Below are 288358 nucleotides of genomic sequence, written 5' to 3'. Positions count from 1 at the left end.
CATTGTGTGAGTTTTGTACTGCAAATGTTTTACAACATGAGTTAAGGTGTCTGTAGTCCAAAACTAGACGATATGAATCATCTGGCTTGGAGACAGGAAACAAAGGATTGTTCATTTGTGAGGTGCATGTTTCAATCACCCCCTGGTATTCAAGTTGATCTAAGATCTCCCTGACTTGCTTTTTAGCTTCTTGTTTAATTGGGTACTGCCTTTGTGCAGTGGGTTGACATTTTAACAGGATTTTGTGAGGAGGAGAGTCCTCATCCCATCCTACATGATTTTTATATAATGCAGGATCTTGAGCTACTGCCCATTTTCTTGCATATGTATATTTTCTATGAATTGGAATATGATTTGAGTGGCGTGCATAATCATTTCTTCGCCATGAGGGCACTCCCTGACAAACTCTGGTGGCCAGTCTTTCTCAGCTAAAAGGATGTCATAGCCCTGTGAAAGGTTATCCCAAAAGAGACCCCTTACTTTCCTAGTCTTCTCTCCATCTATACACAATGCTATTTCGTATATTTTATGAGGTTTGCTGACCCTGGTGTCTGCAGTTTCCACCTGAATGTATTCATTCGTGTCCACTGTCTCCAGAAGATTCATCAAGATCTTGCGAGCTATGGTCACTTCTGCTGCGCTTTCTAGCATTGTCTGGTCCCACTCTCCGTTTTTCAGTTGTGTCCTCAGTATCCTCGGCATGTTTAATTATTTTAATACTGGCTACCTTCTTTCTTGGAAATTGTAATTTTTTACTTTGATGAGCAGGTTCCTTGTCTTTGGACTTGACGTGCTCTTCCCTGTGTTCTGACCGTCCTCTTCTTTCCGATTTCTGCGAGGAAGTCTGAAAAGATCGAGAGGGACGTGTATCAATATCTTGATATCTATCAGGCTTTCTTAATTTATCCCTATCTCTAAGGTTGTATATTTTTTCAGAGGGCTCCCTCTGGGGAGACTTGTTTCCTCGGTCAGGAGATCTTTCTCTCCGTTGAGGAGACCTTCCTCTGGACTTGAATCGTTTTTCTCTGGGAGTGGATTGTTTATTACCATCCCAACTCTTTTTTGGAGTGTTTAGATTATTTTTAATAAAGGTTTTTTCAGGAGTTTTGAGTAGTTGGGGTTTTACTGGTTTCCCACCCAAACTATCTCTACCTAGTTCTTCATAGGACTTTTTTAATGATTCTGGCAAGTTCAAAAGGTTGTTCTGCTATATCTGTTTCTTTCAATTTCTGGCGGATCGCCACAGATGCTGCTTCTCCTTTTATGTTGGCTAGTATTATAGCCGAGACCTGCTTGAAGTCTTTCAGTAATTTCATACCCAGAGTTAAAGCAGGTTCTGGACCGTATTCATTTTGAATCTGTCTTAGCACATCTGGTATTACCGCCATAGACCGAACACCATGTGTTTTTGTGTAAATGGAAGCAAAGACTGTGCCCCAAGTGTCACAGTCCCCCACATGTGGTGCGATCCCCATTGTAAGACAGATAGTCAGAATTCTGTGTTTCTCAGTAGGTGTAGTATCAGGAAATACTGCCTCTATTTGAGTGATTTTTTGTGCTAACCAGAATGGAATTTTTTCCAGTTTTGAGAGTGTTTTACCAAGACATGATTGTATGTTCTGTGGTGTAATTTTGTTTGTGTTCCCCTGATGAGGGGTCAGCTGTGGTATGTTAATTGCTGGTTGGACTGTTGAAGTCCGCATTATATATTGGACCAATTGTCTATGTATTTTAATTAGTATCTTTAGCTGAGTTAAAAGTTCCCGGTCTGTCATTGTTTCAATGTCGGGATGTGGTGTGTAGCTGGCTAGAACCGGCCACGTGGCGCCTGGTCTACCTAGTGGACCGAGCCTGGTGATGTGATTTTTATGTTTTAGGGCGCCTTTAAACCAGAGCAGGTGCTCTTGGTAATTTAATGGGATTTCAATCTCCTCGAAAGGAGTGTAGTCCTCTGGAGGTTCCTCTATTTTGTAATAGTGGAATTCTTTTTTTACAGCGTTTGCTGCTGGAAAATTTATCCATGAATAGAATAACTCTGTCTGACGATATTCATGGGCCTCTACCACGAATATGACTGTACCACCTCTTGATGTCAGTTCATTTTCTATAAGTTTAATAGTTATAGTTTTTCTTATGTTGACCGGAATGAATATAGCATTCGGTTCATTTTCTTGGAGACTTGTGTCATCCGCTAGGAGTCGAGCTGCTATTGTAGCTGCCTCCCTTTCGTCTTCACTTTCCGCCATTTTTACTAACAGAAAGTTTTTTGTTGCAGATCAAGTTTCAAGGGAAACAAAGATTAGGTGCACAATATTTTGAAACACTGTATCCTTCAACGTTGACTAAACCAAAAACTATACATAGGATTCTCATCCTACTAAGTTCCGGCGGATTTTAACCTTTTACCCACTCCAGACGTCTTTTGGAGTATTTACGGGAAAAAGGGTCTGTGTGAAAAAGCACGACTGAGTTACTCTAGTGTCTTGCGTTAGATTATCGCCTTACCAAACGTTGGGCGCCATGTAGTGTTGTTCCTATATTCCCAATAGGCTCTGCGCATTGGAATAATATAAACAGCAGTGTAGACGTAGGACTGAGGTCGACTAGGTCTCTACTGACTATATTAGACTTAATTAGTTTTGCCAGCTAGCTCAGAGGTCACTAGAAACTTTCTCGAATAAACAAGGAGGAGTTTAACTTCCCTTAATAGACAAGAAGGGATTAGCTTCTGACAACCATATAACATGACAACTTTGCTCCCTCAGAATAAGAGTGTATCTCTAGAGTCGTGTGAAAACAATAGACAGCTATTTTACTCAGTCAATCGTGCATACTTAGTTTCACCAGAGTGCAAAGAAAAGAGAGACGGGCGTTTTCAATAAAAGGTGTTATTTATTGAGCAGTCTTCTTTCTCATGCAAGAGAAATTAATTGCCACAATTGCAATACTTAGCATAAAGTAAAGTGCGTACAGTAAAAGGAGTATTATAAAATAATACTGTAAAAGCATTGATATGGTTTCTTAGCCATATGATACTTTAAAATAGATAAAATATATACATACAAATATACATTGACTAACGTACTCAACTGGTGCTTCTAAATACGCCGACCCCGGTGTACCTGACCTAAGCCTAATACGTGGGAAGGAGTAAGTAAGTAGCAGTTTAAGTTAAGTTGGTTTTATCAAGAATCTGAGTCAAGATTTCTCTTAAGGGTTTAGTCAGCTCCGTACCTGGGTAATAGAAAGCAGGAGGTCTGGTATCTCTCTTTCAGGACTCGATATCCCAGCAACCCGCAAGGGCGGCTGAAAACACCGGAGCTGGATTTCTCGGCAGGAGAAAAGATAGCGTCTCTCTCAGTGCGTCAAAAGGGAGGGGCGGCGTCCGTGGGCTCTCCGCATCAGCTGGGCTCTCGGGCAAGTAGATAGCCGCTCTGCTCCAAACCACCGTGTGTTTGCTTAAGGCAACGTTGGTATATTTATACCTGAAAGGTGCCGGGTTTGACGTAAGGTTGGACATAAGACGTCAATAAAGATGTCACTAAGAACTGGCCATTCTTAGAGTGCTCACAGGAGTTCTAGGACAAATCAAAACAAAAGCCATGGGGAGTTCCCAGGTTGCTGGAGGTTTGGTTTGTTTACAGAACTCGTTGTACTTTCTAGGAGCCTGGGGAAGTAGCTTTGCTTAATTTGGACAGCATGGGCTATGACTAAATATGGATATGATTCTTATGCCTTATTATTTATTATAACCACATAAGGGCATAAATCAGGAATATCGAATTGGGGTCCTAGATAGAATTACAAAAGACACCGCCACCATATTAAACTCTTTTCCGCCCGGTCAACATGACCCGGCGGAAAAGCGGCAGACGGTCTTTTCATCCGCCGTGGTCCCCCCGCCATAGTAATATGGCAGGGGGAAATGGGTGGCGGGTGGGGGCGAATGTTGGGTGGATCGCCACCGCCATGTGGGCGTTGGCGATCCACCCGACATCCTAATGGGGCCCAAAATATCTTATTGGATCTATAAAAACCATATCAGAGAGACATGTCCCTCTCTAACCAGTCTCATATCAGTATCTCATATGACTTTTTATGCAACATAGGCCCTCACTACCAATTTTCATATAATATAACGGCCAAGAAAATTTTGTGCAATACATGCAATTGTGTGTAATTTTGCTTGAAATTAGACTTATTTCTTGGGAAAAAAGATATACATTTTAACCTACCTCTGTTTGAACCATAAGTTATGCTGTCCTTTAATCCCATCAAATTACAAACATCTTTGCTACCTTTGCAACTGTTTACACCATTCACACTACAAAGATACCACGGAGGAGAAAGCCTCTTTGAATCAACTAGCTATCCCTAGACTTATGACTAATGGAACTGCTTTAGCCCCGTGACCTACGCTAACCCCATAAGGCTCTCCACTGCCCTACCTGGGCTGCGTCCTTTTGCTCCCTCTGCTCCTGTTGTCGCCACAGGTCTCCCCCCGCCGCCACAGCCTTTCATCCTCGCGTGGCCGCAGTGCGGGGGAGACTACAATACCCAGGGGGCATAGCGGCAGGCAGGCAGCCGCTCCACCGGACATCCGCGCCTGGAGGCGCTAGAAAAGGAAGACTCTTTACCGCGTCGCAGGACGTGCGCAGGACTGCGCCGGGCTAAGCCCGGGCAAAGGGCGGGCCCTCAAAGGCCAGAAGAGGCCGGGATGGGCCCCCCCTCTGACATCGCCACTACCAGGGGGTGAGCCTACAATATTTTCTCAACTCTGCTTACGGATTGACATATTTGGCTGATAAGTTTGTTTGTTGCAAACTAGGATTAACATACCCCCTGATATGGCTAAATCTTTATCTAAAGGAAGCTCTGGGGGTGGGGGGGTTGGGACCTTGGATGCTTTCCTGAAACGTTCAGAAACTGCTGTGGCCAAAGAAATTGAACTCTTTGAGAGAAGGCTATCATCAGAACAATTATGCCAAATTCCTCTGGCTGTAGAAACCACTGAGCCCCCCCCCCAGACACTAGTGCTCCCCCTATCCGCCATATTACAAACGGGGCTGTTGTTGATGTTAGTCTGTCTATTGACTCTGATTCTTCTCATGTGTCTAGCTTATTAGCCTCTCCCATAGTCACATGTACTAGGCAGCTACGGTCTACCTCAGTTACCAACAAAAATGATGCGCCAGGGAAAAGAAAGGCAAATGACTCCCTTAAAAGTACTTGGCTAAAAGCTAAACAGCCAAGGAATAGTAAAAACAAAGGCATCCCGTCTGGGAGGGGTAGACAGGACGGAAGTATTACTAAACAAACTATGGAAGATAGAAGGAAGGGAGGGCTAGAGTTAGGTAATTATGTAAATGATAAGACGGGGACAATATGGCCCACTTTATTGTAACATTGGAAGAACGGTTGAAAGCTTTTCTTACCCCAGTCATAGATGAATTGGTGAAAATAGGCAGAAGACTAGATACTATTGAAAAACATCTCACTAAACAGAAAGTGCCAATGCAAGGGGGAAGTCAACCTGATACACTTTCTTTAAGCGTAATAACAACGAGGGTAAATTACCTTGTAGACTCCATGATGGTCACTGTGCCCCAAGTTGTAGTGCCAACTATTCCTGCGTTGGCTGTGGCTGGGGGGGAAAGTCAAGGATTAAAACAAGGGCCATTAGACCAGCCAGGGAGAATAAGCCCCTCTGTTCGGGCCCTTCCTCGCGAAGCAGCGCTGCACCTCCCCCCAGAAGCCAGTCCTTACTCAATAATTTTGGCAAATGTCCCGAAAACAAAGGATGGGAAAGAGGAACACTGGACTACCCTTAGAAATAAGGCCCTGCAATATTTGAGTGTCAAAACCGTTATGGGCGAACATTTGTTTAACAATTTTAAAATGGTGAGAACGGTACCCTGGGTGGGGAAAACAAAGAAAACTCTCAGTGGTGACTGTGTAATTGTAAGTTTTGGCTGCCCAATATTGGTTGATCATATTCTGAAGCAGGCAGGTTCATATAGGATAAATTCCGATTATGTTAATGTTCTTCCTTTGGGCTTTTTCTATCCCCCAAAGAACTTCGGAGGGAATGGGGAAGCAGGGAAATTACCTAGTTAGCTCCCTTCGCTGGGCCTATTGAGCTGACCAATAGGTATGAGGCACTAAGTGACTTAAATACGAATGACTGACTCTGTGGTGCGGAGACCCTAGGCCTAGGACTAACTAGTTCGGTTGTTGATCGTAAAGTGCGCCCAACCACAGAACTGGATTCTCAGAATCGATTTTGCACCAAAATGATAGGTCTGACAACTCTCTCTTCTGACCCATTTCTAGTCTCTCAACCAAATGAGGTGGTTTCTGAAAGAGTCGACCATGAGGTGCAATTTGTAGGAGATGGGTCTTTTGATGAAATGGCTGTTCAGACCTCAAGGCCCACAGAGGTTTATGAAGTTACTAGCTCAGCGACATTAAATGGAGGGGTTGTTGAAGTGGGTGACTCTAAGAACTACAGAGGCAACTTGACTAAGAATAAGATCGCGTTTCTATCCTGGAACGTTGCTGGGCTGCGCTCAAAAAGGGGGGACCCAAACTGGGAGGCTACGTTATCTCCTTTTCACATAATTGCACTGCAGGAAACCTGGGACTCCGAGGAAGGTTATCATCTGGACGGCTATCAATCATTTAATAAATTTGCAATTCCGTCACCAATGGGGAGATCCAGGGGGGGGCTGTTGCTACTACTCAGCCTTAAATTACTGTATAGAGCGGAGTTAGTGGCGTCAAGCTCCCCAAATATCTTGACTGGAAGGTGAAAACTTGCCCAAAATTCTGGTGGTAAATTTTTATAATTCCTTCACCAGGATTGATGAAATGGAACATTTGAGAGCACTGTCAGTATTTCTGGAGGATTATAATATGGGTAACGAGGTACATTATAATCTTATCATCTTGGCGATTTTAATATTCACATTTGTCCCCTTAAGTGTTTACAGAATGTTGATTATGAAGTTGACCCGTGGGGTGGTACTCATTTTGAGCACACCAGAAGCGGGATGTATCTTGAGAGTCTTTTATCTGAGTTTTATTTGGTTGCCCTATCACAAGGGGACGTTTTGTGTCCCGTCCCGACCTTTGTGGGTCAAGGTCATCAGTCCATTGTGGACTATATCTTTGTCTCATCCCCTCTGATGGATAGTATAGGTTCGTTCAGTGTAACACAAAATGGATTTAGTGATCACAACCCCCTTAGTCTGGATAATAATATCAGGGCTCTTAAAGGAGATAATACGCTGGCTCCTATTAAAAACTAAAATATAGCTACTATATGTCAGGGGAGGAGAATACGGTGGGAAGCTGTGGTAAATAAATAAATAATTACCGGTACTATTTTTCTATGCATTAACTGAAAAGGATAGCTCAATAAATAAGAGGCAGAATCCGTGGTATCTGAGTCATACGGGCTTTAATTAAGTGGCTCGAGCCAATGGACCATCGGGTTCCATCACCGGCTAAGGTTCAGGAAGGGACAATCTCAGGAAAAAGAGGGGACAGCCAATATCTCATTGATATCATACAGTATATATAGTAAAACAGTACAGTTGCATTGAATACAGTAGGCGTAACAAGTGAAAAGAAGAAGATAAGAACATATGGGCGTGAAAAGAAGGCGTGCACAAGGCGTGCACGGAGGTGTGTGATGTAGACGTCACAGAAGTGTCATAAGTGGGTGGACACATGGAGGGGGCTTCATGGGCAGCTGGAACCTTTAACCTACTGGTGCGCGCAAACGAGTCATGACGTGTAACTGGGGAGAGCTGGGGCCTCTGACTCCTAGCACTAGAAGAGGAGACTGAAGTCTGGGATGTCAGAACGACCTGTACCTATAGTGTATCTGATATATTGTGTTTAGAGTACATGTTGCTTGATTCTAAAAGTCATCAGGGCAAAGGATACTTGTCACTAAAGCTAGTGTGGGCATATATTTCTTCATGTATTGTATGTACTATGGATCTTCTATGGATACTAATTCAGGAAATCACTTACATGGAGACAGGAAGACTAGACTGTAGATGGACGTGTTTATGCAGTTCGTTAGCTAGGAATGAGAAGCCGGGGAGCTGAACAGATAACTGTAGGCATAACATATTCTTGGCAGGCAGGCCAGGCCGAGCCGGGCACCGCGTTGCTTGGCAGGAAGTAAGTGAAGGGTCAGGGATGCGGGCGGGGCTGCATCTCTCGGAGTGATTCGAGAGGCTTGAGGCCTGGATCTCGTGTCCGGGCCCTGTGAGGCCTAGAAATGGGTGCAACTCGATGATTTAACGTGCACCATGTAAAGATGTTGGCAACATAGGCCTAAAAGCCTAATTCACGTTGCTTTCAGGAGGACTGGATAACTGACATACTAACGTTGGACGCAACTGTAAATGCGTCTTTATATTCGGCCATGGAGGGAAAATGCATATTACTCATGCACATATATTACATGTGGGGGAGCACGTAGGGACACATAACAAGGCAAAATTCAATTTTCCTCAAAGCGGTTACCCCTATGGACTTCTTAGAGGATCTGTACAGGTGTAATGCGGAGGAACTGAATATATGTACAGGAGTAAATTCAGATCCATCTGAAATTCTAGGTGCTTTTAATTGTATAACAACTTATGTAGCAGATAAGCTAAATAGGAAAAGCAGACCCAGAAAGCAAAAATTGGAAAGCTGGTTTGATCAGGCTTGCAGCAGCACGCATGTAGCCCTGTTAGAGGCTCTGAAGAGTGTGAAAGGGACCCACATAGGATTGCTATAGCGAGAAGGGCCTATAAAAATGCCATAAAACAGAGGGAAAATGAGCTAAAAAACATGGCATGGGAAGAACTAACCAAATCGAGTGTTCTGAAAAGTAGCACTCAATTTTGGAAAGCGATAAACAGTCCATTGTTTAATGAGACAGATAATATAAACAAGGACTGCCTTATTGCCCCAGAAAAATGGGTGGATCATTTCAGTGGTCTTTATGCTGAGATAAGCATATCTCCCGCTACAACTAGTGGGGTGAATATACAGACTGGGAAAATCATTTTTTCTGAGGAGGAAATATTAAAGGCAATTGAGTCCACTGCAAATGGGAAAGCCCGAGGCCCGGATGGGGTCCCTGCGGACCTGTATAAGGCGGACCCGAATTATTGGGCAAAGATTTTAACCTCTGTTTTTAATGAAACTGTTAATGTTAGCCTACCAGAGTCCTGGGGTAGAGCAGTTATTGTCCCAATTTTCAAAAAGGGCGCGAGGGAAGATCCGGCATGTTATCGGCCGATCTCACTCTTAGACTCGGCTGCGAAAATTGTTGTCTCGGACCTGCAGTATGGGTTTAGAAAAGGAAGAGGTACTGCTAGCCAATGTCTAAACTTACATCTTCTCATAGGAAAATATACAGTCGCATAGCAGGGGGACATACACCTAGCTTTTATGGATTTGTCGACTGCACGAGAATACCAGTGCAGCAGTCCGCTACAATGAGAATGGAAGTCTTACCGATGCATAGCCTGTAAAGCGGGGGGTACGGCAGGGCTGCATTTTGGCGCCCCTGTTGTTCACGCTTTATATAAACAATTTGGGTGATGCTCAAACCCTAGTAAATAAAGATATTCCGAGAGTTGGTTAAAAAAAAATTCCAGCTTTACTTTATGCGGATGACGCTGTTTTGCTAGCAAGAACGGCAAGAGGGTTGCAATCTCTTTTAGATTGTTTTATCAATTTTATGGACTCTCTAGACTTAACAACAAATTTTAAAAAATCATATGCTATGACAATTGGTGGAGGGAGGGCAAAGAAAACATCCTTTTTCTGTAAAGGTCAGGTTCTCATTAAAGTACCTACATTCCCGTATTTAGGTGTTGTCTTTGATGACAGAAGGTCGTGGGTCGCGCAACGCGCACTGAAAAAGAATATATTAGCGAGAGCAACAGGTGCTTTGTTGGGGTTTGCAAAACGATTGGGTTGTAAGCCCTTACCGGCTCTTGTAAAAATTTATGAGGCCAAGTGTGTACCCATGGTCCTTTATGGGAGTGAAGTTTGGGGTTATTTGAACATGTCCGAGATCCAAACCACAGAAAATTTATTTTTAAGAAAATTGTTGTCGCTCCCCCAAGCTGTAGCTGCTTTTAATGTCTATGAAGATCTAGGGGTGGGTTATATCTCAGATCAGATTGCTTTAGCCCCGTTGTTGGGGTGGCTTAGAGTATGGGCGCAGCAAGCCCCGAATCTAAACCAGTTAATTATTCAAGACTGTCTGGCTCTAGACAGGGCCCTGGACATCCCTTGGATCAGCTATATTAAAACTCAAACTGAGTTAATGGGTTGTCCCGAACTGTTTACGAATCCTGTGGCTTTGAGCAAAACTGCTATTAAAGCTGTAAAGGCCCTGTTTCTGAACAGGATACAGTCACAGAGAGAAGAAGAGGAACTGGTGAAACCATCGGTGAGGAGTTTTATAATGTTGAGTATATGCAAAGACATCCAGTCGTACTTAACTTATATAAATAAGCCGTTCCATCGCTATGTGCTGATAAGATTTAAGTACAATATGCTCCCATGGTTGCTATCCTACCCAAAAGGTTTTGCACAAGTTGGGACATTAGGGCATTGTCCATGTGACAACTGTTCTGATCAGAATACCCTTCACATGATCTTTTTTTGCAAGTTTTATGTTACCCATCGTAGAAAATTTATTGTCCCACTGCTTCGAGGCCAAAATTTTGACCAAGTCAGACCGGCCCTGACTTTTTTACAAATGCTTGGGTCTCCAATGGTCTGTTTTGGGGTGGCAAGTTACATTATTGGGGCGATTAGGACCCGAAATAAAACATTGTTACCTTAATTTTGCTATAGCCCCCCTGTGTCTGGGTGCTTTCTTGAGCAAGTTTCTGTGGGTGACAAAGTGTTTGTAATTGTATTTATTTTAACCAAATCTGTAATTTTGTAATGTACTCAGTGCTACCTGTAGTTTGTATTTAGTCATTTAAAATGTGAAAATTGTTAAATGAAATGCTGTACTGTGCTTTGATGGTTTTAAACTTTTTAACCGAATAAAGAAAATTCTGATTCTGATTCTGATTCTGACTAATGTTGACTAATGTCGATTGTCAGACGTTGTTATCAATTTGGGAGGCAGTGTCCATACCAACTTAACACAATCTGGGTAGGTCTCAACACAGTTCTAATAAAATCTCTGCTCAACTCGTGCTATCAATGGTACAATCAACAGACAATTCCTAGACAAATATGGATTAACTTGAGGCAGTACTAAACAACGGTATGGTAAAAACACAACACTATTAGAAAAAAAAAGAAAAATCAATAAACATTTTCTGAGCTGAAAGAATAAATGATCAAAATCAAAAAGGGGGACCAAGATACATGGATTTTAAAAACTTTAAGACAAAAAGCAGCACGAAAAATCGAAGTGCTAATTAAAAATATTGGTTCACTAGTTCTGACTTCAAGCCAAACATGCTTGAGCAGCTGTAGGGTAAGACAATCTGGTGAAAGTTTTACTTTTGGACTAAGAAATGTCTTTGTTTCTCTAAGTCTACCAACAGGGCAAGGCACAACACTGAAACTGGGGAGGTCCCTTCAATTTGATAAGCTATCTTCAAGCACCCACTGAAGCCTTTTGTTCTGGTGTCAAAAGCTCAAGAAGGACACAGCTGAATTTTGTAGCCCCTGATTTCACTTCACCGCTGGGGTCGATTTGCTACCTTGCCTCAGTGCATTGATTTATCTTTGGATGTAGCCATATTTTTCATCTGAAATCCTCGAGCAGGGCAAGGCTGAAAGCTCTATCAGGGTAGGGCACCGCAAAGCCTAACTATTAATTCCTGCTGATATCTTTTTCTTTGCAAAAAATATCTGTGAGCAAGATGAACCTCAATATCTTGTCTGATATGGGTGCACTGTTACTGGAGTGGCTTCAGCACTTTGTCCGAGTCCTCTAGGGATGAAAAAATTGAGTAGGACCCAAAAGGTTCATACTACTTGAAAATTTCCCAATGATCATTCCTCCCATGTTCTCAGGACAGTAATCTAGGCTCCAGTTCTCTCTCCAGGCTGGGCTCTCTCATATTCCAGTCAGCTTCCAGAAGGTTTTCCTTTTGTGTTCCTTTAGTAACTATAGAAAACCAACCACTGAACCCTTGGAGAGTAGTTCCAGTCCCTTTGTGCTAACAGGCATCAGGAATCATTGGTTCTTCTTTCATGGTGCAGTCTGACACAGTCATCTTTCTTTGAGATGTGTTTTCCTAGGTCTATGAAAGTTATGAGTAGGTGGGGTGAGGTACCAAGTTTATCCTGTGCAGTAGCAAGTACCTGGAGAGTTCCCTAACCCCAATCCTAGCAACAATCTTCCAAAACCCATTTTTCTTTATCAAAACTTGCACTTTCTGTATTATTGCAAATACTCCATGAGTCCCTCATCCAAAATTTCCCCTGGACTTCCTAAAACTGCCTGAGCCTTCTTCCTCTTCTAGCCACTCCCATACAGAGTTTAGGTTTACTCAACTATGCGAGTGCCAGAACCAGTTTTGCCTTCTGTTGAGAGAAAATGTCTAGGGGGCTCCGGGTATGATTGGCTTCAGTTTTTGAGATCTCCATTTCTCACTTCAAAAGCAAGAGTTGTGAAAGCTGCCTTCTCAGATGGCTAATCCCTAGGAAGATGCCACTCTTTACACCACTACAGTCATCGTGCTCCAGAAGAGAGTTATTAACAGTCAGTCTCTTCAACACGTACATGACCCCCCTGGCCAACACAGTCAGATTGTACAGACTCAACATCATCTCCTACGCCAACGGAATCCAGCTCATTCACTCTATTTCAGAAGACCCCTCCTTCCCAGGGCCACCTTCCACAGATGTATGATGAACGTTTCCTACTGGATGAAGGAGAACTGTCTCAAGCTCAACTCAGACATGATGGAAGTCATCATCTTTTGGAACAACACTTTGCCATAGAACGACGCATGGTGGCCCAGTGAACTCATCCCTGTCAAGTCTCTAGAGGACAAGATCCCTACAATATCTGCCATAGTACAAGAACCATTTACCAGTTTGACTGCTTTATTCGACAAATTAGTCATAATAGCATTACAAAATTACAGATGAATTCGATTGAATAAAACAGCTGCCATAATGAAATGTATAAGCTGGATAACAGGGCTTGCACGCACATGTTATAAACATCATTAAAATCACATGAGCATATAACTGGGTAAAAGGGCATGCAAAAATTGCCTTTACATTTGTTTTATGTATGCACTTATCATAATAGTTATTAAAATCATATTACAAAGAACATAATAAGACTATTTAAAATATTTACAAATCACAACACAGTTTTTAGATAATTATTATTTTTTTGTTTAAACTTTGTTTATTGGTGGTTTTGTAACAAACAGAACCAGACAAAACATACAATGCGACATTACAGTGGCTGGATTACAGAGCTCATGGATCATCACGTAATTCAAATCAGGAAGAGTGGCACAGCATATTGTATCAAGGGGTCTAGAGCATCAACATTGCAGTAATGGGCAACTTCTATGTCATGAGCAGAGGCGGAACAGTGACATCCTGACACAAGGGATAGGTAAGAGGGTAAAATACATTACAGCAAGGGATCGACAGGGACATGGAAATATGCATGAGCAAACCAGCCATTTAGTGGCGACGTGAGTGTGGAGCAGAGTGACACCCGCATTCGTAAGGCAGTACAGTAACAATATTAGCATAGGCAATACAGAATCAATAGGCGAATGAGGTACACTAAGCCAGGCTACTCCCACCATCCCCAGCGGGATCCCCCTCAGGTCCAACATCTCGAGCCTCCTGGACCTGGAGATAGGCAACCAGAGGCTGCCAGATGTCTCTCGGTTTGCTAGATATTGGGAGCAGGTCAGCAAATGTCGTGTGTTGTTCCTGACTATGCGTCATATCAGCGAGCCATTCCTTGAATTTGGGAGCCCTGCCACGTCCCCATCTGCATGCTATGCGCCTTTTCGCCAGGAGGAGCGCAACATCTACAAACCTGCTGCACTGGGAGGGAATCTGTGGCGTGTGTCCTAGCAGCATCAGTAGTGGGTCCGGTGGTATGTATGACCCAATCATAGCTGTCAGGGCAGCGTGTACTTGTTGCCAATAGGTCTGTATGGAGGGGCATTCCCAGGCAAGAAGCAGAAAATCCGCATGCTCCGCGCGGCAGCGGTTGCAGCGGTCCGTGTCAGATAGGTGAAACCTAAATTTTTTAACGGGGGTATAGTACAAGCGCTGTAGGTATTTGTAATGAATTATTTTGAGCCTGCTGCTCGCAGTTATGTGAGATGTAAGGGTACAGCAGTACGTCCATTGTTCATCAGTGATGTCGACAGCCAGCTCAGTAGCCCAGCGCGTCCTCGCAGAGGCTGCCGGCATCAGGTAAGTCGCTCGGATGTGGCGATACATTCCCGAGACCAGGTGTGAGCCATCTCGCGAGTTCAGCAGAAAATGAAGCGGGGGCGTAATAGTAGGCTCTGTAGGGTAGTCGGGAAGTATAGCACGCATACCCTGACGGAGTCGCAAGTAGTAAAATACCTCGAGGGGGGTACGAGCATGCTCTTGAAAGAATGCCTCAGCCGATTTAAAGTGACCCGCTGTGAAGAGGTCGCCCCAGCAAGAAATCTTAAGTGCTGCACAAAGGTTCCGGAAGCCTTTCTCCTGCAGGAGTGCAAGCTCGGGGTGATATGTCAATGGCAATAGGGGAGAATACAATAAGTCACAATTCATTTTCTTGGCCAGTCGTCGCCATGCATCAATCGTACAAGTGACCGACGTATGAGGTGTCGTTATGACCGAAGGCTGACAATGTAGTAGGCCCTGTAGGGGTAGGGGATCAGCAATCCAGTCCTCCACTGCCAACTGAGGCATAAAGGGTGTAGGATGGAGCCAGTGGTAAGCAAAGTGCGCCTGCGCGCAGAGATAATAGACCTCGAAATCCGGGAGGTCAAACCCCCCTTTATCATACGGTAGGACCAACGTTGACCATTTAAGCCGCGGGCCTTTGCCTCCCCAGAAAAGGCGGCAAAGCTCTGACCTCTGTGTCTTGAAGAAGTAGGTTCCCGGGTAAAAGGGAATATTAAGAAAAAGATAGAGAAAGCGTGGGAGCACCACCATTTTTATGAGGGACGCCCTCCCCGCCATAGAAATGGGTAGGGAGATCCAGCGGTCAACTTGGGCGGTAAGTTTGGTCACAGCCACGCCATAATTTGAGCAAAGTATCTCTTCCTTGTTGCGAGATATCTGTATGCCCAAATACCGAAGGTCAGTCCTGCACCACTCCAGAGGGTAATCCAGGGAAAAGTCAGGGACGGCAGTTGTAAGCGGAAAAAAATGGGATTTCGTCCAGTTAATCTGCACCCTCGATATTCTTCCAAAGACCACAAATTCCCTAAGCAGGGGGTTCAGGTTGTGTATCGGGTCCTTGACAAACAGAGTCATATCGTCTGCATATAAGGACACATCAATCTGGCGCTGAAGGCAACAAATCGCTCCTTCACCATGGAGCTGACGGAGCCGACACGCAAGGGGTTCAACCGCAATTGCAAATAGCAGGGGTGACAGTCGGCACCCCTGGCGGGTGCCTCTTGAGACGTCAAGCGACGTGGATAGATGTCCGTTGATCAAGACTCTCGCAGTGGGTCGAGTATATAGTAATCAGACCCAGGAAATGAATATGGCGGGGAACCCCATGCGGGTCAAGACTGTGAACAAATAGGGCCATTCAACAGAGTCAAACGCCTTCGAGGCGTCTAGAAAGATTGCCGCAACAGGAATGTCAAGGTGTATCGCATGAAGCAGGGAGAAAAGGGTGCGTAAATTATGTGAAGTGGAGCGGCCCGAAACAAAGGGTAGCACTATCCGGGTCATAAGGAGTGACAACCTGGTGGCGAGGACTTTGGCCAGAATTTTGCATCACAATTTAAGAGTGATAGGGGGCGGTATGAATCACAGGATGTGGGAGTTTTGCCCGGTTTCAGTAATGAGGTGATGACGACTTCGCGCATGGAGCATGGGAGGACACCGTCCTCGAAGGATTCTGTGAACGCTTCTCGGAGGACCGGGGCCATGACATCTATATAGGTCTTGTAGAATTCAGCAGGAAGACCGTCCAGCCCGGGCGCCTTCCCGCTGCGTAGTGACATAATGGCATCCCTAATTTCATCTACTTCGAAAGGCGCAGCAAGGAACTGCCTGTCGACATCACTCAACCAGCAAAGGGCCAGGTCACTTAGGAAGTCGTCGTATTGGATATCAGGAGTAGAGACCGAGGTGTATAATGTGCGATAGTGGGTAACAAAGGCATCTAATAGTGCATCAGAATCCCTGACAGTGTGACCTTGATGATTAACCACTTCAATGACAGTATTATCTACGCGCGGCGATCCTGTCAATATAACTAACGCTTTACCGGGCCTATCTCCCTCACAATATTTCCTTGCCTGCCAGTGTTTATTCCTAAACCTAGTCTCCCTGTGTGCTTCTTCTTCATAATGTGTAAGCTTATCCCTGAACTCAGCGTGTGCAGCAGAGTTATCCCCCACAACCATCCGCGCCTCCAATGCCCTCAGCTCGTCTTCGAGCTTCCGGATCGTGCGCTGTATGTCGCGTAGTACCCCAAAGCTCTTAGACATGCAGAGGCCCCTGACAGTGACTTTGAATGCCTCCCAAATAATTTCTACAGATGCAACGGAGCCCTTGTTCCTTGGAAAGAAAGCTGTGATCTCATCCTCCAGCTCAACACGGAAGACCTCGTCTAGCAAGGCCGCCGGTTGTAAGCGCCATTGTGGTCTAGGGCGATCCCAGCCTGGCAGCTGCAAATTCAGCAGAACCGGACTGTGATCCGAATAAGTTCTTGGTAGGTGTGTCACCTTGGTCACCCCAGGCATCGTTTCTCTGGTCAGGAAGAAATAATCTAAGCGCGCCCAGGTACCAGTCTGTGATGTGAAGTGAGTGCCTTCCATGCGGCCAGGGAAATGTAATGTAAACTTCTTTTATATAGCGCGGGTTACACTCTATGGAGCATCTTGGCGCTTTCGAAAGAGGAGAACAGGTGGTATTGTTCATGTGGGAGAGCATGACAGGTGGATTAAATGAGGTTTTTACAGTATGTATCAGGTAGGTTGTATATCCAGGTTTTAAGAGTCTTTCTGAAGATTGTTTCAGTAGGGATATGTCGAAAGGGGGGTGGTAAGGTGTTCCAAGCCTTAGACCCCAGGACTGCTAGAGCTTTTCCTCCTTTGGTTTTAAGTCGGAACTTGGGTATGGTGAGGAGGTTTTCACCTTGGGATCTCAGGCAACGTGTAGGGATATAGTGCTTAAACATGTTTTCAATGTATTTAGGTCCAGTTTTATTATACGCCCTGAAAGTGATTAACAGTATCTTAAAAAGCACCCTTTTATGAATAGGGAGCCAGTGCAGAGCGTCCATTGCTGACGTGGCCGAGGTCCTTCTTTTCCATCCTAGGACTAGTCTGGCTGCTGCATGTTGTACCACTTGTAGTTTGTGGCAGACTGTTCTGTTGGTTCCTGTATACAGACTGTTGCAGTAGTCGAGACGGGAGGTGACGAGGGCCACTGCAACAGTCTTCCTAACTGGGAGGGGAATGAGGTCGAAAAATTTCCTAAGCTTTTTTATTATGCCGAAACAGGTCCCTGCCACGGCTACTGCTTGTTGTTGAAAATTCATGGAGGGGTCGAATTTTATCCCTAAATTTCTTACTGTATTAGCCGTATTCGGGGGAGCAGTCGCATCTTCTGGCCACCACAGAGTAGGGTTAAAGATGTTTCCCTTGCCGAGAGGTAGAATTTCGGTCTTCCCTGTGTTACATTTGAGATGATTTATTTTCATCCAATGGAATGTGGCTTCTAGGCAATTTTTAAGTTTGGTCTCTGCTAAGCCAGTATCGTCCTCCATCACTAGGATGAGTTGAGTATCATCGGCATATGAAATGGTGGCTATGCCATAAGATGATATGAGGGCAATCAAAGGGGCCATATATATATTGAAAAGTGTCGGGCTCAAGCATGAGCCCTGTGGCACCCCTGTGTTTAGACGTTTTTCTTCTGACCTAAACTGTCCCAGAGTGACTATTTGCCGTCTGTTGGCCAGAAAGCTTTTCAGCCAGTCCAGAACTTTGCCTCCCGTCCCTGCCGCGGCTAGCCGGTCTATCAGAATGGTATGACATACCGTATCAAAAGCCGCGGACAGGTCAAGGAGTACCAGGACCGCTTTCTTCCCCTGGTCAAGCGCTGCCCTTAGTGTTTCGGTGGAGAAAATTAGGGCTGATTCGGTCGAGTGGTGTGCTCTAAACCCAGCTTGATGTGGGTGCCACATGTTATTAGCTTCTAAGAAGGTGGTGAGCTGTTGATTAACTGCTTTTTCTGTAAGTTTATTTTCTGTAAGTTTACAGAAAGTAGGAAGCAGTGAAATTGGTCTTAGATTATTGAGGGTAGAGGGGTCTGGTAAAGGTTTTTTTTGTAACGGCTTCACCACTGCCAGTTTCCATTCTTCAGGGACTGTTCCCATGGTGAGGGAGGAATTAATGATATTGTTAATATATGGATTGACAATCTCTACCAGGGTGTGGAGTACAAAAGGGGGGCAGGCATCCAAGGGTGAGCCCGATTTGGTTTTTAATATTGGTGCCCGGGTTTCTTCCAGGCTCACTGGTTTAAAGGAGGAGAAGAGGTCGGTCGTCAAGTTTTCCCTGTTGTGTTGGAGGGTGCAGCGTTCGCCAGGCGTCCAATAGGTCCCCCTCGGAAAGCACACCTTCTAACGCCTCCCTTGATCTAGGTTTGTAAACTGTCACACCATCAGCCCTATCTAAACGAGGCACTAACGCTATGTTGAAGTCTCCCCCCCAAATGACATGGCGGGACCCTACATCCAAAATCTTACCCCACAGTGTGGTAAAAAAACATGGCGCGTCAAGGTTGGGGGCATAGCTGTTAACTAGGGTGACAGAATCGTTACCTAGACGTCCCCAGAGTAACACAAAGCGGCCATCTTTGTCCGTCAATTCACCACATACCTGAAAAGGAACATTGCGTTTAACCAGTATGACAACACCTCTGGCGTATGTGGAGTACGACGAGAATGACCGAGTAGCGGCCCACTTACAACCAAAAGTAGGGCGCCCCTGTGGAGCCAAGTGTGATTCCTGTAGCATAGCAATTTGCACCTGATGGCGATCTAAATAAGCTATAACATTTCTGCATTTTTTGGCATCATTGAGCCCTCGGACGTTCCAAGATAAGCATTTTAACAATACAGTAGATTCCAAACTAGCCATAACCTAGACATGTCCTGAATGAGATAGTTCGCCATCACAGAATCCAGAGTTGCAGCTTCTCCTGTATGAGATCAAAGAACGCTGCCACCAGCCAGCCAGACGTCGCCTTGAACCAAACAACCATCCCCGTAACAGGTCCCACGCGCCCACCCACTACTGCATCCCAATCATGCCAGCAGCCAGTCAATCCCTCACCCACCCACCACCCATTTCCCAGAAACTCCCACAACTTGACCAGAACAGCGGGGTATTCCCGTAGGGGGAACAGCAGCAAAGGCGCACAGCCACCCCCCTTCCCAATAGCCTCAAGTTCGGTACCGTCCATGGTCGAGGCAGGGATAGTGGGGGCGGTTCCTACATATCTTGCACCGTCATGGGTCTCCGGCAGGTCTAATTCTCAGTATCTACATCAGCGCCCACTGAGGCTGCAAGTGTAAGTGAATATTAGTCAGGAAGTTCAAAAAACAGATACTTGCGGAGAGGGAAATGGTCCATCAAACTTCATTGAGCACCGGGGGCACTTCCTCCTCGGGGTCCTCGGGATCCTCTCGTCGATCTCTCTGTGCCCTGCGATGCTGCTTCAGATAATCCTCAGCTTTATTCGGATCAGTGAAGAACCGTTGTTTACCCTGATGTGTCACTCTCAGCCTCGCTGGATATAACAGCGCATAATCCATCTGGGCCTCTCTTAGCTTTTTCTTGACTGCTAGGAACTTCCGTCTTTCCTCTTGCACGATGGGAGTGAAATCGGGGTAGAGAGAAAAGGCAACGCCATTGTAGTGCAGGGTACGTTTGGTTCTGGCGGCTCTTAAGGCAACATCTCGGTCACGGTAATTCAACAGTCGGGCAATGATAGGCCTCGGTGGCAGCCCGGGCTGTGGCACAGGAGCCAGGGATCTATGTGCTCTCTCCACGATGAACTGGGGCGAGAAGGCATCCTCTCCTATGGACGTCCGGAGAAGCGATTCGATGTATAGTTCCATTCTTCCAGTGGCTGTGGACTCCGGAATACCCGTGACGCGGATGTTGTTGCGTCGGCTACGGGCTTCCAAGTCCTCGTTCTTGGCCGCTATGACTCTCAGAAGGTTGTCCATACGTGCAAGTTGGGAGGTGTGGGTAGCAGTGAGATCATCGTTGTCCGATATTCGTTGCTCCGTCGCGGTTATTCTCTCCTCATGTTGGTCTACTTTGTGGACCAGTGCGTCCAGTCTGGAGGATATCCTGTCCACCTTCTCCACCACCGTGGTGAAGCCTTGTCGCATTTCTTGGAACAGGCCCTGCAGAACAGGTGAAGCCGGGGGAGGGCGCAGCAGTAGGGTCCGCGCCACTCGAGCCAGGACTCACCGCAGTTGTCTTCGTTCCTTTCTTGGCGCTCACAAAGCTGAACTTTGCTTGTCGGTGCTCCGGGCGCACCATCGTGCCCCTGCGTCTCTCGTGAGCCACCTTTATAGGATCTGGTAGGTTGTAGAAGGGCCGCTATATGACCAGGCAGCTGAGTGAGTCCCTCTCCCCGTAGGCTATGCAAGGTACAGAACGGTGTGTAGTGGGGTAAGATATTCCAGGCCCCGAGAACCGTATGCCACCGTGATGGGCCGGCCGGGCTAGATCCACCAGCTCGATAATGCGATAGAGAGGTAGGGAAGAATAGTATCAGTAGTGCAAGTCAGCTACTCCCAGTCCGGACAGCGGCAGACCAACCAATGCATCTCCAGGCCCCCAGGCGATGTATGAGCACATATAGCAGCAGCCCCCCAGCCCGACCCGGGTAATGCAATCGGGTGAGTCAGTTCACCGTGGGTGCCGGTCTCTAGCAAATAGCAGCGGGAGTGAGTCGGTACACTTCCCGGCGAGCTTCGGTACCACCGCCTCAGGAACGTCTATGAGGAATAGTGAAGTCCGCTATGGACCTACTGAGGCAGCAGGGTAATGCCCCCAATGTATTCCAGTACTCACTGCGCAGCCCCGATGGTCAGACAAACAGCAGGATCTCAGCAGGGGCAGGTCTCGTCACTTGCGCTGTAGCCGGCGGCCGCCATTAATGCCGATGTTCGAGCCCGTCACTGAGCACCACTGCCGACGCTCTCCCAGCCAGCTCCCGCAGCACGGCAGCGTGCAGGAAGGCAGATGCGTGCAAACCCACGATGGCATCCACTGTACTCGAAGGCAGGGTCAGGGGCTCCGTCCGCCTGATGAAACGCGGCTGGTTGCTGTGGCAAGTTCTCCGCCAGGGGGTCTCCACCGGCCTCGCGTGAGCACCAGGGGCCGAGCTGCCCACCTCTGCGGGGTCTGGGAGTGTGCCGGTGAAATGCGCTGGTAACTGTGCGTAGGTGGCTCCCAGCGACCCACAACTTGGAGCGAGTGTAGAGGACGCTAACAGCTGCCGATTCTGCCGTTTCAGGGGGAGGCAGCCCTCCAGACGGCAAGGATTAATGAAGGAGCAATGTTGTAGGAAACAGGAGCCGGTTAGCTAAGCGGCCATTCCGTTTACGCGCCAAGCCACGCCCCTCAGTTTTTAGATAAATTTGGCACTTGATACGGTCCACCTTCTGCGGTAATATCTCGATTAGATCTAGTTATTCAATTTCTCTCTGATGACTAATGACCTATTCATCAAATGTCGACCTAAGGTCTGCTACAAGGAGCAATTAGCTGGCTGTAATCGCATCATCCTTAATCCTCACATAAGCGTAGGGATTTGGACCTTAATACCCATGCCCACCCTAGAAATGTTGCCATGGCTAAAGCAATCGCTGCTGAAGTGTCGGGCCGCAAGATTATTTCAGCTTCACTAGCCCTTCTTGTGCCCAGGAGCTTACAAATTGGGACCGTCCAGACACGACGCGGAATAGCATACCCAGCACAAACAAAGAAAAGGTGAGCCAAGGATTCCTTGCTAGACTTGCAAACTGGACATACATCAGCAGTAGACTTATTCCATCTAGCAGTAAGTGCACTTACTGGCAGTGTGCCTATCCTAAATTGGAAATAACGTTTTTGATCTAGCAGTTTCGTAATGTGATCCCAAAATGACACCAGCTTCAGGATGACTTTATGGTCCAGGAAAAGGAAGGTTAGGGAAGATAGCTTGCTCAGTCTAAGAGTGTTATACTGAGTCCATTCCCAGTATTTGTCCTTCAAGATCTCCTTTGAAGGGAAATTAGAATTTACGGGATCGAACCATAGCGGAGTTATACCTATGCTTGACAATGTGTGTCTAACCGCCTATAACCATTTTATACGATGCGAGGTATCAGCCCTTATTATGTCTAGGAAACCTGAGGCGTAGCCTGCGAGCTCCGGCGTAGTCCAGAGTCTCCGCCAATAAAGGAGGGGTCGAAGTTTGGTTATGGCTGCTATGGGTTTTCTCCCAAGGTCATATAGTAACAGACACATTGGGGTACTTTGTGGAAGCCTAGTCATTTTCCTCAGTAACCTATTTTCTGATAACGTAAGGGTAGATAAATTCTCACATTCCCAAAGTTCGGAACCGTATAGGGCTGAGCTGATGACTTTCATAATATAAATTTCTAGGGCAGGGCTAATAGGCTTAGCTTTTGTGAAGAGTTATGTTCCTTGTGTAACACCCACGACAATTGCTTATGTTTAAAGGATGCTAGTTCAATCTGGTGGTCCCATTTCATGTTTTCCTGGAAGTGGACCCCCAGGTAGGAGATCCATCGCGATCACGCATCCCAGAAGAGAGAGAACTTACTTGGAGCGAGGCATGGGCATTAAGAACTCCAAGATGGGTGACATCCAGTTGGAGTTCTAGCCTATTTCGTCTTACCCCAAGATTTGATTTCAAGCGCTCCTTTTAGAACACTGATGCACTTCACCTGAGTTCCTGCCTGGAGAAGCACCTTTTGGATTCCTCTCCGTCAAGTCTTAGTGAGTCAGGTTAGGTCTGTCGTCGTAGTGGCGTCGGGCATCTAGAACAACATTTTTCCGAGTTCAGCATACTGTGGGAGTGAACACGCCTTCTGGAGTTTGTGCAGTACTTTGACTGATGTTTCCTCTCTGTGGAGAGTAGCGTTTGTTAGAGTACATGCACAGAGAGAATTCACCCGAAGTTGACAGCAAGCAGGTTTTTCCCTTCACGGACTTTCAGAGCCAGAACACATCATTCCGGAGAGAAAAAGGCAGCACTTGCGTTAACGAAGCTAAGTATTGAGTATCCTGTTGACTGTCATATTCTTAATGAATGTCATATCAAATTGAGCATGTTATTTTGAGATATTGATATTCTTGTTCAAAGGTTAAAGCAGTGCGAACCGAAATAGATCAAAAAGAAATATACAAATCTTACCTGGAGCAGGAGAGTTTTCCTCAGTGACTTTCACTGTGAAAAAATAACAGGAAGGTTAAGAATGATTCACCCCAAAGTTTATGAAGATAATTCCGAAGAAGAGCTACGTCAGAGTCTAGAGTACATAAAGATAATTCAGAAGAGGAGCTAATGCTAGAGGTTAATTAGGTACGTTTAAGGTTAATGAATACAATTAAAAATATAAATGTGTATAGAGTATGCAGAATACGTAGAAAATTATTAATGTGTTCTTAGTTTTATAGAACCCATAACCCTAGCAGAATGGAAGCTGAGGAGAGAAAACAATGGGTTCAGAAAACTGATGACCAAAGACAGTCTCTTCTTGTGTTTGTTATTTTATCCAATTCCCCCTTCCCCCTTTTTGGAGAAATTTCCAAGCACTTAAATACAAGAGCATTGGGGTTGTTTCGTAGAAGGGGCAATGGGAAAATTCATCTTGGTTCCTGTGCAAGTATAAGGTACCAGACCTTTGCCTTTCCCTTCCCTCGGTCCGACAGACCATGCCCACAACCTCAGCATCATCCTGACTGACTGACTGAGATATTTATAGAGCGCATTTGCACAACAAAGCATGGACAGATCATTTTATGATATACCTACGGTACATAGACGACATTCTAATACTATGGAAAGGGACACAGCAAACAACTAGAAATGTGTTAATCATGCTGAATAATTGTCATCCTCAAATCAAGTTCACCCATTCAATTAACTCTACCACCATCAACTACCTGGACATCCTGATTGAAAACAAAGACAACAGTTTGGTTACGAGGGTGTATAAAAAACCTACTGATAGGAATAATGCTTTACATTATAATAGCTTTCATTCACCCACTCTCAAAAATCACTTGCCACTGTCACAATTTATCAGGGTCAGAACGATTTGTTCAGATGACACTCAGGGAAGAGCAGACATTGAGAAAGCATCACACCAATATTTAAAAAGAGGCTATCCATCCGAAGTTGTAGAAGTTGCGAAACAAAGAGCTTGCAACTTAGATTGAGCCCATTTATTGAGTAAATCTGTCAAACCTGCTGCAACCAGAGAGGTTTGTGATTTAAAATATTCAACAGCTGCAACAGCGATAAAGCGTTGCATTAAAAAGCGTTGGGAAATCATTGAGCAGGAACATGACTTTAAGGAAGTGTCCATGTGGGCTCGTATATGTCGTGCGCACTACAAGGAAAGTTAAAATTAGATTAACAGAACACAAAAGCATGATTCGCATGGCCAATGTTAAGTCATGCTTAGCAGTACATTGGGTGGAGAAAAAACATACCATAACCCAGTTGCGGTTCACCATACTAGAACAGGTGTCAGCTTTACCGCATGTTGATGTTGCCAGATATCTGGTGCAAAGAGAAACGTTTTGGATTTTGTTTTTAAATACAGTGAGTCCTTTTGGGTTGAATGATAAAATTGAATTCACTTGCTTTTATGAACAGAACTTTATTGTTCAAACATGTAACTGTCTGTTTCCAGAATATTGACTCCAATTATTACGTCATCCTCTTTTATGTTGATTTTTTGACATTTAACCTACAGTACTGAATTCTCCATTGATTAAATACACACAGAATTTTCATTTTAAATGTATGCATGCGGGATCACAGAGGGCATTTTGGCTCTCGATGTGCACATAATGTTCCTATTGGACTAACCAGAAGCAATTTTTACTTTAACTTTTTTGTCTTTTTTCACAGTGGTTTAGTACTACAGCTCTCTGTTGGCACATGTTTGTTTATTTGACACAGGACATGGGACAAGTTATTAACATCGTTGCATTCTACAGTGGGGTTCCCAGATTTACAGTAAATTATTAGCGAAAATCATATCTGGCACTTACATGATTTATGAAGCACACACATATCTGACACTCAATTGTTATAGCCTTTTGTCTATCATTTAGTTTACTTTGGAGTCTGTCATTTTTTCGTTATTTTCTGAACGCAATGGCGATATTTGTAGTCCATCGTTTATGTTTAGTTATTCTGACGTCATCTGTGGAAGTTCAAATGCAGAAGAGGCACTTCGGGGCATAGCGTGTGTGTGGGAGAGAGGAGCTTCTTTTCAAAATGTAATCACTAAGGTAAGAGTAGGAGGGTTTATTTGCTTGCAGGATCTTTGAGAAGCCTTGAAGCTTTGTTTACTACGTTTCTTTATCTTGCAGTATAACGCATATCCATTAACCATTGAACTCCTGGAAGAGAAGGGAGATGAGGTATTGAGTAGCTTAAAGTACGTTATATTTATTATTTCCGGGTTCAGGCTGTAGTCGTTCTTATGCAACTGGTTGTGTACCAGGTTTAAAATGTTTTTTCTCTTGTCTGTTATTACTTTTTAGCAGCGTGTATGCGCACTGCATTCATACTGCAGCAGATGTCCAATCTGTTGTATGGCATCCTTGTAGGTGAGTCCCTTAGGATTTGATATGGGTAGACTAACTAGCAAGTTCTTTCTAGTTTTGTTAGTCACGTTAGTCTTTTTGAGATGGCCTCGTTGGTGCACAGGGTGTCTGAACACTGTCTATTTTGCGTGATTTTAAACACGTGGAACACAGTACTTTCATGGCCATTGAACATTTTCTTTCACCGGTTTTCACATATTTTACTCACAGGACCAGTGGCTTGGCCTGATGACTACTTGGATTTTTGCTGTGAATTGCAATTGTAATTCGTTCATTTTTTATAATTATGTGTACAAATTTTGAATATCAGAAACATGTGCATTGTATATACTTTTGCAGCATTTCCCTGAAGAAGGTGCTTGCACCGAAATGCATTGGGAACGGTTTGATGCCATTTTGATCTAACAAGAAATGAAAACATGAAAAGGAAAATAAACAAGAACACAGTGCTTTGAACTGTTACCATCATGTTTGCGCATTTCATGATTTTCACTTGCCTTGTTATTTTGTATTGATTTTTTGTACATTCTATCCCAAGAACTCTTGGGTCATTAACGGTTGTTGAAAAGCATTGTTTGTATCAACCACGGAATACATTGTGAGAACAATCTCATTACTCGAGAACTTATATATAACCTTGCTGTTTTTCTTAAACAAATTTTGGTAAACCTTAGAGCACCTAGATTGGATTGACAGTGTGCATGAGTGAGGTCCTGAGGCGGAAAGCCAGGACTTGGTGTGCGTGACTTTAGCAAGTGTTACTGTGATTTTAATACTGCACTTGTGTGATTCTTAGTGGCACTCACTTTGTCATTTTAAACAAATAATCGATATTATGATTTAGTTTGTTATAATTTGCGCAACAATTGTTTGTACCAGTGGGCATTGACCCGCGGTCCGGCATTTGCCTTGCCTTACCCGGTAACCCCCTTCGCAGCTGATCGGCGCTGCTTGGGACCCGGATCACCATCCGCCATCTTAGGTGAGGATCAGGGGTGAGCAGACTAGTGCTCGGCCCCTCCCGCCTTCGATAACATAAAAACCCAGAGGCGCTGTCAGCACACGATTGACAGTGTACATGAGTGAGGTCCTGAGGCAGAAAGCCGGGACTTGGTGTGCGTGACTTTAGCAAGTGTTACTGTGATTTTAATACTGCACTTGTGTGATTCTTAGTGGCACTCACTTCGCCATTTTAAACAAATAATCGATGTTATGATTTAGTTTGTTATAATTTGCGCAACAATTGTTTGTACCAGTGGGCATTGACCCGCGGTCCGGCATTTGCCTTGCCTTACCCGGTAACCCCCTTCGCAGCTGATCGGCGCTGCTTGGGACCCGGATCACCATCCGCCATCTTAGGTGAGGATCAGGGGTGAGCAGACTAGTGCTCGGCCCCTCCCGCCTTCGATAACATAAAAACCCAGAGGCGCTGTCAGCACACGATTGACAGTGTGCATGAGTGAGGTCCTGAGGCGGAAAGCCGGGACTTGGTGTGCGTGACTTTAGCAAGTGTTACTGTGATTTTAATACTGCACTTGTGTGATTCTTAATGGCACTCACTTCGCCATTTTAAACAAATAATCGATGTTATGATTTAGTTTGTTATAATTTGCGCAACAATTGTTTGTACCAGTGGGCATTGACCCGCGGTCCGGCATTTGCCTTGCCTTACCCGGTAACCCCCTTCGCAGCTGATCGGCGCTGCTTGGGACCCAGATCACCATCCGCCATCTTAGGTGAGGATCAGGGGTGAGCAGACTAGTGCTCGGCCCCTCCCGCCTTCGATAACATAAAATGGTCCCCTTACCCGGGAAGCGCAGCGAACGAGCGCAGCGGGCACGCCGAAGGCTCGCCAAAGGCGAGCCTGTCTGCGCCCGTCCGCGACAGGCCGGGACCAGGGGCCATAACCCCTGCTTCTCCAACTATCGATATATCAGGTAAATCTGCACTGGTATATTCTCGCGGAGAGTTGCTCAATCCTAATACTCCCAGTCCATTATGTCATCCCCATTGTGCTACAGTAGGACCCTTAGACATCGTAGGTCCCTTTAGCTGTCGGAACTGTAGATGGAATAGCAACTATACGGAGTGTTCTATATCTGAAATAACTCCCACTCAGGATCTCTCTTGCATTTATGTTAATGCTAGGTCCCTTCCCAAACATTCTATTGAGATATGGGATATGCTTCAGGAGATTAAACCTGATTTTGCTTTTATCACGGAGACTTGGCTTGGTGAGCACAATACCCCTGATATCACGGCAGCACTACCATTGGGTATAAAATTGTCAATTTAAATCGATCAATTAAGAGGGGTGGTGGGGTGGCTATGATTTTTAAAGACACTTTTTCTTGTCGTCAAGAAACAGTTACGCAACTAGACAATCATGAAGTCCTGATTTTCTCCATTTCCATTGATACTCAGGTGATCTTTGGAGGTGCTATCATTTATAACCCTCCTAGTAGCATGATTGATTTTAGCACCCAACTCCTGGAACAAATTCTTCCTGTTTGCCTCAAACATAAAAACATTATAGTCCTCGGCGACTTCAACGTCCATTTTGATCTCCATGACAATCCCTTAACTAAACGCCTTGCAACTGATATGGAAATTATGCAATTGACGCAGAAAATAGCATACCCCACACACAGAGCGGGGCATATGCTAGATCTTATCTTTACCAATATAACAAATATTACTATTACAAATATAACACCTTTGACTTGGACGGATAACTATAGGATCGAATTTAATTTGAACCTACCCATAAAGAATAAAAGACCTTTCGTTCAGTCGACAAACTCCTCAAAATGCTGGAAAAAATTCTCTGTGGAAAAATTTTAAGAAGATTTTGATCATAATTTTAGCCCTGGAACTTCCAGTGAGGAAGAAATTCGTCAACTGCTTGGCAACATTGAGAAAGCGTTGGATCATTGTTCATTGTCCCGTACAATAGATCGACCTAAACGATAAACCTCAGAGAAATGGTACGGTTTAGACCTAAAAGTTGAAAAGAGAAAATGTACCACACTGGAACACAAATGGAGATTAAGTAAAATGCCTGAAGACAGAGCTACTTATAAACATCAGCTGAAAGTATACAACACAGCTATACGTAAAGCAAAGAAAGACTATTTTTCCCAAAAAATACTAGACAATAAAAACTCTTCTAAGGAGCTTTTTAAAATAGTAAAAGAACTCTGTAAACCACCGAGTCTTACCTCAAACTTGACTCCTTCACATGAAAACTGCTCCAAAATTAGTGATTTTTTTAGTGAAAAAATTGATAAAATGTATGCTTCCTTTGTAAATAATAGCCAGGATCATGTAGAGTATCATGTTGACTCTACTCTGCAGGCCAGCTGTTCTACTTTCGGCCCTTTTTCTGAAGAAGAAGTTAGCAAGGCTATGTCAGAAATTAAATCAGGATCACCATGGGATGTTTGTCCACACTATATTTTTTCCCAACTTACACCCGTAATTTGTCCAGTAGTTACAAAAGTTCTTAATCTTTCCTTGGACCAAGCCGAATTCCCAGAAGTCTGGAAAAATGCAGCTGTAATCCCACTATTAAAAAAAGCCGGCGCGGATATAAACGATCCAGCCAATTACCGTCCCATCTCACAGCTCCCATACCTATCAAAGGTTTTTAGAAAGATTGGTAACTAAACAGTTGTCAAGTTTTCTGGAAATTAATAACCTGCTGGACGTCTCTCAGACAGGTTTCAGATCGAATAATAGTACTGAGACAACGCTCCTGGCTGTGATGGACGATATTCGAACGCAGATTGATAAAGGCAAAACGGTCGCCCTGATATTACTGGATTTATCAGCGGCGTTTGATACCGTCTCCCACAAACTGCTAATAAATATGCTAGCTGCTAAAGGAATACAAGGTAAAGCCCTGAACTGGCTGGAGTCTTTTCTATTGAATAGATCCCAGTCCATTTGCTTAGGAAACTTTACCTCCACTCCTCCGAAGATCAAATATGGGGTGCCACAGGGAGCAACATTGAGCCCAACATTGTTCAATGTTTATGTTTCTTCATTGGCATCCATAGGCAAAAAATGGGGTATCAATATCTGCTCTTACGCTGATGATACTCAGCTGATGGTAACCCTAAATGATGAAGAGGACGCCAAAAATAGGCTACATAACTGCTTGTCAGAGCTATCTAACTGGATGCATGGTCACTACCTGAAATTAAAGTCGGAAATTCTTCTATTTGGTGGATCCAAACAGCTTTGGGACAACTCTTGGTGGCCAAATACTTTAGGCACTCCACCAAACCCAACCCTGACCGCCAGAAACTTGGGAATCCATATGGACACTACTTTATCCATGAAGCATCATGTTACCACAATATGTGGCAAAGGATTTGCCACATTAAAAATGCTGAAACGTGTCTTTCCCTGGATTCCGATGGAATGTAGACAGATTCTAGTTCAATCTTTACTGATTAGTAGGCTGGACTACGGCAACTCACTGTTTGTTGGTATGGCGGATTATCTATTCTCAAAACTACAGCTGGTCCAGAATGCGGCAGCCAAAGCTGTCTGCGATAAGAAAAAGTACGATTCTGCTACAAACTGCCTGAGAGCGTTACACTGGCTGCCTATGAGGCAAAGAGCATCTTTCAAAATGTTATGCATTGCTCATAAAACTTTGCATAATACTGGCCCTTACATTCTGCGGAACAGAATCAAGCTCTATGCACCAGTTCGGAACTTACGCTCACAAGCCACAGCCAAAGCAGTCACCGCACGAATAAAACTATCCAGGATGGGTGGACGTGCCTTTTCGCACCTTGCCGCCAAGTGTTGGAATGACTTGCCTATCGATCTACGATGTACTGACTGTTACCTCACTTTTAGAAAAAAACTAAAAACTGCATTATTCCCTAAGAAAGAATAAATAGTAGTCTTGGGAAATGGCTCATGGTTTACTGCTCAATTTTAGCGCCGTGATATCCTTGTTGGATGAGTGTTGCGCTTTAGAAGTACATATAACAATAACAATAACAATAACAATTGGGTTTGTGTAAAGTGTGCCCCTAGGTTCAGACAGGTTCCGTTTGACATCTTTTGCATAAAGGTACCCCAACGCCACCTGGTAATTATGCACCCCCCGCTTTCCCTTTTGAGGTCCTCTAGCTTGATTATACAGAGATGGACTGAGTCAACAATCTGAAGTATGTGTTAGTCGTGCATCCACTAAATGGGTTGAGGCATACCCCACCTAAGAGTATACAGCCATAGCGACTGTGAAAGCACTCCTAAAGGAGTTCTTTCCTCGCTTTGGCTTGCCCCATTTGATTTGGATTGATAACGGAAGCCACTTCAATGCAAAGGTCATCCAGTTAGTGTGTGAAGGTCTACATATCAAACAGAAATTCCATGCTGCAAATCACCATCAGTCAGCAGGTTTGGTTGAGAAATACAATGGTACTCGCAAACTGAAATTGACAAACTCAAGAGAGCAAAGGGTTGCAGTGGCCAGATGCTTTACCATTAGCCCTAATAGGACTGCCACCTTACAAGGTTGTGTTTGGGTGCGTCCAGCGACCTCGAAGGTTCTACCAAAATTTAATATTCTCTGTTGGTGGATTATCTGTATGAGTTAACTAAAAATCTGCGTTCTATTCACAATATACTTCCTACAGCACCTGAGGGGCTTGGGCACGATATTTGGCCTGGAAACTTCATCGTGGCGCTCAATTGGAGCAGAGATGAAATGGGCCAGTTCAGGTGCTCCTTGCTACCCGCACCGCTGTCAAGGTCGCGGGCCGAAAGAATTTGATACACAGCCAGCATTGCCGAAAAATACCTCTTCCTCTGCCTTACAACCAATGGGTCCTTGATGGAATTGGAGATTCAGAGTGGGTGCCCCGCTTTGTTCCTTTTTCGGATGCCCAGCTAACATGGGCCCAAAAGGAGGATAAGAATAATGCAGTGTTATATGCGGCAGTGCCCCCTGAGGTCAGGGCCATACAGGAGCCCCATCCTGCTGACCCATATGTGTTTGAACCCTAGTCCATTGGCCCTTCTGCGTCTGAGACCCTTTTTCCTGCCCCTCTGGGCCTGTAGCATTTAGGTGCAATTTGCGCCCCCAACGGAGGAACAGTGCACCAAAGGTAAAGTCAAATTAGCAGGGATGGACCCAATAAGTCAAGCAACAGTTGGTAGGGAGAGGCGAGATTGGTGAATTGTTTGGACCCTGCACAGGATATCTCGAACGTGCTCCCCTGGAGGGAGTGACTTTATCCTGTACGACATGGAATTATCTTCAAGAGCTGGTCCGCCGGTGCTCAACAATGCCAAAGAGGTTCTAACAGACCCTGGGAACATTTGTCATTTTGCCCTTGCATTCTTTCTCCTTGGTTCCATCATGTATCCGTTTGGTCGGCCCATTTCTAAAGAAGAGCAGCCCTTTGCACTTCCGCCCACTGTGCTGAGTTGGTCCACCAATTAGTAAAATAGTTTTCGCAGAAATAATTGCAATTGCATTAATCTTTGTACTTAGAATATCTTGGTTTTTAGAGGAGAAAAATCCAGTGCATTCTTTGATTGGGACCACACCTGTTCCTCCCGAAAACATGTTTGTTACTTTGGCCCCTCCCAAAGGGAAACATCTCAAAACATATGCAGATAATGTTTTTTTGCAAATGCTGCATCAGGCCCATGGTACGTCTAATGTCACTGATTGTTGGATCTGTGATTTAGTCCCTTCAGTTACGCATAGAGGGGATATCCTGTTATCCATGCCATTATCATATCTGGCGAGCTGCGAGGGGTAGTTTGAACTGTTTACCAAGATATATATTCACTTTCATTCTTCTAATATAAATATGTCATTTTCTGATTATCACACAGTGTTAGAATATATACGTGTCTACCAAGGGTTTACTCCAGGAGAACAAGGAGCACCAATACACTGTCCCCGACAGCTTGCATAAATTTATATGAGCAGGAAAAAATTCAACATAGCTTTGAAATGAAATGTTAGACTTCCAGGGTGCAATGCTAATGAATACTTCAAATGTTTTCAAACACACAATATTACTAAGGACGAAGTAATGCCAATACCAGTAGTCAACACAACTGCTGGGTTTTGTGTCTGGGGAACTGGGAAGGTAAAGGGAGCAATTGCAATTACACCTATATATTGAGTACGATCAGTAGTCCGCCTTTGCTTCCACCACATAATGTTTACTTTGTTTGTGGGTCTCAAGCTATGTCTGACTTCCTAGGGGATGGTCCGGTACATGCTACCTCTCTTCTTCTCCCAGTGTATATAGTACTGTCCAATTAATATAAGGACCATCGATTACAGCATAGGAGTGCACACATGCCCCGAGTTAAAAGGGTTATTAACACAGAAGATATAGATCAGACAGATACCACTTTGCAACAGTTTACAGATGCCATGAAGGGTATCATACCATTTTGGGGCCCCATGTCTAACAGTCTCAATATTCGTCACCTCACGCGAGTTGTGGAGGGGGTCATTAATACCACCCCTGGAATTTTGACAAATATTACAGCTGAGCTCCAGGCTACGAGACTCGTTGCTTTACAAAACAGGATGGTGTTAGATGTTATCCTTGCTGATCAGGGAGGGGCCTGTTGCATCATAGGCAGTAGTTGCTGCGTATACATACCTGACCTCACCCCTAATGAATACTCTGCCATCAGAAGTTGCACAGACTCAAGTCCGACATCCACCAAGAGAATGGTACTTGGTCTCTCTCTGGATGTTTCTGGGGCCTGTTCGCGTCCTGGGGTTGGGAGATTCTCATTTTCTTAGTTGTAGTTGCTGGCATAATTTTCACCTATTGCCTGTGCATACATTGTCTCCCTTCTTGATGTGCTCATTGTGCAGACTATGACGCCCAAACCAAAGTCTTTAGTATCTGAAAGTAAGACAACAGACTTGATGATGCAAGATATTCAAGATCTCATGTCAATAGATGAAGGTATTTTTAAGTATTGATAACACATGTATTAGCTTGCAATTGGTAGTCCATTTGTTATATAGGAAGTTATTTGCCCTTAGATAGTAGCAAAATTTGTTAGCGAATGCTAAAAGGAGGGTCTGTTGGAGTGGAAAAATGCTTTTGCTACACTCCCTATGCACTGTACAATTAAAGTTAGAATTCCCTGCACCATTTTGTATTTAGCCACCATTTTGAGCAATGATCGAAATTAACTTCTGCCTCACTTCATGTCTGCCTCCTCGAAAATCAGCTGCCAATGTTATGTTATGTTATGTTATGTTATAACCCATTTGTAAAGCGCATGTAGACCAAGGTTTCATGGCGCTGTGTCCTCTGTACGTGTATTTCTTCAAGGTTGAGTTTTGCTGTGCTAATGAATAGACTGTTCATATTATTGCATACCTTTCTGACTAGATAGGCCTGCTCCCACAGCTCAGATTTGTGAGGGCTGACAGAATAAACTTGAATGCAAGATAATGTGTGCCCGGTCCCAGGATTGTAACTCAACTTTCTGTATCTCCTCTGTTCACCAGCAACCAGACTGGAAAATTCCATCCTGGGCGTGTCTTTAGGGGTATTGGAAATGTACTTTATGCCTTACCATGGTGTCTAAAGTCAGTCCCTCTATGGTAATCTAAGAAGGCTGGTCAGACCGGACTCCACTCAAGTAGGTTTTCAATAAATGTCTTTGGTTTGTATTCTCTACTGTCTGACCGACTATTCATTTGTGAGGAAGGCTGAGAGGTGGTCGCGAGTGAGCTGGGTGTCCCTAATCGGGTCACTTCCTTCACCCGGGACGAAAAACTCAGGTGACCCCCCTGAAAAACCAGGATGTTTTGTGTTAAATAGGTGAGCACCTGGATTTTTGGTCCCGGGTTTACAGAGATCAAGGGGAACCTAAAAACTCAGACATTTCTGAAAACAAGACATCCGTGGGAGTCCAGGGAGGTGTGGCTTGTTTTATTGCCCCAACGTTTTCCTACCCAAAATCTCCTGCAAACATCAAATCTAGCTGAAAAGATCAAATTTTCCTCACTTTTCTGTGTGGGAAAGTTGTGGGATCACTGGGCTGACACAGTTTCCTACCACCCCACGTTCCCCCAGGTGTCCCATTAAAAATGGTACCTCACTCATGTGGGTGGCCTAAATACCTGTGACAGGCAAGGGCCCAGAACGTATTGAGGAGACTTCAAAATTACCTATCACAAAACAACCTGGTTTTGCAAGGGGGGTCACCTGGGTTTTTGGCCCTGGGCCCGGTGGCCATCTAGGGAAACCTACCAAACACACACATTTCTGAAAAACTATTCCCCCGGGGGAGTCCAGAGCGTTATGGGTTGTGTGGATCCTCCAATGTTTTCCTACCCAGAATCCCCCTGCAAACCTCAAAGTTAGCAGACAAAAACACCTTTTTTCACATATTTATGTGTAGGAAAGTTGTGGAATCAACGGGCTGGAAGCAGGGAGCTAAAAAAACACATCTTTCACACTTTTTTGCATGGGTTAACTATGCCAGCACAAATGTCCTACCACACAGCATTCCCCCCAGTCTCCTAAAATTATACCTCACTTGTGTGGGTAGGGCAAGGGCATGTGACTGGGAAGAGCCAAAAACATAGGGATAAAGGGTAGGAAAACGTTGGGGAATCAATGCAAGTCACACCTCCCTGGACTCCTAATGGGTGTCTAGTTTTCAGAAATTTTTGGAAACTAGAGACCTGGGTGGTCCAGCGAGATATGGCTTGCATGGATCCTCCTAAGGTTGTCCTACCCAGAAACCACTGCAAACCTCAAATTGTGCTGAAATAAATCGTATTTTCCCCACTTTTCTATGTGGGAAAGTTGTGTGATCACTGGGCTGACTCAACTTTCTTACCACCCAGCATTCCCCCAGATCTCTTGATAAAAATGGTACCTCACTTGTGTGGGTAGGCATAGTGGCCGCAACAGGAAAAGGCCCAAATCGTACTGTGAAGACTTCAAAATTACCAATCGTACAATGACCTTGCTTTACAGGTGGGGGCACCTGGGTTTTTGGTCCCGGGCTCGCAGCCAACTAGGGAAACATACCAAACACACACATTTCTGAAAACTAGACGCCCTGTGAAGTCTAGTGAGGTATAGCTTGCATGATCCCCCAACATTTTCTTACCCAGAACCCCCTGGAAACCTCACATTTAGCTGTGAAAATCCACACAATGTTGTGTGGGATCAGCCTGCGGGCACAAATGTCCTACCACCTAGTGTTCCCCTTGGTTTCCAGAGTAAAATTATACCTCACTTGTGTGGCTGTCCAATGCAGAATTGGCTAAAAAGGTATTTAAAAAAATGTAGCACTTAGAATTCGGTGTGCTAAACCCTTAATTCCTATGTTTTTGGCTCTACCCAGTCACAGGCCCTTGACCTACCCACACAAGTGAGGTATCATTTTACTCAGGAGACTGTGGGGAATGCTGTGTGGTAGGACATTTGTGCCAGTACAGTGATCCCACACACAAACATGTTGAACATTTATTTTCTTCAGCTGAATTTGAGGTTTGCAGGGGATTCTGGGTAGGGATATGTTGGGTGATCCCCGCAAGCTATACCTCGAATGGACTACCCAGGGTGTCTACTTGTCAGAAATGTGTGCGTTTGGTAGTTTTCCCTAGATGTCTGCCGAGCACAAGGCCAAAAAAACCCAGGTGCCCCCCTTGCAAAACTAGGTTGTTTAGTGATAGGTAAATGTGATGTCTCCACAATACGTTTTGGCCACTTCCCTGCAGCGGGCACTTGGCCCAAACACACGAGTGAGGTACCATTTGTATCGGAAGACGTTCGGGATGCAGGGTGGGTGGAGTTTTGTGGATCCATGCAGATTCTAGAACTTACCGTCACAGAAATGTGAGGAAAATTATTGATTTTTTTACAAAGTTTGAGGTTTGCAAGGTATTCTGGGATACAGAACCTGGTGAGAACAAGGCAAGTCACCCCATTCTAGGTTTCCCTTGGTGTATAGTTTTCAAAACTGTATACGTTTTCTAGGTTTCCTTAGGTGCGGCAGAACTAGGATTCAAAATCTACAGCTAGGCACTTTGCAAACAAAAGGGTCAGTTTTCACTGTAAAAATGTGGTGTATCCACGTTGTGTTTTGGGATGTTTCCTTTGTGGGCACCAGGCCTACCCACACAAGTGAGGTAACATTTTTATCGGAAGACTTTGGGGAATGCAGAATGGGTGGAATTGTGTGGATCCATCCAGATTCCAGAACTTTCTGTCACAGAAGTATGAGAAAAATGTTTTATTTTTACAAACTATAAGATTTGAAAGGGATTCTGGGTAACAGACCCTGGTGAGAGCCAGACATGTCACCCCATCCCGGATTCCCCTGGGTAGTTAGTTTTCAAAAATGTATAGGTTTGCTAGGTTTGCCTTGATGCCGGCAAAGCTAGATTTTAAAATCTACAGCTGGGCACTGTGCAAAAAAAAGCTTCAGTTTTCACAGTAAAAATCTGCTGTGTCCACGTTGCATTTTGGGCCATTTCCTGTCATGGGCACTGGGCCTACCTACACAAGTATGGTACTATTTTTATCGGAAGACTTTGGTGACTGCGGAGAGCCGGAGTTTTTCCGATCCACACAGATTCCCGAATTTTCCACCACAGAAATGTGAGGAAAATGTTTTTTTTTTATCAAGTTTGAGGTTTGCAAGGGATTCTGGGTAATAGAACCTGGTGAGAGCCAGACAAGTCATCCAATCCTGGATTCCCTTGGGTGTCTAGTTTTAAAAAATGTATAGGTTTGCTAGTTTTCCCTAGGTGCCGGCAGAGCTAGGGTTCAAAATCTCCAGCTAGGCTCTTTGCAAACAAATGGTTTGTTTTCACTGTGAAAATGTGGTGTGTCCACGTTGCTTTTTGTGCCGTTTCCTGTCACGGGCACTAGACCTACCCACACAAGTGAGGTACCATTTTTCTCAGAAGACTTTGGGGAATGCGGAGTGGGTGGAATTTTGTGGATCCACGCAGATTCCAGAACTTTCCAACACAGAAATGTGAGGAAAATGTGTGTTTTTTTACAAAGTTTGAGGTTTGCAATGGATTCTGGGTAACAGACAAGTCAAGTCACCCCATCCTATATTGCCCTGTGTGTCTAGTATGTATAGGTTTGCTAGGTTTCCCTAGGTGCCGACAGAGCTAGGGTTCAAAATGTACAGCTAGGCACTTTGCAAAAAAAGGGTCAGTTTACACTGTAAAAGTGTGGTGTGTCCATATTGCGTTTTGTGCCGTTTCCTTTCGCAGGCACCAGGCCTACCCACACAAGTGAGGTCCAATTTTTATCAGGAGACTTAGGGAAACACAGAATTGTAGAGCAACTTTTATTTCCTATTGACCTTCGATGCATTTCTGCCTTCCAAATGTAAGACAATGTGTAAAAAGTAAGTCACTTTGAAGAATGTCCTATAATTCACATGCTAGTATGAGTGTCCACAATTTTGGAGATTTGCAAATAGCTACTGTTTCTAGACTCTATATTTTGTTCCCATTTCAGAAATACATAGTTGTCTTTCCTACCAATTTTTCACTGTTCATATTTTCCCAAATGAATTGCTATATACCCGGTACACAATAAAAAACGATTGCAAGACGCTGCTCAGTTATTGGCTCTGGGTTCCTCGGGTTCTTGGTGAACCTACAAGTCCTATATATCTCCACATTCAGGAGGTTCCAGCAGATATAACGATACATTGTGTTAAAAAAATCTGTCATATTTAAAAGAAGTTACAGGTGAAAATGTTGGCACAAATGGCTGTTTTTTTAAATCATTTTCAATTTTTCCTCTTTTCAACTGTTAGTTTCTATTACAAAAAAATTGAAGGATCTACACAATGATCCCTTGCAGAATAAGAATTGTGTCTACTTTTCTGAAATGTATAGCTTTCCAGGATCCATTATTGCTTTTATACCCATTTCTACCACTAACTGGAAGGAGGTTGAAAGCACAAAAAATAGCAAAAACTAGGCTATTTTCCGCTAAAATGCCAAAACTGTGCAAATAAATTAGGTTTTCTGACAAAAGTCTTTCAGTCCCTGAAAGCTGGGATGATGGTGATTTCAGCACCACAAACCCTTTGTGGATTCCATTTGCAGGGAAAATACCAGACGCTTTTATCAGCAGCACTTTTTTCCGATTAAAAATAAAATAAAAATTGCTGCATTTTTGGTAATTTCTGGGTCCCCTCCAGGGGAATGAACAAACCCTCAATACCTTTAACATTCCCATGAAGTTGGAAGAAAAGGATGCAAATTTGGCGTGGATACCTTATGTGGTCAAAAAGTTACAAGGGCCTAAGCGCGAACTACCCCAAATAGCCCAAAAAAGGCTTACACAGGAAGTAAAAGGACTAGTAGCAAAGAGGTTAAAAAAAATCTCAAAAGATGTCTCAGGCTGCAGAAAAGGAATCTGCAGTAAAGCAGGGGGTTGCCGGGTGAAGCCCTCCCTGGTAGGGTCAGGAACAGGAGCTGGGTCCTCCGTTGTCGCCTCTGAAAAGGATTTTGGGATCCTGACAATCTTATCGTGTAGGAACGATGCTAGCTGGATAGTCAATTCAACAGAGTGTGGAGACTTCTTAGTAGCAGTGAACAACTTCACAATGTTAAAAATCTCCTTTCCCTTATTGTTAGCGGTCCCAATCTCATTTTGCAGATAACTCTTCTTGGCGGCTGTGACCTGCCAATAATGGGTTTTCAGAGCCACTCTATAAGCCAGTTTGTCCTCAGGTTTATAGGCTTTCTGCCACTTCCTCTCCAAGTGTTTACAATCGCTTTTACTAATTCTCAATGACTCTTTAAACCAGGGAGCAGAAGGGCAGGCCTTCTAGGCAGTGCGAGTTGTCAGAGGGGCCAAAGCATTGACATTAAGCATTAGCCAAGATTCAAGAGCAAATGCATCAACTTCAGGGTTTCCAAGTAGTGGGGGAGCCGACGCTACAAGAGCATCTTCCGGGCTGGAAACGAGATCTTGTGCAGGGCTCTGTACTTGTGTTCCGCCATTTTCATTGAAGTCTGGGCGTTGATCCCTGTATAAGGAACCCTGAAATTAATAAGGCAGTGGTCCGACCAGGTAAGGTGAAACATTCAGTGAGCCCCTAGTTCAGCGTTAGAAAAGTTTTGGTCACGGGTATGGCCAAGGTTGTGCATTGGAAAGGAAACAAAATGGGCAGAGTTAAACACTGTCATTGTTTTAGTCAGGGAGACGGCAGTGGGTTCCATGGGTTTATCCATGTGTATATTATATTCACCTAAAACCAGAAGGTGGTTGTATCTATGGGAAAGGCGGTCAATAGCCTCATTAAGTGATCTCAGAAAGGGGCCAGGCGGACCAGGTTTTTTTAAATTAAGACCCCAGATAGGTGCAACTGAAACCAAGACATTCCACACCTTTAAGAAGGTCCATAGAAATGGAAATGCAATCAAACTCCTGTTTGACACACTGGCGACACCTCCCCCCTTCCCTGCTATATGGTCTTTCCTAAGCACTTTGTACCCGGGCGTGATAGCCAAAGCAATAGTGGTGTTAGAGGAGTTGGTCAGCCATGTTTCAGTAGGAAACAGAAAATCAGGGAGGGAGTTGGAAAGAAGGTCATAAATCTGAGCTTTGTGTTTCTGGAGAGAGCGTGTGTTAAGCAGCGTTGCCTTAAAGGGCCTCACCAGCCTCTCTGTGCTACGACTCACTGTTCTAAGAGCTGACATCTCAGAGGAGTTCACCACATCCTGGGGAAAGGCCCAGTTGCAAATAACGCAGCAAAAATCAGTCCAATCATCTCTGCTATCCACTTTGCCCTGACAGGAGCAATGGGTGCCGAGGCTGTGCAGCAGTTCTCTCTCAACCTGGACTCTCGGTCTCAGGTCCAAGGACTGACAGGCTGCGTGGCCGCCACCGGTCGCCTCCGGAACACTGACAGGTGTAGATGGGCTTGCCTTTGGGGCGCCTTCAGCACGCCAGTGGCACATGGCCTTGCAGTGTCTCCGCTTCTAAGCATAAGAGACTAGAGCGCACACCTCCCCAAAAATGCGGCTCTCTACGCCTTTACCGAGGAGGGAAAACCAAGCCTGCTTGGGAAAGCCCGCCCCCTCTTTCCCGGTGACAGCAGATTCAAATGTGGCACAAACACAGTAGATTTAAAACACAGTGATTTTAAAAGCAAAACACAGTCTTTAAAAAGTGAGCCAGACTTTAGCACAGTATTTAAAAAGTGAGCGAAACAGGACCTTAAAATGCAGGCGGATGCAGTCAGCTGTTAGACCAGAGTTTGAGAAATGCAACGAACAGTATATCTGCTGAATTAACGTTTTCTAGGGTCTTGATATACTTGAATAGTCTTTGCAGATTTCCACGGTTCAGCACATCATGACTCGCTTTTGAGACTTACGGCTGAACAAGAAGTCGCTTTTTTTTTTGTCCTCATATGCCACCTACGTTCCGATTGTACAAACTGCCGGTGAGTGCAACATGCTGCCTCAGTACTGTCGACTGGTGGGGAAAAAGAAAGGAACGGGGTGCTCATCCCTCAGCAGTTGCGCCTAGACCTGCAGCTATCGCAAAACAGAATCCTATAAAGGTGCCAAAAATGCAGCCAAAATGCTAGGTTAGCATGTCAATGCGGCTCTACCCAAGGATGGGAATGATGGCTTAATCATTGGACCTGGGGAAAAAAATAAATCAGACTCTCAATGATCCCACCTCAGGAGATGCCAAAAAGATCTTTTCACAGGGTTCCCGGCTCAGGCCAGATCCAACTTGGAAACCTGTAAGGCCGAAGTGTACTAGTCATTAATTGAGGGAGATAAAGGGTCTTTCCATTTTTTACATATCTCCCTCCTAGCGAGTAGGATAGAATAGAAAATCAGCTTCCTTGCCAAAGAGGGAACCCCATCTACAAGACCAAATATTACGGAAGTAAGGTCAAGAACAATATTAGTTCAAATTGAAATTGATAGAGTCTTACTTATGGATTCCCAAAATATACCTAATTGGGGGCACTCAAAGAACATGTGGGTATCAGCTGCGGCTATAAGACCACATCTTGCACATGCTACTCTGTTCCCCTGGTCAAATTTGGACAATCTCAGGGGCGAGTAGTAAGCTCGGTGTATAGTAAAAATATGGTTTCTACGTAACCATGCCGGCTTAACAATATCCCACAACATGTCACATGAAGTAGTCCAAAGATCTTGCAGGTTGGGGTTGCTCAGATGCGATGCCCAAAGCTGATCTGGTAACAAAAAGTCACCATCCAGTTCTTCCAGAATTAAATTGTACCAAGATGAAATTTCTTTTTTAAACGGGGGCTTGTCCAGTAGAAGGGTGATAAGATAACTGTGTGAGCCCAATGGAAATTTAGGTCCTCGAGATGGTAAAGTACTGTATGATCTAGACCAGCTGGATATTTGTAGATATTTAAGTCTCGCAAAATTCGGACCTATTGTATTTCGTAAAGACTCCCAGGGTAAAAGAACCCCATCAACAAATAAATCTCCCCACACCAAAAGGCCAGCATCTCTGATATGTTGAGCAAGTGTATCATCCAACCAGGTCGGACTGTTGGGAAGACCCCACAAAGGCGCTCTACTACCATAGTACCCTATTTTAATAGATTTTGTCAGCTCAGCCCACATTCTTGCCATGCCCCGTAAAATCTTCAGCTTGATTTTTTTTTTAAACTTGAGATCTCCAAATTTAAAAAGGAAGCATGACTGGCTCACACCCTCTGCCAACAACAATGTAGAGTATATCTAGCCTAATCGAAGATCAGTTGGATTCTTTAATAACATCCTAGCATGTGCTAGCTGAAAAGCCCAGGCATAGATCTGCAGGTCTGGTGCAGCAAGGCCACCCTTATCCCTACGTCTCCACATTTGTTTCCATGAAATTCTTGGAAGATGTTTATTCCAAATAAAAGAGTTAATGTCGGCCTGTAATTTTTTAATCAAGGAAGGTTCAAAATATAAAGGGATAATATTAAATAAAATAGTTATCTTGGGTAAGATGGACATTTTGATAAGATTCACCCTACCCAATAAAGATAAATGAAGATGAGCCCAATTTTGAAGCAGCTTGCAACATTCCTTAGCCACCCTCGAGAAGGTATTGGAAGCAATCTGATCAATATCCCCACCAACCTCCAGTCCTAAATACCTCATCCCCTTGCTCAGTCGTACATCAGGACTTAGGGAATTCTGGTCAATATTCCAAATCATCATCTCAGTCTTTATTGTGTTAATTTCATAGCCCGACACCTCACCAAATTATGAGGCCAACTTGAAAATTACCGGAAGGGCCAAATTAGGTGCAGACGTGAAAATGAGGATATCGTCCGCGTACAGGCCACCTTTCTCTCCCATCCCCTAGATACAAAACCCCTGATGTTAACATTATCCCTCAAAGTCTGGGCAAAGGGTTCGGCATATAGGTCAAAAAGGAGTGGGGAGAGAGGGCAGCCCTGCCGGGTACCCCTGGAGATATTAAAAAGGTCAGATAAGATCCCATTGACCAGAACGCAGGCAGTAGTGTGCTGGTACAGAAGACTAATCGCCTGACGAAAACGGCTCCCCACATTGAACTTAGCCAAGGCCTCCGACAGGTACAACCAATTGACCCTGTCGAAGGCCTTGGTGGCGTCCAACATAAGGGTGGCCAAAGGAAGGGATTCCAAAATAGCTAAATCTATTGCTCCCAATAGATCATATGTTAATTCAAAAAGCTGTCGCCCCCTAACGAACCCCCTCTGATCTGGATGTAAAATTGTGGGAGCAACTGAGGCTAGTCTATCCTCAAGAATCGAGGAGAATAGTTTATAATCTCCATTTAAAATCGAGATTGGTCTGTATGAACCACATGCTGATGATGGCTTTCCAGCTTTTAATATTACAGTAATGGAAGCATTATTCCATGATACTGGAGGAGGCACCCCATTCAAGAGTATCTGATTAAACAGGGTTGTCAAAAAAAGGACAAGTTCTTGATCCACGTTTTTATAGATTTCAGCAGGTAGGCCATCTGGCCCGGATGCCTTCCCCTTCTTGGCCTTCCGAATAGCTGTCATCACTTCTCCTTCAGAGATTTCTCTATCTAGCATCTCTCTCTGATCAACAGAAAGGCGTGGGAGAGAGATTTTATCAAGCCAATCTTTAATTAAGTCAGGATCCAATATCTTGTTCTCATGATATATGTCCTGAAAATAATCTCTGAAGGCTTCTCTGATATCAATATCTGCAGACAGAGGGACATTGTTTACTTTAATCATGTTGATGTTATTACGGACCTGATCCATTTTGGCTTTCCATGCCAGTAGTTTTCCAGCACTTTCCCCATACTGGAAATGTGCAATTTTACTGGCCTCCCATCTTTCCTGTATCCTCTGATTTAGAATTGAGGCTAATTGACCCTTTAAGGAAAGTATTTGTTCTCGCAAAGATGACTGAGCATGATCCGTACAGGTGGTATTAGAATCAATGTCTGATTGGACCTTAGCTATATTCGCCTCAACAGAGGCCACTGCCTCTCTATACTCTCTTCTTCTATAGGCAACTTTGGTTGTAATTAAGCCCCTTAAAAATGCCTTAAGACAGTCCCAGACGAGTCCTACTCCGGCGGAACCTACATTTATTTCTATAAAGGACGCTACCTCGGTCTTTAATATAAGAAGATCTTCAGAGTGGGAGAGTAGCGAACGATCAAAAGACCAGATCCTTGCTGGCACTGTTAATGATATTATAAGTTCCAACAATACTGCCGAATGATCTGATAGGTGTAGGGGAAGGTATTTGATGGTCTTAACAGCGTCTACCAATCTCTGATTAATCAGTATAAAGTCTATTCTCGATTGGTGATGGTACTTATAATTTCTAAAAGAAATACCCTGTTGCTGGCCGGACCTTAACCTCCAAATATCCACGTATCCATATTGCTTCATTGCATTCAGCAAAAAGGATCTTGATTTTGACGGGACTTTGGATCGATTGTTAGGAGATTTGTCTAAAATGGGGTCTAAAACTATATTAAAGTCCCCTGCAAATAGTACCGGCGCAGGGAAGGACAGAAGATGGGAGAAGATGGTTTTCAAAGCAGATGGATAATCTTGGTTAGGACCATAGTATCCAACTATGGTCAGATGAAAACTCAAGATCGCCAAGGAAGCAATAACCCATCTACCCTCCGGATCGACCTTCTAATCCAAAAGCCTACCCTTAAGACTTTTCTTAAAAATAAGCTATACCCCTCTAGATGTCAGGGACTGAGAAGTAGAAATCGCGAAATCAATCCCTTTATTAACCTTAACCAATGCTTCGGTTTATGCCTGAACCAAATGTGTCTCCTGAAGGATGATTACCTGAGCATCCGAGTCTCTAAGGTACTGCAACAAGGTTCTGGCTCTAGCATTAGTTCGCAAACCATTAACATTCCATGATAGTATCTTTAGATTGGCCATCATGAATGTTCAAGACCCCCCCAACCTCAGTTCGAGACAAGAAAGGAGCAAGAAAAATGCCGCTAAGCAGGCCACCCCCATTAAATTTAATAGCACAGCACAAAAAGATGTATAACCGACAAAGTGTAAGGAAACATCAAAATGACAAATGAGGAATTTTCTGTATATTCTTACCCCCCAATATCCCTGTGCCCCCCTCCCATGGAGAACCCGTGCTATATCTAACCGGATTGGTTCCAGTAGAATAGCACCCCTGCCTCAGGTTGCCGTTACCCCTCACCCACCCCAAACCTAACTTATATAGAGTAATGATTAGTGATTAGTGGATAGTGCAACAAGAGTGAAAACAGGAGAAAATACCTGCAAATATTGTAAGACAAAAAATTTCCTTTTCCCTTTTTTTTTCTTTCAACCATTTTTTTTCCATTTTCTCCCCTTATCCTCTTCCTCTCCTGTTTGTTTTCCTCTTTTTTTTTATACATTAGTACCTATACATTTCTTATAATACATTTAATTTCTTCCTATCTTAATTTGATGTTTTTAAGATGCACGCTAACTTCAAGATAGTAAGATTCCCCTAGTTTAATCTAATTCTCTAAAGGGGACCAAAACCAAATCCTATTTACCCGATCCCTTATTGCCCAGATCTAAAAGGAGCTCGTCAGCGGCTTGAACTGATCTAATATTCATCATCTTGTTGTTGTGCATTACTCTTAATGTGGCTGGAAAGATGAGCTGAACTGTAGCACCCAACTTCTTAAAGGCGTCCATACGCCTGCCAAACTCCCATTGCTTTTCCAGCATGATCCTCGATAGGTCAGACCTTATGAGAAAAGTAAAACCCTTGCCAGGTAGAGACTTCTGTTTTAAGGCTAGATTTAAGATCTGTTCTTTAAGGGCATACGTATGAAAATTAACCAAGATTTTTCAAGGTTTTGACCTTCGTGGGTTTTGTTTAAAGGGATCCCTATGGATCCGCTGGACGTCCATGGCAAGCACCTCCAAGGATTGATCTAAAGAAAGAGTATCTTTCAATAGTTTTGTAATAAACGTCTTGATATCAGACCCCTCTGAACCTTCTGGAATATTGAGAATTCAGATATTGCTCCTTCTAGCATTATTCTCTAACACTTCCATCCTGTCCAGGAGGGCTTGATCCTCCTTCTTTAACTTGCCAATGTCTTCCACCGCTTTGTCCTGGTGTAATGACATTGCACCCACGGTCTCTTTCAACACGCCTGTCCTGGATGTTAACCCATCTATTTTATTATCGAGAGACTCACAGTAGTTTCGAATCTCCCGCTGTATGGATGCAGATTCCTCAAAACCCCTTTTTATGTCACTCGACAAGGTTGAAAACATTGTGAGCAGAGAAGCAGCCGTAATGCCTCCTCCCTCCAACGATATAAACGTTTCTGGATTTAGAGGCTGCTGGGCCTGATCTAAAGGTACTCTTGGTAAGACTAACAGATCTGCACCATCTGCAGTTCCCTTATCAGTATTCACCGGTTGCACTAGCTGCAGAGGCTCAACTAGGGGAGGAGGAAAGAGGGAGATTGAGTTGTCTGAAAGACTCCCTGCCGCATTTTGCCCGTCACACTCATTTCCAATCTCGTCGTTTTTAGTAACTTCTATACTAGAAGAAAGTTGTTTTAATGATGGTCCTATAAAAACAGGGGACAGTACCACATCATCTGTCGTTGTTGGAGTAAAGACCTGGCTAGAACCAGGAGGAGAATGCTCAGTAGGAGATGAAATTAATACTTGTTTGTCAACAACCTCCATTTCTGATCCCCTAAGATTCGCCATGGTTTGAGACTCAGTAAGTCGCAAGACCTGTGGTAATGCCTTGAAGTATGAGCGTAAAGAGGGGGTAATCTTGGAACCAACCGCAGGCGCAGCAGCAGGATTGCGTTTAGGGAAGGCCTTCCCCCTCACTTTCCCTCTATCACCTTTGGCTTTGACTTCAGTTGAGAGATAGGAAGAAGTTCTCTTACTTTCAGGGGGTGATGCAGCGCGGGTATCTAGATCAACGCCAGGGGCTAGCTCCCTCGACTGCGCTCTGAGCAGCGGTTTGCCCCTTCTACGTTTGTTCTTCCCCTTACCTTTAGACTGTTGCTGAAAGGGGTGACTGATGCAAATCCAAACCTTCTTTTGGTGCATCCGCAGCGCCCACAGGGTCTTCAAAGGCACTCCCTTCTTCTGACTCACTCTCTTTGTGCTGACTGTCAGACGCACCCCCAGCTTTAACACTTCCTGCCGTATCTAACAGGTAAGACCTCAAAGATCGACCTGTTGTAACGCCTACACAAGAAGCGCGCACCAAACTGCGTGCTTTCCTTCCTCGGCGCAGCTCCAGGGCTGCCAAGGACCACACTCGCAGAACAAACGGAAAAACTGATGTCCCAGGCTCTACCAAACTTGAGAGCGTGCTGTTGCTGCACCCGACTCTGCATCCGACCGCTAGACCCGTTCTCACCAAGCCTTGGACGCCACACTGGACGCTTCAGTTCTCGCCGGCAAACCCCGTCATAGAAACGGAAGACAGACCTCCGGAATGGTATACCGGCGGTGGAGACAAAATTCAGTTCGCCTGTGTACCAGCAGCATCTTCCTCGCTTCCCCCACTCACACTACCTCATCGTACTTTCAAAAACAGGTACGTGATTGTTGCGGCAAAAATCGGGGCTCAGGAAGGGCAGAACGGCAACCTGAATCGCGGAGCGCCGCGGCAGTTCAGCCGACTGCTGCCATGTTCTCCTCCCGTCGAAGAAGTAGTTTGTTGTTGGGTAACCTTTTATGGTGCAGCTGTTGGGGTCTCCTGTGAGCTGATCTTCTGTTGCTTTTTGTGGTGAATGTTGTCACCTGATGTGTTGCCGTTTGCTGCAGGGGCCGTTTTGGGGTGCCCATTGATGGCCTTGGTCAAATTGGGTTTCGGGACTTGATTGATAGTTAAGTTTGGCATGTGTTTGTTTCCTGCATGGCCTAGATGGAGACAGAGTGTGGTATCCTGCTGCTCACTAAAATGACTTCCTGATGGAATGTTAGTGTTTGGAATGTGTCCGTGCGTGAATCAGTTGGATGAAGGGCTGAGCAGCAGGTAAGCTGCTCCTGGTGGGGCTCCTACTTATATTCTGAATTTACCTCTCTGTATCTAACTTACCACCTCAATAAATCTACGTGGTAAACTACCTTGTTTGGAGCGTCCTTTCTTCCATACTTGTGTTTTCTTATATCTCATCCTGCATTGGTCTGTGAATCAAGCCTTCTCTGCAAACTATCTCAGCAACATTTGGTGCGCTTGCTGATTTGAATCTTGCATTTTTCAACCGTTTTACTTGGCTGACTCAAAGTACTGGACCTTCACTTTTCTACTGTACCATGTAGTTCTTTATATTTACCAGCTGCGCTACAATACTTCAACCTGATGCGCTACAAGGATTAAATCATTTTTATTTAATTTTCTGTGCTACAATACTTCAACCTGCTGCGCTAAAATACTTCAACCTGCTGCGCTACAAGGCTTCAACCTGCTGCGCTACAAGGATTATTCATTTTTATTTAATTTTCCGATGTCATGAGCAGTTTATATTTACATGGTACATGTTTTTGTTTCCTTTTAGGGAACCTTTCTTTGAGTGATTTGTATTTCTGCATATGCCATGTGCTCTTGTGCTTCTTTGCTTTGCATTTTATTTTATGCTGTGTGGTCTTTCTCCACACATTTTATGCTGTGTGGTCTTTCTCTACACATTTTGTGCCGTGTGTTTTATCCCACACATTCCACCCCTGCTAGCGCTGGGGGAAGTACTGCATTTTCTATGTGTTTTTTAGGCCTGGGCGGTAAATTTCGAGTTGAAATCGCAATAATGTGACAATTTCGCGTTCCGTGGAGAGCACGAAAATACAGAAACTTTCGCAATCTGCTGCGAAACGGAAGTTTTTTCTTGCTCACGCTTTAAAAATGCGTTCTCGCGCGCTAGCGTCCCTGCGTTCGTCAATGAGTTTTCCTATGTTGGATTGTTGGTAGCCGGTCGCGCTATCCCGCGTGAGTTAGCGATCGCGAACACGTCATTCGATCCCGCAGAAAATATCGCAAACAGGCGGGGGGAAAATACTTCTGCGTCTACGCGATATTTCCGCGTGTTTGCGGTGATTTTTTACATTTTCGCAATAATTTGCGAAAGTGAATTTCGCAAAATTCTCCCACCCCTAGTGTTTATGCTGTGTGGTCTTTTTCTGGAACATTTTATGCTGTGTGGTCTTTCTCCACACATTTTGTGCCGTGTGTTTTATCCCACACGTTCCAACACTGCTAGCGCGGGGGGAAGTACTGCATTTTCTATGTGTATATTCTGTGTGGTCTTTCTCCACACATTCCACCCCGACCTCTCGTTGGGGTAGTTCTATTTGTTCTGCATGTTACACTTATGTTGTGCCTGTCGGTGCCTCCAACACCTTCTACCCATCTACTTTGGGGTAATTCTGCATTTCTTGTATTCTATACCTTCTACCCATCTCCTTTGGGGTAATTCTGCATTTCTTGTATTCAATACCTTCCACCATCTTATCTTAGGGAAAGTTCTCTGGTGTTTTTCCATTTCTGTTACTTTCCTATTTCTGCGTATTCTAACCACTTTACTTACTTCTTCACTTTTATCTTCTATCTAACACCCTGTACTTTTCTGTTTGCCTGGCCAACATACATGATCTTAGTGCTTGGTTTCCTCTTTAGTTTGTTGTACGGGTTTTTATTTATTTTTGTGTTTCTGTGGAAAGGAAGATGTTGTAATAGTTTCTTGTACTTGTCTTTTCTCTCACTTCCTATCAACTTTACTTCCTCTGCATGCTCTATCCATATTTCATTTCCACGTCTTCTTTCAGTGTACCATTCACTATATTTCATTCTTTTATTTTCTTGCCTCTTTTTGATGCCTTTTAAAACTTCCTTCCTTTGCGTTGTAAAGGCGGGAGATATGTGGTATCCTGCTGCTCAGCCAAAATGACTGCCTGGTGGAATGTTAGTGTTTGGAATGTATGTGTGCGTGAATCAGTTGGATGAAGGGCTGAGCAGCAGGGGTGCTGCTCCTGTTGGGGCTCCTACTTCGACTCTGATTTTACCTCTCTGTATCTAACTTACCACCTCAATAAATCTACGTGGTAAACTACCTTGCTTGGAGCTTCTTTCTTCCATACCACACAGAGTTTTCATTGTTGTTAATGGTGAGACAATATGGATCGGAGATGGATTGGTTAGAGTGCTCTTCAACTAGTTTTGTGTCTTGACTGACAGCAGACCTGCCTTTTTGTCCTTGGGCAAGGTCAGCGTCAAAGTCGAGTAGAGATGGATTACTGCCACTTGCCACCAAGGGCTTCCTTTTGCCTTTGTTCACCTTATTCACCTCTTCCCACGCGCACTGTTCCTGGGAATGTGTGGTGGAGGTTGGTCTGGATATGTGGGACAAGATTCCTTTGGTGTGACCTTTGATGAATATCAGAAATAGTTTCCTTTGAGGATCGTTGCCTGTTTGTATGGTTGAACTCAGACTTTGATTTTGTACGCAAACCACTGATCGGAGGCATGTCAATAGAAGGTGTATCGATTTGTGTTGAGTCCCCTGATTGGTCTGTTTGTCCATTGATGCACAGTGCTGTAAGCAGTTGTCTATTCGCATCTGAGAGGGTTGTCACTGGCACTGTCAAAGTACGACCTAGGGCTTCAGGGGCTAATTCCTACTTTCTGTTTCTTTGAGGGGGAGGCACTTTTGAGGAAAAGAAGGTTGTTTCTTCCAATTGTTGTAAAACTTCCCTCTCTGCCGCACTATCTGGTTTTGAGGGCGGGACTACATTAATTCCTTTCAAAAGTATGATTGCATAGGACAATGTTTCCCCATGTTTTAAACTGCACTTAGCAGTTTTGCATCTTTTAATGCTTTGTGAGGGTGCTGCGGGTTGGCAATTATTTGCTGCTTTTGCCACTCCCCACTTGGGACACTTTTTTTTAGGGATGTTTTTTAATTCGTCGATTGAATTGAGAAGAAATTGTGGGCGTGTGCTCAACTTTTCCAGAATCAGAGTGCAGTACACATAATTCATTTAGTCTCTGGATCTTTTAGTACTCTGGAGATTAAGCCATTTAATGCCTTTAGTTTGTTGTCCTTGAGATGAAGACAGCCATCATGTTTAACAGATCAACCTGTATGTCAAGTTTTGAAAAGTGAGAGTTCATAGCTTCGACTTTGGCTTGTTGAGTATCCAACAGGGATTCTTAGTGCTTGTGGGTGTTGGCGGAGTCCCTCTTAACTGGGTGTTTGCTCCTTCCAGCTCTAGTGCAGGGGTGATGCATAACAAGGGGTTACAATTGTCTTGGTGAAACAGGACTGGGGTGACATTGGATTCTGGATAATGCATGGACTCCATAGTGAAGAAGGAAGTACCAAGATAGAGGAATTTACATCTTTTGCTGCATCATTTTTGAACGCCCCCTTCACTGCTTGTTAGATGGTGCGCTTGAAGCCTGTGTGCTTGAGAGTCCTTATTCCCCTTGTTGCCCATATGTGGATTTGCAACCTCACTCAACGACGGGGCTTCTAAAATATCAGTACTACTTTTTTGAAAGGGGGAATGTTGGTCTGAGATGAGAGAGGAAGTGTTTGGCTTTAAAAGCGATTCAGGGATTTCACTTTTCGTAGGTGGCGTGTTTGAATCCATTTGTTGGTGGACTTGCGCCAAGCATGTAATACTGTTATTCTTTTTCCTTGCTTGTAGCCTGTTTCCCGTGTAAATCTAATGTTTCCTGAGTAATGTGGTGGGTCCATTTTTGTTTGCTTGTAGGCTAAATGTACTAGCCTGTTTCCCGTGTAAATCTGATGCTTCCTGTGTAATGTGGAGGGGCCATTGCTGCTGCATTAACCAGGTTTCATGTTGAGTTTAATTTTCGCTAATTACAACGGGGCTAGTTAGCACCAAATGTGTGTGTGGCTCTTCATTCTTGCATTTTTGCACTACTGGCTGTGGGGCACACCCGCACCCTCGTCCTCATGTTGGTCTGTCCTTTTGAAGAGATCAGGTACGGAGAAAAGGTGGGGTCTGTTCATGTGCACCTGCTTTGATTTTGGAATTGTTATTAGAATAGGTGGCCCAGACTTAAATAGTTTATCCTGACTTTAACTTTTTCTCCTCATCATGGGTTGCATTTGAGGAGTAGATCTTAGCCTTCTGGATCTCATTATTGAATTTCACCCATCTTGTCTGGAACTCCTTTTGCCCTACCTCAATGTATCTTTGCGGCCTTTGACGTCCTTGTAGACATTGTGGGCCTTATTGTCCTTTGTGGTCTCTTACACAGCACCACAACAGCAGTAGTATCTCTCTGTATAATTACAGTAATTTGTTTTCCAAAAAGAAAGTAGATAGAGTGGAGGGTGGGTGATGCGTGGTGGAGCAGGGTATATTTAAGAAGCACCCTCTACTAAGCAGGCTGCATCTGTGTGCCACCTTTCTCTACTCTCTGGCATAGGGTCTACTGTCCTAAATCACACAACACCACCGGCTCAAATCCCCCCCCCGTGACCTTTAAAAAATTTTGAAATTCTGCTCAGTGCTGATCCAATTGTCCAGCCTGTGACACCCACTGGTTGCTCTGGTCTGGGTTTACTTGTGCCTCCGCTCAGCTAGTGCTCTAGATGTGAAGATCCGGGTACAGGAATCCGACAATGCGTAAGCAACGCAGGGGCCATCGCAAATGACTAAAACTGTCAGAGCCACATCCTGGAAGAATGGCAAGCACAGGAACAGGCTGAGGGCAGACCTCCCAAGTGACGGCATTTACCGTGGCATCTGTGGAGCTCTACTCTGTTCTGTTGGGCACTCCCACAGTCATTCAATCTTGTTTTGGAGCTTTCTCCGCTCCCCAGCCCTAATTGAGCCCTTTTGGCCCCTATCCATGACAAGGGGCCCGCCTGTCACTGCTCCAGGACTCCACGGCTTCCCATCTACCTCCTCACTCAGTTGCTCACTCACCACTCACCTGCCTCACCGCTGCAACTACCAGAAAGTAAATAAAATACAAAAATACCACTCGGCCCAGAGGTGTGAAGGGCTCAATGCATCCAAGTTAAAACTGGATTTTGCAGTCTAGTCAGTGTATGGATGGGCTCAATTTACCTTGCTTGCACCAGGGTCCATGACACCAACACTATGCCACTGCTAAATATAGGACTGTAGCGGAGTGTACTAGGCCATGTCTGATTTTGGGGAAAGTGCTGTCTACCTGGCCATGCTAGTAAACATCTCTCACCTTGTGGATTCAATCGTGGGTTTCTAGAATGCTCAGTACCTGAATTGAGACTGTTTCCATGTGCTTACAATTGCCTGCAGAAAAGGAACTAAAAGCAGATGGAGCCAATTTGTTTGTTTTGTTGGATCCTAAGGGGAAAAAACCTTCATTTTGGTGCCCATTGCCATGATGATATTTTTCCACTTGAATAATAAAATGACCCCAATTGGACCCATGACTCTCCAATGGTAGTAATAGCAAGAAGTCAAGGTTCAGTTTACTCTAAAATGTCCCTTGGTAACCGTTATATTGCAATTATCCCAGATTAACAGTGCTGTGTAAACTATTAAATACATTTCTTGTTGTCTTCTTATTTTGATTACTCTTTATTCATATAGGAATATAATATGAACGCCTCAAGCAGAAGAATGTATTTCCCATGTGTTTGTCCATACTCTCTGTTGAATATGCCACCGCTCTTGTAGAAGGCTCTTAAATATGCTTATTTGCACCCTTTTAGGGTCGAGCCTGCATGAGCCATTCACTTATGCATGTGCTCTCCCTGGCAAGACACTATTTTGTACAAAAAGGACTTGAAGCTCACCCATTGCTTAGCATTAGCTGGCTTCAGTGTTACTTCTTCTTTGCTCCCTTCTAATTGGACAGCGCAGGCCAGGCATCACTTCCTGATTCAGCTCTGGCACATGGAACAAGCACAGATTGATTCTTCTGAATTAGTGAGGGTTCACTGCTTGCTCTGTGATTCAGGTACTTTTTAAAATGTAATTTTACTGTTTTCTGGCATGTACTATTGTGCATCCCCTCTCCCACTCCTTGTTACTTCCTCTCTCCCCAATCCCCTCCCTGCCCCCAAATAGCATAAAGTGCTTTTGTGCTACTATTTTGGTTATTTTTCCCCATAGTCTCTCCTCTGATCACGCAGTGATTTAGATGCTTTTATTATTCTTATTTTCTTAATACTTGTATACTGAAAATCCTACACCTCTGCTTGTATCCTGAAAGTTCTACTCCTCGTGCACAGAAATGCTCCATTTCCTGCAGACACAGAGGGCACTCTTGTGTAGCAGAATGTTTAATGTGAGACATACCTGCTCATTCCCCCTTTTTGTAGGCTCTTTTAAGTTGAAGGACTTAACTCACCTAGCTGATGAGCTCCCTTGAGTTTGACTCTCACATTAAGACTTCCTTTCGACTGTAAGTGTTGGAAGTCAACTTAAATCAATCAATCAGTGTCTTGTAGAGCACGACAACTCGCCCGTAAGTTTCTCAAGGCTCTGGGGAGGGGGAGGGGGGTAGAGCTGTAGGTCCAACGAAAGAAATATTAATTTCATGGTCGTAGACCAATGTAAATATCAACTTGGCAAAAGGATTTATTGTCTATAACTCGTCTTGTTTATCGTGTAAGTGGCGGCCATCTTGAATTGGGAGGAAATCACTTCATCGCATTCCGAATTCACCATGCCATACTCATTAAGTTATTAAAAGTATGATTAATTGTGATCTTCTATTGTCTAAACAAATGTCTTGTGGGTATTAAAAAAAGTTGCAAACCCTGGTCTAATCAGTTTTTTATTTTATCAATACGGAACATTCGAACGAAGGTCTCCCAAAATTTGAGCCTATTATACATTGGTATGTATTAATCTCTCTTACCAATGTTTAGTTTGAAACATATGAATTGGATATTCATGAGATATAACTTCTAATTTTATTTTGAATAGGTACTGACCCCTGGCGTAATCTTTATGAAACTTTAGAAGTTCTAGCCCCATATAATTGAGTTCACATACACTAGAAGTGACAACTGTTGTTAGACCTGTCCTTGCAAATAAGAAAGGTATGTCTATTTTTAAGTGTCCTAAGGTTATTAAATTCCTGTTAGGATAGATGGTGTTTATCAATCTAAAAATATCCGGTTGAAATTTAACGTTACTTATGCATAAAGCTGAGTGGGACAATTAATGAGTTAAGTGCATTGTTTGCTTTAGGAGAGGTTTTCCTAAAGAATGGAGTGAAATAATGATGTAACTAGGATGTAAGTGCTCGCGAGCGGGCACAGGGCAAGATTTTAGTTTGTGCAGTTAAAAGAGGGTGTCACCAACAACATGTTTGAAGAATAACAGTATGAATTGTTTTTACCATTTAGAAAACTGTCCTGAAGAAGGTGAATATCTGTATGTAATCACCGAAACGCAGGGTCGACCTTGTTTTCTTGAATTATGTACTGTATATATGATTGCTAATGAAATGTTTTAATGTACTATGTTTTTTTTAAATACTTTGTGTAATAAATTGCTTATAATTATTTTTATAAACCACACTTTCCTGTATTTCTTTGTATTCTCTGTTGTTTGAGTGACCCTTCAAATTGACATCTTTGCACATGAATAATGTAATTTTAAAGCATTTAGGGGCATATTATCAAGGACAGGCGATACATTATCGCCGCTTTTATCGGCAGGAAACTGCCGATAAATCGGCGATAATGGCCTTGATAATATGCTCTATGAATTCCAATCGAAGCCCATGTTAGATGTGTTCACATCTAACATGGGCTTCGATTGGAATTCATAGAGCATATTATCAAGGCCATTATCGCCGATTTATCGGCAGTTTCCTGCCGATAAAAGCGGCGATAATGTATCGCCTGTCCTTGATAATATGCCCCTTAGATTTTTTCGTTTTTTGCTTGCCTAGAACTCACACACATTAGCTAGTAGCTATTAGGGACGCTTTTTGTGTCTCATCAGTGCAATCTTTCCTCTCTTTCTCTGTCACTGAGCTGTCTTCACCTGTCACCTACTTCCTATTTCCCTTATTGAGTGGCTTCCCTTGCTCCCGTGCTGACAGTCACTCTGGCCATGACTCCCTTCCTTTTTCTCCTGCATTGCCACCCCGTCTCCAACATCAACCTATTTGCAGATTCTCCTGCAAGCCACCATGTCCCCTTTGTCCCATGCCAACAACCATTCCTTCGTACCTTTAGGTAATCTGCCACCATTGCCCATCTCCTTGTGGCATCCCCCACCAGGTACGGACTGCTTCTCTCTAGTGCCTCCTCCGCCCCTTCTGACCTCTGCGAACTACTAAGAGTGCCTTCAATGTCCATGACACCCTCTCTATCTTTCCTCTCCTACTGAAAGCTTGCTCCCACACCCTCATCATCTCTCACCTCTCCATCCTCCCAGTCATCCCTTCCCTCATCATAGTCCAGCACCAAGTCATCCGCACCATCCGTCATTCAGGTCCGGTTGTGCACTCACACTGCCCCCAGGCAAGGGAACCTCTTGGTTAAACATACTGGACAGTGGTGGGCACTCTTTCCCTAACGCCCACCCCTTCCCTTATCCCGAACCTATCTCCTCTCCTGGTTTGCTCCAACCCACGACGCAATCCAGGGGGAAGACTGGCTTTGCTTGCTACGCCCCCAGGTGCCTTCAGTAACAGGAACAGCCCTCTGTCTGTGTCCTGAAGCTCTCATCTCTCCTGGAGAATCACTTGTAGTGTTTGCAAGTGTTATGGTGGATTAAAATGTTGGTGAGGGGAGCACTGCGCCATTGTTTATCCTGTCTGCAGCCAAACGGTGCAGCTGGGCAAGGGGCAGGGAGAGAGGGGCTATCGGTGATATATTCATCATTTAAATTATTTACTTGGATCATCTGGACTGTGTCTGAGTGTACGGCACTTGATGACCAATTGTATCACTTTCCTTTTACTACGCTCCGCATGACCATGCACTTCGCAGGTGAGCTGAAACCTGTTCCATTTACTGACCCTTGGCATGTATTGCTTGCAAAGATGTCCCAATCTGGGATATAGCGATTTCAGCAACTGCCCGTGTCAGTGAGTGTGGCATAGGCACAGGGGTTGATGTCTGCTAGTAAGTCCGAAATCCTACCCCCAGGTGTTAAACTTTGCTCCAGCTGGGGCTGCTGGAGCAGAGCTTTTTGGAGCCTCCATGTTAACAATGCTGGGTTCAATTCTGATTTCTTTTTGTGTATTCGGGCTCCTCAATAAGTGACAGCAGATGAGTAGAACCATTTTAAAAGTGGAATCAGTTTTATCAAGTAGAAGATTCTATTTGCTACTCCATGGAGGAAGGTTCCTTTTGGTTTATTTTTCCACTGCCACCCACCCCTCTCATGGGGTCACACAGCATTTATTTAAAAAGGTTCACAGTTGCCCTTGTGAGACGTTTGAGTAACTCAGCCAGGCTATTTCAGTTTTCATTGCATTGTGGTGCTTGTAGTCCTGAGTTTAGGATAAGAAATGCTGAACCGGAAAACTGTAATAAAATCTTTTTAACTTCAGTCACTCAAGTTGTCCAATGTGTATTGCGAGCTGCCTATCTATTTCTATTTCCATCTCTCTGGAAAGCTAGTCCTTCGTCTATAAAAAGAAAAGCAATACTCTGAGTTCCAGAATGCAATGAACATGAACTACTCACAGCTGACTTAGGGCATCTTGGCATATCAATGTAATTCGGCTTTTCAAGGTTACACCACAGTATCCAGGAGTTTGTAAAGAAATCAACTTTTCAAGCAACTTATCTGAAACCCTCTTCACAAAATCGATATATATTTGTTTTTTTTTCTTATCCATGGAACCATATAGTCTTGGGTAGTTTGCAGATGTTGCATTTTTTTTAATATATAAGGCAAACTCGACCCAAAATATTGGAGCATTTTACATGAGTACCAGTTACATTACACACAAAGACCCATTCATTTTTTGTATATACAGGGAGTTTAAGTGATTTGCCCAGACTCACAGGATGTTGAGCCGACACTGAGACTCGAACCTGGTTCCCCAGCTCTGGCTGTTACACACATCCTTTCGCACAGAAGCTGTAATTAGTGATGCTGCAGCATCACGATTGTTGCCATCTTGGCAATTGAGCTTGGCGTTTCTAAAGTTGGCAGTTTATTCACAAGGATTTAGCATCATTGCAGTTAAGGGGTTTCCAGCATAACTGCCATTTTCTACTCCCCCTAAAACAAATTATGAATCCTGTTGGTTTTATTTATTTTGTTGGTCAGCTACCTTTATGATGCTTCCACAATTTCATAATTTATTTAAGCACACTACAAAATGTAATTGTCTCGAAGCAGAGTACACACTCTAGGCCACTCAACTCTTCGACACTCCACTTCACTATACCCCACTCCAATCTATGCCACTTCACTCTACTCTACAACTCTACTCCACTCTATGCCACTCTACACCATGCCACTCCACTATCTTTTAGCCATCCGGAACAGCAGCCACGCTGTTGAAAAACGCCAATAAGTTTTGCGTGGGTGAGACATATTGGCATTGCCAATGCTTGTTTATAGTTGAAACCCCAACTATAAATCATGTCTGGAAAAAGGTTTGAGAGTTTTGATAAACTTATTTCAACCTGGCATCCTTAAACCAATTGTTTTGTGGTTGGAATGATATTTCAGAAGAATATAGCTGTAAAAATAATCTGTCTAGCTCCTTACCATTAGGACCAGTGTATAATTCATCTTTTAATATCTATTTCTTTTTATGAGTGGTATTTTTGTCCTCAAAAGGAAATTCCTTATACAGTTCACTGTATTTTTTAGACAAGTGTGGGAGATTAGCTTTTTCAAATTATTCATACTATGTATTTGGGAGACCTGTTTCCTAATTGCTAATCTGGTACTTCCCCTTCTGGGAGTATGGTACATGACAGCAATGTAATGTAATCAGAACAAAATTACTGGTAAGCCCCATAATATCATGAAAAAACAAACTGCTACGTTATTGTTAGACCTGACAGTCTTAGGGTGGCCTTCAACAAACGTTTTCCCTGTTTCACTCACCTTTTTGATGATTTCTTTTTGTTGGCCATAGGACTCTGAACACTTTACCACTGCTAACCGGTTTCTCCCCTGAAACATGATTTGATTGATTTATCCACAACTGGCATATTTAATTTATCTAAAAGTCCCAAGTAGAGTGCACTACATGTGCCCAGGGCCTTCAAATTAAATGCTACTAGTGGGCCTGCAGTACTGATTGTGCCACCTACACAAGTAGAACTTTAAACCTGTCTCAGGCCTGCCACTGCAAAACATGTGTGTCCACTGCCATGTCGACGTGGCATTTCCAACCCCTTGTCAAACCTTAAACTCTGCTTGTATTACATATAGGTTACCCCTAAGATAGGCCCTAGGTATCCTACAGGTGAAGGAACTGTGTAATCAAAAGGAAGGACATGCACTTTAAAGTTTTTTCATGCCTTGGAAGTGAAAAACACCCAAGTTTTTTTTTCACTACTGCAAGACATGCCCCTCTCAAAGGTTAAAATTGAGAATTTCTCATTAAATTTATAAGCTATAACTCCTGTTTGAGAAGGAGTAGATCTGTCATGTTTCATATCACTGGAATGCTAGTAATAAATCTTGTTTGCTAGTAAAGATTAATTTATCAGTACCCTTTCAGAAATGCCACCTTTAGCAGGATAGCATTTTTCTGCTATTATCCCTGTGTGCCTGCAGCCTCCAATACACGTCTGGGTGGGTGACAGCTGGACTTTGTGCATTCCCTCTGGACAGGCAACAACACAAAGGGATCTTAGGTTTGATTGAGAGTCCATTCACATCCTGATGGGTCATCCTGGGCAGGATGGGAGGGAGGAGCTGACACTTACACCTGAATTGGCTGTTCCCTGTAGTAAGTCTGGAGCCAGGGAAGGGAGGGAGGATGTATGTGAACTACAAAGCCTTTCTTTTAAGTCACCTCCACTTCAAAGGTCAACTGGGTATTCTTTCCACACCAAATCAGACACTACAGGACCTCTGAAGAACTCAGCCAGGAGGAAGGACTGCTGTACTGCTACAAGGATTGCCACTCAACTGGACTGCTGCTCTGGAAGAACTGCTATTCTGCTTTGCTGCCCTGCTTTCTGCTTTCTGCTTCCTTCTACCCTTCTGAAGAAGAACTCCAAAGGCATGCTGGTTTGGTCCTGTTTTAAGACTCACAGATATCTAAGTCTTTCTCCCTGCTCCTCTATCTGGTTCATTCTAAGTGGATCCATATGCTTGCTCTAGGAGAACCGATGCATATTTTGCTGCATGAGCAGAATCGATACATCGCCGTTGACGCAGGAAAGGAACAGACCCAGCGCATTGCTCTTTGAACTAGGGCATTGCCATCAGAACCAATGCATCAGAGCCGCCACAGCACCACAACTGCAGATGGACCATCAACACATTCCTTTGACTGTGTGGAGAAACCCCGCACATTGACTTTGGAATCAAAGTATCTCAAAACCGGGATTTCATCTTTGGAACCGGCACATCACCATCATTGTGTAGAGAAGATCGACACATCACATTAACTGCGGGATCAACACCAACATTTTGCTCGGCTGCAACCCAAATCTTGCTGCTGTGACCAGGTTTAGCGATCCTTGCATGGCTCCTGTCCTGACCATGCTCCATCGTGGTCGGTCTGAACCCTTGACTTTGCTTTGGTCTAGTGTGATTAGATAATCCCAGATGCGTTTATTGCTTCTAAGCTCTACTTTTCAATTTTAATCTTTAAACATTTATATTTTGACTTCTGCTTATTGGAATCTTGTCCTTTTTGTCTTGTTTTATTTATAAAATCATAATCTATTTTTCTAAACTGGGTGGAATCTTTTTGTGGTGTTTTCACTGTGTTACTGTTTGAAGTGTTTCACAAACACTTTACATAGTGCCTCTTAAATTAAGGCTGACTGCTCTGTGCCAAGCAACCAGAGGGGGAGCCTGTGTTAATATGTTGTGTATCTGACTTTCCCTGACTAGGATTGTGGTTCCTGCATGGGCAGGGTGCATACTTCTGCCAACCAGAAACACAATTTCTAACAGTTATTATAATAGAAATGTGTTAGAATCCAAGACTTGCAAGATAGCTGTGATTTATGATCTATGTATGGAAGTAAGGATGTAGTAACCATCGGTTGGTAGTGAGTGCAGGCGTATCAAGTAACATCTACATAATTGTTTGATGTTATAATAATGACGAGTAAATTTTGTGCTACAAAAACACCATAGCAGAAATATTGCTGCTAAAAGTATATATAGGTAAGTACAGATTTACTCTTCTTAATTAGTCATTTATGTGCCATGATGGGTTGTATATCATAATATTGTGTATAGAAGTATCCCCTGCCACAATTTATATGTCCTAATTAAGGGTTACAAAAAATATTGTCCCTTCAGGTGTAGCTATTTTATTACTAACACCAAATGGGGCAATATTTTATAAATTATAGTTGAATATAGTATCTCTATACTTAACTATATTCATTTCATGATACTTTTGTAGTCAATGTCTTGACTACAATATTTTATAGCAAGATATCAGAGTCAATATAACTGTAGCATACCACAGAACTTGAACTGTGCACATGGGTTTTCTCCATTTTCTGTTCCCTTTAATCCAAAAGCCAATATGGGCCATCTCAGAAGTATTTTCTGAGAGATAATGTGGCACATTTCATCGATCTTAGTCCAGATAGAAAACAAGGGCCCGTCAGTCAACCACACGTGATTCATTGTGCTAAAAAGAAACATATATTTTTGTACAACTTTAAATTTCTACTGTCACAGTTCACACACAACATGATTGCACAATCCTGTCTTGAAGGCCATGTGGTTTAGGGCTTGTCACTTTGTTTCTGTTACTAGATGTAGCAGACAATTATGACAAAGAAGAAGACCAGGCCTATAGTTCTGCATTGAAAATATAGACCTTCAGCTCATTAGATGTCTGGACAATTTACATGACTTATTCAGAATAATATATTAATCTGCTAGAAGAGCTATGCACTTTGTAGAATGAGCAGATGTTGCTTATTTTTGTTGTCATGGGAGATAGTGAAGGACCTGAAAAAACATCTGTTATACCATTCAGTTGCTGTGGCATCTGAAAAAACATCAGTCTGTGTTGCATGAAGCCATGCCAGAGTTACATGTACGAGGTTTCATCTTCATGTGACCAGTTCAGGTGAGGATGGAAGTTTACAGGAAGAAATTTATATTCTCCCCTACATGTAGACTTCTCTGGTAGGCCAACCATGCTTGCTATGTGAGAAGGGCTTTTGTGAGTCTTGCAGAAGGCTGGGGAGCTGCTGTAGGACACACTGCTCTCTGGGTTACGGCAAACAATCTCTCGAAAGCGCTCACGGAATTTTGTGGAGAGGAGGTTGTAGATAATAGGGTTAACAGCAGCGCTCAAGTAGAAGAAGATGCCAGAGAGGATATGGACGTACTGGAAGGTTGTGTGCATCACATCCGTCCAATGAGTGATGAAGCTCCACAGAAGCCTGTCTGTATGAAATGGAGCCCAGCAGATGGTGAACACGATCACTACTACACCTGTGGGGCAAGAAAGATATTGGTGAGAGATAAAAGGAGAATGCATTGAATTAGAAAGCTGCATTTGTTATTATGAATTAGCAATTAACCCTGTTTCATTGTCTATCTGTAGGATCAAACAGGGTGTTAAGTAAGCTTTGATACTTTTTTTCGCTATTTGGAAGAAGCAGTATACTTGAAATTACCATTTAGACTGTCCAAATCAAGGACCAGATGTACAAAGGGTTTTAGCAGTCGCAAACCCTCTAATTGAATACAGTAAGTCAGTGTATTTCTGAACTCTAAAAAACATTTCCTAATGTAATAAACCCATTTAACATTTTGGACAAGTTTTTCTGGGTCAATGAATGTATTTAGAAATAGATGCCAATGTTTCTATTTTTGAGTAGTGTTGTAGGGGACACCTCCCAATTACCTATTCGTTATCATATGTGTCAGTGGTTTGTGACCAGAATTCCAGCTGAAAAGTTACAGGCTCCCAAGTTGATGTGTTAACACATTTGCAAAAGTGAAGGTTCCCATTTGCACCCCTTTACTTTTGCAAATTGGAATACATATTACAGGGGGAATATGCAGTGGTCCATGGGACCACTGCTATATCACTCTGAAACTTTGAAAAAAAAAACAATTTATAAGCACCCAGGTTTTCTTTAATGAATTTGGGCTGGATTTATAAAAATAAAACTGTCTTTCTTTATTCAAAAGCAATCACAGATATGGTGGCTGCTGATCTCTGCAGACAACCATCCATGTGATTATGGTCATTTGAAGTGAGTTATAATTATGATACTGAATATTAATTTGATGGGTCAGATCACAACCTAATCAGAATCATTGTTTTACGAGCCAATCTATTAGTACATAGGTAGTTCACAAAACGTTTTCTTTTAAATTGTTCTTATTCTGTTTTATCCACCCAAAAGGACACAATGTTTGCAGTATGGTGTTTTGAACGGGATACAGACCTCACAGACATAATTACCAAATGCAGGTCATATAGTTTGAAAAACCTACAGATATTCTTTGTATAGTGCATGCTCAGCATAGATTCTTGGATAAACTGATAGAGGACACCCTTTGAAAATGTCTCCACCATTTCCACATATCTTGGTCATCCCACCTAGCCGTTCATTTAAGTGCTGGGACATTGCTTGCTACTCTGCATCAGGTGATAACTTTTTTGGCTATTAAAAGGGCTGATGTCACACTTTTCCCCTTTCAGGATCCATTCCATGCTAGTTATTTATCCAAAATGGCACTCTTAGGGCCCGATAATGAGTCTGGGAATCCAAGGACTGCCAGACTCGTGGGGGTGCAGCGATGGCGATCCAGCCTTCACTGTACCAGCAGTCGGACCTCCCTGTTATAAGTTGGGTGGTCAGATCGCCCTGGGGCCGCCATCGCTACCAGGAAACTGCTGTTTCCTGGTGGTTGCATGGCGGGCTGGAGGCAGCAATATGCTTGGCAGGACTGACATGGTCCCGATAAGCATATTACGGTTTTCAACCTTGTCTGGAGTTCCTGTTGCAGTGTCTTTTTCAAAGGCACTGCTGCCTTTGAAAAAGGCACCCCTGTGGGACCGTCATGTATCGTACTGGCCAGACCACTTTTAAGCTGTAATCTGGCAGAAGGGCAGTGGTGAGTCTCAGTGGTGCGGGAGCATGGAGAGGGTGGACTGCCCACTCCCTTACCGCCCGAACTCGGAATCATACCCTTAGAGTTACATTCCACTTGTATTCCAATCACCATTTGTAACGTAGGATAAATCTGAGACGGTATGTTTGTATTTTAAGGCGGTCTCAAAATCATGTGCAGTAAGGTGATACTGCTCCCTGACATCAGATACGGAGGGAGACAGTGGCTCGTCGTTTTATACAGTTGGTACAGGATATAATACACTTGTTGAAAATATTTGAATTGTATTATGCACATTTTTCCAGAAATCTTTGTCACCTTGGCAGCCATCTTGGACTTCAGCCACTCATTGTCTTTATTGCCTCTCAAATCTGCGGTCCACCCAGCCCTAAGAATTTTAAAGGGCTCTGGGGTGTTAGTCACAAATGCTTAATAAAGTGTGGACACATCCTTACCTTCCAACCTTTCCCCCACCAAATTAGCTTCTATGGGATTAAAGTCTGGGAACTGGATCAGCCCTGCCTTATAATCATTCTGAGCATGCCCTAGTTGTAGAAATTGATTTTTTTTACTTTTTTGAGTCATATACCGCAGTAAGATCAGTATATAATTTCATATGCCTGGACTGCCATGCATCACCCAGCTCTGACATGACTATGTCATCCCAGGCTCTAAACCCCTCTAGGTTTGACACTGCTGGCATTCAGGTGCTGACCTACACCTGTGACTCCCGTGCCAACCATCCATCTTAAGGCCTCAGCAGTCCTATTAGTCTTTCCTATCCAGTGTGCACAATAGCAAGTACTCATATTAAATGTGATGGCCAAACTGAAACTAATCCTGTGTTGGCATTGACCTCGTGGACTCTGCCAGTGAAAATAAGTGCACAAGCGGAGGTAATGTTCCCAAAACAGATGTGAACACTATTTACATGTGTTATCCCCCATTTCTAGTGAACATAGGTGAAAATCAGGTACAAACATCAGCCACTGTCCGGATCAAGTGTTATTTCTCTGCCATATATATGTATCTATGTCCAAGTAGGCATGCTAATGTCACGAAATAATGTATTAAAATAGCAAATTATGTGAAAAAATCCCTAAAGCCTACACGCTCGATTCGTAAATGCAATTTGTGAATACTGAAAGTCGTAAAGTAGTTGGCAATTGTGAGATTATTTGGTGTAGTTGTTAAGGGACTGATTTTAGAAATTAAGTCCAAATCCTGATATCTAGACATGAATGGGCATTGTTTGATTGTGTTATGAAACGTAATTTCGAACTTCAAAATTTTAAGTCACATTTAATGTAACCCCCTCTTCACAATATACAACATTTCCTTGCTTCTCAGCTAGGTTTGTGATACAGAATGAAAATACATGTAGAGTGAACCCATGATATGTGTGACACCTTCAGCCAGTCTTGCTCTTTTAGAAAAAAGCAGTTTGAATTATGGGGCTTATAGTTTTGAGTTTAGTGTGAAGGGTGTGGGTTTAGACAACCTAGAACGCAAAATACTGTCGACTAAAGAAACATGACTGTTTGATTTCATGATTAAGTTTGGTGTGAAATATGAATTACGAGACGTAAGACTTAATTTGACCCTACATCTTTAGAGCTGGATCTGTTGGCTATCTGTTATCAGCATGAAAGGATTGCCCTTAGAGAACTCACAGCTGGGCATGCCACAGTCTACCAGTATACATCAAAACCTCTAAAAAATATTACAGAAATAAAAAAATGAGAAATAAACATGTATGGTGCAGTTAGAGAGAAACCTCTAGCTTACACCTTTCAGGAAACATCATAGGCTTATTCACAAACCATTTTCAAGTGTAAGTCTGGCTTTCTTTGAAAAATCCTTACTTTTCTATTTTATTTATGTGTTTTTTTAAAGTGGTACTCACCACCTTGTGATAGTCTCAAAGCACTCTGGGTCATCCATAATGTAATCAAATGTCAATTGCATTTAATCAACTACTAGAATGCATTGACCATGTAAGCTAAAAACAAGGTGGTAAATACTTAGAGAAAAGTTAAATAGAGTCTACAGTGGCCGGAGTAAGTGGACAGTAGCTGGATTTAGGCATCTAACCAACAGGCCCAGATCGATGCAGGTGACTAAGAAAGCTAGCACACAGGAGTAGGATAAATAAATGTCTCCTTGAATAGGTCTGTAGTTACCTGAATTTGAAAAGTTCTATTTTCTGTCTTAGATTTAATGGAGGACGCTTCCACAAGGATGATCCATACTTAATAGTTTTTATTACTAGCAAAAGTATGGATACTAAGGGGGTCATTAGGATGGCGGACGGTAACTGGGACCGCCCGCCATAAGGGCGGGGTCCCGTGGGGGCAATTAGGATGCGCCTGCCACAGTGGCGGGCGCATCCTGCATTCCTGTCATTGTGGTGGGTGGTGCACTCAGCACCGCCCGCCACTATGACAGGGAGGTATGTTGTGCACTTCCATGCACAACATGGCAGGCACCATGCGGTGCCTGCTATGTTGTGCATGGAACTGCTGGCGGGTACCATAGGGGTACCCGTAGCGGGCCCCCAATGTCTAACACCGCATGCTTTTCCGTGGCGGCAACAGGCATGTCCCCGCCTGCATAGTAATATGGCTGGCAGTGTCTAACAGACACCGCCACCATATTAAACTCTTTTCCACCAGGTGGAAAAGCGGCAGACGGTCTTTCTGTCCGCCACGGTCCCCCCGCCATAGTAATATGGCGGGGGGAATTGGATGGTGGGCGGGGTTGGATCACGAGCGATAGCCACCGCCATGCAGGCGGGGGCAATCCGCTCGTGATCCTAATGGGCTCCTAAGTTGTGATAATCCTACCAATATTTTGTGACTGAACAGAGAGATATGAAGTAGGCTATTTCCTATGCCGGGACTACCAGCAAGCTTGATATGGTTGCTATGATTCAGGAGAAACAGAAGACGAGCATCATGATTCTGTACTTACATATGGCTTACAGGTGATCGACAAACATAGACGCAGCTAAGTAGTATCACATGCAAAAAAAACTTAATGTTGCTGTCATGCATGCGAAATGTAGGGAAGTAATGCGTGTGTTTTGTATAAGTATAATGTTGCCAAGAGTGAAGGCAGTATGATCTCCATAGAGGAAGCGAACTTATTTTAATCATATGCTTTTAAACGGAAAATGGTTTTAAAACAAAACGTGCTATGAATTGATAACATCTTTAGATTGTAATTTGGGAGTAGGGGAGAGCCGACATAATAGAGGTTTGTTAATTTCTAAAAAAGAATTCAAATACCACGTTTAAAAATGTATATTTTAGATTTGTGTACTATGCTTTTATGGTTTTTAATCTAAACGAAAACCGAATAAAGTGAATTTGAATTGAATTGATCTCCATAGAGTGTAGGCATGGCAAAATGGTATAGAGGAGTGCGCAAAGAATGCAATGCGTGCTTTTTAATATGCACAAAATTGTTAATTTCATGGATGTTCATGAAAATTAGCTAATGTCCTTAAAAAAGCATTGAAAACACAGGTGAATGTGAAAATCGTGGAGAATGTTAGGTGGAAAATGTGTTCACCATTAAATTTCAACTTTTCAAGATGATTGTTATGCAGGGAAATTAGTTTAGTTACAAACAAGAAGAAAAAGTGTAAACCTTACTCCTTTTCTAACACTTGGGGGCCCATTAGGATGGCGGGTGAATTGCCCCGGCCGGGCTGGCGGTGGCCACCGCCAGCCTGGCGGGGGCAATCCGCCCGCCATCCTCTCCTGAATCCCCCCGCCATATTAGTATGGCGGGGGGACCGCGGTGGACGGAACGACCGTCCGCCGCTTTTCCGCCCCGGTCGCCTTGTGGCCGGGGAGGAAAAGGAATAATATGGTGGCAGTGTCTATTAGACACTGCCAGCCATATTACGATGGGCCAGGGCAGGTGCCTTTCCGTGGCGGCGGAAAGGCATGTGGTCTTCACTTTGGGGGTCCCCTACGGACCCCAAAGTGAAGGAGGGGTGGGGGGTGCACACAGGGGGGTACCTGTGGCACCCCCTCTGCATTTGCATATACAATGCGGTAGGCACCGCGCGGTGCCTGCCGCATTGTGTATGCAAATGCATACATGCATTTATGGCATTATGGCCGGCGGTGCAGAGAGCACAGCCCGCCACAATGTTATAAATGCAGGATGTGGCCGCCACTGTGGCGTACGCATCCTAATAACACCGACGGGACCCCTGCCCTTATGGCGGGTGGTCCCGAGTCCCGATAGGATGGTGGGCGGACTAAGCCTGCCTGTCATCCTAATGACCCCCTAAATATTCGTAAACTTGCATAAGTGACTTGCTATTTGGAGGTAATAATTGCGCAGTATACTTTAGTGATGGAGCAAGGATTCGCATGTAATGCGACTTGCTTGTACTCAACCCTCCCGACATAACGTTAATAAATTAATCAACATGTTCGTATTACTAATATTGTATTACACTACATTTTGGGTATCTAGATGAAGCTTGCATATGTGCTTTTACTAACTGTAATCCGCTTGCAACTAAAATGGCTGCTTGTACGCCGGATTTTGTACTGCGCATGCGTCTGTCATACTCACGTGACATGACGTACTCTTTGCTTAGGAGGGAATCTTTCGCTTCTGCGCACTAGAACTAAGATGGCTGCTATGTGTTACAGCATGCATGAGGCTTGCACTGGTGCTTTTGCTAAGCTGTTTGTTCTGCTTAACCTTAACGCAATAGTTACATTTTAAGTAATGGGAATAGAGTAGAGATAAGTGGTATACAGTGCATTCAATTATTCTGTGTTCTAAATCTGTTTCTTTTCTATTTTTTTATGTATCGTAATCTTTGGGCCTGGGAGATTCTATTACTCCATCTTGGAAAGCTACACTGCGCATGTCGACTCCAGAAGGAGCTATGTCATTTGTCTTTGAAACTCGGCCAAGGCATGACTTGCTAGAAGATGTTCCTGGGAAAGTCAACTCCTGACCCCTGTGAAGGAAGCTGAACTAAAATATGGACTACATTGTAATCATTATTGATACATTCACTGCCGGGTGGAATAAAACATACGTGAGAAAAATCAAAATGATGGGCGGGAATTTTAAACTGAATATTCAAAAGAAAAGTATCAATTTGGTTTCGTTTGATAACCTCTCCTCATCTTTCTGTCCAATCAAAATTGGGGATCCATACACTTGCAACATTGGGGGATGGTACACTGACCTGAAAATTAGTATAACTAGCGTCGGTTTAGCGTCGGTTTCTCCTCATCTTTCTGTCCAATCAAAATTGGGGATCCATACACTTGCAACATTGGGGGATGGTACACTGACCTGAAAATGAGTATAACTAGCGTCGGTTTAGCTAGAGAAATTGTCCGACTTGTCCGAATAACTGACCTGTCACTGACCCAACGCACTCAATAGGTGACCAAGAGCAGAGGGCTGCGGAGCACTCTATCAGAAGATTCGATAACCCAATCGGGGTTCTGGGAAGCTGAAGTGCTGGCGAAGCACTTTGTCGGAGAAATCGACAACCCAATCGGGGTTTGACTGTGTGCCGCAGAGAGGGAGTAGCGCAGGCTTTGCAACTTAACTGCGGGTGCCAGTCTAAACCTTTGGTGGTCCTGTCCTGATCCAATTTGGCTTTACCTGTCCTGATTCTGATCCACACCTGCAAGCCTACTGGCGACTGCAACTTTTGGGGTTCTTTCCTTTAAACTGACCTGTGGCCAGGGTTAGTTCTTCACACCATTCCTAGGTAAATATAAATATATGTGGGTTCGTCATTGACTTGTTTCCTTCTCTCCCCTTCCTAAATGTTACGTATTTGATAATAAGTGCTTGCGTATTTTGTTCCTTCTCTTTACCCGTCCTATTGATAAAGTTTGACATATGTTCCCTTTTTCCCTTCCCTTTTGTTAAATGCTTAAGCATTCTGATTATGTTTTATGTTCCTTCTCTTTACCCTCCCTATTGCTAAATGATCGAAATTAGTTTAATACATCTCTTGCATAGTTACATTTTGATTCTGATCTTCATATTTGAAAGTCTTTTGGTGTTTAATCTTTGGATCATGACCATTTAAGATACTTAGACAAAGAGTTTAAAACTTATCCCGAGTTGATGGTTATTATATGAGTGCAAATGTTATTTTTCCTATTATGCTAACACCATTGATTCCTTAGGACTGTAGGTACGGGTAACGTGGATTGGTAAGTCAAGGTATAGATAGGTCAAAAGTCCTAAATGTCTGAAATACACTGGTAGTAGAGCAAAGGTTATCCTGGTTTTATTTATGAGTTTATTGATTATGGGCCCAGGTGGATATTGGTAACAGACTAGTCGGGTGACCTGCGCGCTCTATCATTAGTATATAGGAAATGTGGAAGCAAATCCACCTATGTATGCTGATAGCACAGTCCTGATATTTCAGCAACCATGGGTTTTTAAATAGTAACTGATCTGTTAAATGGGTATTCACATAAAAGTACAATCAAAACCAAAGATATGGCATTTGGAAAAAGTTCTTGTAAGGAGAAACAATTGTGAAATATAAATGTGCGATGAGTACTAAGTGGACAGACTCACATATCTGAATATTTGATTACGACTTCCGTAAAATGAGACTGGGATGTACATTTAGTTAACCTTATTCGCACAGACATTTCCGGCCATCAAGTCCAGTTTATGGATGAAGATGGATCTATGGCTCCACTTATTTGCCAGAAATCCAGAAAAAGATACCACTAGTGTGGAATTGTATGTCACAACTGTGTACAATTCCACAGAGGTACACTGCACACAAGGGATTGTGGTATGGACAAATAAAGGTATGGGTTGCCTTGAAAATGTGTGAATGTCCACAAGAATATCAGTTTGTGGACACTCACGAACGCCTCTCCGACCCTTTTCTACACTGGAACTTGCACTGTGGGCATATTTTCACCACACTGAAATATTTGTAAATATTCACGACTTCCCCTGTAGTACTGTGTCTGGGCAGCTTTCCAAATGTACTACTTCTGAAACATCTAAATAGGAAAATATAATAAGTCGGCCCTAGCGCTCAACAGTACTTTTAGATGTGCAGATTTATGATCCCCTCTTTGAATCCCTTCAAGTATTTTGTTGTGCTTTTTTCAGGATGAATCTTGCAATTAAAATCGATTCTGAACATTGATGCTTTTCCCCTACTCACTTATTGTAAACATATTTGGTTATGATAAAGTGCTACTGAAAATTAATTTACGAGCTGAACTTTGAAGAGGGGGGCCTTTGCCTCCTTAAATAATATTGAAAATAAAATCTGGAGATGGACTCTGGTCCACATGTACCATTCGGCGGATGTATGACATTACAACGCATGCTTTTACCACGCATGCCTTTACAACGCAGTTTTTACAACGCATGCCATTAGAACGCATAGCGCTTTGGGGTGCTGGATAGTGAATAGTTTAATTTACTATTCCAACTCCAGTCCCCGTGGATAGTAGGGAAGGTGTTGGATAGTAAATTAAATCTATTCCCTATCCTACAGCGCCCCCCAGCGCAATGCGTTGTAATGGTTTGAGTTGTAAAAGTTGTGATGTAAAAGCACTGCGTGGTAAAAGTTGCGTTGTAAAGGATGTTTCCCCATTCAGTTCTATTGGAAGAGATACTAGAACTACTCCCAACCATGTAATTCCTTTCTTGAGCACAGGGTCCTCGAAAGAGGCATTTTCTCTGGATCCCTCACTTTCAAAGGTCCTCGTAACCATAGTGCACAATATTCTGTTCCCTGTGGAGAAAAACATTTTTCTTTGGATGTACTGTGTCAAAATCGACATGATGGCCCTGAAGGTCAGCAATGATTTCCAAGGTCAAGCGGGGTCTTTTCTCTCGCAAACTCGCCTATCTTAGTATATTTTTTAGCATGTGGTCTTCTCAGCAGGAGTGGAAGCAAAGTAGAAACAGAGCATATAGGGAACTGTAAAACAGAATGGTTACTTCCTTGCCAAATCAGCGAATGCTACTACCTACTATGTCAGTTTGTGGAGTATCCTTTTTACTTGACTTCAGTTACCACTGACGGTCCACCCGACAGCCAGGATAGAGGTCTGACCACTACATTATGATGAGGTCTGTTGGTGCGCAGCTGTGGGAGGGACTGACTGACACCTCCAACAGTCTCAAGGAACCCGTCGGGATACCGGTCTGACCCTAATCCCTACAATGGGGCTCGTGCCTGCACCATTGGGATTACAATGTCCCTTTCCCTGTGCCTCTATATGGAGGTCTGGCCGCGATGGAAAGTCATACAGGAAGGGACTTTGGAGGGCCCTAGCATGACCCTGTCCCCGTGGGCCTCTGCTATGGGGCCAGGGGGAGCACATGTGGTGCCCCCTAAACATCCATGCGCCGTGTGCCTGCCACCACATGGAGCCTGGCACACTGTGCATGGATGTTTGCAAAATGTCTTTTACCACTGGGGCTTGTGCTGCGGTCCTTTTCTGGGCCGCAGCACAAGCCACAATGGAAAAACTGCATTTTTACGGCCACCTACACAGCAGTGGCATTGTAATTTGGTGGGTGGAACAGCCGACTACATGTCAGCAGTTCCATTCCCATGGAGGTCGGACACTCGTCTGACCGCCAAGGTAATCAGGCCCAAAATGTGTGAATGAAGCCTTCTAAAAACCTCTCAAACTGGAAACAAAACATTTTGTTACTAACCCAAACCAATCCTAAGGCGGCCAAACTGGACTTTATCCATCAGTGTCCCCTTATGTCGACTGGCATGCACAGATAGCCCTTGATTGGACTGACCACCTCGGAATACCTTTGATCTTTGCATAGACTACATTTCAGAATCAAAAACAACCTAAAAAAAAGAAAAATAACCTTACTTTCCATCAAAGACATCCATTTAAAAAAACGAGAGCATTACAGAACTCTGTAAGGCCACCACAGATGTCAGTACTCGCCTTGACATCTACAGCAGTACTATGAGAATTTATGTTGAATGTTATGCTCCATATAAAACCCATTGCACCAAGTCTAAGTCCTCAACAACTTGATCCACTCAAGAGATTAATGAAAATAAATGTCCCATATGAAAACGGAAAAAGAAATGGAGAAGATCAGAAATAAGTAGATGACCTCAGGCTACTCAAAAAAACTCCACTCTAAAAATTGAGCCCTCATCAAAGCTAAAGCCTCTTACATCAAGACAATCATCAATGAGGCAACCAACAGAAACAAGCCCCTTTACAGGACTGTCAAACACTACTCCAATCTTCACCCACAGCCCAGAGTGCCTGCTGTAGTTGACCGAAACCGGTACTAGGATGCTTGTTTCCAGTCCAGGATTTAGGCCCAGATCTCTGTACTGGGGTGAATGTATGACATTGTTCTGCATTCTGTCCATCAACTGTTATTTTTGCATTTGTCACCCCGAGTGGGACGGGTATGCTCAGACGTGAGTCCTGTGCTCTCCATGCCACTGGAATCAAGCTATCCTGGCTGATGAGGGATGAAAGCCCGAAACCGGTCCTAGGATGCTTGTTTCCAGACCAGGGAGGACCTGGCTTGGCAGTTCGGGCTGGACTGTTCCCATGGGGCACAGGGTCAAGACTGATTTGCATATGGCTGCGTTCAAACTGGAATGGCTTGGTGAGCAAAAAAATGATGGATTTTGGCCCAGATCTCTGTACTGGGGTGAATGTATGACATTGTTCTGCATTCTGTCCATCAACTTGTTTTTGCATTTGACACCTCGAGTGGGACGGGTATGCTCAGACGTGAGTCCCATGCTCTCCATGCCACTGGAATCAAGCTATCCTGGCTGATGAGGGATGAAAGCCTGAAACCGGTCCTAGGATGCTTGTTTCCAGTCCAGGGAGGACCTGGCTTGGCAGTTCGGAATGGACTGTTCCCATGGGGCACAGGGTCAAGACTGATTTGCATATGGCTGCGTTCAAACTGGAATGGCATGGTGAGCAAAAAAATGATGGATTTAGGCCCAGATCTCTGTACTGGGGTGAATGCATGACATTGTTCTGCATTCTGTCCATCAACTGTTGTTTTGGCATTTGTCACCCCGAGTGGGACGGGTATGCTCAGACGTGAGTCCCGTGCTCTCCATGCCATTGAAATCAAGCTATCCTGGCTGATGAGGGCTGAAATCCCGAAACTGGTCCTAAGATGCTTGTTTCCAGTCCAGGGAGGACCTGGCTTGGCAGTTCGGGCTGGACTGTTCCCATGGGGCACAGGGCCAAGACTGATTTGCATATGGCTGCGTTCAAACTGGAATGACATGGCGAGCAAAAAAAATTTGAATTTAGGCCCAGATCTCTGTACTGGGGTGAATGTATGACATTGTTCTGCATTCTGTCCATCAACTGTTGTTTTTGCATTTGTCACCCCGAGTGGGACGGGTATGCTCAGACGTGAGTCCTGTGCTCTCCATGCCACTGGAATCAAGCTATCCTGAAACCGGTCCTAGGATGCTTGTTTCCAGTCCAGGGAGGACCTGGCTTGACAGTTTGGGCTGGACTGTTCCCATGGGGCACAGGGTCGAGACTGATTTGCATATGGCTGCGTTCAAACTGGAATGGCATGGTGAGCAAAAAAATTATGGATTTAGGCCCAGATCTCTGTACTGGGGTGAATGTATGACATTGTTCTGCATTCTGTCCATCAACTGTTGTTTTTGCATTTGTCACCCCGAGTGGGACGGGTATGCTCAGACGTGAGTCCCATGCTCTCCATGCCACTGGAATCAAGCTATCCTGGCTGATGGGGGCTGAAAGCCCGAAACCGGTCCTAGGATGCTTGTTTCCAGTCCAGGGAGGACCTGGCTTGGCAGTTCCGGCTGGACTGTTCCCATGGGGCACAGGGTCAAGACTGATTTGCATATGGCTGCGTTCAAACTGGAATGGCATGGTGAGCAAAAAAATTGATGGATTTAGGCCCAGATCTCTGTACTGGGGTGAATGTATGACATTGTTCTGCATTCTATCCGTCAACTGTTGTTTTTGTAGTTGACAAAGGCAAGCCATCAACCATATCTTCCCCGAGAAAATCAACAAAATGGGATCTAACATTGTCATGCCCCCCCAAATAGGACAGGAGCCAGGAGTGGTGTTCGACACATCTTTATTCTTCTGTGTCCTACTCATAACCGCTCCTTCGGTCCTTGTCCCTCCTATTCCTGTCCCTCCTTCCTAGCTCCGCCCCCCAACCACTAGACTGCATCATGACACGACATCTCCCCCCTTTTTGACAAACAAAGTTGATTCTCAAAGCGTCTATAGTTCCTTGATCAGCTGCACAGGGCTGCGGCCCGCCTGTTTGAGTCATGGAACACATCTCCATTACAAACGCAAACTCAGTCTGTTTCTCAGGTGTCAGCAGGGTGCAGTCTGTTGGAGATACTTCATTGTGTCTTTCCGGCTGTCTTGACAGGAGTGTCGCTTCTTGTGATGTGGTTGTTGGTGGCTCTGCTAGATGTCGGCTGTCCGTTTTCTTTTGTAGTTCTTGTTTGAGTGGCAATTGATCTCTTACACGTGTGTCCGTTGTTTTAGTTTTCTTCCGAGCGCTTGCATGCACTTCTATTTCTCGTTGTCTTATTCGGTCAGGGGCCTCCCTGTCCTCCTGTCCGTGGACAGGCATGCCAGATAACCCAGGTGCACGTTTCCCTTCTGACTGATGATAGTGACCTCTCTTTCCCAACGGGTTGGCCCCTCTGGGTAGGGTGACTGGGTGGTCCCTTCCCGCCCAGTGGGTACAGTCACCGGCATCTGTGCTTCTTTTGTGTCCCTTTTGTGTAAGCCTTGCTGACCCCTTCAGCGGTGACGGTATATTCTTCACGTCATGATGTTCCTGGGGCTGGCATTGCATGTTGTCTTGTGGAGAGTTCAGGCATTGCAGGTTGTTGGCCTGAGGTGTGTTGTTTCGGACAGGGACGACGGTCTTTGCTTCCCCTGTGTTTTCAAGTGGTGGACACCGTGACCGTTGTCGGTACCAGGATTTTGTTGATTTAAGTGATTGTCCGGACATGCTTTCTGAATCGGTCGATGACGCACTCTTGGAGTCGATGCTATCGAGGAGACACTCCTCTGGGTGCATCTTTTGAAGTGTCTTTTGTGTTATTGCTGTGACGGGTTTGTTTGCTCGCCCCGTATTTACTTCCTTGGTTTGGTCTTGGGATAATATTCGACACTTCTCTGTTTTCTCCTGATCACAGATGGCTTGAGCGTGTGCGTCTTGAGTCATTCGAGTGTATGTGTATATCGGTTTCTGGGGATGGCGTGGCTTGTCCCCTCGCTGGTGTTTGGTATTTTCATCATGACCATTGAGTAGACTGATCTCGGCCTCCTCTGTGTGGTCTGTGTCACTGCTTGATATGTCTCCAGAGTAGTGTGTTGAGTGACTTCTCGGCGTTATGTCAATCCGGTTGTTCCTGGCTGTCCCAGTCTTTCGTACACCCTTATCCATTGTCTTTTGTGTTGGTGACTCAGGGAGTTCCCTGTCACTTCGTCTTTCATGGTATCTTGTCTCTGGTCCGCCTTCGCCCTCCCTCTCTCGGGTTTTGTTTGTCTCCTGGGCCTTCCTCGCGGACATGGGGGATGTCTCCTTTCTGTTTCCTGCTTCCCTGTCACTTTGTCTCTCATGACGTCTTGCCTCTAGTCTGCTTTCGCCCTCCCTCTCTCGGGTTTTGTTTGACTCCTGAGCTTTCCTCGCGGACATGGAGAGTGACTCTTTTCTTCTCTTATTGTTTCCTGCGTCCTGATGAAATTCTTTGGATGCTTCCCTCGCTGTGACCCGCTCTCCAACTTCGGCTCTCCTGATGATCTCTTTTAGCGAGAACCGCCCTTGAATGATTTTGCGCTTGGTGTCGGGTTTTGAACAGCCTTCAATCAGCCGCAGTCGGATTGCATCTTCATTTGTGAAGGTGTCGAAGTGGCAGCATTTCACTAGACGTTGCAGCCGGGTAATGAAACTTGGTAATGATTCTAAAGGTTCCTGCCGTGCTGCGTTGAAGACAATGCGTTCACGATCCACATCTTCCTTTGCGTAGAAATGAGCGAGCAGCGTCTCTCTGAGTTCCCTATATGTCTCTGTGTCTTTTGCTGAAAATGTTTTGATTAGGCGTCTGCCTTCGTGACCCACCAGCTGAAGCAATAGTAGTCGACGTTTGCTATCCCTTCGCTCGCCGGTCGTTGCAAGGAATTCGTCCAACGACTCCAGCCACCTTGACCATTCGGGACCTAAACAGTGGTCGCTAGTCTGTGCCACTGGATGAGGTACTCCGATGCATGGGTTGGGTTTATGCGTGTCTTTCCTCCCTGGCATGATGGTGGAATGCGCAAGCGTCGGTTAGAAGGACTTAGTTTCTTGAGATCAGCTTGGTCGTCACTCACCCGCTGGCGGTATGTTTCTTTTGTCGTAGTTGTTGCGTGTGATCGTTCGTATTTGCTTATGCTTGTTGTTTGCCAATGTATGGTGTGGTTTCCTCTCGTCTTTACCACTATTTGTGTCTTGCTGTTGCTTGTGCTTGTTGGCAGTCTTTCTTTCTTTGCCAGTGTTTGTTGGGCTTCTTGCTGTCTTCTTGTACCTGCTTGTGCTTGTGTGCGATATTTCTTCTTGCACTTGCCTGTCCTTGTTTCTTTGCGAAACCTCTTGCATTGGCTTGTGCTTGTTGTATGTCTGGTCACTTTTGTTCCTTTTATCACTTGTTGTGTACTTGTGCTTCTTTATGTTCAGTGTAATCTTCACTCTTTCCTGTGTATGCTTGCTCGGGCTGGTTGCGCTGTAATTCACGCGCTTGCCAGTGCCTAATGACACAAATCTGTTTGCTGTAGGCTTTCACAACCGCCTGACTCTAAGATGGCCGACACCAAAATCTCAATGGGCGTCTATGGGCAACGCCTGACCTTAAGATGGCCACCGCTTGGGACGCGTGGTTTCATGTAAATCTATACTTGCACTTTGTCTGTCTTCATAATCGCCAAACTCGCTTGCAAAGTCCTTGAATCAGGCTTCCAGGCCTGTGGGACTCACCCTTGCACCGCCGATCGTGGCGGTGTGTCCCCGGGCGCCCTCTGGCTTCTGTGCCGCTTTCACGCCGTTTTCTTTATTTCCGGCCATTTCTCCCGAGTTGGGGACGCTCCGGGTGGCCCTCCAACAGTGCAGGCAGCTTTCTTTGGTCGCCGGTCTTGCGAGCTTACTCAGCTAGCCGCTGCGCAGGTTTGTCTCTTTCACTCTGTTTTCTGCAGCCGGTTTGTGCTTGCTTGCCAGCCCTTTAATGCAGTCCGTACCTTTGGGACTCACCCCTTGCCTTGCTGAGCGCAGCGGACTGTCCTCAGCTGTTCTCAGCCTCTGCACGGCCTTTCGCGCCGTTTCTTTTCTTCCGGCCGCTTCGTTTTGAAATGCTGACGCTCTGGACGGCCTTCCGAGCGTACAGGTAGCTTCACTTTACCCACTTGTCATGTCACGGGGCAGCATTCAGGCACAACGCGTAGCGCGTTTCGTTTTCGCGCTTCCGACGCGCGGCGCTGACACAGGCTGCAGGCTCTCTCGTCTTGGGCCATTCACACACGGCAGGGGTTCGGGCAATGTGGGTTTTGCAATGATCCCATCCTCGTCGCCAGTGTCATGCCCCCCCAAAGAGGACAGGAGCCAGGAGTGGGGTTCGACACATCTTTATTCTTCTGTGTCCTACTCATAACCGCTCCTTCGGTCCTTGTCCCTCCTATTCCTGTCCCTCCTTCCTAGCTCCGCCCCCCAACCACTAGACTGCATCACGACACGACATCCATCATTATCAATTTTAACGGCCGCCTCTTTCTAGCTTTTCTCCCGTGGCCTCTTCACTAAATAGACCTCCTTCAATTCAGTCTTTCAAATGAATCTTTCTAATATGCTGACCTCTCGCAAGGAAAGTTTCTTTGAAAAAGACACCCTTTCTTCTTCCATCATCAAAGAGCACTACAGAAAAGTCCACACACCCCTTCTCCGCATAGTCAACACCTCCCTAGGCCAAGGAACATTCGCAGATGCCTTTAAAGCATGTTACAGCAAATCAGAGTACAAGAGTACAATATTTATAGAAAACATTACATATTCTTGGAATTTGCCATGCTGATATGTGGAATACATTTCGTGTAAAATAAAAAGCTGCAGTAAGGAAGCAAAATGTGTATCTTTTCAGGTATTTCTACATTGGTTATAAAATTAAGTGCCTTTACTGAAAATATCAAGCTGACTCTTTAATTTAGGATTACTTCAGTTTCAAACAATTGTAAAATAACATCTGAGTGACAATGTATGCTTTTATAGGACTCATGTTAATGATGCTAGGTCATATTAATGATGCTAGGTCATAATGTATTCGGTGCTACAAGGCACTTTCTTTCTCCTATGGGTCCATGGTATGTATTGCATAACTCATAAGGAGGCATTTCATGTTCTGCGTTCATAGCTCAACGGCCTCAGTGTTTCCAATCGGTTTAGCTTAAGGGATATATCTGAAGCTTACACCTATTCAGTCTGTATAACCTGAGGGACAGCTCTGTTCTCTAGGTTTTAAAGTGAAGTGTGAGAATGATTTACGTTTTCATTATTCCATCCAAATCAAATTCTCACTCTTTTTTTAATGAGAATCTAATTACAAATTTGAAGTAGTAGTAAAGGGAAATACTTAATCTATTTTTTTAAATGATATATCATCATGTATAATTGCATACCATGCTTAAATTGCCTATAAAACATAGAGCATTGTAGTACATTTTCTGGGGAAAGTATGCTGTAAAATGCGATATTAGGCACTTAAAAAAAATTCTATCGAAATTATGTTATGGTGGGCTGGAGTGGCGGGAGGAGGGGGGGCTTGAGAAATTCTGTCCAATTTTGAGAAATTACTAATGCCAAGAATGTCTGAAAGTTCTCCAGTCACCACTAATGACTGGAGAACTGACACACTACTGTTGTGGCTAGAAAATGAAGCAAGGTCTCTTTCTTCATATGTTTGATTTGGTAAGTAACTTCTGTGTGAGATCAGTCCATGCAAGTCTGTGACTGAATGTTGCGACAGCTCATAATGTGCTGGAACAACACGTGAGAGGTAGGAATCACAAGTATGCATTGGCTGGTCCTGAATGAGGGAGGAAATGTGCTTCATACTGGAGCTTTCAATCCCAATAACAGACTTTACTTTATGAACACAGGTGTCTATGCAATATACGGTAACGGAAACGTGATTGTTGATAGCACAAAAACAAATCCAACAATATTATGTACAGTAATGAGTCTGTATGTATCCAGTAGTAAATAAATGGCATATTCAAATGATCAGATAAATACTATAAGGGTCCTTCCCCATACCTTACAACCGAGGACTTGTTTCTGAGTAAATAGGGACTAAAGTTTTAGTATTCAGATCTTAACTAAGGTTTGATTTAATTCTTTAGCTTCCATCTGCAAATGGATTTTTAAATGTATGTTTTTATTTTAATATCGGCTACAATTTTAGCAAATTTTTCTCAGAGTCAACCTTAACATATTTCTAAGTTCTCATTTGTTGTAGATAAAGTAGAAAATCAAATTTAAAAAGAAAAGAAACAGAGGGCTAACGTACTGACAATGTTTATTGCACGCAAGTAATAAATTACCCTCTCTGCATCTCGTGGGAAATAAAAGACAAGAATACAAGTGATATTGTTCAGAGTAATTGTGAATGAAGCGTGAACTTTGCAGACCTGAATGCCTGGAAGAGGCGTCTCGGCAGCAGTAACCATGGCCACGCAGCATCGCCAAGTATCAAACTGGATGACAAGGTCCAAGGTCCTAGATGAGGGGGAGGATGTAAGGGCTATAGACCAATAGAAGGTGTGTATTCCTCACAGAGTCTCTTGGGTTGTCATTCAATGAGGCTGGTAAATTGCTTTAAACTTGGTGATTATGCCATTGTAGATGCATCGAGCGCGCTGCCCAATCCCAGGTACAATTAGATTTATTTCAGTAACAGGAAACGCAGTGTCACTGAAAGAGCGCGAGGGGAGTGGGACTGGGTGGAGTTACAAACAGGATCAAACAAGCACATTTGGGAGAGGATACTATTCCCTCTCTTGAATGATGGTTTTATTTCAGAACAAAGTTATGGATTCGGAGTCTTATACTTCACTGATATCTATAGATGTGCCAATATTAGCAATGATCCTGACTTTTTCCTACAACGTAGGGTGCAGTGGGGGGTATTCACAGACATAAGACAATAAACGAGATGAAAGTGACACCTGTGAAGCAAGGAAGATCTTAGATAGTAAACTAAGCAGAGGGCTGAACAACAGACAGACAGACAGCCTTGTAGGACGACACTTAGATACATGCTCCTGAAACTTTCAACAAGGGAGCGGAAATAACAGAAACTGCTAAATATATGAAGCCACTAATAGTGATATGGAGGCCAATCGATAGCAGAAGTCAAAGGTTTCCCAGAGAGGATGTGGTCTCACGGCTAGAGCCGCCGGCTTTGGAACTGGGAACAATCTTATAAATAAGAGAGTCACCCAGAGACCAGAAAGGACCGGGTATCAATGATATAAACAAAAATAATTCTTTTCTGTGTTGTTATTCTTCTAGTTGGTGGCCAAAAGGTTTACACATAAAGCATGATTTACTTAGTATTCAAAATATGACACAGATAATTATTGCTACACAACACTAAAATTGCTTTTTTACTCTCAGATTTTATTTAACTTTAAGAGAGTTGTTTTCTTTTGGTTAAAAGCATAAACTGGTCAGGCACTCATTTGCATATCATAAAGAAAAGGTCATGTGCTCTCTTAAAGTTAAATAAAATCTGAGAGAAAAAAGCAATTTTAGCGTTGTGTAGCAATAATTATCTGTGTCATATTTTGAATATTAAGTAAATCATGCTTTATGTGTAGACCTTTTGGCCACCAACTAGAAGAATAACAACACAGAAAGGAATTATTTTTGTTTATATTTGGAACTGGGAAACCATAGTTCGAGCCTCGTGGTCCATTCTCCATCCTGTGATTCTGGGCAAATCACTTAATCTAAAAAAAAAAAAATGAATGTGTCCGTGTGTATCATAACTGTTGCTCATGTAAAGCGCTCCAATACTTTCGGGTCGAGTTCGCGCTGTATAAATCTGAAAAAGAAGGTATTGGTTATTAGGAAATTCATAAAACCAGAAGCAGCTGAGAATGGAAATTGTGATGTCAAAGAAACAAGGATCTGCTGAACCATGAAGACTGATGAATGTCGCCGTGATTTTTAGCTTCCAGGCAAAACAGATATCAGCAGCTCGTCAGCGAGAGGATGAGTGATCACAACAGGGCCCCCAAGTGGGTGTCCGGCACCATATAGAGTCCGACTGACCACAGAGGGCCCCCGAGCGCCCGAGAAACCTGGTACAAGAGAGGTAGCCACTCTGGGGAGGCACTGATGAGATGAATATAACGTTTTTCTTGGATTAGCCAGTAAGTAAGGGCATTATCTAGTCTGGACTGGATTATGGTGCTGATCACTGGCACGTAGTGAGGGGAGGGCTTTCAATAAAAGCAGTGCTTTAAATGGGCTGGTACTACCCGGTGCTGAGTATCAGCACTTTTTCATTTTCGGAGGGAGAGTAACTGCACTTCTCTAGAGTGAAATACTACTTTTAATTTGAGAGTACCAGCACTTCTTAGAAACAGGCAGGTACTCTGGTACAGGGTTCCCGCGCTTCTTTTTTTCCATTTCAAGCACTGAATACAAGGATGAACTATCTTAAGGCCTTTAACTGAAGAAGCAGGCAGTGGCCACTTTGGCCACGTGATTATCAGGTAACAATCTAGGGGGCAGATTTACAAGCCCCTTGCGCCTCTTTTGCGCCGCCGTTGCGTCACTTTTGTGACGCAGCGGCGGCGCAAAAGATGCACCATGGTGCGGGGTATTAACAACGTGACGCATCTGGGAGATGCGTCACGTTGTAAAGCCCTGCGCCATAAGGAGGCGTTCCTGCGCAGGGGGGGCGTTCCGGCGCAGGAACGCCTCCTAAAAGTGGCTGAGTAAAATCTACAAGATTTCCCTCAGTCACTTTTAGGCCAATGCTGCGTCAAAACCCTGCGCCTGCTTGAAGCAGGCGTAAGGATTGGCGAAGCATTTGAAGGATAGGGCACCTTAGAGCCTTGCTGGAGCTACGTCGCACTTGCGACGCAACTCCAGCAAAGCGCCACTTTTATGGCACAGATGCATGACGCATCTGTGCCGTTTTTGCCTCATGGTGCGCCGCATTGTAAATGCGGCGCATCCATTGTGTCGGAGGCATGGCGCACAATAAGTGGCGCATCCCTGCTGATATGCAGGGATGCACCACTTATTGTAAATATGCCCCCTAGAGTCTAAAAGGATGTCCATGGTATTGCGAGAAGATACAGCTGGAATGGCGTGTTTTTGTCGGCCATACATCTCTTGTGCTTCAGGGTATTCTCAATAGTATTTTCAAAGGTAAATGCTAACGTATACTGATGGTAGATAAAAAAAACACAATTTTACTATGTTGCATAAACATTTGACCGGTTGAGGCCGTATTCTTTTTGTTGTCTCCTGTCGGCGGATCCATGCAGCATTTAACGATAGGGACCATTATTCTGGCCGGCATTCTGCACTTACTGCCGCTATTTTGAACACGCATTGAAGTTTCTCGAAATTGACAGTAATTTTATTGTGAATTACATATCTGCTCAGCGTGCCTGAATACTTTGGTGCCCGTTTATATACTTACATTATCTTTTTTCGACATTGACTGTACCGCTTATGTTGATTCCACCAATCTTCAGCCTCACTGTGTTACGTAGTTCTGGTAGGACCACCTTACCGGTGTCCTGGAGACTATATTAGACTCAGCTGAGATTGATTTGGCACTTGTAATAGATCCTTTGGTATTACGCTCCCATGATCTTGTATCGAAACCAGTGGTTGTGAGCCCTTGTGAGCACACTGCGCATTCAGCTAATCAGTGTACCTACATTTTGAGTTGATGACATTCTGCCATTAAATATGTTAATACAGACAGAGCTCTGATGAAGAAATTGCTAATTTTCTATTGACTTCTGAAACGCACGTCGGCCCATTTTTGTGTTTGAAAATATTTGTTATGTATATTTGTATAATGATCAATTATTCTCATTTTTTGTGAATGTTTTTTTTCTTGTATGTCACATGTTCCCATGTTTTTGTAGATTTCTTTTGCTTAGTCTCAGGATTTATGTTGTTTTTGTCATTTGCACTGTGAAATATTTTGTTTTTTGTATGTATTTGTACTATTGTACTGTAGTTGTGGGTGCTCCCTCACTGAATGCGTAGGGTTATCTAAGTAAATGTATTCTGCTTTCGTGTTTCTATATACAAATAATAATGCAAACATGTTTTTTCAAAAGAGATGAAGAATTATTTAATATATATTTTTGTACGTCGGATAAAGTAAACTTGAAAAACTATTGGTCAGGTGCATGGCATTTTGTACATTATGGACATAATGTGGCCCAATATATAAAGAAAATTGTTTGGACACGTTTTCTTCGTATTTGCTACTGTGATTTCCCTCCTCTCTTCTCCATACTTATCCAGTTTAGTCAGGGACCCTCTCTGTTTTTTTTGAAAGCATAAACAATGGAATACATTGAAAAAGAGTGGTATCATTGAATATACTTAAAAGCTTCGAAATTGTGGGCCAGGAGGAGCCTAAGCCACAAACGAATAAAACCAATAACAGTCCATTGAGAAACCTTGAATTCAGGGTGCAGGATGGAGAACAAGCATTGCAACCAGGGGCGGCTCCTACTCTTTTCAGCACTGCAAAAAAGGAACATTAAATCATAATAATACAATGTTATTATCATTTTATTTTATGCTGCTGAAGCTAGTTTTGGGGCAGGCGGGGCTTGACTGTCGTCACAGCCAGCAGGGAGGGGAGTGGTAGGTGGACTTAAGTGCACGGGATGGTTTGGCCCGCCGTCTTGGGCCTGCCAAACAATCATGCGCAATTAGCATGTTTTCTACCCGGCTGGTATTGTACACCTAGGTTGGAGAACATGCACAGGCTTCCACGCCCTGTCTGAGTGGCGAACCACAGCACTCAGACCAATCACACCACTGCTGTCATGCTGGTGAAAGCACCACCATGAGTGGCTAGGGGAGCCTGGGAGCCTCTGTACTTCTGGTTCACAGAAGGAGAGGACAGAAGAGAGAACGGAGGAGAGATGGTAGCCGACCAGTCGGCAGGTAAGTGATCGTTTCTTTTCATTTTTTACCCCCATTCTCCCCGCCTCACCACTACTGCCCAGGAGCAGCCACCACTTATATCAACAATTACCTATGCATAACAAAGAGGCAATTTAGGGTTCAGGTAATCATTCAACAAACAAAGCCAAACTGTAATCCAAGAAGCAAGTAAGTCTGAGGCAACCGGTCAACAAAGAGTACCAAATCATAATCCAGAAGGGAAGTCAGAATTTAGGCTATAAAGTCAGGCAAACAAGGGATCCAAGAAGGGAACAAAACAGCAAAGGTGAGGAACACAACAACAATGAACGAACTGAGTGAAAGTGAAGGAGCAAAGACCATATGGAAATGTTACCAGGCATATTTCCCAGGGAAGTGGACTGTTTATAGAGCCCTGATACCACTCATAACCTGAAATTCCCTCCCTATGACCTCCATCAGTAAAACTCCTGACATCCCATCCGCCATAGACAAGTCCACCACAATCTTTTTTTCTTTCTCGACGATATTCTATGCCCGCCAGTCCTAGAAGTATATTACAGAGTCTGCACAAGTCCCTTATTTCAGGAGTACCCTCCTGCCCCCTTGAGGACCTCCCTCATGGTGCTGATTAGTTAAGAAACCTGTCGTGGATAAGATGCAACTATCCTAGTAACGTGAACAAACATAGAGGGTTCTCAGTATAGTTCCAGTGGACAGTAACACTTCCAGCACACTGACTATTGCAGTTGACCTGTAACCCTCCTAGTGTCAATTATTTCCTCCACCTCAAATTCTAGAGAAATATAGATTTGAAGGTTAGATGGGGCGTGAGTGCTTTTGCATATTGCAGGTTTGACCCGGGAAACATGGAAGACTGGATATATCCTTGAAACCTTAGGGAGAGTTAATTCTATTGCACTTTGTCCCACAATGTGTAATTCTGAAAATGGACCAACAAATCTAGGAGCAAACTAAGTATGAATACTGGGCAGTGTCAGAAAATGGGTGGATATCCAGACCTTAAGCACTTTTATATATGGACTGCTTTTGTATATATTCGGCTTCATCTTGCTGTAAGTGAATTAACGTGATAGTCTGTACTGACACAATATTTATAAGAAGTGCTGTAACAGATGGGACTGTGGTGATCTTTATGGGCCCGGGAAACCGTGTGGATGTAAACCAAAAGAACAGTAAAAAGGGGAATGGGCAAAGAGGAGTGCAGTGAGTTATTATATGCAAGTTTAGCTTTCAGTAGCCACACACCCCATTATTCTTTTTGGTTCAACATGCAACATCTTCGAAATTTCTTAATCAACTGATTCATTCATTCATTAATCTTTATTTCGGCAAATTTTAGCCATAAAAGAACAATTTAAAACATTACATTTTACATAGCTAATTATCCGATAGATCCGGTACAATGGATTGGGGACAGAGATAATTTTACAATTTTATACACATATTCAAATTACGCCTAAAACCTATCATCTAATATCATAAATACATTAAAATACATTTAAAAGCCAGACATTTAATCATTTAATGAGAATTTGATCAGAGTAGCTAGTCAGTTTTATAAAATTACAAATACAATGGTTCCTTGACCTAGGGTTCAGTAATAGTATAGGACTAAGATACTAAAATTTTAGACCTGCCTTCTTCCTGGTCAAGTAGACACTATGTAGAAATCTACTTATGCAAAAAACCACCAGTTGTGAAGTGTTAGACCTCAATATACGTTATGCTTCACTACGAGTCCTTACACCCAGGTTCCTACACAAAGATCTAATCCATCGTTCCCTAGGTGATTTATATGCTGGGCAGAAGAAAAGTATATGAACATCATTTTCTTTAACCATCTGCGTGCAAAGAGTGCATAGATCTTATTCCTTAGACCCCCCCATCTGGACGTATTTGCATTAATTTGCAAAACTCCATATCTAAATTGAAGAAATAAAGATTTCGCTAGCGGGGGACCTATCTAATCCATAAAGGGTTCAAAGGAGACAGCATCTTTAAAAGATAGGAACTTCAGGGTAAGTGGCCCCGTAGATGAGCTATGTAAAATATCATTATTCATATAGGACCAAAAAGTGGACTTTAGGAGCTTCTTGCAAAGAGGTGTCAGTCTTGAAGGCTCTTCCCAGTAATACGATAAACCTAGCTTGTTTACCCAAGATGAAACATGTTTTAGCCAGGGGATATTCTTATATCCATCGATCTGCATGATCTCTACCAAGCAATCTCTGTAATTAGTCAGCTCCGGGGTAGTCCATATCCCAATCCAGTATAATAAAGGTCTTAGGATTGCTTGGTGGTCAGTGCATTTAATATTAATGTCCAGTACTGGTGTTAAGGGTGTCCTAATCAGGCTTTTAAGTAATCTCCGTATGATGTTATTTTCTTCCCGTTCGAAGTTCTTTTTACAGTGTGGCCCCCAGATCTCAGCCCCATAGAGTACCCCCGATTGCGCCTTTGCTTTAAAAACTTCCAAGGCGGGAGAAATAGCCTTAGACTGGCTTTCTCCGTGTCTTTTCAGTATCGGCAGCAAATTTTGTCGGAACGTTACCCTATTTTTCTCTAGATGTCCCTTCCAGGATAATTTACTGTCTAACATGATTCCCAAATAATTAAAACTTCCCACATGTTCCAGTTTTTGGTTATTTAAGGATAGGTTCTTTCTAAATGATTTTTGCGGGTTTATGGACATGTATTTGGTCTTTGATGGATTAATCTCTAGCCCCTTCTCCATACAATAGTTATGAAAGGAATTCACTAAACATTGTAGTCCCTTGGGGGTCTGGGAGATAAGAATAGTATCATCAGCAAATAATAATGCTGTGATCGCTTCGCACCCGAGTTTTGGGGAGTCATGACTACAATTTCCTAGGTATTTGGGGATATCATTTACATACAGCGAGAAAAGCGTGGGTGCCAACACACATGCTTGTCGTACACCCCGTCTCACTGGTATAGCCTTGGATAATTCCCCCCTTGGTCCCCATCTCACTTTGGCGTAGTTCCCTGCGTGAAGTCTAATCAATTGCGTAAGTAATTCGCCTGGGACCCCTATATCTTTTAATAAATCCCATAGTGGGATTCGGGGGACTAGATCGAAGGCAGCCCTCAGATCTATAAAAGCAACATACAAGTGAATCTAAACACTTGGGGGTCTATTCCGATCCGGTAAAATAATCCGGCATACGAATCGTATCCGGAGCCGTTTCCGTACGACTCGTACAGACGCCGTACGACCGGACGATTCCGATCCCGATCGGCCGACCCGTACGCGATTCGTACGGTACACGTCGATTCGTACGGAAAAGCGCACGATCACCTACACACCGTACGCCGGGTACCCCCCATGATCGCAGGGGTACGCGGCGTACCCCTGTGGTCATGCGGGGTACGTGCCGTACACCCAGCGTACATAGGGTACGTGCCGTACACCCACTGTACATGGGGTACGGTGCGTACCCCATGTACGCTGGGTGTACGGCACGTACCCCGCATGACCACAGGGGTACGCCGCGTACCCCTGCGATCATGGGGGGTACGTGCCGTACCCGGGGGGCGGCGTTCCGTACCTGTTTTGGCGCGAACTCTGCGTTTACGACTGTTTTCGGCTCCCGTAGGAAAAGGGTCGTACGGCGCGTACCCGACACGAATCGTACTTGCTGGGTCGTAAAAACGTGCCGCGATGTCGCGTACAGCGGGTTCCGAGTGAGATTCGTATGGAGATTTGAGTCGTACGGAGTCCTGTACGACTCGTACGGAGTTCAGCACCTAGTACGGATCGTACTTCATCGTACGTACGGGACGTCTACGGATACGATTCGTACGGGGAAAAAACTCTCCGTACGACCATTCGGAGCGCATTTTACCGGATCGGAATCGACACCTTGGTCTGTAGTGCTAGTTTTTATTCTAAACCCCGCTTGGTACTTTGATAACATGTGGGTTTCTTCCATCCATTCTAAAAGTCTGTTTGAAATATGTCTGGAAAAGATTTTTTGTAAAAGATCGATTAAACTGCTTGGGCGATAATTTGCCGGATCATAACGGTTTCCTTTTTTAAAAATTGTCACAATCTCTGCCCCTTTCCATGTTTCAGGGATCATTGTACCCATTACTATTGAGTAACATAAAAAGTTTATATATGGACCCCAGACTTCAATATCATGCTTTAGTAGATCACCTGGGATCTTATTGGGTCCTGGGGCTTTTCCTGCTTTAGTCGCCTGTATTGCCTTTACAGTCTCTTCTAAACTGAAGTGTAGGTTAGGTAGCCTTGGTACTGCTTCTGCTTCCTTTTCCACAATGGGCGATCCCCCAATATTGTGTGAATACAGCTTGGAGAAGTGATCAACCCAAGTTTTTTCATCTAGGAAAAGGTCTTTGGGGGTCCTTCCCGTCTTGTTCCCCTTGGATATTAAGCTCCAAAAGGTGACCTGGTCCCCTAATTTTGCTGCAGAGATTAGGTCAGACCAAATTTCCTCATCCCAGGCTTTTTTTGCTTCTGCAAGGGTTTTGTTATATACACACCTTCTATCTCCTATTTCTTATGTATCCTTGTTGGTGCACAGACATAACATCGACTCCAAAATATCGTTTGGACAGAATATCGAGTTTGAAATATCGTTTGGACAAAATATCGACAGGACAGAATATAGACAGCCAAAATATTGTTTTTAAGGTAAGTGAAGTAATATCGACTGTAAATAATATAGAAAGTGAAAATATCCAAGTATATAATCTAGATAGTAAAAAATATCGTTTTTTAAATAATATTTAATTATTTATAGTGTTTTTTCATGTTATAATATGTGTGAAAAGTGTCATTTTATGTTATAGTTATTTTTAATTAATGATTTTTTTTTAATTATTGTGTAATTTTATTCTGTAGCGGGTTGTGGGTTTATAGGGGAATAGGGTGGGAAGTAATTTAATGATAATTAATTAAATATGTAAATTTATTAATTGGTAGTAATATTTAATTAATTGGTAATTAAATAATATTTGTTAATTATATAAAATGTAATTGGTAATTAATTTAATTTAATTGATTAATTGCTAATTATGTAAATTTAAATAATTTATTTCCTGTAGCGGGTTGTGGGTTTATAGGGGAATAGGGTGGAAAGTAATTTAATTATAATTAATTAAATATGTAAAATTAATAATTGGTAGTAATATTTAATTAATTGGTAATTAAATAATATTTGTTAATTATTTAAAATTTAATTGGTAATTAATTTAATTTAATTGATTAATTGCTAATTATGTAAATGTAAATAATTTATTTCCTGTAGCGGGTTGTGGGTTTATAGGGGAATAGGGTGGGAAGTAATTTAATTATAATTAATTAAATATGTAAATTCAATAATTGGTAGTAATATTTAATTAATTGTTAATTAAAAAATATTTGTTAATTAATTAAAATTTAATTGGTAATTAATTTAATTTAATTGATTAATTGCTAATTATGTTAAATTAAATTATTTATTTCCTGTAGCGGGTTGTGGGTTTATAGGGGAATAGAGTGGGAAGTAATTTAATAATAATTAATGAAATAATAACATTTATTTAATTGTATTTAATATAAAATAGTTGTAAATTAATTTTTTATTTTCAAATAAATAATTGGTAATTAGTTATAAATTAGTATTAATAGGTAACTAATTGAAATATTTATAGTTAATTAGTAATTTTAATATATTAATTATTATGTTATATTAAATAGTTAATCATTTTTAAATAAATTTATATTGATAATATTTTGTAATTTATTTATTAATATATGAAGTATTTACTTTCTCTAATGTTGCACCCACTGGAGTGGGAATAGTAATTTTAACCCTTACGCTATCCAACGCTTTACCTACTGTTGCACCCACTGGAGTGGGAATAGTAATTTTAACCCCTACGCTATCCAACGCTTTCCCTACTGTTGCGGGAAACATCTTTTACAACGCAACTTTTACAACGCACTACCATTACAATGAAACTTTTACAACGCAAAAACTATTACAACGCATGTTTTTACAACACATGTTTTTACAACGCAGATACCTTTACAACGCATACCATTACAACGTAAGTATTGGTAAGTATATAATAATTTTTTAAATGTACATTTTTGTAATTTTTGGGTAAAGGGGTATTTTTAGGGTTCAGGGTCAGTTTTTAGTTTTTGGGTAAAGGGGTATTTTTAGGGTTCAGGGTCAGTTTTTGGTTTTTGGGTAAAGGGGTATTTTTAGGGTTCAGGGTCAGTTTTTAGTTTTTGGGTAAAGGGGTATTTTTAGGGTTCAGGGTCAGTTTTTAGTTTTTGGGTAAAGGGGTATTTTTAGGGTTCAGGGTCAGTTTTTAGTTTTTGGGTAAAGGGGTATTTTTAGGGTTCGGGGTCAGTTTTTAGTTTTTGGGTGAAGGGGTATTTTTAGGGTTCAGGGTCAGTTTTTGTTTTTTGGGTAAAGGGGTATTTTTAGGGTTCAGGGTCAGTTTTTAGTTTTTGGGTAAAGGGGTATTTTTAGGGTTCAGGGTCAGTTTTGGGTTTTTGGGTAAAGGGTTTTTTTAGGGTTCAGGGTCAGTTTTGGGTTTTTGGGGTACAGGGGTACAGTGTAAAAGTAAAATTAAATTTACATTAAATTAATTTAATGAAATGAAATTAAATTAAATTATATTAAATTAATTTTAAATAATTTAAATTAAAAAAATTATTATATACTTACCAATACTTACGTTGTAATGGTATGCGTTGTAAAGGTATCTGCGTTGTAAACACATGCGTTGTAAAAACATGCGTTGTAATAGTTTTTGCGTTGTAAAAATTTCGTTGTAATGGTAGTGCGTTGTAAAAGTTGCGTTGTAACGTCATATATCCACTGTTGCACTCTTTGGAGTGGGAATAGTAATTTTAACCCCTACGCTATCGAACGCTTTCCCTACTGTTGCACCCACTGGAGTGGGAATAGTAATTTTTACTCTTTTGTATTTGTACGTTAATAATATTGGCTATTATTTAATTAAATTTTTTTACTATATATATATATATATGTTTTAAGAAATATGAATTAAAAAATATTATGTTTTTACTTTCATTAATTATTTAATTATTAAAAGTTATTTTAAGTATTGTTAAGTATATTTTAGTAATTAATTTTTTATATTAATGTAATTAAACATTGTTTTTATTAAAGTCGATATTTTTTACAACTATATTTTTGTAAATGATATTTAAAACTCAATATTTTTGTACTTACCTGTTTGTACATAGAAAGTCGATATTTTGACAGTCTATATTTTGTCAACGATATTTTTGAAGGTCGATATTTTGTCACTCGATATTATTTCAGTTATCCATTCTTGTTCTTTACTGCCTGGATTAAATTGGTTTTAGCTAGTCGGCACTCTTTATTGTACCAGGGGTTTCCTAATTCAAGTTGGTCAACCTTGGATCCCTTATTCTTCTCATAGGTTTTGCTCAGGAGGAGTGACAATGCCTCCACCAAGCTGTAATGCATGTCTAGTACACTACATTCCCCTAAGGAGAGATCCTGAAAGGGTGCAACAATGTCCGCAAAGATGTTATAAATGCTTGCCATTGCTGAATCCTTAGCTAAGATGTATGGCTATTTTACAGCACATCTGTTGTTACTTATTTGGGGATCCCCAGCACTTTGATTATTCCCTGCATCCCCCGCTATACTAGTCCTAAAAGGCTGGGATTCGAAGATTAGTTGCAGCGGGAAGAGATCACTCTCCGTCCTGGAGTCAACTTTAAAATCTATAATTAAGTGCCACAAACTGTTAGAAAGCAGTACAAAATCTATATGGCTCCTAGATGTCCCTCTACAGAATGTTGGTGCCGTGGGTCGGTCTGACTGGAAGCGGCCATTACATGCCCTTAAGTCGTGTCCTACGATTAATTGTAGGATTTGTACTGCCGCAACCGTACATTTTACCTCCCCACTGCTGTCTAAAACCGGAATATTGTTTGCCTTATCTTGTTCAATAAATAAATTATCGAATCCCAGTATTGGTTCGTACTTGCAATTAAAGTCAGCACCAATGACTACTTGGGAGCTGGGACCTAATTTATCGAGATAAGAATCAAGTTGCTCTATTGTCTGGGATTCCTTGCTAGATGGATTTGGCCTGTTATACACATTAATTAAATAGAGAGTTTGTTTGTCTCTTGCGACTATTTTTACGCCCAGCAGATCCTGGGACTGGATGGGGAGAAGGGAAATTTCAATTTCCAAAGTGATCTCTATCCAGATCACCAAGCCCCCAGATGGTCTCTCTCTTACAGAGGGGATAGCATTCGTGCAAAAAGTTTTGTAGCCAAATCTATGGGGAATTTCCAGTGACCAAGTCTCCTGTAGGATTATTATGTCACATTTATTTCCGTAATTGCATGAGATCGTGTCATGAAGATTCTTATTGAGCCCTGCTATGTTCCAACACATGAGGTTCATTTCCAGGTTTCCATTTATTAAAAGCGGTTGGTGGTTAATGTACCGAAGTGGGCTTCCTATATTAATAGTAGCGTCCCTAAATCCAGCTTTTGGATCGGGGCTGTTTGCTTGTATGAGTTCTACCACTCCTAGTCCTCCCTCTCTACTAGGTTCCTTTGGTGCATGTTTAGTTGAGAGAATCCGTGCCCTTTCACTGGGGTAACTCTCCTTAGAATAATTAACAATAGAAATTGTATAAATACTTGGGTTATTTAGTCAGTCCAACTCATCCAATGTTGAAAAGCCTTCAAATCTATTCATCAAGGGGACAGAAGGGGTTTGCTGCCCAGGGTTACCACAATACTGTGGCTTGTAAAAGTAGCCCAGAGGGAGGGCACTGATACACATGTTTAGGGCATAGGGTTCTTTGCTTTATTCTAATATTCTTCTGACTTGTTGAGGTTGTCTAAAGTTGATGACCACGCAGTCTCCTCTAATGTTCTTGGATGATTCGCCCAGCCACCCAACTCTGCGAATCATCACTATATCATCACTATTTGCTGGATGAAACCGTTTAAATTTTACCATCCAATCCACTGCTTTATTACGTAGATTTTGCCAGCATTCTTTTTGTTCTCTTTTTAGCGATGGTACCCCAGTTAATCCTATCACATACGGTGAGGATACCGGTGGCAGCTGCAGAACATCAGTATTTGGGATTAGGTCTGTTCCTTTTGGGCTATGTACCGTTCTCCTCTCAGAGTTTTTATTCGAGCTTCCCTGGACTGATGGTCTGTGTAAACTCCCAACACTGTTTCCCTGAGTGTCCTGTGTGATATGTTTATTTCCCTCCCTAAGTCTGTCAGTCTCCAGCACAAGATTCCTAGGTTTTATTGGTCTTTCTATATGCTGTCCTTTGGGCATGGTTTGTGGTGGGGCGTTACTCTTGCTCTCGGTAGAGATTGTTGGAATAGGGGTATTATTTCTTTCGGCATCCCCCAACTTTTTACACAAATGCTCTATCTTTGTGGCAAACTGGGAAAGACTTGCTATCAAGCAGTTTTTGAATTTGTCCACTTTTTCAGTTAACACAATTTCTAATTAATGTTTTAATTTTGTTTCAAATGTATCGAGGATTCCCTCAAGCCATAGGGTATGAGGTAGAATTGCAATCTCTGTTTGAGTGCTTATGGTTTTAGTTGGCGCTATTCCCCCCCCCCATCTCATTGTTAGGTGTATTCTTTTGACTTCCCCCTCGTTTTCTTGATGTTATTATTCCTCGCTGGGGGATTTACTTTTTCTTTCTTTGGGCTGTAACCCGGGCCCTTGAGCCCTGGTGCTGATCTATGATTGCGAAGCCTTGAAGACAAGGCTGGGCTGGTTTTAGGTATATCCTCCTCCGGAGTAGAGACCAGGAGGCTACTTGGTGTGTTGGATAATCGTGAAGCATTTGGTGTAACTACTATTGGACTTGGGGGAGCTATTTGGGCCGCATTCAAGGGGGATACTACCAAGGTAAAAGTCTGGCCACTGGGCACATCTAAATTGGTGACATTAGCAATAGGAGTCATAGCATCAATACTACCAATCCCTTGCTCTTGTCCATGTTTACTAATATGGACCAGTGGGTAAAGATTTACTGCTGGAGATTTGGCTTTGCTAATTACTCCTAGCGATGATCTCCTGTTCCCCTCAGATATGCCTAAGGATAGTCTCTTCTCCGTCAAAATGATCTCTTTGTTATGTAGGACGGATTCAGCTCTGTTTAAAAAGGCGTCCAAAGTCCCAACCACTCCCGCCCCCTCTCTGTACGGTTTTTCGATTCATTGCCATAGGGAACACACGAAAATATGACGGAATTCAAGTCACTAACCAATGTCTTGCTCCTCGGGATGGCCTAGATGTCAGAGGGGTGGCCCAGCCCGGTCTCCTACGGCCCCTGACGGCCACAGACGGTCCCGCCCTTGTCCCGGGCTTAGCCCGGCTGCGCCTGCACGCGTCCCGTGACGCGGGAACTCTGAGCTTCTTTTGATGCGCCGCCTGGCGTGAAATCCTTACATGGGCGGGGTCAGCCGCGGGGAGCGCTGGAGGTTGTGGTCTCCCCCCTCGGCGGCCACGCATGGATGTCAGAGTGCAGCGGCGGTGGGGGAGACCTGCAGGAAACTGCTGGGTGTTTACTCGTGCCCCTCACGGCCCCGCAGCAACCACAGGGACACTGACAGAGTAGAAGCAGGGGCAAAGGGGTCCCAGGTAAGGGAAGGCAAAGTTCGTCCATGAAAGTAACAAGGAGCACCCGCTCCACAGCAGCTCTGAGCTCCTTTTGATGCACCGCCTGACGCGAAATCCTTACGTGGGCGGGGTCAGCCAACTGATTAATATGCTCTTATTTACCACCAGTCTAGAAATGATGAATGGTAGATTTAAAATTGGCAGTTGCTGACCTGCAAAGCAAAGTGTTCCACAATTTAGAAATAAAATGACAACCTCTGTCTGTGATTATTTCTATAGGAAAGCCAGGTAAACATACCATTCTTTTCACAGACATCATGCTTGGTTGTGGTGCTGTGGGTACCTTCTTCAATGGAACAATGTGGGAGTATTTTGTGCAATAGTCCACCACAACTAGCTCTGCCATGCTTTTTCTTGAAGGTGGTGACCTGTGATGGATTCCATTGAGATCTTTTTCTGACGTCGTTCAGGAGTATATCTTGATACTTATGTCCCTGCAGGTTTCTGGTGGGAGGGTGTTATCTGGGCACAAACCACACACTGTTTGATCTTACATGATGTCCCTGCAAAAATTAAGTATGGGTGAAATTTGCGGATTCGCGGTCCGCGAATTCGTGCGAAATGGCAAAAAAATCCGCGAGTTTGCGAATTTTCCCGCAAACTCGCGGATTTTTTTTCCATTTGCACAAATATGTGACCACGTGTGCCTGTAACTATGCCAGCGCGCCAAAAGGCGCCGAGGTCCCTTGAGTGAGCTGGCCATTATAGTGGGGACGGGCGAGAAGACATTTCATACCGCTAGTGTGTGGTGGACGGGGCCAAACGGGCGGGTCTTCTATGCGAGTTCACATGCATCTTGTTTATAAAGGGTCAGAGACCGAGCAGAGCAGCAGATCAGGAGAAAGCAGCCTCCTGGTCACAAGAGCTACACGGGGATGGCGCTCAGGAAACTCATGGATGCAAAAATACGTTTGGCACAGGACCCCAGAATCCTTCAGATGTCCAAGATAGCTCTGCCATTCTGATCCTGCTCAGTGGGATCAGGCGCATGCAGCTGCTGCTGCTGGACAATGTCCCATCTCATACTAAACTGCCCCGTACAGGCATATGCTGGCGCTGAGCAGTAGGGTGAAGTGGCATGCGGGTGCTGCACGCCTGGTACATGTGCATACCGGTGCCAGGGGGGACAAGTGTTTATTGGTGCTGTGTAGCAAGTTATGACTTTACATTTTGACTGCACCAGACGGTGGTACCACCTACACGGATCAGGAGCATCCAGGCACCAGACTTCATGGTGCAAGAGCATAATGGTGCTGTGCGGTACGGGTATATATGTACTGGGGGCAGGGGGGCACTTAGCACAATGTGTGCTCACCCCCAGAGGGCTCCCAGGCAATTGAGCACGAAAGATTTTCACACTGAGAGGGCTCCAGGGCAGTTCAGCAGCGCGGGGGCTCACACCCACTGGGCCCCGGGGCAGTTCAGTAGCGCGGGGGCTCACAACCCCATGGTAGTTCAGCAGCATGGGGGCTCACACCCACAGTGCTCCCGGGCAGTTTAGCAGCGCCACCCTTTGGTTCATCACTGCCACCCTCTGGTTCACAACTGCCACCCACTGGTTCACCACTGCCACCCTCTGGTTCATCACTGCCACCCTCTGGTTCATCACAGCACCCTCTGGTTCACCACTGCCACCCTCTGGTTCACTACTGTCACCCTCTGGTTCATCACAGCACCTTCTGGTTCACCACTGCCACCCTCTGGTTCACCACTGCCACCCTCTGGTTCATCACTGCCACCCTCTGGTTCATCGCAGCACCCTCTGGTTCATCACAGCACCCTCTGGTTCACCTCTGCCACCCTCCGGTTCACCACTGTCACCCACTGATTCACCACTGCCACCCTCTGGTTCATCACTGCCACCCAATGATTCACCTCTGCCACCCTCTGGTTCACTACTGCCACCCTCTGGTTCACCAGTGCCACCTTCTGGTTCACCACTGTGACCATATGGTTCACCACTGCCACCCTCTGGTTCATCACTGCCACCCTCAGGTTCATCACAGCACCCTCTGGTTCATCACAGCACCCTCTGGTTCACCACTGCCACCCTCTGGTTCACCACTGTCACCCACTGGTTCACCACTGCCACCCTATTGTTCATCACTGCCACCCTCTGGTTCACCACTGCCACCCTCTGGTTCATCCCTGCCACCCTCTGGTTCACCACTGCACCTTCTGGTTCATCACAGCACCTTCTGGTTCATCACTGCCACCCTCTGGTTCATCACAGCACCCTCTGGTTCACCACTGCCACCCTCTGGTTCACCACTGCCACCCTCTGGTTCATCACACCCACCATCTGGTTCACGTCTGCACCTTATGGTTCATCACAGCACCTTCTGGTTCATCACTGCCACCCTCTGGTTCATCCCAGCACCATCTGGTTCACCACTGCCACCCTCTGGTCACCACTGCCACCCTCTGGTTCATCACTGCCACCCTCTGGTTCACCTCTGCCACCCTCTGGTTCACCATTGTCACCCTCTGGTTCACCACTGCCACCCTCTGGTTTATCACAGTACCCTCTGGTTCATCACATCACCCTCTGGTTCACCACTGCCACCCTCTGGTTCATCACTGCCACCCTCTGGTTAATCACTGCCACCCTCTGGTTCACCACAGCCACCCTCTGGTTCACCACTGTCACCCTCTGGTTCACCACTGCCGCCCTCTGGTTCATCACAGCACCCTCTGGTTCATCCCAGCACCATCTGGTTCACCACTGCCACCCTCTGGTCACCACTGCCACCCTCTGGTTCATCACTGCCACCCTCTGGTTCACCTCTGCCACCCTCTGGTTCACCATTGTCACCCTCTGGTTCACCACTGCCACCCTCTGGTTTATCACAGTACCCTCTGGTTCATCACATCACCCTCTGGTTCACCACTGCCACCCTCTGGTTCATCACTGCCACCCTCTGGTTCATCACTGCCACCCTCTGGTTCACCACAGCCACCCTCTGGTTCACCACTGTCACCCTCTGGTTCACCACTGCCGCCCTCTGGTTCATCACAGCACCCTCTAGTTCATCATAGCACCCTCTGATTCACCACTGCCACTCTCTGGTTCACCACTGTCACCCTCTGGTTCACCACTGCCACGCTCTGGTTCATCACAGCACCCTCTGGTTCACCACTGCCACCCTCTGGTTCACCACTGCCACCCTCTGGTTCATCACACCCACCATCTGGTTCACCACTGCACCTTATGGTTCATCACAGCACCTTCTGGTTCATCACTGCCACCCTCTGGTTCATCCCAGCACCATCTGGTTCACCACTGCCACCCTCTGGTCACCACTGCCACCCTCTGGTTCATCACTGCCACCCTCTGGTTCACCTCTGCCACCCTCTGGTTCACCATTGTCACCCTCTGGTTCACCACTGCCACCCTCTGGTTTATCACAGTACCCTCTGGTTCATCACATCACCCTCTGGTTCACCACTGCCACCCTCTGGTTCATCACTGCCACCCTCTGGTTCATCACTGCCACCCTCTGGTTCACCACAGCCACCCTCTGGTTCACCACTGTCACCCTCTGGTTCACCACTGCCGCCCTCTGGTTCATCACAGCACCCTCTGGTTCATCCCAGCACCATCTGGTTCACCACTGCCACCCTCTGGTCACCACTGCCACCCTCTGGTTCATCACTGCCACCCTCTGGTTCACCTCTGCCACCCTCTGGTTCACCATTGTCACCCTCTGGTTCACCACTGCCACCCTCTGGTTTATCACAGTACCCTCTGGTTCATCACATCACCCTCTGGTTCACCACTGCCACCCTCTGGTTCATCACTGCCACCCTCTGGTTCATCACTGCCACCCTCTGGTTCACCACAGCCACCCTCTGGTTCACCACTGTCACCCTCTGGTTCACCACTGCCGCCCTCTGGTTCATCACAGCACCCTCTAGTTCATCATAGCACCCTCTGATTCACCACTGCCACTCTCTGGTTCACCACTGTCACCCACTGGTTCACCACTGCCACCCTCTGGTTCATCACTGTCACCCTCTGGTTCACCGCTGCCATCCTCTGGTTCATCACTGCCACCCTCTGGTTCACCACTGCCACCCTCTGGTTCACCACTCTCACCCTCTGGTTTACCACTGCCACCCTCTGGTTCATCACAGCACCCTCTGGTTCATCACAGCACCCTTTGGTTCACCACTGCCACCCTCTGGTTCACCACTGCCACCCTCTGGTTCACCACTGCCACCCTCTGGTTCACCACTGTCACCCACTGGTTCACCACTGTCACCCACTGGTTCACCACTGCCACCCTTTGGTTCACCACTGCCACCCTCTGGATCACCACTCTCACATTCTGGTTTAACCCCGGCCACCCTCAGGTTCATCAATGCCACCCTCTGGTTCATCACAGCACCATCTGGTTCACCACTGCCACCCTCTGGTTCAGCACTGTCACCCTCTGGCTCACCACTGGCTCCCTCTGGTTCAGCACTGTCACCCTCTGGTTCACCACTGCCACCCTCTGGTTCATCACAACACCCTCTGGTTCATCACAACACCCTCTGGTTCATCACAGCACCCTCTGTTTCACCACTGACACCCTCTGGTTCGCCACTGCCACTCTCTGGTTTGCCACTGCCACCCTCTGGTTCATCACTGCCACCCTCTGGTTCACCACTGCCACCCTCTGGTTCATCACTGCCACCCTCTGGTTCACCACTGCCACCCTCTGGTTCATCACTGCCACCCTCTGGTTCACCACTACCATCCCTTGGGTTAACCACTGCCACCCTCTGATTCACCACTGCCACCCTCTGGTTCACCACTGTCACCCTCTGGTTCATCACAGTACCCTCTGGTTCACCACTGTAGATTATGGGGAGAAAGCACACCTGCCCAGCCTCAACCGAGACAAATTAATTTGGGGCTGGTTAATGTGTTCTGAATTTTAGCTTCAAGTCCAGCACCTGCTTCCTTATCTGCAAGTGCTTCCTGTTGCGGGTATAATTTTTGTGACAGGAGCATTGTGCCATACTTGTAACTATTCTCTGTCCCTGCTTCGAGGGTACGAGCTGGGTCAGAGAATAGTTGCAAGTAGGCAACGAACTCTGGAGGCGCCGCTCAGGAAGCACTTACAGGGCTACAGCAGGTGCCCAAGTTGAAGTTAATTTCTTTGTAACCATTTTGTAAATGGTTACAAAGAAGTTAGCTTCAACTTGGGCACCTGCTGTAACCCTGTAAGTGCTTCATGTACTTCAGTTTTGCAAAATCCATTCCGCTCACGATTTCCCGGAGTTTTCTGCAATTTCGCGAGATTTGCGGATCGCGAAATTGCAGATAATCCGCAAATTCCGCGAGCGGAACGAATTTTCCTCCTATACTTAGCAAAAATGTTGAGAATCTAAATCATAGTTCTTTTTTGCCAGGATGTCCTGAACAGGTGCTTTGTGGCACCAGTCGAGTACCTTCTCTTGGTGAACGCCCAAAATATAGAATCAAAAGTAAAGACAGGCCAGAATATTGACTCCAAAATATAGATAGGCCAGAATATCGAATCACCAAAATATAGTTAGTAATAATATCGAAATTAGGGTAGGAAATATCGATTTCCACAATATCTAATTTAAAATATAAATTTCCATAATATCGAAAAATGTTTAGTGTTATGTATGGTAGTATATGTGTTAAAATGATGTATTATTTTTGTAATGTATGTTTAATTTTTTAAAAAAAATTAATGCTATGTAAATTAATTTTTGCGTAATTTAATTCCATAGCGGGTTGTGGGTTTATAGGGGAATAGGTTGGGAAGAAATTTAATTATAGTAAATTCAATATTCATTTTTATTTATATGTATTGATAATTCATTGATTGATAATTCATTATTCTCGCTTTATTTTTATTTTTTATTTCAAAATTTCTTTATTGATAAAGAAGAGATATAAAGTATAAGGATCAGAATACAATTTAAGTGATACACTAATGCAAGAGAGCTATACAATCAGGGCCTAAGCTTGAGAAATAATTTAAGTAAATGCATATAAAATTAAAAGTAGCCAGTTATAAAATATAGAATTCAATTAGGGGAAAGCTACTAGCCGGGTACTAAACAAACGTATCACTATCAAATATGGAGATGGGGACAGGGGAGGAAATAGAATAAAAGAAGAGAGGAAAGACGAGAGAGAGCAATAGAAGGATGAAAGGGAGTAGAGGACAGGAAAAAGAAGAGAAAGAAGAAGAAAAAAGAAGAAAAAGAGGAAGGATTCCCACAGGACTAACCAGCCTAGAAAACTGAGAAGACAACACTTAGACAGACATATCAAAAGGAAACTGAGGAACCAACCCTTTTGAGGACAACTCCATATAATCATCCAAAGCTTTCCAAACCCCACTAGAAATAGATGGGGAAAGGTGGGCTTGATTAACCGACGTGTGAGCACTGCGTAAAAAGGAAACCCAGGCCCACCATGTATGATAGGAAATCAAAGAAAAGGACTTCCATTCCATAAGAATAATTTTCACCGCAATAGAGAGGAGGAGATCCAATAGCTGTAATTCCAGTGGATCCAATGGGAGAGGAGTGGGGGCAGCCAGTGGGCCCAATACAATTAAAGGGAAAGAAAGTTGGAACTCAATACCAAAAATAAGAGAGAGATGTTTATGGATGAGGTCCCAAAAAGGCTGAAGCAAAGAGCAACCAAAAAACATATGGTGAAAATCGCCTGGCAATAAACCACAACTCCAGCATAGGTTATCATCTTTAAGATTTAGCGAGTGAAGACGCACAGGCGTCCAATGGAGGAGATTGATAGAGAAAAACTTAGATTGCATTAAAGATGGTGCAATTTTATTACGAAGAGAGAGTTTACCAATTAATTGCCAAGTCTCCGAGGAAATATGATCTGTAATAGCAGGATCAAAGTGGTGTAACCACATTTGCTGAGCAACCGTCTGTGCGGGTAGAGAAGCAGATGACAAAAATGTATAAATTTTGGAGGCGACGTGACCAGATTTGATCCAAATATGAAAAAGTGAGAAGATAGAAGAAGTAGGATGAAGACGGACTTTAGCAAGGGCCACTTTAATTTTAAAAAAAGTATAAAAATCAAGATTTGTTAAAGAATGCGTTTGAGCCAAGGTGGAAAAAGGCAATGGTTGATCAGAAGCATCATATAGATGTTTAACAAGAGAGATCCCTTTATCTACCCAGTAGGACACAAGGGTGGGAGTAATATTGAGTTTAATTTTGGAATTCCGCCAGATAGAAGACCACCTAGTTTTGTGTAACGGGATTGCCACCTTCCTGTCTACTTTCCTGATCGCAGCAATTGTATCAATAATGATAGAACGAGAAAACAGGATAGGTAAACTAGATGTCGTGCAAAAAGAGGCAGTAGGCAAAGGGGATGCTAATTCTTGTTCTATGAGCAACCAAGAGGGAACATAAAGAGATGGAGGAGAGAACCAGAAGGCACCTTGAGAGGCCAGAAAGGCAGTTTGGTATTTTTCCCAATCAGGAAAATTGCAACCTCCCATATTGTGGAAAAGTAAATTTTGCCATGTTCTGTGTCCCTACGCCTCATCCATCATATGTTATGTGTGCATGATCAATATGCATATGTTATTCCCCATTTCTGATTAAAGACGCAATTACAGTTGTGTCCACCTCTAGTATGATATTTTCCAGTCCTCGTGAATACTACGAATATCAGGCCTATGTAAAGTAATGTTGCCACGTTTCTCAGTGTGCACGTTATTCCATTATAAAATTCCCGTTTCTAGGCCTCAAAAGGGCCCGGACCACAGATTCAGCTCCTGTCTCCTGAAAGCCTCGCTGAGGAGCGATACAGCCCCCACCTGTATCCTCGACCCTTCACTTACTTCCTGCCTCGCAGTGCCCGGTGCACCCCGGCTCTGCCTCTGAGTCTGCCAAAAGTATGTTATGATTCCAGCTATCAGTTCAGTCCTCCTCCTCTGCATTCCTAAGCTACTGAACTGCATCAATAGTTTCCGTCATTGTCTAGCCTTCTCGTCTCCATGTTAGAGAAATACTGTATTTAATGGTCATTTAATATTCTTCATCACGCACTACATGTAGAATAATGCATGGTCCAGTCTTAGAATCAAGTTAGCTTTTCCCCTCATGACTTCTAGTTTATATCAACATGTTCCCTAAACATCAGATACCAGATAGGGTTTAGGTACATGTCGCTCCGACCCTTCAGACTCTAGTCTCTGCTCCTAACACAGAGTTCATAGCCCCCAGCTTCTCCTAGTAACACGTCATTGCCAGTTTTCGCGCACCATTAGGTTAGAGGTCCCGGCTCCTTAGGTAGCCCCCTCCAATGTTTCCGCCCATTCATGACATATTCTGTTACGTTTTGCATCACATGTCTAAGTAAACTCCCAGTTACACCTCTTATTTCTGTTATCTCTCGCGACTGCTACGCGTCACGCCTTCTGCTCCACCCACTGCTACGCCTACTGCAATGTAATGCTATGTGTTTGCGCTATGTATATAAGTCAATGTTTTGTTATTGAATGTTAGCGCGCTCATCCCAGACCCAGCCCCGGCAGCTGCCGGGCCTTATTGTCCTATTCCCATGCAGGTTGTCCTGATCCTGTCCTTATGCTGTAATAAACCTGCAGAAACTCCTACTACCTCGAATCTTGACTCTTATTTTATTGAGCTATCTGTTATGCTATAAGTCTAGTCAAAAATAGGGTATTATTTATTTATTTACCACATAATGGCGCCCGAACAGGGACTTGCCCTTTCCCCACGCGTCGGTGAAGCCACGCCGACCCCCTGACCCTCTGCAGTCGTGACGGAACCATACCGTGCACTGGCAGATATTTCTGCTCCAAGTATCCCTCAGGCCCACGGAGGAGACGGAGGAGGCGGTCCAGCATCCGAACGAGACGGTGGAGGAACGCGGCGAGTCCCGACCAGAGCCCAAGCCGAGAGTCCAAGGTCCGAGGTATCCGGAGGCCCACCCGTAACTGAAGTCCGAAGTCCGAAGTCCGTCGTAGTCCAGTCCCGTCCGAGGCCTTCCGTTCCGTGCTGCCCGGTGAGTACCATTGCTGGGGTAGTATCTAGACAGGACCAATCTAAATTGACTCCTGGTCCGTGGGTTGGTGGTACCCAAGCCCACAAACGAAGTGTTCACCTAGGTGGATACGGGTCTTGATGCGTTCCTTTATGGGACCGGTATGTTCCGTACTGTTACAGCAGTGCATCCAGTAACTCTAGTCTGTTCCGTTCTCGAGAATTCTGTTCTGTTTCTGTTTTCAGTATTTTCAGGTAGTATTCTGTTCGAACTGTTATGTTATGATATTGTTTAATGTATTTCCAATGTCGTGGTATGCCTGAATTGTTCTCCCAATTGTTATTGTTTTTCGTGTATTGTATTGTGTTCCGATTCAAGTTTAGAATGCGGCTCTTTTCCAAGTTACGTCAGTTAAAAACTAGAAAGGGTCTGTTAGAGGAAGCAGTTCCTGTTCCGCCTAGGGACAGTCCAGGTCATTTTATGTATCAGAAACATGGCATAAGCGCCATAATGTATCTAGATTTATGGGTAGAGTATACCAAACAGTTAGAAGAAAAGTATAGATGGCCCGTATCGGGTACATGGGATGCCGAATGTATCATGCGAATAGAAGAAGCATTATGGAAAAAGAAAGCCAGACAGTCACAGAAAGATGCCATCGAGTTATGGCGTAAGGAAGCGCATAGAAGAACGGAAAAGGAAGTCAGAAAGTCAGAGTTAAGTAGAGAATCCCAAGAACGAGCCCAAGAAAGAGAATTAATCGAGATAGGTGAACAAGTCAAAGCCGAACAGTCAGACAGACAGAGGCATGCCCTTATTAAGGGTATGTATCCTCTCCTTGCCGAAGGCTTGCCAAAAGCGACCCCAGAGGCACCCAGTAATTTCCCGCCGCCATTAATTCCGACCAAGCTACGTCACAAACCGACCGCAGCTGATATTTTTATTTCGTCCTATCTGGACGACACAGTCCCCGAATATGCAAATCCTGTCCGCGCTCCACCTGTCCCTGTAAATCAGGCACTTCCCGTTCCTCCAGACACCGGAGTACCTGTTACGGTACCCCCGGGTCAGCCTGCCATACAAGTTCAGCCCACGTTACAATTACCGACCCTGCAAGCACGAAGAATGTCAGTCGACGATTCTAGTCTAGGGGCCGCAGGAGGAGGTCCTCCTCAAACCCCGCCGCCACACAAGCGTTTATCAGCACTCGAATTACATGCTCAAGCATCACAGCGTACTCCTAAAAGTAATAAGTCTGTTACAGAAATCAGGCAAGCCCTTGCCGAATGTGTCTATGACACAGTCCCAGGCGAGTATAATATGGTTTTATATTCCGTACGCGTAAGAAGGGTGACCGAGTATCTAGTCACCTTACCAAATATGAAAGAAGATCTAGACAGAATATATCGTTTCATCCGTACAGGGGATGATCCAGAAAGTATTGGCGAGATTATGTCTCAAAGGAAAGCCGAGATTCAGCTCATGATATTAAAGTTCCTGATCAATTGTTTAATAAGAGAACAAGATTACCCGTCTAAAGATCCCGCCGAAATGAGAATCCTGACAAGGTGGAGTGATAATATAGCCGAGGGTAAGCACAAGACCATTAGTGCCATGGAAAGTATGTACAAGAAAATTCGTAAAGAAATAATAAGGTTACACGAACAGCGTAAAGCAGCACAAGTAAGCGAGAAAGAAAGTATCTCTGATCCTGAAGAGGAAGAGAACGAGAATCCCGCCAGAATAGCGTATGTAGGAAAATCCAGATTTCCAGATCGCCATTTACGTCCAGAACCTAAGTCTATTTTTCATCATCCAGCACCAGAACGAGGTTCTCTAGAACAAGTATTTCAAGCTACCGATCACATTCTGAAATCACGAGTCGGTTATAGCGAACTAAGTACTATGCATGAACAAGAACTAGCCCGATCAGCAGTCCGATGGATTACTGATTCTACCACTTTTCCAGACGAAATAGTGGCACAAATGTTTCTGAAATTGCCCCCAGCCGAGCAACGACTGGTGGGTATGTATATGATCCAGCACCTCATTACTCTGTATGAGGGTCAACATTCTGATCCAGGTCCGTTACATGATATCCTGAACGAGTTACTCCAGTATAGATGGAGAGGTCTAGGTACCGATTTAATAAGTGTCATTCTAGAACAGCGTCACAAGTATAGAACGTTCCTGAACCCGCATTTTGTTCATGTCTCACCCCCAGAAAGTAAATCATTCTACATAGACAGACAGAATCCGTTACGAGAAGTCCACCCAGTCCAAGGGGCGGGTGGCGTAATGCAACGAGTGTTTGTATACACTCCAATATCAAAGATGGAACTTCTTGAAATGAAGAAATTAATCCCCTGTCATGACAAAGATCCAGCGGGGTTCCATAGAGAATTAAAAGACATGCTCCGTATGGGAGAATACACTTACCCAGATATCATTAAAATGTTAAAGGTCCTGTTACCCGCAGGGGTGTATGAAAAGTTAAAGGAAAAAGAATGGGAGGTGGGAGAGAAAAAGATCGATTGGACAGCTCTAGAAGCTGAAGACAAGGCAAGAGTACCAGGTACCGGTCTTGGAGATAAATGTAAAGAATTACCAGAATTATTGATTCAAGTTTTACCCAGATTATTGACAACTAGGAAAGAAGACTGGGATGCAATCTCAGCCTGTAAACAGAAGCAAGACGAGGATATTAGTGATTTTTATTCTAGATTTGAGAAATGTTTCAGTATTAATAGTGGTCTCAAGACAAGTAGTGAGTCATACCCTCATCTTTTCGTCACCAAATTAGTCGAGAATTCAAGTCCACAAATTAAAAACCGAGTTTTGAAAGTCGAAAGCACCTGGCAAGCAAATACTCCGTCCCAGATGCTCCAGATGCTCCAGTACCACCAGAATAGAATCAGGGAAGAGCAAGAACACGAAAGAAAACGTATGAAAGACACGAAAATGAAAGTGCTAGTTGCACAATCTATTCCTCAAGACAGTCAGAAGAGGGGTCCGAATCAAGCCAGTCATCCTGCAGCTCCCGTTAAAGGGAACTGCAATTATTGTAAACAGCCAGGTCATTTTATAAACGAGTGTGCAGTTCTGAAACACAACATAGCTACTGGTAAGACTAAAGAAAGACCACGTCCGCCGAGACAAGAACAAGTTTCACAGACTCCTCAGTCACAGAATGCACCACAGACAGTTACAGTACCGCAGCCTATTGCTGCAACACAGCACGTTACATCGCAGATGTACCAGTATGCACAGTCCGAGTATCCAGAGTACCAGTCATATTCATGAAACAGCCTAGAGAGGGAGGTAGGCTTGCCTCTCATCGAGATACCTGTAGATCAAGAAGGTCCCTATGTTCACAGTCAAGTATTAGGGAAAGACAGAAAGTTTTTGATCGATACAGGGGCAAGTAGGACCACAATTAGTCATGCCGAAGTTCCAGGGGCTCCGCTCTCAGGCTCAAGAAATGTTTCCCTTGGATTTTCAGGAAAACCCATAGTTAATGAGATATCAAAGCCAGTTACTCTAGAAGTAGGTCCATTGTCCCGTACTACTGATCTGTTACTTACTAAGTCATGTCCAGAAAATCTATTAGGCATTAAGACATTGAAAGAATTAGGTGCAGTTATTTGCTGTTCCCCAGAGGGAATACGTCTGTTCCTACGTGACTTTAAGGGTCACTATGTGTTACGAGATTTTGATTCAAGATTGTCTAATGTTCCACAGCATTTATGGGCGCAAGGTCCAACTGATGTAGGTTACATGCAAATCACACCCTATCGTGTGACTCTCAAACCAGGTGTAGTGTTACCACGAATCAGGCAGTACAGATTGCCACCTGAGGCTGTAGCAGCCTTATCCAAAATTATTGACGAGCTCATGGCTCAAGGAGTAGTTGTAGAAACTGACTCCAATGTATGCAATTCTCCGATCATTCCAGTCATGAAACGTACTGATCCGAATGCACCCCCAGTATATCGATTAGTGATTGATTTACGAGAGCTTAATAAATGTATTATTCCTCAGTACCCAGTTGTTCCAGATATTTCTTCCCTGTTAACAGCCATTGATTCCGAAGCCATGTTTTTCACTGTCATAGACCTCAAGAATGCATTTTTTAGTGTTCCAATTCATCCAGACAGCCAGTTTCTTTTCGGATTTTGTTTAAATGGAAGGAGCTATATGTTTACACGCGCTCCTCAAGGTTTCACAGAAAGCCCTAGTATTTACAGTCAAGCACTCAAGAGACAACTAGACAATATTCACATGCCAACTGACACTGCCCTGCTCCAGTATGTCGATGATCTACTGATCACAGCCCGTTCTGAACGTGCTTGCGAGCGTGCATCACTTACAGTTTTGTATTTTCTAGCCGAGATGGGGCACAAGGTGTCACCTTCGAAGCTTCAATTCTGTGTCCAGCAAGTGGTATACTTAGGACACTTGCTGTCCAAGAGGGGTAGGCAGTTGACACCCGACCGTATCCAGTTAATAGCGAGTCTTCCCCAGCCCAGAACCCAGAAGGAGGTACGTGCCTTTATCGGCCTTACTTCTTATTGTAGACAATGGATTCCCCAGTATGCATTCCTAGCCAAGCCACTGATACAGTTAACGACACAGGAGGCAGTCGTATCGACTGTCCTCCCTTGGACATCTGACCATACACTTAGTTTTAACGAGTTAAAGAAAGCCCTATGTCAAGCTCCAGTTCTAGCTACACCGAACTACAGTAAGCCTTTTACACTTTTCGTTACAGAACGCGAAGGTACAGCATTATCTGTTCTCACACAAGATCAAGCAGGTCAATACAAGCCCTGTGCTTATTTTTCGAGCACATTAGATCCAGTCGCCCAGGCGTTGCCTGCGTGCCTCAAGTCAGTTGCAGCCACAGCACTAGCTATCAGACAAAGTGATTCTATAGTTTTAGGACATTCCTTGACAGTACAAGTCCCACATTCAGTAGAAGTTCTTTTAAACCGAACACAAACTCAGCACTTGACAATTGCACGTTTAACAGGTTATGAATTGACACTGTTCCAGCCACACATAGAAATTAGACGCTGCAACGTCCTGAATCCTGCTACACTGTTACCATCAGTTAGTTCAAATCCAGACACACATGATTGTGTGGAAGTAGTTAACATTACGACAAAGCCAAGACAAGACCTGACAGATATTCCGTTACCAGATCCTGACCTGACACTTTATGTGGATGGTTCATGTATGAGAACTAGTACAGGAGAACTAGTCGCCGCGTATGCAGTGACTACTGACACTGAAGTTATTGAAACACACCGTATTGATACTCTGTCCGCTCAAGCAGCAGAGCTAGTCGCTCTGACACAAGCCTGTATACATGCCAAGAACCTGAAGGTTAATGTTTACACAGATTCACGTTACGCATTCGGAGTTGTACACGACTTCGGAGTGCTCTGGCAGGAGAGAGGTTTTATGACTTCTCATGGAACCAAGATTCAGCATGGTCTCCTTATTCAAGCCCTGTTAGATGCCATACATTTACCGACATCTATTGCTATTATGAAATGCAAAGCACATACGAAAGTCACTGACATTATTTCCCAAGGTAATGATCTAGCAGACCGCACAGCCAAGCTTACAGCACAGACTCCAGACATTCCAGTTAATCTGACACGTACTCCAGATCCGACTACATGCATGACAGTTAAGGACCCTACACAAGATGTCATAGATATCCAGTTACATGCTACTCCCGATGAAATCAAGAAATGGTCTGAACAAGGAGGGGTCCAGACAGATCAAGGATGGTTAACGAAGGGTAGAGCCACATGGTTTCTCCCCGATTCTATGGTTCAAGTCATTATCAATACCGCACATAGTCCAGCACATTTAGGAGAAAAAGCTATGTTAGACAGTATCCAGAACATTTGGTTCAACAAGCATTTACGAGCTGCAGCCAAGCAGAAAGTCCGTACCTGTATGATATGTTGTCAGTTTAACCCAGGTAAAAGTGTCCCGGTGGAACAAGGTGGTTTCCAGCCCCCTGACCACCCTTTTGAGGTCCTCCAGATGGATTATATTCAGATGGAGCGATGTCGAGGTTTCAAGTATGTCCTTGTAGTTGTATGCGCTTTGTCCAGGTGGACAGAAGCATATCCAGTCCCAGATTACACAGCCGCGACCACTGCCAAGCAGTTGGTTCGTGAATTTTTCCCTAGATATGGACTCCCTAGAGTCGTATATTCTGATAACGGTCAGCCATTCTCCTCAGAGTTAATGAAGCACGTTTCCCTGTTGTTAGGGTACCAGTGGAAGTTTCATTGTGTACGCCATCCTGAAGCAGCCGGTCTCGTTGAGAGACATAATCAGACTCTGAAAATCCGCATTGCTAAAGTCTGTAAAGACAAGGGTGTGGACTGGTTAATAGCTCTGCCAGTCGCTTTATTTTATATGCGTATGGTCGCACATTCCAGATCAGGTCTGTCCCCGTATGAGGTCGTATTCGGCCGCCCCCCTAACATGTGGGGTACTCCTAGACCCCGAAGTATTACCGATGTTTCATGTAATATGCTGACAGATTACCTAGCTTCCTTGATGTCTGCCCTCAACTCATGTCGTTCACAGGTTGCCGCCGCATTTCCAGACAATACCGAGGTGGCACCGCACGAGATCGTTCCAGGCTCCCTTGTGATGATCAGAAATTTCGACAGATCAAGTCCGCTGGAACCACGTTGGAAAGAGCCACGCCAGGTCCTCTTGACCACCCGAACTGCCGTCAAGTTGGAAGGCAGGAAGGGGTGGGTCCACCTTTCTCATGTAAAACTTTTCAAAGGATCGAAACCAGTCTTCAAAAACATTTCCAAGAACATTTCCCAGGATTCGAAGGATTGCCAGAACATTGTTTTAAAGGACTGTCCCGCACAAGACATTATTACAACCCCTCCCTTGTTAGAGAAAACTCCGCAACAGGAGTATAAGTTAAAGCTCAGGTCTAATAAGTCAGCCAGTTTGATTGTATAAGTCCTCCCCTAGGTGAAACGGTTAGACTGTTTCTGACATGTATAAAATAGACCCCCATAGTGAGAGAGTCAGTCAAAGTTCAATCAAATGTATCGTTTTTCTGAGTTTCGTATTATTTCTCAGCATAATGATTTCCTGCACCAGCTACGCACTTTTTCTGTGTTTTCCAGTTCCTCATGTAAATATGTCTGCTCATGCTACAGTAGAGCACACGTTTAGTGATCTGCCTCCTCACGAATATTCATACCGCCTCGCTATGCGTAATAACACATTTATCCGTATGTTACATTATTCACACCAGACCAGCAATGCCACTAATTGTTGGGTGTGTGGTCGACTCCCCCCTTTCCAGACACCAAAGAGAGTTCTGCCACTCTTTCCTTATCCATTCTCACACAATGGTTCGTGTGGAGCATGGTCCACGTTAACGTCATTCTCAACAGATATGTCTTTTCTTAACAGTACATGTTTTCCAGACAAGCAAGGTCTCCCCCACAGAACAGGTTTAGATCTAGAAAATGAAGTATATAATTTAGGTAATTATTCGTCGAATTTCATGGTTCTAAATGTTCAGTCTGATACTACTCCAGACTCACCCGCTATTTCAGTACTACCAGTCAAAGGCGAATTATGTGTCCGTAGTTATGGTTCTGTACACATGGGTCATAGTGAATGTACTACTGTTATCAAGTATAGTGACAGTGGGAAATCTATTTTCAAAGCTTCACGTCATTCTTATTTTATTTGTGGTCAAACTGCATATGTCCGTCTGCCCCTCGATTGGGAGGGAACCTGTTACATTGCCTTCCTACTGCCACCTGTTTTCCTAGCCCCACCTGACTATCATAGGAATTCCTTCCTAGTACACACTAGACACAAGAGAAATCTCCCGATTATCGATTATACTGAAACCGCTGCAGAGCAATTCATTGATATAGATAAAGGTGTTTTCCCTTATTTAGGCACAGTTGTAAATAGTAAGCTAATCCGTAGGTTAACAAGAACCCTTGAAGCAGTAGTAGATGAGACTGCCTCCGCTCTAGGTAACTTAACTGAAGAGCAATCCTTTATGAGAATTGTCGTTTTACAGAATCGTCTCGTCCTTGACGTCATACTGGCCGATAGGGGCGGGGCCTGTAGAGTTCTCGGATCCAGTTGTTGTATTTTCATTCCAAATAACGCGCCGTCTGTTTATTCAGCTATAACCAGACTCCATAAGATTGCCCACCTGTTACACCAAGATCCAGGCACCTGGACATGGTCCGGTTGGTTCTGGAATATAATTTCCGCATGGGGTTGGAAAGTCCTGTCCTTTCTAAGTATAGCAGTAGCGATCATATTTAGCCGCTGCCTCTGTATACAATGTGGCCCTGCGATTTGCAGCATGTGTGCTACCTCTTGTATTCCTAGTCCCAAGCCCCGTTCTAAATCCCGCTCCAAGACAATTCGAGACGAGCAAATGGTACTGTATGAAATGATAGACGGTATCATGAATATTGATGTTTCCTGATGAAAACGTAGTGACAAGGAGGGAATGTGGAAAAGTAAATTTTGCCATGTTCTGTGTCCCTACGCCTCATCCATCATATGTTATGTGTGCATGATCAATATGCATATGTTATTCCCCATTTCTGATTAAAGACGCAATTACAGTTGTGTCCACCTCTAGTATGATATTTTCCAGTCCTCGTGAATACTACGAATATCAGGCCTATGTAAAGTAATGTTGCCACGTTTCTCAGTGTGCACGTTATTCCATTATAAAATTCCCGTTTCTAGGCCTCAAAAGGGCCCGGACCACAGATTCAGCTCCTGTCTCCTGAAAGCCTCGCTGAGGAGCGATACAGCCCCCACCTGTATCCTCGACCCTTCACTTACTTCCTGCCTCGCAGTGCCCGGTGCACCCCGGCTCTGCCTCTGAGTCTGCCAAAAGTATGTTATGATTCCAGCTATCAGTTCAGTCCTCCTCCTCTGCATTCCTAAGCTACTGAACTGCATCAATAGTTTCCGTCATTGTCTAGCCTTCTCGTCTCCATGTTAGAGAAATACTGTATTTAATGGTCATTTAATATTCTTCATCACGCACTACATGTAGAATAATGCATGGTCCAGTCTTAGAATCAAGTTAGCTTTTCCCCTCATGACTTCTAGTTTATATCAACATGTTCCCTAAACATCAGATACCAGATAGGGTTTAGGTACATGTCGCTCCGACCCTTCAGACTCTAGTCTCTGCTCCTAACACAGAGTTCATAGCCCCCAGCTTCTCCTAGTAACACGTCATTGCCAGTTTTCGCGCACCATTAGGTTAGAGGTCCCGGCTCCTTAGGTAGCCCCCTCCAATGTTTCCGCCCATTCATGACATATTCTGTTACGTTTTGCATCACATGTCTAAGTAAACTCCCAGTTACACCTCTTATTTCTGTTATCTCTCGCGACTGCTACGCGTCACGCCTTCTGCTCCACCCACTGCTACGCCTACTGCAATGTAATGCTATGTGTTTGCGCTATGTATATAAGTCAATGTTTTGTTATTGAATGTTAGCGCGCTCATCCCAGACCCAGCCCCGGCAGCTGCCGGGCCTTATTGTCCTATTCCCATGCAGGTTGTCCTGATCCTGTCCTTATGCTGTAATAAACCTGCAGAAACTCCTACTACCTCGAATCTTGACTCTTATTTTATTGAGCTATCTGTTATGCTATAAGTCTAGTCAAAAATAGGGTATTATTTATTTATTTACCACAATATCACAAGGACGACGCAAAAATTTGTATGCAAGTCTAGCACGTTTGTCATTCCACAGAAATTTAGAAGTCAGACCATCGATTTCGCGAAAGAAGGAATCTGATAATTTAACCGGAAGCATGGATGAAACAAAATTAATAATTGGTGTGATCATCATTTTGAGAGTCTGGAGGCGACCCCACCATGAAATATGCTTCGGAGACCATGTATCCAAAAGACGACGGACTTTAAGGAGGGTCTGGGATTCATTATAGGCAGTTGTAGCATAGAGAGTAGAACAGAAAAAAATCCCTAAATATTTCAGGTGTGTAGACTGCCACTTAAAGCCCGCTGAGCCGATATGAGAGGGGAAACAATAGGCATTCAAAGGGAACATTTCCGTCTTATCTTTATTTAGGGTATACCCTGAGACCGAAGAAAAGAGGGAAATGGTATGTGAAATAGCAGGGATTGCCAAAGCAATATCATCTGAAAAAATGAGAACATCATCTGCGTATGCAGCAGTTTTAATACAGTGAGGTGTGGAAAAGTAAATTTTGCCATGTTCTGTGTCCCTACGCCTCATCCATCATATGTTATGTATGCATGACCAATATGCATATGTTATTCCCCATTTCTGATTAAAGACGCAATTACAGTTGTGTCCACCTCTGGTATGCTATTTTCCAGTCCTCGTGAATACTACGAATATCAGGCCTATGTAAGTAATGTTGCCACGTTTCTCAGTGTGCACGTTATTCAATTATAAAGTCCCCGTTTCTAGGCCTCAAAAGGGCCCGGACCACAGATTCAGCTCCTGTCTCCTGAAAGCCTCGCTGAGGAGCGATACAGCCCCCACCTGTATCCTCGACCTTTCACTTACTTCCTGCCTCGCAGTGCCCGGTGCAGCCCGGCTCTGCCTCTGAGTCTGCCAAAAGTATGTTATAGTTCCTGCTATCAGTTCAGTCCTCCTCTTCTGCATTCCTAAGCTACTGAACTGCATCAATAGTTTCCGTCATTGTCTAGCCTTCTCGGCTCCACGTTAGAGAAATACTGTATTTAATGGTCATTTAATATTCTTCACGTACTACATGTAGAATAATGCATGGTCCAGTCTTAGAATCAGGTTAGCTTTTCCCCTCATGACTTCTAGTTTATATCAACATGTTCCCTAAACATTAGATACCAGATAGGATTAGGTACATGTCGCTCCGACCCTCCAGACTCTAGTCTCTGCTCCTAGCACAGAGTTCGTAGCCCCCAACTTCTCCTAGTAACACGTCATTGCCAGTTTTCGCGCACCATTAGGTTAGAGGTCCCGGCTCCTTAGGTAGCCCCCTCCTATGTTTCCGCCCATTCATGACATATTCTGTTACGTTTGCATCACATGTCTATGTAAACTCCCAGTTACACCCACTTTTACTGTTATCTCTCACGACTGTTACACGTCACGCCTTCTATTCCACCCACTGTTACGCCTACTGCAATGTAATGCTATGTGTTTGCGCTATGTATATATATATATCAATGTTATGTTATTGAATGTTAGCGCGCTCATCCCAGACCAAGCCCCAGCAGCTGCTGGGCATTTTTTTCCCCTACTGGGTCCCAGTTGTCCTGCTGGGCCCTGTCGTTCTGCTCATCCTATGCAGGTTGTCCTGATCCTGTCCTTATGCTGTAATAAACCTGCAGAAACTCCTACTACCTCGAATCTTGACTCTTATTTATTGAGCTATCTGTTATTTATTCATTCATGCACTCAAAAATAGGGTATTATTTATTTATTTACCACATAATGGCGCCCGAACAGGGACTTGCCCTTTCCCCACGCGTCGGTGAAGCCACGCCGACCCCCTGACCCCCTGCAGTCGTGACGGAACTCTTCTGGCCAAGTGCAGATATTTCTGCTTTAAGTATCCCTCAGGCCCACGGAGGAGACGGAGGAGGCGGTCCAGCATCCGAACGAGACGGTGGAGGAACGCGGCGAGTCCCGACCAGAGCCCAAGCCGAGAGTCCAAGGTCCGAGGTATCCGGAGGTCCACCCGTAACTGAAGTCCGAAGTCCGAAGTTCGTCGTCGTAGTCCAGTCCCGTCCGTTTTTCCCCTACTGGGTCCCAGTTGTCCTGCTGGGCCCTGTCGTTCTGCTCATCCTATGCAGGTTGTCCTGATCCTGTCCTTATGCTGTAATAAACCTGCAGAAACTCCTACTACCTCGAATCTTGACTCTTATTTATTGAGCTATCTGTTATTTATTCATTCATGCACTCAAAAATAGGGTATTATTTATTTATTTACCACAGAGGCCCGAAACAAAAACCTTTAATATCCGGATGTAGCTCAATCAGTCGAAGAAGAGGGTCAATAGATAATAAGAATAAGAGTGGGGATAAAGGACATCCCTGTCTAGTGCCCTGACGAAGATTAAAAAACGACGACGTAGCACCATTAACTCTAATGTTAGCTTTAGGTTGAGAATATAAGGACATTATCATATTAATGAAAGAGTCACCAAGATTGTGCGCGCACAAGACCGCACGAAGAAATGGCAAAGAGACCTTGTCGAAGGCCTTTTCCGCATCAAGGGCCAAGGGCGCGGCAGTAAGTTGAGATCTTTTGGCAGCACCGAGAACATGACAAAAAGTGCGTATATTGTCACGCGCAAGACGGCCTTTCACAAAACCAGTTTGAGAAGGATGAACAAGAAGAGGGATAAAGGATTCTAATCTTTTGGCCAGAATTTTAGCAAAAATCTTAGCTTCCATGTTAAGGAGAGAAATAGGACGGAAGTTTTTGGGATCCGAATGATCTTTCCCTTCCTTCGGGATCACTACTATAGTAGCTTCAGCAGCCGTACCAGAAACAGATCCATCCTTAACAAAAGAGTCAAAGAGAGATTGTAATTTGGGAACCAGCGTAGGTAGAAAAGTTTTATAAAATAAAATTGGATAACCATCAGGGCCTGGAGCCTTGCCAGAACGAGTAGCTTTAATTGCAGAAATAATTTCTTCAGGGGAAATAGGCTTATTTCGAAAAGTACGATCATCATCCGAGACCGACTGAATCGGAACCGAAGTTAAAAAAGCCTGACAACGATCAAAAGAGGAAACATGAGAAGGAGTGTACAGTTTATTATAGTAGTCACTAAAAACTTCAAGTATTTCCCCTGTTTGAAATGTTTTAGAACCTGTGTGGTCAGTAATAGAAGAGATTTGCGAGGACTTAAAAGAGAAATCCTGAAATTTTAAGGTAGCAGCCAAAATCTTCCCAGCACGATTTTTTAACAACAACTTCTTGGATTTCTGTGCTTGTACTCCAATATGAGCTCTTTTAGTAACAATGGTATTATATTTGGATTTGAGTTGTTTTATTAGCTGTAAACAAGATGAGTCTTTAGATTGTCTAAAGGTGGCTTCCAGAGATTTAATTTGAGAAGACAAATCTGTAAACTCCTTTTTAATATCAGAATTCCGTTTGGACATACACTTAAGCACTTGACCACGGAAAGTGCATTTAAATGAGTCCCAAAGAACGACTGGGGAAGAAACAGAACCTTCATTTTCATGAAAAAAAATATCTATAGCTTTAGAAAATTCATCAACCTGAGAAGCATCATGCTAAATTTCGGTATTCAACCTCCATGAACGACCGCGCAATTTAGGGGCAAAGGATGACAATGTAAAGGTAACCGCCGCGTGATCGGAAATCAAAATAGGATGTATAAGCGGAGAAGAGGAGGATGAAACAAGCGAAGAATGAACCAGGAGATAGTCAATACGAGAGAAGGAAGAATGAGGTGAAGAGAAGAAAGAAAAATCGCTACCAGTAGGGTTATGGAGTCGCCATAAATCTTGAAGATGAGTAAAGGAACACATACGAAGCATTTGTTTGTGAGATTTAGGAGGACGAAACTGAAATGCAGAGTTCCTGTCTAAAAGAGGATCCATTGGTAAATTAAAATCTCCGCCTACAATAAGATTGCCAGAGTGCGGGGTGTCATTTAATTTTTTGGTGATCGCTTTCCAAAAGGCCGGATCATCAACGTTAGGAGCATAGATATTCATCACATACAGTTCATGCTGACCATCCGACAACTTAGACAACAGCCAGCGACCCTGAGAATCATGATCAGAAGAAAGTATAGATAAACCAGAATTTTTTTAAACTAATGTAATAACCCCATTTCGTTTACCAGATGCATCAGAACAACAAACATCCGAAACCCATTCCTTCTTCAAAAACAACGCCTCTCTGTTAGTGACCTTGGTCTCTTGAAAAAGAATCAGGTCAGAAGACAGAGATTTACAATAATCTAAAACTTTCGACCTCTTCACAGGATGATTCAAACCCTTAACATTAAGGGATAAGACATTTAAACCCGGCATGGAAATACAAAATAACAATGAAAAGACGACATGGATGACAAAACGAGAAGCAACCTCACACAAACAAAGAACAACTCTACACTCCTAGGAAACACAGAGGGAGAATCCATGTGGGGAATCCAAGAGAAAGAGGAAGAAAGAAGAGAAGAAAAGAGAAAAGAAAGGAGGGAGAGAGGAAGCAGGAGGGAAGGCCTAAAAAAGACCAACATCATACTAGGGAGAACGTGGAAAAGGCGAGTACGGGTCCCGTACTAGGAGGAAAAGTAATCGATCACCATAGCCCCAAAATATAACAAGCTGATAGCAGTAAAATAGGAACTAGTAACAGACAAAATTAGCAACGCAAAGCTGCATAACCATGTGAATAGACATAATGTAACGTAATAAAATTGTATAAACACATTCAGTCAGCAGTCTAATAACAGAAAACATAGCAAGAATAATTAATACTAGCAGAGAAACTGATTAGAAAAACAAAAGCCAGAGGCAACTCATGAACAATAGATGAATGCATGACGATCAATATGCGCATCCTAAAAATAAAAACATAGTTAATAAACAAACTATACCTGTATATAATAGCAATATACAATTAAAGTAGAAAAGACCGGAACCTACAAATATGTAGGAAATAAAGGAAGAAAGACAGAAAAATGGAGAGAACAGAAAAAGATAGAAAATGACAAATATGAGAAAGAATAAGGCAACTAGTAAGAGATAAGCGTCGAGAAAGGAGAAAAGTGGCATGAAATAAATACTGACATAAAGTAAGAACAAGAAGAACAGAATACAAGCTAAAGAATATGACGTTGGAAAAAAGGAGCGAACAGAAAACAGGAAGGGCCCAGAAGAACAGGAAAAGTCGATCAAATAATCTTGGAAGTTAACACCTACATATAGTGATAATATGAATAGGCAAAATGTACCTAAGCAGAATGTATAATTACATTTAGTTATCAGTCTAATGTCAAGAGATATAGCAATAACAATTAATACGATCATAGAAACTAATTAGAAGAACAAAAGCCTGAGGTAACTCATGAACAATAGGCGATTACTGACGAACAACATACAGAACCTAAAAATAAAAATATGGTTAATGAACAAACTATAACTGTATATAATAATAAGATATAATTGAAGTAGAAAAATAAAAACCGGAACATATGACTACGTAGGAAAGAAAGGAAGAAAGATAGTAAAAAAAAAAGATAGAAAAGAGAGAGACAGAAAAAAAACAGAAATGAGAAAAAATAAGGTAACTAGTAAGAAATAAACGTCTAGAAAAGAGAAAAATGACTTGAAATAAACAATGACAGAAAGTAAGAACCAGAAAAGCAGAATATAAGCTAAAGAGTATGACTCTGGAAGTAAAGGCTAGAACAGGAAGCAGTATGAGCATCAGAAGAACAAAAAAAAAGTTCATCAAACAGCCTTGGAGGTCAAGAACGATGCAGAAGCACAACATGAGAGGAGAGTTCCAGACATGGAAAAGAAAGCATCCAGAAGAAGGAAGAAGACAATTCAAGTGCCCGAGGCACCAGAAGACTGCGAAGTCGCTTTCTGAATCTCCATCTCTATCTCCAATTGGTTGTCCAGAAATTTGGCTAAATCGGCCGGTTCATCGAAAATTCTAGAACGTCCTTTATAAGTAATGCGGAACTTCGATGGACCAGAAAACGAAAAGGGAATGTTCATGTCAGAAAGACGTTTCCGAAGATTAAGGAAGCCCTTTCTCCTTATGACCATATCTCTGGCAAAGTCCTGAGAGATTGAGATTCGATGACCGTCCCAGATGACTTGTTTAGCTTTGCGCATATGAGAGAGAATCTGTTCAGTATGCTGATGGCGCAATGGCTTAAAAATAACTGCTCTTGGCTGGGTTGCCGATTTAGACCGAAACGTTGGAACACGATGTGCTCTTTCGATCTCAAACTCTCTGAGGAATGAGATTTGTAAGGTGTCCGGAATCCAATGAGATAAGAACTCTATCATAGATGAAGATGATTTCTCCGAATCTTCCGGCAGACTAAAAATGCGCAGGTTAGATCGACGGTTGCGATCTTCCTGTTCAGTGAGATCTCTTCGCAATGCCGCCATTGAGCGCTCCATGTGGTTGATGGATCTGGAGTGTTTGTGCATACCATCCTCTGCAGAGCTGATTCGTGATTCTGTAGCAGATACACGAAGAGAGAGGGCTTTAAAGTCATTCCTGATAGCAGACACCTCCACTTGCAGTAAATCTGTATTAGTTTTCGTTGACTGCGCAATATCATGTACCTCATTAAGGCGCGTTAATATGGTGTCCAGCGTGGCGGTAGTGTCTGACTGAGCAGACTCAGGCGTAGGAGACACCGACTTAAGTCTTTTCAGTGACGTGCCAACATCTTTAGAGTCTTTGTTACTCGTGGAGCGACCCATACTTGTAGCCATGAAGGAGTAACCTTGAAGAAAAAATATATAACCACTTGCAGGAAATAGAAGAGCAAAAACTGTGCAGACTGTAGCCCAAAATAAGAGATATAACACACTTAGCTCAATGGACGCTTATTAGATAATAGCGGTGGGCTGATATGCAGGACAGGCAGGTAGCTAACAAGTGATACAGCTACAAGTAATTCAGGAGGGCACAGCACGGAGTTCGCAGGAAAAAGAACCACACCTGAATAAAATAACTGCACTGAGAGAAAAATATCGCGTGGGCAACTTAATTTCCAGCCAAGCAGCAAGAAAATAGCAGAAAAAGGAAAAAATTGTTACCAATTGCAGGCATCATAGAGGAACATCTTTGACAGCCACCACGACCTGAAATATTGTATCGACAACAGCATTCCTGAGGAGAAAGTGCCAACTGCGTCAGGAGCAGGAAATGGCGGCCGTCCGTGAGGAAAACGAGCATCAGACAGAAATCATGCAGCCGGTGAGTAAAACAGCAGGAAAACCTCAACAAACAGCTCCCTTCATATTCCGCTGCTGAAGGCTGCCTTTTCCGGCCACAGGGGCAGTCGGGGAACGGAGAAATCAGCCCGACGGGAGAACTCGCCTCGGAGCTCAAGCGCAATCCGCCATGCTGAAGCGGCGCGCAAGCCACGCCCCTTGATAATTCATTATTAATTGGCAATTCGTTTCAATGAATTGGTCATTAATTTGTATTAATTGATTTATTGATACTTATGTTAATTTTATTTTTTATTATTTGGAGCGGGTTGTGGGTTTATGGGGAATAGGGTGGGAAGTAATTTAATTGTAATAAAGTAAATATTTAGTTTTATTCAATTGTATTGATGATTAATATTTGGTAATTATTTGTTTTTTAATTGGTAATTCATTTTTTTTACTTTGTAATTCATTTTAATTAATTGGTAATTATTTTAATTAATTTTTTATTGGTATTAATAATTAATGTAATCTTATTTTGATATTCAATCATTACTTTCCCTACTGTTGCACTCTCAGAAGTGGGAATAGTAATTGTTACCCTTAAGCTATCCAACGTTTTCCCTACTGTTGCACTCTCAGGAGTGGGAATAGTAATTGTTAGCCCTAAGCTATCCAATTTTCTCCCTACTGTTGCACTCTTTGGAGTGGGAATATTAATTTTTACCCCTACACTATCCAACGTTTTCCCTACTGTTGCACTCACTGGAGTGGGAATAGTAATTTTTACCCTCCCGCTATCCAACGCTTTCCCTACTGTTGTACTCTCTGGAGTGGGAATATCTATTTTTTACCCCTACTATACCCAAAGCTTTCCCTACTGTTGCATCCTCTGCAGTGGGAATAGTAATTTTTACCCCTACGCTACCCAACGCTTTCCCTACTGTTGAACTCACTGGAGTGGGAATATTAATTTTTACCCCTTCGCTATCCAACGGTTTCCCTACTGTTGCACTCACTAGAGTGGGAATATTAATTTTTACCCTCCCGCTATCCAACGCTTTCCCTACTGTTGCACTCACAGGAGTGAGAATAGTAATTTGTCCCCTCCCGCTATTTAATGCTTTCCCTACTGTTGCACTCTTTGGAATGGGAATAGTAATTTTTACCCCTATGCTATCCAACTTTTTCCCTACTGTTGCACTCACTGGAGTGGGAATAGTAATTTTTACCCTCTCTCTATCCAACATAATCTCTACTTTTTTTTACATTACATTTATTATTTTTACATTTTAAGCTTGTTTACATTATTTTAAGTATGTTTTATTTAATTGTTTTTAATGTTTGATTACTTTTATATTATTTGTAATACATTTAAAAAATTCGCTATTTTAGTTAACTTTATTTTAACAATCTATATTTTGGATTCGTTATTTTAGTACTTACCTGTTTGTAGATAGGGATTCTATATTCTGTACTTCGATATTTTGGAGTCCATATTTTGGGCATTCTATATTATGTATCTCGATATTTAGTCACTGAACCCCTTCTCTTGTAATACAGACGATGGAATAATTCGTCTCTTTTTCTTGAAGCAGAGTTCATCTAATATGGTGCTATAAACAATGTTTTCCTGAAACCAACATTGTAGATCCCAGGATGAAAGTTCTGGTTTTAGCTGCTCCAAAAAATCCTATCAAAGTGGATGCAATAATGTTTTGCATGGCGAGGATATCATCATGTACAATGTCTACATTTCTCAGGTTCAATATATTGTATAGAGAATCCTCCTTTCTGTGCCTTTTTACTGGTCTATTGTGATGTTATATTGGAATCTTGGAATGAATAACATCTATCTAGCATGCCTAGAGATGATACAACCCTCAGAACACTAAATCCTTATGAATTAGCCAAATGAGTAGTGGATGTACAGATTTTCAAGATGGTGCTGTCAGAGAGCAAAAGCTTCTTTTTGGTAATAATTCTTTGTCGTAGATCATATAATTTTGTTTTCCATGGTTAAAGTTCTAGACAAGAAAGCTACCAGACGCACTGCAGCTGTCTTTGGGTCTTTTTGCAATAGGAGAGCTCCCAGAGCGAAGAAAAGGACATTTGTTTTCCACAGTGAAGGGAACATCTTGATCACTGTGCAATAAATTGGGAGCTGAAGTGAAAGTGGTTTTTAGGTATTTTGTCGAATGTTTCCTGCTCATCCCTGCTTCTGTGGTAATTTCTTCCCAAAGTGTCCTACTTTGGCAGAGTAGAGACAAAGGTAATTTATTTTCCTCTGATCCTTTACCTCTATAGACAACTGTTTGCATAAGTTCCCAATCTGCATAGCTTCTTTGGAGGAAGCAGTTGCTAGCGATCAGCCTAAACCAGTAGAGTATCTCAAAGCTACTTTCTGGGTCTTTCAGCACTACATTCTTTGTGCTGAAGGTCAATCAGGAGCACAACATTAAGTAATGCATTCAAGGTAGTTGGCTTATTGGCAGCCAATGAAAGAGCATCATTATGTTCCACTCTTAACCTATTGTAAAAGGCAGCAGCCAAAGCCTAATTCGTCCTGGCTATCTCCAATTGTAACTGCATAAATTGGCTTTGGTTAGTAATAATACCCAGTGCTTAATTTGGCCACTGGTTTCCGGTGCTCGGCACCGGCACTTAATTGTAATACCAGCGTTTGTGACAGTCTGCCACAAGATGGGACTGTCTGACTAATTTAGAGATCACCACAACATCAGTAAATTATCAATTCAAAATACAAAACAAATTACAATACCTGCTGCCCAAGCCAATTTTATAGCTTTGGGGGCCTGGAATAGTCCGAATTGTCACACTTGTAGGAGTGTGATGGTTAGCAGTTTTGTTGTTACTATCTTTGTCATCATGGTAGAGCAATGTGTGGTGCAAGCTGCAGTGGCCTCCTGACGAGAGCCCAAGCACTTATTTATTTACAAATTAAGCACTGCTTCAAACCTTGGTGGAGGTTTAAAAGCAGGAGTGCACTTGTATAATCTGTCTCAGACCAAATACTGTTTTATAAAGTTCAAGGAAAGTTGCATATTGTTGATGCCAAGGACTTTATTTTGAGAATTTAAAGCATGGGCCAAATTGAAGCATATTTGGACAAAGAGGGTAAAATAAAAGTCATCCTAGTAGCATCTATTGCAAATTGCGTTGTTCAGTTTAGGAAATGTAGATTGCTTTGTGCTAAAAAGGACTGGAAGAATTACTGTTCGTCAGTAAATTTATCAGGCAACGTGAAATTGAAATCCACAAAGTGATAGGAAACTCAACTGCTGGTGCCTCTCCAATAGGATGGGAGCTGAAAGAGGTGGGGATTGAATAGCTGGATTCTCATTTTATGGGAGAAATTTTGTTCACAAGCTGAGCAAATAGGCTCATCACTTAGGAGCTATTTTTAAATCCTTCTTATTATCAGATGGCCTGTACCATGAGTTGCTGTGGACTGGATTTATTGAAGAATATTGCAGCCTGGCGACCTGTGAGGATTCACCCATCTTGTATCTACAGAGTCGACAGATGGTCTGCCCCAGTCCCCAGATAATAGAGTTGCCCAGGCATGAGCAAACATGAACTGCAGAAATAAATCCTGGGGAGGAAAAGGAATGAAAGTGAGAAAGGGAAGGTTAATGACAGAATCCTTTGGGAAGAGAGAATGTAGAGGTCACACCGTCCATACTGACATTAAGCTTAGCTCCCCCTTTCCCAGAGTTGCTTTGGGAATTGTGCCCTGAACCTCCCATAGCTACTCCCATTCATTGCGTGGCCCGCTCCCTTTGCTCTGGATCCTACTGATAGGTAAGTTCTACATTTGAGCGATGTTAGACCTGTCCGCCTCAGGGTGGTCTTTACCCAAACTTTTTGTCTTCACCTCACCTATTTTGCTGTATTAATTTCTGTTGGCCTTAGGACACTGTGCTCTTTACCACTGCTAACCAGTGGTGAAGTGCTTGTGCTTACTCCCTAAAACATGGTAAAGTAGGTTTACACCTCATTGGTATATTTAATGTATGTATGTCCCTATTAAAGTGGCATAACATATACCGAGGATCAGTAAATTAAACGCTACCATTGGGCCTGCTGCACCTATTGTGCTATCCACTGAACTAGCCCCCTGAAATATATCTCAGGCCTGCCACTGCAGCCTGGCAGCAGTTTTAAACTGCCAATTTGAATTGGCAATATAATCCTCTTGCAAAGTCTAAAACCTATTTTTTTAATACATAGAAGTCACCGTAGGCCATAAACAGCCCAGCACATCCTGTTTGCATTGTAATTGAAAAGTGGGATATGTATTTTAACCACAGCAATGCTACAGCAATTCATCCTCTGTGCTGATAATCTTTGATTCCCATGGTTCATGACGAGCTCAGCTCGTCATGAGCACACAAGCAGTGTACTGCATAACGAGCTGAGCTCGTCATGAGCATGGAAGGGGTTAAGGTTTAGGTGTCTAGGGAGTGAAAACATCCTAAATATGTATTTCACTACTGTGAGGTAAAAATCTCCCATAAGCTAGCATTGGGTTACCTTATTACGTTTATTAAGTACTAACTTCTGATTGGGAACAGGCTGGGAAGTCATGTTTTGTATCTGAGGAATTGTAATTTGAAACCCTCTTTAATGATGAAGTTGGATTGTAAGTCAAAAATTTGAAAAAGCCACTATTAGAAAGTTTGCATTGTCTTGCTCTAACCATTTGGTGCCTGCAGGTTCTCCCTGGGTCACATGACTAGGTGTAGTTGGTAGTTGACCTCTGTCTATTCCTCCTAGACAGTATGGGTGTGGGTGTTGGCAGGGTGGGCTATCTCTGGCTTGATAGGGGGCAGGGTGTCACCCACCACACTTGCACTTCATAGGCACTGTCTGAGCCTACAGACAAAGGACTACACACTAGCCTTTTGTGCCTCTAAACAGGCTGGGTCCAGGCCTAACGCTTCTGTAGGGGAAACTCCAGAAGCTCCTCCCACTTCATAATATGAATATTGGACCATCAGACCCACTCTTCAGATCACTTCTGGACCTGCGGACTCTACCAGGATGAAGGAATGCCCAGCTGTGTGAAGCCTGCCTTGCTTCCCAAACCTGCTGTGCTGACTAAGGACTTTATTGTTGCTGTGAGCTGCCCTGCTGAATCTAGTCTGCCTATGTGGACTCAAACAACCAGGAAAGCTCCATGGGTCTGTCGGCCGGCCCTCCATTCAAGTTACAGGGGATAATACCCTCCTTTGATGTGACGGACCCCGCATCGCAAGTCGTCGTCGACAGCTCATTGGCTCTACTTCTCAGCGATGCAGCTCGATGCTTGACCTCACATCACAGCTTCTCGTTGTAGACTCTTCAATGCTGACCTGAACAGTTTGAGACAATAATTTCACATCTCAGTGCTCAGGCCATAAGGTGCTTTTCCAGCAGACTTAACTCGGTCCTGTATGCGGCCCGTGCTCCACTTAGAAGCTTTTTGCTTCTTAGCACTTGATTTCTTCAACAACTTTAAAAATTGCTTATCTCAGGTTCTTCTAATTGGACTGTTTCTTATTGTGTCAAATAATGTATTACAATTTGCACTATTATTCTAAATTGGTTTGAAACTTTCTTGTGTTTTACTTCATTACAATTTACGTGCTACATTAATGCTTTACACATTGCCTCTAAAGTTAAGCCTGGCTGATTTATTTCAAATTACCAGAGGATTAAGCAGATGTTAATTTAGTGACTTTTTGTGGTTCATCCTATAGAGGATTGTGGCTGTAGCTTGATCAGGGAAAACATCCTCTCATTTAGCCAGTTTCTCACATGTGCCCATTCATAAGGACCACTGGTAACTTTGACCTTGTGTATGCCTCAAATTGGCTCCAGAAACCCCTATTATTGTGAGAGCCAAAGGTGGACAACATGATGTATTTTTATGAGATGATACAGCTTCATACTGCCCCAGCGATCTGTTCCATGATTCTTGCGAGCTACTCCTTGAAATCAAGGTCATTTTGTCTCTGAGGTACCCAAGCTAAATATCTAGTTTTGCTCTCACCGGATGGGGACAAAGTTGGGTAATCCTGCTGTAGAGACTGAAAATGAAGCATTATGCAAAGGAGACTGGCAAAAAGGGGTACTAACCTAACTGGAAATGAGAGAATACATTTAGTTAAATATGGAAACAAAGCTTAGCAGTGACAGAAACTTGCTGCAAGGCTAGAAAAATGGGTTTTGACACAATATGAATTTGTGGGATCAGTAATGTCAGAGACTCAGATGGGGTTTGTGACGAAACATCCTCATCTCTAACACACTCAACATACTCAAACCAACTTTTCTTTGGCTGCACTTCCAGTACCAGTAACTCTATTACATTCCCTTTTCACACTGTCCCTCCAGCTATCTGTTCAAAAAAGAGATGAAGACACTATTTGCTACCCACCATTTTTCTTCTGTGAACTCCTAGCTGCTTCCATGAGCTTGAGAACATTTATCTCTTCTTCTAGAGTTGTCGCTAAGGGTAAAAGAGCCTGCACACATCAACGTGTTACTCTCATGCTGAGTGGTGAATGTTGAGAAGAAGACAGTGTGCTTATCATTAGAGATATGCATACATTGCATAATTAGTTTTTGTGTAGTTATTGAAAATGTTGGCAAATTTCCACGAAAATATGCATAAATATATGAAATGCAAATCTGTCATTTCTGGCTATATTTTAGAGCAAAATGTGACCTCACATCAGTTTTTGACACGAGTTGCAACGAAACAAAAGCATGGCATACAAAGGTGGCTTGAGTACTTTCTCGTATTTTTGCGTTAATTGTTGGCCCTGAAGCCGTGTTTCGCACTAAATTTCTACATTGACAGGCGCGTAACTTCATTACTTAGCATAATGGCCTAATTTCAGGAATTTCGCGTTACTGGCATAATAGGAAATTCTTGAAATAATGCAAATTACTCCAGCATAATTAAAATTATGTCCAGTCATACACATAACATCATGCAGTCGGATCGGGATGTACGTTGTTACAACGCATGCTTTTACTATGCATGCCTTTACAACGCAGGTTTTTCAACGCAAGTCGTTACAGCGACTTGCGTTGGGGGTGCTGGATAGTGAATAGTTTAATTTACTATTCCAACTCCAGTCCCCGTGGATAGTAGGGAAGGTGTTGGATAGTAAATTAAACTATTACCTATCCTAGAGCACCCCCCAGTGCAATTTGTTGTAATGACTTGCGTTGAAAAACCTGCGTTGTAAAGGCACTGCGTGGTAAAAGTTGCGTTGTAAAGGATGTTTCCCGTCAGATCGCATATTTTAGGATGACACACTGAGTGCACAGCTGGGCATTCTTGCAGCCCTGCCCGCGCCAGCTTTCCCACCTTTGGGGTCACCTGGAGAGGTGTTCTGTAACTTACATCAAGCATCTGTAGGGAAAGGTAACAAGGTCAAGCCTTATGAAATGCCTATTAAAAGATGGCTACATTTCCAGAGATTATTGACTAAAGTTTTAATTTAAGGATGAAGTATTGTTTTTTCCATGATGTCAGTTACTTTTTGAATTATAAATAAAGGAGATATTAACTTGTGATGGATGCATCGCAGCACATTTTTTCATTTTTGTTTCATCTTGCTAATTGTCAACTTGCTACTATTTTAATCCTTGATTTTTTCTTATTGCAGTCAGATTTCTTGATTTTTTTTCTGGAATTCTTTTCTTTTTTAGCACTTTTTTTCCATTCAAGTTCAGGGGACCGTAGGTCCTCGCATCTGTTCTTTGGCATACAACTTAATTGTCACTAGTGAACCAGAGCTTAGTCTGTAGGGGCTGATAGTGAGACTACAGAAATACAAATGCACAAACAAGTTCATAGACTTGGCATAGACTCTGGCCAAGGAGTGGACAGCGGCAAATACTCCACTCATCAAAATAGGGCTTAAAGATCTACAAAGATGGGGATGGCAGAGATAGAGACAATGTACACAACACAGAAGAAAAGAAGAGACAGAATAGAAAAAGGCGCATGGGATACACTTCTGATAGCAATAGTTAACAAATCAGATATGAGACCACCCTGAGGAAATACAAAGTGAACCTGAATAGCGCAAAGAGCACTTTAAAGTAACAGGGACAATCTGCATCTAACCAGGAGAACTCAATGAACCCAAGGTGACCAACCGCCTTCAGTGTAAGCCAAGTCATAAACAACCAACAGAAGAAAACAAGGGCCTGAAAATCAGGCTCAGAAGATAAAAGAAGCTCTACAAAACTATTAAGAAAGACTGTGTGCCAGAAATTAGTTCACAATGAAGGAAAAACATAATGATGCTGTGGCCCCATGACTGTCCTTTGGTAAGATATAAATGAGAAGTTTGCCAGTGTTGAAAGAAACATTTAGTAAAGGGCATTTTGGGTTAGGGTAGCCTAACTATTATTAGAACATTGGAATGTTATGAGCTCCATTAAATTCAATGGAGTGCTCCGGGCATCTAATGGCTGGTAGGAGCCTGGAGCTCCAACATTCAGATGTTTGTTCACAGCTGTTGTTGTGAAAAAAATGCCTCATGGAGCAAGAGGGTATTTCAATCCCCTCCGGCTCTGTGAGGCCTTTGTTTTACAAATGAGAACATTGTTCCCTCTGGGGGCGGAATGTTCTAATAGCCCTAGAGCCCTCTGTAAGGGGCTCTCCGGGCCATTAAAGGCCCGCTCCCTTATTAAAGGCCCGAGCTGATTTAGGGTTCACAGTGCGTTGCCCTTTTGTCTGTACATCAAAGCTAGGAAAAAACTGGTGGACCAGGACAGTAAAATGCAAACAAATAACACCTACACCTAGGGAAAAGTCCTTGGATATATGAGTCATTAGGTATTTGTTTTTCAGTAACATACTCCTACTTTGGGAGGTTGTTTCTGCAAATCAAAAGCTTTAATAAAGTTGGTTGGAAGGCTATCAAAATCAGCGATGGCCATCCACCAAGCTTTTCTACTTTGCCAGCAACTGCCATAACAGCACTTCCAGGCAAGGTACAGAGATCCCTGCTGGGCTGGTGGTGATCTCTAAATTTGGCAGATGGTAGCCTGTCAGGGAGGTGGGCTTAATGTCCCCTGCCACCCTGACTCACGGGTTGCCATCCACCAAACTCTAAATCAGGAACTCAGTGTTTTGAGAAGTCCATTGATATAATAAAATAACCTCGGTTTTGAACATATTTCTGTAGAAACTAAACGAGAAACTCCTGGGAACATTGTTCAAATGATTATGGAAACATATTAAGAACGTTTTATTTCTTATGTTTGAAAATTCAGAGCTTTCTCTAGTTATCTGGTGACTACAGTGATGAATTGGATGCTCAGTATTGATTTGATTTTCAAAGGTCACAGACATAGCTGAAGAATCAAAGACACCCCAGCAGACGATAATCTGTCATACTCCTTTTGTTCAGTGATCACAAAAGAAAAGTACAGAAATGCTGTGAATGTTAAGCATGTGAAATATCAAGTACTAAAAAGTATTAAATAACATGCTATTTGTTCATCTATGTTAACAGTAATTAGTGTTCCCTACCACGCTGCGGATGCTTAAGGAAACTTTTATTTCAGGTGAATTTTGAGACTCAGTGTGTATGAGGATGTAACGGAGACGAGAATGTAGACTACTAATTCTATTCATTACCTCTTACAGATCGCATTCCCTGCACTTCCGTCCCCCAAATCAATATGCCCATGTAAAGCCATTCCGACACGCTATAAAATTATTTGATTCAGAGTCGGTGGTGCTTGGAGAAGGGTCTCCTTGGGTGTCAAACCAAATTCTGGGGCTCTGAAGAAATTATAGTTATGCTGACACAGAGGTTCTCAATATGTTAAACCAGTTTATCAATAAGTAAATCTCTCCATAAAATGTTGTCTGCTGGACTCAAATACCAAAACTTGTTTAAGTTTGAACTTATTTGATTTGTTATGGACACTGTGAATACCACTTATGTTTGGTGCAAGCCATATGTTTAAATGTTAAGCACAGAAATATGGAAATCATGAGAAAGAATCATTGTAACATGAAAATATGCAAAACAATTAGGGGCCTATTCCGATGTCGGACGGACTCAGGTCAGTCCGACATCGGCCAGGAGCTGTAACCGACTGACCTGCTGTCGTCGGTTACAGCCCTGCTAGTACGATGTGACCGAACAGGGGGGCATATTACCAACCAATAGAGATAATTTTTGTCTCTAACTTGTTTAGAGACAAAAATTATCGCCGCACATCGGCGATTTTTATCGCAGATAAACCTTGCTATTAGCAAGGTTTATCGCAAATGCGATAAAAAACGGCCGCAATGCATGAATATCGATGAAAAGTCCGCGATATTCATGCATTATCGAGCAAATGCTCTTAGCCATGTTATCCACCTCCCATTGGTTAACATGGCTAAGAACTGCTCAGGGCAGGTGTTAGCTTTTGGAGATATTCGCGCTTAGCGCGAATATCTCCAAAAGTTGGTAATAGGAGATAGCGATGTTAGCGACTGTTTCCAGTCGCTAACATCTTGGCACGCCCACTTTGCATGTCATTAGTGATAAATATCACTGACATGCAAAGCGGGGCCCAAGATGGTCGCTATCTCCTATTAGCTGTCGCTAACTGGTGTTAGCGACAGCTTGGTAATAGGGAGATAATTTTATCTCCGCTTTCTTGGCTTTTAAAGCCAAAAAAGCGGAGATAAACCCCCTTGATAATATACCCCAGGGTTTGGTCGCATTGGTATACTTTACAATGCAAGCATGCATTCCAAGCGGAATGCAGGCCTGCATTGTAGAGAGCAGGGGTGCAGTTCATCACTGCACCCTGTGACGGATCAATGGAGGGGCACCCTAGGTGCCCCCAGGCCACCATCTGGCGGCCTCACACCCATGGGGGCCCTGCTGGGGGCCCTCAGAGACAGCTTCTGACTGCCTTTTGTTGCCGGACAGACCGGCACGAAAATGCAGTGAAAAGCTGCCATCGTACTCCCTCGGTCATAAAGAGGCAACCGGGGGAGTACTGTGGGATTTCCGGAATGCGGACAGGTCGAGCCTGTTGTCTGCAATCTGGAAATCCTAGTCACATTCCTTTCCGACCGAGCCCATCGGAATGGCTTGGTCGTAACGGAATCTGTCCGGCAGTGACCGATTCGGTCAGAAGGGCTCCGAACATGGTTCTGAGCCCTTCCGGACGAAATCGGAATCGCCCCCTAAATAGTGAATAAAAAAATCTTCATCTTCACTCAAATCATACAAGATTGTCAAGTAGGTTTTTTGCTCTTTGTGGCTTTTTTCCAAACTGGGCTTAACACTTTTCATGTGTACTAACTAGTGCAGGGTGGCATCATTGCTGCTGAGAGGAGCTCCCCTTTCCTTGGGTAAGGAAAAAGGAAACTTGACAGGCCTTCAAAGGCCTTGACACAATGTTCATACGTATCATCTTACTGTTCTAATCTTTTAAAGTTATATTCTCCTTCCCAGTAACGTACACTGGTTTACTTATATCTTTAATGATGTTAAAGTATTTTGCAGTTTGTTGACATTTTGTGTCTCTGTTTACATGTAAGCGTATACGTGAATTGATTCTCCATGTCGGTTGGAGAGGGACTCGGCAACCCAGAATTTAATGGGGCCCAGGACGAGGTCCCTGTTTCTGCTCACTTGCCGCATGTTTACATCAGCGATATACAGCGCTTCTTCGGGTACTGCCATGTCAGAGATTGTTGGAGAGGGACTCGGCATACCAAAGGTCAGTGGGGCACAGGAGGCAGCCCCTGTTACTGATCACCTGCCGCAAGTTTGCATCAGTGCTTTAAAGCGCTTTTCAGGTCCCACCTGGCTGGACGCGCCCAGGAAAAGCCCGGGTCCAACAGCAGTCTAGTCTTGCACCCATCAGCAACCGTAGAAGGCCATGCTGGGCTACACCCTTTATTACGTCCATCATATGTGCGCTACAGCTGATGTCTCTGATTACACTGGGCTCAAGGAATTCTGTGAGTATACATACGCTTACTGGCCTTCATATTTTCGGGTAACTTCGCTCTGCTACATTTAATTTGCATGTTGGTTAGACTTGCGGGGATTTTGAAAGAGCTGCTTTCTATTTTGAAGAGCAGATATTCTCTGTGCTCTTTTGTTGCATGACTCTGCCTCGCTTGTGCCTTGGTGCCTAGGCCTATGATCTGACTCAAACTGAATTGCTTTTGCTGTTTATCCGAACATGGGAAAGAGAGAGAATCCTTCAATCACAGCCAAATCAAAATGTTGCGGCAAGGCATCCAAATCCCCTGGCCCGTCCCACACTACAATTATGATCTATTTAACAGGGGACATGGAAGATACTGAAGGGGACATTTCTAGTATTGAAAAGAGACTGTAATCAAGGTCTGATGGGCACCCTAACACAGGATCTCACACAAGATTACCTTGTTAAATCCTCTGGGTTTGTTGCAGTAGATGGGGCAAAGGGTTTTGTGCAACCTATTTCAGCTTGTATTTTCCCCAGCTGATTGTAGATCACAACCACCTTCAAAATGAACGAGGACACCCGGGGCTCATTCTTATGCAACTGACAGTAATCCGTCGATTTGGGATGTAGCAATTGCTAAACTTAATGTACTTTCCAGATCAATTAGCACCAAGTCTAGTGTAACAAATCTCAGGACTTCTTCAGAACACCATAAAAGTCTGTTCTCTATTTTTAATCTTTGGAATCTACAGTAAAAATCTCTTTGGACTGTATTTGTTACCAGATTAAAGCATGTGGAGACTATTACCTCCAGTTGTTTAGACTTACTGAAGTCTAATTTAACTCCTGCTACTCTTCATCCCATGCCTAAAACTGGAGAAGTTCCTACTAGGGTTTTAGCCAATGGTGTAACAAAACTTGAGGGGGCCCCCCTTCAAAGTACATGGAGGGGGCACCCTCTGACCACACTCCGGATCTCTCAGCCAGGGTACTCTGCTGAGGGAGCCCTCTGGAGCTAGGGCACCCCGCATTGCCGGGGCTGTGGGGTCCTTTGTTTCCCCTTGGTTTTACCTGTTCCTCCTCAAATTGTGAGTGCTCATCCTGTATCTCAGGCCATCGCTGGTGGTATTAATATTTTGCATGTAAATAGCAGTGCGCTGGACAAATAATATGCCATTCCACACATGAGAAAGGCAGCAGGGTTAGCGACAACTGCACCACCTCGGCTAGTCATTAGTATTTTTAAGCACACGTATTGTCCACCTCAAATGGCTAGCTGCCACATGGCCACAGATAAATACAAAATAACAAAATGGGTGATGAGAGGTAACACAAGAAGAACAACAATGAATAACACACAAAGAAGTGTTCTTTTGCAGGTGCTGTTGGTGTGCGATGTAAGTTCTTTTTTCATATATTTTTAAAACACTTTAGGATACAGCCAACCCGTTTCACCCTTCAAGAGGGCTTCTGCAGGGCAAAGTAATTAAAATTCATTAGCCGATGCAACAGTTCATATCAAAAGAACGCCACCGGAGACCAGCGTCAGAGAACGTCACTTATAATGATCGAACCTCTAATGTCCCCAGGCCTTAATGAATTCGGTATTTCACGAGGCCTCAGTGTCCTCCTAGTCCCCAGAGTCTCCAAATAGTCGGGCATGGACACCGAGCACAGGACGAACCTCTGACTCTTGAAGATATTTACCAACTATTTGGAGACGCCGGGGACTAGGAGGACACTGAGGCCTCGTGACATAGTAAATTCATTAAGGCCTGGGGACATTGAAGTTTCGATCATTACAAGTGACGTTCTCTGACGCCAGTCTCCGGTGGTGTTCTTTTGATATGAACTTGTGCACCGACTAATGAATTTTAATAACTTTGCCCTGAAGAAGCCCTCTTGAAGGGGGAAACGCATTGGCTGTATCCTAAAGTGTTTTAAGGACATATGAAATAAAGCACATACATCACACACCAACCGCACCTGCAAAAGAACTCTTCTTTGTGTGTTAACCATTGTTGTTCTTCTTTTGTTGCCTCTTATCACCCCTTTTAAACAATAAGCCCTGCTTCTGCCGGAGTTGTTAATACTCTTTTCATGTCTTGCCACACATTTCCACCCTCACATTCTAACACACAGCACTGCAGCAAGTTATCGCTAGGCAAGGTGGACAGGAAGTGTAATGTGTTAGAACTACCCCCCCCCCGAAGCAACACCTTATGTTGTAATTATGGGAAACATACCTACTGCTCCAGGGGTTGAACTAGAATCCTGATAACCATTGAGAAATAAGTCATTAATTGGTTGGGCAACTAAACAGGTCTTGCAGAGGCACTTTTTGATGATTTTAAAATGGCAGGAAGGGTACAATGGGTTGGCAAGGGCACTAAAAGGTTGCCAGGGAATGTGTAGTTCTGGCTTTGAAATCACCCAGTTTAATGGATATAATACTGGCTGGAGGGAGTGCTGCAGGACGGTTTTATTTCATAATCTGGAGTTTACTATCCCCCCACCCTGCCCCTCCCCCGCCCTGCATCACCACCCGGCAGCACTCCCTCCAGGAGCCGCTACTGTGCACTAGGTCTACCACCGTGCAGTCACACCAAACGTCAGTTCTACTGCTTGGCTACTTCTATCAGCCACCATTTTTGCCAACAGTCAAAAATCACCTATTAAACCATCTCCAACCCTGCATTACATTTTGCCATTCCAACTTACAACCGCCTTGATAGACTAGCACCATTAGATGGAGTTGACTGACTTGGTGTAGATCCATCTCTGGCTGTTATTCCAATTATCAATAGTGCCATAACAAATGGAGGGACCATATACACATCAATGGATATAGAATCATCCATGTGTCAGCAGTGTCCATGAACCAAAGTAGAGCAAGGCTGGTTGCAGCCATCTATATCTCTAATTAGTTGCCTTTCTGCAACGTATCCAGCATGACAACCTCACACTATTTTCAATTCGTTATCATTAAAATTTTTCCCCTCTTTAATGTGTGATGGTTAACTTTTATAACAACGCCCCGACAAGTGAACTTCTGACTGTTCTAGATCAACTTGACCATGATCTTGAATCCAGTTGTAAGGGCAGTACAAGAGATGTTATTACACTTTTGATTATATTTATTTGTGCCCGTCGATTTCAAATAAGATCCGTGGTTTGATGGACATCTGTAGAATGTGATTTATCCCACTTCACTCAGAGTGGTTATGGTGTTAAATTAAATGCAATTTTATTTCAATATAATCATGCCTTTTACATCAAACTTTGTGTGCCCACTGCTGATTTTAAGAGTACTGTTAATGGTTTAGGGGAAATTATCAATATGGATTAGATATCATCCTTCTACAGGCACTCTTTGTTGATATCTAATTTTACCACACACAATATCTCGCTGAGTGATCACTATCCACGAAGTGTAGCTTTTGATCATAATAGGTTGATTACTCAAGTTAAAACTGGTACATCCTTTCTAGATGACAATATAGAGATTGCCACACAATGGTCTTGCTCTCTGTTGGTCTCAGGTCAGTTCCAATGACTTTTTGAAAAGGCTGGTTTCCACATACAGAAAGGCTTTTGAAATATGTCTAGACAACACATTATTAAGGCCTTCCTCATCATAACAAATGGGATTAAAGAAGTTTTATCTGCTACTAGGCAACAGCCTATCCGGAATAGACATGGATGGTTCGACTCCATTTGCACCAAGGCTCACAAATCACAAATGTCTTAAGGAAGCCCTTCATAAAACCACAAGGTGCACACATGAAGTGCAGGCGAGGAGACACAAATATAGATAACCTTTAAAGCAGAGGAAAAAAGACTTGAAGGACAAAGCACGGGAATCCCTCCTCAAAGCAAGCCTCAATAAAGATAGTACAGCATTTTGGCGCTTGATCAATAGCCCTTACATGAGAGAAGAGAACATCCCAAGACTGGAGGTTGCTATTATTGAAGCAGAGTGGATGAATCATTTTAGAAATATTTATTCAAATCCCAACAAGATATCAGCAGAGATTGTACACTAGGATTTTGGAAGCTGCTACTGTAAAACCCCCTAGTAGTATCTCTAGTCTCACATTTACGTTAGAGGAGGACAAAAGGACCCAATGGCTAGTTAGGGTGAGAAAGGATCAGGCCCTGAAGGTATTTACATGGACTTCTTCAAGACAAATGTTCTTGTTTGGGGCCCTTTATTGACCCAGGTGTTGGGTGCATCCTGCACCACAGGTTTTTTGAGCACATGGGCAGAGTCACCTATTTTTCCTAATTATAAGAAGGGGGATCATTCCTTACCGGCTTCCTATCACCCAATCTCATTGCTTGACACACTGTTAAAAATAGTAGGCCGTATTATCTAGTATATACTAGCAGAGTGGGATACACGCAATAATATTTTATCTGACCTCCAATATGGTTTACGTAGTGGTCTCGGGACAATAAAACAAAGACCTAACCTCAATCTTTTAGTTGGAAAGTATACAATGACCAAGCTGAGTAATATGTTTTTAGCCTTTGTTGACTTATCTAGTATATTTGATTATGTTATGCATGACGAGCTGTCTGCCATCATGACTGAGCTTGGCGTGGATCCACGCATTATTCAGTTCCTAAGGGAGTTGTATTCAAGGAGAATGGCCAGGGTCCAATATGGCCTTAGGAGGGGACTGCACCCATCCTTTTAGTGTAGAAAGGGGAGTCAGATAGGGGTGCATTCTCGCCCCCATTCGGTTCATCCTATACATTATTAATTTAGGCAAAGTTTTAATACATAATTGCACTGATCTCCCTCAATTCGCCCATCATCTGATTCTGGCTCTCCTAAATGAGGACAATGCCATTCTCATTGCCTGTGCATCCTGGGCTCTGCAATGGCTACTTTCTTGTTTTGCATATTATAAGAAGGAATTAGGGCCTTTAGTAAATCCATTAAATGAAATGTGGAAGGAGATTTCGAAATCCCGTGATTTTACAATTGAGAAGACTAAGAATATTTTTACTTCATTCTTTACTTATTTGGGCATTTTATTTGACAAACATGGATCCTGGAAACAGGTGATTGGCACCATAACATTATATTTTATGAAAGCCTTTACAGCACTCTACAATTTTGCAACAAAATTAGGTAAGAAGCAACCTAAGGAAATGTTAGCCATCTAAACGGCTAAGTGCTCGTCGACCACCTTATATGGGACCGGTGTCTGGGGGTACAGCAACATCAACCTCTCCAACTTGTGGAAAATTCCTTTCTCAGGACTCTCTTGTCAGCTGTTTCTCAGTTGTCTGTCACTCAGAACTGGGTGTCCCTTTTTTAACAGATGTCGATAGAATTCAGCCAACGCTCCTTTAGTATAAAATTTGGGCTTTAGACAATACCGTAGTGAACCGTGAGATCATCAGGAATTTTTTTCAATCATTGTTTTCTTACAAATCCCTTGCCTGAATTATATTAAAAACTTGTGTTCTGATTTAGGGCATCCAAAGTACTTTAATTCCCCCAAAACACTGGATCTAACTAGCAGAAAAGATTTGAAACAGGCCTGTTTATCCTTGATTGAGTATCTTACATGGACCAGAAAGCTTATAAAACTCTGTGTTCATGAAAATCAAATGATGATGGGTACCCACAACATACAACCATATCTTAACTTTGAGCAGAATGCCAGACATAGATTCATTTTAACATGTTTTAGGTCGGATACATTCCACCAAATGATAACTTTTCCTACTCTAAATGATTGGTCTAAGACACTCTTTAAGTGCCCATTGTGACAACTTGTCAGATGAAAAAATACCATGCAAACTGTCCTTTTTGGTCAATTATGTAAAGCCTTGAAGAAGAGTATTTTATTACCTTGTCTGCGTGAATATAAATTTGTATGACATCACCCTGACTTTGTTTTTACAATCATTACCAACTCCTATCATGTCTACCTATTTATTTTCAGTGATTAATCAGAGGAATTCTCTATATATCTGCAATGACCCTGTTATTCCAACATGAATTGATATACTGTGGCACTGTTTGCACATGTTCAGATTCATGATGTATCTCTGTTTTTAATCTTTTAATCTGATATATTGTGTTTATATTCTTTTATAATTTTACTACCAAAGTGAATAAAGCATATTATGACTTTGACTTTGCTTCTCCATGTCTGCTGTAATTATACTATAAAATACACCTTTAACCTTGGTCTAATTTGTTCATGGAATTATTTCACTGACTTTTATGTAACATCTTCCTATATTCATCCTTTCCTCAATTATTGTATATTTGTATCTTATGTGATGTACCCGTATTAATTGTATAGTAACTATTTTTAATGTTTATTTCTGTAACATGCTCTGAGGCTCATTCCTGACTTTTGTGCTCTTTACAAAATCATATATAACTAAAATAGCCTAAAATGATATAAATAAACATGAGTATCAGATCAGGGGTTTGAAGTAAGACATTTTGTCAGTAAAATAAATTCTAATGAAATGTGTGTGGTGGACCAGACTGTGAATAAAAGGTTCAATGAATTGTAGGAAAATGTGAGGCAGACAATCATCAATACATACTCTGTTTCTTTTTTGGACCACCGACAATACAAAAGGAGACAGCATTGAAATTAATGAAAGCATAGGGACAGGCAAGTAGAAACTCCAATGAAATCTCTCAGGATTTAACATCTGTACAGTAATGGGATCCACTGAACATTTAAAGCAGTCAACAGGGGCAATGAAAGAGACTCCGTTTTTTTTGTGAAAATGCAAAAATTAGATCTCAGGAGATCTACTGAAATAGTCTGATGATGTGGATTCCGGCGCAGAGTTACCCCTTATAAGGATATGAGACCACATACATAAGAGGGTGGAATCAACCAACTCATCGGAATCCATTAAGGCAAGCGATGAGGGCGACTTAACTGATATTAGCGAAGTTACAGAGAGTAAAATAAGAATGTTCATTGTTCTACAACAAACCATCGAGGTCAATATCCGACATTTCGTATGAAATGTATGAATTGAAAGAGACTGAATATGAACTGACCAATGTTATTGTAGAACATGGTGCCAAGAGGAAGGCAATGAGAAAACCTCTGTGATGTTTGAGATGCTGTGGAGAATGTAAATGCCGCGAGCCACTGAACTTCATAAAGTCAATGATTTACATCAAACGAGAGGGAGGCAATGAAAGGGCTGATCAAAGGCTGCAGGAAGGGGGTCTTGATAGATTTATCATGTAGAGAATTCCATAGCCTGGCAGGTGTGACCAAAACATTTAAACCACCCATTTTAGCCTTTTTAAACCTTTCACCAATTGTCATGGAGCAGTGGAAGTGATCATAAGGGACACATTTGGCTTCAAGAAAAGATGGTCCTAGACCCTAGAATGCTATAAATGTAATGACGAGCAACATATATAATATTAAAGAAACATATTAGTAGTGGGAAAGGACATCATACAGTAATTGAAATTCAAGCCAAACTACCCCTGTCTTTTGAACAAAGCTCTCCATCCTTCAGTTGTCTCTTCTTCATTAATCATGTGCCCTTCTGCATCATGTCGTAACCAATTTCAGATTTCAGGAACATGGCTCACCATTCCTTCTGGATTATACCTCATCTCTCTTGTCCCCACCATTTTGGGATACACCTTGGTGATGTTATTTTGGGGCACTTTGTTCTAAATCTGGTCCTGCAATTTCAACCAGTTTGAGCACACGGCATGCGAACTGTTATGTGGGATCTATAATTGCCTGGTGCAGAATGTCATTGTTGGGTTCATAAACTTACTGCTGCTAACACACCCCTATGATTATTATGTATAGTCTAAGATTCATCTGTTTGGAGGAACAGGTGAAGAACCCTCAAACATTTGGTATTTTGAGTCACACTACCTGCACTTAAATATAAAGAATGGCTGAAGGTTGCATGTTCCTTCTCTAGAATCTTTTTCGGAATAACCAACAGGTCATGTCCATCGAGGCTTCTAGAATCCCATATATTTGGTTAGTAAGTTTCTGTAGGATGATCAGCATTCCTCTACTGCTCTTTACTCCAGGGGCTTGCTGAAATCCTCTCATAAGTGTGGGTCTCAGATGCTGCTTCCACAGCACAAAAACTGATCAATCTGTGAGTTGCAACTAAATCCACCCCTCGAGAAATGCATGACATTGTTTTGGCAAGACTTCACTACAACCAAACAATGACAATAAAATCCAAAGCCCATAATACATGCTGTCTGTTTGGAGGTGTGTTGGTACTGCCGCTTCCTGCTCAAATCATGTAGCTAATAATTATAGGATATGTCCAATAAGGAAAGCAATTTTTCTAGAAACACTCTATTACTAAATATTTAGAGTATACAACCTATCATGCTGACCAAATAACCAGAGCCTCCAGCAACACACTGGAGACTGGTGCCCCAGTAAGCATGGGATTTAGCCACGGCCACTCCAGGAGAGAGCGGTGGGGTGGTGGGGCCTGCTGATTTTGAGAGACGGCCACAAGAGAAAATTAAATAAATAATCAATGTTGCCTTGTGGTCGTCTCCCCCAGTCGGACCCACCGCCATACCACTCTCACCTGCAGCGGCCAAGGCTGATGAGCCACACATCATAAATATTCCATCCCTCCAATTGCACTAACAGCTTTAAAGAGACCTGTTTGGCATATGTTCATACATCAGTCAGGCACGCCTCTGGAATGGACTGCAATGCTAATGAAACTACCAAGCAGCCATCACAGTGTGGAAACCTCCAAAGAACACTAACTGGTGAATCAATCTAAATAGCATTGCCGTAGGACACCTACTTTAATACATCTTCAGCATGCTATCTGAAAACATCTAGAAGGGAACATATGCATCTATGGAAGCATGATCATTTTACATGTAGTACAAGGGATTCAATGTAGTATTTTGATTGCATTCAGGTGGGTCTGGGCCATTCGTACCAAACATAAATATAGTTGTATACCTTCAGAATATCATGAGAAGACCTTAGGAGTCCAGAAATAATGGCTCTTTCCTTAGACATACGCTTGGCAGAGTGATGAACATAGGGGTGTTTTTACCCTAAACATTTACACATCAGATTTCCACTCCTAATATTTCCATGCAAAGTTTAATCCATGTGGCCATGATCCTATTATCTATTGACTATGTTAGTAGTGTTTACCCGGGACTCCCTACCTATCTACTGCAAAATATTCAATGTCTACATATTTTTGGCGGACAATTTCCCTCACACCTGATCCAAATCAAACATATTTTACTAGTTATCACTTCTCTGGGATTATTTATACCCTGTTGACTGGCCCAGCTGCCTGCCAGGACTGAAGAGGACCTGTCCTACACTCTCCCCATGGAGTACTGTCCACCATATTAAGAGATCAATCCCTGACTGGCGCGATCTCTGTGATGAAAATGTGTTCACTAGCGTTGTGGGTGCACTTGCCTCATTATTGACTGATGAAATTGCCCCATGTTTTTTTTCTCCCACTCTAAAATATATATTATTTTGCTTTCGGAATCTATCCTCAAAGTGTGGACTGATTCTGAACAGCAAATAATCAACAGACCTGACATGTAGGGAGTTTGCTCTCTGGTGGATCCTTGGCATCTGCGAACATCTAACTGACTTCCTCTGTCTTGTTCTTAGATTGATTACCAGCCTATGCCTCCAATTTCTCTGCACACTGATGGTCCATTAAGAAAAATGCCCTAATGAATTTACCTTCGTTCAAGAATCTGAAAGTGACAGGAAAATTGTGCAAGTCTTTAGTCTGTGCCACAACCTGCCACTCAACCTGTGGGGGGGGAGAGGTGTGGTGCAGTGGCCAGATCGGCTGCTTCTAGAGTGCGGGGTTCACTGTTCGATCCCCGGCGCCTGTAGCAGCTCAGCTCAACATCATGGTACTCTGGGCAATAGTTCACTTAATCTCCCCGACGGCCCCCAGCACTTTGAAACCCTTTAGGGGGAGTGATATGTTCGTGCTTTACAAATAGGCTGGTGAACGTTCAACTTCGTATAAGATGTAGGCTAAATACACTGCTGTTCCAAAAATGTGAATGATGTTATGCATTGCGTAAACTCATTAGTCGTGTGCCAAGGGTATATAGGACAGAAACAGCTAACCTATATTAAGGGTCTGATTTAGATTTCGGCTGAGGGGTTACTCCAACACAACAGTAGCAGATATCCCGTACGCCAAAATCTAAATGTTATTATTTCCTATGGGATTTAGATTTCAGCAGACAGGATATCCGTTACCATTGTGACGGGGTAACCCATCCGCCGAAATCTAAATCAGGCCCTAAGTTCCTATTTTCAGGAATATCTTCCTCTCTGACTAAATGGTGAACACAGATCTATTAGAAATAGTCTGAGGTAGCTGTTGCAAACCATGATCTTGTCTTCTGCAACCCTAGGCACTCCTCTTTCTACCCACAGTGTCAGGGACATGACTTCTGCCAAAGATACAGAAACAAATAGAAGGTTCTTGTGCAGATAGGATGGGACAAGGAGTCACCCTGGAGGTCAAAGTATTATGGAGGTCATTGAAGATCAAAGAATGCACGATGTTACTTCCACTCCCCTTGATATTGAGGTCTATCTACAATGGGAGTATGGCAGAAGAATATAGCAAGCAGGAAGAAAGGTTGTTTAGAGAGAGTTTGTTTAGTCCTATTCCCAGAACATGAGGGTAGAAATGACAATAGAAGAACATTTTTGAGACATCTGTAAAGCACTGTAAGAAGCAACAATAACAAGTGGTATCAACTTGTATAAGCGAGACATGAGTTGAGTAAGATGGGTAAGAGGAAGACTACATATTCCTTTTCGCCCCTTTCTTTGGTCATAGTGTCCTTAGATTTCCGTTTCAAATATAGGCTTCGCCTGTTATTTGAAAGCTGGTACCACTGTATTCATACTTATAATATGTATTTGATATAGCGTGGGTCTAGTTCAAGTGAGGACTTTAGATATCACTGTACAGTTTCAGGGATCCATCAAGTATGTGTGCCTGCATGTGTGTGCATGTGTGTGTGTTTGTGTGTGTGTATGTGAAAGAGAGAGATTGAGAAATGTACAGAACCTTCCAGGGGACGTGGAGGATCAGGGAATTTAAAATTAGGAATTGGGACACTAATCCCCAAACTGTGTATGTGAACTTTTCTGTTGCATATTTTTTTTTTTTTTAAATTACAACACACAATTGTGTTTTCTGGCACAGCGAGATTAAGTTGCCAGGCACCAAGATTAAACTTTGCCTGCCTAGAGTGAAAAACTGAATTGATTAAAAAAAACAAGTTTTCAAGTACAAAAGTCATCCAATTTGCTACAATCATGTATCTATTCATGTTTTAACACAACAAACTGATATACTATTCTAATGAAAACATAAAAAGCCAAGTATTTAAGATCTATATTTTTTACTTTTTCAAAAAAAGCAGATGTGGTAGAGAGAGAAATAATCATTGTACTTACACAGCATCTTGGTGATTTGCCTTCTCCTTCCAGTCTCTAGATGAATTTTCCAGCTTGTATTGCTGTTGCAGTTTTTGCCAAGTCTGCCAATCGGAAACTTCTTCTCCTTTGTTAACCGGCAGCCAATTAACAGATACAGGACAGTAATTATCGTGACTGGCACAAAGTAGAAAAACACTGTGGTGATCTGAATTACAAGGTTGTACATCCACTTGGGCTTGAGCATGCTGCATGTGGCAGACTCCTCTATTTTCTCCAGCGATGGTAAATAGATGTAGTAGATTCCATGGAGTGAGGTATTTGGAATAGCGCACAAAAACGATGTTACCCATACTGCACTGATCACCCTTCGAGCATGAGTGTTGGTCATCACATCTTTAGTTTTCAAAGGGTGCACCACCGCTATGTATCTCTCCACACTGAGGGCAGTCACATTCAAGACAGAGGCAAAACACACAGTCTCAAACAAGAATGTCTTGAAGTAACATCCGCCTTCCCCTAAAGGGAATGGGTAATTCTGCCACATCTCATATGTTTCCAATGGCATTCCAAAAACCAGCACTAGAAGATCAGAAATGGCCAAGCTAAATAGATATAGGTTGGTTGGCGTCCTCATTTTCCGATGTTTAGCGATGACGGTGCAGGTGAGAAGATTGCCAGCGACACCCGTTAAAAATATAAAGAGATAAGTCAAAGAGATTGGGAGAATGAAGGAGGACGTTTTGGGTCCCAAGATCCTAAAGAGTAGTTTTTGGATCACCCTGGTTCTGCTCTGATTTGGGGTACCATTCCAAGTCTCGTTACTGAAGGTCCAGTTGCAGGTATCTAGTTGAAGATCTTCAGAACATATCTGGAAAAGGTCTTCCTGCTGGACTGCAGTCATGGCGACAAATCAATCCTGATGAGATGTTTTGCCTTGTACCCACACACAAGTGATTTTTTAACAGGTGTTGATGTTCATCGTTGTTAAAATATGCCTGAATTAGAAGCATTCCTCAGAGATTCTTACAATAGAGTGCCTTACCTTTGCAGTAATCTCACAATACAGAGATGTTGATGGCAAGCCACCAATTCTTACACAAAGACTCACTCCCATAGTATATTAATTAAGCAACTGCTTATGATGATATAATTTCAAAGTCCAGATGTCATAAGCTTGAAATGTCATACACTTAAACAACAGTACAAACTTACAGGGCTCATCTTCCTACATGACTAATATCTTCTTTCAGAAATACTTCTAAAAGCAACAAGTGAGCGACACTTGATTCAGAGCCAACCGTTTCAAAAATCTGTAATTTTCAGAATTAATTTTAATGAGATGACACAACTATTTCAAATAACTTACGATACAATATACTCTTTTAGAGGCTCTAATCCATTATTTCTGCATTGTTAAAAAATACATTAATACTTGATAATCCATTTTGCTGTCGGTAAAAGTATGAAGATTTCGATTTCTTTCCGTCTCAAATGTGTCGTCAAACAGAAGAAATTATTTTTGCTTCACGAAGAGCTTGATGGCCTTAGGTCAGAATTCTTTGCAGAGGTCTGAGGTCCAATTGGCTTGGCATTAGCTGAAATACAGAAAAGTCTATTTTACAAGTGTGAATTTACAAGATGATGGTGAGGATGAAGTACTTTATGCAAAAAAAGTAAGTATGAATAATTAAGTACATGTGATACAATTTTCCATAACTAACAATGGAGAGATTATTTATAAAACATATTGAGGCGGGTATTGCACAGTATTTTTCATAAATGAGGACATTTGAACAGAGAAAAAACTCAGAATAAACAATATTTGCCCAAAATCCGATGAAGAAGCACTCCACTGATTTGTAGCTAGGATTGTGAGCTTTATAAATACATATCCTTGCATATATGATACATACAGTGCTTAATTTGAGAAGGAGTTTGCTAGTGGTGGGTACAGGCACTCATTCTTGGGCACTAGTATATATTTCCATCAGATTTTGACCAACAGCAAAAGAGAGAGAAAGGCAGAAAAGGGAGAAACAAGCACTGTCAATGAAAAATGATCTGGTTTATAACTGCACATGCCTCTTCCGTCACTGATGAGTCTATGCACTTTGTAAGTCATCCTTAAAGACATGCATCCATTCATCCACCCACTGACTCGTTCTTGCTTCTTTAATAAAACAGACACACAAACGCAATAAGCATATGCAAGATGAATTGTAGTTAGAAAAGTAAAGTGAGCAGCTCCCTACGACTATCTAGCACATTGTAAGACTCACCCAAAAAAAAAAGGAATAGAAGAAGGAAAGAAATGGAGCGGGACCTATAAAAGGAAAAAATTGAAAACTCAATGTGACTCATCAGCCCACTGACACTCACTCATATTCAGGCGAATCTGAACACCTGATCGGGCAAAATATCATCACTCACAGGGCTATAGAACCTATGACAGAAATAGTCTAACCCATTACCCTATGAAACTTGTCATCTTGGGGTGAAGTAGAATGTGAATGATTCTTGAACTTACAGAGGAGAGCTGATCCAAAGATATTTAATGTGTTCCTATGTATATAGTTTTTTTTATTACAACAATATGGCTGACAAATACACCTATCAGGCCTTTCTTATATGGTCTGTGAAGGATAATCACATTGAACATCTTCAACCCTTAGAGTCTGTCAATGGAAGTAACCAACATCGAAATTCTTGCCTAACCCATTACCCTATGAAGCTTGTCATCTTGGGGTGAAGCAGAATGTGCATGATTCTTGAACTGACAGAAGAGGACTGATCCAACTAGGTATGAATAATTAAGTACATGTGATGCAATTTTCCATAACTAACAATGGGGAGATAATTTATAAAACATATTGAGTCGGGTATTGCACAGTATTTTTCATAAATGAGGACATTTGAACAGAGAAAAAACTCAGAATAAACAATATTTGCCCAAAATCCGATGAAGAAGCACTCCACTGCTTTGCAGCTAGGATTGTGAGCTTTATAAATACACATCCGTGCATATATGATACATACAGTGCGTAATTTGAGAAGGAGGTTGCTAGTGGTGGGCACAGGCACTCATTCTTGGGCACTAGCATATATTTCCATCAGATTTTGACCAACAGCAAAAGAGAGAGAAATGCAGAAAAGGGAGAAACAAGCACTGGCAATGCAAAATGATCTGGTTTATAACTGCACATGCCTCTTCCGTCACTGATGAGTCTATGCACTTTGTAACTCATCCTTAAACACATGCATCCATTCATCCACCCACTGACTCGTTCTTGCATCTTTAATAAAACAGACACACAAACGCAATAAGCATATGCAAGATAAATTGTAGTTAGAAAAGTAAAGTGAGCAGCTCCCTACGACTATCTAGCACATTGTAAGACTCACCCAAAAAAAAGGAATAGATGAAGGAAAGAAATGGAGCAGGACCTATAAAAGGAAAAACTTGAAAACTCAGTGTGACTCATCAGCCCACTGACACTCACTCATATTCCGGCGAATCTGAACACCTGATTGGGCAAAATCTCATCACTCACAGGGCTATAGAACCTATGACTGAAATAGGCTAACCCATTACCCTATGAAACTTGTCATCTTGGGGTAAAGTAGAATGTGAATGATTCTTGAACTGACAGAGGAGAGCTGATCCAAAGATATTTAATGTGTGCCTATGTATATAGTTTTTTTTATTACAACAATATGGCTGACAAATACACCTATCAGGCCTTTCTTATATGGTCTGTGAAGGATAATCACATTGAACATCTTCAACCCTTAGAGTCTGTCAATGGAAGTAACCAACATCGAAATTCTTGCCTACTACAGTAATCCAGTAATCTGTTAGATTCCATGTAGAACACTGCTTACCTACAAGCTTTAACACAGTATAATATCAGTTAACCCTTAAAGGCCTTTTGGCTTTATCCAATGATTATCGCAATAAATACATTTAAAACGTTAGGGCTAAAACCTTTGTTGTAACGTTTCATGATAAAAGGATCGGACCAATGACATCTGATGTAACTTTTCCTAATGAACCAATGTGACCTATAGTCATTAACAGTGGTCTACTATAATGAACATCAGCTTTCTTACAATGCACCCAAACCATAAGGAAAATAAAAAATAGATTTTAAAAAAAAATGACAGTTGGCAGAACAATAATACAACGCCTTTTAAAAAGGTTTGACAGGGATTATTACAGTGAAAATGTTCTACCCCAAATATTTATCTGAGGAATGTAACCAACACCAAAATCCTATCTTACTAAGGAAACTGTGAGATACAGCCTTCTGCACAGTGTAATAAAAATTAATTGTTCAAAGCCTATTGGCTTTAATAAATGTATTTCGTATTAAATTGGTTAGATCTACTACCTATGTTGTAACCTTTCATAATAAGCAGATCAGCTGTATGGCATCTGCCATATTTTTTCCAATGAATCAGTCTAGCACCTATAGCCTTCATCATTAGCTTGTCACTACAACTAACTCAGCCTTACTGAATTCTGCATTAGCTTTTTTTAAAAAGCAGTGATAAGGCCTGAAGCCAGAAAGTTGTAAATATACACTAAATGACAGTTGGCAAAACAATATTCAACCCCAGTAAGAGGGCTAACCAGGATTATCAAAGTGCACCAACTCAAACCTCCTGCATTGTGTACTCTGGCAACCACTAGGCACAGAGTCATAATATTTTACAACTATATTGAAAACTAGTTGGCAAAACAATATGCAACCCATCTGAAAAAAGCCTGTAAATTCAATCAAACTTAAAAGCCTATTGGCTTTAGCAAACCCTTTTTACATTAACTTGGTTAGGGCTACAGCCTTTATTGTAACCAAATCAGGTCTAAGATATCCGAGATCAATGTTGCCAGTGTACCAACCAGGCCTACAGCCTTTATCTTTGGTGTGTCAGCATAACCAACGTAGAGCTACGGAATTCTGCATGAACGTTCCAACAAAGCAATGAAAAGGCATATAGTCAGACTATTATAAATATACACAAAATTCAAACTGACAAAACAGTATATAATCCTCCACCCCAAGACCGAAGAGGGTTGACAGGGAATATTAAAGCGCAATTCTTCTGCTCACAGGATTCTCATAGAGGAAACCAACGGAGGAAACCCAATCCCAAAACCTTTGCCTACCACAGTAATCTGTGAAAATCCATATGGCACAATACTTAAGTACAGGGTGATTGATAATCCACGCTTAAATTACTAATGGCCTTCAATAAATAAGACTAGCCCACTGCATTTATTATAAATGTTCTTGATAAAAAGATAAAGCCTATAATCGCGAGTCAGTCATGAAAACTCTACTGAGCATGAGCTTTGTTACAAGACAAAACATGTACACACGTTCAGCCCAATCAAAACCTGTAATCAGGGCAATCAGACTTTGGATGGAGCCAAAGTCCGTCTATCAGTGGTTCTTCTTACATCTATTAATATGTTGATCACATAAAGTTTGGTGACTGCTGCACAGTCCACCCAGATCTTAACAGGAGTAAGAGAACGATGGGAGTACAGGGATAACATAAGAAAGATAAGACAAAACAATGTCTTCACTAGTAAGATGAAGTGCCAGGAAGTACAGCGATATTGGAGAAAGAGGCAAAACTGGTCAGCCTTGGTATTCAGTAATCCCAGCATTTTACAGAGCTGTGTGCAGGCTCCTAAAGCAAACATTTGTGCCCATGTACGTTTTTTTCTTATGTGTTTGCAAACCCATTACAACATGGCCACTGTCAATGTGCGAGGTTTTCTGAGGAAAAAATAATAATGGCCAAACCAATATTTTGGCATTTGGTAGCAATGATGAGACCTTTAGACTTTACCAATACTTATTTTTATTTTGTTTCAGCCCCGCTACAATACTTAAATGACCAAATAGTGTTGCTTAGCATCTCTGTTTTCTTTTATCATATTAGTTTTTTATATGGCTTTGTTAAGTATTCTGATGCTCCATCCAAGTGATCATCTTCAACTATCCAATAATAATCCGAATCCGATTGTGTGAAGATGGAAGAGTCTCAGTCGCCTCCTTTTTTAATGTTTTCGAAGATTAATATGCTTGCTGGCCAGTCTAAACATTTTTGTTATCTGAGACAAATTGATGTTTTCCTACCCCCATACCCACGCTTCCACTTTAGAACAGAAAAAATGCCTTGTAAAGGAAGGATAATGACATTCCGCTGGTGGCATCACAAACCGGGGCAAATCTTGGGTATCATTAGAACTGTTTTAGTATGTTGATGATCAAGATAAGGGGGAGTACATGAAAAAATGATATGTTCTTTCCCTTCCTTCATGCTTTTTAGTATAACATGTACCTCTTCACAAAACTGGTGTCCAAAGGCAAGGTACACAATTTTTGTAGTAGAAAAAATTGCCTTATGTGGCTTTGCAATATAAAAGGGTTTAAATATTGAATCGTTTGAACTGTAAAACGAACTAAGAATATTCATATAGGGTAATACTATATGAAAAATGTTATAAACCACAGCTCCAGTTGTTGACTATGTCCTGAAAATTCCTGCATCTAACCCGAGAGACCCATTCAGCCAGATAAATTGTAGAGATAGGACTGTGAAGTTTGCAGATTAAAATTAAATTTCTCATAACAATAACAGCTTTTCAGGAGAACAGTTAGATCGGTTAGTTGCCGCTAATATTTCAGGGGAGTGCAAAAGGTGATAAATAAGAGCAATTAGCGAAGTGGAGAGACAAGATAAAAAAATGAAACATAGTAGTTTGAGCTCCTTGTTAGTGTAATATGTGTCATCATAATCTAGTGCACCCTATTTTGTGGCATTTAGAGCTCTGATTGAATTTTCCTGATTCATGCCCTTATATCGGTACATTTCACATTGCCCTTATACAGGCAAAGAAATCAATCCCTTATTTAGGCATAGCCCATGCTACCCAAATACAGGCATGACTAATTCCGCCCGCACTAAACGTCACAACGATTTCTTGGAAAATCGGCTTAAGCAGTTAGGGAACTTCCCCTTGCTTGAATATTGATTTATCCAAGAACTCATGTACTTTGCAAAGAACAACTATTCCCTAGGGGTTCTTTCCTGACATTCATATGCCCCACTTTACGTCAAACTATGGCATTCCTAAACACCTTCAAGGTATAAATATACCTTCACTTGCTCTAGCAAGACACGGTGGTTCAGAGCAGTTCGACTATCTACTTGTCCAATGCAGCTCATTACAGCAAGTGCCGAAGGAAGCTGACTCTCCTGCTGACGCACTGATCAAGAGTCTGCCCTACTCCTGCCGAGAATCCAGCTCCAGTGTTTCCAAGCTCCCCTTGCGGGGTGTTGGGAAATTGAGTCCCGAGACTGAGATACCAGACCTCCTTCATTCTAACTAAGGTATGGTGCTGATTAGAAACTAGAGAAACCTTTGGTAGATTCTTGGCAAAATCAACTAAACCTATGCTACACAATACTTACTTCTTCCCACGCACTAGACTTAGGTGATGGTACATTGGAGTAGGCGTATTTTAGAAGCACCAGTTGAGTATTTTAGCCTGTATATTTATGTATGTATTTTTATATGGCTTAGAAACCATACAATGCTTCTACAGTATTATTTTATGATACTATTCTCGCTGTACGCATTATACTTTGCAGTCTGCATAACGATTGTAGCAGTTCACTTCTCTTGTATGAGAAAGAAGACTGTTGAATAAACCTTTTTATTGAATACGCCCGTCTCTCTATTTCTTTACAACTCTGTTGAAATGAAGCATGCACGATTTACTGAGTGAAATACTTATCTATTGTTTCTACGACTCTGAGAGATATATTTCTTATTCTTGGGAAACAAAGTTGTCATGTTTATGCGGTTGTCAGAAACGAATCCCTTCCTGTGATTTAGAGAAAGTTTCTAGTGACCTCTGAGCTAGCTGGCACACACTATTAAGTTTAGTGTATTCGATAGAGACCTAGTCGACCTCAGTCCTACGTCAAATCTACATGATATATTATTCCAATGCGCAGAGCATATTGGGAATATAGGAACTACACTACATGGCGCCCAACGTTTGGTAAAGCACTAAGTTAACGCTAGATACTAAAGTAACTCAGTCGTGCTTTTCTCAGAGACCCCTTTTCCCGTAAAATGCTCTGGAGTGGGTACAGGGATAAAATATCCGCCATAGCTGAGTAGGACGAAAATCCTATGTATTAGTTTTTGGTTTTTCAACTTTGAAGGATACAGTGTTCCAAAATATTGTGCATCTTATCTTTGTTTCCATGAAAACTTGCTCTGCAACTTTCTTTAAACAATGTCGAATAACGGCAACAGCACCGAGGCCGGTGAAGCTACAAGCAAAAACGCTGTACAATCTATTGGCGCAACAAGCTTTATTTAATGAAGCTGACGAGGATGCTATAGGCATTCCAGAAAATCTAAGGAAAGCCATCACTGTAAAACTTATAAGAAACTGCCTATCAGCAAGAGGTGGTAGGGTAGTTTTTGTGATAGAGGCACATGAATATCATCAGACAGAGGTATTCTATTTCTGGATAGTCGTCCGTGAAGCAAATCCAGTAACATAAATGTTTCACTTCTACAAAGAAGATGAAGCTCCAACGGAATACATTTCTTTCGAGGATGTTGAAATTCCATTAACATACCAAGAGCATGCACTCTCGTTTAAAGGTGCCCTAAATCATATAAGTCACATTACCAGGCTTGGTCCACTAGGTAGACCAGGAGCAAATTGGCCGGTATTAGCCAGTTATACACCACGTCCTGCCATTGAAGAGATGACAGATGAGGAACTATTAGTGCAACTAAAGGATCTAATTAAAATCCACAGACAATTGGTCCAACAAGTCATGCGGACTCTAACAACCCAACCGGCAATTAGGATTCCGCAACACATCTCTTACCAGGGGAACACATATAAAATTACACCACAGACTATACAATCGGTCATTGGTAAATTACCCGCAACCCGGGAACAAATTCCATTCTGGATAGCTCAAAAAAATTACTCAAATCGAGGCAGTATTTCCTGATACTTCCCCTCAAGAGAGACATAGAATTCTAACAATCTGTTTACCAATGGGGATCGCACCACATCTGGAGGACTGTGACACTTGGGGTAAAGTCTTTGCTGGAATATTCACCAAAACACATGGTGTTCCGTCAATGGCGGTAATACCAGACGTCCTGAAACAGATTCAAAATGAATACGGGGCAGAGCCTGCTTTAAATCTAGGTATGAAATTACTGAAGGATTTCAAACAGGTCTCAACAATAATATTAGCTAATATTAAAGGTGAAGCAGCATCCGTGGCGATCCGCCAAAAGTTAAGAGAATTTCATGTAAGTGAGCAACCTCAGGAACTAGCCAGAGTAATTGAAAAATCCTATGGAGAACTAGGTAGAGACAGTTTGGGTGGTAAACCAGTGAAACCACAATTGACTGAAAGTCCTGAAAAGGTCTTTAATAAAAACAGTCCTACTCCTCCCAAGAAGAAGTGGGAGAACACTAAACAAACTTCTAAAGAGAAGCGTTCTCAATCCCGAGGTAGATCTCCTCAAAAGGAGCCCTCTGAAAGGAGGTATAACCTCAGGAATATGGATAATTTGAGAAAACCTGATAGATATCAAGATACTAATACACGTTCCTCTCGTACCTTTCAGACTTCATCATAGAAATCCGAAAGAAGAGGATGATCAGAACACAAGGAAGAACGCGTGAAGTCCAAAGATGATCAACACTTTCCAAAAAATAAGAAAACTCAATTCACCAAGAAAAAGGTAGCAGGTCTAAAACTCAGACATGCTGAGGATCTTGAGGACACAACTCAAGACCGGGGAATGGGCTCAAATGATGTTGGACAGCGCAGCTGAAGTCACCATAGCTCGCAAGAACTTGAAGGATCTGGAGATAGTGGACTTGAATGAGTACATCCAAGTTGAAACTGAAGACACCAGGGTTAGTGTCCCACATAAAATATACGAAGTAACACTCCGGATGGAGGAGGACATAACTAGAAAAATAAGAGTACTCTTTTGGGAGAAGCTCTCTCAGGGTCAAGACATCCTTCTAGCTGAACAAGACTGGCAACCTGAATTTGTCAGGGAGTGCCCACATGGCAAAAACATCATTATGCCAGCTTCCTCCAACCATATTCCAATTAATTTAAAATACACTTATGCCAGGAAATGGGCAGTAGCCCAGGCTCCAGCATTATACAAAAATCATGTAGGATGGGATGAGGATTCTCCTCAACATAAAACAATTACAAAAATCAACCAACTGCACAAAGGCAGTGTCCAGTTAAGCAAGAAGCTAAAAAACAGGTCAGGGAGATATTAGATCAACTTGAATACCAAGGGGTGATTGAAAAATGCACCTCGTCCATGAACAATTCTTTGTTTCCTGACTCCAAACCAGACAATACATATCGTCTAGTTTTGGATTACAGACATTTAAACTCCTGTTGCAAAACCTTTGCAGTACAAAATGCACACAGTGCAGCACTAATGAATAACATTGTGCGTAAAAAATATAAAACCATATTAGATATTTCTAAAGGGTACCTTGCTGGACAAGGTACCCTTGCTCTTCAGAGCGTTCTGAGGACTCGCTTTTGACTCGCATCTGTCAGCGCTGTGTTGTAGGTGCGCCGCGCTTTTAAACTAACCGTTTTTATATTTGTGTTGAATTTAATTTATTCTCCCTTGTTTTTAATACCGTGCATTAATCCTTATACCTGCACTTTAATAGTTGCATCACCGCTGCTTTAGCGGGTCCGGTTCTGGGGGTTGCGATACCAGGGGAATCGGCCGCCATCTTGGGAGTGGTTGGGACGCTTCTGGGCGCCACTCTGAGCGGTCTAGTGGTTCGCAGTCACGCGCTCTCCCTTCTTAAGGCGGTTCTCCGAGTGGGTCAACCTGGACAAGGTACCCTTGCTCTTCAGAGTGTTCTGAGGACTCGCTTTTGACTCGCATCTGTCAGCGCTGTGTTGTAGGTGCGCCGCGCTTTTAAACTAACCGTTTTTATATTTGTGTTAAATTCAATTTATTCTCCCTTGTTTTTAATACCGTGCATTAAGCCTTATACCTGCACTTTAATAGTTGCATCACCGCTGCTTTAGCGGGTCCGGCTCTGGGAGTTCCGATACCAGGGGAATCGGCCGCCATCTTGGGAGTGGTTGGGACGCTTCTGGGCGCCACTCTGAGCGGTCTAGTGGTTCGCAGTGACGTGCTCTCCCTTCTTAAACCAGTTCTCGGCGCGCAGCGGTATCGCGCAGCGGGAGCGCCCTCATCACGCCTGAGTCAAGCCAGAGTCCTGCCCATCTGCGCCCATCAGCGCTAAGGCGGTGCGAGGCGTGGCGGTACTCTGCTTGTCGATATTTTCTGCAGGTAATGCCGTCGGTGCTCTTATATTCTCGGGATGAGTTGTTTGGCTTTAGGCGGTCTCTCCCATGCTGTAAACTTGGGCCTGTTAGTCCCCTTTGCGGCCCCCATATTTGTGCTTGTGGGGTTTGGTCTCTTAATGCACCCTCTCCTATTCTTGCCATGACGGAGTCTTCTCCGGTTAAGCCCCCTCGCTGTAGACCTTCGGTCTCCCGTGACATTACTGTTTGGAGTCTTAATATCAGATCCCTTCCAAAACACTATGCAGAACTTCATGATCTCATAAGTGACGAGCTGCCAGATGTCTTTTTCATGACAGAAACATGGCTCCAAGATGCTGACTCGGCAGCCGTCAATCTTGCACTCCCCTCTGAATATTCCATTTTTACACACAATCGAGCATCTAGAGGTGGTGGCATCCCGGTAGCCGTAAAGTCCTGCTACCCTTGTGAATGGAGGGTGGTGGATCTAGTAGGGTGTGAAAGTGCTTTTTTCAGAATCTCTATTAGCCACAAGTTCACTTTGTCTGGCCTTTTAATCTATCGCCCTCCTGGCTGTGAAACGGCCTTCAGAAAGGCACTCCCGGATTGTGTCACTTCTTTGGCACTGGGTTGTGCGCATTTTTGCATTCTTGGTGATCTCAATCTTCACTTCGATTGCGGAAGATGCCTGCTATCAGTATCATCTTGGCTGATTTGGAGGCCCTTCAGCTTAAACAACTGGTCACCTTCCCCACTCTTGATCCTTTCTTTACGAACTTATCTGGGGCCAAGGTAGCCAGGCCCAGTCCAGTGGCTTGGACTGATCATTTTTTACTACAAAAAATTCTTGTGACTAAAGAGCATTCTTTTAAGCCCCTGGATAGAGTAGTGTTTAAACGCCACTGGAAGAAACTCAAATTGGAGGACTTTCATCATCTCCTGGAGGTCAACCCATTAGGCTCTTACCTTAGTGTCGGATCCGGGTATGACGCTTTTTGCGATTGGGTTTCTTGCGCTTTAGATGCTCTGATCCCCGCTGCCTGGACTAAATGTCGTCCCAGAGAACCCAGCCCATGGTACGACAGTTCCCTGGCCCTGCTAAAAAAAGCTTGCAAACAGGCAGAACGGGACTGGCGGAAATTCTATGACGCTGATAAAAAACTTGTGTATTTCTCTAAAATTAAATCTTATCATAGAGCGGTGTGTAAAGCTCGTGCAGCTTATTACTCCCAGGAATTTAAAAATAGTCTCAATCCGTCTAAGCTAATTTTTAAAGTCCTCAAGGACCTGACGGCCAAAAAAGCCACTGTGGCAGAAATCTGCTCTGTGGATCACTGCAAAAATCTGGCTGCTTTTTTCAAGGAAAAGGTCCAAGCTATTTATCGTGCTTTTCCCATCATCAAGCAGGTAGTGGAGCCTCCTAGTTTTACACTAGCTACTGGGGTAGCTTTAGCTTCACTACCTAGTCTGTCGATGGAGACATTCTACAAGCTGGCCTTTAAAATTAAATCGGGCTCGCCAGATGATCCCTTGAGGCCTGCCCAGTTTAGAGAGTCTGCTGCTGTCTGTCTCCCTCCAGTGTGTCATCTCATCAATCTTTCTCTTGCCTCGGGTGCTGTCCCGGAAAAGTGCAAACAGGCTGTTGTGACACCTATTCTCAAAAAGGCGACTTTGGACCCTGTTAAATTTGAGAGCTATCGCCCTATCTCTCTCCTTCCCTCGGCCGCCAAAATTTTGGAGGCCCATGTGAATGGGGTGTTGTCTGAACACCTGACGAGGGCGTGCATTCTGGATTCTTCCCAGAATGGGTTCCGTGCTGGTTACAGCATGGAAACAGCTTTGCTCTCAATGACGGAACATCTCCGTTCCGTGCTCGTCTCTGGTCAGACTGCGGCATTGGTCTTACTCGTCCTTAGTGCCGCGTTTGACACGGTCTCGCACGGAATCCTACTCCAACGCCTTCGAGAGGTGGGTGTCGAGGGCACCGCACTCGAGTGGTTCCGTTCCTTCCTTGCTGATAGGTCCTTCAAGGTTGCTACCCCGCCATTTGCGTCCAAATTCTATCCCCTGGAGCTGGGTGTGCCGCAGGGTTCATCGCTGAGCCCCACATTATTCAATCTTTATGTGAGGCCGCTGGCTGCTGTCGCCAAGCAGTGGGGTATGACTATGGTCTCCTATGCTGACGACACGCAGCTGGCGGTCACCTTGAGTGGGGACCCTGACCTTGATGCCCCCAGATTCCGGGATGGACTCTTGGCAGTAGCTAGCTGGATGAATTCCAACTGTCTCCAGCTTAACGCTAAAAAAACGGAGGTCCCGATAGTGGGTAAGCAAACTGATCTCTGGGGTGACATGTGGTGGCCCCCTGAGCTGGGTGTAACTCCTATTCCAGTCTCAGAGGTCAAAAACTTGGGGGTTTGGTTAGATCCTGCCCTCAGTTTCTGCGGCCACACAAAAAAGTAGCGGCCACCTGCTTTGGCATCCTTCGAGGGTTGAGACCTATCCTGAGGTTCTATGATGCCTCTACTAGGCAGTTGATTATACAAGCCTCCATTCTATCTAGGCTTGATTATGCCAGTTCATTACTGCTGGGGACCAACTAGGCTGAAATCGCCTGGATGCAACGTATCCAGAATGCTGCAGCCAGAGCCCTGGTGGGACTACCGAGGTTCTGCTCTGCTGAGAGTACCATCCGCTCTTTTCACTGGCTGCCTATGGCACAAAGGATCTATTTTAAGACCTCTATGCCTTTCTTTCAAGATCCTCAAGCTGGCCTCCCCCCAGATTCTTGATAATCTTTTGAGGCCTTATGTGCCCTTGCGTCCCCTGAGATCTCTGGGCCAAAACCTGGTTGTGGTTCCACGGTTTAGCTTATGTAGAGCGGGAGGTTGCTCCTTCCGGGTCCTGGCTGCAAAACTGTGGAATGCCCTTCCATCTCACATTCGTGAAATTGATGAGTTGCTGAAATTCAGGAGGGCTATCAAAACGTATCTGTTCCCTCATAGTCCTTAGGCTCCAGTTCTGTGCGTCTCTGCTTCTGTATGGCTGTGTTGTGTTTGGGTACTCTTTCAGAAGCGCCGGGACGCCCCTTGGCTGGGGCAGCTGTGCGCTATAAAAGTGTTATTAACATAACATAACATAACATAACAAAATATTGCACATGAAAGTAGGTATTTGACAGCTTTCTCAATTATTGGGACACAGGGTCAATTCTGTCGTCTCTCCCAGGGATTCTAGAATAATCCAGGATTATTTTCAGCCAGAGTAACAGAGTTACTACATACCTATGTTGATGAGGCATTATCATATGTCGATGACATCTATCTAACAGACGATGACTTGGATAGGCACTTGAACAGGGTGAACACCACAATATTGGGCTTCGCATCTGAAGGGTACAAATTCAATTTTAAGAAATCAAGAATTGCCCACCTCAACGTCCTTTACCTAGGATATGAGTTATCAAGTGAAGGCAAAAGCCTGGCAGCCAACTTTCTAGAAAAGTGTGCGCTGCTCCAACCTCAAAAAATGCTGAAAAACTTACAGTCAATTCTAGGTTTCCTAAATTTCGGAAGAACATACATTCTAAATTACACAGAAAGGGTTAAACCTCTCTACCAACTAATCAAACCTGATTTTAAAACAGGTAATTGGACTCAAAAACACACAGAAATGTTGTGCTCAGTCCAAACAGACATGTTAGAACAAAACATTTACAAACACGAGACAACAAACGCAACTTAGTGATCCAAATTATTCCAGGAACATGCGGATTCACGTACTTAACCTTTAATGAAGAAGAAAAAGTACCAATAACTTACAAATCACACTTTTACACACAAGCAGAAATGAAATTTACTTCAACAGAAATAAATTCTGGGAGCGGTTCAAACTGCAGTAGCAAAAGAGAGAGCCCTCGCACAGGGTAAGCGCATTATGGTCGTTACACCTGTACCTGCCTTAGAGGCAGTGACAAAAGTGAGCATTCCGAATACTAAAGCTTTACATCCGAGATGGATACAATGAGTTAATTCTCTTGCTGCAACTGACGTTGAATACATTTTGACCCATATTTGAAAACACAAGAATTTCTACAATATGAACAAGAATGTCCTCTGCCTACTGAGATTCTGCCTCTAGAGCAGTATGAATGTATCATTCATACTGCATTCATACTGACGGATCAGCACAGCCCACTATTGGGGGTAAACAAGCTTATAGTGCTGTGTGTGCGATTGTTGAAGGTCGATGGCGCGATTGTAAATTCCGACCAATGGTCACTAAAACACAATCTCTAGGAGATTGTACAGCTCAGCGAGCTGAACTACAAGCATTCAAGATGGCGCTTGAAAATACTGAGCTGGAATTCCCCACACTTATAGTGTGCGATTCATATTATTGCGTTCGATCTTACAATGAATACTTGCAGAACTGGATTGAAAACGGTTTCAAAGATGCAAAAGTTGGCACAATCAAGCATAAGTTGCTTTGGGACAAAGTAGTTCAGTTATGACAAGAACTAGAAAAGGCTCACATGATACATACACTGAGTCATCAACGTGATGGCGTTCACGTTGCAGGGAATTCATTGGCTGATGAAGCCGCGAAGGCAGCTGTGCAAACGGCTTCCGTAGCTGCAATCACTCGTTCAAAAACTAAAATAGACGGCAAAATAATGCTAGCTGTCAATGCTTCCTGCAAAGACAGCAGTGCAGCGTTACCTAATAAATTTCCACTTAAATATTCCATACTTGACGCAAACTCCGTTCCTTTTACTCGAATTCCTGGAGTAGGGGATTGAGTGATTTCAAACAGGAAACGTAGAGTCGCTTTGAAACACGAAGCACATTTGGGAGAGGGTCTGATACATTAGTGGATCTCTAAATCTATTCTAAAATTAAAAGAGACGTACTAGTGGCCAGGGATGAATTGTCACAATCACACATTCGCAATTAATTGCCATGACTGCAACAGAGATCGCAGCAGAGAACGCCGCCAGATACCTGACTACAGTGTAGCCAGCCGAGTACAGGCACTGTTGTTAGACAGCATTAGACTTTCTACATGCAGACGTCCCTATGGACAAATGCGGTCCCACAAATATTAAGACAAGATTTATTTGGATGTGGCCTCAGCGCTTGGCTGACGCTCGAACTGTTATAAAAGATTTGCGAGTCTTTATCGGCACATACGCAGTCGGCACGCTACATTCTGACCAGGGTCCTGCATTTAGCTCTCGAGCTTACAAGGAGGCCATGGCCAATATGGGCGTTGCATTGCGGTACTCTAGTCCATTCCATCCTGAGGGAAATTCGGTAGTGGAGAGAAAAAAACGGGACATAAAGCAATCTATAACAGCTAGGGTATTAGGCTCGGGTGACGGGTGGGTCAAACATCTAAGTGTCCAACGAAGTCTTAACAATCTGCCAAAAAGTTCTCTAGGGGGTATCACTCCATATGAAATCCTTTTTGGTTCTAGAATGATTGTGCCGGACCTCGATTGTCACACTTTAGTGGTAGAACAAAAACCCTTTGATATCAAAGAACGTTTGGCTGTTTTGCAGGACTTAAATGAAACAAGATCCAGACAAAGTAATGTACTTCTGAAGCCAACAACCACTGAAGAAAAACCATCCATCCCAGCAAGACCTGTCTGGATTCCAAAGATTAGGGATCTAGTCAGAGAAAAGATCGCGGACAAGAAGGAATTTGGGCCTTCTTACAGACAACCAGTACCTGTCCTAGCCATCCACGGATCAAGAACAGTGTTACTGCTGCCCCTTGCTAGTAAAAAGGAGAACAGGTTTGTGTCCATCGACCTGGTAAAACAACATCAGTGGCCGATCATAAGCAGTAGGCCAAGTGGACTCCAAAGATGTAGCAGACGCCCGATTCTAGCTACTATCCAAGAGGTTCAAACTGAGAGACTCATCACCTTCGAAGAATCTGCAGTGCGAAAAGAAGGACTATGCAACAAAGCCATGAAACTTGTACCCCTTGAGACCCAAATGACAGTTCGTCAAGAAACGCCTGTCTACAATGAAATAGCATCTGATTATACAAATGTAAGACGTGATCGAGTGGTTCCAGCGATTTCAACGAATCCTGATGCAATCCCTACAATTGACAGAACTGCCTCTGGCTATTTCAATAACTTTGATAAATTTTCCGAGGATCCCAGTGAACCTGAAACGACGCCAACTGAAAAAACTTTTAAAGAACAAGCAACAGAACTTTTTCATCAACTGGAAAATACCTATCTGGTTTCACCATGGATTGAACTTTGGATTGTGTTGGGTGTACTTTTTCTTCTACTTTGGTTGACTCCTGTATTTCCTTTGGGAATGCTGATAAATGGAAGATATGTTAAAAAGGACACAGCAAGTAAGAACATCAACTTACTCCTCAAGCCACACAAATTATCTCATCGTGAACAAAGAGACTTGTCATCAGTAAACATCACAGCCGTTTCTATACCTGGTGGTGTAGCTTGAGACAGAACTGAATATGACATTCTTGGTCCGGCGGAGCTGTTGAAAATACTACACCAATTCAAGATTTCCTTGAGTGACTTTGTTTCATCTAGTACCTTTTCTGATGATTGGGACTTCGAGACTGTTAATAATGTGATGTCAGACTTAGAAATGTCTGCAAAATTTACAAATCATGAATACTTAAAAGGTTCGACAGATTATGAACAAATGTACTGTTATGATCACTATGGTCATCATTTCTTGCATAAATCTACAAATCCTAGAAATGTATTAACTTATAACCAATGGGAACATTGTTCTACGCCACCAAAGGGTAGCTCAAAAACATTTTTGGGCAAATTTCCATACTTTTCAGGATATAATGCTCCAAATCCAGAATCATTTTACTTTACAAATGTTAATAAGACAGGAATAAAAAGTATGTTGACAAATACAAAACAAATTTATTCTGCGGACTTTTATGCTCAGCTGTCTACATTAGGTTTTGACTTTTGGAAAGACACTATTGAGACAAAAACTATCTGGGGCACAAAAGACTGGCAGGTGCAGGGATTAGAAGCTTTATTTAGAGCCTGCATCATCTCAGAGCAAATAATGTTTTTGAATGACACTGTCCAACAGACATCTTGTCTTGGGTTAGCCAAGATAAAATATTTAAACAAACCGTCAATATCTACACCTACACCTGATAGCAGTAACACTTCAGAGGGGGAGGTCAATGTATATACTATTTTGCTTCACAACAGAGCAGATCCTGATTGGAAAAAAATGGTTAATCTGGCCCACAGACTCAAACACCTGTCAAGATAGATTCTTGAATAAGACACAAGGGTTCACATTCACTAGGCCAGGTCCAACAAATGTTCAGAGACAGCATCCAGGGATAGTAACAACATACAGTGTAGGGAAACTATGCCTTGAGTGGCTACACAAGTCTACACTGAAGGAAGTAAAACAACACTTATCTTTACTTAAAGATGGCACTGACCTGAGGGGCTTCTTACAAGGACCTACTAAACTGTGTCCTAAACGTTTTATATACGCCGGTATCTATGCTCTATATAATGAAGCGTGGAAGATTACGCAAGCAGAGTGCAGAACGAATACGAGAAATTGATTGAATTAATTTAGAGAAATCTCGCTGTAGTTGACTATGGGTTAACAACTCTGTCATCCAGGATATATTCTTTGGACAGCATAGTTTCCTCTGCCATAGACGTAATAGAACAGGACTTGGTCATGTTGCAACATGGTCAGCCGCAATTACGTTCTATAATGCTATTAGACTGGACGTTACAAAACCTTTGTTCAGGCTACATGCCTTGGTGTTTAATCAACACAACGGCACTGTTTTCTGAATTTAATCTCACAGATAAACAAATCAAATTGGCACAGACTGGAGCAGACTATACGGTGCTGAGCATTGAAAAACTGGAAAGATTGCCATTTACAGTCGCTGAAAAACCAGCTGTTGAATGGATAATACACGGTACAATCACTCTGCCTTTTACAATTTTCCATTTTCAGTATTGTTTAAAAGGTACACCAGCAGACCTATATGAAAGGTTGGGTAAAGAATACATCAAAACATCCTGGGAATTACCTTACACACACAGATTTTGGAGTGGGGGGAAAGAAGTGTTTCTTAGTGGTAATAATTGTGAAAACGCACTACTCAATTCTCTCCTATGTCAGGGTATAAACTTACACGGTGCCTGCGATTGTTCCTCTAACAATTTATCCTGCAACCTGCAAGGTTCACCAGCTGCAGGGATTGATCCTGTTTTTAGGCAACTTTCTAATGGAAGTTACATTATGTTGAATGATCGCAGCTGCTGTGGCATGTTGCCAGGTTTAGCCTATCTCGTAACTGTGTCAGCCAGGGTCACTTGCGGTATGCAACTATTGTTTCCAAAGACCCAGACAGACTGGGAGTCACCATTATGGCCTTCACTGAACATCTCTTCTATACGAATTGATACTTTAAGCACAATAAAAGCCAATCTTTTATAAAAATCTGAACAATTGACCTCGGCCAAAGAAACCTATGATCTGCAAGTCGCAAGGACTTCTGCAGAGATACACACCCTATTAACTACAAACTGCCCTGTACATTTCTCAGAAATGTTAGGTCGTATCTTAAACATGTCTGATACAAGTGGTATTGTACATGTATTTAAGAAGATTTTTTCGAGACTGTTAGCACCCTTTGAAGCAGTCCTAGGAATATTTCCAAACTTCGTGCACTCTGTGTTTGGCGTACTGCCTCTCGTTTTGGGACTCGCAGCAGGGATACTATTTTTGCTCTTTCTGCTCCGATATGGCAAGCCAAATCCCCAGCGATACACAGTTCACCATGGAGAACACTCTTCTGGCCATGAAGTGTCGTGAGGGCATAGTCCAAATTTTGGGATTAACTCGTTTAAGGAAATTAAATACCACATGGTTTATGTCATTCAGACCAATCTGGCAAGATTGCATCTTACCTGTTCTATGATGCCTGCTATGTGGAGTAGTAGTAGTAAATATTTATTGTACAAGTTAATAAAAAACTTTACAAAAAAAAGAGATTGCTTAAATCCAAACAAATTCAAACTAAAATAGTACACTAAAATCATCATTATTCCTCAAACAATGAAGATACGAAAAGATATGGGAGGAATTGGCCTGGCCAAGTTTTCCTTTCCAGCGTGGATGAGCCTTCCTTCAACAAAGTGTCTATATCAACAAGTGTCCTTTAGTCAATCCTTAGTCCAAAAGTAGAGACATAGAAATAAAAAATGTAAGAATTAAATTTCTTATTTAAAAGTCACAGAATTAATAGTTGCATATATCAGGTTTCTTCAGTTGTTATGATATAGTTATTACTGGTCCTTCTTGACTTTGGGCCTTTCCTTAGCACCGTCGTTTTCAGGCAGAGGCAAATGCATAGTAGATGCATGATGCTCTCTTCAGCTTCTGCGCAGAGGCGGCACTCAGTTGTTTCTGCGGTTCGCTTCCATGGGGGTAGATGCGGGAGGACAGGAAGAATTCCCAATCAATACCTGAGGTATTTCTCTTTTAGCTTCCGGCTGAAGCCCGCATGCAGGTAGTCTTGAGGACCAGGTGTTGTGTAGCTATGCAGCACGCACCAGCCGTGTGATCGTCTCCTGAGTGTTTCCTTATCTTCAAGTACTTATAGATTGTTTACCAAAGTCTTAAAACTATTCTGCATTACCATATTTATGTTATTTATTTATTTTTTATTTATATCATTTATAGAGCGCACTGCAACCCTACGGGCATCCTTGCGCTTTGGAAAAGTGCGACTAAGAAGTGATCAGCAAGGGGCAGGATGGGGGAGTGAACAGGATACTCGTAGGGGTTAAACTTTAGGGAAGAGCCAGGTCTTTACCTTTTTGCGGAAAGGCAGCAGTTCACTGGTTTTCCTGATCGCAATTGGACGGCTATTCCAGAGGTGGGCTGCTGCTATGCTAAAGGCTCTGCCACCTTGAGTTGCTTTCCTGATTCTAGGTATACTGATAAGGTTAGTGGATGAAGAGCGGAGGGTCCGTGTGGGCTCATACCATTGGAATTTGTTTTGTAGACATTTGGGACCCAGACCATGTACTGCTTTGAAAACAGTACATAGAGATTTAAAGAGGATCCTCTGGGGCACGGGCAGCCAGTGCAACTCGGCCAGTGCTAGAGTAGTGGAGGATCGGCGTCCTCGAGAGAGTGCCATTTTAGCTGCTGCCGCCTGGATACTCTGGAGTCTGGAAATCAGATATGCAGGAGATTCCAGTAGCAGAGCGTTGCAGTAATCCAGGCGGCTACGAATGGTGCTCCTGACTACGGTTGCTCTAGTCTGTGCTGGGAGGAGAGGCAGCAGCTTTCGGAGGCCCCGCATTAGGGGTGAAGCAACTGCTCACTTGTTTGTTGACGTTGGTTTCCAGGTTTCAGTTTTCATTGAAGCTGACCCCCAAGTTCCGCACCGTCTTTACTGGTGTCAGTGGTCCATCTGAGGCTAAAGGCCAAAAGTCAACAGGCAGGCTTCTGGCAATTCTTACCACTTTACATTGCATGATCTCTGTTTTACCGCTATTAAATTGTAGCGAGTTACTTTTTAGCCAAGTTGCCATTTCACGCATGCAGGTGTGGATGGTCTCAAGTGATTCTGCATGGGCGCCATTAAGGGAGATCATCAGCTGCGTGTGATCCGCATAGTTGATCACGCTAATATCATGGGCCTTGATGATACCCATCAGGGGTTGCATGTAGGCGTTAAAAAGGATAGAACTGATTGCGGACCCCTGTGGGACCCCGTGTGGGACTTTAGCAAATTCAGACTGGTATGGAGGGAGTGCCACTGCCTGCCATCTATCTGTCAGGTACGAGCGCAGCCAATTAAGTGCCGTACCTTCTACTCCAAAGGTTTCCAACCTTGTCAGTAGGATGTCATGGCTCACCGTGTCGAACGTGGCGGACAGGTCCAGCAGAATTAGAATTGCTGATTCTCCCCTGTCCGCCCTCATTCGCAGGTTGTCCAGGACCATCAGCAGAGCTGACTCGGTCCCATGGGCTGGTCTAAACCCAAATTGCTCCTCTTGTAGGATGTTATTTGTCTCCAGGAAGAGGGACAGAGACCTACTGACCAGCCGTTCCGTGATCTTAATTGGATACGGCAGGAGCGAGATGGGTCGGTAATTCTTGTGGCAGCTGGGGTCAAGATTTGGTTTCTTTAGCAGGGGTGTGATAACCGCCTGTTTCCATTCCCTCGGTACAGTAGTGGCCCAGAGTTCCTTCAGGCCTAGACGGTTTATCGATGTGGTCCGGTAATCCCTTGGGCTACAAGCTCTGCTTGAGTTTATCTCTTTCCATAGGTGGAAATTCAGGGAGCAGTTATCGGAGCTTCTGATCCTAAACCAACATTTCACATAAGCTGCGTTGCAAGCTATTTTTTGTGACTGTAGGCCAAGCTCCAGCCTGATTTGCGCAGGAGAGACATAATTTGGTAGGCTAAAGATTATTCTTGCAGCTCTTAGCACAGTTTGTTCCAAAGTCTCTTCATCTTTTCCCCTGAGGCATTCGCTTCCATATGTAATAGCTGGGATTAGCTTTGCTTGTAGTACTTGTAGTAAGGGATAAAAGCTTTGTGTTTCAGAGATTTTAGAGCTACCACTATTGTATTTCCTTTCCATTTTATGGCTTCTTTTAGTGGCATGAAGGTAACTTTCTCATCCAGTATTACCCCTAAATATTTGTATTCTAACATGACTTCCATAGGAGCACCTGAGAGGTTCCAATGAAACCCTGTGGTATTCTTTTTCGGGTTGAACCGCATGATTTTTGACTTATCTAGATTGATGGTTAAACCATTAGATGCAGCATGATGCTTGGCAGTTGTATTTAGCAAGTGCTGAAGCCCAATTGGAGTTCGGCTTATTAGGACGACGTCGTCAGCGTACAGTAGGTTAGAGAGTGACAGCCCGCCTAACCTCAGTGCATGAGAAGTGCTGTTGTTTAAACCTGTAGAAAGGTCTGCCATAAACAAGTTAAAAAGCGTGGTGGCCAGTACGCAGCCCTGCTTCAATCCGCTAGATGTTGATATTTTCCTTGACAGATATTCTCCGGTTCCTAGTTTTATTTGAACCCAAGTGTTAGTGTGTAAGTGGATTATCTGTTTTAATAGTGCTGCTGCAATTTCCATCTTTGCTAGTTTAGCCCACAGCTTCTGCCTGTTTATACTGTCGAAAGCAGCAGAATAATCGATGAAGCAGAAAAATAGGGGAAGATTTGCTGCTTTGGCACTGTCCATCAGTAGCGTCAGTGCAAGTAGATTTGTGATGGTCCCAGTGCCTTCGGAGAAGCCTGTCTGATTGATAGGGATGAGGGATTTTTCATTTGCCCATACTGTTAGTTCATCCAAAAGGAGACCGGCATAGTATTTTGCCTCGACATCAATTAAGGCTACAAGTCTGTAGCCAGTAGGTTTATTCTTATCACCCTTCTTATAGATTGGGGATATTATGGAGCCTTTACAGGAGTCTGGGATGCCAGCCCCTTCTTCTATGGAGTTGAACACTTGTAGTAATGCAGCCACCCAGTAGTTCGGGTCAGCTTTAAACAATATTGGGGGGATACCGTTAGGGCCCGGTGCCCCCTCTGGTCTACCTTTGGCTACTCGTTTTTTAATCTGCAAAATCGTGAAGTGCAGTTCTCTTGTTGACCTCCTGCCGATGTTACCATGGGTGCTCAGCTTGTCAGGCTGTCCTGACCCTGGTTGTGCCGTACCGAGCTTTCCCCTCTTGGGTTAAAGTGATCGTGGAGGTGGCCTGCCCATGTTTCCTCTGTTATGTGGGAGTTGATGCCCTGCACGTGGGTTTTACCTAAATTATTTATTTTCTCCAAAATTTTGCGCTTCGATTTGTCTTTGCATCAAACAGGAGCTTAGCCCACAAAGATTCTTCTGCTTCCCTTTTTGCTTGCCATATCGTTTTCTTCTTGGTTTGTTTTAATTTAGCAAGGGTATTTTGAAGAGTAGGTTCATTACCCCTTTGTCTTAGCTGTCGTAAAGTTTTGTTTATCTCTTTATTGAGGGCCCTCAGATTTGGTATACACAAGATTGGTAAATAGTTAAGTTGGTTTCCTGCTTGAGCTCTTACAATCTCTATATTTGGTGATCAACTTTCTGGCACTCGGCCCTTTGATCTATTGGCAAATTGTTCCCCTAGTTGTTTTGTCACTTTTTCCCAACGGGCTTTCGCATTACTATGTATCTCTGCTTGCTTTTCCCAAATTGACTTAGCTATGATTTGGAATTTGTCAGGTTGGCTAATTTTGCAATTAAGCCTCCTGAGATTCACAGTATAAATAGTTGCAGGATCCTCCACTGGGCGCATCAAGGGCCTCTCCTTTCTACACAGTGAAATTTCCTGGGGCTGATGGTCACTATGCTCTTTTATTCCGATCTTAAAGCTAGAAATCCTACTAAACAATTGTAGAGTAACCAGCGTGTAATCTAGTATAGAGCTGACCGTAGCTTTGTGATAAGTTGCTGCGGGGGGTTGGTCTCCCAGAAAGCGACCATTTAGTACCACAAGGCTTAAGTGCTCCATGTCCTGTATAAAATTCCAAGACAGGGCTGTCAACTTTACCTTTTTGCCCTGTACCTGGGTGGGAATCTTCCCCGCTATATGTTGTTCCTCCAGCTCAATTTCCCTCGGATGTGGTCCTATTAAATGCATATTGAAATCCCCAGCCAATACAAGGTTGGTTGATGACTCTTCCGAGAGTAACTTTGTTATTTCCGTACCCACCATTTTCACCCCTCCAGCTTTATCTTGTGGGTGAATGTAAACATTTAGTACAATAATTTTTTCTTTAGCGTTGCTCTCTTCTATGTCCAGTGCAATAATTTGAAGCCCATTTGTTGGGGTTTGAGTGAAGGCAACTTCTCTTGTCCCCCTTATGGAGCTAATTGAGGAGTAAATGGACAGGCCCCCCTTTAGGTGACCAAATTTAGCCCCTTTGGTTGCTGGGAGATGATGGGTCTTATAGCCAAGAAGAAGCTGAGGTTCTTCCTGCCATGTTTCCTGCATTAGAATTAAATCAAAACCTTGGATATAAGAGAGAAATTCTGTGTCCGATATCTTATTTCCCAGACCATTTACATTCCATGAGCATATTTGGAAGTTTGTGCCATCTTCGTTGTCTTTGATGCAGCTAGGTCAGGTGCACTCTCCTTGTGAGTTTATTGTTCTGGCTAACCCAGTCCAGTCTTCCTGTTGGTGTTCGTCACCCTGTCTTTTCCCTTCCGTTGAATGCACATCCGTGCTTCGCGCCCCTTTGAGGACTGATTGGGTGATCCTGATGTTTGAATGGTCTGAGTCAGCTGGTCTTTTAGTTATTAGAGGATCAGGGTATCCCGGTTGTTGGTGTAAGAGTATTTTAATTCCCCAGGCTTTTAATTGGGCATCCTCCACTAGGATCCTCCTTGCCGTTTCCTCTGAGGCCCAAGTTGCCTTGGTCATCTCTCTTTTTGATAGCTCTTCATTGGTTTGGAACTCAATTCCTTCCAAATCAGCTGAGTTGATGTCTGCCAACCTCCTGATTGATTGAATCAGACGCAAGATGCTCCCTCTATTAAGGATGTCCCCATTGCCTCTTGATCTGAATTCAGGGATGAATAAGATTGCTCGACTCTGCTGGTTCGTGGTGTTGATGGTAAGGTGCTTGGTTCGATTTGAATGGCCTGTTAGGGTTGGGCAATCAAAGCCACTGGCTGTCCCCCCTACAGCATGCTTGTGTCCAGCTGGCGGATGTGCAAGAGTATTGTTGGTTATCATGTTTCCCTTGCTGTCGATCGGCGTGATTTTTCTCCCCCCAGAGTGGTCTTGCGTGGGTTGTTCTTCTCGGAGAGCTCCTGCCTCCGGTTTTGGGATATGCTGTGACATCTCAGAGGTCTGTTTATAACCAACATGCGTATGTGCAGTGCTGTTAGTTGTCCTGACCAGGTTCCTGTTTTTACCAGTCGGTGTATTTTTGTATTCCATGCTGCTATTTTGCTTACATCGCTCTACTGCGTGCGCTGTCACCTCTGATTCGGGTGTCTCCCTAAGCACCTCAGGGGACGTCTCCTGGGAAGCCTTTGTGATTGAAGGGCCCGCTTTGCTATCTGTTTTTTGCGAGCAGTGTTCAGAGGTAGCAATGTTGACCAAGCTTGCTGTCCCAAAATCTGGTCTGTGGAGAAGAATGTGTTTTAGACATCTGTCTCACACTCCAATCAGTCATGCCAATGGATGTTTATTTATTTATTTATTTATAACAGCATTTATAAAGCGCGAACGAAGGCCCTTGGGCATCTCAGCGCTAAGTAACTGCAATGTTTAGCCAACAAGGGGAGCTGAAGTTCATTGATTAAAAAGCCATGTTTTGAGGTTCTTGCGGAAAGACCAGAGGGAAGTGCTGGTCTTGATTGAGTGAGGCAGTGTGTTCCACAGCTTCGGAGCGGCTACGAGAAATCTGCGGTCACCCCAGTTGACAGATTTGGTTCGGGGGACCACCAGTTCAAAGGAACTGGAGGAGCGCAGTGTTCTAGAAGGGCAGTAGGGGGTAAGGTTCTGAGTGAAGAACACTGGTCCGGCATTATGTAAAGCCTTGTATACCAAACACAGGGACTTGAACTTAATCCTCATCTTCACCGGAAGCCAGTGAAGTTGTCTTATGGTGGGTGACACCGGTTGGTATTTGGGAATTCGCCCTAGGAGCCTGGCGGCCGCGTTCTGAATAGCCTGCATTTTTAATAGCACTCTCTCCTGGGCACCTAGAAACAAAGCGTTACAGTAGTCTAGGGTGGAGAGTACCAGGGAGCTCACCAATGTTTTGGCGGCATTTTCGGGTAGAAATGGCAGAATTTTCTTAATGAGCCTTAATTTATAAAAGGCTGAGGAGGAAATCTGGTTAGCATGTGGTATAAAGTTCAGACGATTGTCGAACAAGACTCCCAGGTTCCTCACCTTGTTAACCGGGTCTGGGGGCAGGCCCATGGGTGAAGGCCACCAAAGGGGGGACCACTCCGGGGAAAGATTGCCAAAAATTACAACTTCCGATTTATCGGAGTTTAATTTCAGGCAGTTGTGGGCCATCCAGTTCCCAATTGCCAGCATGCCCTGATTGAACATGTTGGCTTTTTGAGGCCCGTCATTCTTGACGGCGAGGACCAATTGAGTGTCATCTGCATAGGACGTGAGGCTCATCCCATGTGCCCTGATGACTTTGGCAAGGTCCGACACATAAATGTTGAATAGTGTCGGACTGAGGGATGAGCCTTGGGGAACTCCGCATGGCAGTGACAGGGGGGAGGATTCAAAAGGTCCAACAGTGATGACCTGGGTCCTATTAGCCTGGAAGGAGGCAAGGAGATTTTTGGCGTTGCCTCGGATGCCTATGCTCTCGACACGGTCGACCAAGGTGATATGGTCGACCGTGTCGAAGGCCGCCGATAGATCCAATAGTATCAGGACAGCTGTGCCTCCCGCATCCCGAATGGATCTGATATCGTCCGCCGCTTTGACCAAGGCGGTCTCCGTTCCATGGAATCGGCGGAAGCCAAACTGCGATTCGTCCAGACATTTGTTTTCCTCAATAAATAAAGAGAGTTGGGCATTCATGATTTTTTCCACTATTTTCGCTAGTAGTGGAAGACTGGCGATGGGGCGATAACTTTTGAGTTCTTCCTTATCAAGGGTGGATTTTTTGAGGAGCGGTTTAATGAGGGTTTTCTTTAGTGTCTCAGGGTAAGTACCTGTGCCAAACATGGAGTTGCAGATATCGGTTATGGCCAGGAGAACTGCATCCCTGATTGGCCGCAGAACCTTCAGGGGACAAGGGTCTAGGGCCGAGCCTGATTTAATGGAGGATACGATGTTTAGCACCTGAGAACAGGTCACCTCTCTGAACTGAGGAAAGATAGGTCCGTCAAGGTGAATTGAAGGCCTGTGGGAAGGGGTTGCGTTGTTGGCGAAGTCCCGATAGATATCGTCAACTTTGCTGAAGAAAAACTTGGACAAAGCATCACAGAGAGCTTGGGACGGGGGAGGTGTGAGATCAACAGAGAGACCTGCTAATTGTTTGGTGGTCTCATAGAGAGATTTGTTTTAGTTTTGTGCAGTTTCTATTTTGTTGCAGTAATACTTTTTCTTAGCGTCAAAAATGAGATTTTTGTATTTTGCTACTGACTCTTTGTACAGAGATTTGGCTTTGGAGTGTAATCCTTCCGCCAGTGTCTCTCTCTGTTACGACACTGTTGCTTTTGTGTACGTAATTCCTCCGTGTACCACGGGGCCGACGGGGTAGATCTGCTACGTGACTGTTGTTTGACTTGAACCAAGTCTTTGGCTGCTGAGCTAACCCAGTTGTGGAATTGGGAAGTAGCAGTGTTAGGGTCGGGAGATAGGGTGGGGGAGGTGTCTTTAAGCAGGGTTTCCAGCCTGCATTCATCTATGTCATCCCAAGCCAGGTAGGGTTGGCGGGGAATGGGGTTTGATTTGTCGACCAAGGAGTCGTGTACTTGTAGCGATGCCAGGATGAGATGGTGATCAGACCAAGTTAAAGGGAGTATTTGTGTGACTTGGAGGCCCATGGCATTGGAAAAAATGCCATCTAACGTGTGACCTCCTTCATGCGTAGGGGCGTGAACCAGGGGAAGAAGGCCAAAGGTGGACATGTCGACTAAGAGCGTAGCAGTATCGGGGTTGTCAGGAACGTCAAAATGAAAAATAAAATCACCTAAAATAGTGAGGGAATTGTCAAGCGCAGATGTTTCCAAAAAGGACCTAAGAGCACCAAAGAAATCGTTCCTGGGCCCCGGAGGTCGATAAAGGAGAATCCCTTTAAAGGTATAAGAAGGGGATAGTTTGATTGCAAATTCTAAGGCTTCACAGGAGGTCTGTGGAATCATTGTGAACCTTACTGTGTAGGTGTCACGAGCAATGATGGCAATACCACCACCTTTTTTCTTTGTTTGCCTATCCAGTCTGTGGGTGGTAAACCCCGCAGGAACGGCTATGACTAGATCCGGGTCGGACGCTTGGCCCATCCATGTTTCTGTCATAAACAGAAGATCTATTTTATGATCAAGGATCAGCTCATGAATGTCTTGGCTGTGTTTGCCAAGCGAGCGGACGTTCGTGAGCGCAATGGTATGGGTTTCCGTAGAGTGATGCTTACCACCAGGGGATGGTTTGCGGGTGGAAGGTATCATGGCATGGCAGCCTGGGCAGTATGTAACTGGGCTTGTAAGGAGAGAATTTGGGTGGGATATTAGACATGTCTGACTGATCGTAGGGCGAAGATGCTGGAGCTGGGCGGCAGAGTAATAGATACGTGGGGGCAGAGGAGGCGCACCAGGGGGGGTGGCCCTAGGCCCGGGCCTTTGCTGGATACATTAAAGGCCCATGCGCAGTGTTGTCCCCAGCGGCTACCAATTCTGATGACGGCATTCATTGAGACCTCACAAACGCAAAGTGCTGACGGTGAGGTACGAGAGGAAAGCGCCACACAGCTACCATCCAATTCGAACATTGCTAACGTGACCAACACTGACTGCAATGCTTCACATCTATGTGCAATTAATCTACTTAACAAGGTAATCCAACTTTCACCTACAATGGTAGACAAATTATTTTCAGACTTAGAAGACTTGGGGCCAGATGTAGCTAGGGGAATACCGGTCGGTAACGGCCCGAATTCGGTAAAATCGGCCGTTACCGACCGGTCTTTTGAAAATGAGATGTAGGAGTCAATAATTTACCAAATCGGAAAATATGAGTCTGTAAAATACCGATTCTGTATTTACCGAGTACATATTTTCCGAATCGGTATTTAGCGATTTCTAATTTACCGACTTCTTATTTTCCGAATCGGTAAATAAGAATTCGGAAAATATGTCAATCGAGATGTAGGAAAGGAAGAAAATACCGAATTCAATGAAATTCGGTATTTAAGAGTCAGTATTTACCATGGACTGGAAGCAGGTGGTAACTAGGTGCAGGCTATAAAAAAAGCCCCAAAATGCAACAGTGTTGCAAGAATGGCGGCATTCTATGTGATTGCGAGGAGGCTAAGGCTACAGGCTGCAGGTCTTAGGGTATGGATGAGGGAGGAGCAGGTGTACAGGCAGAGGATCACCCTGTTCCAATTGACTGAGCCTGAGATACTTCAGAGGTACAGGCTACACCCCAGAACCATCTTGGACTTAATTGGGGACCTCGCCCCATACCTGGATCACCCAACTCCCAGGGCCCACGCCATCCACCCCATGTGCAGGTGCTGTGTAGCTTACACCTGCTTGCCTCTGGGAGCTACCAGAGTGTGATAGCTGCAGTAGGTGGTGTATCCCAGAGCTGCCTGTCCCGTTTTTTCAGGAAGTTTCTGGATGCCATGACGCAGAGAATGGAACATTACATCCGGTTCCCTGACACACCTGCGGAACTTGCCAAAACAAAAACAGATTTCTATGGACTGGCACACTTCCCGCATGTGATAGGCTGCATAGATGGCACCCACATTCCACTATGCCCACCTGCAGCCACTGAACACATCTACAGAAATCGTAAGTCTACGCACTCCATCAATGTGCAGGTGATATGCAATGCTGGCAACATCATCACAGACATAGTGGCCAAATTTCCTGGGAGCACGCACGACTCCTACATTTTCCAGAACAGCGGAATATACACACGGCTTCTTGCTGGAGATTTTGGAGATGGATATCTGCTAGGTAAATAAGTGTAACACACCCTGTAATGAATGGCAGATGAATGTGTAATGTGATTGCAACTCATGTACCTCTCATCCCCTCCCAGGCTATAGTGCATATGCCCTACGTTTCTTTGTGCTCACACCGTACCTCAACCCAAGTAACAGAGCTGAAAGGCGATACAATGTGGCACATCGGTCAACTCGCAACGTAGTTGAGCGAACATTTGGACTCCTCAAGAGCAGGTTCCGCTGCCTCCACAAGAGAGGAGGTGCTCGACAGTACACCCCCATCCTGTGTTGCAAGATAATAGTGACCTGTGCCATTTTGCACAATCTTGCCACCAAGAAAGGTACAGAGGTGGAGGTGACACATCACGAGGACATTGATGATGACCAAGAACATGCAGATCCCCAGGCAACAGGACCAGCAGCAATAGATGGTAGATTGAGACGGACAGAAATTACACGTCGATATTTCTAGGTAATGTATGACACATAGACAGGTATAGTGTTTGACAAGTGTAGTTTAATATTCACTACATCATCATTGTCACATGGGAAAAGGCATTATACATCAAAGTCTATGTCCCTGGCAGCTCCTGCTCAGTTGCGTCACTGTGTGCAGTTGTATTGATCTGCAGCATAGGTCAGTGCTTACGTCCACGCACTACATTGCGTGATTAATGTGCCTGGCTTTCTTATTCTCTGCTGGGGCCTGACTCGGCATGGCTGCGCCTGCCGCTCCTGCGCACCTCCGGTACAGGTGTGCTGGAGCCACTCCTGCTGGTTGACCCCTCTGTCTCCTCCACACCCGTGTCACCAGCATTGGCTGTGTTTGTGTTGAGCATCTGCTCCATTGCAGAGGTCACTCTTCCCATGCCCCGTGTCAAGTCTGTGCAGCAGTGCACAATTGCATCCTGCATGGATATAGATCATCGGCACAGCTGTGACGTACTTGAAGCAAATCTGTTCATTGCCTTTGTTTGCTGGCGCATATACTGCCGATCCCTGCCACGCTGTTGATGATCCCTGTCCAACTTATCCGACAGTACACCCATGTATGTGGAGATGTCCGTTATCCCCTTTGATATTGCCTACAAACTATATGCTATGTGGCCAATACCCTTGACCATGTTGGTCATTTTAATGTTCATACAGCGAACCTGCCTATGCACGGCTAAGAGTGCTTTGGCCTGCAAGCGCTGTACTTTGACCATTGTGCCCTCCAGGCCACAGAAGACGCTCTCCCCTTCCTGCCCCTCGCCACCCTCACGTGCCCTCCTGCCAAGGACACTGGTGCGCGCAGTGCCTGCTGCAATCTGTGGTCTAGCCTTGTCAGCCACAGGTGCATTTGTTTGAGGTACAACATCCTCATCCTCCGAATCAGAGGTTTGCAGGATCCTCTGAGGGGGCTCCTCATGCCTACTTGCTCTTCCCTGCATGGACACCTTGGACATTGCTATGGGTGTACGCGGTGTGCTAGACAAATCAGGAGATCCGAACAACAAAGGTGATAGTGGCACAGGTGTTGAGGCTCGCTCTGGTGATGAGGCTTCCTGGGTGGTGTTGTTGCCTCCTTCTACAGCGCTGTGACCTGTTTTTTTCTTCTCTTTCTCCCTTCTCTTAGGTGCGGGTGCCCTCTACTCCCTTGCTGGTGCTGAACTGCATGAGGACTCTCCTGTGGAATGAAATTGACATAGGGTCAATGTTGTTGTTCATCTGTGGGTAGTTCTTAAATTGTTTACACAACTTTGCCCAGTGCACATTGTGTGTTTGGTGATGTGTGTGACATGCCTTGCAGAGTTGTGTGGTGTATGTTTTGCATCAATGTATTCATGACTACGTCTACCATGATGCATTGCTGGCACCAAGTATGAGCTGTTATGCAGTGTGATGATTCTACACAGTGGGGTACGGGGTCAGGTTATTGGTTGTGGATTAGGGTACATGCCTCTTACCTTGTTTCTTTGTAGCTTTTGCAGTACTGTCCAGATCTCCTATCCCATGGATGCATTCTGGCTCCATGGTGGTTTCCACAAGCTCCTCCATCGCAGTCAGCTTTGGTGCTTTGCTCCTGCCACCTCCAGTCTCACCAGCATCCTTTTTTTGTGCTACAATTTTTTTCTTTGTTACGATGCGCAGGTCATACCACCGCTTTTTGATGTCCTCAATCTCCCGGTGGGTCACACCAATGGCATTCACTTTGCCCTGTATGCCAAGCCTTATGTTCCTCTTCACAGTCTCTGCAACATGCAGAGACTGCCTCCCGAAAATTTGGCTGTAGTGGCTTACTATTTCTTCTACAGCCACCTGTAGTTCTTCTGGGCTGAAATTGATCTTCCTTTTTCTCTCCCCAGCATCTTTTTGCCCTTCATGAGTCTCCATTCTGTAGCACTGCGTGCCTGTGGATGCTCAGCTCCTCTCACCTCAGCTGAATTGTTTGTTCTGTTGGTATTCACCTGCATGGGTGTGGCCACTCCCAGGTACTGGGGAGGGGTGCTTCAATCCGATTGGTTGGAATCTCAGGGCCTTGGTTGTGGGGTGTGTAGGGTGTCCCTGATTGGTTGTCAGGCTCACATGGCGTTTTTCAAACATCCGATTCGGATTTTACCTAATCGGTAAATACCGATTCGGTAAATTCCGATTCGGTAAATTCCGAATCAGTTACTCCCATTCATTCCTATGGGCCAAGAGGCCCATAGGAATGCATTGGTTTTACCGATTCTGTTTTTACCGATTCGGTATTTACCGACTCGGTATTTGCCGATTTGTGATAACGAATCGGTAAGTTTTAGCGATTTATTTCCTACATACCATTTTCCGATTCTGAAATACCGATTCGGTATGAGTCGGTATTTTAGAATCGGTAAATGGAAATTACCTACATCTGGCCCTGGATGTTTTCTCCAAACAATAACACTGACTTTTGATTTGGCACCCAGTGTTCTGAAAGACTTTGAATTTGACCTTCATTTTTTCAAAACAAGTTTCTAACTTTGGAACTCTATTTTTTTTTCTTCTCTATGACCAAACTTTTGTTTTTCCAAATCTGTATTTTTTCATTTTTTGGCACAAAGTAATCTGCTTAAAGTAGAACTATTCATAGAGAACTAGAGTTCTTTAAAAACTTCCAAGAGACAATATTTGACCTTGTCCACATTCAACCAGTTTATATATTCTGCCATAGAATGGTCTCGACTTTTTCTTCTATATTTAAGAGCCGTTTCATAAATGTATTTTCGTGATTCATTCGGATAGCATTTTCAAAATGTCAAGCTATATGCTTTGAATGAAACATTGCTTTAAATGCATACAGCACATGTGCTTTTTCGTGTACAACCAGTACCAATGCATTTTTATGTATATTGGGTGGGTTTTGACACATCATGTTTAGATATGTTTTAATGTGTTTAGAACTTAGTAATACATAAGAAAATGGAGTGGGTGTTGTGTGGCGTTTAGAGCTCCGAGTGAATTTTCCCGATTCAAGCCCATATAGAGGTACAATTAACATTGCCCTTATATAGGCAAATAAATCAATCCCTTATTTAGGAATAGCCCATGCTGCCCAAATACAGGCATGGCTACTTCCACTTATACTAAACGTCACAACGATTTTTTTGGAAAATCGGCTTAAGCAGTTAGGGAACTTCCCCTTGCTTGAATATTGATTTGTCCAAGAACTCATGTACTTTGCAAAGAACAACTATTCCCTAAGTGTTCTTTCCTGATGTTCATATGCCCGACTTTGTGTCAAACTATGGCATTCCTAAACACCTTCAAGGTATAAATATACCTTCACTTGCTCTAGCAAGACACAGTGGTTCGGAGCAGTTTGACTATCTACTTGCCCAACGCAGCTCGCTACAGCAAGTGCCGAAGGAAGCCGACTCTCCAGCTGATGCACTGATCAAGAGGCTACCCTTCTCCTGCCAAGAATCCAGCTCCCGTATTTCCAAGCTCCCCTTGCGGGGTGTTGGGAAATCGAGTCCCGAGACTGAGATACCAGACCTCCTTCATTCTAACTAGGCTAAGGAGCTGATTAGAACCTAGAGAAACTTGTGGTAAATTCTTGGCAAAAACAACTAAACCTATGCTACACAATACTTACTTCTTCCCGCGTACTAGACTTAGGTTAGGTACATTGGGGTAGGCGTATTTTAGAAGCACCAGTTGAGTATTTTAGCCTGTATATTTATGTATGTATTTTTATATGGCTTAGAAACCATACAATGTTTTTACAGTATTATTTTATAATACTATGCTCGTTGTACGCATTATACTTTGCAGTCTGCATAACGATTGTAGCAGTTCACTTCTCTTATATGAGAAAGAAGACTGTTCAATAAACCTTTTTGTTGAAAATGACCGTCTCTATTTCTCTCTATTTCTCTACAACTCTGTTGAAACGAAGCATGCAAGATTGACTGAGTGAAATACTTGGTCTATTGTTTCTACGACTCTGAGAGATATATTTCTTATTCTTGGGAAACAAAGTTGTCATGTTTATGCGGTTGTCAGAAACTAATCTCTTCTTGTGAATTCGAGAATCTTTCTAGTGACCTCTTAGCTAGCTGGGACTCACTATTAAGTTTAGTATATTCGATAGAGACCTTGTCGACCTCAGTCCTACGTCAAATTTATAGGATATATTATTCCAATGCGCAGAGCCTATTGGGAATATAGGAACTACACTACAACCCACAGTTGTGACTTTAATAAGTAAATTCAGGCACAGAAATATTCGTTGATTACCTAAGATTTTTTTGAGACCAAGATACTTTTGCACTTATATAGAGACTAATATAAGTTTGGCATGAATGTGCTGATAAACATCTGTGATGTTTTTTTCAGAATTTTATACAAAAAATGCTTATGTAGTGTTATTTGTAGAAAAATAGTATGTAGATTATGCAGTTTTTTTCTAACTATCAATAAACATAATGAAAACAGAAAAATATATTGGGACTTGAAAAGTGTAGGCTTCTGTGGCAATTAAATGTATTGAGTCAGGCTGTTATTCATATCCCAGAAGATGGACAAATTGTAAAAAAGGATCTAGAAGGATATCCCATTTTAAAGATGAATGAAAATTGAGTGTGGGATGTCCCTTTTAACTTTTTAAACTTTTGAACCATATGACCAGCTGCATAAAAAATGTAGAGAGAGAGAAAGAGGCAGAGAGTGCATAACATAAAAGGTAACATTGCAATATGGTTCAATATTGCCAACAAGGGGTTCTGTTGAACAAGACCAAAAACAAAGTGATTTCTAAATGAAATCAACATCCTGATATAACATTATAGGACCATATGACATATGTTACACATTGAGGGCCTGATTACGACTTAGGCAGTGGTGCACCGGGTTGGCCCCGCCAATGCCATGGTCAGTCCGCATGCCAAATTAGGAGTTTCCTCCAATCTGGCGGGCTGGTTTTTGGCAATCCCTGGCGGTGCCTCTAAAAATGGGCACTGCAATGGGAACACACTAAACAATTCCTGCATGGCATGGACTGAAAAGTCCATGCTGTGCAGGAACTGGGGTGCATGCAGAGGAGGAGGGCCCCCATTGTTTCCTTTCCACCAGGGTGTTCATGGAATTGGAACCTTCATGACATCGTCGGCAGGGAGGAAACTCGTAATATGCTTAGCAGACCACGGCGGTCCCACCAAGCATATTGTGTCCTATGGCCCACCACAACACTTCCTGGCGGTATCCTGGCGGCTGAGGTGAGGCAATGGCGGTCCGTCTGCCCTAATCGTAGGGCAGTTGGGAGACCGCCTCCACCGCATCCCTACTGCCAGGCTTGTAATTTGCCCCTATGTGTTTATATTAAATGTTTGAGGTGGTTATCTTGAAAGGGGTGTACAGGTGTTTAGCAAGCAGGGAAATGTTTATTGAAAAAAGTAAGTAAAACTCAGGATTATACTGTTTGATAGTCTGCAGTGAAAAGATTAGAACAATAGTTAATTATATAATTAAGAATGGAGAATTTTTGGGGAAAAACCTAAGCAATTTTAGAAAAAGTGGGGCTTACTTACAAGCCCCTTGCAACACTTTTGCGCTACCATTACAAAGTGATGCATCTAGGCTGATGCGTCACCTGGTAATCCCCTGCACTACATTATACCTGCATCAGGTATAATGTGCGCAGGGTGGGCGTTCCCACACCACAAAACCTCGTAAAAGTGATGCTGTAAAATCTACAAGATTTCACTGCACCACTCCTAGAATGCCACTGCGTCAAACCCTTACGCCTGCTTGGAGAAGGCGTAAGAAGTGACGCAGTGCAAAAAGAATAGGCCTCGCCCATGCATTGCTGGAGTTTCATCAGGCTTATGACACAACTCCAGCAATGCGTGGGTTTTGCGCCAACAGATATATCCCAATTTCTCTCAGGTGCAAGGAAACTGGTGCATTGCTGCTTTAATGCAATGATGTGTCAGTTTCTTGTAAATAAGCCCCAGTCTTTTGAAGGGAGAGGGTTGGAGCTATTCTGGTTAGGGCGCAGCTAAAAGTGGACAGATTGAAATTTAAATGATTAGATTGTATTTACCATTCATGAATTAGTGGAAGAATAGATTTCACAAATGTGAGTCTTGTAAAGCTTGCAAAATCCGTTCTAACTGAACAACATATAGCAAATCACAGCCTAATGAAAAGCATTCAATTAATAAACGGATGTGAGAGGTGGTAAGAGAAATCTAGCTCCGAGGAGAATGGAGTCTAGATACATCCTCACACTAACAACCCGTGGCTCCTTTTGTTAGACCTCTGGTAAAGAACTCACAGTGCATTTGAGGAAGAACTATTCTAACTATTACATTAGAGAGTGGCGCTGAGTTCAGATCAACAAAGGAAATGTATTTAGGGGCATATTACCAACGATTAGCGATATTTATCGCTAACGAGGCTTAGCAACAAATTTTTTATCGCTAAGCATCGCCGGAAATTATCGCTGAGATAACTTGCTATTAGCAAGGTTTATCTCAGAAGTGGTAAAAATCCTCGCGCTTACTGCCAAATGAGAGATTATCACTGGAAAACCAACAATAATCTCTCGAAGTTTGGCGTTAGCTTGATGATAGGGGCTCACAAACTTAGCCACGATATCCACCTTCCATAGGATATCATGGCTAAGTCAGGAAAATACCAGGTGTAAAAAAAGCAACGCTAACCACGGTTAGCGCTGCTTTTTTTTATCACTAACCGGGTTAGCTAAATCCTTAATAATAGGAGAAATGTCTCTTAACAACATTTCTCCTATTATTTTTCTCTGGAACGCCCCCTTTGCATCTCATTAGAGATGCAAGGGGAAGTGAAGAGAAAAAGGGTGCTAACATGCAAATTTGCGTGTTAGCACCCTGTTGCTGATAGGGAGATAATTTTATCTCCGCTTTTTTGGCTTTTAAAGCCAAAAAAGCGGAGATAAATCCCTTGATAATATGCCACTTAGTCCTATGAAAAGATTTGTGAGTGAATATTTGACTGTTACTATATTTTGATTAATTAATGTGCTTCCTGTATCTTTACATATCTCAATTTATATAGACATTTCTCAGTAGTTTATAGGTTGGATCTATTGAGCCTCAGGAATATTTTCACTCACTTTTTGCTATTTGTTTCACAGTTAAATATGTTCAACGAGAGAATGGATGGATGTTAAATGTAAAGCAAGTTGATGCTGAACTTTGGAATTGGAACACTTTGCCCACGTGTGATTGAATGTGTTTTTTTAACTTAACCTTTATCACTTTCTTGGATGCTTATTTTCTTTCCATTACTGTATATATTTACATGAGAAAATGAGCTGTAGTGGATATCTTGCTCCGCTGACATGCAAAGGGGTCCCTGCTTTGAGAAAGGGCAAAAACAGCTAAAAAAATATGGCTTTTTACATCCACACTAATAATCATCTTTTTAATCGATATTACAAACATTGAAAGCTAAAATATATTTTTGACTGAACAAACGTACATTTTGGGAGCAGTGAAGTATCAGAGTAAGCTAGCAGGAGAACAAGTTCTAATTCATTGCTCTACAAATTTGTAACAGTGGACAATGCATTCGGGCTAATCATGTTTAAGTGCCGGTGTAAAAAGGTATAATCCAGGTACGATTTGTTTTATACTTTGCTAATTATTTGGTGAGACTGACCACTTGAAAAACTTCTGATTGTCATGAGACTCTTTGCTGTGTGCAAGGCAGTATAGTTAAAATGTGCCAACATGGCCGGTGTGTGGTGTTGCATGGGCTTTGAAAAATCTCCAATTACGTTTTGTTTTTACCCTCCAGATGATTTTGGAGTATAGTACTGAAACATCTCAGTCTTGAGGTTAATGTATCATTTGATCATGTTTTATAGGATGAAATAACTTGCCAAGGTTTCTCTACAATTTAAGTGACTGGGGCCTGACCTCTCGAGATTAGCCTACCAGCTGTAAAATGCTTGCTGCCAGGGATCCATAAAGTAGGGGCCTGGGACCAGAATTTATGATCATCTCTGGAAACTCTACATTAAAGCTTTTCAGTTAAGAACTCAGCATGTTTAGCCACAAAACCCTATCATGTACATGGGTAATAAAATAATATTATTAGCAGAACTACGTTAAAGTGGTGTTTGCAATGACTCATATAATAGGTGCTGGATGAGTTGGAGTTAAAAATACAGGTGTGTCTTTGTTGACTATGGAACCATGAGTTTACGAGTTGTTTGTCCATTGCAAGTGACGTTTGAGAGCCCACAACCATCAGTTATTCGTGCAAAATTAGAAAATTTGTAAGCGTGAGAAAGAAAGAGAGAAAGAGTCAGTGAGTTTGGTATGAGAAAGAGGGAAATGAAGGAGAAAGAGTGGTACATATGTGTGAGAGAGAAAGTGAGTGACAGAACAAGAGAAAGCATGTGTGTGAGCGAAAAAGATGTGTGCGCATACGTGTCTGTGCGTAGTGTGTACATGCATGTGAAAGAGTGAGAGAGAGAAAGCAGTTCTTGTAAATAAAAACAGTTTTTGAATTCAGCTTAAAATAGATAACTGAAGGTGCACAGCTGCCTGATCAGCTGAGACCCTATCCTCTACTCCACAGGTAGAGGACCACCTACTATAATTAGAGAACCCCACCTGCCAGCCAAGAATCTCTACAATGAAAGGGCATCTCCTGGTACAGTGGATTCAGTTTTACTACTGTTGGATGCCAACAAGGGGTTATGATGAACCCACCCTCTTGGCATTCTTTTTTGCTTTCTAGCATCATACTCCAATATCTGTTGTTTGTTGATGGACAGCAACACACAAATGTCCTCAAGACACAGGGCGTTTTATCCCAGTGTGTCAGGGACAATGTAAATTGATACTTGTATAGCGCACTACTCACCCGCAAGGGTCTCAAGGCGCTTGTACGAATACCGCTGTGGAACCCATCCTGGCTTTCCCGGTGAGGTGTCCACTCCTGGGCACCCCCAAGGTGGAGGCCAGGCATCCTTAGCATTGTGGGGGCTGTTGTGGAGATTAAGCAAGCTATTGCCCAGAGTTTCAGAGTGGGACTCCATGATTGGAATAGGCACCGAGGCGAGAATTATCAGGTCCGTGGAATTTTGAGCCCAAGACCCGCCGAGGCGGGGAATTGAACCCTGGTCCCGGGCTAGACCTCTGCATCAGGGTCTGCCGCTCTAACCATTGAGCCACACTTCTCCACAATCTAACATTTGCCATCCTGGGACAACCCTGCTGCATGTGGGTGTCTCAGGAAAGAAAGGAAAGTGGCCATCCCCTCACCGAAAACAGTGAGAAGCAACCATCACATTGATCTGGCAGCCTCTGGCGGCTGGGATGCAGGACAAAGGTCTCCACCCGTAGAGTTGGCTGAAACCTAGCAGTTTCTCCACTTCTAAATGGGGCTGAAGAATTGCAAATCTGGTGGAGCAGGTGTTCCACCAATTGTAACTGGCTCTCCCTCTGTCAAACTCTAACTGACATTCAAAAACTTTCCTCCGCAGTGTATGTGGACATAATGTTTTCAAATATTTTATCCAAGGGTTTACTTCTGAAGCCAAATTTAAATATATATTTGGGCACAAGATCCTCCAGATACCATTCTGATTAGTACAAATGCTTAATGGGCAGCGGCGTGCCTCCACAATGGAGGGGGAGCATCGTCCCACTGGCTCAGAGCCAGCAGTTGAAAACAGTACAATATTTTATTTTATTTTTATTTTCAGCTGCTGGCTGAGCCAGCGTGTGCAGGGAGTAGTCGGGCCATTGGAGGGGGGAAGAGGAGTGGTATGTGCACCTCTAAGTGTGCATATCAGTTTGCCAGCCATCTTAGGCTGTTCAAATTGACATGCGCACTTAGGTTTCTCCATCCCAGCTGCATTGCACAGCTGGGATGGAAAAACAGCACAGCTACCCAGTGCCTGAGCGAGCATTAATCCAGCCGCCCCGGCTAATCCCCATGCTGCTCTCATGCTTGAGAGCAGCACATGGATTGGATGGGTAGTTGTGATCCTATCCCTGGGACTGCTGGGACCAGGAATTGGAAGGAGAGGAGTGCGAGGTGGCCGGCAGCACCAGGTACGTTTTTTTATTTTTATTAAAACACCCCAACCCTCCCCCAGCACTCAACTCCCCTGCACCCCCTCCACCCACCTCACCACTCTTTATCAGTGTCGGCCGCCACTGTTAATCTGTTCAGAAAGTGACTAAAGAAATGTCCTTTTGTTTGGTGAGATGGGTCTATAAGAAAGAATCTGTAGCTGTGGCTTTAATTATGTGAAGATATTGTGTGCTTTCCCATGGCTTATGTAGGTATGGGCTACATGTGTTTGAAAAGTTCATTCTTTCATGAATGTCTAACATTTGCCATAAATGTCCCCTCAAAATGAGGCCTCAGTTTAACAGCACTCTCTCTTTCCTACTCTTCACCTTTAACATCTTCATGTTGGGGCTATTACACCTTTACCCTGAAATCTTGGAATTAAATGGTCCCATCCTTGCAACCTGGGTCCCTGCATTTCTAATTCTATAAAATATGACGACCAACCTACGTTCCATCATGTTGCCTGGGACAAGACAAATGGAGCCATAGGGCAGCATCAATCATAGATGTTAAGGGCCAGCCATAGATCTCTGGAAGTTTTGACCAGGCATTTGGAGCACATCTCAGCACCTCAACCTCTGTATATAGGGACTCCTTTGGTGGGACATTGCTACAGATGAGTCAGTTTGTAGCATGCATATTACAAGCACCAAGAATGTTGTGGTAACACTTCCATTAGTCTCCCAATATCTTATAATGTTTCATCTGTTTACTTCCAATTATTTCGCTTTATCCTCCTCTTGTCCCAAGTAAGCTTTGGAAACTTCTCCTTGTTCTTTACCATTATCCCATCATATTCATGTCCAATTTCTCTCCTAACCCATTCAATGTTTGTTCATAATTTTAAGAGCATTCCCCCTTCTTTGCTTCCCTTTTGTCTCTGGGGTCTGTATATATGCGTAAGTACATATTAGCAATATAGAAAATAACAAAAATAAACAAATACAGCTCCCAAAGTCGATATTATATGTGCTTCTTACCACCATGTACATGTCTTCATACCAGTCATTACTTGGTGAGTTGGCTCCAGGTCAAAGAGAGTAATGCAAGGACCCGTATTACACATAGGCTGCACTGTCCTTGTTTGCGTCACAGTGCAGGTGCCGCAGGTGCAAACATAGACAGTGTGCCATTTTACAAGTAATAAGCTGCCACCAAGACAGTTCACTGACAAAATATCGCTCTGAAAATATCACCTAACTAAAATATTGTGACAAAAAAATCTTATAATGGTAATTACAAAAATATTGGAAAACATACCGTTGTCATTAATATCATTGTATTAAATATAGTTTTTAAAATATATGTATATATATATATATATATTTAAATGTTAAATATATTAGATTGTAATAGCAATTTCATAATAATAAAATGGATCTAATGTATATTTAATTTAATGTAAATGTAAACAAATATAACAAATAAACTTATTTTTAAAAAGTTAAACATATATATATATATATTTATATATCTAGTTAAAAAACTATTATTAAACTAATAATTACATTTATATTATATTTTCAGAATTTTTAAAATAATGTAATATTACAACACATACATATATCTATATACAGTCATTAAGTCTTTATTGCGATTCTTCACCATAAAAGACAATCTATAACAAATAATACAGAATCCATATAAGATAAAATTCATCATATACAAGAGAAAAAGAAGAACTAATTTCTAAAATCCAATAAAACATGAATACATAAATATCTACATTGTAAAACTTTCCCTAAAGTAGGATTAAATATAGAAATGGCAATAGACTTAGACAATCTAATATATAAAAATAACTAGTATGAGCTCACCAATCCTGTGATAATTTCCAACTATAGATCCTACTACAGATAACCATGACTTTGATCATTCATGCTGACTACACCCCACCCTTTTTAATCTGAAGGACCCCCGCCCAACTCAAAAATGTTGCTACACCAATTACAACTGGATTTGAGGTATCATTTTTCAGTATTCTGCTTGCAACCAATACTGATCTTGTTCCCATAAGCGAACAAACAGGTTTTAACCATACGCGCCTAGGTTGATGGTACGCAGGGCAAGCAAATAAAAAATGATCGATGGTTTCAATATGATCTGGACAAAATACACATTTATCACTACCAGCAGAGTTCAATCTACTGGTTAACCATCGTAAAGGTAGTGTACCTACTCTAAGATGGTGATACAATTTGCGGTCGAGAGGCTACATAATTGTATCCCAATAATCTTCCAGCAAGGGTTCATCCTTAATATCAAGGAAGACTGATGACAGGGAGCCACTGACGTGGGAGGAGAATCTCTTGGCTTTAATCATTTCCCAGTACACAGCACTATAAACGTTTTTTGATGGGAACTCAGCTGTGTCCGGATTGGCCCAAAGTTCCCCCATCCCCGTATCTAGCAACAGTGACTTAATTTCAGCCAGCCAGGAGATCTTGTGTGAACCACCCAACCCTTTAACTTCCACCATGGCTTTAGCGTATAAGGAGAGCTCTGGTGTGGTCCAGAGATGTCGCCAAAATGCCAGGGGTCTGTAGCGTGCCACATCCTCAACTGCCTGGCAACCAAGGTCTAACAGTAAGGGAATGCGCGGTGTAGATTGGGGTAGGCCTAAAGACGACCTCAAAAACTTGTTCTGGGCGACAATAGGTTGGGACAGGTTGTTGAAACCCCATAGTTCTGCATCATACAAAATTGCGGGCAGAACTTTAGAAACATAGATTTTAACAATGGGGGCAATTGGCTTAGTTAGAGACAACCTATGCTCTTTAAGCAATGCACCAGCTAGTTGGGTGTGTTTTAAATGTCGATTTGGGGCTTCCAGCTCATTTTATCACTATAAGTGACCCCCAGGTAAGTAAAAACAGATGTCTGGTCCAACGGGTCGGCTCCCATATAAACCCGTGCTCTAACAGGCTTCGACCCATGGAGCACCATTAACTTGGTTTTCCCCACGTTGATCTCCAGCTCATGTTCGCCGCAGAACACCTCAAAGCGAGACAGCGCCAGTTGTAATCCCTGTCTCGTCTTGGATAAAAGCAAGGTGTCGTCCGCGAACAGTGGGACTTTCATGCCAGCTAATATTGGCGTGTCAGTCGGGTAATTTACAAAGTACTGGACCACCCCATTTATAAATAAAGAAAACAGGGTGGGAGCCAGCACGCACCCTTGTCTGACTCCTTTACACACCTCAAACCTGTCATTAACCTCCCCTGGTTTACCCCAACGGACCTGGGCATAGGTATGTTCGTGGAGTTTAACCAAGATTGCAACCAGTTCCTTAGGCATCCCCTGCTACAAAAGTACTTTCCAAAGTTTTGCCCTTGGCACAAGATCAAAAGCGGATCTAAGGTCCACAAAGGCTGCAAAGAGCATGCCCCCACCTAAAAGCACCTCCTTCCAATACAGTAGCACAAATCTAAAGGCCTTATCCAGGGGCCCTATATGCGCCCAAAAGCCCGACTGTAGGGGAGTTAGGATGTCAGCTTCGGTCATCCAACACTGTATTCTCCCAAGTACTAGTCGTGCTATTATTTTCTGTACAGCATCGATAAGACTAATCTGTCGATAATTGGCCGGAGCAGTGCGGTCACCTTTCTTAAAGATAGGTAAGATCTCTGCTCCGAACCAAGAATCGGGAACCGATGCACCACTAGCCAAGGCATTTGCTAATACAGTTATATATGGGACCCATAAATCTTGCTCGTGCTTAAATAAATCTGCCAGAATGCAGTCAAGAACTGTATGTGAGAAGGGACTGCATAGCCCCAAAAACCTTTCGCACAGCTTCATGCCGTCGCTGACGTGCATGTTTTTCACGATCATTTTTTTTTATTTTTTGAAGTTGTTTTTCGAATTCAGGTGGATGGCGTAATACCTGGGGTTTTTAACGACAAATAGAGCAGGTACGCTAACATGGTACGATGTCACTCGAACTATTTAAACACTGTGAGATTTGGGATAAGTGAAGATAGAGTTGTTATCATAGCATTGTGAGACTAGAGCAGCAGCATGTGCGCTTTTTAAGCATGCAGAGTGGTTTTACAGACAAGCAAGAGCAGAGTATGGACGATGTTTAAATGGGGTGCATGTAGCATAGATTAGAGGGTTTCAGCACGAGGATGGTGTGAGATACTTGGGGACTACCAGGGAGGAGCTGCGGTTTGATTGGGAATGAGGGCGTGTGCTCAAGAAGGTCTGGAATGGAAGGATTGGGGTACAATATCAGGTAAAGCATAGGATTACACTAAGCATTTATTGAAATGAGTCCGTTAACATGTATATACAGAATAAGGAATGCATGTTTACATCATGTTGCAATGATACATTTATTCAGAATTATTAGTTCTAACTGTTTGTGTTAATTTTAATTGTAGTGACCCCCGAAGAAGGGCCTCAGTAGCCCGAAATGCATTGGGTCTTTTACGCAAAATAAAGACTGCTTGTGATGAACTTTTGCATCATTCCTATTCTTTGAAAGAGGCCTCGATTGGCTCAATTTGAATAGCAGAAATTTGGAAAATGGCATTGTAAATCAGTTGTGGTCCTTTGGAGCAAAATGATAAAAGATGGTTAAAAGAAGAATTTAAAAAATGTTTAAAGAAAGAAAAATTAAAAAATTGATAAAAATGATCGTTATAAACATGCACGTCAGCGACGGCATGAAGCTGTGCGAAAGGTTTTTGGGGCTATGCAGTCCCTTCTCACATACAGTTCTTAACTTATGGCAGTTGGGCATGCCTATACCAATCTGCACGCAATCTGATGAAAGCGGGATATAAATACGAGGAATTAAAATATGTGCATAAAGAAGGTGTGCATCCCTACTTCAAAGAAAACGTTCATAACTATTGCCCTAACCAGGGATTGCACCCGTTGGATAATCAGAGAATACTATAAAATAATGGAGGAAGATATTGGGATCCACACAAGTCGACGGAGCATCCAAAGTTCATCACAAATTCTAACAACTAAACTACAAATATTGATAAACAGATGGACACTGTAAACATTAGCAGCCTGTTTTGTGTTTTGTTTCCTTTTCTACTGGCACAAAGAACTTGGCAGGATTCATGGTTCGGTTGTTACTCTGTTGAAATGCATAGTGGTAAATGCTGTTTTACGTGCGTAGAAAGACCGGAAGTCCTTGGGTTCTAACCAATCAGGAGGGAGTTTGGGCACACATGTGAAGTGATTTAAGAGCGCGGGTGGGGAATTGAAGTTGTTTTTTCGAATTCAGGAGGATGGTGTAATACCTGGGGTTTTTAACGACAAATAGAGCAGGTACGCTAACATGGTACGATGTCACTCGAACTATTTAAACACTGTGAGATTTGGGATAAGTGAAGATAGAGTTGTTATCATAGCATTGTGAGTCTAGAGCAGCATTGTGAGTCTAGAGCAGCAGCAAGTGCGCTTTTTAAGCATGCAGAGTGGTTTTACAGACAAGCAAGAGCAGAGTATGGACGATGTTTAAATGGGGTGCATGTAGCATAGAATAGAGGGTTTCAGCACGAGGATGGTGTGAGATACTTGGGGACTACCAGGGAGGAGCTGCGGTTTGATTGGGAATGAGGGGGTGTGCTCAAGAAGGTCTGGAATGGAGGGATTGGGGTACAATATCAGGTGAAGCACAGGATTACGCTAAGCATTTATTGAAATGAGTCCATTAACATGTATATACAGAATAAGGAATGCATGTTTACATCATGTTGCAATGATACATTTATTCAAAATTATTAGTACTAACTGTTTGTGTTAATTTTAATTGTAGTGACCCCCGAAGAAGGGCCTCAGTAGCCCAAAATGCATTGGGTCTTTTACGCAAAATAAAGACTGCTTGTGATGAACTTTTGCATCATTCCTATTCTTTGAAAGAGGCCTCGATTGGCTCAATTTGAATAGCAGAAATTTGGAAAATAGCATTGTAAATCAGTTGTGGTCCTTTGGAGCAAAATGATAAAAGATGGTTAAAAGAAGAATTTAAAAAATGTTTAAAAAAAGAAAAATGAAAAAATTGATAAAAATGATCGTGAAAAACATGCACGTCAGCGACGGCATGAAGCTGTGCGAAAGGTTTTTGGGGCTGTGCAGTCCCTTCTCACATACAGTTCCTAACTTATGGCAGTTGGGCATGCCTATACCGATCTGCACGCAATCTGATGAAAGCAGGATATAAATACGAGGAATTAAAATATGTGCATAAAGAAGGTGTGCATCCCTACTTCAAAGAAAACTTTCATAACTATTGCCCTAACCAGGGATTGCACCCGTTGGATAATCAGAGAATACTATAAAATAATGGAGGAAGATATTGGGATCCACACAAGTCGACGGAACATCCAAAGTTCATCACAAATTCTAACAACTAAACTACAAATATTGATAAACAGATGGACACTGTAAACATTAGCAGCATGTTTTGTGTTTTGTTTCCTTTTCTACTGGCACAAAGAACTTGGCAGGATTCATGGTTCGGTTGTTACTCTGTTGAAATGCATAGTGGGAAATGCTGTTTTACGTGCGTAGAAAGACGGGAAGTTCTTGGGTTCTAACCAATCAGGAGGGAGTTTGGGCACACAGGTGAAGTGATTTAAGAGCGCGGGTGGGGAATTGAAGTTGTTTTTTCGAATTCAGGAGGATGGTGTAATACCAGGGGTTTTTAACGACAAATAGAGCAGGTACGCTAACATGGTACGATGTCACTCGAACTATTTAAACACTGTGAAATTTGGGATACGTGAAGATAGAGTTGTTATCATAGCATTGTGACTCTAGAGCAGCAGCAGGTGCGCTTTTTAAGCATGCAGAGTGGTTTTACAGACAAGCAAGAGCAGAGTATGGACGATGTTTAAATGGGGTGCATGTAGCATAGATTAGAGGGTTTCAGCACGAGGATGGTGTGAGATACTTGGGGACTACCAGGGAGGAGCTGCGGTTTGATTGGGAATGAGGGGGTGTGCTCAAGAAGGTCTGGAATGGAGGGATTGGGGTACAATATCAGGTGAAGCACAGGATTACGCTAAGCATTTATTGAAATGAGTCCGTTAACATGTATACACAGAATAAGGAATGCATGTTTACATCATGTTGCAATGATACATTTATTCAAAATTATTAGTACTAACTGTTTGTGTTAATTTTAATTGTAGTGACCCCCGAAGAAGGGCCTCAGTAGCCCGAAATGCATTGGGTCTTTTACGCAAAATAAAGACTGCTTGTGATGAACTTTTGCATCATTCCTATTCTTTGAAAGAGGCCTCGATTGGCTCAATTTGAATAGCAGACATTTGGAAAATGGCATTGTAAACCGGTTGTGGTCCTTTGGAGCAAAATGATAAAAGATGGTTAAAAGAAGAATTTAAAAAATGTTTAAAGAAAGAAAAATTAAAAAATTGATAAAAATGATCGTGAAAAACATGCACGTCAGCGACGGCATGAAGCTGTGCGAAAGGTTTTTGGGGCTATGCAGTCCCTTCTCACATACAGTTCTTAACTTATGGCAGTTGGGCATGCCTATATCGATCTGCACGTAATCTGATGAAAGCAGGATATAAATACGAGGAATTAAAATATGTGCATAAAGAAGGTGTGCATCCCTACTTCAAAGGAATGCAGTCAGGCCCAGGAGCTCTGCCACTCAGAATCAATTTCAGCACAGACTCCACCTCTTTGTGTGAAAATACCAGCGATACATCATGACTGGGGGGCAAAACAACCTCGGCATTACCATCTAGAATCTTAAATTGATTTTCAAAATAAGTTACCCACTTCTGCGGCTCAACGTGATTACTAGGAGTATAGTTGTGGGCAGTTCCCCCACTTTAATAAGTGCCAAAAGTGGGTCATATTTTGACCATCACAGGCCTGTAGCAACTTCTTCCAACGGCCTTCGTCCCACGATTTCTTGGCTTCTATCTGGACTGCTTTATAGTTAACCCTGCATCTCTTAATATTATCATGTGATCTTGTTTTAATAGCTATCACCAAGGCTTGATGGGCCTGCCTGCAGCTTTTATTATACCATGTGCTAGGACTCAGCAATTTATCTTTATTGCCTGGGAGTTTTTTTAATAAAATACCTTTTAAGACCCAAAAAAAGATCACTATGGATGCTCAGTAACTCCCAGCCGTTAAATTTACACAGGGAACATGAGACCATGTCCTTAATATCAGCCCGGATCCTTTCGTTAGTGGCTATCTTAGGCCACCGGACCCTTCTTTGGTCATTGGAAACCGTTACCTTCTCCTGGATTATTACATCTTCACATGTGGGGGAACTTCTAAAACTACTATCGGTAACTGTCAAAGACAGAGGGTTGTGATCGCTTTCTGGCCTACTCACGACCACCATATCTAAAATATTCGGCCACATCTCCACATTAACTAAGATATAGTCAATGCGGCTACCGGATCTACCATTGTCAAACGTTTGCACACCCTGCCTATCTGACTGGGTCCTGCCATTGTCCTCCCGTCCGCCCTTAAACCCTTATCCAAGCACAAACCCTTCAATTGGAGTGCAGCCTCAGACCATTTCCTTATGGGCTGTAGGTCCAGCTGTGGAATACCCCACAATACATCCTCAGCTTCAGTAAGCTTACCATTGTCCAAGTCTAGGGGCTCAAAACACGCGTTAAAATCACCCGCAATAATCCGGTGGCTAAGGTTATCCTCCTGATTTAGGTGACTTTCCAGGATTGAAACAACTTGAGAGCTCCTACCACCCGGAAGACCCCTCGCATAAACATATATAAGCACGTTGAGGCCCTTCGATGATCGAACCCGGATAGCGATAATGTCAGGGCTATTGATGGAAACCTCATCCACCCTTAACCCCTCACATTGCCGTACCCAAAAAGTCAACCCATCAACTGGCCTAACCCTCGGTCCCTTAACTGCAGGTTTAAAAAAGTTTAAATATCCTGCATGAAAGATTCCTTCCACAGCCCAAGTTTTTTGGAAGGCCCATATGTCCGTATTCTCTATAAAACTTGCCCGATCAGATGAAAGTAGTTTGGATTCCAACCCAGCAATATTCCACGAGGATAACGTTGCGGAAGGCCTCGTTAAGCAAAAACTTGCTACCAGGCGATCCTCATGGACAGCAAAAATCACCCGCTGGTCCGGGCTCAGGCAGATTTTACCTGTACTACCAGTAGGAATAGCCTGGGTGGATTTACACCCTCCACCCAACATGTTGTAAAAGCCGGGTGGGTACCCACCTGTCATCTCCATAACCCCATATTCTTTGACCCGCGGAGGAGTAACTCCTCCTCTCAGTCAGTCGTTGTCCTCTAAGGTGGACAATAACTCAAAGCGATTGCTGGTCTGGATGGGATAATTAACCATGCTAAAAGCCCTATGGGGAACCCAGGACTCCTCAAATCTTGGGGTCCTACCAGGCTTATAAAAAACCCTAAGGGTAAGATTTTTATGTAATCAACAGCAGGGGGATAGTGGGCAGCCAACTCAAGAATGTGTTGTACTAAAGAAGGTGACCTAAATCTCAGTACTACACAGTCACCCGCCAAGGACTTGAGTGAATGACCAATCCAGTTAATATGCCTCACCATCTTGAATTCATCAAACAATGCCTTACTGATGCCAAACTTTTTCCTCAGAAAGTAGAGAGCTTTATTTTTAAGGGCTGACCAGTGTTCACGAGTACCTTCAGGGAGTGGGGGTACATTTGCTAAAATAATAATATAGGGTGTAGCTTCTGGGGGAAGGTGGAGGCTAGGAAGCATATCGAGGCTCCCTTCAGGCCCTTCTTCTACCCTTCTCCCGTTACCCACTACCTCATTCCTGTGCAGTGTTTGGGCCATAGTGCCGTTTGATGGGTTCGGCTGGACAGGCATTACAGCGCTCGGCACCTGAGGGACCCGGGCAATACATACTTGTGCATTTGGAATGTCATTGGTTTGCACGATGGCTTGCACCCCTATAGGATTACATGGTGCAGCCCCATTATCCTGTACTATAGAATTAGTTGGAATCCTTTGTTTACTACAGGAAAGACATTTTTCAATTTTATTGAGCCTCTCATCTACTGAGTTAAGCCTTTTAAGAATGGGTGCAATAAGGGCAGCTAACTGATCCTTTAGTATTGAACACAAAATTTCAATGTTAAGCTGGACTTTAGCACTAGCGGGAGATTTACTTATAGGAGCATTAGCACTTGTGTTCCCAAAAACGTATACCCCATTAGTTCCACTTGAGCCCACAGATGCGGCTTGTTTAGTTGGACAACGACTTTTCCTTTTTTTAGTAGGCGGTTCAACCACTACCCCCCTAGTGCTTTCCTCCCCCTTGTTTTAACCATAGCCGGACTCTGAGTGCTACATTGTAACAATGAGGCATCAGGAATAGGGGGCATGGACATCTCGCCTACTGAACCAGGTGAGGTAATCTCGCCAGAGTGATTCGCTTCAGTACTTGTTTGGGGAACAGGTAACTGGGCATAGGGCAGCGATCCTCCCCTTGATAGAACTGGCTCCAAAGAGAGCCTGCGTTCAGTTGCCTGAATCTCATGAATCAGAACTGATTCTGCTTGATTTAAAAAAGCGTCAGGTGTGCCCACCACCCTATCTCCAACCTTCCTTTTACTCATAGCTGTAAAATTAGACATGAGAGGGACCCCCTGGAATCAACTTTGGCAGTTTACCATACACAACAAGCAGACACTAGAAGTCCCAATAATATAAACAGTCCTACAAGTCTCTGCAGAAGGAGTTAGAGATGTGGCCCGGACCGGCCTCCTCTGGGCTCTGACAGGCGCGGACGGGCGCATCCCGCACCGTGGGAGCCCAAGCGTCCTTTTAAGCGCCTCCTGGCACGCTGGTCTGCGTGCGCGGTGTGTTTGGTGCAGGGGACACTGGGAGGTGAGGTTTACCTCCCCTCCAGCATCTACCTGCGCGACGATGGCCCCCAGTGACTCTCGGCGGTGGCGGCTAGATCGTGGACCTGTCAGGTATGCCCCAAATGGTAAGGACCGACTGTTGGCTCTTGGCAGTGGCGGCAAAACAGAAAGGAGCTCCCACGCCGCAGGAGCCCAAGCGTCCCTTTAAGCGCCTTCTGGTGTGCTGCTCTGCGTGCGCGGCGTGTTCGGCGCAGGGGACGCTGGGAGGTGTGGTTTACCTCCCCTCCAGCATCTACCTGCTCGACGATGGCCCCCAGTGACTCTCAGCGGTGGCGGCTAGATCGTTGACCTGTCCGGTATGCCCCAAAAGGTAAGGACTGACTGTTGGCTCTTGGCAGTGGCGGCAAAACAGAAATGAGCTCCCGCGCCGCAGGAGCCCAAGCGTCCCTTTAAGCGCCTCCTGGCGCGCTGGTCTGCTTGCGCGGCGTGTTCGGTGCAGGGGCCGCTGGGAGGTGTGGTTTACCTCCCCTCCGACGTCTACCTGCGTGACGATGGCCCCCAGTGACTCTCGGCGGAGGTGGCTAGATCGTGGACCTGTCCGTAATGCTGCCAAAAGGTAAGGACCGACTGTTAGCTCTTGGCAGTGGGGGCAAAACAGAAATGAGCTCCGGCGGGAGCCCAAGCAACCCCTTTAAGCGCCTCCTGGCGCGCTGGTCTGCGTGTGCGGCGTGTTCGGCGCAGGGGCCGCTGGGAGGTGTGGTTTACCTCCCCTCCGGCATCTACCTGCGCGACGATGGCCCCCAGTGACTCTCGGCGGAGGTGGCTAGATCGTGGACCTTTCCGGTATGCCCCAAAAGGTAAGGACCGACTGTTGGCTCTTGGCAGTGGCGGCAAAACAGAAATGAGCTATATACATATACAAAGAACATACCATATTTAAAAAACAATACATTTCAATTAAAATAAAAAAGTAAACAACCTAAATAACTGGCAATTTACAAAAAATGTGTTACTTCTTAAAACATAAATAATTATAATTATTATAATTTTAAATAAGCAAAAACATAATAGAAATTGTAACAATATAAAATGAAGAATATAATTTTACACTTAATACATACTATTCCCACTACAATTTATACAAAAATAGGAAAAGTGTTGGACTAAGTATGGATACAATTTACTACTCCCACTTCACACAATGCATAAGTAGGAAATCTGTTACATCACAGAGGGGTAAAATTTGCTATTCCCACTACAGTCCCTGCAACAGTAAAGTAATTATTGAATTGCAGAGGAATAATTTTTTTTATCTCCACTACGTTCAATGTAACAAAAGGGAATGTATTGGATTGTGGATGGGTAAAAAACACTATTCCTACTCCTCTAAGGGCCTGATTGTGAGTTTGGCGGGCGGCGCCGGGTCTGCCCCTCCGCCGCACCGCCAAACCCATGGTCAGGCTGCCTGCCAAATTAGGAGTCTCCTCCTGTCTGGCGGGTGGGTTTTTAGCATTTCCACAACAGTGCCTCAGAAAATGGGCACTGCAATAGGAATGCCAAAAACAGTTCCTGCATGGCATGGAGCGTAAATTTTGCGCTGGGTAGAAACTGGTGTGCATTCACATGGCGCGAGTCACCAGGGGGCCCTGGAGGAGAGGAAACTTGTAATATGCTTGGTCGGTCCTTGGCAGTCCCACCAAGCATATTACTGCCTCTTGACCGTTGCAACACCACCAGGGAATGGTGGATACCTGGCGGCGGGGCAATGACTGTCTCACTTGCCTTATTGTAATAGGGTGGTCAGAAGACTACCACCGCCACACCTCCAGGAGTCTTGCAGCCCGTGGACCGCCAGACTAGTAATCAAGCCCTAGGTGTAAGAGTATAAAAACTGCTGGAAAGCGAAGGGGTAAAATGTACTAATTCCACTCTAGTCACTACAACAATATGGAAAGTGTTGGATTGCGGAGGGGTAAGATTTATTATTCCCACTCCAGCCAGTGTAAAAGTATGAAGCTTTGGATTGAGGAGAGGTAAAATATACTATTCCCACTAGAGTCAGCCCAACACTACAGAAAGTGTTGGACAGCAGAGAGGAAAAATGTACTATTCCCACTCCAGTCAGTGGAACAGTAGAAAAAGTGTTGGATTGCAGAGGTAAAATATACAAATCCCACTCCAGTCAGTGCCACACTAGGGAAAGTGTTGGATAGCAGAGATGTAAAATTAACTATTCCCACTCTGGTCAGTAGAACAGTAGAGACACTGTTGGATTGCGGGGTGAATAAAATATACTATTCCCACTCCAGTCAGTGCAACACTAGAGAAAGTGTTGGATAGCAAGTAGTTAAAAAAAATTATTCCCACTCCATTCATTGCTACAGTAGGGAAAGTGTTGGATTGCAGAGAGGTAAAATATACTAGTCCCACTCCAGCCACTGGAAAAGTAGGGAAAGCATTGGATTGCCAAGGGGTAAAATGTACTGTTCCCACTACCAAAGGGTGCAACAGTTGGGAAAGTGATGGATTGCGGAGGGGTACAATTTACTACTCCCACTCCAGTCACTGCAACATTAGAAACAAACAAATGATCTTCAACATAATAAAATAATTTCAAAAACATAGTAAACAATTAAACATATAAATATGCAAAAAAAAGAAATACAAATGTTTTTTATTTTGAAAATTAAACAAAATAAATAGATATTACAAAGTTAAATAAATATAATTAACCACAAAGATTATTAGAATTAATATACAAAAATATATTCTCAACATAATACCAACTAAGTAAATATTATTGACATTTAAAAAACACTACCCAATTAACGCCTACAATAATAAATAACATATTGCTTACAGAATAATTACCTATAGCTACATTTATTATAACTTAAGTTATATTCTACCTTATACTTCAACAAAGTATACAACACATATTTGAACATGTTATTTAAAATAATAGTTACACATGTTACATAATAAAATATTAATTAAAATGTTAGTAATAAAAATGTATTCCAAAAATAATTATAGTTAATTACCACCCCACCATTTATCCTTAAAAATAAAACGACTCACACCAAACATATAAATTAAAAAAAATATTATTTTCAACATTGACATAATTAAATCTCAATTAAACATTTATTATTAACAATTGAGTAATAATAAATTAATAATAGTTAATTAACTCCCCACCATTTGCTCCTACAACAACTCACATCTGATATATAAGATTAAAAAAAATATATGCACATATTAAACATATTTACTTTTCATTTCGATAATTATTATAAATTTACTTTATTTTTTATTTAGTATAATTCGTTTCCTATACACCCTTTACACATAAAAACCACAACAGACACCGAGAACAAACCACTTAGGGGCCGATTCCGATCCGGGTCGGAAGGGCACCAAACGCGATCCGGACGGAAAAACTACAGGCTGTACCCATGTTTTCTGCCCAACCGAACAGCTGTACGAGCGAGCAAGTACGATGCATGCTACGTGAAATTCACCAACCGAGTCGTTTCCGGTCCGAACCGCTCCGCACGTCCCGGCCGTAAGCTAACAGTGGCGTGCAATGGATGAGATTTACGACCGAGTCAGTATAATGCACGCGTCGGACAGCCAGGGCTCGCAAAACATCCGGGAAGTTGCCTTTGGGGGTTCGCGTCGGACCCCCAGTCACCCGCAGCCCTACGACTCGGACACAGGGGAAGACACAAGGGTCTCCCCAACACAGGCATGTACGGTGCAGATGGCATTGATGCATACCCACTGTCGGGGGCGCCCTTGTTCGAGATGTACCCATTTAGTCAATGGGAACCCATGTATGCGTCGTACGACCAGCAGCTCCCATTGACTTCTATGGGAGTCCGACCGAACCGAGTCCGGCATCATATGGCCGCATCTTACTACTCATTCGGTCGGACTGCAGGACTCCAGCTCGGTCGTAAAACACTCCGGATCCGGCTCGGTCAGAGCGCTTTCCGACCCAAATCGGAATTGGCCCCTTAGTAGTTATTAAATAAAATTTTAAAAATGTGAGTTTTAGTATCGCAGTGTGTTGTGGGTTTATAGGGGTATAGGTTGGGAAATAAAATGTAACTAAACAAATGTATGGCACAATTAGCATATTTATTTATCGAAAATAATTAATGTTAATTAGAAATAAAATGTTATTTCATTACAATGAATTTACTTTCCACCTTGTACCCCTATAAAACCCACTACCCACACCTAACATTTAAATTAAAAAGAGATTAATTTCACAATTAACACAACTAATTATACATTAAATAGTTAGTATTAATTAAAAACTAATTATTAATTAAAGAAAATTAAATTGCTTTCCATCCTATACCCCTATAAACCCACAACACGCTAGGACACTTAAACTTACACTGTTTTTAGATTTACTTTATTAACTACTAAGGGGCCGATTCTGATCTAAGGTTAGAAAGCTCTCCGACCGAGCCGAATCCGGAGTGTTTTCGACCGACCCGGAGTCCTGCAGTCCGACTGAGCGAGTACGATGCGGCCGTATGCTTCCAGACTCAGTGCGGTCGGACTCCCATAGAAGTCAATAGGAGCGGTCGTACGACGCGTACATGGGCTCTCATTGACTGAATGGGTACATCTCGCAAAAGGGCACCCCCTAGAGTGGGTATGATTCAGTGCCATCCGCACCATACATGCCTGTGTTGGGGAGACCCCCTGGGTATCCCCCTGTGTCTGAGTCGTAGGGCTGTGGATGACAGGGGGTCTGACGCGGTCCCCCAAGGGCAACTTCCCAGACATTTTGCGAGCCGGACACTCCGGCTCGCACTGGCTGTCCGACGCATGCATCATACTGGCTCGGTCGTGAATCGCATCCATTACACGCCACGGTTAGCTTACGACCGTGAATTTCGCTTAGCTCGCATCATACTTGCACGCTTGGAAATCATGCGTGCGGCTCAAAGTTTTTCCGTCCGGATCGCGTTCGGTGCCCTTCCGACCCGGATCGGAATTGGCCCCGATCAATTGAACAACTAGGTTAAAAAACAAAAAAAATGCCCATCATATACATTTAAAATATACACTAAAATATATAACAATAATTAAAAAACAATGGGCCATATGTAGGTAAATCAAGAATACCGAATCCTTAATACCGAATTTTACCGATTCGGTATTAAGAATTCGGTAAACGCGATGTAGATAAAAAACCGGTAAACATTACCCATTCGTTAAAATTAGGTAATAAATACCGAATGTGAACGAATCGGTAAAAATAAAAAAATACCGAAATACAAATACCGATTCGGAGTTACAGAATACATTACCGATTCAGTAAATACAGAATCGGTAATTCAAAAATTCGTAATCCGTGGAATCAGCCAATCCTGTGCACCCAATTACCTCCCAAACAGGAAGTGGCGACACCCAGGCAGGTGCACAGGACCTGGAGCTCACTGAGAGGCAGGCAGGCAGGTGAGCTGAGGAGCCAGCAGCAACAGAGCCTCACAGCTACTAGCAAGAAATTTAAAAACAAGATATCAAGCATTGAAATGGCAAGCCAGGACAGGGAGAAGGAGGGAGGTGATAGGAAAAGAAAACTGAAGTTCAGTGACAAGGAGCTGGAGGTACTGATCCAGGATGTCAGCCAAGACTATCAAAAGCTTTTTGGAGCCCAGTCCCACGAAGTGCCCGAGTCGCAGAAGAGGCAAATCTGGAGTGGCATTCGGGACAAAATCAATGCCATAGGTGTGACCCAGCGCACCATAGAGGACATCAGGAAGAGGTGGTACGACCTCAGGAAGACAGCAAAACTAAGGATGGCACAGAGACAGAGGCAGGCTGGCAAAACAGGTGGAGGAAAAAACTGAGCCCCAGCACCAACACCACTGGAACTGATGGTGGAGTCCACCATCCAGCCGGAGAGTGTGAGTGGCATGGGAGACGCCGACAGCTCCGCCAGAGCAGCAAGAAAACAAGGTAAGAGGCATGCCCAGCATGCTGTGCTACCCCCTCCCCAAACCCAATCCCCATAGTGGCATGTGAGCTCCCACTCCACTCCATGTCTTACTGATTACCTGCAATGCATTATGGGTGATGTAGTCAGAGTGAACTAATGTATAGGACAGTCAGGCTAGCAAACACAATAGCATGGTAAAGTAATTGGCTACGTCAGGACAATCACTGTGCTCTGTAGGCAAGATGTTTAATGTAATTCAATTGCAGACAGAGCAGTGAGTATATCTACATTTGTGTCATTACAGGCGAGTCATCTCGCAGTGCAGCAGAGGGCAGCAGAGCCAAGTCAGCCAGGCCAGAGGGGAGGCAAAAGGAGGATGACGGCATGCCTGCAGGGACCCCAAGCTCGGCCCCATCACAGCCATCAAATCCTCCACCACAGCCATCACCACAGCGCCAGGGAAGTCCGCAATCCCCTCTCACCCAGACCACCACCACCACCACAGTCAGGCAGGAGGCATGCCGTGGCCACCCTCCAGCAGATGGAGGAGTCGTCAGAGGAGGGCACAGTGGACGTACAAAGTCCAAAAAGTGAGAGATCCACCAGGGAGATGGCTGGTACTCCATCCGAGGGCGCCCACATTTCATCCAGACGCCGCAGGGCAAGGCCGGACAGTCCAGAAGCATCCGAGCAAGGTGAAAGTGTGTTCGCTGGACTGGAAGGCAACATGCTGAAGGTCCAGCGCCTGCAATGGAGGGAGATGAAATCAATCCACAGGGAGGTGGCACACATGAACAAGCACATGCACAGGATGGAAAAGGGCATCAGTGCAATGGGAGAAAACATGTGTGCGGGAATGGAGAGAGTAGCGACCTCGGTGGACAACCTCTGCAGCCAGCTGGAGCAGGACCGTCTTGGCAGGCGCAGGGTGAGGCTGAGGCTCCAGGCCTATGCCAAGTCCTGAACCGGCTGCCCACTGCAACATCACTGATGTGTCGCAGGTCCATCGCCATGCAGGAGGAAATGGCGCATTGCAGCAGGGATGTGGCCAGGGGGATGGTGTCTATGACCTCAGCTTTAGAGCTCCTGCAAACTGCTAAGGCGGCCACAAAGGAAGGGGGGGGGGACAGTGAGGAGGCTACCAGCCGTGGTAGCATTACACCCTCACCCACCGAGTGCAGGAGGCGCAGTGAACGCCACGGGGCTGCACAGGAACAGTCCAACACATCAGACAGTGTTGATAGGGAAAGTGCACGTGCAGCGCGTGGACGCAGGAAGTAGAGACCTATGCCTGTTGCCATACATTTAGGGTGATGTAACCCAAGTCCGATAGGACATTGTTCACAATACTGGAGGTATGCTTAATAAACACCTTAACATGTAACTGTTACTGGCTCTGTCTCGTTACTCACTCAGAAATAGTTTGACGTAATCTCTGCCCATCTCTGTATACCATCATGTTCAATAGCAACACCAGCTGCGCAGGGCTCTGGCTGAGGGTTGTCCTCGTCCTCATCCTCTGAGTCTGTTATTTCCACTGCTGTTCCTTTTTTTGTGGCCAGATTGTGTAGCATTGCACATGTAGCAATTATCTTGCAACATTTGATGGGGCTGTACAGACGTGCACCTCCAGTTTTGTGGAGGCAACGGAATCTGCTTTTGAGCAATCCAAATGTGCGCTCCACCACGTTGCGTGTGCTCCTATGTGCCACATTGTATCTCCTCTCCCTTGGGGTGGTTGGGTTGAGATATGGTGTGAGTAGATAAGGCCGGAGGGCATATGCGCTGTCACCTATCTACAGATGAAAGTGGCATTAATTTGTGTGACCAACAGCTCGAGCCAGGGTGTACATCAGGGTGAGTCACATTGACTTACCTAGTAGGTATCCGTCTCCAAATTCACCAGCAAGCAGACGTGTATAGATGCCACTGTTCTGGAAGATGTACGAGTCGTGGCTACTCCCGGGGAATTTGGCCACGATGTCAGTTATAATGTACTTGGCATTACATATCACCTGCACATTAATGGAGTGGGTGGATTTGCGGTTTCTGTAAATGTATTCACTTGCTGCAGGTGGGCAGATGGGCATATGGGTCCCATCGATGCAGCCAATTACGTGTGGGAACTGCGCAAGTTGGTAGAACTCCAGCTTGGTCCTCTGCAGCTCCGCCGGGTAATGAAATGTTCCATTCTGTCCATCATGGCATCCAGGAAGGTGTTGAGGAAACGGGATAGACAGCTCTGTGACACACCACCCACTGCGGCTATTACACACTGGAAACTTCCTGATGCAAGGAGGTGCAGGCAACAGAGTACCTGGACATGGGTGGGGATTGCGTGGGCCCTTGGTGTCTGATGCTCCAGATAGGGTTTTAGGTCCCGTATTAGGTCAAGGATGGTATCTGGGTGCAGTCTGTACCTCTCATGGACTTCTGGTTCAGTCAATTGGAACAATGTGATGCGCAGTCTGTACACCTGCTCTTCCCGTCTCCAGATCCTCACTCTTGCTGCTCTAAAGCGTAGCCGCCTTGCTATGAGGTAGATGGCCGCCATTGTGTTCACACAGATGCATTTTGGGCCTGTTTTAATGCACTGCACCTGATTACCACCTGCTCTGGAAAAGTGGTAATTACCGAATCGTTATTACCGAATTTGGTCATATTCAGTAATACCGAGGTTTGCTACATCGCATTTTTGGGCTTTTTACCGAATCGTTATTTCCGATTCGGTATTCATTGTTTCGGTATTCTCCAATCAGTAAATAAGGAATAGGTCATTTTTTACCGATTCGTTATTTACGATTCAATTCGGTATTACCTACATCTCACATGGCCAAATACTGGTCGTTAACGCCGAAAACGACCCATTTTCGGTGTTACCGAACGGTATTTGGCCACCTACATATGGCCCAATGTTATTAAAAAGTATGTCCTTTATTATGATGTCGGTCGGATGCGACCATAGGTAGTCAGATCCCCCTGCAACATCCAGTTTACAATTGCAGCTTGTGCGGCACGCAGAAAAGGCCCGCACCACAAGCTACAATAGTAAAATGGATGTTTTTAAACATCTCTGCACTGTGTGGCAAACACCATGCGGTGCCTGCCACACTGTGCAGGTGCTGTTTAGAGTGGCAAGGGGGAAGGGTGCCCTGCTAGGGGCCCCAGAATCACTTTCCGCCTGCTGTTCATGGAGGGTGAAACCCCATGAAAGGGCAGTTAGAAACTAGCATCATAACCGTGATAGTGGAACTGAGACTGGCTCTGCCATCATTAAAGGATTATGAGCCCTTCTGACACTTCACCAGGCTCCTTGAGCTGGTCGAAATCGCAGCGGAATCCCCTCGCAGGTTTCCCTCCAACAGCCATCATTGTAATACGGAGGGTGGAGTGAAACCATCGATGTCGGACTGAAAGCCTCTGACCAGCTGTTGGATGGCTTCCTGCCCAACATCGAAATCCGATCGTATATTTTTGTAAACCAATTTTAATGACTTAGATATTTTCAAAAGCGATATTACTTACCTTAAAATCATCGATATTCTTGTAGACAATATTTCCATATCATGATATTTTTTACACAATATTTTGGTATAACGATAATTTGGTTCCAATATTTTGTCTAAATACCCACTGGGACAGTCGCCAACTCGTGTTACCTATGGGCAGCACATTCAGTGAAATACAAAGTGTAAAATTCAAAACCGGTGCATGATTCTCTGTGTAAGTGGCAACCAACCCCCCTGCACTTAGAAGAGGGATTAGAGATAACCTTGCAGGCAGGTGCAGCGAGTGACTGCACCCACATACAGGGGGTTAAATAGTAGGTCCATGTGGCCCCCTTTCACACTTCAACTGGGTTTCCCTCAGGGGGCACATTGGCATTGAGCAACCTTTTTCTGGTGCACTTTTACTGCATCTTCTAAGGGCATGTTTATCTTTGCTCCTGTGTCTATAATACAGTGCAGGCACAGAGGCAAAGTGATTCTCTCATTTGCTTGGAGCCACGGATCTGTGAAAATTAGGAAACACCCTCTGATTATAGCTCTGGCACTACATATATGTGTCAGTGCTATCAGTATTATGTAAAGAGTGCACAAGTGACCGCGGTCCCTTCTGTAATACCATAGTGACACAGGAACGCAAAATGTTGGCTCACATGCCTGTTGTGTTCCCAGGCACTATGTGGAATACAATCCTGATGGCAAATTCTTCGAGAATATTATATCTCGCTTAATGGGTGTGAGAAAGGTATCTGGCATTCCCGGCATTCTCCCAAATTCACAAAATCAATGGTCAAGCAGTCCAATAAGAGTAAGTTTGCTGTAAGGACTGAGACAAGGACTGGACTTCCATTTTCAATGACTTGAGGTTGGTAGTGAAAGAACAAACCCATATTGTGAAAAAATATCTTAAGCTAATCTAATTTTTGGCCATACCTTGAGACTAATTCCACCTCTCAAAATCTGATATAATTTTACAGAAATTTACTGTATAGATGAACTTATAGGGTTCCATATGATGGATCTGGTCTTAGTGATTGGCATTAAATAAATGATAACCACAAATCTGCCTTGATGCTGCACAATACTACTCACCCATTGAAGAATCAGAGATATTCATCTCCATTCTCACCTATGCAGTCAAACTAGAGATGTAATTTATAAATCAGATAACTGCAGAGGTCTTTCCAATGCATTTGGCTGAATTCCGGAAGATTACTAGGGCCCACTCTGCTTCTTTATTACTTCGAGGCAGATGTTCTAAGATGTCATGCAGTGCTGCACAGCAACCAAAGTAACTGTGCTGGAGGAGCAGAGAGCTGGCCTCAAGATGACCATCACTTAGTGAGACTATGCCAGATGAGAGGAATATCAGTCACATCTGCTCCTGAAATTCAGTACTGTGCTTCCCAACTACAGGAGAGGACTCACGCTACTACTGAGCTGCGGGAAATACCTGCTTGCTGCCAGTGAGGGCTGCACTAGACATGTGAAAAGATTGCTACCTGTGCACCTGCGGCAGGCTATACCTTGGACTGAGTTCTAAGCAGCTGCTGTTGGGACACTTTGCTGTATTCTGTTGCAGGCTTGGTACTGTTGGTTGGGGATGCTTGGAAACTTTGAACTCATCTAGGGCCTGGGATCATGTGTGGGGGCCTGTTAATCGATTGTTCAGTGGCACATTTCTGTCTGGGCCCTTGTGCTGAACCCCCTTTAGGTGCTGGTGTTTGCCGTCTGGCACCTGCTGGGCCTTTTGCGACTCACCAAGGGCTTCCACCTGTGAAGGGTGTGACCGGTCTCTCAATGCCTGGTAAATGGAGCTGAATACCACACACCTCGTGGGAATTATCATTTAGCCTGGACCGGTGTGACTGAGCCTCCTTATCCTCAATCCTCAATCCTGCAGATGGACTCACAGGTCTGCTTGTGCCCTCCATCTGTATTCACTGGGAAGAGGTTGGACCCATCCAGCAAAAGGACCAGGGTGAGACTTGTGTTGGTGATTGCTGATGGGTGGTGTGCCTGTGAGCCAGCCCTACTTAGCTGATGCTTGGACTGCACTGCTGGCCAGTGCCTGCTCTGAGATTAGGGAAAGGGACTAACACCAGGCGAAGTTATCCTTCTCTACTAACAAGCCTGGAAGGGCGGCCAGCTCTGATAGGGGTGGTGACTGACCGTCAGATAAAAACCTAGAAGAGACCTGTGAGGATGCAGACATGAAACGGTTACTGTCTAGTGTGAGACAAAGTTGGCACACAATAGATTAGAAAATCAGCACTTTAACAGACAGATTAGATCGGATGAGTGACAAACTAGACAGGCATTTTTTCAGCCACTAAAGCACAGGGTCCCAGATACAGAGGATGGCATGACTATTAGCAATGAACAACAACTGTGCATGGAAAGAGTGGAGGTCACCAGTGTCAAAAAGGAAGATTTAGAGGCCCAATCCGGTCGGAATACCAAACATTAGCATTCTTGTCCACGGCCATGGAGAGGATGGAGTCCTATATAGAATTTCTGCTTCAATCCCATGAGCTTGTTTGCAGTGGTGTAGGCGCATTGGTCCTAGGGCCCATGCCCCCCGTGGCACCTGTCCACCTGATCATTGTCCAACTGCTGCACTATGGAGACTGCCACACCATTCTGAAGCTCACGAGGAAGAATAGAAACTTGTAGCATCAAGGGAATAGAGTGTTGATCTACCCAGATTTCACCTCAGCAGTGCAGAGGGCCCGACAGGATTTCCTTCCTGCTAAGCGATTATTGATGAAAACTGGCTTGACTTGCGCTCTCCTCTACCAAATTAAGTGCCACCGTACAAAGAATGCCACATTTTTTCACCAATTAAAAACTGTTGACTAAGAGGGCTAGTATGAGTCTGCCAATCTACGGACTGCCAAACTCGGGGGGTGTAGTGGTCTCCCAACCGCCCTATTACAGCCAGGGTGATCGGGCGACCCTGGGACCCTGGCGCAGCGGTCTTGAGGCGGCAATATGCTTTAATGGGCCGCTGTGGCCTCGCCACGAATATTGCGACTTTTCTCACCACCACACATTTTTTATGGCAGTGCAACCGCCATGAAAAGTGTAGCGGTGAGGAGACAAGGTGCCTTATGCCATGTGAGTGCACATAGGGGGGCAACACATGTGCCTCCCTGTGTGCATGCACACCAGTACCTATACCAGTACTGCAGCAGTCCATGCCATGCAGGTACTGCCTTTGACAATCCCATTGCTGTGCCTAATTCATAGGCCTTGCCCTGGGAACACCAAAGAACCGACAGACAGACAGGAGAATCGATTCTAACAAGGGTTTGGCAGTGCGGGAGCTGGGCTAATGTTATTAGAAGTTAACACATTGAGGGGCATATTTATGACCCGTTTTTTATCGTGTTTGCACCATGCAACATGGTACATGTGCAACGCACACCTTGAGTGAGATTTATGAAGCCACGCAAGGCCACTGTGCGTGGCCCTGAGTGGCTCCATAAACCTGTAGTAAAGCAATGCAGCGAAAATTGCTGTGTTGCCTTACTTCATCCTGAGAAGGCATTGCATGGGTGTTGCATTGGTTATCCCATGCAACTTCCATAGATTTTGATGCATTCCAAGTTTTACCAGAATTGGTAAACCTGGGAATGTGCCAAAAAGATACGCCTTCCCATAGGTGGCGTAATGAGGAGACAGTTTTTTTTCTCCAACTTACATCCTACTTCTGTGTGTGCAGCACACATAGAACAAGCAATGGCACATCCATTAGGTCTTGCCTTTTAGCCCTTATAAGTCTTTAGCCATGCAGCATATTATCCTGGGATAAATACAATATGGCACAAATGTTTTTTTTTGGGTGTGGGGGGAAGCGGGTGTACTGAGATCTGTTTGAAATTTTTTATAAATAATTTCACAATTTCCAAAGCACATATCTGTGTAAGAGCTTACATAACGACCCCTTACTTGTTTGTTTTGTTTCCATTATTTGGTCAAATTTGGAAAAGTTGTGATTTTCCATACTTCTATCAGAAGAGATGTGTTTTCTAAGCTAGGTTTTTGTTGAACTGCACCAGTCTATACTTTTGTTTTTAGATTAGGCAACATAAAAAAAAACTGTAATAAAGCTTAAAACTTAAAACACATATATAGTTTTAAAGTTCGTTTTTGTACCCAATCAATTAAGTCAATTTATTGTTGTGAGGAGTACAATAAAAGACTGCCAGTGATTCATACCGTCGTGCCCAATGTATCCACTTTTGATACAAACAAATAAAAAGGAAAGCTATAATTGCACAGTTACATTGGCCAAATCTGTAACATACACGGTTGCAATTGTGACTAATCAGTTCATATTGGTTGTGATTTCATTGTAGCTAAACATTGGCCAAATCTGTAACATACACGGTTGCAATTGTGACTAATCAGTTCATATTGGTTGTGATTTCATTGTAGCTAATAAACTGCAGTTTTGATTCCTTTTTTAACCCTTTTGTTGAGCCAAGAGAAAAGAGTAGTCTTCCAGGCAGGCTGGCTTTGAAATTTCGCTAATATGAGCCTGGGGCCGAGTGTTCCCTCGGCTAGAGTCTATCAGTGATGCTCAAAGTACGGCCCTCATGACACCTTTACATGCAGCCACCCCGGAATTTTTTTCAGAGTACCCATACAATAGAAATCCACAACAACAGAGAAAAGCAAAAGTTGTAAAAGTTAATACATATGGGCCTTTAGCCAAATTGTGGTATCAAATTTACAATGTGAGGGAGAGGTTATTGATATATTTCGTTGATTCATGCAACATATTGCTAAAGACAATTCAAGATGAATACAGCTACAATCCTGGAAGTTTCCTGTAAATTACAAAATAAGTACAACATTGGCCGCCTGGTTATTTATATGTAGTTGCTAAATGGTATTGAGCGATCTAAAAATAACTAAGATGAAGTCAATTAAAAACATGCACTGGCCACTTCACACGAGCAACTTCAATGTTGTTGTCGTTTTTGCATTTCCATTTTTCTTTCTCTGTGTTTTGCCATTGGTTTTATGAGCGGGTGGGCGAGGGTGAGACAGGAGGGGGGGGAGTAGAGTAATGTAAATAAACGTGCATGGCGACGCTAATGCCACTCTAATTAGAAACAGATGGCCCCTGAGCACTGCTGCTCACTCCCGCAAGGTGGATGCGGCCACAAGCATGAGTGTTAGGAAAGTGCAGACCGATTCCAAAAGGTCCTATCCTAGGCAAGGCCGGATTGGCTACCGGGCGTTTTTGTGTGCTGCAAAGCTGGGGGCTAATTTCTCTGCTGTTAGGACTGATTTCGTTGATGGGGACCTGCGTGCCCTTTGAAATAAAAAATGAAAAACGAACTTTGTTCAGCACACGCAGGTCCCCATCAACGAAATTAGCCCCCAGCTCGGCAGCACACCAAAATGCCCGGTAGCCAGTCCGGCCCTGATCCTAGGGCAGCGCATGCCCACTGCGCTAGGCTCGACCTAAAAAGGAATATACCTCAGGGGATTGTTTTTGTACAGGAAGGTGCCCCTTCCTGGACAAAAGAAATCCTGTATGCAAAGGAGGCACCCTTGCACCATGGTGCAAGGATGCCTGTGTTAGTGCTAGGCTGCAGAAAGGGTGCCAATACAAGAAAAAAGGCAGTATTGCGCCATATTGACTTAAATACGGTGCATTCCTACCATTTGCCTGTCATGCAGAGCGGTGCAGCAAGGTGACTTGCTGTGCTGCACTGCATGACAATTAATAAATATGCCCCTTAGTATCTGGATGAGTGTGATTGTGCACTGTCAGTGACTTGGCCAAAGAGTACATGAAGGAGCTGAAATTGGATTATAAATTCAAAGCTGTCCGAACCGGGGCCCCCAAATTACATTTGGCCCAGGCCCCCCAAAATCCTTAAGATGTCCCTGTTCCAACAGAGACAATAATGGAATGACTGGCTGAGTGAGTGGTATCTCTTCTCTTGTGCATGCCGATTCCATTTCTGGCTCTCAAATGCAGGCTGCGTTGTGCCTCACTATATGGCTCATGAGATTTCTTTTTTTATTGCTTAACGGTTGTTATTTATGCTCTATGAACCTATTTTGGATCTACATCCTTGGCAGTTGACATTTGGGGAACTCTGCTTCTGCTCCTCCTGGCACTGGTCGCTGGCTGAAGGTGATAAGGATGTCTACCAAGGTTGATCTCTTTGGAACTGAATGCATTGATCCTCCGTTTTCAAAACTCTTATACAAACCTCAGCCATTTGTTCTGGATGGCAGATGTGGTGACTCCAATGCTCACTGAGTTTCTCAGGTAAGATCTCCAGTTTGTGTGAATTCTTACTGTTGATGTGGGAACTTGTTTTGATGAAGAGTAGTTGTATGGAAGGAGTTTTTCTTCAGAGACCACCACAACATAGACAAACTGTGAAATTGGGTTATTGTACATGAAAAGAATGTAATGAGGGAGACTCACTGTGTTATTAGATGCTGGCCAATTGAACCCCTCTGAATACTGCTTCAGGAACCGGACACGGTTCAAGCATAACTAAGGCTGATTACAGCTCTCTACTATTTACATGTATAAAGAACCCTAATAACACAGCTCTTCATGGAAGGCTCTCATCGTCTACAAATATAAAAACTCCTTTGTGTTGAACACTTCTTTTATCATACAGTTTCATGGTCTTTAAAAGGATAAATGCACTGGGAACAGCCTTGAGACAGAGTGTCAGACCAAACATGCACTCTTACCTTTATTGTGCGTAGTTGAGCTACTCAGAGGCGCTAGGGACCAACTTCCCAGCACCCTACCATTTAACCAGTGTTTGTTTACGACCACTAAGCTACTCAATAGGGCTCAGGGAGGAGGGCCGGATGTTGGACGCTGGTGGGCTCTTGCTGTCGACCTGCGAAGCAACAATAAGTTATGAACCTACAGGTATATGTTGTCTTTGAACGCACCTTAGTTTCTTTTTTTTACTTCCTCTTTGCATAAATATCAGGTGCTTTCCTACCTGTGAACTTGAGCGGATGGGCACTGCGTCCTAGTAGTGTTATGATGGGTTGATGATGGGTTGATTTTCAATGAGTTTGGAGTTTTTGGTGGAGGGGCGTAGCAGTTAGCGTAGTGGATTCTCAATCTTCTCAATGAAATAAATAAATAACAATTACGTTTTAGAACTAGTTCTTGCAAGCACTTCTTAATACAGTTTTTAGATATCCCTTAGTTTTTTAACACTTACTTCCACTAATTATCTCCAAAATGTTCCATCACTGTAAAAAGAAATAAATAAAGAACAACAAAGAAACAAAAATTCTCCAAAATTCTCTAGTAGCTGAGTTGTTGCGAAGGCTTTAGCGCTAAAAGGCTTTCTCTTTATACAATATGTCCTTTAAAAGTCCAGCAATATGTCTTTGGAATTCAAAAATAGGGTCTTTCTTGAATTCAAAAACGTTCCAAAAATTGTTCGTGAAAAATCACTGTGAAGCTCTAATTAACATTGCTTTCTTGCGATGAGTGGCGTAAAATAGAGTTTAATTACTTCATTTTCTGTTGTTTCTTTTCCACAGGTTACAGCTGAAGATGTAAGCTGAGATGCTGTCAAGAAGCCGAGAAGAAATCGGAAGAAGAAATTAAGCTGAAGGGGAGCCGCATCAATATCCAGGTAAGCGTCCTGGACACAGCTCTCCCCATGGCAACAGACGGAAGGCTAAGCACCTTCTAGAAGATGGGTGTTGCGTTATATAGTAATGCCACACCCAAGATGGGGGCTACGCCGATGTACGATCTGCGTGACGTGGCATGCTACGTTACTTAGGTCTTTCTTTCGCTCTCGCCTGTGCAACAGTCACGAAGCTGACTTGGATCGAGTCAGAGTCATTTTACCTCCTTGGCTCTGTGATTGTGACAAAAACGCTGGACATACAATATTTCTAATTTTACCCTTTTCAAAACCCAGATGTCTCTTTCCTTGCACGTATGTATTTTACTATTTGAACACTTAGGGGCCCATTAGGATGGCGGGTGGATTGCCCCCGCCAGGCTGGCGGTAGCCACTGCCGGCCTGGCGGGGGCCTTCCGCCTTCCATCCTCACCTAAATGACCCCCCGCCATATTAGTATGGCGGGGGGACCGCGGCGGTCGGAAAGACCGTCCGCCACTTTTCCGCCCCGGTCGCCAGCCATATTAGCATGGGCTCTTTTAGATGCCTTTCTGTGGCGGCGATGCCGCCACGGAAAGGCATGCGGTCTTCACTTTGCGGGCCCCCAGAGTGAAGGAGAGGTGGGGGTGCACACGGGTGGTACCTGTGGTACCCCCCTGCATTTGCATAAACAAAGCGGCAGGCACCGTGCGGTGCCTGCCGCTTTGTTTTTGCAAATGCATACGTGCATTTTTAGCATTGCATTTTGCGTTTAACAATGCTAAAAAAGCAGGATGTGCCCGATAGGATGGCGGGCGGAATAAGTCCGCCCGCCATCCTAATGACCCCCTTAGTAAGAAAAATTTGTGCTTTACTTGAAACATAATGTTTTAACACATCGTAGTTTGAACACACAATTACAATTATATTAAAACAATACATATAAAACATATCACAGGTTGTGCTGGTTGCACGGAATTGGGTGGGTTTTCATGAAGGAATTTCTCTGCAATTGTCAGAGAATTATGATAGTACTAAAGATCATGACACAGAGGAGATTGTTTCTTGGATGCCCTGAAGAAGCCTCGAATCAGAGAAAAAGCGCTTCTCGGCGGGAATGCTTACTATCTCCAACTGGATGACTGAGAATTGTCTCCAGCTTAATCCAGTACAAACTGAGATTATGCTACTTGGGAAAGCCCCAGCCTTCTGGTCGGATGACTGGTGGCCCCACCAATTGGGTGTGACTCCTGTGCCTAAACAAAAGGTAAAAATCCTAGGGATAAAACTTGATCAAGCCCTAACAATGAAAGACCATGGGGTCCATTAGGATGGTGGGTGGACTTTGCCCGCCCGCCATCCCTGTGCAAAACGGGACCGCCCGCCATAGTAGCGGCGATCCCACCTTGGCCATTAGGATGCGCCCGCCACACTAGTGCGCACATCCTGTATTTTTACCATTGCGGCGGGCGGTGCTGAAAGTGCCGCCCGCCGCAATGGTAAAAATGGAAGTTGTGCATTTCAAAGCACAACATGACAGGCACTGCGCGGTGACTGCCATGTTGCACGTTGAAATGCGGGGGTGTACCATGTGCATCCCCACACCCCGAGACCCATGGGGCCCGCAACGGGCCCCCACAGGGAGTCTTCGCATGCCTTTCCGTGGCGGCATTGCCGCCACGGAAAGGCATGTCAGCAAGCCCATCATATTATGGCTGGCGGTGTCTAATAGACACCGCCACCATATTAAAAAATTTCCACCCCGGCCGCAAGGCGACCGGGCGGAAAAGCGGCGGATGGTGTTTACGTCCGCCGCGGTCCCCCCACCATGGTAATAAGGTGGGGGGAAAATGGGTGGCAGTCGGGCTGGAATGTCGGGCGGATCGCTACCGCCACCATGGCGGTGGCGATTCGCCCGACATCGTATAGGGCCCCCATATTGCTGCCACCACAAACTCCTGTTACTACAAATAAGTGTCTCCTGCGCAGAATCTTTTCCCTTCTCCCCACAAATGCCCATAAAAACCTGGTGCAGGCCATGGTGATTAGCAGACTTGACTATGGGAATGCCCTGTTGGCTGATGTGAGTGATACCATGCCCACTAAGCTACAGGTGGTCCAGAACACCGTAGCATGACTAATTCTGAACCATCCTGCAGTTACCCCTTCTGCGCCTTTGCTGAGGGAATTACACTGGCTCCCAGTGAAGAAGCGTTCTTTTTTTAAACCTGTTGCCTCACCCATAATGCCTTGAGAGGCAAAGGTCCATGCTATCTTAAAAAAAACATACTACCTACGTACCCAGCCGAAATCTTGAATCAAGTACCCAAGCCCTTCTGTGTGTGCCCCGAATCTTGGAAAACCAGTTCCGGCCTTCTCCTATTTTGTACCAGGGTATTGGAACAAATTACCCATAGATCTCCGAGAGACTCCCATATATAGCAAATTCAGGAAACAATTGAAGGCCTATCTATACGGATCACTAACAAAATGTAGAATACAAGAATATCGACTTACCAGAATATCGAAGTAAAAATATAGAATGACAGAACATCAACCCCCTATCTACAAACAGGTAAGTACAAAAGTATAGAATAAAAAAATATTGATGTTAAAAATATAGAATGCTAAAATACCGAATTATTTAAATGTCTTAAAAATAATATAACATTCATTAAATAATAAATATGATTAAGTAAAACATACTCAAAATTAAGTAAAAAAGACAAAATTAATAAATACAAAATGTAATCTAAAAATATAAACATACATTTGTATTTTTATATATACATATTAATTTAATAATATTAAAAAGTAATTATTATTGATGATTTTAAAATGTTAAAAACATATTTTAAAATATAATTACATATATTTATATAAATAAACCTATATTATAAATATAAAAATTAATTGTATGTAATAATTTAAAACATAAAAAAATGTAATATTTTACAGTACGTTAAATATAACAATAGTGAAAACGTTGCATAACATAGGGGATACAATTACTATTCCCACTCCAGCGAGTGGTACAGTAGCGAAAGTGTTGGATAGCGGTAAAGTAAAAATTACTAGTCCCACTCCACCAAGTGCAACATTAAGGAAAGTGTTGGATAGTGAGTGGGTAAACATTACTATTACCACTCCAGTGAGTGCAACTGTAGGGAAAGTGTTGGATAGCGGGTGGGTAAAAATTACTATTTCCACTCCAAACAGTGCAACAGTTGAGAAAGTGTTGGATGGGTGGGTAAAAGTTACTATCCCCACTCCAGTGAGTGCTACAGTAGGGAAAGTGTTGGATAGCGGGTGGGTAAAAATTACTATTCCTACTCCAGTGAGTGCAACCGTAGGGAAAGTGTGGGATAGCGGGTGGATAAAAATTACTCTTCCCACTCCAGTGAGTGCAACAGTAGGGAAAGTGTTGGATAGCAGATGGGTAGAAATTACTATTCCCACTCTAAACAGTGCAACAGTAGGGAAAGTATTGGATAGCGGGTGGGTACAAATTACTATTCCCACACCAGTGAGTGCAACAGCAGGGAAAGTGGTGGATAGAGGGTGATTAAAAATTACTATTCCCACTCCAACAGTGCAAACATAGGGAAAGTGTTGGATAGCGGGTGGGTAACAATTACTACTCCCACTCCAATGAGTGCAACAGTAGGGAAAGTGTTGGATAGCGGGTGGGTAAAAAGTACTATTCCCACTCCAGTGAGTGCAACAGTAGGGAAAGTGTTGGATAGCGGGTGGGTGAAAATTACTATTCCTACTCCAAACAGTGCAACAGTAGGGAAAGTGTTGGATAGCGGGTGGGTAACAATTACTATTCCCACACCAGTGAGTGCAACAGCAGGGAAAGTGGTGGATAGAGGGTGATTAAAAATTACTATTCCCACTCCAACAGTGCAAACATAGGGAAAGTGTTGGATAGCGGGTGGGTAACAATTACTACTCCCACTCCAATGAGTGCAACAGTAGGGAAAGTGTTGGATAGCGGGTGGGTGAAAATTACTATTCCTACTCCAAACAGTGCAACAGTAGGGAAAGTGTTGGATAGCGGGTGGGTAACAATTACTATTCCCACACCAGTGAGTGCAACAGCAGGGAAAGTGTTGGATAGCATAGGGGTTAAAAATAACATACTAAATTAAAACATTTTTGTAATTAAATGATGAATTATCATAAATTAACAATAAATAATTAAAAATACCAATAAATAAAAAATTAATAATAACTTTAAAAACATTCATTTACTTCCACCCTATTCCCCAATAAACACACAACCCACTCCACATACAATTTCACATAATTAATATAATCATCAATTAATATAAATTCATTACCAAGTGATAATTAATTAACAATACTTTAATTATCAATACCCATAAATAATACATATAAAAAATTATTTACTAGATAATCATTAATACAATTCATATAATTATCAATTAATGAATTAATAAAAAGTAATTACCAATTAAGTCAGTCAGTCATTAAAACTTTATTTGAGTTATTACAACCATAAAAGTATACACTATACATTTATAAAACTTTATAAAAACACAAAATTAAAAATTTATAAAATCGCGATTCAGTCTTTTCCCGGAGGATAACCCCGACAACATTGTTTCTAACAGTATCCTCCTGAGATGTTAAAAGAACATGAGAAAACATATCTGACTAGGCCTTCCAAACACAATACACACATTAAAGTACAATCTCGATAACATACGCCTAAACCTCTGTATTCTGGAGAAACCCCCTAACTCGAATCATGTATTTCCCCAAAGCGCAGGCTATATCCAGGTTTCCCATCCCCACCAGGAGCTCTGCAGCTTGCTTCCTATTCGTAATCCTGTAATTTTTTAATAACGGGCCTAAGATCTCCTTTCGAATATCAAGGGTCCTCCTACAGTCTAATAAAACATGAGTAATGTCACAGGTGGAACCTAACGTACATGTGCAATTGCCATTACTATTAATCATGAGGTTTTTAACCCTGGTATTTACATAACAGGGGTTTACACCCATTCTCAGTTTTAAAACCTCTCTTCTTAGTTGCTGATTCGGCAACCTATCCAAGTACGGATAGGGATGATCTTCTGAGATCCATACTTGGATCATATGGGACACTGATATTTTTTGCCGAAGGTACTCGTGTTCACATGTACGGGACACATCCGCTCCCAATGACCGTAGTTCTTTTTTGCCTATATTGGTGTGTCCTAACTGGGCATCTAGTTCTATTCCTAACTTCCCATAAGCTTCCTTTAATGAGAGTCTGGCTTCTTTAGCCCAAGATAACTCACTGGAGGCAATTTCCTCTCTACACCACTGTGATATTTTTCTGGGCGCCTCCCCTGTCTCCAGACGCTGCCAAATTACCAATTAATAATTAACAATAAATTAATTAACAATACCAATAAATAAAATGTAATGATTACCTAATTACAATTCCCACCCTAGTATACTTTTATCATATTAACAAATTAATTATTCATATTTAGTTTCAAATTAATACCTAGTTCATATTTTTTTACACAATAAACATAATTGCCAATACATTATTATGTATTATTAATCAAATTATAATTATTAAATAATTAATTAACACAATTAGCAATATAAATATTTAAATACAAAAGTATTAATTAAATAATCTATGAATTAATGAATTAGAATTAAATTACTTCCCACCCTATTCCCCTATAAACCCACAACCCGCTACTGAATAAAATTACACAAAAATAATTAACATATACTTAATTAATTCTATTAAAATCTTAATTAATATATTATAATTGAATTACTTCCCACCCTATTCCCCTATAAACTCACAACCAAGAACGGAACTAAAATACACAAAAATTATTTAACATAAAATTCATTACTTTTAAAAAATTCCAACATACATTACAAACATAATATATGCTTTGAACACATAAACTAACACTTAAAACAAAACAAAAATCAATATTTTTAACAACTATATTATGACTTTCGATATTATTAACTTCGATATTATTAAAAACGATATTTCTTACCTCTATTTCGATATTCTGTACCATTATTTTTTTGTAAGTCGATATTTTGGCAATTCTATATCTACAATTCGATATTTTGGCAACTCGATATTTAAAATTCGATATTTAGACTGTTCACCATCTATACTAATCTCTTCTGGCTTGCTCCTCCAGTCAGGATCAGCAACAGCACCGAGATGCCCCCGGGTGTTGCATGCGTTATAGTAAATAATATTAACATAACATAACATTATCTTCCTTTGTCGAAGGCTACCAGAAGGCACATTTAGCCTTCTCTAGGTGGGTTTACCAGCCTGCCTGCTGATGAAGACGAGGATAGCAGATGCTTCTATTTTACTGAACATTGACTTTATTGTTCGATGAAGTGGGCATATGTGAACCATATTCAAAACTTGAATTAGGCCCTTCCTTTGGTGCTAAGATTAGTTAAGGTATCCAAAGAGATGTGGATGGGATAGTAAATATTGATACAAAGAAAGCTGTATGATTTTACCAATATAATTTAGTAACATTTGCTAGTCACACTTTTATTGAATTTTATTGCTACTATGTTTATTTTCTTAATAGTTACTATTGATATTGTATAAACTAGGACTATGATAGAATTTTGGTTTTAAAAATAGATCTTTAAAATGTATCTTTGGTTTCTTAGGGCCTGATTACGATGCGGTTTCTTATGATCTGATTATGATGCTGGTCAGACTGACCATCCGACTGCACTCTTTGCGGGCCTTTTTTGACCGACGAGGCCAGGAAGTTTCTGCCTCTGCCGTATTACAGTACAAACGCTGCTACCGCTTCAGTCGCATCTACAGTGGACACATATCCCTGAATATCTCCCTGCAAATTATTAATATTATAATGATTATTTAAGCTTGTAAAGCTCCTGGTTACACTGTACTAGTGTGTCCCCGCGCTATGGACTGCTGCGTTGAAGCCAATCAGCTGCAGATACTGCCCACTCGCACATACCCTAGCATAGCCTGGTCCTACTATTTAGGGGTCCGGTCGAGGGTAGATGCAGGTACACAGCGGGTGCCGAGCGTCGAGGGCGGTGTGCCAATTACGTTCCCACCCCCTCCTGTGACCCATGGTGTGAATCCTTAACACCATGAAAGTGCAGAAATCCTTAAGCTGGAAGCCTCCTAAACCAGGAGTAATTAGGAAGACAATCTTTTTCTTCCTAATTTTTTTGCACTTTACACCTTTTTGTTAATTTTCACTTTCACGTCCCTAGGTAAGGGTGGGCCTTAGCGCGTCCATTCCACCAGGGTTTAGCACACGCAGAGTCCTGATGAATGCCAGGTAAAATCACACCGTATCGTGGCTGAAACATGTCGACTGATATTTAGGAAACTACCACTCAACTAATTGTGGACAAATTTCCAACACATAAGTTTTTATAACCCTGTCCTTAGTGATCATTAAAATAAAGTTAATTTTGATACACTACGGACTATTTTTTAACCATCTACCACTCACTAGTTTCTTTTCTTTGCACAACACTGCCTGAACTCACCAACCCGCTCCGCAGTAAGTCTGGCGTTGCAGCACACCAAAGAGACACTCGGTCTCTTTGGTGGGGCTCGATGATGAAGCATGTCATCACTAGGTGGTGAGTGAGGGCTTTCTTTAACGTCTTAAGTGAAGCCGTTTACTTGCTCCTTTTTGTGGTCGAAAACAACCATTGGACACTCTTTTTTTGTTTATTGCCTACTATTAAGGGAACAGGAATGGTTTCAGCTCTTTACGGAACTTGAGCTCTGATTTCTCCAGCCAGAGCCCCAGAGGAAGTTTGTTCCATTTCTGAGCAGCCATGACGCGAAAGGAGTGGCCTCCCATTCTTACTCTCCTGAACTTAGGCGCCAGCACCATCCCTGTTCCGCTGGATCTCAGTTGACGGGCCGGTTGGTATGGCCAACACAGAGTGCTTTGAATGCCACACGTTCCCTAATTGGAAGCCAGTGCAGTGTTCTCAGTGCTCTCCTGGAGGGGGCTCTCTTGGGCAGCATCAGAACCAAACGGGCCGCCGCGTTTTGCACACGCTGTAGCCTCTGTAAACATTTGGCACTGGCTCCCAGATATAGGACATTGCCATAGTCCAGCCTTGATGTAATTAGTGCGTGGACTATGGACTTTCTCGCTGTCACCAGCAGACAATCCAATGTCTTCCTAAGGACCCGCATCGTGCCAAAGCATGTGCCTGCCAATCGTTTGGTGTGGTACTCGAATGAGGTCTTGTCATCGATCCACACCCCTAGGTTCCTCACTAGATTGCTGGGATTGGGTAAAGGGCCCAGTGATGTAGGCCACCATGCCGAGGTCCACACTGACGGAGCCCTACCCACAATTAAGACCTCTGTCTTGTTTCCGTTCAATTTAAGACAGTTGTCGGCCATCCACGCCGGCAGTTCCTGCAGACATGACCGGAAGTTGGCAGCTGCCAGCTCCTTCGGCTGGGTCAAGGCCACCACTAGTTGTGTGTCATCTGCATACACGACTTCCAGCCCGAATTTCCCTATGATCTCGGCCACTGGTGTTATTTATAAATTAAAGAGGGTAGGGCTTAGGCTGGACCCCTGGGGCACCCCCTGCTTCAAGCAAATGGGGTTAGATCGAAACGTGCCTTGTGCCACCTGGTAAATCCGGTCCGACAGGAAGGACTCCAACAATTTCCATGCTTTCTCCACCACTGCTCCCCTCTTTAAGCAATGTAACAGCGTATGATGGGCTACCGTGTCGAATGCTGCACTGAGATCCAACAGGATCAGTGCCACCGTGTGGCCCTCATCAGCATGTTTTCGCAAGGTTTCTGTGGCTAACAACAGTGCCGACTCGGTCGAGTGGAGTGTACGGAAGCCCGATTGAGTGGGATGGAGCAGTCTATTGGCCTCAATGTGTGCTGTGAACTGGTTATTGACGGCCTTCTCAGTGATATTAGCGAAGTATGGCAGGAGTGAGATGGGGCGCAAATTCTCCATATGCTCCATACTGATATTAGGTTTTTTCTTCAGGGGGAGCACCAGGGCCTCCTTCCAAGCTTTAGGAACCCTACCTTCCACAAAGGAGAGCTCTAGTAAATATCTAATATAAGGCTCCAGAGTCTTCACACTCCCTTTCAGTGTTTTAGGTGACGCAGGGTCTTTAGAGGAGCCTGAATTGATACTGCCTTCTATGGTACAGATGACCTCCAGAGAAAGAACAGTGAAAATTTTGAGGCAGTCTGTACTTGTCACAATGGTAGAGATCTCTCCTCCCGGGTGGCCTTCTCTGGCCATTGCCAGAAATGAGGAGTAGATCTTCTCTACCTTTTGTGAGAAGAACTCTGCTATCAAATTGCAGGACTCCTCTGACTCAGTCATAGGAGCCGCAATACTAGAGAGATTAGAGATCTCTTTGTAGACGGAGAACAGCTCCTTCGCTGAATTGTCTGCTTCCTCTATCCTATTACAATAATAGGATTTACGTGTTTTCCTGATTAAGGCGTGGTATTCTTTCAACATACTTTTATAGGCCGCCCTTTCTTCCTCGAAGAACCCTTTCCTCCATTGCCTCTCCTGACGTTTACAGTCGGCTTTCTTGCACCGAAGTTCCATCCCGAACCATGGGGCGGAGTTGGACTGCCTCCTCGGTGCATTATTCGACCGAGGCACCGTGCTGTCCAGTGCCTCCGTGATGCGTTTGTCCAGTGCCGTACAGGCTGCCTCACTCCCCCAATCTCCTGGGGGCCCACCCTGATTTAGAGCCTTATTTAGTGCCTCTGTAGAGAAGTTTGCCCATTTCCTACTTTTAATCTTTGTTCCCTGCTTACTCTGGGTTGGGATTGTGGGTGTTCCTGTCTTAAAAGAGATCAGAAAGTGGTCGGACCATACCACAGGTGTGGGGGGCTCAATGTGCAGCATCTACCAGTTTGCAAATATCGGGTCCAGGAGATGACCATGGCAGTGGGTGGGCTTCACCGATTTCAGAGTGAGTTGGAGTGCAGCCAGTTCCTGACGGATTTCCTGCGCCTCCATGTTGCTAGTCTCGCCAAAGTGGAGAGTTAAGTCTCCCAGCAGAAGGAGCCTCTCATACCTGAGAGCTGGCTGGATTAAGTTCTCTACCAAACTAGCAGCGAAGCGTGCCCCCGGTCCTGGTGGTCTGTAAACCAGGAGTCCTTTGAGAATGTGATTCTTCGATGCTGAGATCATGAAGAGACCAGATTCACTGTCTTCAACATCTGCCATCTCTAGGGTGCACTGGATCTCATGCTTACATATTATGGCAATCCCACCACCCCTACCCTTCGTTCTATCAATTCTGCTAATCTCATAGCCATAAGGGAGGGCTTCTAAGATTTCGGGTGCCGAGGTGTCGTCAAGCCACGTCTCGGTAAGGAATAGGACATCCACCTGCTTGTCTACCAGATGGTCATGTATTTCCATCCGGTGTTTCCATAGCGATCTGCAGTTGATCAGGGAGAGATTGAGCATCTGTCCCCTCTCTCTGCACTTCAGCTTATGGTTCATGGTATAAGAGCAGTTAATGCAGGTTTTACCACGGTTCTCCAGACTGATGCTATGCTTGCACTTCTCCGCCATTATGGGGCATAATTTTTAAAGCTGTTGGGCACTGTAGCGAATTAAGGAAATCGTACTGGCAGGGGTGGTGGCCCCTGGCCCCGTCCGGTCTCGGAAATACATACAAAATCAGAGAAAACATGCAAATATTACACACATGCATGGCATGTGTCTGGATATGACTTGTGCACCATGTACCCCATTGCTAGAGTGTGGCTGCATGTGCATAGGTCAATCAATGGTGATACAAGGCACATAAGGACTTTCCTGGATTCTTGCGCCCATGTGATCATAGTCATCTGGGTGCAGCTGCTCAGGTGTAGGGGGACCTGGAGGAATGGATCCACAGCAGGGTCGGCTGGGCAGAAGCAGATTTCTGATGACTCGAGGCAGCCGGTTTGACCGCCACGGTTGGGTCGTCGAAAAGCCACATCGTAATCCAGACGGCGGTCAGAGATCCCTGTTCAGCCATATGGATGCTGTTTTTCTCCGACCGCTATCTCAGCATTTGGAGAAAGGCTGTCAGAGTCGGTGGTCTTTCAGCGGTGGGTCAGATACACGATGCATGCATTGTAATCCCATGATCGGACCAATCACTTCTGATGAGACCAAGGCAGTCCGACCACCTCCGACAGAACTGCGGACCGGCATCATAATCAGGGCTCAGTGTTCTTGAGTGTGCCTTTCCATAATGAAAACGGTTTCAGTTCCACTAATTATCCCTGTTATGTCTCATAGGATTAATTGTTACCTGAAACATATCACACTCAAATATTGCTCCGTGGATTGTGGCGAGGTTGCAGCCCATTTGGCTTTCTGTCTAGGGTTGGCACAAGGACAAAGTCCTTAGTGCCAGGAGGTCTAAAAAGGCTATTTCAAGGCCACATTCTGGAGAAAACTTAGAAAACCTTTCTACTTTGGCACCAAAGGTGGGGCACAGTCTTCTAGACCTTTTATTAATTCCAAATGACACACTCAGGATACTAACCTATTACTATTAGCAGAGACGGCCGTTGTAATATTGGTTACCTCCTTCAGTACAGATAGATGCTTATTCCCTGCTGTGGGTTTGTCAGATGCTAGACTTATAACAGGTTATTCCTGTTTTGATTTCAGTTTGTGAGTTTAATGTTTTGATTCTTTATTATTATTGGGCAACCTATTCCAGGAGGAGTAAATTTCAGGGTGCCTGTTAATCATCATCTTTTTGCTATGGATTTCCTTAACACTTGTGACTTAGAAATGTTATGTTATTAAGAACATCACGGATCATTCGGTGGCAGTTACCCAATGCAGTTAACAATATATGAATGGGTCCCTTGAACAACAAAGGTGCTAAATGGCCCATATTAGCTGGGTACACAACATATCCTGGCATAGCAAATATGAAAATGATAGAGGTAAGACACTTAATAAACCAGACATTGTCATTTATAGTAAATTTCAACAGTGTGTTTTACAGACGAATGCTACTGGAGCATTTGCTCCCATCCCATGTACAGCAGCAGTGTAGGCAATTAGTCCACAGGCTATTAATGCTATTAAGGACAACACACCCAAAAAATGGACAATATTATGTTTTGCGTTTCTCAAAAAACTAAGCAGCTAGAAACGGTTCATACTCAATAAAAACACCAGGATATACACAGGATATTTACTAGTGTGTGTTCCAATGGGTATGGTACCCACTGTACCCCCTGTAGAAGAATGTACCACTTGGGAACCAATATTTGTGAGTATGTATACTACTGTGCATGGCACATCCTAATTAGAGGTGTAACCAAAGGTGGTAAAACAAATACAATACGAGCATGGAGCTGCACCTGCTGTGGATTTAGGAATTAAATTATTAGGACATTTTAAGACAATTTTCCCAATAGTATTTTGAAGAACATTCGCTTAGATGTCACTGCCATGGCAGTACATCAGCTGTTGGCAGAGGTTCCCATTCAAAATCAGGAATGAGAAATTCAAATGAATATTTCAGACGTCTACACCGCTCTGGACTGTGATACTTTGGGGGTTTCAGGTTGTAAAACTGCAACACAAACATCGAATAACTATGAGGGGTCTGGTAAGGAGTCGGCTCCAAAGTAGTAAACGTGGGAGGGACAGAGAGCAGATGCAGGGGTTAACAAATTAAACAAATATTGTAAGAGTACATTTTATTAAAATATAATTCCATCACTTGAAAAAGTTTGTCAAATATTTTTATTTTAATTATTAATGTATCGTAATTATATGCATTTATTTTCAGACCAAATAAAAAACACTAAAGAATTAATAACTTCCTTTTTAATTGCAAATTAAATTAATTTAATTATATTAAATTAAATTAAACATATTTTGCTGATGTTTAAAAAAAATACATTCCCACTCAAAGTAGAAAAATAATTTTTGTTATGCATTAGAAATTATTAAAAGTAATGTATAGAATGAATCAAAAGTAATTGAATTATATTTTTTTAATGTACTCTAACATTATTTTTGACATTTACAAAAGGTTGTTAAACTATTTATTAATTGAATAATAAATTTGTGTTCTTTTTGATTATGTTTTAACATTAAATTATATTTATTTATATTTTAAAAGATTTAATTTAATTGAACATTATTTGCTAAGTGACTTATTTTAAGTCCCTAGCTCCACGGGTTTCTATGGGGGTGGGAGTTACAGTGCCAGTGGTTGGACATGTCCAGTGCTGGACTTACTACTGTTTCTTTTTTGGCAGTCGTAGCTTAAGGACTTATTATGAGTGTGGCGTCCTCGAGAGGGACCGCCCTGCACACCAAACCCATGTTTGAACTGCCCGCCAGATTTGAAGTTATCACCTGTCTGGCTGGCGGTTCTTTGGTGTCGCCAGGGCAGTGCCGATGAAATAGGCAGCGCAATGGGAACGTCAAAGGCAGTACCTGCATGGCATGGACTGCTGCAGTGCATGCCGTGTAGGAATTGGTGTACATGCAAACAGGGAGGTACATGTTGTGCCTCCCTGTGTGCATCCACATGGCGCGAGGCAGAAGGGGGCCCTGAGGGGCCCATTTGTTTCCTCATTGCCAGATTTTTCATAGCGGTCGCACTGCCATGAAAAGTCTGGTGGTGAGGAAAGTTGTAATATGCAGTCCATTGCCGATTATGACTGCCTTACGTCTAGCTACTTTGGAAGGTGGGGGGATTGGCTTTGAATGTCCACGGCCTTTCCTTTTTTTGAAGGCGGTTCACTACCTGCAACACCAGTAAGCTTCTTGCCCCTAAGAGTGACCATGGACATATTGGTAGAGCAGTCCAAATTAGATAAAATGGGGGAAGTAAATGGCACTGGTTCCGGTTGTGTCGTGAAAGACTGACTGGGATGCAATGCCATATCATTGGTACAATTTGTCAACAACTGGGAGGGATGAGCTATAGAGCTGTGGGTGCCAAGGGACGTTTGGGGTTCAAGTGATAACCTGCACTCAGTGATTTGGATCTCATGCATTAGCGCTGATTCTGCACTTGAGAGAAAAGCGCTAAGCGTACCCACAACCCCTACTCCCACCTTCCGTTTACTCATGTTGCTATACTCTGACCTCCAAATAACACACTTCTGTGGTTTGTCCGTTGTATTCAACAAAAGCTTACTGTTCAGGCGTTAGAGAGATGGCCCAGCCCAGCCTCTTCCAGTCACAGAGGGTGCGCCCGCGCACATCCCACGAAGCGGGTGCCGTGAGTTGTTGTGTACGCCCCCAGGCACACAGCAGCAGCGTCGGCGTCTCCTGGCGCGAAGGGCAGGGCTCTCTGGGTGATGATGTCCCCCTACAAACACCGTGGTTTAGGTGAGGTTGTGGCAAAAGCAGCTCCCGCGAGTTGTTATATACGCCCCCAGGTGCACAGCGGCAGCGTCGGCGCCTTCGGGCATGAATGGCAGGGCTCTTTGGGTGATGAAGGCCCCCTCCAATCACAGTGGTTTATGTGAGGTTGTGGCAAAAGCGGCTCCCGCTTTAGGCAGGTGGAGTCGTCTTAAAACAGGAGGAACACAAGACTCCAATACACAAAAGAAGAATCCTTGCTTGTGAAAACGAAGGTAGTAAGTATGAATCTCCAACAAATAACACCTTCTTAACCTGATAGGGAGGAAGGGGGAAAAAAGAAACACAAAGGGAATCAAAAAACCTCCCAAACAAGAGTGCAAAGGAATGGACAGCATAAAAAATCCCCATCTTGAAGCTACTTTGTGAATCCACCCGAATTTCACATAACGAGGTGGATAGGATCCAAAACTGTAGGAAGTCCTAATAGGGAAGGCGGGAACGCAGCCGCGTTACTCCCTTCTTTCCCTTCTTTGCATTCCCGGTCCCAACAGAAATCTGCTATGAATCCAAAAAGAGTAAATAAACAGAGGGAGAAGTAATCCCAATGAGGATACAACCGAGCACACTCTAATTCCTGGATTACCCAGGAGTCCAGAGCCCAGTAACTGGTCACACATGAAACAGAAAAATTATGTTAATTGTGTCAAATCGGCAATGGAAATAACGGTAGCCAACAGTCTAAAGAAAAGCCAACTATTGCTACATGCCCCCTTACTAGTGCTGCCCATTTACAGCGCTTGTTTAACATGTATGAGCTTTGTTCACAGATAGAACTGATATTGTGAACTCTGATTGATCTCCTACTGAAGAAGCTGACCTTGATTGAAGATAGACTTAATAAAATTGATCAGGGCATACATAAGCCTGGATGATTGTAGAAAGCATATTATATCCGATGCCTTTTTAACTATTGATGTACTCTCTCTTTCATGATTTTGAAAATCAAAATAAAGACTTTATTGATGATGATGATGAACATAATTACCAATTAATTTATAATAGTTAACAACCAATTAATACATAATTAATAATAAATCAATTAGCACAATTAACAACAAAAAATATTGACAACATAAATAATAATTAATTCGAAATAGTAATTAATTATAATTAAATTATCTCCCACCTTACTCCATCAACCCACAACAATCTCCTAAAAAACAGACACAATTAACATAATTACCAATTAATTAATAAGTATCAACCAATTAATAAATCATTAATAATAAATTAATTACCATAATTACCAATACAAATATTAAATACATAAATAATAATTAATACAAAATATTATTTAATTAATTATAATTACATTACTTCCCACCCTACTCCCCTTACAACCCACAACCAGCTCCTAAAAAATGACACAATTAACATAATTACCTATTAATTAATAATAAGTAACAACACATTAATACATAATTAATAATAAATGAATTACCACAATTAAAAATCTAAATTATTAAATACATACATATTAATTAATAAAAATATTCATTAATTAATTAGAATTAAATTACTTCCCGACCTATTCCCCTATAAACCCACAACCTGCCACGGTACTAAAACGCAAAATGTAGTTAAGATGAAATCATAACTTTTAAAAAGTATTAATACATTTATTATAATTAAATTACTTCCCACCGTAATCCCCTTTAAACCCACAACCCGCTACGGAACTAAAACGCAAAATGTACTTAAAATAACTTTAAGAACATCTAAAAATGTACCACATATATTGAAAAACAAATGCAATACTTAGACAAAAAAATAGAACACATACATTTAAAATACATACTAAAATACTTAACACTAACCAAAAAAATGATATTATTAACAACTATATTTTTGCAAACGATATTAATGCCTATTATTTTTTTTAAACGATATTAATGAGTTCAATATTGTTAAAAACTATGTTACTTACCTTAGGCTCGATATTTTTTACCACGATATTCTGACAGTCAATATTTTTGTATCCAGATATTTTGCACTCAATATTAGTGCAAGTCGCCAATAAAAACTCGATATTCTGACTGTTTACTGTCTGTAGTGTTTAGGGTAGGTGGTTCAACTTACAATGTGAAATAAATTAGGTATCTTATACTGATGTTAAGCTCATTGGGCAAAATATTTCTGATAATAAAAGCTGACACATCTTTCGCAGTTCATATGGCTAGCACAATTACAAATACTAATTGTTGTCATGTCTACCTGATATTACACAATTGGTTACAATTATTAATAATCTTTCTTTCAGTTGTATCAATTTTCATTGCTACAATGCACCTTATAGTATTTTGTCTCCTGAAACAAACTCCTGCTTTGGGAGTGTGTTTCTGAAAAATAACATTGTTTTTAAAGTTTGGTGAACGCCCATCAAAAACCCACAGGAGTCATCCACAGAATTTTCAATGTACCGAGATGCCAGCTGAGCCAACACTCATCTCTAACTTCGACCGATGAGCCTCTGAAAGGATGGTGGAGGTAATATCCTCCACCACCCAGATGGATGAAGTACTGTCCTTCAAAAGATAAACAGTGTCCCTAATGGTGATAACCCTCAACCAGGAGTTAACTGTCAGGGGGAAGGGATTATTGGAATAATGACAGCAAGTGTAGAAAACTACTGTGAATGTCAAACGTTAGGAGAAAATAACTACGCACCTAGCTAATTTGGTCATTGTCAGGGTTCGACAGCATAGTTAAGACAGCCCAATTAAACTAGGCATGGGAACACAAGGATAGAGTACCTCCATACTTATTCCATAGAGGAGAATCCTCCTACTTGGATGTACGTCGTTACAACGCAATGTTTTACATCAAAGTACTTTACGACGCATGTTTTACAACGCAAGTCGTTACCACGACTTGCGTTGTTGGGGGCTGGATAGTGAATAGTTTAATTTACTATTCCAACTCCAGTCCCCATGGATAGTAGGGAAGGAGTTGGCTAGTAAATTAAACTATTTACTATCCTGGAGCGCCCCCCAGCGCAATTCGTTGTTACAACTTGCGTTGTAAAAGTTGCCTCATCAGGGAACTGCGGTGTAACATCCGCGTTGTAAAGGAAGTTCCCCCTCCTACTTTGCCAACCTATCACAACGCATACAAATTCCACTGGTGTACTGAACACAGTTCATGCTGCACTGAAGAACATAAGTATAATAACCAAGCTCAGGACCTGATTTAGAGTTTGGTGTGCTGGGTACTCTGTTGTTAACATGACGGAATACCCCATCTGCTAAACTAACAGTGTTCTCGGCTCACTCAGGCTCAGGCAGACCATAAGTATTCTGTTGAAGGAGATCCCATTGGTTTTCTAATGGCCCACCAGAGATGGGGTGTTTGAAGAAAGGAGTTTACACAACATACCCTAATTAGGGTGGACAGTGTAAAGGCTTTTTCTACCTGTATGTCACCACCAAAACAAAACTGGTGGTAAGGGACAGGAAACCAAATAATGACTTCTCAGATCTTAGGAGAAGACTCTCAGGGTGTGGGGGCAACTAGATTTTTCTTTTTCAAAAGCAAACTTTCGATTTGAGAGTTTGTGTTTTAAAAACAAAAAACACTTGAAAAGTTTGATGGCTGACCATCATGCCTGACAGCACGTCCATCAAACTTTTCATGCATTAACAGGAACCCTTATGACGGTGACTCATGTCAATGTAGAGAGTTGTCCGCAGGGCGAGAGACCAACTCTAAAGTTGTTGGCTGGAATTTCCTCGGGATGACAGAGGTATTGCCCTCCACCATCTTTACAGAGTTAACTCCATGTGAGAAAATCTATTTCGGGCTTATAGTATCCCTCATCTTCCTTCGTCAACACTAGCCTCTAGATCTATTTTGCAATTTCGAGATTGCTGGATGTTTTGCTGCCGAGAAGAATGGCCATATGGTAGGTGTTTTTGCATATTGTTCAACTGAGTTTATCTCAGGTGAGTCAGTGTGAAATGCCAGGCAAGAGCTCTCTCTAAGCTTGTAGATGCGGATTCATTCCAGGTATTACAGACACTCTTTCCAAAACTACATCTGTTCACGAAGGACCATCAAGCACGCTGCTGGCTGAAACTGACAAAGCGGGAAATGAGTCACCAGTAGAAGTATCATCATCCTGGACATAATTGCTTAATTAATATTTTACTGGCACGCATGTGTTTTACATCCCTTATTTTTAATAATTTCAAATAGATCTTGGCATGCTTGATTAATTAAAAGAGCCAGCTCCTGGGGACAGCTCAGGAAGCATGAGCGGCTCCTTCTCCTGTGGGACTCTGGCGGGTTTCCAGGTAGCCTCTGCATGTTCTGCTTCACTTCATATGCTATTCGTCTGCCTGTAGCCATACACAAAAGTCCTTCCAATAATTTACGTGGTTATTTAGCATCAATGCCAGTGGGATCAGACAGGTTTTAGGAGTTGTTCTTAATTGTCTATTGTCCTCTGAAGAATGGCATTAAGGGACAAAGGCATAGATTCATCAAACAAAAATCCCCTTTGCGAGCAGTATTTTTGCATTTGGGATGCATCATCCCAAATGCAAAAATCGCAAATAGAGAATTCTCTAAATTGCGATTATTTGCATTTAAGGAATCTCAAATTCAGATTCCTTAAATGCAATGCATGAAAGCTTTAAAAATAGCGAATTCACTAATAGGGCACGCAAATTACCATGAAGTACAACTTCATGGTAATTTGCAAAAACTTTGAAAAATGCACTTTTGTGCATTTTTCAAAGTTTCATGTTGTGCACACACATGCCCTAAGGGCATGTGTGTGCGCAACATATGTGCACAGATCGATTTCAGGGGTGCAACAGGGTGTCCTTTGGACATCCCTGCACCCTTGAAATCGCAATCTCAATTTGCGATTCGCTAATTGCAATTCGCAAATTGAGATTGTCTTCCCATTTATTCCTATGGGCCTCTGGCCCATAGGAATGAATGGGGAAGTATTCCTTAATTGCGACTCGCAATTTGCGAGTCGCAATTAAGGAATTCTAAGAAATTGCTATTTTTTTAGTGATTTCTTGATGCATTCCATTTTGCTATTCCTCAATAGCGAATCGGTATTTTTCCCTATTAAGGAATCGCAAAATGGGTTGTTGATGCATCTGGGGAAAAGGTCTTACCAGCTTGCTGAAATCTGAGGCGAGCTGAATGGTTTGTGTTTCTGCAAGGATAAATGACCATTTTTAATCGTTCAAAAGCGCCACGCATGAGACTGCGAAGCGTGATGAACAAACACGTGTACAACGGGAAGCAGATTTGAAATACGTGCGAGTGGAACTTATTGATTGGTCACAATTACGCAACCCAAAAACCGTATATCTCACATACTCTTGTAAAAGTGTTTTGCCCATATTATATTAAAACAGGATAAGGTGATCGGTGTAACGCTTGTAAAGGTTTGCCAACATAGTAGCCACGGGCAATCGCTCGAGGCTACATTTCAGTCCAACTTTTTCTTGCCCACTGCGGACAGGGAGTAGCCATGCACACTGTCCTTGAATCTGCTTCAATAGGAACTGTCCAGCAAGAACTGCCATGCCATATCCCTTCTGAGCGATGGTTCAAACAACCCCGGATGTTCTATGACGATGATGATGAGAAGGAGGAGGAGGAGGAAGAAGAGAAACAGAAGAAGTAGACCATGCTTTAAGGATACTGGTTTGTGGCAACCCTAGCTTTGATGCGAGAGGCCACAATCATTCATGATTATGCAAATTTCCCAAGTGCAACACATTAGTTATAGCTCTCACTAATAGCATTTCGTTGCACTCACACACAGACAGACACACACAAACCCACATACATGAACGCACAGCAAGATATGGGTGCACAGAACAGAATGCATGTGTAAATCTTTGATAGAAGCATGTATGTGTGATCCGTCAGTCATTCATCTTAATTTGATTATTAAAAAATAATCACAAAAGAACAATCAACATATAAACACAGACGAAAATATCATATCAATTATATACATGTAAATGTTTAAATATTCAAAAAATGACACCAACTGTATGCATTTTTTTAAAAAGGCCCCCACAGAAGGCACAAAAATGGGCCTATAGTGCCGAAAACCCAGAGCTTAATAAAAATCTACGCCTAAGGGGTTCATAATACTTACAAAAAAAGGGTAAAGTGCATTAGTGACTGAGGAGAGATGTCATCACAGGGGCATACACGAATACATTTTGTATCATACTGTCCCAAAGCGAAACAGAGATTGCATCTGATAGAGCCCAGCTGGAACCTGGTCAAAAGTCAACTTTCCCAAACATTGGTGACCTGAAAGAGATACGGTTCACTACCCTGACATGTCTTAAACAACATGACATAGAGTCTCAAACATGGTTTCTCGAGTTTCTTACCCTGTTTTGCAGCAGATGCAAGTCTCATAAACTCTTTCTTAGCCCAGCTGGCCTCTCTTTTTGTTTTCAGCAAGTGCACTGATGAGAACATCTCAGGCCTGTCCAGACTTAAAGCATTGCTTCTAATATAAATTAACCATGAGACTTTATGCCACAAATCACTTGCCAAACAGTCAGAGATGACCTCCCTATTAAATTGAGTGTGTAAATTCCCCCACACTGCAATCCAAAGGAGAAGTGGTACAAGCTTAATACGGTCTTCCACAAATGTGTGATAAAAAGTGACATTTCCAAACACAAATCATCCCTTCCTCTCTGCCTATATCTCCTGACAAACAGACATTGAACCAACACTCTTATTCACAAAAAGTACAATATAGCACAAATGCACTTTTGTGCCATTGTTAAGCAGATTTCTGTAGTCTGAAATGTATATTTTTGCATCAGGAAGACACTGGTGGAGTGTTTCTATTCACACCTTGAACTGATAATGTGGTGTATGATGTGGATTCACATTCATGTCTCTCCTTTTACATAGGTCAGTCCACAACTCCTTCTGTCACGTTCCCATCTCCAATCCCTCCACACTGCCTAGCTCTCTCCGCACTGCCTAACCTCTTCTCAGCCACCATCTTTCAAGGGAAGATGTGGAGAGAAATATCAGGTCTTTTGGTGTGTGGCCCCGTCTTTGTGATTCTGAACACTCAAGGATCCCTGCCACCACTCACAGTGCTGGCCTCATGAGCAAGATGACCTCTCTATCTAAAGGGACTTCCTGGTTGCCTAGACCCACCACAACAGCCCATATTCTCCCAATTCCATATGGCAAACCCTGGTGTGTAGCTTAATGAGAAACTTACGTCTGTTTTCCCACTACAACGTTTTGTAATTTAGCTTTTTCTTAGTTTGTGCATTGTTTTTCTCTGTATGCTCCGTATAGTTTGAAATAACTAATCAAGTCAGTCCCCTCCCACTTTTGGGTAACATGATGGGACTGATGTCCTTCACCCCTCGAAGCACAATCCACCAGATCCTAGACTGATGGGATGAAGAGAGAAATTTCTTGTCCTCTGGCCTGTGCCTCACTTGCTCTCTTTTTTTTTTAAGTTGAAGATCCTATTTATTTTGGTGGTCGGATTCCGCAATTTAACATTGCCGCGGGTGCTGCTTATAACAGCACCCGCCGCTGTGTTAAAATCGCATGCCAGGCATTTCATTCCACCACATGGCAGGCACCGCACAATGTAAGAGGGTACCATAGGGACCCCCAAGTGTACCCCACCTCCCCAGACACAAGGAGGGCCTGCAAAAGGCCCACAAACACAATCCCCGCCAGATGTTCCATGGTGGCGTTGCCGCCATGAAAAGGCCTTTCGAACCCGACATCCTAATATAGTGGACGGTGCCTGCTAGACATCGTCACCATATTAGAGCCCCTGCTCCGCCCGGCAGGCAATCGTGACGATTGCCACTGGCGGAAAAGCGGTGGACGGACTTTCCGTCCGCCGTGATACCCACCGGCGGGGGTAAAGCTCATGACGATTATCGTTACACCATCGTAATGAGCTCGTAGGTCACTGGATATTATATCATCATCATAAAGGTCTTCAAATTTATTGAAGAAATCCAAATTAACTGCTTTTTCATTGGCGGTTAAGTCCATCAGAAGTCCAGTACTTCCACCTGCCTAATCTAATTCCATATAGGGCCCTGCACCCTCAGGGAACATCATCTACGGATGGCTTCATGGTGCAAAAAAGGCGTGGGTGGCAGACAGTCACAAGAGAGCCGAAGGTGTTGAGCCGAGGTGCCCCTCACTTGCTCTCAATCCCAGTCAATGTAGTGACTGTCAGCATTAACACCACAAACTCACCAACTAAAAATACTGTCCTAGGGCCTAGATCCATGGCAACTGCCCAATTCGCCATGATCCTTTAGCACAACATTTGCTTTTATCATGTTGAGGTAATTGTGTGCATCTCCCACCAAAAACATTTTGTGATTCGCCGCTTTATATGTTTGTAACTTCCGCGCATTTTGCATTGAAGGGGCTACAGGTTGGTCCTTTCCCCTAGCTGATCTTGTGAGACAGCAACTGCCATATTTGCCAGGTCTCACCTTCACCTCCTACGCCAGGTTGGTCCCTTCCCCTAGCTGATCTTGTTAGTCAGCAACTGCCATATTTGCCAGGCCTCACCTTCACCTCCTACCACTACCTCATTCAAACTGCACTCCCTGAGGATGCCCAGCACGAGGTGTAAAGGTTAAAAGCTGCAAAATAAATGGTGATTTCCTGAGGTGAATTGCCGGTTTGAGTCTGTTATGGTCTGATACGATTATAGGGTCTGACCCATGCCTCCTGTCACCTTCCCCATAGCCTTCCTCCTTTCCCCCCATGACCAAACAATTCTAATATATTTGACATAATTGGAGATACATAAAGAAAAACAGCCGTCCACATGTTGGCCCCTTCAAGGTGCGCCCCCTAAATTCGCAATATCTGGGGGATTGTAGTGAGCCTTTTTTCCATGGGATATGCCCAGGGCTTGTATGAGCCCAGAGACTAATATTATCTTGTGATTATCAGAAAGCTGCATGCTCAGAAGAGTTGTATCTGCCACCAGGGTTCCCCCTCCTACTAATAAATGTTTGTGGCAACAAACATGAGTGATCTGCAAGTTGACACCTTTGCCCATAGATTCGAGATATTTGGTGGTCTTGTGGAAGCTATGTCTTCCATAGGGTTGCACCTCCACTGTTGCTGGGTGATCCTCATTATAGCCTGGTGTTTTTGAGTACTCTTGTATTTGTATCTTTCATATTCCTTGGTCGATTCTTAACATCTAGAGATTTTCAGGAAGCTTTGTTTTTCATAAATTGCTATCAAGTCAAGTCAAATATACTTTTATTTGATTCATTAAAAATCATAAAAGGATGGACAACCATAATGGAACGCAATACTTTAAGTATACATTTTAAAAACGTAAAAAGGCCTTGAGGTCATCATCACAATAAGGTACAGCTAATTAAATTAAAATAATGACAAGTATAACAGTACATTTAATGAATATGTGCCAATTAATTGGCTACTAGGCTAGAGTCACTTTTTCCAGGTCTTTTGTCGCGATTTTCCAATGTTTTATGGCTCTGCAGGACAGGGGAATCGACGACCCTCCAAGACACTTAATGGCTGCTGCTCTACATGTTCTTTTTTGTTCCTTCCTTAGAGCCTCCCGAAGGATGATTTTTCGAGTTTCCAATAAGAAAGGGCAAGTACATAGTAGATGTAGTAATGACTATTCACCTTGACCACAGAAGCGGCTTTCCTTGGATATCCATGTTTTTTTCCATTCTGGGGTCAGATCCTTTGAGGGGAAAGATCCCATTCGTAGCAACGTCAGATAATACTTTTACTGTTGGGAGAAATGTTCCATCAGATATTGTTGCAGCTTCAGCCTCTGGTAGGCCTGTATCACATCCTAGGCGTGATGTTTTTTTGCAAAGGTAGTTTTGTCTGTTAATAAAGAGATCCGCTTAATGGTGTTATTCACCACACTTTTGAATCTGGAGTACGTTGCAGGGGTGAGCCAAGCATCCTCTAGCTGTAGTGCCAACAGGGATTCCTTCAGGACTTTTATGGTTGAATTGACTAGACTCATTTGGTTTTCAATCTCGACCCAACAATGATGGGCTAGGGTGTTGTTTTCTGCTTCCCTCATCCTCCAGTAATACTTTACTAACATGCCTTGTCTGGCCATGATCGGATTTCTTAATCCATATTTTAGGCGGATTTGTGCCTGTGAGGTATATTGCTATCTTTCGCCATTCACTCTTAATATCTGGAGTTCTTTATGAAACCACATCTTCCACGTGGTTGCACCTCCCATGTCTTGGGTGGACTTTGTAGACTGTTAATATCTGGTTGTTTCAGGAAGCTTCGTCCCAAACTTCATCCCCAACTGTTGCACCTCTGCTGCTTTTGGGTGGCCCTTCATTTCTGTTGGTTTTTTGGGAAGCACTGTCTGCGCTGAGAATCATTCAAGGCGTCCTTTCTCTTCTTGCAAGTAGCTGAAATTACTATGTTTATAACCTCTAGCTACCAAATCCCATTTCACCCTATTCCTTATCTATTAGCTCCTTATTCCACTCTGTTACCACATGCTTCCCCTCTCCTACACTAATCTCCCACCTCTCACTGCTGGACAAAACACAAGTGCCTGTTTGTCTGCTCCTCCTCTCCCTTCATACCTTCTGCCAAAATCTCTTCCTTCCTTCCTTTCTTCCTTCCTCTACTCCTTTCATTTCCTCCAATAGCACCATCACATTTTACTTACACCTATATTCCAAACTCACACTCAACTTTCTCCTAGAGTGCCATCTTCCATCACCCCATACAATGAGCCGAGAAATCAAGTTGGGGAGCACCCCTCCAGCATTCATGTTACCTCACTCTCTGATGACCTTTCAAAACTCATTACCCCATTTCCTCATTCTCCTGTCCACTGCACCATCATTACAGCCCCAGTGTCTTCTCCTTACCTCCTGTTTGCAACCACCTCTTAACCATACCACCACATCTATTCTCTTCCCAATCGCCATACTCCCCGGGGCTGATAAACTCACACCTTAACCTCCTAAATTCCTACACCTGCACTCTACCAAGCTTTGCCGACAGAGTAGTACTATAACTACATTAGTAAATAAGAGCAATAAATAGGCACAACTACACTAAGATTTATAATGGAGTGGTATGTAGTATGATTTTAATCTCAGATATAATCCTCTACTCTCTAGTACCCTGCATAATTGCTGGTAGAGTTTCTATGGTTGGAATATGCTGATGACGCACCTGTGTATGCATTACCTCGACAGGTAAACACACCACCGCTGTGGTCTTAACATGCCATAGCTGCACAGAATATTCATTTGGAATACATTATGGGTGTTTTGGACCTTTAGTGAGGGGTTTCAACTTTGAAAAGATAAAGATCCTGACTGTCAGCTTTGATAAACTAACACCCCAAAGGTCTACACCTTGATGAAACAGACACAAAATTGTTTGGTTCTCCAAAAATGTAAGGAAAGTAAAAGAAGAAATCAAAGACCTTAATAGACCGTGGAATAAAATGTATAATATCAGAGATAAGCTCCACTTCCTACAATGCTGAAGAATATATGAAGCTACTATTAAGAAAGTGAAAAGACAACCACGCAATACATTTTCAAGAAACAACCTGCCCCTGAGATACGTAAAAAACAATTACTGAATTCTAAAATCTGAATGCACCTCAACTAGCACATTTCCTCTAAAAACCTCTGCCACACTGGTGGTTCACTTTATTTCCAAAGTCATAGTCTTAAAAACTAGCACCATAGTACTTTACACAATGAACAGATAACACAAGACTGCAGGCCTTCAAGGTGCTCTTCTCCAATGATCTCAAATAACTCATCAGAGCCAGTAATACACATGGCTCATCAGCAGTCCCTTGTCCTTTCTAAGTGTTCACGAACATCCCCACCTTCCTCTTAGCAGTTATCCCAGCCAGAGACACCATTAACTGCTCCCGTTATCTGGCAAATTTAGCATGGAACTTAAGACCTTTCATATCAAACCTAACCCCAAAAACAAGATCTTGACGCAACAGACCCCTCCAGCCTCAGACCAGTCTAACAATGAACCATCCATGCTAATCTTATTGAAAGATCAGCCTTTTTTAATTTCTGACCTTTCCTCAAAGAAATCAACCTATTTTCAGAATGCCAATGGTACGTTCCCCTGGCCGGGGCTTGAACGACCTTGATCATCACTTGGGGTTACCTTAAGCTCACTGTTGACCAGAAAAGTGTCACATCAGTGTTGCTAGATCGTTCATTCATATTTGACACAAGACCCTAATTTATCACAGAGCCTGATTGTTGGACTTGGCTCTTTTTGCAGGGTCATCCCAGAAGTTTTTGCCTTCCTCCTTTAGTTTTTCTAACCTGTTGTTGGTGGTTTTATGACTCTGGGCACTTTATCACTGCTGATCGGTGCTAACTTGCATGTGCTCTAGCTTGTGTGTTGCTGGATCGTTCATTCATATTTGACACAAGACCCTAATTTATCACAGAGCCTGAGTGTTGGACTTGGCTCTTTTTGCAGGGTCATCCCAGAAGTTTTTGCCTTCCTCCTTTATTTTTTCTAACCTGTTGTTGGTGGTTTTATGACTCTGGATACTTTATCACTGCTGATCGGTGCTAACTTGCATGTGCTCTAGTTTGTAAACATGGTAGGATTGGTCTACACCTGTTTGGCATATTTCATTTATCTGTAAGTCCCTTTTACAGTGGTATCCCATATATCCAAGGTCTGTAAATCAAATGGTACTGGTGGGCTTGCAGCGCTGCTTGCGCCACTCTCTTAAACAGCCTTTCAAACATGTTTCAAGCCTCTGCCAAGGCAGGGCCTGTGTGAGCAGTTTACTACCACCATGACGTGGAATTTAAAGTGGTTGCCACGTCTGTATCTCCTCTTTTACTAGATATGAGTCACCCCTAAGGTAGACCCTAGCTATCCCTATGGGCAGGGACGGTGTAGGTAAAAGGTAGGACATGTGACTTAACTGTGTGGCATGTCCTGGTAGTGACAAACACCCTATTTGGTTTCTCACTGCTGTGAGCTGCCCTCTAATAGGTTTGCATTGGGGATTCCCTGATTTGTGCTTCAATGGTAATTTCTGATCTAAGAGGGGTAGCGTGACTACGTTCGGCATGTTTGGAATAGTAGTTATAAATCCTGCTTATTGGTGGTAGCAGATTTATTATACTATTTTAGAAATGCCACTTTTAGAAGTGCTAATAACAAAAATAGGGCTGGCTCTAATCAGTAAGGCTGAGCCATGAAAGCGAAACAACAAAGGAGATTGCCAATACTGATATCTTCATTTAGCAGAGACTTTTTCCAAAGTAAAAACAACAGTTCAATACCTGGAGATGCTATTCAATAGCTATTTATTCAAAATTTGTTCAAAAACAGGCATAATTTATACATTACTGCGCTATTTCGGATTGTATTCTTATCCAACAATGAGAAAAAGGACATAAATAAACAATGAAGAAAACTTCAAACATATCATCACTCTTCAAACGTTTCACATTCAATCCACTTTCATTCATGAAACACACACACAAACCGGAAATCAATAGGCCAGTTAGGAAATTGTCGGGTCTATGATCAAATTAATAAACCATTCCTGAAAGATGTGAGCAATACACTGATCTTAATGCACTTCTTATTAATTAATTATGAAATCAATTTTTGATACTAAAGTGGGTGTATAAATACAGGTACTAAACCAAGGACACAAGGTAGACAAGGTAGACCTAGACCAATTCAAGTCCCCACACAATTTCTGGTGGATCTGGCTTCATTTGCCCTCAAAAAGAACTACTTTTGCTTTGGCAAGGATTTCTTTTTCCAGACGAAAGGGGTAGCCATGGTGTGTCCCTTTGCGCCTGAGTTGGCAGTATTGTTTATGTCACTCTATGAAGACACCTATGTACACAACAACAACCCATTTTCTGAATATATTGTAACATGGCTACGTTTCATCGACGACGTGTTTTTAATCTGGTCAGGAGGTGAAGAAAAACTGAGACTCTTCCACAATTGGTTGAACGCCAGAACCATCAATATCCAGTTCAGTATGATGCATTCAGAGAGTAGAATATCTTTCCTGGATGTTGAAGTCTTTCCAGATGAAGGGAAATTGGCGACTTCACTTTTCACCAAGCCAACTGACCGAAATAAGGCCTTGTTGTTCTCCAGCAATCACCCTAGGAGTTTAAAAGAAAATCTGCCTTATGGCCAATTTCTACGTGTGCGAAGAAATTGTTCTTTTAACGAAGACTACAATTTGCATGCCGGCAACTTAGTCAAAAAGTTGTGCGAACGGGGTTACCCAAAAAAACTCGTTCGAAACTCAATGAAACGTGCCAGATGGACCCCTAGGGAAAGTCTACTTGTACGAAAAAAGAAATTACAACTGAAACGCCAAGTATGTGTCACTACTTTTTGCCCCAATGCTAACCAACTCAAAAAAACAATTGGACAGAATTGGCACTTGGTGAAGAATTTACATGAAAGCCTACAGGAGCTTCACCTGTTTGCATTTAAAAAGGAGAACTGCATTGCCAATTATGTGGTAAGAGCTGCCCCTCCAAAGGATCAACAACCCACGTTAAGACAACTTATGGGTTTGACTCCCATTACAGGCCATCATAAATGTGGGACATGTCTGTGCTGTGACCTGACTGTGGAAGGCATAGTCTTCCAACATAATGGAATTTCGTGGAAACACGTACATTCAGCAACTGTAAATCAAAATACGTAGTTTACGGAATAAAATGTCCATGTGGACTTTTATGTATTGGTAAAACCAACCAGGAAATCCGTCAAAGGATTTCGCAACACAAGTCCAGAATTAAACAGAAAGTGGAAACTGCCCCTCTGGTGAATCACTGGAATAGACTTCAACATCACATTACTGATCTGAGATGGACAGTCATCTCCAAAGTGGAAAAAGACCTCCGTGGAGGTGACTGGGACTTGAAATTATCTAGGAGAGAAGCTCTTCTGATTGTCAAATTCGACACAGCTGTGTCAGGCTTAAATGAGATGTCCGAAATTTATAAGCTTTAGATCTGAGGCCCTTGGTAGCGCTTCTCTTTCACTTCATCTGTTGTTGGCCCTTATTATGGTCCTAACGCTCTGTGCTCCTAGATGCTGTGATTTTTATAGTTGCTAGCACCGTTTTATTCCCACAATTTACTTGTTGATCCAGGTCTCCCTGGTGTTTAAAACTACAAGACCTCCGTTTCCACCTCCAGTCCCTCCAAGTAAATTCAGGCCCTTATCCAATCGGGCGTAGTCTTTCGCGGGTTCGCGACTACAATACCCAGAAACCCTTTGGGTGCGCATGCGCAATGCTTTGTGCGCCACCACTGACGACTTGTGTCTATGGAGTCCGGGCCGGCCATTTGACGGTAAGAATTCGGCATTTCGTACCGCTTTGTCCCCTTGAGACCTTGGACCACGTTCAATCTAGCTCTAAATGCCGTGTTTTATCTCAGCAGAAAAGACGACGCTTCCAACTAACGACCGACGCCGTGATTGGCACTCGGAATCAACTGCAAGCCTCCCGGCCCCTGACCTGAATGTTCTCCCGGTAAGAACACCGTAACGGTTCCGACCATTGTCCGGTTAGGAGGGTTGCTGAAATACGATGTACCAAGGTTTTAAAGCTCTTGCACATTGTGTTTTTTTAAGGCTGTTGCATCTTACTGCGCCTGCGGTGAAGATTCCGCCACCGCCTCATTAGGACTGTCTCCACTTTGTTTTGAGGTAATTTGATTGGCTTTACTATGCTTAGGAAATGCATTAGGGACTTGTGATCTAGAAGTGGTATTAATACCCCCCACGTTTGCTGATTTCTCTTTCTCTTTCTTCTCCTTTTTCTTCCCTTTTCATTAGGAGTCCTCATAATTTAATTTGATGGGTAAGTGCTCGTTGGGTTTTTATGGTCCCACTTTAATATTCAAATTACAAACTGAGACCTGGTTTTTGTCTCTCTCTTTTGTTTCCCATGCAGAGTGTTTATGGCCCTGAAGAGAATCCTCCCATTTATTAGGATTTGAAACGCATAGGCTGTGTCGGGTCTACCTTGTCTACCTTGTGTCCTTGGTTTAGTACCTGTATTTATACACCCACTTTAGTATCAAAAATTGATTTCATAATTAATTAATAAGAAGTGCATTAAGATCAGTGTATTGCTCACATCTTTCAGGAATGGTTTATTAATTTGATCATAGACCCGACAATTTCCTAACTGGCCTATTGATTTCCGGTTTGTGTGTGTGTTTCATGAATGAAAGTGGATTGAATGTGATACGTTTGAAGAGTGATGATATGTTTGAAGTTTTCTTCATTGTTTATTTATGTCCTTTTTCTCATTGTTGGATAAGAATACAATCCAAAATAGCGCAGTAATGTATAAATTATGCCTGTTTTTGAACAAATTTTGAATAAATAGCTATTGAATAGCATCTCCAGGTATTGAACTGTTGTTTTTACTTTGGAAAAAGTCTCTGCTAAATGAAGATATCAGTATTGGCAATCTCCTTTGTTGTTTCACTTTTAGAAGTGGGCCTTTCTGGTTGCTATGTGTCTCTGTTCCCTGCCCGGATGTGTATTGACGGTCTGGTTCTGACTGACAGGGTAGAGGGGATGTACATTTACTACAACCAGTCACAAGGGAGGGTTGAGGGGTGTCCTGTCTTTCCTGGGTGACTCAGAACTAAGCTGAATAGACCTTAGCTGAATTTAGAGTAGCAGGAGGAGTTGTCTCTTGCACCTGAATAGGCCTGGTCTGCAATTGGAGTTGTGGGAGGAGTAGCACCTGCACCGTAATAGGGTTGTGCCTGCCTTCCACAATGCTGGCTCTACCCCCCTGTGGTGAGCCTGGGGCTGGGACTTACAATGTGAATAGGGGTGTTGTGCACTTCAATAAGGTTTGAAGTGCCCACGAACAAAGACATTTTGACTATAAGTAATGGGGCTGTGACCCCATGTTTGTGGAACTGGAAGAACAGAAGAAAAGGACTGCTGTGTATCAGGAGGAACCAGCATCTGGGACACCCTACTTGTGGAAGTGAACCTGCAGCCCATTGGGCAGCTGAAGGGACTGCTGCTCTGCTAAAAAAAACATTGTGCTGGCCTGCCTGGGCCCTGTTTTCTGAGATTTACCAGGGTTGTTTGTCTGGCCTTGGATAAATCGAAGCAGTGCTGGGTGAGCGCTATGCTTTTCCACCATGTGAGAGGTGTTCATCAGCAGCGCGAGTGGAGCAATGGAAGGTGCTTCCCTCGTTATGTTCGGGAAAACTGTGGAAGGCTTGGGTCCTGTCACTGACCGGCCTGGACCACTAGTACATGAAAAAACAAAACAATGGCCGGGCAGTATTAAATTGACTACACAGTACCCAGACCTAGTGTAATAAATCACTAGGTTGGACAACCATTTGTGTTGATTGACTTATTATTTTTTATAAAATATTTTGTGCAAGAAATTCTTTAGCATCAAAAGATACAACACAACATTCATGACACAATACAAAAACCAAATTCAGTGGACTGAAAAACAATTGTCAAAACAATATGAAAACAATGAAATTGTCATACATAAATAACGTGGACAACTGGGGAAAGGCCTCAAATTAATCACTTTACAGAGGCTCCAATCCTGGATATACAATAAACAAGGGGACTGTTCAGTTTGAAAAAAACCTCCTCGTTATAACCATCACAAGATACACAGTGGATACCACATCAGGTGCTCAGGCTAGGAACAACATGGGAACATCTAAACAATTCCAAAAAGTGTTTTAGTTGAATCCTAGCATGCCCTAGCGATTTGGTATCTTGGAGGTAAGAACGTCGACGCGTTTCGAACCCGATACCATTCGGTGGGTTCTCCTCAGGACAGGGACTGGGGGGTTGTTGTCACTGTGAAACAATTAAGACATGGTGTAAGTGAGGGGTCATTTTAATAAGCTCATCGCATAGACTCACCCACTTCAATGTAAAAAAAGGGGTACCTTATTTGTGAGATGGAAGGGTCACTCCCTACGGGAAAAATGAAAATGAAATACGGGATTTAAATTAAATATAGTCTACCTGTGTTGTAAATATGCTGCGGACAGGTTGCTACAAGAAATCAAAGCGTACCTTGACAGAGGACGAGGTTGCCGCTGAACAAGAACGCGATGCCGGCCGTGATCAGTTCTTCGATGTATAGATCTAAAGTCTGGAGAGAGGTGTTGGACTCAGTAAAACTCGTGTACCCAGATAATGCACCGGTACACCGCAGGGTGAGAGAGGGAAAGCCTACCTTGTTTGACGAGGTCGTTTATTTACATAGAGCGCGTGGGAGGCGGCGGCCGCCGCACGGGCTGGCGTGCTGTTAAAAAAAGGGGAAAGCGCACGCATTTAAGCTGACATTCAGATGACCGTGATTTACAACAGTTGCAAACAGGGGATCCATACCCCAGGCAGATAACTTACTTTTCAATAGAGAAAGCGAGCTGCAACGGTCCGGCACCCAGTGACTTCAAAGACACAGCTTGTTACAAAAAAAGGGGGCGTGTCACCCTATATTTAAACGCCCAGTGGTCGCAGTGAGTTATGGGATGTGTAGTTTTTTAGTAGCAGGGAGTGCGCAGCACAGGACAGGTAGATCGTATACATGAGTGAATCTCTTATACCCAAGGTCGTGGTGCAACGCATACTCGAGAGTAGCAACGGCATAAGCAGACTTGTGAAACAGACAAAATAGGTCATTTATAGTTTGCTCAGTTCATTCAGATCGTTCAATCCTGACACTGCAGTGTTGAATTTCAGGATGAGGTATGCCTCTTTCTGTGCCAGTCTTGCATCAGGATCTCCTCCAGCACCCGGGACATTTTTTATACTTGCCAAAATGGTCCACTTCAGATCGTTCGCGACATGATCCTTTTTCAGAAAGTGCGACACCAGGGGCGCAGTGAGCACTTTGTTGTTAATTCGGGATTTGTGCTGAATTATCCGCTGGCGCACCTCTTGTGTCGTCTTCCCTATATAGATTTTGCCACAGGGACAAGTTATGGCGTACACTGCGTATTTGGTTTTGCAGTTTGTAAAGTCCTCATGGCGCCAGTGTTTTGTTCCATCGGTGAAGTGAGTGCCTTCAATCGTCAAACCGCAGACTGAACAAGTTCCACATTTGTGGTGGCCCTTCACTGGGCCCATGTTGAAAAGGGTACTTTGTGTCTCCTTTCTGACGGCACCCCTAGTGGAAGAGATTTGCTGTCCTATACTTCTGTTTTTTTTCAGTGCGAACAGGGGCTTGCCAATCTCCGGGATGATTTCCTCCACGAGGTGCCAATTATTCCGGATGATTTTTTGTACCGGATTTGTATGGGGTCCGAATGTAGACACACAAACCATCCGATCTGTTTGTGACTTAACCCTTTTCTGAAGTAGATGTTCACGGGGTGTCCATCTCGCCCTCTTCATGGAGTGTTTTACAAGCTTCCCCGGATATCCTCTCTCTCTTAGTTTGTTCATGAGGGCTTCGCCATGGATTTTAAAATCTTCAGTACTTGAACAATTCCTTCTCACCCTAAGGAACTGTCCATAGGGGGAGGTTGTTCTTCAGGGTTTTAGGATGATAGCTTTTATAGTGGAGCGAATTGTTCTTATCGGTTTTCTTCTGGTATAAGGTCGACTTGAGACCATCAGATGTTGCTTTGATCTCGACATCCAGAAATGGCATCACTCGGCAATCATACGCCAGGCTGAACTTTAAGCCCTCATGAACAAACTAAGAGAGAGAGGATATCCGGGGAAGCTTGTAAAACACTCCATGAAGAGGGCGAGATGGACACCCCGTGAACATCTACTTCAGAAAAGGGTTAAGTCACAAACAGATCGGATGGTTTGTGTGTCTACATTCGGACCCCATACAAATCCGGTACAAAAAATCATCCGGAATAATTGGCACCTCGTGGAGGAAATCATCCCGGAGATTGGCAAGCCCCTGTTCGCACTGAAAAAAAACAGAAGTATAGGACAGCAAATCTCATCCACTAGGGGTGCCGTCAGAAAGGAGACACAAAGTACCCTTTTCAACATGGGCCCAGTGAAGGGCCACCACAAATGTGGAACTTGTTCAGTCTGCGGTTTGACGATTGAAGGCACTCACTTCACCGATGGAACAAAACACTGGCGCCATGAGGACTTTACAAACTGCAAAACCAAATACGCAGTGTACGCCATAACTTGTCCCTGTGGCAAAATCTATATAGGGAAGACGACACAAGAGGTGCGCCAGCGGATAATTCAGCACAAATCCCGAATTAACAACAAAGTGCTCACTGCGCCCCTGGTGTCGCACTTTCTGAAAAAGGATCATGTCGCGAACGATCTGAAGTGGACCATTTTGGCAAGTATAAAAAATGTCCCGGGTGCTGGAGGAGATCCTGATGCAAGACTGGCACAGAAAGAGGCATACCTCATCCTGAAATTCAACACTGCAGTGTCAGGATTGAACGATCTGAATGAACTGAGCAACCTATAAATGACCTATTTTGTCTGTTTCACAAGTCTGCTTATGCCGTTGCTACTCTCGAGTATGCGTTGCACCACGACCTTGGGTATAAGAGATTCACTCATGTATACGATCTACCTGTCCTGTGCTGCGCACTCCCTGCTACTAAAAAACTACACATACCATAACTCACTGCGACCACTGGGCGTTTAAATATAGGGTGACACGCCCCCTTTTTTTGTAACAAGCTGTGTCTTTGAAGTCACTGGGTGCCGGACCGTTGCAGCTCGCTTTCTCTATTGAAAAGTAAGTTATCTGCCTGGGGTATGGATCCCCTGTTTGCAACTGTTGTAAATCACGGTCATCTGAATGTCAGCTTAAATGCGTGCGCTTTCCCCTTTTTTTAACAGCACGCCAGCCCGTGCGGCGGCCGCCGCCTCCCACGCGCTCTATGTAAATAAACGACCTCGTCAAACAAGGTAGGCTTTCCCTCTCTCACCCTGCGGTGTACCGGTGCATTATCTGGGTACACGAGTTTTACTGAGTCCAACACCTCTCTCCAGACTTTAGATCTATACATCGAAGAACTGATCACGGCCGGCATCGCGTTCTTGTTCAGCGGCAACCTCGTCCTCTGTCAAGGTACGCTTTGATTTCTTGTAGCAACCTGTCCGCAGCATATTTACAACACAGGTAGACTATATTTAATTTAAATCCCGTATTTCATTTTCATTTTTCCCGTAGGGAGTGACCCTTCCATCTCACAAATAAGGTACCCCTTTTTTTACATTGAAGTGGGTGAGTCTATGCGATGAGCTTATTAAAATGACCCCTCACTTACACCATGTCTTAATTGTTTCACAGTGACAACAACCCCCCAGTCCCTGTCCTGAGGAGAACCCACCGAATGGTATCGGGTTCGAAACGCGTCGACGTTCTTACCTCCAAGATACCAAATCGCTAGGGCATGCTAGGATTCAACTAAAACACTTTTTGGAATTGTTTAGATGTTCCCATGTTGTTCCTAGCCTGAGCACCTGATGTGGTATCCACTGTGTATCTTGTGATGGTTATAACGAGGAGGTTTTTTTCAAACTGAACAGTCCCCTTGTTTATTGTATATCCAGGATTGGAGCCTCTGTAAAGTGATTAATTTGAGGCCTTTCCCCAGTTGTCCACGTTATTTATGTATGACAATTTCATTGTTTTCATATTGTTTTGACATTTGTTTTTCAGTCCACTGAATTTGGTTTTTGTATTGTGTCATGAATGTTGTGTTCTATCTTTTGATGCTAAAGAATTTCTTGCACAAAATATTTTATAAAAAATAATAAGTCAATCAACACAAATGGTTGTCCAACCTAGTGATTTATTACACTAGGTCTGTGTACTGTGTAGTCAATTTAATACTGCCCGGCCATTGTTTTGTTTTTTCCCTCGTTATGTTCAGCACCTTTGTGAGATGCGTTGCAACCATTGTTTTTTCCCTTGTGGGTGGGGAAACCTCCAAAGTTCCTCTAAAACAGATCAGGGCTGAATACCCACCAGTGGCACCAGTACCGTGCTGAAGAAACTGGAAGCCAGGCAGAGGGGACTTCCCCAGAGGAAGAGAGAAGCAACCGGAAGCCAGGCGTGGCTGAGCCTGGTTGTGTGCGGGGTCCCCTGCCGTGAAAGTTCAAGCGGGGAAGAGCAACACCGACATAGACTTCACTCTGTGGAGAGAGGCCTGTCATGCCTCCCCATCGAGGGAGGCCCTGCAGCGCTGAAGGAGGCGATGGAGACTCCGCCCCATGGTGTCCCGGTTGCCTTCCTCCTCAACACGTGGTGGCTGCACAATGTGGTTGCAGGCAGCCACGGACCAGAGAGTCAGGGCGGGAGGCCCTGTCCACATGGTGTTCGTAAAACACTCGTAGAGCTGCCAGGTCAGTGAAGGCTTGTGGAACGAGGAAGGTCTCCTGAGAGGAGATTACCCCGATAGTGGGCCAGGGTTGTTTGTCTGGCCTTGGATAAATCGAAGCAGTGCTGGGTGAGCGCTATGCTTTTCCACCATGTGAGTGGTGTTCATCAGCAGAGCGAGTGGAGCAATGGAAGGTGCTTCCCTCGTTATGTTCAGCACCTTTGTGAGATGCGTTGCAACCATTGTTTTTTCCCTTGTGGGTGGGGAAACCTCCAAAGTTCCTCTAAAACAGAACAGGGCTGAATACCCACCAGTGGCACCAGTACAGTGCCGAAGAAACTGGAAGCCAGGCAGAGGGGACTTCCCCAGAGGAAGAGAGAAGCAACCGGAAGCCAGGCGTGGCTGAGCCTGGTTGTGTGCGGGGCCCCCTGCCGTGAAAGTTCAAGCGGGGAAGAGCAACACCGACATAGTCTTCACTCTTTGGAGAGAGGCCTGTCATGCCTCCCCGGCGAAGGAGGCCCTGCAGCGCTGAAGGAGGCGATGGAGACTCCGCCCTATGGTGTTCCGGTTGCCTTCCTCCTCAACACGTGGTGGCTGCACAATGTGGTTGCAGGCAGCCACGGACCAGAGAGTCAGGGTGGGAGGCCCTGTCCACATGGTGTTCGTAAAACACTCGTAGAGCTGCCAGGTCAGTGGAGGCTTGTGGAACGAGGAAGGTCTCCTGAGAGGAGATTACCCCGATAGTGGGTCTGTTTAGCCTAGAGCCGTTTTGCTTGCTCCGTGGGCACACACGACCAGTGTCAACAGCTGCACCGCAGGATCGTGAGCATCTGCCAGAGGAGCACATACCGTTAGAGCCCTCACTTTTGGAAGGGGTATTGCGGGCTGAGCACAGGATGGGCCCTGAGTATATTACAGCATTCTCCGTGGTAGCCCAGAACCATACTCAAGGGGGAGGCAGTGGGCTCCCCCTCTCACCCCTACATCTGGGCTTCCACACCTTCCACTCTGGATTTCTGGTGTCTGGCAGAACCACTCCTAAATGGAAGGTGCAGAAGTCCAGATGGAGTGGTGAGAGGGGTGAGGCAGTCCCCAGTGTGAGAACCAGTTTGTCAGGGGACAGCTCTGTGGGTATAGCTCCCAAGGAATGACCATGGTGACACTGCTTTGTGTTGTCTTTGCGTACTGTCAAATGGGCAGGGGTCGGGAGATTAGTGCCAGGCAGACTGTCACAGAGAGAGGAGAGCCTCGCCCGTGACCCTGGACAGCCTGAGGGTGCAGACCCTGGGTTGAGGCACAGTAGCAGACTAGCACTCCACTGATGAGTGGTAAAGTTGAGCAAGGATACTATGTAACTGGGGAAACCGCCCACAACTCTGTGAGATGGCAAGGACCTGAGGCCCCTGGATGGCCTGGGTCCTGGTTCTGGCCGCGGAAAGCTAAGGAGTCCCCATGGGTTAGCTTAGTTGGTTCCGAGAGCAGAGACAGAGGGATCCACATGGGTCCACACCGAATCAACCGGAAGCCAGGCAGAGGATGAATCTGGCTGTGGGCGGGGCTCTCCCCAAAGAAGAGAGTAGCATCCAGAGGCAAGGTGTGGCTGAGCCTGGTTGTTAGCGGGGCCCACTGCTGTGAAAGTTGAAGCAGGGAAGAGAGGGATGGAGGCTTTGCTCTGTGGAAAGAGGCAAGCCCCACCTCCCCAGTGAGGGAGGCCCTGCAGCGCAGAAGGAGCAAATGGAGACAACGACCCATGGTCTTCAGGTCGGCTTCCTCCCCAGCGCGTGGCAGCTGCACCGTGTGGTTGCAGGCAGCCATGGACCAGAGAGGCAGGGCGGGAGGCCCTGGCCCCATAGAGGCCGTAAGACAACCGTCGAGCCACCAGGTCAGTGGAGGCTTGGGGAATGGGGAAGGTCTCCTGAGAGGGTATTGCCCCGATAGTGGGCCTGTTTGGCCTAGAACCGTTTTGCCCAAGCCCTGGGCACACAAGACCAGTGTCAGCATCTGCACCACAGGATCACGTGCAGCTGCCTGAGGGGCACATACCCTAAGAGCCCTCACTTTTGGAAGGGGCATTGCGGGGTGAGCCCAGGACGGGGCCTGAGTACATTACCACATTCTCTGTGGTAGTCCAGAAGCCTACGCAGGGGGAGACAGCGGTGGCCTTTTCTGCAAACTACTATTTATAGACTGATATGAATATCTGTGGCGATAGGCCTACTGTTGGCATGAGGTTTCTGATATGTGCACTGTGCAAGTGGCTGCTATAGTGCATTGCTGTTAGTGTTTATACCTAATGCTTTTTCTAATATGTGCATGCTACAGGTGGTTACTATGGTGCACTATGGATGATGTGTTTGCAAAGTGTTTTATGCTCAGAATAATCCTTCCAGTAGTTACTGGTCAACCCAACTCAGATGTTTATGACAGTGGCCTGATTGGCCTAGTGATTATGTAATCCCTGTGAAGTCATGACAAGGGCTTAGTGGCACAGTATTATATGTGATTGTGATCTAATGTGTTTTAATGGATAAAACAAAGGATATTTTTATATAAACTTGTGTAGAGTCTCGTTTGTGGTGTGCTTAGTGTGTCGCTGCTGTGTGAGTGTGTTGCACAAATGCTTTACACATTGCCTCTGGGAGAAGCCTGACTGCTTTGCCAAGCTATCAAGCTATCAAGAAGCTGGTGCCCTAACTCTTATCATCTTATATCGTCCGCCTACCCCCATGCCTCTGTTTCCTGCCGCTTTCTGCGAGCAGCTTTCTGCTTTAATGACCTCTTCAGTCCGCGTCGCCATATATGGCGACTTTAATTATTGGTTTAACCATGCTGACGCTGGTCCTCACGCCACCGAATTGTTTGAGGCACTTTCTAGCCTCAACTTGACACAGCATGTCACTTCCCCCACTCACATTGGGGGTAACACTTTAGACCACATCTGGACACAGGGGGTGTCGCTCTCTGGCCTGACCATCTCCCCCTGCGTCTGGTCCGATCACTCATTGATCGCGTCGTCTATTCTTATAAAGGGCCTGGTCAGGCCCCCCTCCCGGCACGGAGGGCTCGCTCAAAATTGGAAGACTCTCGACTCAGACGCTTTCCTCTCCTCTCTCGCCAAGACTCAGCCTGTACTTTCCGACTCCCTAGATGTTAACACCATGGACGCCAACATCTCACATTGGCTCACGACGGCCAGCGACGCATGTGTACCTCTTTCCCGCTTTTCTCGTACACACCCCAATAAATCCCACAAATGGTACAACTCCACTTTAAAATTACAACATCTGGAGCTGCGCCGACTGGAGCGCAGATGGCGGCGCAACTATCTCAGCTCCGACAGGGAAGCTTACGTGTAAGCGCGCAAAGCTTACAAAGCCACAATCATTTCTACCAAGACTGCTTTCATCTCCAACAGAATTCTTACAGCCCCTAATAGATCTAAGGAGATCTTTAAAGTCCTTGGCGAACTGACATCGGACGCCAGGACACTCCCGAGCCCACCCCCTTCCTCAGAGTCATGCACTGCCTTAAACTCATTCTTCATTGACAAAATCATCGCTATCAAAAATTCCATTCCCTACGCTCCTACCCCAATTACAGCAGCACCTCCCCTTTCAAACACTCCTACTCCCCCTCAGTTCCCCGCGCTTGACTTGGAATCTCTTGCTAAACTGTCCACCCGCGTGAAATCTGGATCCCCCAACGACTGCTGCCCTCCCTCTGTGTTCCGCGATATCTGTCAAACCCTCCCACACTGTATCCTCCCTCTTCTCAACTCCTCCCTCACTTCGGGCATAGTCTCCAGCTCATTCAAGGAGGCCGTACTGTTGCCTCTCCTAAAAAAGCCTGGCGCCGATTCAGCGACTCTGGCCAACTACCGCCCTATATCCCTCCTGCCTTTTTTATCTAAAATCCTAGAGGCTCACGTCACGACCTGCCTCTCGCATTTTATTGAGGAGACCAACTTCCTGGCGCCCAACCAGGCTGGGTTCAGACCAGCCCATTCCACGGAGGCTGTGATCCTCGCCGTGTTGGACAACCTCAGACGCAATGAGGATAGAGGGCAACCCCAGGCATTAGTCTTGCTCGATCTATCGGCGGCATTCGACACGGTGGACCATAACATCTTAATCCACCGTGTCGAGTCCGCCGGAGTCTGTGGGGTTGCTCTGTCCTGGATCAAATCCTTCTTAGAGGAGAGATCCCAGGCAGTCAGCATGGGCCCCTTCCGTGCCACTAGCGTCTCATCATCCTGTGGGGTCCCTCAAGGCTCTTCCCTGTCCCCCCTCCTTTTTAATTTGTATCTCCAACCCCTCCTTCACTCTTTAGGCAAGTGGGATATCACCGTGTTCAACTACGCGGATGATCTACAGATTATTTTTCCCCTCACCACTCCCGACGCCGTCAAAAATTTTCAGACAGTCTTAACACACATTCAGCATTGGATGAACCAAAACCAACTTAAGCTCAATCCGAGCAAGACTGAGCTTCTCCTTCCTGGGAGAAGTGCCCCTTTTTGGGGCCCTCAGTACTGGCCTGCTGAGCTCGGAACACCTCCTTCTCCTGCTGGATGTGTAAAAAGCCTTGGGGTCCTGATTGACTCCGGACTCTCTCTCAAGGCACAAGTGAGCGCAGTAACATCCTCCTGTATGTTCCAGCTCTACAGGATACGGAAAGTCGCTCACTTCCTGTCGCCTGAAGCCTTGTTGCAAGTTTTAATTGCCCTGGTGATGTCCCGGCTGGACTTCTCCAACTCAATCTATTACGGTCTCCCTAAATCTCAGCTGGCCAGGTTACAGATCGTGCAAAACCAGGCAGCTCGGCTTGCTTTCAAGATCCCTAAATGGCAGTCGGCTCAACCACTGCTACGTCATCTTCACTGGCTACCAGTCAGTGAAAGAATCACTTTCAAGGTTCACTGCCTGGTCTTCAAAGCCCTCACTGGCCCCTCCCCTGCTTTCCTTAAGTCCCTAATCACCCCCTACTGTCCTTCTCGCACTCTTAGGTCTACCCATCTCCAACTCCTAGTCGTTCCTCGTTTCAATCTTTCTAGATCGGGTGGTCGCAGCTTCTCTTGTCTAGCCCCTAAGCTGTGGAACTCCCTCCCACTTCCACTTAAGTCTTCTTGCTCCCTTCTCTCCTTTAGGAAATCACTAAAAACACTACTCTTCCCTCCCCTTCACTAACCTCTTTCCTCTTTCCCCTTTTTTGTCTCCCCTCTTCCTTCTCTAAGTCCGATTAGCGCCAGGAAACTCACGGTGACAGTGCGCTCAATAAATTCATCATAACATAACATCTTCAGCTTGTAACTCCCTTGCCCTGACTAGAGTGGTGGGTTCTGTTGGGCTTAGGTGCATACCCTAGCCAACTCGAAACCCCATTTCTAGCAATCTTGGAATCAAGGTACCACTGAAGATTGTTTTTCATCCTATCTTGCTTAGTGATCAAATACAATTATTCCACCTTACACAACTATCCCTTTCACATTTAATGCCAATGCGCCTTAAGAATTGACTATTCCCCCTGCTTTCATTCAGAGAATGCCTTTACCCTCTTTTGAAGCTCATCAGATCCTTGAACCTCTCTACCTGCATTTATACTGACAATAAGCAGATTGCCGGCAAACTAGAAAATTCCAAAGAACTGCACTCCCTAGGCCTTTCTCTTAAAGCAGTGGATTTTTGGATTTTGGGTAACCATCATAAGATTAATTAATCAAAACCAGAGATACTTTTAGGTGAAACTGTGCTCCACTAAAGTTCTATGGCCCCAGGAACCTTGATTCCCACCAGCCCTTTCCACTGACGAGAGCAATCTGGCAGTTAGCATGGATTCTGATCACTACTTTGAGCCACAGATGAATATAGTGACTTGGGGGCAGATGTATCGAAATACCTATTTGCGATTCTCAAATAGCGATTTTTTGAGAATCGGTATTTGAGAATTGCAAAATATTCCTTATTTGCGAATAGCAAATTGCGAATTCGCAACTAAGGAATAATTTCCCATTCATTTCTATGGGCCATGAGGCCCATAGGAATGAATGGGAAGTTATGCTCAATTTGCGATTCGCACTTTGAGAATCGCAAATTGAGAATAATTTCAAGGGTGCAAGGGTGTCATAAGGATACCCTGATGCACCCCTGAAATTCACATGTGTTCGCATATAGCGCACATACATGCCCTAAGGGTATGTATGTGTGCCACATGGCACCTTCACAAATGCAAAAAAAGTGCTTTTGTGAAAGATATCGCAAATTACCACCAACTTCAAGTTGGTGGTAATTTGCGATTTCTTAATGAGAAATCGCACAACTTGGGTGCTTCATACATTGCATTTAAAGGAATCGCAAAACTTGTGATTCCTTAAATGCAATCCCAAAATAGGGAATCGCAAATTTGCGATTCCATATTTTGCACTGAAAGTTGCTACATACATACCATTTTGCGAAAATGAGTTTGCAAACGCCGAAATTCTGCGAATTTCGCCGTTTGCATACCCATTTGAGCTTCATACATCTGGCCCTAAATTCCTCATTCTTTACCTTCTAAATCCTGCAACATATATGGCCATCTGTTTTTCACCCTGGGTACCAGAGACCTTGATTATTTTCTTTCTAGCATATACTTCACATTAGGATGATTTTCCTCTTCTATGCATGCTCCAAAATATTGAGAATGCAAAACTCTGCCTCTAAGATCGCATCTCCCTTTAAGCTCTGCACTTTCCCCTTGTAGCATGACCATGGTATCTCCTGCTGGCTGTACATGGCATTGGATTGATCTTCAAGTATAGACTAGCCCACTTTTGACATCCCGACATTCAGAGTGCCTTTGATTGGTTACTCATCATTCATGGAAAACCAAGCTAAGAGATTCTTTTTCAGAAAGTATAAGGTCAAAACTGGCTCTCCTTCCAACTGGGACTGGTCCTTGATGGTCTAGGAGGGCCCTTGAAATGAAAAGGGGGATATCCTGTTAGCCCCATTTGCCATTGCAAAGTCAAAAGAGGTAATGTTAAGATTTTCCTATGTTCTGGCAACTGTTCCTGTCCCAGGAATGAGCATTAAGCCTCTGGAGGTGGGATGAGTAGCAAAACTGGTTATAAGACAGCCCTGGCTCAAGGGGGTTACAGAAGCATATGGAGGGGTACAGGTAATGACATGCACACACCCACAAAAGAGTAAGCTCATTACTATTCACAAACGGCACAACTAAAGTTACTACAGCTAAAATGGGACCTGAAAAAGTAGTGAATTACACCAGCTCAGAACTCAAGTAATTTAATCTCCACAAATGGCCAACCAATGGTTCTGCAACACTATCTCACAGAAAATGATGTTGGTAGGGACTTAAAATAAAACCTCAAAGGAAATAATGTTAAATTAAATTACATTATTTAAAATAGTTAAAATGTAAATAAATATGATTTTATGTCAATAAAGTTATTTCTTAATTATAAAATGTTTTAACAATCTCTTCTAAAAGGTATAAATGATTCTAACATTAATTTTGATGAAACTCTAATCATATTAGCTTTAATAAAATGTTTACCTCACTTTTAACAATTGGTAATGCTTAATGAAAAATATTTTTGTCACTTTAGGTGGGAATTTATTTTTAATTTTAAACTTCCGAAAAATAAATGTTGTTTGTTTAAATTAATTCAAAATATAATTTAAAATTAAGTTACCAGTGCTGCAGTATTCTTCACTCCGTTCTACATTTAAAATAAATGCATGAAATAAATGTTCATTAATAGTTAACATAAAAATATTCACTGTCGACGCTGAGAGTAAAGTTGATACATCAATTTTTTGCCAACTGATTACGTCCATATCTTTTTGGATATTGACTTCCTTAAGGAAATTGTGCAGCAAACAAATTTTCGTGTAGAATGATTTCTGAGGGAGCATGGAGCCACTCTATCTAGGACCTCATTCACACCCGTAGACCAAGATTGCATTGCTACTGATCTACTTGCACGATTTGGGTGGCATCTTCCATGGACCAGTAGTTAACTTTGCAAACAGCAGTAGCATTTATTTTTCTCTAATTGAGGAGATAATGGACTTGCTTATGGCATGCTCAACACCTTAATCCATCTTCCAAATGTGGTAGGTATTTTGTTTGCAAAATGAAACGTGCATTTTAGTCACCACACTTCACATAATGGTTAGACGGAAATTAGTCCTACTTGCCAAGAGTAGCCTTGGCTAGTTTTTGAAGTGCTCTTTCCGGAACTTAGACAGTCTTCCCTAGATTCAAACCTAGATATTCTCACTCAGTTCAAGGACTGTGTGCCTTATAAGGTAGTCTCCAAAACCCCCAACTTGCATCCTCATAGTGGAAGGAGTTTGATTCAGGATAATGAGTGCACTACAGGCACAAAACAAACACATTTTCTTGAGTTTGAAATAGCCAGCAATGGCGTTAGCAACTGTTCACTTGGCAAGTATACAGTATTTGTGAGGACTTTGAAGGAGACAGAGATTAGAAGAAGCAGGAAAATCTTTAGCTAGGTGTGTTTTCACAGGGATATCACGTAGGTAGAAAGCAGATGGTCAAGGTAGTACGGATACACATGCCAACACTTAATCTTCACCAACAGTCTCAACCCCATTGGCGCCTTACTGAACCCGATGCTGAATTTCTGCCTCACTCAACTAAGCAGATTACTCCAAACCATACCGAACGCAGCAGATAGACTCATCCCTCAACCTCACAGAACACACACACTCACTCTGCACCTCAAACAGCCTCACTTGCTCCCTATCAGCATCTCTTTTCAAATCCCAGACACACACATTCAAAGCCTTAGACAGACTGGCTCAACATACCTCAATAGCGCCTCAGGCACTTTGCTCAGCAGGACTCATACTCGCACACATCCCATGCATTCGCAGCACCAGATAAGGGAAAAGTGGCTTCACCTAATTTGCTTGGTGGAATGACCGGCCCCTACACATATCCGTTGTCTCTAAAATTTAAGCATTTTGCACTTGGCTCTTTAACCAGGTGAATCCAGGTGAATCTATGAATCAGCCCTGGGCGGGTGACAGGTTACCCTCCTGGATGAGATTGCACTTTACAAACACACAGCACATAACAGAGGACTCGCTACACATATGGGTGACATATATGTCCTGCTTGCCATGTTCATCCACTGTCAGAATTTAGTAGATCTTTGGTTTGCCGTATGACAAGTGCATAACAGTCACAGCACTGCACATAGCAGTTGATGGGACATATGCCACTTTCTCACTGACGATGGTGTGTGTCAACAACAAATGCTTTTTTTTAAGTTTAGGACGTACTCTCTAGGGAACTTAGGCAGTTTTCCCCAGTATGTTTGCCTTTGTTACAAAGGAAGAGATGCTCACTCAGATCAATGACTGTCTGCTTTGGCGGGCAGTAGCTGACACCCCCAACTTGCATCCACAAACTGGAAGGAGTTGGATTTAGCACAGCGAGTGCACTAATGACGCATGTAAGACACATCTTCCTGAGCCTCAAGTGGCTGTCAAGGCAGAGTTTTTTTTTGTTTCTTTAACGAAATTTTGATACAGCGTAAAATTGCATCTGACATTGCATAATAAAGATAGATCATATTATCCCATTACTGGGACGGAGGTCTGCTCAGGACATTTACAACATCATGTATAATCTCTAAAAGAAAATAGAATGCAATGTATATGATAACTATTCATTTGCATATCTAAATAGGAAGATATAGCCCTATGAGGAAAGGAGTGGGGTTTGGGAACAATCTTCAGTATTCTGATCTGATCTAGGGTGCGAAGATATAGACGGGTGACCAAATATCTTTGGGACGAGATGCGAGAGGTTGTAAATTAGCATAATCCTCTCCTAAACTCTTGCATTCACTCATGCATTCCAGCCATTTTTTATCAGTGAGCGGTCTGATCCCGCCCCATCGCTGCGATATATCTGTCTTGCCTAGTAATAATGCCATAGAAACCAAGCGGCGAACTGTTTGGGGTATTTTGTGGGTGTAGCCCAATAAGGCGATGACTGGGTCGAGGTCATTTTATGGTTGGCCATAGCGGAGTTATGCACATATACATTTCCCCAATAACTGGCAATCACTGAGCATGCCCAATATAAATGGGCAAAGTCTACTCCATAAGCTTGGCATTTCAAACATTTGTCAGATTTGTTATGATCAAATTTGGCAATATCTATTGGGGAGAGATAGCAACTGTGTAAGTATTTGAAGCGTATCAATGTGTGTCTGTGATTGATGGAAACCAGCTTTATTTGTGCACAAAAATAGCCCCATACTTGGTCTTCAAGAGGGGCTCCCAGTTCCGCCTCCCAAACTCCCCGTTTCCGCATGGTAGTCTCTGGCCTCGGATCATACAGGCGTGATATAGCTGTGATGTTGTGTGCCCGCCATCACGGGTACCAAAAGTAAAGAGCACATCTCTCCAGTCTTGAAATCCCTTTATTGGTTGCCCTATGAAGCAAGAATTCTTCTAAAGATTGCCTGTCTATCTCACAAAGCCCTCCATTTCAAAACCCCCAGTTATCTAGCGCAAAAGCTAATATTATCTGAGGGGGTGAACCTTCTAGGAGTGCTAACTCTCTCCTCCTGAAATCACAGATCTTTCGCAAGAGAACGTGTCAAGGAGCTTTCTTCGGCCCTGCACCGAAGACCTGGAACTCTCTCCCACCGGAAATACGCAGAATCTCCTCCAAGGTTGTCTTCAAATTGGAAGTAAAAAGACTCCTCATAAACAAGTACCTTCCTTAAAAGGGTCTCGGATTGTCTGCTCTAATGCTCTGGACTTACACCCTAAATCCTGCCTTTGGTGTTATTTTGCTATACTAGTCACTTGCTCGCCTCTCAGTTCTCAATGGTCCCATTATTATATTTCCCTTTGTTGTCCCTTTTGTTCATAACCTTTTGTTTGATATGCGTATTTGATTTGCTTGGTATTCCTTTTGTGGAGAAGTGTGGCTCAGTGGTTAGAGGCGGCAGACCCGGAATCTGAGATCGGCCATGGACCAGTGTCATCACCACCATTTTAATAATGGCCACTTGCCCCACCAATGAGAGAGGTAACTTTATCCATCTGTCCATCTGTGTAGTCAGGGCCTCCACTGCCAGCTCATAGTTATGCTGGTGAACCTGATCCTTATTCCTGCGCAGTTGGATACCCAAAAATGTGGAACCTTTCTGCGGTCCGTCCAAGAGGATACTCGATAGTGGTTGGACAGCATCTGTGAGTGGGAAAAGCTCTGATTTAGTCTAGTTAATGCAGAGCCCTGTGAGATGACCAAATCTGGTCATCTCTTGCATGAGCGGTGGTATGTTGCCACTGGGGTGCCGAATGAACAATAAGATATCGTCTGCATACAGTGATAATAACAATTGGCTATGTGTACGTTTTAGCCCTCAATGAGCGTGCCTATATACTAGTGCCCTTACCAATGGGTTCATTGAAATAATAAAAAGAAGATCGGGGAGTGGGCAGACCTGTCTGGTGCCACGATGCATTGTGTCTGTGAGCGCTGTTTATCCTGACACGGGCAGTAGGTTTGGTGTATAATAGCATGATCAAAGCGAGAAATGGGGAAGGATTCCCAGTTTCAAGGGGAAAACTCTTAAGAAAGGCCATTCGAGTGAATCGAATGCCTTACCAGCATCTAATAGGCCACTGAAGCTCGTGTATCTGGGGTAACCTTATTGAGTACTGAAAATATTGTCCGGAGATTGAGGGAAGTCGAAAGGTGTATGACAAAGCCAGACTGGTCTGTGAAACGATCTGTTCCATCAATAAGGCCAATCTAGTGGCCAATACCTTGGCTAAGATCTTATTATCAAGATTTAGCAGGGATAGTGTGCGGTAGGATGAGCATCTACTGGGGTGTTTGCCCGGTTTCAACAGTATTGTAAGGACTGCCTCGCAGAGTGTGAGTGGCAACTAGCCAGCTAGTAAACACAAATTATTGAGGGTAAGGAGTTGTGGTGCAAGTTGTTGCTTAAGCGATTTATAGAAGGCTCCGGTTAGCCTGTGTAAGCCTGGTGCCTTGGAACCATCCAGGGCTGTTACGGCTTGCGTGTTCTCTTCCAATGCTAGGGATTCACTGAGGAACTCCTGTTGGCCATTCGATAGCCACACCATGGCTATATCTTCAAGATAGGAGGTGATCCCTGAAGGAGTGTATGTGGCATTGGAGGCGTACAAATCATGGTAGTATCTTTTAAACTCATGTAGGATATTTTCACTGCCTGTAATGGTGGCTTTCGAATCTGAGCATAGTCCAGCTATATAGTTTTGCTGTCTGTTCCGGTGCAGTAGGTGGGCCAGGGTGCGACCAGGTCACTCACCCTCTCAATAAAGACGTGCTCTTTCATGCATGCTCTTTTATTTAACCAACCCCTCTGCCAAGTCACTAAATTCCACCAGGAGGGAAGTCCGCTGATGTATCCGATTCGTGCCTTCATCTTCAATTGCCTGATCGAGATCGTGTAATATTTTTAGGGCTCGCCTGCTGATGCGCTTCAGCGCATAGCTGGCGAAGCTCTATAGGGGCTTATCCAGTGTTTATCCACTGGCGATTCCACTGGCGATTCCTTCAAGTGCATGTGCTTTTTAGGTCATTGCGCTTGCGCAAGCCCTAAAAAGCGCGTGCACAATGCCACCAGCCGCCTGCCTGCCTGCCTCGCATTACCACATCAAAGGCAGCCCTCCGAGCGCATTTCTCACCCCCTAATTATTCACGGCCGGCCGGCAGGCACATCAAAGGCTGCTGCTGCCGTGACTCGCATTTCTCCTCCCTCCTCCCCTATCACTGCCCAGGCCGGCCGTACTTTCTCTTTACAAGGGCGCCCATTCCTGAATCACTTGAAATCTCTCCACATTATTTGCATTTTGTTAATTAAAAAAATTAACTTCAACACAGCGTTGCACATTTTTCTCGACTTCGGAAGGATGAGTCCCAATCTCATTTGTACAAAGTGTTGTAATGGGATTATTGGAGAGTTAGAGAAACGTGCTCACAAGTTACATTTTTATGCAAATCATCTGAGTAAATAAACAATAGCATGGTGCCGTTTGCGTCCTTGACTTGATCTGGTTTTTATTTTTATTTTGCTATTATTCTCACAAAGGCTAAGAAGGTCTGCCTACTTTAGTATTAAGTGCTATACGTCGCATAAGCAACAGCTAACCATTCACTCACCCACGCAACGCCACTCACCCATGCAACGCCACTCACCCACGCAACGCCACTCACCCACGCAACGCCACTCACCCACGCAACGCCACTCACCCACGCAACACCACTCACACACGCAACGCCACTCACACACGCAACGCCACTCACACACGCAACGCCACTCACACACGCAACGCCACACACGCAACGCCACACACACACGCAACGCCACACACACATGCAACGCCACACACACATGCAACGCCACTCACACATGCAACGCCACTCACACATGCAACGCCACTCACACATGCAACGCCACTCAACCACGCAACGCCACTCACACACGCAACGCCACTCAACCACGCAACGCCACTCACCCACGCAACGCCACTCAGCCACGCAACGCCACTCAGCCACGCAACGCCACTCAGCCACGCAACGCCACTCACACACGCAACGCCACTCACACACGCAACGCCACTCACACACGCAACGCCACTCACACACGCAACGCCACACACACACGCAACGCCACACACACACGCAACGCCACACACACACGCAACGCCACACACACATGCAACGCCACTCACACATGCAACGCCACTCACACATGCAACGCCACTCACACATGCAACGCCACTCACACATGCAACGCCACTCACACACGCAACGCCACTCAACCACGCAACGCCACTCACCCACGCAACGCCACTCACCCACGCAACGCCACTCACCCACGCAACGCCACTCACCCACGCAACGCCACTCACCCACGCAACGCCACTCACCCACGCAACGCCACTCACCCACGCAACGCCACTCACCCACGCAACGCCACTCACCCACGCAACGCCACACACACACGCAACGCCACACACACACGCAACGCCACACACACACGCAACGCCACACACACATGCAACGCCACTCACACATGCAACGCCACTCACACATGCAACGCCACTCACACACGCAACGCCACTCACACACGCAACGCCACTCACACACGCAACGCCACTCACCCACGCAACGCCACTCACCCACGCAACGCCACTCACCCACGCAACGCCACTCACCCACGCAACGCCACTCACCCACGCAACGCCACTCACCCACGCAACGCCACTCACCCACGCAACGCCACACACACACGCAACGCCACACACACACGCAACGCCACACACACACGCAACGCCACACACACACGCAACGCCACACACACACGCAACGCCACACACACACACGCAACGCCACACACACACGCAACGCCACTCACCCACGCAACGCCACTCACCCACGCAACGCCACTCACCCACGCAACGCCACTCACCCACGCAACGCCACTCACCCACGCAACGCCACTCAGCCACGCAACGCCACTCAGCCACGCAACGCCACTCAGCCACGCAACGCCACTCAGCCACGCAACGCCGCTCAGCCACGCAACGCCGCTCATCCACGCAACGCCGCTCACCCACGCAACGCCACTCACCCACGCAACGCCACTCACCCACGCAACGCCACTCACCCACGCAACGCCACTCATCCACGCAACGCCACTCATCCACGCAACGCCACTCATCTATATGCAAAACGAAAAATGTCAAACTCTTCTATTGCGAGACCTATTGCATTTTCAATGCTTGTTTCAGTTTGTTGTCGTTGAGTGCGAATGTCACAGAGTATTCCCCCCTATTTGGAAATGCACACTCCATGGTTATAGGCCTTAAAGCCCTCCCACAGAGTGGCCTGAGTACATACTGTGCCTCTGTTTAATTTGAAATTTTCCATAATGGAAGTAAGTAATTCATTGAAAAATTCAGGATCTAGTGGGGTTTCTCCTCAGAATCTCCAGCTAAAGGCCGTGGCACAGCTACAGAATTGTCAACTGGAGTAAGACTGGGCTGTGATTGGACAGCATTCGGGGGAGGGCTGCAATGTCACTGAACCACTGATGGACAGTTGTCGAAAGGAACCAGTAGTCCAGTCTTGGCCAGATGGCATGGCGGAGGAGTAGAATGTGAAGCCCAGAGTGTTTGGGTGTCGAGTGCACATGCATGCAATAAGGAATATGAATCAGTAATTTGTCTAAATACTTCCCACGAGGTTTGCCAACGGTTTGTGCGATGGTTGTGCCCGTCTTTGGACAGTGTGGCATGTTCAGGTCACCCCCTAGTATCAAGTGATTGATCTCCAGGCTATCAAGGTGGGTATATAGCTCCTGAAAAATTCAGGGTAGTTGATATTGGGTGAATATATGTTAACTATTAGGATCTCCTTATCTGCTAGTGTACCCCGTCTGTACTGGTACCTACCGCTCAGGTCTGTGCAGTGGGCCTGTGAAATGAAGGGTACACTTTTATGAATCAGTATACAGGTGCCACGGGAATATGACCTATAACAGGAAAAGTATCTATCTGAGTTGCCCCATGACCCCTGAGCGTGCTCAGGACGTATTTATACTGAATATGTGCATCTGGGTGTACCAATGGTATGGTGGCACTGGGCATCAAGGTAATAGAGGAAGAAATCTGGTACTCCAAGGCCTCCACGCTTGTAAGGGAGGTTCATCGTTTCCCATCACACCCGTGGGCACCCCCCCGCACAGATTAATCGTAAAAGTAGGCCACAGAGTTTACAGAAGAAGGATTGTGGCAGCGGAATAGGGATATTAATAAATAAATAATAAAAACGTGTCAGCACCACCATTTTAATAATGGCCACTTGCCCCGCCATTGAGAGAGGTAACTTTATCCATTTGTCCATCTGTGTAGTCAGGGCCTCCACTGCCAGCCCATAGATATGCTGGAGAACCTAATCCTTATTCCTGTACAGTTGGATAGCCAAAAATGTTGTACCGTCGACGGTCCATCCAAGAGGATACTCCATCGATAGTGGTTGGAAGCATCCGTGAGTGGTAAAAGCTCTGATTTAGTCTAGTTAATGTGGAACCCTGTGAGATTACCAAATCTGGTCATCTCTTGAATGACCGGTGGTAAGTTGTCCCAGGGGTGCCGAATGAACAATAGTATATTGTCTGTATATAGTTATAGTGATAATAACAATAGGCCATGTGTAAGTTGTAGCCCTTGATGAGCGTGCCTATACTCTAGTGCCCTTGGCAGGGGGTCCATTGCAATAATAAAAAGGAGATGGAGGAGTGGGCAGCCCTGTCTGGTGCCAGGAAGCACAGAGATTGTGTCTGTGAGCGCTGTTTATCCTGAGACGGGCTGTAGGTTTGGTGTATATTTGCATGATCAATGCGAGAAATGGGGGGATTCCCAGTTTCATAAGGAAAACCCTTAAGAAAGGCCATTCGAGCGAGTTGAATGCTTTCTCAGCATCTAATAGGGCCACTGAAACTGGTGTATCTGGGGCAACCTTATTGAGTACTGCACATATTGTCCGGAGATTGAGGGAAGTCGCGTGGTGTGGGGCAAAGCCAGACTGTGCTGTGAATCGATCTGTTCCATCAATAAGGCCAATCTAGTGGCCAATATTTTGGCTAAGATTTTATTATCAAGCTTTAGCAAGGATAATGTGCGGTAGGATGAGCATCTACTGGGGTCTTGGCCCGGTTTCAACAGTATTGTAAGGACTGCCTCGCAGAGTGTGAGTGGCAACTAGCCAGCTGGTAAACACAAATTATAGAGGGTAAGGAGTTGTGGTGCAAGTTGTTGCTTAAGCGATTTATAGAAGGCTCCGGTTAGCCCGTGTAAGCCTGGTGCCTTGGAACCATCCAGTGCTGTTGCTGCTTACCTGTTCTCTTCCAATGTTAGGGGTTCACTGAGAAACTTCTGTTGGCCATTCGATATCCACACCATGGCTATATCTTCAAGATAGGAGGTGATCTCTGAAGGAGTATATGTGGCATTGGAGCTGTACAAATCCTGGTAGCACTTTTAAAACTCATGTAGGATATTTTCACTGCCTGTAATGGTGGCTTTTGAATCTGAGCATAGCCCAGCTATATAGTTTTGCTGTCAGTTTGGGCGCAGTAGATGGGCCAGGGTGCAACCAGGTCACTCACCCTCTCAATAATAACGTGCTTTTTCATGCATGCTCTTTTATTTAATCTCCCTCTCAGCCAAGTCACTAAATTCCACCAGGAGGGCAGTCCGCTGATGTATCCGATTTGTGCCTTCATCTTCAATTGCCTGATCGAGGTTGTGTAATATTTTTTCAGTTTGTTGTCGTTGAGTGCGAATGTCACGGAGTATTCCCCCCTATTTGGAAATGCACACTCCAAGGATATAGGCCTTAAAGCCCTCCCACAGAGTGGCCTGAGTACATACTGTGCCTGTGTTTAATTTGAAATGTTCCATAATGGAAGTTAGTAATTCATTGAGGAATTCAGGATCTAGTGGGGCTTCTCCACAGAATCTCCAGCTATAGGCCGTGGGACAGCTACAGAATTGTCAACTGGAGTAAGACTGGGCTGTGATTGGACAGCATTCGGGGGAGGGCTGTGATGTCACTGAACCACTGATGGACAGTTGTCGAAAGGAACCAGTAGTCCAGTCTTGGCCAGATGGCATGGGGGAGGAGTAGAATGTGAAGCCCAGAGTGTTTGGGTGTCGAGTGCACATGCATGCAATAAGGAATACGAATCAGTAATTTGTCTACATACTTCCCACGAGGTTAGCCAACAGGTTGTGCGCTGGTTGTGCCCGTCTTTGAACAGTGTGGCATGTTCAGGTCACCCCCTAGTATCAAGTGATTGATCTCCAGGCTATCAAGGTGGGTATATAGCTCCTGAAAAAATTCAGGGTCGTCGATATTGGGTGAAAATATTTTAACTATTAGGATCTCCTTAGCTGCTAGTGTACCCCATCTGTACTGGTACCTACCGCTCAGGGCTGAGCAGTGGGCCTGTGAAATTAATGGTACACATTTTTATGAATCAGTATACAGGTGCCATGGGAAGGGAATATGAACTATAACAAGAAAAGTATCTATCTGAGTTTCCCACAGTTTGGCAAAGGGAGGATTAGTGCATGGGAACGGATGGGTCTCCAGTGGAAGGGCAATTTTAACATTGTGCCTTCTTAAGTAGGAGAGCACTTGTTTCCGCTTCCGCGGATTGTTAATGCTGCAAATATTCCATGATATGAGGGATAATTGTATTTTCCTAGTCATGTCCTCTGTATTTTGTGTCTAGGGGTGTAGTTGGACCGTGTCCTAAATGCGATGTGGTAGTGTGCAATCGGAGACATATGCAGTAGTGCAAGACAACTTAAAACTATTAAACTGATAACAAAAAGGAATAATTCCCTGCAGGCCCACCCCCCTCCCACACCAGATTAAACATCATCCAGCGATTCCCATAAGATCTAAGAAAACAAAATGAAATAGAAGAAAATATTCCCAATATAGAACAGTTGGCGCTCGCCATGGATGCGTGCCAGTAACTCGGCCACGTCAGTCCGCTTGTACTCAGACGAATGATACAGTATGTGAACAACTTTTTTGAGAAGCATAATGTGAGACAGTCTGTGGGTCATTGGTGCTGTCTCTGTGTGGCAAGGTTCTCAATTATTCTGGAACGAGTAAGTCCACAAACTCCATGAGGCTTCAGCGTCCTGTGTTGCAGGGGGTGATTGGTTCAAGCGCTCTGGCCCCGGGCACACAGACGAGGATTGACCATGGGTGGGACTCGGCGCAGATTGTCCTGCAGAAGGCGACAATGCCTGTAGTTGTGTCGAGGATTTTGGGATGCCCTTTATATTCCACTCTTAGGCGCGCCAGTTACAGCATGGCATATATAATGCCCATTATGCGGAGTATGTTTTTGATATCACTGAATTTCCATCTGGCCTCCTGGACCATGGGTGTGAAGTCAGGAAATATCAAAATGTTGGTGCCATGGTGTTTTAGGGGGCCCTTCTCTCATGCCAGCCTGAGCACAGCATCTCAGTCCCTACAGTTGAGGAGGCGAGCTATGATATACCGGGGTGGTGTATTCTCCAGGGATCATGGGCCCAGGCGATCGTTGTGCCCACTCCACTGCACATGTGGCCAAGAAGCTTGTGCGATCAAATAGGTCAGTTATGAGTTGCTCAAGGAAGACCTCTCGGTGTCCCATGTTTGTGGTATCTGCTATTCCAGAAATGTGTATGTTGTTGCGTCACAACCTAGCTTCAAGGTCTTCAAGGTCGTTTGCAAGGACTTCTCTGTAAAATTACCTAGTGAGAGACATGCATGTCATGCCTCCCTGGACTTCCATGGTTGCCTAGTTTTAAAAAATGTGCAGGCTTGTTAGGTTTCCCTAGGTGCAGACTGACCGAGGGCTCAAAATCCACAACTTGTAAAAAAAGGGTCCAATTTCAGTGCAAAAATGTGATGTATCTATCTAATGGTTAGGGACCTTTCCTGTTGCGGACATTAGACGTACCCACCCAAGTGAGATAGCATTTTTATTGCGAGACTTTGGGGAATACTAAGGGGAAGGAAATTTGTAAAGCTACCCAAATTGCAAAAACAGTGGAATTTTTCAGTGGAAAAATATAATGTGTCTATGTTGCGTTTTGGGTCGTTTCCTGTCATGGGCACTAGGTCTACCCCCACAAGAGAAGAACAGTTTTTATTATCAGCCTTGAGGGAATGCTAGGTGGTATGAAATGTGTGTGTCCCCACAGATTCCAGAACTTTCCATCACAGAAATATGATGAAAATGTGTTCTTGGTCAAAATTTGAGGTTTGCATGGGATTCTGCTGAGAAAACCTGGTGAGAAACATGCAAGTCACCCAACACTGGATTCCCCTAGGGGTCTTGTTTTCAAAATGTTAAGTTTGATAGGTTTCCCTAGGAGCTCTCATCGGGCCTAAAATCCACAGCTATCGACACTGCAAAAAAAGTGTATGTTCTCAGTGGAAAAATATGATGTGTTCATCTTGCTTTGTAGCCTGTTTCCTGTTGCAGGCACTAGCTCTAGTTGCCCAAGTAAGAAACCAGTTTTATCAGGAGAATTAGGAAATGCTAGGTGGTAGGAAGAATGTGGGTCTTCACAGATTCCACAACTTTCTATCACATGAATATGAGGAAAATATATGTTTCTTATCAACCCTTAAGGGTTGGAAGGGATTTTGGGTGAACAAACCTGGTGAGAGTCATGCAAACCACCCCACCCTAGACATCCCTAGGTTTCTAGTTGTCACAAATATGCAGGTTTGCCTCGTTTCTCCAAGTGCCAGCTGGTAATCTACAGCTTCTCACTTTGCAAAATAATGGTCAGTTTTCTGTGGAAAAATGTGAAGTGTGAATATTGCATTTTTAGCCATTTCCTGTTGTAGCCACTAGACCTACCCACACAAGTGAGATACCCTTGTTATCAGGAGACTTGGTGGAATGCTAGATGGTAGAAAGCTAGTGGTCCCTAGCAGATTCCAGAACTATCCATCACAGAAATGTGAGGAAAATGTGTGTTTTTAGTCAAAGTTTGGTGAGAGCTGTGCAAGCCACCCCACCTTCGGTTCCTCCAGATATCTAGTTTTAAAGAATGTGCAAGTTTGCTATGTTTCTCTAGGGCTGCTTGAACTAGAACCCAAAATCCACAGAAACCCACATTGGATGAAAAAGAGTCATTTTTCCTGGAACACTATGGTGCGTCCATGTTGGATTTTGGCCCATTTTCTGCCTTGGGCATTAGGCCTACTCACACAAGTGAGGTGCCATTTTTATTGGAAGACATTTGGGAACATAGAATTGTAGAACATTTGTTATCACCCATTAGATTTCACTGCATTTGTCCCTTTCAAATATAAGCCACTGTGTAAAAAGAAAAAAAAAGAAAAAATGCACTCCAAGAGGCATATGTAGGTAATTTCCATTTTGCGATTCCCAAATAGCAATTTTTAAGGAATCGCTATTTGAGAATAGCAAAATGGAATGTAGGTAAAAATTCGCAATTTTTTTGCGACTCTTTAACATTCATTATTTGAGATTAGCAAATTGCAAATCGCAATTAAGGAATGAGTGTCCCATTCATTCCTATGGGCCAAAAGGCCCATAGGAATGAATGGGGATACATTCTCAAATTGCGATTTTCTGTGTGAAAATCGCAATTTGAGAATCGCAATTCCAAGAGTGCCAGGGTGTCCAAAGGACACCTGTTGCACCCCTGGAATGTGCCTGTAAGTACATGTGGCGTACATACATGCCCTAAGGGCATGTCTGTGCGCCACATGGCACTTTGAATTTTAAAAAAAAAAGTAATTTTATAAGGAAATCGCAAAATACCATCTACTTGAAGTAGGTGGTATTTTGAGATTCCTTATGCAAAAATCGCAATTTTTAAAGTAACCCTACATAGCATTTAAGGAATTGCAAAATTGCGATTCTTTAAATGCTATAAGCAAAATAAGGAATCGCAATTTTTGCGATTCCTTATTTTGCTAAGTGGCACCTACATATCAAAACGCCGTTTGCGATTCGCAAACGCTGAAATTCGCCGACTTTCGGTGTTTGCGAATCGCAAACGGCTACCTACATATGCCCCTAAATCACATGCTAGTATGGGTACCCACAATTTCAAAGATGTACAAAAACCCACTGCTCCTAAACTCCATAACTTGCGCCCATTTCAGAAATACATTGGGTTCCTTGATAACATTTTTCACTCTACATATTTCACCAATGTTAATTGTGCTATACTCTGTTCACGTACAAAACCCATTGCACAGTGCAGCTCTGGTGTTGTCTCTTCGTAATTGAGCTTCTTGGAGAACCTACAAATCCCAAATCCTATATATTCCTACAATCAGAATAGTCTATTGAACGTACTGGTATACTGCATTTGTAAATCGGCCAGAGTAAAGAAATGTTACAGCTGTCACAAATGGCTGTTTTTACTGCTCATTTTCAATATTTCTTTATTTCAACAGTTAGTTTCTTTGGGAAACCCTTGATGGATAAACACATATGGCCCCTTGCTAAATTTGTAATTGTGTCTACTTTTCAGAAATGTATAGCTTTCTTGGATCACGCATGGGTTTTAGACTAGTTTCCACCACAAACTGGAAGTAGGTTGAAAGCACACAAAAAGTAGGAAACATGGGTAACCGCTTTGAAAAATGCCAAAACGGTGGTATAAAAAGTTTTTTTATTCTGCTTTGCATTTTCCTGAACACTGGGGAAAAGGGGACTTTAGCACAGCAAACTGTTTGTTGATGCCATTTTTAGGAGAAAAAAATACAGATACTTTTATCTGACTGACTCTTTTCCTATTCCTCCCCAAAAAACAAATGCACCTATATTTTGGCTATTTTCTTGGTGCTCTTTAGAGGAATCCACAAACCCTGGGTACGTTTGGAATCCCTTGGTCGTTGGAAAAAAGGAATGCACATTTGGTGTGGATACCTTATGTGGAAAGAACGTTTGGAGCCCTAAGCGCAAACTACCCCAAATAGCCAAATAGCTCAATAACTGGAGGCATGTGAAAGCAGGAGGGGAAGGGAGGGGAGGGGAGGGGAGGGGAGGGGAGGAGAGGAGAGGACTGAGCTGAGCTGCGGCCCATAGAGGGAGTTGTGGTAGGGCAGAAAGGCTGGGCAAGGGAGGGGCAGGGTGGAGGGTGCTAAAAACCGGAATATGGATAATTGGAGGTAAGTAAACAATTTAATAAATAAAACTAATTTTGTAGCGCATCCTGCATCCCAAAATGCGATGCAGCGCACGCTACAATTTTTTTTTAATGAATTAAGTTGTTTATTACCTCCAATTATCCATATTCCGGTTTTTAGCACCCCCACCCTGCCCCTCCCCATCTCCGCCTTTCTGCCCCACCGCAGCTCCCTCCACGCGCCGCGGCTGGAAGAGGAGAGTGATACTCAAAGTGGCCCTCCTGACCTTTACATGTGAGCCCTGAGCAGCAGCACTGGGCTGCTGTAAACTGACTCAGCACTAAAATAAAATAAAAATCTATATGCAGCAAGCAGTTCTTTAAAGGTTCATTGCAGTTAAACAAAAGGAAGTAACTAGGCTGTTAACTTTAGGTACACCTTCATTTTTAAAGACAGCAAGCATGTACAAATATCAAAATTCAAAAAGTGTATTTAATTGACCTGTCGAACCATTTCACCTTAGTATATCATATTATAGCAGTGCATTCAGAAGTATTTTTTTAAGTGATGGTTTTCAAACATGAATTTAGGAACCTTCATGCTGTCCCTCCCCACCCTGACAACAATGCCATTAGTGATTACATCCAAGCACAGGATATGGTTTTTGTACAGCATGCATCCTGAAGTCATGTATTTCGAGGTCCTTTACATGTGATAATGAAGTAAAAGGAGGGAAATTGAAATAAAATAATTTTTCCAGGGTCACACAATTTGATCAAGTGGAGAAGCCGGGATTCATCCCAGGTTTTCTGGTTTCACATTGCAAAATTGAGTTCAGCCAGTGGATATACATGCTTCGCTTCCTCTACACCCGGTTCTCGGTCACACCAAAGACACAAACTTTGCGACCTCTGGGAAAATGTTTGTGAGTACCCATGTCCTAGGAGAACACCGGTAGCATTATGGTCAGAGATGTAGCAAGATTACCATGGGCCTGAATGCAGGGGAAATCTCCCACCCTAGCACCCACAAATCCACTAGTTGTTTGGTACAAAAAAATGTGTTGCCGCTAATTGGAATAATGTGGGCTCCATACACTGCTTGCCATGGTGCCACTGCTTCTGCTGCACTATTGATTAGCATGGCAAGGTTTAAAGCAGCCTTTTAGACTTCCTTATATATATTCTTTTGTTTTTTCTGTAGTTGCTCTGCTCTTTCTGACTTTCACCTGTAAAGTTCCTTTTCTCACGGACGCTGTGCTTTACAGCGCGCATGCTGTGTGCACATTGATTACTGGAGCAGCGACCTCTGTGATTCAGTCCTGTAGCCGCTTGGGAGAAGAACGGTGAGAACGGAAAAAATGGTGGAGAGTCGAGAGAAGGGTGGCGTTTGAATATGGGGGCAATTCTAAGGAGAATGGGTGAGCGATATTTACAAGAGAGTAGAACAAAATGGAGAGCATGAGGGTTTTTTTTAAAAAACGAGGGTCATGGAGATAGAGAAGATGAGATTGGATGAGGAACGAAAGAGGTAAGACAGGGACTGAAAGAAATAAGAGGAAGTTAAAAGAGGGAGAGTGTGGCATAATGGCCAGAGCTCTGACTTTGGAGATGGAGAACCTGGTTCGAGTCTCGGCGTGAGCTTAAAATCGTATGACTCTGTGCAAATGACGTAATCTCCTAGTGCCTAGAGATAAAAAACAAAGTATGAATGAGTCCTTGTGTAATGTATTTGCTGCTCCTGTACCCTATACCGTCTGCTCGAGTTCGCACTATATAAATAATGATAATAATTATAATAATAAATGAAGTCTGAACGGTAGCAGAGAGGCTCGCGTGGAAGGGTACACGATGTAAAGTAAAAGTTGCCAAAGGTTGTTGCAGAAGGAGCTATAGGAGGCAGCAAAACAAACGAAGCGATGAGTTAAGGAGATCAATACAAAGAGCGAGAGGGTGGAAGCGTTAAGAGACTGGGCACAGAGAGAACGAAAGGGCGTAGCTACCACTGGTGCAGCAGGTGCTGTGGCACCGGGGCTCAGAGCCAGAGAATTGCTGTATTTTACTGCCCCAACAGCAGCCAAAGGGGCCATGTTCCTGTTTTGCACCAGGGCCCATGGCATCCTTGCTAAGTAACTGGAGAGAAGTAGACAAGGGTGATATGGAGTCAGAGGAAAGGGAGCGAGGGAGGGAGGGAGGAACGGAGTAAGGATGCCTCTCAGTCTTACTGAAATTTCTGACTTTTTCTCACACAAAGAAAAAGTAAGTTGATAGAAGGTTTTAGAACCTATCGAGAGTAAGTGGAGTGGAGATATTTTAAGTGGAAAGGCCACTTTGTAAGGGAAGAGTAAGTATATGGAGGCGTCGGGGCGGACGGGATAATCCTAAGAGAAGCTGGGGAGGGAGAAAGCACAATGCAGTCTTCGTCTTCCCACAAGCACCAGGGACGTGCCGGAGCGTGCACGCCCCGTATATGAACATCCACCCCAAGCCTGCTGCCTCTTCTGTCCATCCAGGTCCTCTCCATGTTCATGTGAAGATTAACGAAAGCAGATATGGCGAAAGGGAACGGACACGGGGGGGGTTCTGAGAACAAGGACGCGAAGACGTGCTATATGAACAAGTGACATTACTTAAATAAAGTATAAAGAGGGCATAAGGTTTCAGGGCTTCAGTTCGCAGAAATGCTCAGGCGTCAGGACACGTCCCTGCGGCGCACTGTTTGGAAATAAACGGGGAGGACTTATGAAAGCTGAGTCTGAAGTACAGCAACAGGAGGGTAACAGTGTTCATGTAGTAGGAGCCCTCACATCTTCAAACTGAAACCGCGTGAAATATAAGGACGAGCACAACACAAACAGAAGGTGAGTGAGACAGAGTGGGTGGATGAATGAATGGATGATGGAATGAAATGGATAATGGATGGATGGATGAACGGATAGACAGACAGGATAGGTAGATAGATAGATAGATAGATAGATAGATAGATAGATAGATAGATAGATAGATAGATAGATAGATAGATAGATAGATAGATAGATAGATAGATAGATAGATAGATAGATAGATAGATAGATAGATAGATGGATGGATGGATGGATGGATGGATGGATGGATGGATGGATGGATGGATGGATGGATGGATAGATTCATACGTTGGTGTTTTATGGATCGTTGAATGAACAGAGGGATGGAATTCAAGTGGATGGATGATGTGTAGATGGACTAGAAAGTCAGTTCCAAAGAGAGTGAATGAAAAAAATTCGAAACTCACGCGCTTAGAATCACACCAGTGCCTGTTGCGGCGCCTTCTCCAGCAGGATCCTTTGCGCCCTGAAACACCCGGGTACTTCGGAAAACACCGTGAGGTCCACGGATGTGTTAGACTTTAGCCCTGTAGGAGCAGCCTCGGTCGCGCACATGATACACATAAAAGCTACAGCCTCATCCCGTTCGCTGCCTATTTCACGGACTTCGTCAACGAGTGGCTGTTCCTCACACAGCAAGAATCGCTATCTGAGTGACTGAGCGCCTCCCTGCTCCGCCCTCCTTGTTTATTGTCGTCTCATCCTCATGCTCTCCGACAACGTCTGACATAATTTCATCCCCCCCTTTCTCAGGTTTGTTCGCTCTACCTTTTAATCAGCATCTGTCTTCACCTTTCCCCCACTCGCTACGTTACCCCCTTCCGTTTGATGTCCCAGCTCCGTCTGAATCTATCCTGTTTTGTTCGGTGACCCTCTCACTTCTCTCTCTCTCTTTCTGTCTAATCTCGCTCTCTCTCATTCCTGGCACTTTCTCGCCACCATCCGCAACCTCCACCTCTTTCTTCTCATGTTTCGCGCATCCCCGGTTGTTTCCTTTATACCCACCCTTCCTTCTATTTTTGATGTGCTTTAACCGTGCCCCGTTTTATCATTTTTCCTTTTGTTTCATGCCCTATTTTTCTGTACACTTTCCCCACTGTACCAAATTACATAGTAAGCCAGCGCCCCTCCCTCAGCCGTCTTCACAAGTTTGACAGTGCATTACACTGTAAATCCGACAGATGAATGTACAAAACAAGTGGGTATATGCTCTTGATCAAGAACATTTCAAGCGTGGATCACGTCACTGAGCAGTGAATGGAAATATTGTCATATTCACCAGCCTTTCCTAATTATGTGTTGAACAGGTCAACGTGCATAAGTCAAAACCCCAGGTATGCCCCTTAATTAACCAATGTCAAGATAGCTGACAAAGACATTCCCAAAATTATATTAGTATTGAATTTCTTTCTTTCTTTTTCACCATGAGTTGAGGATTGGATACAATTTGATGGTTTACGCAAACCGGTTGGAATATCCTACGGTCCCCTGAAACAATTATAGCCTGCTGGGTAACTCAGCGAGCTGTACGTAAATCACAAAGGCATGCATTAGATGGTCTGTCATTCACGGATTCGAACCACCTGCAGGGTAGAATAACTCAGGACTTTAAGTGGGGAAAAAAACTGGGGGTGCTCTAAAAGGGGCGGGGCAAACCTCAAAGGGGTGTTGCCTATCTAAGTAGGGGTGTGGTCTAAATAAAGATGACTAGTGTAGCAGTACCCCTTGTTCTGACAAGCCGTCAGCTCTAGGACTCCTCAGAGTGTCATCAGATTTGGAATTCTCCGCTCAGGCTCATTCTCTCCCCTCCTTATTCCAGCAAGGCTAGGTATGGATAACGCCATACACCCTCCCCAGTACTCCAAGATCAGTGCCGTCATCCTGTGAAATGCCCAGGCAGACACCTCCCGTATAGGGTGGCTTCACGTGAGGCTGAGTGTACTAGAAGCACGGCTCCCAGAATGCAATGCAGTTTCACAGGGGTGAGTTTTAATGAAGCCACCACCCCCGTCAAAACATGCAACAGAGTCCTCCTACAACGCGGCTCACCTGGCATTACGTCATGGCTGTAGGGACCAGTGTCCCGCACAGGAGCAAGCTGGCCCGGCAGGGGATGGGGAAGAACAGTGCGGGCCTCCATCTGGCCCCTGGGTGGTAGAGAGGAGCAGAGATCACTGTCCCCAGCGAGGCCGTTCAGGCCCCCTTCGGGCCGCGCAGGACAGCCGTAGGATATGGAAAGACATTAAAAGGGCCACATGGCATCTGAAAGACCGGCTCACAACTGGCCCTCAGTCACCGGCCCATCCCTCCCTGCCTGAGTGCCTGTCTTATCAATCCAATCTTGGCTGACAGTCATTCCAGACTCAATAAGCAGCTGGAAGCCGATCAGTTCTAATCATACTCAGTTTCGTGTTAGTCCACCTGCAGCGTGCATATTACACTGAGGGATGGGGTCTATTTCAACCTCTATATTAGCGAACGCGGAGTTGTTGACATGCATGGGGGCAGGCGCGCAACACTCATTGAGCTCAAATCGCTTCAGTGTCCGCCCCCGCAGTTGTGTGTGTCAGACCGGCTAAGACAGCTTCCTGGGAACACACACAGCTGCACCCGAGTACTTCACAGGTCTTTAAAAATACCATTTACTTGTTAACAAGGCTATGTTGTTTTTCACCCCTTCTAAGAGCCCCTGAAGCTCTACTCTGCATATTGCTGGAAGAGTCAACCCCCACTGAAATTTTTAGCAGCCCCCCCCCCTGAAATTTGGCTCTAGTTGCGCCTCAGCATGGTGGTCCTTGCGCCGTTAAAGAATACATTCCACTTGTCATTTTCATATGACATCTAAGCATGCACACATCGATGTGCATGCTCTCACTACAGTCCAAGAAAAAAAGAAAAGAAAACAGACTTCCTCTGAGAGGCCCGAAAATAGAGCCCGATAGAGACCCGTTTCGAGGCCCCCTGAAAATAACTGCCGGTGCTCAGATCCGGACAGACCCAGCCCACTTAAAGCCCTGGAATAACTGCTTCATCCTTCTGAGGCCTTCAAACTGAGGAAGGGAAAATTGGTTAAAATTAACAGCCCAAGGAAACATTAGAGGGGCCTGAAGCTTATATAATCAACAATCTATTACATGCCTTGCAGCTTCTCCCAGTTATTTAATATTGCTTGTCTTAGAGAAGGCAGTTTCAGATGGATCGCTTCTTTCCTCACCGGAAGAATGCAAAAAGTCTGCTTCCCCTCCTTACCTCCGAACCCAAGGAAATCATCTGTGTCATACAATAAGGATCCTCACTCAGCCCAACCCTCTTCAACATTTATATGACACCTCTGGCCAGCATCATCAAAACACATGGACTGAACTTCATATTCTGTTCCAACGACACACAACCCATCCTTTCCCTTTCTGAAGACACCACCAATGCCAAGCCCAACATCCAGAAATGCATGACAGATGTCACCAACTGGATGAAGGACAGCTGCCTAAAGTCCAACATGGACAAGACAGAGGTATTCATTTTCAGAAACAAAAGCTCCTCATGAGATGCATCCTGGTGGCCCTCAGAACTCGGACCTACTCCTACCCCCACTGACCATGCTAGGCATGATTCTAGACAACAAGCTCACCATGAGGACTCAACTCCATCTCCTCCTCCTACTTCATCATCCTCTACATACTTCATAAAATATTCAAATGACTACATTAAAGCTCAAGACGCACCATCACCCAGGCCCTCATCTCCAGCTGACTGGACTACGGTAACACTCTCTACGTAGGGATAACAGCTCACCTCCTCTGATGACTACAAACTATAGAGAATGCTGCTGTCAGAATCATCCTGGATCTCCTTCGACAAACCCACATCAACCCCTACCTCAGGGTACTCCACTGGCTCTCTATCAGGTCCGGACTGGGAACCAAAACTGGCCCTGGCAAAGTGCTCGCCACCCCCCTGGGGGTTGGGGGTGCGGCCGAGCTGTTTGTCGAGGCCTGTTTTGTCCGATTTTGTTACAGGGGGCGATATTGCAGCTATCCTGCAAAACAGCCCTGTAACAAAAACGGCCCCCAGGGGCCCAACATCGGCCCTCACCCCAGCGGCACACCGGGGAAATGCCCGGTGCCCGCTAAGGGCAGTCCGGCCCAGCTCTCTATACAGACAAGAGGCCAGTTCAAGATCCTGAACAATGTATGCAAGGCCCTGCACAACTGCAGACCCGCCTTCTTGAACCACTGCCTGAACTTTCATCAGCCCACTATAAATCTCTGCTCTGTGTTCCTTTTTCTAACCCTCACCCCAAATCCAACGTAGCAGGTGCAGAGGTCGCTTCTTCTACCTAGAAGCGAAGACATGGAACGTGCTGCTCTTTCATCTACGGACCTCCCCATCTCTTCCAGAGTTCCAAAAGCCCCTGAAGACCGGGATATTTGGCTGATCAACTAGACCCTGCCAGCGCCTTGATACCTTCCCGGATGACAAAAAGTGCTCTACAAATCTACTGATTGATTAAATCTTGTTACCACTTTATCTTTTACATCTATTACTTTGACATATTTCTACACAATTGATCCCTTGCTAAATTCAAAGCAATGTCTAATTTTAAGGTATGGGCTCAGAAATAGGCTTCATAACTGTTTACTCAAACCTCAAATTTCACATAGGTAGAAACAGAATTATTAAAACACGTTGGACACTACTTGACAATAGTAAAAAAGCGATGAACCCAATGTTTTTTCTTTTTGTAGTACGAGTCTGTTTCTTCATCGGAGGGTAATTTGGAAAGTTACTGGATTTTCCTTCTGACTTGTAAAAATAGCTGCTTTATACCAAATTGTAAATCAAAAATAGTATTTAATCTTTTTAAGACACTTTTATTTCAGAAGAATTGCCACAGACAGATGTACTCAAAAGATTAGAATTATTAAGTGTTGTAACATAAACAATTGTTTAAATGTTACTCTAGTGTGCACTAATCTACAAATGTTACCGTTCCTGTTTTAGTTTTTTAACTATACTCGTTTGAATATGCAGCTAGCATAATTATTTTCATAATTATTATACAATTGTTCTACTATCATAAGCACAACGATATCACTAGAAAAAGGAAGACCTTTCTAGGGGTGGGGGGTGAACTCCGCTCCATCAGCGGAGCTTGCGCAGTTTTGGACACTCTGCGCTCAGCTTTGAATGCGAAATTCAACAAAAACTCTAACCCTGGGCAAAGCTCTACGCTACGCTCGCATAGTTTGCAAAGTTTGCGCTACTTCACACTCAGCGAATTGCACGTAGCACAGAGCAAACACGCGAAGCGTAGTGCAGCGGTCATTTTTTGCTTGCTCGCGGTCCTCAACATCAAGTTGGCGACTACGAGCAAGCAAAATGACATTCCGGCAAGACTTTTCCCTTGTTCGCGATCAGCAACATCTAGTTGCGGATCGCAAGTATGGAAAATAAACCTCCCGGCGAGATTCTCAACGCGGGGAGGTCAGGTTTCTCATTGCGAGTGGTCGCGTATGCTCGCGACCGCTGGCGATAAGAAACTACCAGTCCGCGTTCAGAAATCTGCCGCTCGAGTAGAAATCTACTCGAGCGGCAGAAAACGACTGCTTGCACGGTGCAAGATGCCGTTTGCACTGATTGCACAGTGCGGACAAGCATCCGGTGCCGTTTGCGTAGCTACGCGTACCTCGCGTACTGCGAAGTGCACTTCGCGTAGCTACGCGTAGCGCTACTTCGCAAGCTACGCCCAGGGTTAAAAAACTCCACTTCCCGCTACCGTGCAGCGGAGTTTACTGGTGCCGCTCCCACCCCTGGTATACACAAACTGGGTTCACAAGAGTTCCTTCTACGGTTTCTGATGTGACGCCATTAAATGTGTATACACACCTATACTCTAGTATGCAGCAGCCTGATAGGTCACACAGCACCTTTTCTCCCCATGTACGGGGACTGATGTTCCAGGTTTTTGCTTCGCGGCATTTCACTCACCGTAGAAAACTTCTAGCTTCCGCCTCTGACATCAAGGTCTCACCACACTCCTCTTTCTGAGGCATGCGTGACCCTCGCACCCAATCAGAACCCAGACATGTACCGACCTCGTACCTGGGCGCCTGCAGGAAGGCCGCATGGACTAAACAGGGCTGGTGCAGCACCAGCAGGAGACTGCTGAACTGTGCTTGTGGAAGTGGCTGCTGCAGCTGGTGCCTCCCCGGTGGGGAGAATACCTGTGATGAGGGACGTGGTGAGGCACATCACCAAGCTTTTATTTGCTGCGTGCCTAATGCTGCTGCTATGTTGAGTGCTCGTGGATGGCCAAGAGCAGGAAGCCTCATGGGTGTCGTGTGTGCTGGACCATGCCCCCAGCATGAGCGCAGTCATTCCAGCTCACCCCCACTCTGAGCCCTCAACACCTAGGGAGCTCGCCGCCCCACTCCTGGTTTTTTAGGTTTCGCCTATTATCATTCGCTTGCGAATGTAATAGGCGAAAATTCAAGGGCTCGATCGACTAGTGAAACTACTGCAGTTTCTTCACAGTGCATGTGAGGTCACGTGGCCACAAAAGCGGGTCACGTGACCACACAAGCACGCGCATCTCCCTAATCCGCCTAAAACACTTCTCCTCCCCTCACTCGCATTCCCGCCCCCCCACCAGGCTCTCCCGCCCCCATCCGGCTTCCCTCCACGCATCTCCCTTACCCGCCTGCCACACTTCTCCTCCCTCGCATTCCCACCCCCCCACCAGGCTCTCCTGCCCCAATCCGGCTTCCCTCCGGCCATTTGCCAGCATTGCGAGGCCCTAATTAGAACAGTCCATTACTTCTCCGTCGTTCCATTCTCACATGGAAAGCAGACTACGAAACGCAGTGCTCTCTCACCCGCAGCTGGGCAGCCAGTAAATTACAAGCAGGCAGTATGCAGATTTATTCTCCCGCCGTCTCTTCCTCCTCGCTCCCGCTGTCTCTTCCTCCTTTCTCCCGCTGTCTCACTATTACCTCTACTACCTCATGTATTTTTGGTTGCTCACAATTTTTACTACCTCATGTATTTTGTTTGCTCACAAATGTCACTATTACCTTATGTAACGTAACGTATGCTTTTGTAATCTGTTCTTTTGTAATGTTTCTCATTATGTTTCATTTCTGTTCCTTTTGTGAAGCGCTCTGACACCCTCGGGTAAAGTCCGCGCTATATAAAAATGCATAAATAAATAAATAAATAAAATCTCCCACTGCCTCTCCTGCTTCTGTCTCACCCCCCAGAATTCCCTGCCTTTCCCTTTTTTTCATAAACACCGAGTTGTCTCTTGCTCATGACTCTCACCTCGCTCCTCCCACGCGCCAGTGTTTCTCTTACGCTGCTATTTGCCTCACAATCTCACTTTCTCGGCAACGCACCTCCAACCCGGCAGTAACCTGCTTGATTTATGTTGGCCTTACTTTTAGTTGTATTCACTGCGAGACATACTTGTGCGTGACTTATTAATGATTTATTGTGGCCGGAAACTGGTGGCATTTAATGGGGGCATGAGTCCGGGGGCCAAGGTCACTTATATCAAGATGCCCTGTAACTTTGTCGGACTCTCACCTACGGTAACTTCATATAAAGTATGCAGTCTGACTATACGCTTCACTGACAGTTAAACATATTTGTATGTGTTTGTTAAATAATACACTATTGCCATTAAAACTTGTGCAAGGTATCGAAGGCTTGCCTATTTAATTACCAGCCACAGAATGTTGCACAATTTATACAAGATTATTACATTTTGAACTTGTGATAAACGGGTTACCCAAAGATATCTGCAGTAAGTACATTTACACACTGATCTGTCGCTGAGCGATTGGAACCTATGACTCGTATATCAAACACAAGCACTGGCGTTGCCAATAGGTTTCGCATTAGGAAAGTTGGAGCTATTGGTTTTGTAAATGACATTTTATATTTATATATTGTTATTGACAATGCCAATAACGATATATAAATATAAAATGTCATTTACAAAACCAATAGCTCCAACTTTCTAAATGCGAAACCTATTGGCAACGCCAGTGCTTGTTTCTGTGTGCACTTACTGCTTCTCTCCCTCTGCCAGCTCCGCCTGGGCCCCTCATAAGGGCCCTGGCTGAAGCAGTCCAGTCCCGGGGCAGTTCTGGTCACCAGGATGACAACCATGGCCAGCGGCACTCACCAGCCCTAGGACACTGATTCCCCATGATGCCTGCCCACAGACCTTGTCACCTACGTTCCAGTTGCCAGCCAACTTTCAGGTGAGTTCAGCACTTAAGTTTTGTCTTTTCATATCACATCTCTTGTTCAGACACCTTCTTATAAAGTTTGCTTAATTGTGCAAGTAGTTGATCCATCCATAGCGATGGATTTGAAGTTATTAAATTCTCACAGTAGCATTCCCTATTAGGCAGAACATTTCCCAGACTTCTCATACTTTGTATGCTTCTCTGCCTAGTCAACTTGTTGTAACTGGGTCCTCTGATGGTGTCTGCTACAGATACTCCCTGCACTGTACAGATTGTTACAACAAATGGGCTCTCAGTCTCACTGTCAAGGCAGAGCGGAGCTCCGCGGAATTCCACTGAGTTTATATGCAGCTCCACAGAATTCTGCGTAGTGCAACTCGGCGAGCTCCCCCCACCCCTGCAAATGTCAAGAATGGGGCCTGAGTTGTGGTAGAAGGGTGCTCCTAGTGGACTAAAAATAACTATAACCATGGTTTTGGCATTCAGTTATTGAAAATAACATTAATTAGCGAAGGACTGGGCTGTTTTACATTGCCTCACTGTTGTAGCCAGAGCAGCATGTGAATTGCTATCCCATATCAAAATTATTTTACAAATCCCAAACACAGCAACAGCTCTGATGAATTAGCGGTGAGGATGTCTGTTTCCCGATGCTCCCACGCTGAAGTCTCATGGGATTAGGCCCTCTCGTGAGATGCAATATTCTTAGCATCCATCTTTGGCACCATCTATTTAAGGCATGCCCACTGAGCTTCACTTTGAGCAACTGAGAAGGAGTGGCTCAGAAGCTCGTGAATCTGGAAGCTTCACAGAAAACATTATAAAAACAAGCATTTGCAATGCAATAGGTCTCGCAGCATTAAAGTTTGAGTTATTGGCATTGTATATGACAATGGGTTGCATTACATTTTTAGCAAAGTCTATATTGGTGTTACTAGAGGTTCTCGCCCACAAGGCCTAGTACCTCCAAACGACAAGCAGCCATCTTTTTTTCCAAGCCACACTTGCAGCTTAATGCACTGCCTTCAGTTTCCCAAACCATAATCGGTGGGTTATTTTGTGTGAATGTGTGTGTGCTGTATGTCTAAATGATAGGAGAGTGTATGCGTGTGTGTGTGGACTGTGAGTGTGCGTTGGTGTGTAAGTGATAGGAGTGTGTGTGTGCTGTATGTATAAGTGAAAGGAGTGTGTTATATGTGTGATAGGAGAGTAAGTGTGTGTGTGTGAGTGTGTGGGGGTGTGCGAGTGTGAGGAGGTTTGTGTGTGTATCTGCTGACTGTAGCTATTTGTGCATGTTAGTGGGGTGGATGTGTTTGTGAACAGCGTGTCTATGATTGGTTGCTGTGCGCAATGTGTGTGGTGTAAGTGTGCACAGTGTGTTTGTGGTGCATGCCTCAGTGGTGTACGTATTTCATCCTGGAGCACCCCTAGTTACCCTGCAGGAGAGCCTACCTCAATGCCTGTGGGCCCAAGCCTGCAGGTCACTGCATGACACAGTAACTCTCGTCCCATAAGTAGGGCTGGCG

General features: G+C 43.7%; 1 protein-coding gene and 1 pseudogene across 1 annotated transcript; both read right to left on the bottom strand.

The window, feature by feature from the left end:
- Nucleotides 1-62286: 62286 nt before the first annotated feature.
- Nucleotides 62287-279409, bottom strand: LOC144753328 (neuromedin-U receptor 2-like). The gene is made up of 3 exons (XM_078641064.1): nucleotides 278985-279409; nucleotides 146419-147995; nucleotides 62287-63251 (listed from the first exon to the last, which is right to left on the bottom strand). Exons 2-3 carry the CDS (start codon nucleotides 147299-147301, stop codon nucleotides 62842-62844), a joined length of 1293 nt encoding a protein of 430 aa, XP_078497190.1. The 5' UTR covers nucleotides 147302-147995; nucleotides 278985-279409; the 3' UTR covers nucleotides 62287-62841.
- Nucleotides 237482-238690, bottom strand: LOC144752532 (COP9 signalosome complex subunit 9 pseudogene; annotated as a pseudogene).
- Nucleotides 279410-288358: the final 8949 nt, after the last annotated feature.

The sequence above is a fragment of the Lissotriton helveticus genome, chromosome 5_1, assembly GCF_964261635.1.
Source record: "Lissotriton helveticus chromosome 5_1, aLisHel1.1, whole genome shotgun sequence".
In the NCBI taxonomy this organism is placed as follows: domain Eukaryota; kingdom Metazoa; phylum Chordata; class Amphibia; order Caudata; family Salamandridae; genus Lissotriton; species Lissotriton helveticus.
The sequence above is the reverse complement of the archived record's forward strand: the minus strand, read 5'-3'. Positions and strand labels throughout refer to the sequence as shown.

Bases quoted from the DNA above. Each gene is read 5' to 3' on its own strand.
- LOC144753328 (XM_078641064.1), bottom strand. From the start codon at position 147,301: ATGACTGCAGTCCAGCAGGAAGACCTTTTCCAGATATGTTCTGAAGAT. The intron at 63,252-146,418 runs GTAAGTACAATG...CTTGCCCCACAG, and splicing joins GCAAATCACCAAGATGCTGT to GTGTAGTAGTGATCGTGTTC.